Source organism: Pleurodeles waltl, chromosome 2_2 (genome assembly GCF_031143425.1).
Source record: "Pleurodeles waltl isolate 20211129_DDA chromosome 2_2, aPleWal1.hap1.20221129, whole genome shotgun sequence".
Lineage (NCBI taxonomy): Eukaryota > Metazoa > Chordata > Amphibia > Caudata > Salamandridae > Pleurodeles > Pleurodeles waltl.
In genome coordinates, this window is record NC_090439.1 from 1,174,728,980 (window position 1) to 1,175,017,337 (window position 288,358).

Consider the following 288,358-nt stretch of genomic DNA (forward strand, 5'->3'; position numbering starts at 1 on the left):
GAAGAACACAGATGAAGAAAAACACAGATGAAGAACACAGATGAAGAAAACAGATGAAGAACACAGAAGAAGAAAGAACACGCAGGACGGGGTGCAGAGGAGAAAGAAGAGCACAGATGAAGAAAGAAGCAGGAAGAGAACGCAGTGAGGAAGAGGAGCGGGCCGAGGAAGAGCAGAACACGCAGCAAGTGGGCTGCAGAAGAGGAGCAGAGAGCAAAGGGAGAAAGGACAGCAGAGGTGCGGAGAGAGGTTGGAGGAGGGAGCGGAAGGCAGAAGACAGAGATATAGGAAAAGAGGTGAGTAGCGCGGGGCTGGGCGAGGGGCAGGGCGGGGGGAGTACTTACTGTTTTAGCAGGTCTTGTTGGGAGGTGTCAGGAGCCTGGGCTGGTGGAGCGGCAGGGGGAGCGATCTACCCTCGGGTCAAGGGTCGCTGGGAGTGGTCACCTCGCATACAACACCTTAGGAGTGGTGCAAGCTGGGGCTGACCACTCCTCCAGTCCTTTGTGTGTTTTCCCACCGCTACTCCCTCCAAAAGTGGGGGTTTGCAATGGGGGCAGCCATCTGCTGCTAGCAGATGGCTTGGGGATCAAGTATCACGAATGGTAAGCCCTTTGAGGCTCACTAGCGGGGCTGGGAACATCCTGAGTAGGGTAGTGTTTACACGTCCACCCAGGAAGGGCTTTGTTCTGGGGCCCAGAGAGCAGGATCTCTCACCCCAGGGATCCAGAATCTTGGCTGGTAGTGGTAGGCTGGTTGTGATCGGCCAGCAGCCATGCCAGGGTTAGTTGGCTTTGCAGGGGTCAACTCTAAGGTGGCCCAATGGACCTTTGGCAATACATCCAATGCTGATACCAGTTTGGATTTATCATTTTGAGTTGTTTGATACCAAACAACCTAGGGTTCAGAGTATCCATCATGTATCTAGGAAAACTGTACTGACCAATGTCCAGCACATGCATTTAAAATGGATGCTCTGTTCATTTCCTGTGTCCTAGGTTTGACAAGGACACAGTAGGTGCATATTGCTCATGCAGCTATGCCCTCACATACACTATGGTGCACCCTGCCTTAGGGCTAGAAGGACTGCCAGAGGGGTTATTGCCTATATTGCATGCAGTGTATAGTGGACAGGACACAGACTGTGTGCCATGTCGAGTTTGCATTTTAGGATTTCACCAGGACACTCAACCTGCAAAGGCAGTGTTGGGTGCATCTGGATGCATAGCCCTTGACGGGGACACAATCTGTGCTGCTACCCTCAGGGGCCTACCCTTAGTACCCATGCCCTGGGTACCTAAGTACCATTTACTAGAGGCTTATAGTGGCAGCTACAGGTTGTGCCAATTGTGCTAATGCATCACAACAGTTTTCGGAAAGAGATCTGTCCCAGGGAACCTGGTTAGCAGGGTCCCTGGGCACTAACAACTTTGAGACCACATCAAATATCAGGCAAAAGCTAGGGGGCTAACCATGACAAAAGAAGCCGTTTCTCACACTACCATAGTGAGGTACACTTGCCAGTTTGAAAGGGCAGTTTAAAACTGCTCACGCAGATACTGCAGTGACAGGTCTGAAACATGGTTATAAGGCTACTCAGGTAGGTGGCACAATCAGTGCTGCAGACCCACTAGTAACTCTTTATTTACAGGCCCTAGGCACACATAGTAGACTTTACTAATGACTTACAAGGAAATCAAAAATGCCAATCACGGATAAACCAATGACCATTACAATTTAGACAGGTAGCACTTGCACTTTAGCACTGGTCAGTAGTGGTAAGGTGCCCAGAGTCCTTTGTATTAAACCCAGATCTTTGTGACTGGGGATGAATGTTTGCATTGTTCAGCATGGTTCAGCATTCCGTCCATCAATTTCTTTTTGCTTTTGTCACCCTAAGTGAGACGTGGGTCCCTTGTTCACTGCACCAATTGATTCAAGTAAGCCTGGCCAATGATGGGTGATACCCTAAAACCATGTCCAGGATGCTTTTTCTGGTCCAGAGAGGTCCTGACTTGGCAGTTTGGGCTGGACTGTTACAATGGGGAACAATGTCTATACTGATTTCCATATGGCCGGGTCTAAACTGGGATGGTGTGGTGGGCTAAAAAACAATGGATTAAACCCAGATCTTTGTGACTGGGGGTGAATGCTTGCATTGTTCAGCATTCCGTGTATCATCTGTTCTTTTTGCTTTTGTTGCTGTAAGTGGGAAGGGTATGCCCAGGCGTGGTCCTGTGCTCACTGCACCACTGGATTCAAGCTAGCTTGGCCGATGAAGAGTGATACCTTAAAACCAATCCCAAGATGCTTGTTTCCAGTACAGGGAAAACCAGGCTTGGCAGTTAAGGCTGGACTGTTCCCATGTGGAAGAGGGTCAAGACTGATTTGCATATGGTTGGGTCCAAACTGGGGTGGCTTGGTTGGCAAAAATATGATGGATTAAACTGAGATCTTTGTGACTGTGGGTGAACGTTTGCATTGTTTAGCATTCCGTCCATTATCTGTTCTTTGTGCTCGAGTCCTAAAGCCAGCCCAAACTAAATTCAGTAAAGAATCAAAAACAGGAGGTCAGAAGCCAAAGAGACACGGGAGACCCTGCAGAAAGTGCCATTTCCAACACCGTCCATCATCTGTTCTTTTTCTTTTGTCGCCCTAAGTGAGAAGGGTATGTCCAGACGTGTGTTTTGTGCTAACTGTGCCACTGGATTCAAACTAGCCTGGCTGATGAAGTGTGATGCTCCAAAATTGTCCCCAGGATACTTGTTTCTCGTACAAGGAGGACCTGGCCTGACAGTTCAGACTGGACTGTTCCCATGGGGAGCAGGGGCCAGACTGATTTACATATGGCTAGGTTCAAACTTGGGTGGTGTGGTGAGCCAAAAAACAAGGGATTTAACCCAGATCTGCGATTGGGGTTGAATGTTTACATTGTTCAACATTCCATCCATCATCTCTACTTTTTGCTTTTGTCACCTTAAGTGGGAAGTGAACGCCAGATGTGGATCCAATGCTCATTGTGGCACTGGGTTCAAGCTACCCTGATTGATGAAGGGTGATACTCTGAAACAGGTCCTATTATGCTTGTTCATGTCTGAGAAGAGCCTGCCCTGCAAGTTTGGGCTAGGCTGTTCCCAAGGAGAGGAGGGTCATTACTGATTTGTATATGGCAATGTCCAAACTGAGGTGGTATGATGAGCAAAAAAGCAATGTAATAAACCCAGATCTGTGACTGCAGGTGGATGTTTGCATTGTTCAGCATTCTGTCCATCATCTGTTCTTTTTGCTTTTGTCACTCTAAATGGGAAGGGTATGCCCAGATGTGGGTTTTGTGCTCACTGTGCCATTGGATTGAAACTAGCCTGGCTGATGAGAAGTTATCCCCTGAAACATGGCCCAGAATGCTTGTTCCCATCCAAGCAGGACCTGGCCTGGCAGTTTGGCCCGGAAGGTTCCCATGGGAAGCAGGGTTACGAATGATTTGCATATGTCTGGGTCCAAAGTGGGGTGCATGGTGAGCAAAAAAACAATGGATTAAACCCAGATCTGTGACTGGGGGTGAATGTTTGCGTTGTACAGCATTCCGTCCGTCATTTGCTCTTTTTGCTTTTGTTACCATAAGTGGAAAAGGTACGCCTAAACGTGGATCCCTGCTTAGTGTTCCACTGGAATCAAGGTATCCTGGCTGAGGAAGGATGATACCCCAAAAGCAGTCCAAGAGTGCTTGTTTTCTGTCCTGGGAGGATCTGGCCTGGCAGCTTGGGCTTGACTGTTCTCATGGGTAGCTGTAGGAGGCTGGCCTGGCTCGTAGTGGGTACCAGAGGTACTTACACCTTGTGCCAGGTCCAGTTGTCCCTTATTAGTGTAGAAGAGGTGTTTCTAGCAGCTTAGGCTGATAGAAGGTAACTATGGCAAAGCAGCTGAGGCTGAACTAGGAGACATGTAAAGCTCCTACTATACCACTGGTGTCATATGCACAATATCATAAGAAAACACAATACACAGAATTACTAAAAATAAAGGTACTTTATTTTTATGACAATATGCCAAAAGTATCTCAGTGAGTACCCTCAGTATGAGGATAAGTTATATACACAATATATATGTACACAGACCAAAATTAGGTAAGTAATAGCAAGAAAAGTAATGCAAACAGTGTAGAATTACAATAGATTGCAATAGGAGCACATAGGTATAGGGGCAACACAAACCACACACTCCAAAAGTGGAATGCGAACCACGAATGGACCCCAAACCTATGTGAGCTTGTAGAGGGTCGCTGGGACTGTAAGAAAACAGTGAGGGTTAGAAAAATAGCCCACCCCAAGACCCTGAAAGGTATGTGTAAAGTGCACCTACTTCCCCCAGAGAGCAAAGAAGTTGTGATAGGGGGATTCTGCAGGAAGAACAAACACCAGCAATGCAACAGCAGTCCGGACCTGAGTACCTGTAAGACAAGGGGACCAAGTCCAATAGTCGCGACAGTGTCGAGAGTGGGCAGGAGCCCAAGAAATGCCAGCTGAGGGTGCAAGGAAGATGTCACCGGATGGAAGAAGCTTGGAGTTCTGCAAGAAAGAAGAGAGCTAGGGACTTCTCCTTTGGAAGATAGATGCCACACGTCATGATGAAGCTTGCACGCAGAAAGACTGCAAACAAGCCTTGCTAGCTGCAAGGGTTGCGGTAGAGGTTTTTGGGTGCTGCTGTGGCCCAGGAGGGGCCAGGATATCGCCACTTGGAGGAGGAGACAGAGGGGGCGCCCAGCAAGTCAGGGAGCCCTCACAGAAGCAGGCAGCACATGCAAAAGTACCTGAACAGGCACTTGGAAGGAAAGTCAACCGGAGTCCATTTAAAGTCACAAAAGGGAGTCCCACGACGCCGGAGGACAACTCAGAATGTTGTGCACTGCAGGATAGAGCGTCGGGGACCCAGGCTTGGCTGTGCATGAAGGAAATCCTGGAAGGGTGCGCAGGAGCTGGAGCAGCTGCAAATCATGCAGTACCCAGCAATGCAGTCTAGCGTGGGGAGACAAGGGCTTACCTCCACCAAACTTGGACTGAAGAGTCACTGGACAGTGGGAGCCACTTGGACAGTGTTGCTGAGTTCCAGGGACCACGCTCGTCAGGACGAGAGGGGACCCAGAGGACCAGTGTTGCAGTCTTTTGGTCCCTGCGTTAGCAGGTGGAAGATTCCGTCAACCCACAGGAGATTTCTTCAGAGCTCCTGGTGCAGGGAGGAGGCAGGCTACCCCCAGAGCATGCACCAACTGGAAACAGTAAAGAAAGCTGGCAGGATGAGGCAATACAAGGTTGCAAGTAGTTGTCTTGCTACTTTGTTGCGGTTTTGCAGGTGTCCTGAGCAGTCAGCAGTCGATCCTTTGGTACAAGGTGAAGAGGAAGATGCAGAGGAACTCTGGTGAACTCTTGCATTCGTTATCTAAAGAATTCCCCAAAGCAGAGACCCTAAATATCCAGAAAAGGAGGTTTGGCTACCAAGGAAGGAGGATTGGCTACCAAGAGAGGTAAGAGCCTATCATAAGGAGCCTCTGACGTCACCTGCTGGCACTGGCCACTCAGAGCAGTCCAGTGTGCCCCCAACACCTCTGTTTCCAAGATAGCAGAGGTCTGGGACACACTGGAGGAGCCCTGGGCACCTCCCCTGGGAGGTGCAGGTCAGGTGAGTGGTCACTTCCCTTTCCTTTGTCCAGTTTCGCGCCAGAGCAGGGCTGGTGGATCCCTGAACCGGTGTAGACTGGCTTATGCAGAGATGGGCACCATCTGTGCCCATCAAAGCATTTCCAGAGGCTGGGGTAGGCTACTCCTCCCCAGCCCTCACACCTATTTCCAAAGAGAGAGGGTGTTACAGCCTCTCTCAGAGGAATTCCTTTGTTCTGCATTCCTGGGCCAGGGCTGCCTGGACCCCAGGAGGGCAGAAACCTGTCTGAGGGGTTGGCAGCAGCTGAAGTGGAGACCCCGGAAAGGCAGTTTGGCAGTACCCGGGTACTATGCTAGGGACCCGGGGGATCATGGAATTGTCCCCCCAATGCCAGAATGGCATTGGGGAGACAATTCCATGATCTTAGACATGTTACATGGCCATGTTCGGAGTTACCATTGTGACGCTATACATAGGTAGTGACCTATGTATAGTGCACGCGTGTAATGGTGTCCCCGCACTCACAAAGTCTGGGGAATTTGCCCTGAACAATGTGGGGGCACTTTGGCTAGTGCCAGCGTGCCCACACACTAAGTAACTTTGCACCCAACCTTCACCATGTGAAGGTTAGACATATAGGTGACTTACAAGTTACTTAAGTGCAGTGGTAAATGGCTGTGAAATAACGTGGACGTTATTTCACGCAGGCTGCACTGGCAGCCCTGTGTAAGAATTGTCAGAGCTCCCTCTGGTTAGCAAAAGAAATGCTGCAGCCCATAGGGATCTCCTGGAACCCCAATACCCTGGGTACCTCAGTACAATATACTAGGGAATTATATGGGTGTACCAGTATGCCAATGTGAATTGGTAAATGTAGTCACTAGCCTGTTAGTGACAAATTTGTAAAGCAGAGAGAGCATAACCACTGAGGTTCTGGTTAGCAGAGCCTCAGTGAGACAGTTAGGCATCACACAGGGAACTCATAAAGTGCACATACTTAATTGCACATAATTATGGGATCCTGCCTGGCAGGATCCCAGTGACACATAGACTAAAACAACATATATACAGTGAAATATGGGGGTAACATGCCAGGCAAGATGGTACTTTCCTACAGTAGCAGGGTCAAGATTGATTTTCATAAGGTTAGTTCCAAGTTGGGGTAGCATGGGGAGCAAAATAATTATGGCTAAAACCCACATCTGTGATGGGGGGTTGAATATTTGCATTGTTCAGCATTCCGCCCATCATTTGTTCTTTTTGTTTTTCTTTCCCTTAGTGGGTAGGTTGTGCCCAAATATTGGTCTCAATGTCTCTGTGCCACCGGATTCCAATTAACCTGGCTGATGAGACGCGATACTGAGAAACCGGTCCCAGAATGCCTGTTTCTGCTCCAGAGAGGACCTCACCTGGCAGTTTGGGCTGAACAGTTTCCTGAGGGAGCAGGGTCAAGACTGGTTCACATATGGATGGGTCCAAACTGGGGTGGTGTGGTGAGCAAAAAACTGATGGATTAATCACATATGTGTGACTGGTTGTAAAATTTTACATTGTTCAGCATTCCGTCCATAATTTGTTATTTTTGCTTTTGTCGCCCTAAGTGGGTCCTGCGCTCATTTTGACACTGGATTCAAACTAGCGTGGCTGATGAAGGGTGATACCCCAAAACTGGTCCCAGGATGCTAGATTTCGGTCCAGGGAGGATCTGGCTTGGCAGTTCGGGCTGGACTGTTCCCACAGGAAGCAGGGTCAAGGCTGATTTCTATATGGCTGTGCACAAACTGGGATCATGTGGTGAGCAAGAAAAGGATGTATTCTCCTCAGATCTGTGACTGGGGTGAATGTTTGCATTGTTCATGATTCTATCAATCATCTCCTATTTTTTCTTTTGTCGCCCTGGAAGGTCTTTCCCAGACGTGGGTCCCTCGCTCATTCTGACACTGGATTCAAGCTAGCCTGGCTGATGAGGTGTGATTCCCTAAAACATGTCCCAGAATCCTTGTTTCTGGTACAGGGAGGACCTGTCCTGGAGGTTTGGGCTGGATGGTTCCCATGGAGAGCAGGGTCTAGACTGATTTGCTTATGGCTGGGTCCAAACTAGGATTGCGTGGGGAATAAAAAATAATGGTTTAAACCCAGATCTGTGATTAGGGCTGAATGTTTGCATTGTTCAGCATTCCGTATATCATCTGTTCTTTTCTTCTGTGTTGCCTTAAGTGGGAACGGTGCATGCAGGAGTGGGTATCATGATCTGCAGCCAAACCACAAACAAACAGCTATGTCCTAGGGGTGGACACCCTGGGACATAGCAGGAGCCAGCCCTGGAGGGTGGCGGGTCCCAGGGCCATCAGTGGCTCCACGAGGTGGGCTGCGTGGTCCCCCTCCAACATTATTAGCCCAGGATGGTAGTGGTCCCTGGGGCTAATGGGGTTCAAAACGGACCCCTGTTACATATTGTACTATTTGCCCTGGGGAGGTGGCGATCACCAGGGCTGCAGTGGACTGCGAGGCCCCTGCACCTTATTGGTTAACTGTCCCAGGGAGGTGGTGGTCCTAATGGCTGTGAGGGGGGTGGGGGTCTGTGCACCCTCTGCACCCTATTTCTGTAATGCCCCAGGGGGTGGTGGGCCCCTGGGCATGGTGTTGGGGCAGTGAGGCCCTCTGCACATATTTTAATATATTGCCTCAGGTGATGGTGGTCCCTGGGGTAGTGGGGGATGCCATCATGTCTCCCCTACATTATACAAACATTTTGCCCTGGGAAGGTGGTGGCCCTTGGGGCCGTGGGGGTCGGCAGGACTCCCCTATCGAAAACAATACAGTGCCCCTGGGACCTGACCCGCCTGCAGGCTGATTTAAACACAAGCGTGGGAGCCTGTGCTTTTGTTTTAAACATTTTTACTGTAAATTTGCAACCGTGTCACGATTTTACAGTAATAATTTTTAAAAAATGCTTTATAGCTCTAGGGGGGGTCCCTTTGGGACCCCAGCACCAGCGATAAGAGGTGAGGGTGTTCATATGCTGGCAGCTTCCATATTTTTTACTCTTTTTTTCTGGGACTCAGCTGAAGCTGAGTCCCAAAAGGGCTGCCAACACTTCCTTGTTGAAGTGTTGGCAGCCAATCAGATCTCAGCATGAGATCAGGAGGTGTCACAAATCCTTCACGTCCCTATATACAGTATACAAATTTAGATTTCCTTAAACTTCTCAAAAACTACAAAACTGTTTTACACTAAATAACAAAAATGGCTCTTTCTGGACCAACTGTTGTGATAAATTTGGTATAATTCCGACCACTGTTCAAAATCCTTTTAGACAAATAAACGGGGAAAACATGTTTTGGTGTGTCCCTCTTTTTCTTGGTCCCTCTTGACAGATGACCCCACAACTTTTCGGGCAGCAGCTGAAGTGAGCATTGCATTTTCTTGGAACGTTTCGTGAGGATTCATCAAGCGGTGCCAAAGTTATCAGTGAAAGAAAAAACGCTCTTTCTATAGCAACTCGGTCCTAACCATAACTACCGAGTGGCTACTGCACTAGGTAATATGTATATTATCTATATGCATATGTCATATGTATGTATGTACATGTATGTGGCAATATTTATAGTAAAGCTATGCTTAGCCATATAAACTTACCATAAAATATTTAATTTTTGATATTTTTGCTGAGATATTTGCCCCGCATGATATTCTGTTGTTGACATCTGGTGCAATACCCAGCCAGGTAGGTAGATTGCAAGTTCACTGGGAAGTTTACAAAGTTGTGTCTAATTATGTGGTGCAGGGGCCATATGCCACTCTCTGCCAAACTCTTTGGCTGCATCTAGGAAGACACTTCTCTGTGAATCAACATATATTGAAGCTATGAAATATGTTGTCCAGCTGTCCTAGCAGTTGACGTTTAGTGCAGTGTTGTAATAAGGATCCAGCCTGATCATCTGAACAAAGGTTTCCGCTAATAGCATCGCTGCTAAGACTCAAAGATTAACCTTCTCCAGGAGCTTCTGTAAATGAGGTCATAGACTTATGGATGACTGCTTGTAATGTAATGTAAGGTGGACTTGTAGAGCGCTGCTTGTCACCCGTGAGGATATCAGGGCACTAGTGGTGTTTGTCACTGGTGTTTCATGCTCAGTTTAGGATTATTTGCATGATTTATAGAAGTACTGGAGCTTCAAGAGATCACTAAATATCTCCTCAAGGCATCCCATGGCTGGTGGGGGGATAATAGTGACAAACGTGGCTGTCCCGTCATTGCCAGATGGTTTACCACTGCTTGTTTCTGTGCGTGGCTGGATGTGAAACCTGTTGTACACTGCTCAAAGGTCCTCAGTTCGGTTCCAGGAAAGTGCCTGATAAGGTGCTTTTGAGATCTCGCTCCACCCTGGGTGTCTCTGACATTGTTGATTTACAGAAAATCTCTTGCACGTCAGCAGCACCTCAGCCTTATCTTTATTGCACCAGGTGAGGTGTGTCCTGTCTCTGTTGGTGGACTTCGCTCGTATTTTGGCAGCTGAGTACAGCTTCACTTTACACAGTCAGTTGTTGGATTGCTTCAGTTTATCTGCAGCAGTTTCCAGTTATCGCTTTCTCTTGCTTCTTCTTTGAACACGTTTGTAAGAGCAGTGATCAGTCCTTGCATGCCACCATGCCACGGGGGGTAAATTGTGCTCCTCTGATTGGACCACAAGCCCTCCACCATCTCAATGGCCCTCCTCACCCCAGCAGAGTCTCCCTCACTGCCTTATCTTGCCTAGAAACAGGACTAAGCCCACCTTCCTCCTAGGTCCTGAGTACTGCCTCTTCCTCCAAATCAGAGCTGCCTCCTATTCTAATCCTCAGATACCTCCCATGTGCCAGGGCACATAGCGCTGCGACACCTGAACCCATGGGGCGGTCAGCGGTGCCCGGTGGATGGTGTAGAATGTCAGTGCGCGGGCGTCTTTTTGTTTAGCTGTGCATGGGCCTGTTTTATGGCCAGATGGCTGGTTTTTACTGCTGAGTTCCTTGATATCACCACAAGCATTCCCTACAGCCAACTAAAAAGCATGCAGTCTCTGACACCTTGCAAACCATCCTTACAGTGCTTGCTTCAAAGTACAAAACTGGCCTTTTCTGCAAATGTGGATCATTATTAAAGTTTTCACCTGCACAGCGCGTGTGCTTGTTACGTTTTACTTACACAACACTTACATCTTAAAACTGGCTTACATCCTGCCCTTCCTTTGTGTACTTTTACTCCATTCCTATTGGGTGCAGCGTACTATCTCCATGTGTCTTCCTAGTGTTTATCTTATCAGTAGCCCAGGGCCCAAGTACTCCTTTCTATCTGCTACTGTGTTATCTGTGACAACCGCGTTTGGACTCTGTCCTCCGAAGGTGCCGGAGCTCTATAAACAAGCCCTTCACACTCCGCCATGTAGAAGTGCACGCATGCGCACATTCATCGCTAGGCAAGGAGAGGGTGATTAGCCCAGAACCGAAGGCTCAAGGTCACCGCTCTAGCCGCTGTGCCACATCCCTCATCCTTTGTATTGCCCTATCTCGTGCCCTGGGTGGCACATTCAGCGGGTTCACTGTGCTTCAGTTGTGTTTTTCCGTTTTTTCCCTTTTTTAATGGTTTAAAGCGTGGGCACGCGTGTGCCCAGTACAGACTCACAACCTTTCCACAGGATTTAAGTAAACTCCTGGGTAATTTTCAACATATTATTAACAGAAAACAATGAAGTTCTTTATACTCAGTAGATGCAACAGGTCAAGTAAAGGGGCAGTTCCTTTATGCCCTCCACGGGCATGCTCACACCCTCGGCACAACCAGCGACTGAATCCTCACAGCTGCAGGGTTTCGGGGTGCCCAGTCCCCCCACACTGCAGGAACCCGCTGGCACCACTCAGTCAGCGCCCTCTGAGGTCCTGTGTGTAGGAGGCTGGCCTGGCTTATAGTGGGTACCTGATGGTACTTACACCTTGTGCCAGGTCCAGTTATCCCTTATTAGTAGAATAGAAGTGTTTCTAGCAGCTTAGGCTGAACTAGGAGACATGCAAAGCTCCTACAATACCACTTATATCATATAGCACTATTTCATAAGAAAACACAATACACAGAGTTACTAAAAATAAAGGTAGTTTATTTTAGTGACAGTGTGCCAAAAATATCTCAGGGGATATACTCCCTTAGGAGGTTAGTAAAATACACAAAATATACACAAAAAACAAAATCAGGTAAGTAAACAGTTAGAAAAGTAGTGCAAATACTGTAGAATACAATAGGATGTAATCGGCCTAAGGGCAACACAAACTATATCCTAAGAAAGTGGAATGCGAACCCCTTAGGGACCCCAGGCCTAGTGGAGTGTATAGAGGGTCACTGGGAGTGTAAGAAAACACTAAGGGTATCCAAGATACCCCACACCAAGACCCTGAAAAGTAGGAGTAAAGTGACCCTACTTCCTCAGAAACACACTAAAGTTGTGATAGGAGATTCTGCAAAGACCACAACAGACTGCAAAGCACCGAAGACGGATTCCTGCACCTGAGGACCTGTAAAGGATGGGGACCAAGTCCAAGAGTCACACAAGTGTCCATGGGGGACTGGAGCCCACTAAACCCCGGATGAAGGTGCAAAATGGCTGCCTCTGGGTGGAAGAAGCTGAAGATTCTGCAAGAATGGAAGATGCCAGGACCTTCTCCTCTGCACAGAAGATGTCCAATAGAGTGCTGGAGGATGCAGAGCTCTTTCTTTGGAGAAAGACCACAAACAAGCCTTGCTAGCTGCAAACTCACAATTGACTAAAAAGGGTGCTGCCTGGGCCCAGGAAGGACCAGTAGGTCACAACTTGGAAGAGGAGACAGAGGGAGCCCTCAGCAATACAGAGAACCCACACACAAGAAGGCAGCACCCGCGGAAGTACTTGAACATGGGTTTAAGAGAACTGAGCATGGCGGTCATCTCAACAATACAAAAGAGGGTCCCAAGAAGCAATGCAGGACGTAGTGCTAGGGACCTGGCCTGTACTGTGCACAAAGGATTCCTTGCAAAAGTGCACAGAAGCCCTAGCAGCTGCAGTTCACTCAGTACACAGGATTACTGTCTGGAGAGGGGAGGCAAGGACTTACCTCCTCCAGATTTGGACAGTTAGACCACTGGACAGTCTGGGTCACTTGGGTCCACCACCTGTGTTCCAGGGGCCATGCTCGTCAGGATGAAAGGGGTCCCTGAGTACCGGTGACGCTGAAGTTTGGTGCCTGCTGAAGCAGAGGGAAGATTCAGTCGAACCACAGGAGATTTCTTCTTGGTTTCCAATGCAGGGTGAAGGCAGACAGCCCCCACAGCATGCACCACCAGGAAAGAGCCAAGAAAGCTGGCAGGATTAGGCGCTACAATGTCGCTGGTAGTATTCTTGGTACTTTATTGCAGTTTTCAAGGCATCCGGGAGCAGTCAGCGGTCAAGCCTTGTCAGAAGTCGAAGAGGGAGATGCAGAGGAACTCTGGTGAATTCTTGCAAGTCGTTATTTGAGGAAAAGCCCACAGGAGAGACCCTAAATAGCCCCCATAGGAGGATTGGCCACCTTTTGAGGTAAGCACCTATCAGGAGGGGTCTTTGACGTCACCTGCTGGCACTGACTACTCAGAGGCCTCCATTGTGCCAGCATGCCTCTGGATTCAAGATGGCAGAGGTCTGGGACACGCTGGAGGAGCTCTGGACACCACCCCTGGGGTGGTGATGGACAGGGGAGTGGTCTCTCCCCTTTCCTTTGTCCAGTTTCACACCAGAGCAGGGCTTGGGGGTTCCCTTAACTGGTGTAGACTGGCTAATGCAAGGAGGGCACCATCTGTGCCCTTCAAAGCATTTCCAGAGGCTGGGAGAGGCTATTCCTCCCCAGCCATTAATACCTATTTCCAAAGGGAGAGGGTGTAATACCCTCCCTCAGAGGAAATCCTTTGTTCTGCCTTCCTGGGACTGGGCTGCCCAGACCCCAGGAGGACAGAACCCTGTCTGTGGGTTGGCAGCAGCAGTAGCTGCAGAGAAAAGCCCAGAGAGCTGGTTTGGCAGTACCCGGGATCCAGGGTGGAGCCCCGGGAATGCATGGGATTGGCACCCCAATACCAGATTTGGCATGGGAAGACAATTCAATGATCTTAGAAATGTTACAATGCCATATTCGGAGTTACCATTGTGAAGCTACATATAGGTATTGACCTATATGTAGTGCACGTGTTTAATGGTGTCCCCTTACTCTCAAGTCAGGGGAAATTGCACTGAACTATGTGGGGGCACCTTGGCTACTGCCACAGTGCCCTCACACTTAGTAACTTTGCACCTAACAGTCACCAAGTGAGGGTTAGACATATAGGTGACTTATAAGTTACTTAAGTGCAGTGTAAAATGGCTGTGAAATAACGTGGACATTATTTCACTCAGGCTGCAGTGGCAGTCCTGTGTAAGATTTGTCTGAGCTCCCTATGTATGGCAAAAGAAATGCTGAAACCCATAGGGATCTCCTGGAACCCCAATACCCTGGGTACCTAGGTACCATATACTAGGTGTGAGAAAGTAGCCTCTTTCTAGCCTTGTTACCCCCACTTTTGGCCTGTTTGTGAGTATGTGTCAGAGTGTTGTCACTGTTTCACTGGGATCCTGCTAGCCAGAGCCCAGTGCTCATAGTGAAAACCCTATGTTGTAAGTGTGGTTATGTGTTACTGGGATCCTGCTAGCCAGGACCCCAGTGCGCATAAGTTTGTGGCCTATCTGTATGTGTTCCCTGTGTGATGCCTAACTGTCTCACTGAGGCTATGCTAACCAGAACCTCAGTGGTTATGCTCTCTCTGCTTTCCAAATTTGTCACTAACAGGCTAGTGACTAAATTTACCAATTCACATTGGCATACTGGTACACCCATATAATTCCCTAGTATATGGTACTGAGGTACCCAGGGTATTGGGGTTCCAGGAGATCCCTATGGGCTGCAGCATTTCTTTTGCCACCCATAGGGAGATCTGACAATTCTTACACAGGCCTTCCAGTGCAGCCTGAGTGAAATAACGTCCACATTATTTCACAGCCATTTACCACTGCACTTAAGTAACTTATAAGTCACCTATATGTCTAACCTTCACCTGGTGAAGGTTGGGTGCAAAGTTACTTAATGTGTGGGCACCCTGGCACTAGCCAAGGTGTCCCCACATCGTTCAGGGCAAATTCCCTTGACTTTGTGAGTGCGGGGACACCATTACACGCGTGCACTATACATAGGTCACTACCTATGTATAGCGTCACAATGGTAACTCCGAACATGGCCATGTAACATGTCTAAGATCATGGAATTGTCCCCCCAATGCCATTCTGGCATTGGGGGGACAATTCCATGATCCCCGGGTCTCTAGCACAGTACCCAGGTACTGCCAAACTGCCTTTCTGGGATCTCCACGGTAGCTGCTGCTGCTGCCAACCCCTCAGACAGGTTTCTGCCCTCCTGGGGTCCAGGCAGCCCTGGTCCAGGAAGGCAGAACAAAGGATTTCCTCTGAGAGAGGGTGTCACACCCTCTCCCTTTGGAAATAGGTGTGAAGGCTGGGGAGGAGTAGCCTCCCCCAGCCTCTGGAAATGCTTTGATGGGCACAGATGGTGCCCTTCTCTGCATAAACCAGTCTACCCCAGTTCAGGGATCCCCCAGCCCTGCTCTGGCGCAAAACTGGACAAAGGAAAGGGAGTGACTACTCCCCTGATCTGCACCTCCCAGGGGAGGTGCCCAGAGCTCCTCCAGTGTATCCCAGACCTCTGCCATCTTGGAAACAGAGGTGGTTGGGGCACACTGGACTGCTCTGAGTGGCCAGTGCCAGCAGGTGACGTCAGAGGCTCCTTCTGATTGGCTCTTACCTCTCTTGGTAGCCAATCCTCCTAACCTGGTAGCCAAACCTCCTTTTCTGGCTATTTAGGGTCTCTGCTTTGGGGAATTCTTCAGATAACGAATGCAAGAGCTCACCAGAGCTCCTCTGCATCTCACTCTTCACCTTCTACCAAAGGATCGACCGCTGACTGCTCGGGATGCCTGCAAAACTGCAACAAAGTAGCAAGACGACTACCAGCAACATTGTAGCGCATAATCCTGCCTGCTTTCTTGACTGTTTCCAGGTGGTGCATGCTCTGGGGGTAGCCTGCCTTCACCCTGCACCAGAAGCTCCGAAGAAATCTCCCGTGGGAGATTGCAACACTGGTCCTCTGGGTCCCCTCTCATCCTGACGAGTGTGGTCCCTGGAACTCAGCAACTCTGTCCAAGTGACTCCCACAGTCCAGTGACTCTTCGGTCCAAGTTTGGTGGAGGTAAGTCCTTGCTCCTTCCTGCAGTGCACAACCTTCTGAGTTGTCTTCCGGCGTCGTGGGAGTCCCTTTTGTGACTTCGCGTGGACTCCGGTTCACTTTCCTTCCAAGTGCCTGTTCAGGTACTTCTGCGGGTGTTGCCTGCTTCTGTGAGGGCTCCCTGAGTTGCTGGGCGCCCCCTCAGTCTCCTCCTCCAAGTGGGGACATCCTGGTCCCTCCTGGGCCACAGCAGCACGCAAAAACCTCTACAGCGACCCTTGCAGCTAGCAAGGCTTATGTACGGTCTTTTTGCGTGGGAGCATCTCTGCAAGCTTCATCGCGACGTGGGACATCAATCCTCTAAAGGGGTAGTTCCTAGTCCTCTTCTTTCTTGCAGAACTCCAAGATTCTTCCAACAGGTGGCAGCTTCCTTGCACCCTCAGCTGGCATTTCCTGGGCTCCTGCCCACTCACGACACTTTCGCGACTATTGGACTTGGTCCCCTTGTCTTACAGGTACTCAGGTCTGGAAATCCACTGTTGTTGCATTGCTGGTGTTTGTTCTTCCTGCAGAATCCCCCTATCACGACTTCTGTGCTCTCCGGGGGTAGCAGGTGCACTTCACACCTACCTTTCAGGGTCTTGGGGTGGGCTATTTTTCTAACCCTCACTGTTTTCTCACAGTCCCAGCGAACCTCTACAAGCTCACATAGGTTTGGGGTCCATTCGTGGTTTGCATTCCACTTTTGGAGTATATGGTTTATGTTGCCCCATACCTATGTGCTCCTATTGCAATCTATTGTAATTCTACACTGTTTGCATTACTTTTCTTGCTATTACTTACCTAATTTTGGTTTGTGTACATATATCTTGTATATATAACTTATCATCATACTGAGGGTACTCACTGAGATACTTCTGGCATATTGTCATAAAATAAAGTACCTTTATTTTTAGTAACTCTATGTATTGTGTTTTCTTATGATATTGTGCATATGACACCAGTGGTATAGTAGGAGCTTTACAGGTCTCCTAGTTCAGCCTAAGCTGCTTTGCCATAGCTACCTTCTATCAGCCTAAGATGCTAGAAACACCTCTTCTACACTAATAAGGGATAACTGGACCTGACACAAGGTGTAAGTACTTCTGGTACCCACTACAAGCCACGCCAGCCTCCTACATTGGTTGTGCAGCAGTGGGATAAGTACTTGTAACTACTTACCACTTTGTCATTGTGTACTTTTCAAAAGAGAATAATATACAAAACAGTTCAGTGTATGTACACCTAACCAAAAAGTTTTGCTTTTCTCTTCTTAAACTTTTTACAAAGTTCTGAAAAGTTTCTTAAAACTTCTAAAACATTTCTAAAAGTTAGAACAAGTTTTTTCTCTGTTCTTTAAAACATTCTGAAACTTTTTCTCCCTTCTCACTATATCTAAACCTTTTGCTATCATGTCTGTGGTAGATTCTACTCTTAAAATAGTCAATACTTCTTATGACAATTTGAATTATAAGAGCCTAAGGGGTCTCTGCCTAGATAGAGGTTTAGTGATAGGAAAGAACCCTGCAAAAGAGTTTCTATTTAACATGCTTATTGTGAATGATGAGTCCCAAGCAGGCACATCAAATGAGAGGTTAATAGAAGGTTCCCATTCTGACTCAGGGGATCTCCTTGAGGGAGGTGGGGAGGGTTCTGAACAGGATCTGCCCCTAGCAGGACACCCCGTAATGTTGGTAGTAATGGAGGTTCCCATTACAGTAGGGAAGTCTTTATTCCTAGAGGCCAAGTTGCTAGGGTTCAGTCAGTTAGGGACAGATCCCCCTCTGTTGTTTCAAACTTGTCTTCTGTGTCCAAGCATTCCCAACCCACCCACCCTGAGGATAACTTGTTAGAAAGGGAACTCAAAAAGTTGAGGGTTGAAGAGACCAGACCGAAGCTTAAACAGCAACAGCTGGCCTTAGAGAGGGAATCCTAGACATTGAGAAGGAGAGACAGAGGTTGGGGTTAGGACCCCATGGTGGCAGCAGCAGTATTCCTGATAGTAATCCTGTTAGAGAGCATGATTCCAGGAATCTGCACAAGATAGTCCCCCCTTACAAGGAGGGGGATGACATCAACAAGTGGTTTGCTGCACTTGAGGGGGCCTGGATGGTACAGGGGGTCCCTCAAAGGCAGTGGGCTGCTATATTGTGGCTATCTTTCACTGGAAAGGGTAGGGATAGGCTCCTTACTGTTAGAGAAAGTGATGCTAACAATGTTGCAGTTTTAAAGGATGCACTCTTGGATGGATTTGGCTTAACCACTGAACAATACAGGATTAAGTTCAGAGACACCAGAAAAGAGTCCTCACAAGACTGGACAGACTTTGTAGACTGTTCAGTGAAGGCCTTGGAGGGGTGGTTACATTGCACTCTTCAGTTAAAGTTTGGTGGAGGTAAGTCCTTGCCTCCCCACGCTAGACTGCATTGCTGTGTACCGTGTGGTTTGCAGCTGCTCCGGCTCCTGTGCACTCTTCCAGGATTTCCTTTGTGCACAGCCAAGCCTGGGTCCCCGGCACGCCTTCCTGCAGTGCACAACCTTCTGAGTTGTCCTTCAGCGTCGTGGGACTCCCTTTTGTGACTTCGCGTGGACTCCAGTTCACTTTGCTTCTAAGTGCCTGTTGGGGTACTTCTGCGGGTGCTGCCTGCTTATGTGAGGGCTCCCTGAGTTGCTGGTCACCCCCTCTGTCTCCTCCTCCAAGTGGCGACATCCTGGTCCCTCCTGGGCCACAGCAGCACCCAAAAACCTCTACCGCGACCCTTGCAGCTAACAAGGCTTGTTTGCAGTCTCTCTGTGTGGGAACACCTCTGCAAGCTTCATCTCGACGTGGGACATCCATCCTCCAAAGGAAAAGTTCCTAATCCTCTTCTTTCTTGCAGAACTCCAAGCTTCTTCCAACCGGTGTCAGCTTCCTTGCACCCTCAGCTGGCATTTCCTGGGCCTATGCCCACTCTCGACACTGTCGCGACTATTGGACTTGGTCCCCTTGTCTTATAGGTACCTCTGGTACCCACCAAAGCCAGGCCAGCCTCCTACATCCTCCAATGGTGGAAAATACTGTTTTAGGTTTAGCATCTTATGACAACTTAATCTGACAATACCCTGCAGTTAAGTCAAAAGTGCTTAGATACATGGCAGAAGCCAGTGTATCTATGAGTTCATCAGCCCTGGGTATAGGGTGAGCATCAGTTTTGGTTACCTGATTGAGTCCTCTATGGTCAACACAAAACCTAATTTCCTTTTTACCATCTTTAGTGTGAGGTTTTGGGACAAGCACCATTGGGCTAGCCCATGGGCTTTCGGAAGGCTCAATCACTCCTAGGTCCAACATTTTCTGTAACTCTTGTTTTATGCAATCTCTGACATGGTCAGGCTGCCTATAAATCTTACTTTTGACAGGTAAACTGTCTCCAGTGTTGATTGTGTGCTCACACCAGGTTGTTGTACCTGGGATCAGTGAAAAGATGTCAGAGAATTTGCCTAGGAGATTTATACAGTTGTCCTTCTGCTCAGCAGTAAGGCAATCTGCAAGCACCACTCCCTCCACTAAGCCATCAGTTTCAGTGGTGGAGAAGAGTTCAGGGAGAGGGTCACTCTCTTTCTCCTGCTCCTCATCAGTTGCAATGAGCAGGGTTAAGTCAGGCCTGTCATAGTAAGGTTTCAGGCGATTGACATGGAGCACCCTAAGGGGACTCCTGGCAGTGTTTACGTCTACCAAATAGGTGACCTCATCCTTCTTTTCAACAATGAGATAGGGTCCACTCCATTTGTCCTGGAGTGCTGTTGGGGCCACAGGCTCCAATACCCACACCTTTCGTCTTGGGTGGTACTGGGTCATGACAGCCTTCTGGTCATGTCATTGCCTTTGGAGCTCTTGGCTGGCCTGAAGGTTTTTACTGGCCTTTTTCATGTACTCAACCATTCTGGATATAAGGCCAAGTATATAGTCCACAATGCCTTGCTTGAAAGCTTTTAAAGGTTGTTCCCAACCCTCCTTCACAAGAGCAAGGGGACCTCTCACAGGGTGTCCAAATAGGAGTTCAAAGGGGCTAAAGCCCACTTCTTTTTGGGGCACCTCTCTGTAAGCAAAAAGGCGACATGGCAACAGGACATCCCATCTCCTTCTGAGTTTTTCAGGGAGTCCCGTAATCATACCTTTGAAAGTTTTATTAAACCTCTCAACCAGACCATTTGTCTGTGGATGATAAGGAGTAGTGAACTTATGAGTTACACTACACTCCTTCTGTAGGAGGCTGGACTGGCTTGTAGTGAGTACCAAGGGGTACTTGCACCTTGCACCAGGCCCAGTTATCCCTTATTAGTGTATAGGGTGTCTAGCAGCTTAGGCCGATAGATAATGGTAGCTTAGCAGAGCAGCTTAGGCTGAACTAGGAGACGTGTGAAGCTACTACAGTACCACAAGTGTCACTTGCACAATATCATAAGAAAACACAATACACAGATATACTAAAAATAAAGGTACTTTATTTTTATGACAATATGCCAAAGTATCTCAGTGAGTACCCTCAGTATGAGGATAGCAATTATACACAAGTTATATGTACACAATACCAAAAATATGCAGTATAGTCTTAGAAAACAGTGCAAACAATGTATAGTTACAATAGGATGCAATGGGGACACATAGGGATAGGGGCAACACAAACCATATACTCCAAAAGTGGAATGTGAACCACGAATGGACCCCAAACCTATGTGACCTTGTAGAGGGTTGCTGGGACTATTAGAAAATAGTGAGAGTTAGAAAAATAGCCCTCCCCAAGACCCTGAAAAGTGAGTGCAAAGTGCACTGAAGTTCCCCAAAAGACAAAGAAGTCGTGATAGAGGAATAATGCAGGAAAGACACCAACCAACAATGCAACAACTGTGGATTTCCAATCTAGGGTACCTGTGGAACAAGGGGACCAAGTCCAAAAGTCACAAGCAAGTCGGAGATGGGCAAATGCCCAGGAAATGCCAGCTGTGGGTGCAAAGAAGCTTCTACTGGACAGAAGAAGCTGTGGTTTCTGCAGGAACGAAAAGGGCTAGAGACTTCCCCTTTGGTGGACGAATCCCTCTTGCCGTGGAGAGTCGTGTAAAAGTGTTTTCCCACCGAAAGAACACCAACAAGCCTTGCTTGCTGCAAATTGTGCGGTTAGCGTTTTTGGACGCTGCTGTTGCCCAGGAGGGACCAGGAGGTCGCAAATTGGACCAGCAGAGAGAGGGGACGTCGAGCAAGACGAGGAGCCCTCTCTGAAGCAGCTAGCACCCGGAGAAGTGCCAGAAACAGGCACTACGAGGATGTGTGAAACGGTGCTCGCCAAAGTTGCACAAAGGAGTCCCACGTCGCCGGAGACCAACTTAGAAAGTCGTGCAATGCAGGTTAGAGTGCCGTGGTCCCAGGCTTGGCTGTGCATGAAGGATTTCCGCCGGAAGTGCACAGGGGCCGGAGTAGCTGCAAAAGTCGCGGTTCCCAGCAATGCAGTCTAGCGAGGTGAGGCAAGGACTTACCTCCACCAAACTTGGACTGAAGAGTCACTGGACTGTGGGGGTCACTTGGACAGAGTTGCTGGATTCGAGGGACCTCGCTCGTTGTGCTGAGAGGAGACCTAAGGGACCGGTAATGCAGCTTTTTGGTGCCTGCGGTTGCAGGGGGAAGATTCCTTCGACCCACGGGAGATTTCTTCGGAGCTTCTGGTGCAGAGAGGAGGCAGACTACCCCCACAGCATGCACAAGCAGGAAAACAGTCGAGAAGGCGGCAGGATCAGCGTTACAGAGTTGCAGTAGTCGTCTTAGCTACTTTGTTGCAGTTTTGCAGGCTTCCAGCGCGGTCAGCAGTCGACTCCTTATCAGAAGGTGAAGAGAGAGATGCAGAGGAACTCTGATGAGCTCTTGCATTCGTTATCTAAAGTTTCCCCAGAGACAGAGACCCTAAATAGCCAGAAAAGAGGGTTTGGCTACCTAGGAGAGAGGATAGGCTACTAACACCTGAAGGAGCCTATCAGAAGGAGTCTCTGACGTCACCTGGTGGCACTGGCCACTCAGAGCAGTCCAGTGTGCTGGCAGCACCTCTGTTTCCAAGATGGCAGAGGTCTGGAGCACACTGGAGGAGCTCTGGACACCTCCCAGGGGAGGTGCAGGTCAGGGGAGTGGTCACTCCCCTTTCCTTTGTCCAGTTTCACGCCAGAGCAGGGCTAAGGGGTCCCCTGAACCGGTGTAGACTGGCTTATGCAGAATTGGGCACATCTGTGCCCAAGAAAGCATTTCCAGAGGCTGGGGGAGGCTACTCCTCCCCTGCCTTCACACCATTTTCCAAAGGGAGAGGGTGTAACACCCTCTCTCAGAGGAAGTCCTTTGTTCTGCCATCCTGGGACAAGCCTGGCTTGACCCCAGGGGGGCAGAAACCTGTCTGAGGGGTTGGCAGCAGCAGCAGCTGCACTGAAACCCCAGGAAAGGCAGTTTGGCAGTACCAGGGTCTGTGCTACAGACCACTGGGATCATGGAATTGTGCCAACAATGCCAGGATGGCATAGAGGGGGCAATTCCATGATCTTAGACATGTTACATGGCCATATTCGGAGTTACCATTGTGAATCTACATATAGGTAGTGACCTATATGTAGTGCACGCGTGTAATGGTGTCCCCGCACTCACAAAGTTCAGGGAATTGGCCCTGAACAATGTGGGGGCACCTTGGCTAGTGCCAGGGTGCCCTCACACTAAGTAACTTTGCACCTAACCTTTACCAGGTAAAGGTTAGACATATAGGTGACTTATACGTTACTTAAGTGCAGTGTAAAATGGCTGTGAAATAACGTGGACGTTATTTCACTCAGGCTGCAGTGGCAGGCCTGTGTAAGAATTGTCGGAGCTCCCTATGGGTGGCAAAAGAAATGCTGCAGCCCATAGGGATCTCCTGGAACCCCAATACCCTGGGTACCTCAGTACCATATACTAGGGAATTATAAGGGTGTTCCAGTAAGCCAATGTAAATTGGTAAAATTGGTCACTAGCCTGTTAGTGACAATTTGAAAGAAATGAGAGAGCATAACCACTGAGGTTCTGGTTAGCAGATCCTCAGTGAGACAGTTAGGCATCACACAGGGAAAACATACATATAGGCCACAAACTTATGAGCACTGGGGTCCTGACTAGCAGGGTCCCAGTGACACATAACAAACATACTGAAAACATAGGGTTTTCACTATGAGCACTGGGCCCTGGCTAGCAGGATCCCAGTGAGACAGTGAAAACACCCTGACATACACTCACAAACAGGCCAAAAGTGGGGGTAACAAGGCTAGAAAGAGGCTACTTTCTCACACAACCCCCCCCCCCAAACGAAGGACAATAAGGCTAACCTTGGCCAGTTGAGACTTTATTGTCTAAGTGGTGATAAGTAGAGAGTAGCTCTGCAATAGACTGGTTACTCCCTTTATCATCCACTATATGGTTACTTCCCTGTGGGGATGTAAACCACCCTGTTTGAAGTTTTTTAGCTAAGCAACAATGTGAAGATGTATTTTCAGAGTTTCAATCAGTAAGTTTTAGTTTAGTGCAGTGGGAATTGTCCACTGAACCTATTTGTAGTGATGGAAATGCCAGACAGGGATGCTGTCTCAGAAAAGCCATAGCTGGGCAAAAACTTTGTCCATATGGCTGGAAGAGAGAACAGGGATGCTGTTTCTCTTGAGTTGGAGCAGGGCAGGGATGCTGTCCTATGATCTCCACACTAGGGCAGGGATGCTGTCCTAAGTGTTGTGAGGCAGTGCAGGGTTTCTGCACTAAAGTTTCTCTGGGAGGGTTGGAGGGATGCTCCATGTTAACTAAAATGGTGCTCTTTTTGTCACCAATGTTAGTTATCCCACAGAGAGGTACTTCTACCTCAGGGAGTCCAGCTTTGCCAGCTGATGATTCCCTTGGAACAGGTGCCACCCCAGGAGAGGTTTCTCCCACCACAGGAATGGTATCCTGAATGGTAGGGTGGTTAGGGGATACTGTGATACCCTTTTTACCTGTTGATGGAGAGGGATCCTGAGTTTTCAGGCCTTCTCTCCTTTGCTTTTTCATTTCAGTAGAAATGAGAGGGAACAATTCCTCTGGGATGCCCAGCATGGCTGCATGGGCATAAAACTCTACATCAGCCCAACCTGAGGCCTCTAGGTCATTACCTAAGAGACAGTCTACAGGTAAGCTAGGTGATACCACCACCTGCTTAGGGCCAGTAACTCCACCCCAACTAAACTGAATTATAGCTAAGGGAAGAAACTTAGTGGAGTTATGGACATCAATAATCTTATACTGTTGTCCAATGATGTGTTGATCAGGCTGCACCAGGTGTTCAGTCACCAAAGTGATACTGGCACCTGTGTCCCTGTAGGCCAAGGCCTCAACACCATTTATTGAAACTGTCTGCCTGTACTTATCCATTGTAAGGGGACAAGCAGCCAGTGTGGCAAGGCCAATGCCACTAGGTGTGACAGAAACTGTCTTGGGACTGACTACCCCAGTTTCTATGATGGACCCATAAGTGAACCCAACTACACCCTTTGCTTGACTGTTGCCAGCAGTCCCACCACTAGTACCACTACTGCTAGGGGCACTAGAGCTTGATGTATTAGTGGTGGTAGGCTCAGGGGGTTTACCTGGACAGGACTTATCCCCTGGCCTATGGCCTTTGTTTTTACACACAAAGCACCAAGGCTTTTTAATGTGTGTGGGTTGAGAAGAAGAGGAAGAATTTGTTTTATCCCCCCCCTCTGAAGAGTGTTTAAGATTTGAAGAAGGATCTTTGGTTTTACCCTTATCCCCATGCTTATCTTGAGATTTTTCACCATCTTTCTTCTTATTGCCATCTTTGTCACACCCTGTATGAACTTTTCTGTTCACCCTTGTTCTGACCCATTTGTCTGCCTTCTTTCCCAATTCTTGGGGAGAGGTCAGATCAGAGTCTACCAGGTACTGGTGCAACAAATCAGACACACAATTATTATGAATATGCTCTCTCAGGATCAAGTTATACAGGCTGTCATAATCAGTAACTTTACTGCCATGTAACCACCCCTCCAAGGCCTTCACTGAATGGTCAATGAAATCAACCCAGTCTTGTGAAGACTCCTTTTTGGTCTCTCTGAACTTTATCCTGTATTGTTCAGTGGTTAAGCCATAACCATCCAGGAGTGCATTCTTAAGAACATGGAAATTATTGGCATCACTTTCTTTCACAGTAAGGAGCCTATCCCTACCTTTTCCACTAAATGATAGCCATAGGATAGCAGCCCACTGCCTTTGAGGGACATCCTGTACAACACAGGCCCTCTCAAGTGCAGCAAACCACTTGTTAATGTCATCCCCCTCCTTATAAGGGGGAACTATCTTGTGCAGATTCCTGGAATCATGCTCTTTTACAGGATGACTATGGGGAATACTGCTGCTGCCACAATGGGTTTTAAAACCCAACTTCTGTCTTTCTTTCTCTAGTTCAAAAGACTGTCTATCCAAATCCAGCTGTTGCTTTTTAAGCTTCAGTCTGGTTTGTTCCACTCTCAACTTGTTGAGTTCCCTTTCTAACATTCTGTCATCAGGGTTGGTGGGAGGGACATTCTTAGACACAGAAGAATGAACAGAAGGAGACCTGTCCCTTACAGAAGCCACCCTAACAGCTTGGCTAACAGAAACATCACTACCAGTGTGGTGAGAATAAAGGCTTTTGCTATGATGTGAGACAACACTATTTGTATGGTGTGGCTCTTCATCATTACCAACTATGCTAGACTGTCTAGTAATGGGCAGGCTAGGAACTTTCTTTCCTGAATCTTTTCCTGGGGGAGTCCCTGGATCAGATTGGGAACCATTTGCTACTTTTTCAACAGATGTGGCCCCTATGGCCTTATCTTGTTCTCTAAGCATATTAAGCAACAATTCCAAGGAAGGATTCTTCCCTACACTCAAACCTCTTTCTACACAGAGACTCCTTGCTCCTTTCCAGCTAAGGTGGTCATGTGCAAGTTTGGACAGATCAACATTTTGGCCTGTGCCAGACATTTTTAGAGAGAGTTAAAGTGATAGAAAAAGAGAAAAAAGTTTTCAGAACTTTTTAGAAAGACAGAAAAAAACTTTTTAAACTTTTAAGAACTTTTTGAAAGCTTAGAAGTACTTTTCAGCACTTTAGAAAAGAGTGAAAAGAGGAAATGCAAAACTTTTTAGCTATGTGTACACACACTGAACTTGTTTTGTATATTTTTCTCTTATGAAAAGTACAATGACAAGAGTGGTAAGTAGTCTCAAAGCACTTATCCCACCACTGCACAACCAATGTAGGAGGCTGGACTGGCTTGTAGTGAGTACCAAGGGGTACTTGCACCTTGCACCAGGCCCAGTTATCCCTTATTAGTGTATAGGGTGTCTAGCAGCTTAGGCTGATAGATAATGGTAGCTTAGCAGAGCAGCTTAGGCTGAACTAGGAGACGTGTGAAGCTACTACAGTACCACAAGTGTCACTTGCACAATATCATAAGAAAACACAATACACAGATATACTAAAAATAAAGGTACTTTATTTTTATGACAATATGCCAAAGTATCTCAGTGAGTACCCTCAGTATGAGGATAGCAATTATACACAAGTTATATGTACACAATACCAAAAATATGCAGTATAGTCTTAGAAAACAGTGCAAACAATGTATAGTTACAATCGGATGCAATGGGGACACATAGGGATAGGGGCAACACAAACCATATACTCCAAAAGTGGAATGTGAACCACGAATGGACCCCAAACCTATGTGACCTTGTAGAGGGTCGCTGGGACTATTAGAAAATAGTGAGAGTTAGAAAAATAGCCCTCCCCAAGACCCTGAAAAGTGAGTGCAAAGTGCACTGAAGTTCCCCAAAAGACAAAGAAGTCGTGATAGAGGAATAATGCAGGAAAGACACCAACCAACAATGCAACAACTGTGGATTTCCAATCTAGGGAACCTGTGGAACAAGGGGACCAAGTCCAAAAGTCACAAGCAAGTCGGAGATGGGCAAATGCCCAGGAAATGCCAGCTGTGGGTGCAAAGAAGCTTCTACTGGACAGAAGAAGCTGTGGTTTCTGCAGGAACGAAAAGGGCTAGAGACTTCTCCTTTGGTGGACGGATCCCCCTTGCCGTGGAAAGTCGTGCAGAAGTGATTTTCCGCCGAAAGAACACCAACAAGCCTTGCTAGCTGCAAATCGTGCGGTTAGAGTTTTTGGACGCTGCTGAGGCCCAGGAGGGACCAGGAGTTCGCAAATTGGACCAGGAGAGAGAAGGGACGTCGAGCAAGACAAGGAGCCCTCTCTGAAGCAGGTAGCTCCCAGAAAAGTGCCAGAAACAGGCACTACAAGGATGCGTGAAACGGTGCTTGCTGAAGTTGCACAAAGGAGTCCCACGTCGCCGGAGACCAACTTAGAAAGTCGTGCAATGCAGGTTAGAGTGCCGTGGACCCAGGCTTGGCTGTGCACGAAGGATTTCCGCCGGAAGTGCACAGGGGCCGGAGTAGCTGCAAAAGTTGCAGTTCCCAGCAATGCAGTCTAGCGAGGTGAGGCAAGGACTTACCTCCACCAAACTTGGACTGAAGAGTCACTGGACTGTGGGGGTCACTTGGATAGAGTTGCTGGATTCGAGGGACCTCGCTCGTTGTGCTGAGAGGAGACCCAAGGGACCGGTAATGCAGCTTTTTGGTGCCTGCGGTTGCAGGGGGAAGATTCCGTCGACCCACGGGAGATTTCTTCGGAGCTTCTGGTGCAGAGAGGAGGCAGACTACCCCCACAGCATGCACAAGCAGGAAAACAGTCGAGAAGGCGGCAGGATCAGCGTTACAGAGTTGCAGTAGTCGTCTTAGCTACTTTGTTGCAGTTTTGCAGGCTTCCAGCGCGGTCAGCAGTCGATTCCTTATCAGAAGGTGAAGAGAGAGATGCAGAGGAACTCTGATGAGCTCTTGCATTCGTTATCTAAAGTTTCCCCAGAGACAGAGACCCTAAATAGCCAGAAAAGAGGGTTTGGCTACCTAGGAGAGAGGATAGGCTACTAACACCTGAAGGAGCCTATCAGAAGGAGTCTCTGACGTCACCTGGTGGCACTGGCCACTCAGAGCAGTCCAGTGTGCTGGCAGCACTTCTGTTTCCAAGATGGCAGAGGTCTGGAGCACACTGGAGGAGCTCTGGACACCTCCCAGGGGAGGTGCAGGTCAGGGGAGTGGTCACTCCCCTTTCCTTTGTCCAGTTTCGCGCTAGAGCAGGGCTAAGGGGTCCCCTGAACCGGTGTAGACTGGCTTATGCAGAATTGGGCACATCTGTGCCCAAGAAAGCATTTCCAGAGGCTGGGGGAGGCTACTCCTCCCCTGCCTTCACACCATTTTCCAAAGGGAGAGGGTGTAACACCCTCTCTCAGAGGAAGTCCTTTGTTCTGCCATCCTGGGACAAGCCTGGCTTGACCCCAGGGGGGCAGAAACCTGTCTGAGGGGTTGGCAGCAGCAGCAGCTGCACTGAAACCCCAGGAAAGGCAGTTTGGCAGTACCAGGGTCTGTGCTACAGACCACTGGGATCATGGAATTGTGCCAACAATGCCAGGATGGCATAGAGGGGGCAATTCCATGATCTTAGACATGTTACATGGCCATATTCGGAGTTACCATTGTGAATCTACATATAGGTAGTGACCTATATGTAGTGCACGCGTGTAATGGTGTCCCCGCACTCACAAAGTTCAGGGAATTGGCCCTGAACAATGTGGGGGCACCTTGGCTAGTGCCAGGGTGCCCTCACACTAAGTAACTTTGCACCTAACCTTTACCAGGTAAAGGTTAGACATATAGGTGACTTATAAGTTACTTAAGTGCAGTGTAAAATGGCTGTGAAATAACGTGGACGTTATTTCACTCAGGCTGCAGTGGCAGGCCTGTGTAAGAATTGTCAGAGCTCCCTATGGGTGGCAAAAGAAATGCTGCAGCCCATAGGGATCTCCTGGAATCCCAATACCCTGGGTACCTCAGTACCATATACTAGGGAATTATAAGGGTGTTCCAGTAAGCCAATGTAAATTGGTAAAATTGGTCACTAGCCTGTTAGTGACAATTTGAAAGAAATGAGAGAGCATAACCACTGAGGTTCTGGTTAGCAGATCCTCAGTGAGACAGTTAGGCATCACACAGGGAACACATACATACAGTATAGACCACAAACTTATGAGCACTGGGGTCCTGACTAGCAGGGTCCCAGTGACACATAACAAACATACTGAAAACATAGGGTTTTCACTATGAGCACTGGGCCCTGGCTAGCAGGATCCCAGTGAGACAGTGAAAACACCCTGACATACACTCACAAACAGGCCAAAAGTGGGGGTAACAAGGCTAGAAAGAGGCTACTTTCTCACACCTTCCACATAGCTTTGAGGTACGCAGACATGAAGTTACTACCTCTGTCTGACACCACTTCCTTAGGGAAACCCACTCTGGAAAAAATTCCCAGGACGGCTTTTGCCACTGCAGGAGTTGTAGTGGTCCTTAAGGGTATGGCTTCAGGATATCTAGTGGCATGGTCCACTACCACAAGGATAAACCTATTGCCTGAAGCTGTTGGACGGTCAAGTGGGCCAACTATGCCAAACCCTATCCTTTCGAAGGGCACCTCAACCACAGGAAGTGGAATTAAGGTGGTGTAGGAGGCTGGACTGGCTTGTAGTGAGTACCAAGGGGTACTTACACCTTGCACCAGGCCCAGGTATCCCTTATTAGTGTATAGGGTGTCCAGCAGCTTAGGCTGATAGATAATGGTAGCTTAGCAGAGCAGCTTAGGCTGAACTAGGAGACGAGTGAAGCTCCTACAGTACCACTAGTGTCACTTGCACAATATCATAAGAAAACACAATACACAGATATACTAAAAATAAAGGTACTTTATTTTTATGACAATATGCCAAAGTATCTCAGTGAGTACCCTCAGTATGAGGATAGCAAATATACACAAGATATATGTACACAATACCAAAAATATGCAGTATAGTCTTAGAAAACAGTGCAAACAATGTATAGTTACGATAGGATGCAATGGGGACACATAGGGATAGGGGCAACACAAACCATATACTCCAAAAGTGGAATGCGAACCACGAATGGACCCCAAACCTATGTGACCTTGTAGACTGTCGCTGCGACTGTAAGAAAACAGTGAGGGTTAGAAAAATAGCCCACCCCAAGACCCTGAAAAGTGAGTGCAAAGTGCACTAATGTTCCCCAAAGGACATAGAAGTCGTGATAGGGGAATTCTGCAGGAAAGACACAAACCAGCAATGCAACAACGATGGATTTCCAAACGAGGGTACCTGTGGAACAAGGGGACCAAGTCCAAAAGTCACAAGCAAGTCAGAGATGGGCAGATGCCCAGGAAATGCCATCTGTGGGTGCAAAGAAGCTGCTACTAGGCAGTAGAAGCTGAGGATTCTGCAGGAACGACAAGGGCTAGAAACTTCCCCTTTGGAGGACTGATGTCCCACGTCTTGAAGAGTTGTGCAAAAGTGTTTTCCCGCCGAAAGACCACCAACAAGCCTTGCTAGCTGCAAATCGTGCAGTTAGGGTTTTTGGATGCTGCTGTAGCCCAGGATGGACCAGGATGTCGCCAATTGCGTCTGGGGACTGAGGGGGCACCCAGCAAGACAAGAAGCTCTATCAGAAGCAGGCAGCACCCGCAGAAGTGCCAGAACAGGCACTACAAAAAGGAGTGAAATGGTGCTCACCCGAAGTTGCACAAAGGAGTCCCACGCCACCGGAGGACAACTTAGAAAGTCGTGCAATGCAGGTTAGAGTGCCGTGGACCCAGGCTTGGCTGTGCACAAAGGATTTCCGCCGGAAGTTCACAGAGGCCGGAGTAACTGCAAAAGACGCGGTGCCCAGCAATGCACTCTGGCGTGGGGAGGCAAGGACTTACCTCCACCAAACGTGGACTGAAGAGTCACTGGACTGTGGGAGTGACTTGGACAGAGAAGATGGATTCAAGGGACCTCGCTCGTCATGCTGAGAGGAGACCCAGGGGACCGGTAATGCAGTTCTTTGGTGCCTGCGGTTGCAGGGGGACAATTCCGTCGGCCAAAGGGAGATTTCTTCGGAGCTTCTAGTGCAGAGAGGAGGCAGACTACCCCCACAGCATGCACCACCAGGAAAACAGTCGAGAAGGCGGCAGGATCAGCGTTACAGAGTTGCAGTAGTCGTCTTCGCTACTTTGTTGCAGTTTTGCAGGCTTCCAGCGCGGTCAGCAGTCGATTCCTTGGCAGAAGGTGAAGAGAGAGATGCAGAGGAACTCTGATGAGCTCTTGCATTCGTTATCTAAGGAATTCCCCAAAGCAGAGACCCTAAATAGCCAGAAAAGAGAGTTTGGCTACTTAGGAGAGAGGATAGGCTAGCAACACCTGAAGGAGCCTATCAGAAGGAGTCTCTGACGTCACCTGCTGGCCCTGGCCACTCAGAGCAGTCCAGTGTGTCAGCAGCACCTCTGTTTCCAAGATGGCAGAGGTCTGGAGCACACTGGAGGAGCTCTGGGCACCTCCCAGGGGAGGTGCAGGTCAGGGGAGTGGTCACTCCCCTTTCCTTTGTCCAGTTTCACGCCAGAGCAGGGCTGAGGGGTCCCTGAACCAGTGTAGACTGGCTTATGCAGAAATGGGCACCATCTGTGCCCATGAAAGCATTTCCAGAGGCTGGGGGAGGCTACTCCTCCCCTGCCTTAACACCTTTTTCCAAAGGGAGAGGGTGTAACACCCTCTCTCTGAGGAAGTCCTTTGTTCTGCCATCCTGGGTCAAGCCTGGCTGGACCCCAGGAGGGCAGAAACCTGTCTGAGGGGTTGGCAGCAGCAGCAGCTGCAGTGAAACCCCTGAAAAGGCAGTTTGGCAGTACCAGGGTCTGTGCTACAGACCCGTGGGATCATGGGATTGTGCCAACTATGCCAGGATGGCATAGAGGGGGCAATTCCATGATCATAGACATGTTACATGGCCATATGTGATCTATGTGTAGTGCACGCGTGTAATGGTATCTCCGCACTCACAAAGTCCGGGGAATTTGCCCTGAACAATGTGGGGCACCTTGGCTAGTGCCAGGGTGCCCACACACTAAGTAACTTTGCACCTAACCTTTACCAGGTAAAGGTTAGACATATAGGTGACTTATACGTTGCTTAAGTGCAGTGGTAAATGGCTGTGAAATAACATGGACGTTATTTCACTCAGGCTGCAGTGGCAGGCCTGTGTAAGAATTGTCAGAGCTCCTTATGGGTGGCAAAAGAAATGCTGCAGCCCATAGGGATCTCCTGAAACCCCAATACCCTGGGTACCTCAGTACCATATACTAGGGAATTATAAGGGTGTTCCAGTATGTGTGAGAAAGTAGCCTCTTTCTAGCCTTGTTACCCCCACTTTTGGCCTGTTTGTGAGTGTATGTCAGGGTGTTTTCACTGTCTCACTGGGATCCTGCTAGCCAGGGCCCAGTGCTCATAGTGAAGACCCTATGTTTTCAGTATGTTTGTTATGTGTCACTGGGACCCTGCTAGTCAGGACCCCAGTGCTCATAAGTTTGTGGCCTATATGTATGTGTTCCCTGTGTGGTGCCTAACTGTCTCACTGAGGCTCTGCTAACCAGAACCTCAGTGGTTATGCTCTCTCATTTCTTTCAAATTGTCACTAACAGGCTAGTGACCAATTTTACCAATTTACATTGGCTTACTGGAACACCCTTATAATTCCCTAGTATATGGTACTGAGGTACCCAGGGTATTGGGGTTCCAGGAGATCCCTATGGGCTGCAGCATTTCTTTTGCCACCCATAGGGAGCTCTGACAATTCTTACACAGGCCTGCCACTGCAGCCTGAGTGAAATAACGTCCACGTTATTTCACAGCCATTTTACACTGCACTTAAGTAACTTATAAGTCACCTATATGTCTAACCTTTACCTGGTAAAGGTTAGGTGCAAAGTTACTTAGTGTGAGGGCACCCTGGCACTAGCCAAGGTGCCCCCACATTGTTCAGGGCCAATTCCCTGGACTTTGTGAGTGCGGGACACCATTACACGCGTGCACTACATATAGGTCACTACCTATATGTAGCTTCACAATGGTAACTCCGAATATCGCCATGTAACATGTCTAAGATCATGGAATTGCCCCCTCTATGCCATCCTGGCATTGTTGGCACAATTCCATGATCCCAGTGGTCTTTAGCACAGACCCTGGTACTGCCAAACTGCCTTTCCTGGGGTTTCACTGCAGCTGCTGCTGCTGCCAACCCCTCAGACAGGTTTCTGCCCCCCTGGTGTCAAGCCAGGCTTGTCCCGGGATGGCAGAACAAAGGACTTCCTCTGAGAGAGGGTGTTACACCCTCTCCCTTTGGAAAATGGTGTGAAGGCAGGGGAGGAGTAGCCTCCCCCAGCCTCTGGAAATGCTTTGTTGGGCACAGATGTGCCCAATTCTGCATAAGCCAGTCTACACCGGTTCAGGGACCCCTTAGCCCCTGCTCTGGCGCGAAACTGGACAAAGGAAAGGGGAGTGACCACTCCCCTGACCTGCACCTCCCCTGGGAGGTGTCCAGAGCTCCTCCAGTGTGCTCCAGACCTCTGCCATCTTGGAAACAGAGGTGCTGCTGGCACACTGGACTGCTCTGAGTGTCCAGTGCCACCAGGTGACGTGAGAGACTCCTTCTGATAGGCTCCTTCAGGTGTTAGTAGCCTATCCTATCTCCTAGGTAGCCAAACCCTCTTTTCTGGCTATTTAGGGTCTCTGTCTCTGGGGAAACTTTAGATAACGAATGCAAGAGCTCATCAGAGTTCCTCTGCATCTCTCTCTTCACCTTCTGCCAAGGAATCGACTTCTGACCGCGCTGGAAGCCTGCAAAACTGCAACAAAGTAGCTAAGACGACTACTGCAACTCTGTAACGCTGATCCTGCCGCCTTCTCGACTGTTTTCCTGGTGGTGCAGGCTGTGGGGGTAGTCTGCCTCCTCTCTGCACTAGAAGCTCCGAAGAAAGCTCCCGTGGGTCGACGGAATCTTCCCCCTGCAACCGCAGGCACCAAAAAGCTGCATTACCGGTCCCTTGGGTCTCCTCTCAGCACGACGAGCGAGGTCCCTCGAATCCAGCAACTCTGTCCAAGTGACCCCCACAGTCCAGTGACTCTTCAGTCCAAGTTTGGTGGAGGTAAGTCCTTGCCTCACCTCGCTAGACTGCATTGCTGGGAACCGCGACTTTTGCAGCTACTCCGGCCCCTGTGCACTTCCGGTGGAAATCCTTTGTGCACAGCCAAGCCTGGGTCCACGGCACTCTAACCTGCATTGCACGACTTTCTAAGTTGGTCTCCGGCGACGTGGGACTCCTTTGTGTAACTTCGGGTGAGCACTGTTTCACGCATCCTCGTAGTGCCTGTTTCTGGCACTTATCTGGGTGCTACCTGCTGCTAAGAGGGCTCCTTGTCTTGCTCGACGTCCCTGTAGGAAAGTACCATCTTGCCTGGCATGTTACCCCCATTTTTCACTGTATATATGTTGTTTTAGTTGTATGTGTCACTGGGACCCTGGTAACCCAGGGCCCCAGTGCTCATAAGTGTGCCTGAATGTGTTACCTGTGTAGTGACTAACTGTCTCACTGAGGCTCTGCTAATCAGAACCTCAGTGGTTATGCTCTCTCATTTCTTTCCAAATTGTCACTGACAGGCTAGTGACCATTTTTACCAATTTACATTGGCTTACTGGAACACCCTTATAATTCCCTAGTATATGGTACTGAGGTACCCAGGGTATTGGGGTTCCAGGAGATCCCTATGGGCTGCAGCATTTCTTTTGCCACCCATAGGGAGCTCTGACAATTCTTACACAGGCCTGCCACTGCAGCCTGAGTGAAATAACGTCCATGTTATTTCACAGCCATTTTACACTGCACTTAAGTAACTAATAAGTCACCTATATGTCTAACCTTTACCTGGTAAAGGTTAGGTGCAAAGTTACTTAGTGTGAGGGCACCCTGGCACTAGCCAAGGTGCCCCCACATTGTTCAGAGCCAATTCACTGAACTTTGTGAGTGCGGGGACACCATTACACGCGTGCACTACATATAGGTCACTACCTATATGTAGCTTCACCATGGTAACTCCGAATATGGCCATGTAACATGTCTATGATCATGGAATTGCCCCCTCTATGCCATCCTGGCATTGTTGGTACAATTCCATGATCCCAGTGGTCTGTAGCACAGACCCTGGTACTGCCAGACTGCCCTTCCTGGGGTTTCTCTGCAGCTGCTGCTGCTGCCAACCCCTCAGACAGGCAGCTGCCCTCCTGGGGTCCAGCCAGGCCTGGCCCAGGATGGCAGAACAAAGAACTTCCTCTGAGAGAGGGTGTGACACCCTCTCCCTTTGGAAAATGGTGTGAAGGCAGGGGAGGAGTAGCCTCCCCCAGCCTCTGGAAATGCTTTGTTGGGCACAGATGTGCCCAATTCTGCATAAGCCAGTCTACACCGGTTCAGGGACCCCTTAGCCCCTGCTCTGGCGCGAAACTGGACAAAGGAAAGGGGAGTGACCACTCCCCTGACCTGCACCTCCCCTGGGAGGTGTCCAGAGCTCCTCCAGTGTGCTCCAGACCTCTGCCATCTTGGAAACAGAGGTGCTGCTGGCACACTGGACTGCTCTGAGTGGCCAGTGCCAGCAGGTGACGTCAGAGACTCCTTGTGATAGGCTCCTTCAGGTGTTAGTAGCCTTTCCTCTCTCCTAGGTAGCCAAACCCTCTTTTCTGGCTATTTAGGGTCTCTGTCTCTGGGGAAACTTTAGATAACGAATGCATGAGCTCAGCCGAGTTCCTCTGCATCTCTCTCTTCACCTTCTGATAAGGAATCGACCGCTGACCGCGCTGGAAGCCTGCAAACCTGCAACATAGTAGCAAAGACGACTACTGCAACTCTGTAACGCTGATCCTGCCGCCTTCTCGACTGTTTTCCTGCTTTTGCATGCTGTGGGGGTAGTCTGCCTCCTCTCTGCACCAGAAGCTCCGAAGAAATCTCCCGTGGGTCGACGGAATCTTCCCCCTGCAACCGCAGGCACCAAAAAGCTGCATTACCGGTCCCTTGGGTCTCCTCTCAGCACGACGAGCGAGGTCCCTCGAATCCAGCGACACCGTCCAAGTGACCCCCACAGTCCAGTGACTCTTCAGCCCAAGTTTGGTGGAGGTAAGTCCTTGCCTCACCTCGCTGGGCTGCATTGCTGGGAACCGAGACTTTGCAAGCTACTCCGGCCCCTGTGCACTTCCGGTGGAAATCCTTCGTGCACAGCCAAGCCTGGGTCCACGGCATTCTAACCTGCATTGCACGACTTTCTAAGTTGGTCTCCGGCGACGTGGGACTCCTTTGTGCAACTTCGGCGAGCACCGTTTCACGCATCCTCGTAGTGCCTGTTTCTGGCACTTCTCCGGGTGCTACCTGCTTTAGTGAGGACTCTTTGTCTTGCTCGACGTCCCCTCTCTCTGCAGGTCCAATTTGCGACCTCCTGGTCCCTCCTGGGCCCCAGCAGCGTCCAAAAACGCCAAACGCACGATTTGCGTGTAGCAAGGCTTGTTGGCGTCCATCCGGCGGGAAAACACTTCTGCACGACTCTCCAAGGCGTGGGGGATCCATCCTCCAAAGGGGAAGTCTCTAGCCCTTGTCGTTCCTGCAGTATTCACAGTTCTTCAGCCTAGTAAGAGCTTTTTTGCACCAACCGCTGGCATTTCTTGGGCATATGCCCATCTCCGAGTTGCTTGTGACTTTTGGACTTGGTCCCCTTGTTCCACAGGTACCCTCAGTCAGGAATCCATCGTTGTTGCATTGCTGAGTTGTGTTTTCCTTGCATTTTCCCTCTAACACGACTATTTTGTCCTTAGGGGAACTTTAGTGCACTTTGCACTCACTTTTCAGGGTCTTGGGGAGGGTTAGTTTTCTAACTCTCACTATTTTCTAATAGTCCCAGCGACCCTCTACAAGGTCACATAGGTTTGGGGTCCATTCGTGGTTCGCATTCCACTTCTGGAGTATATGGTTTGTGTTGCCCCTATCCCTATGTTTCCCCATTGCATCCTATTGTAACTATACATTATTTGCACTGTTTTCTAAGACTATACTGCATATTTTTGCTATTGTGTATATATATCTTGTGTATATTTCCTATCCTCTCACTGAGGGTACACTCTAAGATACTTTGGCATATTGTCATAAAAATAAAGTACCTTTATTTTTAGTATAACTGTGTATTGTGTTTTCTTATGATATTGTGCATATGACACTAAGTGGTACTGTAGTAGCTTCACACGTCTCCTAGTTCAGCCTAAGCTGCTCTGCTAAGCTACCATTATCTATCAGCCTAAGCTGCTAGACACCCTATACACTAATAAGGGATAACTGGGCCTGGTGCAAGGTGCAAGTACCCCTTGGTACTCACTACAAGCCAGTCCAGCCTCCTACATTGGTTGTGCAGTGGTGGGATAAGTGCTTGAGACTACTTACCACTCTTGTCATTGTACTTTTCATAAGAGAAAAATATACAAAACAAGGTCAGTGTATATACACATAGCCAAAAAGTTTTGCATTTCCTCTTTTCACTCTTTTCTAAGTGCTGAAAAGTACTTCCAAACTTTCAAAAAGTTCTTAAAAGTTTAAAAAGTTTTTTCTGTCTTTCCAAAAAGTTCTGAAAACTTTTTTTTCTCTTTTTCTATCACTTTAACTCTCTCTAAAAAATGTCTGGCACAGGAAAAAATGTTGAACTGTCCAAACTTGCATATGATCACCTTAGCTGGAAAGGAGCAAGGAGTCTCTGCATAGAGAGAGGTTTGAGTGTAGGGAAGAATCCTTCCTTAGAACTGTTAATTAATATGCTTAGAGTACAGGATAAGGCCATAAGTGCCCAATCTGTAGAAAAAGTAGCTAATGGTTCTCAATCTGATCCAGGGACTCCCCCAGGAAAAGGTTCAGGAAAGAAACTTCTCAGCCTGCCCATTACTAGACAGTCTAGCATAGTTGGTACAGAGGTTGAATCACACCATACTAATGGTGTGCTCTCACATTATACTGGTAGCCAAGCTGTTAGGGTGCCCTCTGTAAGGGACAGGTCTCCTTCTGTTCATTCCCATCATACCTCTGTATCTAGAAATGTCCCTCCCACCCACCCTGATGACAGATTGTTAGAAAGGGAGCTCAATAGATTGAGAGTGGAACAAACCAGACTGAAGCTCAAGAAGCAACAGCTGGATTTGGATAGACAGTCTTTAGAAGAAGAGAGGGAAAGACAGAAGTTGGGTTTAGAAACCCATGGTGGCAGCAGCAGTATTCCCCATAGTCATCCTGCAAAAGAGCATGATTCCAGGAATCTGCACAAGATAGTTCCCCCTTATAAGGAGGGGGATGACATTAACAAGTGGTTTGCTGCACTTGAGAGGGCCTGTGCTGTACAGGATGTCCCTCAAAAGCAGTGGGCTGCTATCCTATGGCTATCATTTACTGGAAAAGGTAGGGATAGGCTCCTTACTGTAAAAGAAAATGATGCTAATAATTTCAAAGTTCTTAAGAATGCACTCCTGGATGGTTATGGCTTAACCACTGAACAGTACAGGATAAAGTTCAGAGATACCAAAAAGGAGTCTTCACAAGACTGGGTTGATTTCATTGACCAGGCAGTGAAGGCCTTGGAGGGGTGGTTACATGGCAGTAAAGTTACTGATTATGACAGCCTGTATAACTTGATCCTGAGAGAGCATATTCTTAATAATTGTGTGTCTGATTTGTTGCACCAGTACTTGGTGGACTCTGATCTGACCTCTCCCCAAGAATTGGGAAAGAAGGCAGACAAATGGGTCAGAACAAGAGTGAACAGAAAAGTTCATACAGGGGGTGACAAAGATGGCAACAAAAAGAAGGATGGTAAGTCTTCTGACAAGGGTGGGGACAAATCGAAAAATGAGTCTTCATCAGGCCCACAAAAACACTCTGGTGGGGGTGGTGGGCCCAAATCCTCCTTTAATCAGAACAAGGAAAAGAAACCATGGTGCTATTTATGTAAAATAAAAGGCCATTGGACAACAGATCCCAGTTGTCCAAAGAAAGGCACCACAGCTCCTACCACTACAACCCCTACTGCTACACCTAGTGTCCCTACTAATAGCAGTGGTGGTGGGAGCAAACCTACTAATAGCCAATCCAAGGGAGTAGCTGGGCTCATTTTTGGTAATTTAGTTGGGGTTGGTCTGATTAGGGAGACCACAGAGGCTACTTTAGTCTCTGAAGGGGCTATTGATTTAGCCACTTTGGTTGCTTGCCCCCATAACTTGGAGAAGTACAAGCAACTAACCCTAATAAATGGTGTTGAGGTCCAGGCCTACAGGGACACAGGTGCCAGTGTCACAATGGTGATTGAGAAACTGGTGCACCCTGAACAACACATACTTGGACACCAGTACCAAGTAACTGATGCTCACAACATAACACAAAGCCACCCCATGGCTGTTGTAAATCTCAACTGGGGGTGGGTAACTGGTCCAAAGAAAGTTGTGGTAGCTTCAGATTTACCTGTAGACTGTCTATTAGGGAATGATTTGGAGACATCAGCTTGGTCAGATGTGGAGTTGGAGGCCCATGCAGCAATGCTGGGCATCCCAGGGCATATTTTTGCTTTGACAAGGACTCAGGCCAAAAAGCAAAAAGGACAGGGAAGCTTGGATCCTGGAACAATGGACCAAGTGCTCCCTAAAGCTAGGGCTAGTAGAAGCAAACCACTTCCTACTATCCCTCCCTCTACAGTGGATTCTACTTCTGAGGAAGAAGAATTCCCTCCCTGTGCAGAACCTACACCAGAGGAGCTGGAAGCAGACACTGCTGAGCTTTTGGGTGAAGGGGGGCCTGCCAGGGAGGAGCTCAGTGTGGCACAGCAAACCTGTCCCACATTAGAGGGTCTCAGACAGCAAGCTGTCAAACAGGCTAATGGGGATGTCAGTGACTCACACAGAGTTTACTGGGAGGACAACCTCTTGTACACTGAGCATAGGGATCCTAAACCTGGAGCTGCCAGGAGATTAGTGATTCCTCAGGAGTACAGAAAGTTCCTCCTAACACTGGCACATGACATTCCCTTAGCTGGTCACCTGGGTCAAATGAAAACTTGGGACAGATTGGTACCATTGTTTCATTGGCCTAGGATGTCTGAGGACACAAAAGAATTTTGTAAGTCCTGTGAAACCTGTCAAGCCAGTGGCAAGACAGGTGGCACTCCAAAGGCACCCCTTATCCCACTGCCTGTGGTTGGGGTTCCCTTTGAAAGGGTAGGGGTTGACATAGTTGGCCCCCTTGACCCTCCTACTGCTTCAGGCAATAGGTTTATCTTAGTGGTAGTGGACCATGCCACAAGATATCCTGAAGCTATTCCTTTAAGGACCACTACAGCTCCTGCAGTGGCAAAGGCCCTCCTGGGAATATTTTCCAGGGTGGGCTTCCCAAAGGAAGTAGTATCAGACAGAGGAAGCAATTTCATGTCTGCATACTTAAAGGCCATGTGGAAGGAGTGTGGTGTAACTTACAAGTTCACAACACCCTATCATCCACAAACAAATGGACTGGTGGAGAGATTTAATAAAACTCTCAAAGGCATGATTATGGGACTCCCTGAAAAACTCCGCAGGAGATGGGATATCCTTCTACCATGCTTCCTTTTTGCCTACAGGGAGGTACCCCAGAAAGGAGTGGGCTTCAGCCCCTTTGAACTTCTTTTTGGACACCCTGTTAGGGGTCCACTCACACTTGTAAAGGAGGGTTGGGAACAACCTTTAAAAGCTCCTAAGCAGGATATTGTGGATTATGTACTTGGCCTCAGATCAAGGATGGCTGAGTACATGAAAAAGGCCAGTAAAAACCTTCAGGCCAGCCAAGAGCTCCAGAAGCAATGGCATGATCAGAAGGCTGTTTTGGTTCAGTACCAACCAGGGCAGAAAGTGTGGGTCTTGGAGCCTGTGGCCCCAAGAGCACTCCAAGATAAATGGAGTGGACCCCACACAATTGTTGAAAAGAAGGGTGAAGTCACCTACTTGGTTGACTAAGGCACTGCCAGGAGTCCCCTTAGGGTGCTCCATGTCAACCGCCTGAAACCCTACTATGACAGGGCTGATCTCACCCTGCTCATGGCAACAGATGAGGGACAGGAAGAAGACAGTGATCCTCTACCTGATCTCTTCTCTTCCACAGAACAAGATGCTCTTGTGGAAGGTGTAGTTTTGGCTGATTGTCTTACTGCTGAGCAGAAAGATAATTGCATAAATCTCCTAGGACAATTTTCAGAACTCTTCTCTACTGTGCCAGGCACCACTTCTTGGTGTGAGCACACTATAGATACTGGAGACAGTTTACCTGTCAAAAGTAAGATCTATAGGCAGCCTGACCATGTCAGGGACTGCATAAAGCAAGAAGTTCAGAAAATGTTGGAACTAGGAGTGGTTGAGCACTCTGACAGTCCATGGGCTTCTCCTGTGGTACTGGTACCAAAACCCAATTCTAAAGATGGAAAGAAGGAAATGAGGTTTTGTTTAGACTATAGAGGTCTCAACTTGGTAACCAAAACTGATGCTCACCCTATACCCAGGGCAGATGAGCTTATAGATACACTGGCATCTGCCAAGTATCTAAGCACTTTTGATTTGACTGCAGGGTATTGGCAGATCAAATTGTCAGAAGATGCTAAACCTAAGACTGCATTTTCTACCATTGGAGGACATTACCAGTTTACTGTAATGCCTTTTGGTTTGAAAAATGCACCTGCCACTTTTCAGAGGTTGGTGAACACAGTCCTGCAAGGGCTGGAAGCTTTCAGTGCAGCATATTTGGATGATATAGCTGTCTTTAGCTCCAGCTGGGATGATCACCTGGTCCACCTATGGAAAGTTTTGGAGGCTCTGCAAAAGGCAGGCCTCACTATCAAGGCTTCAAAGTGCCAGATAGGGCAGGGTAAGGTGGTTTATCTGGGACACCTTCTTGGTGGGGAACAGATTGCACCACTTCAGGGGAAAATCCAAACTATTATTGATTGGGTTCCCCCTACCACTCAGACTCAGGTGAGAGCCTTCCTAGGCCTCACTGGGTATAACAGGAGGTTCACTAAGAACTATGGCTCCATTGCAGCCCCTCTTAATGACCTCACATCCAAGAAAATGCCTAAAAAGGTATTATGGACAGCAAACTGTCAGAAAGCTTTTGAGGAGCTGAAGCAGGCCATGTGCTCTGCACCTGTCCTGAAAAGCCCTTGTTACTCTAAAAAATTCTATGTCCAAACTGATGCATCTGAATTAGGAGTAGGGGCAGTCCTATCACAACTTAATTCTGAGGGCCAGGATCAACCTGTTGCTTTTATTAGTAGAAGGTTGACCCCTAGAGAAAAGCGTTGGTGTGCCATTGAGAGGGAGGCCTTTGCTGTGGTCTGGGCTCTGAAGAAGTTGAGGCCATACCTGTTTGGCACTCACTTCATTGTTCAGACAGACCACAAACCTCTACTTTGGCTAAAACAAATGAAAGGTGAGAATCCTAAATTGATGAGGTGGTCCATATCCCTACAGGGAATGGACTATACAGTGGAACATAGACCTGGGAGTAGCCACTCCAATGCAGATGGACTCTCCAGATATTTCCACTTAGACAATGAAGACTCATCAGGTAATGGCTAGTCTTATTGTCCTTCGTTTGGGGGGGGGTTGTGTAGGAAAGTACCATCTTGCCTGGCATGTTACCCCCATTTTTCACTGTATATATGTTGTTTTAGTTGTATGTGTCACTGGGACCCTGGTAACCCAGGGCCCCAGTGCTCATAAGTGTGCCTGAATGTGTTACCTGTGTAGTGACTAACTGTCTCACTGAGGCTCTGCTAATCAGAACCTCAGTGGTTATGCTCTCTCATTTCTTTCCAAATTGTCACTGACAGGCTAGTGACCATTTTTACCAATTTACATTGGCTTACTGGAACACCCTTATAATTCCCTAGTATATGGTACTGAGGTACCCAGGGTATTGGGGTTCCAGGAGATCCCTATGGGCTGCAGCATTTCTTTTGCCACCCATAGGGAGCTCTGACAATTCTTACACAGGCCTGCCACTGCAGCCTGAGTGAAATAACGTCCACGTTATTTCACAGCCATTTTACACTGCACTTAAGTAACTTATAAGTCACCTATATGTCTAACCTTTACCTGGTAAAGGTTAGGTGCAAAGTTACTTAGTGTGAGGGCACCCTGGCACTAGCCAAGGTGCCCCCACATTGTTCAGAGCCAATTCACTGAACTTTGTGAGTGCGGGGACACCATTACACGCGTGCACTACATATAGGTCACTACCTATATGTAGCTTCACCATGGTAACTCCGAATATGGCCATGTAACATGTCTATGATCATGGAATTGACCCCTCTATGCCATCCTGGCATTGTTGGTACAATTCCATGATCCCAGTGGTCTGTAGCACAGACCCTGGTACTGCCAGACTGCCCTTCCTGGGGTTTCTCTGCAGCTGCTGCTGCTGCCAACCCCTCAGACAGGCAGCTGCCCTCCTGGGGTCCAGCCAGGCCTGGCCCAGGATGGCAGAACAAAGAACTTCCTCTGAGGGAGGGTGTGACACCCTCTCCCTTTGGAAAATGGTGTGAAGGCAGGGGAGGAGTAGCCTCCCCCAGCCTCTGGAAATGCTTTGTTGGGCACAGATGTGCCCAATTCTGCATAAGCCAGTCTACACCGGTTCAGGGACCCCTTAGCCCCTGCTCTGGCGCGAAACTGGACAAAGGAAAGGGGAGTGACCACTCCCCTGACCTGCACCTCCCCTGGGAGGTGTCCAGAGCTCCTCCAGTGTGCTCCAGACCTCTGCCATCTTGGAAACAGAGGTGCTGCTGGCACACTGGACTGCTCTGAGTGGCCAGTGCCACCAGGTGACGTCAGAGACTCCTTGTGATAGGCTCCTTCAGGTGTTAGTAGCCTTTCCTCTCTCCTAGGTAGCCAACCCTCTTTTCTGGCTATTTAGGGTCTCTGTCTCTGGGGAAACTTTAGATAACGAATGCATGAGCTCAGCCGAGTTCCTCTGCATCTCTCTCTTCACCTTCTGATAAGGAATCGACCGCTGACCGCGCTGGAAGCCTGCAAACCTGCAACATAGTAGCAAAGACGACTACTGCAACTCTGTAACGCTGATCCTGCCGCCTTCTCGACTGTTTTCCTGCTTGTGCATGCTGTGGGGGTAGTCTGCCTCCTCTCTGCACCAGAAGCTCCGAAGAAATCTCCCGTGGGTCGACGGAATCTTCCCCCTGCAACCGCAGGCACCAAAAAGCTGCATTACCGGTCCCTTGGGTCTCCTCTCAGCACGACGAGCGAGGTCCCTTGAATCCAGCGACACCGTCCAAGTGACCCCCACAGTCCAGTGACTCTTCAGCCCAAGTTTGGTGGAGGTAAGTCCTTGCCTCACCTCGCTGGGCTGCATTGCTGGGAACCGCGACTTTGCAAGCTACTCCGGCCCCTGTGCACTTCCGGCGGAAATCCTTCGTGCACAGCCAAGCCTTGGTCCACGGCATTCTAACCTGCATTGCACGACTTTCTAAGTTGGTCTCCGGCGACGTGGGACTCCTTTGTGCAACTTCGGCGAGCACCGTTTCACGCATCCTCGTAGTGCCTGTTTCTGGCACTTCTCCGGGTGCTACCTGCTTCAGTTAGGGCTCTTTGTCTTGCTCGACGTCCCCTCTCTCTGCAGGTCCAATTTGCGACCTCCTGGTCCCTCCTGGGCCCCAGCAGCGTCCAAAAACGCCAAACGCACGATTTGCGTGTAGCAAGGCTTGTTGGCGTCCATCCGGCGGGAAAACACTTTTGCACGACTCTCCAAGGCGTGGGGGATCCATCCTCCAAAGGGGAAGTCTGTAGCCCTTGTCGTTCCTGCAGTATTCACAGTTCTTCAGCCTAGTAAGAGCTTCTTTGCACCAACCGCTGGCATTTCTTGGGCATATGCCCATCTCCGAGTTGCTTGTGACTTTTGGACTTGGTCCCCTTGTTCCACAGGTAGCCTCAGTCAGGAATCCATCGTTGTTGCATTGCTGAGTTGTGTTTTCCTTGCATTTTCCCTCTAACACGACTATTTTGTCCTTAGGGGAACTTTAGTGCACTTTGCACTCACTTTTCAGGGTCTTGGGGAGGGTTAGTTTTCTAACTCTCACTATTTTCTAATAGTCCCAGCGACCCTCTACAAGGTCACATAGGTTTGGGGTCCATTCGTGGTTCGCATTCCACTTCTGGAGTATATGGTTTGTGTTGCCCCTATCCCTATGTTTCCCCATTGCATCCTATTGTAACTATACATTATTTGCACTGTTTTCTAAGACTATACTGCATATTTTTGCTATTGTGTATATATATCTTGTGTATATTTCCTATCCTCTCACTGAGGGTACACTCTAAGATACTTTGGCATATTGTCATAAAAATAAAGTACCTTTATTTTTAGTATAACTGTGTATTGTGTTTTCTTATGATATTGTGCATATGACACTAAGTGGTACTGTAGTAGCTTCACACGTCTCCTAGTTCAGCCTAAGCTGCTCTGCTAAGCTACCATTATCTATCAGCCTAAGCTGCTAGACACCCTATACACTAATAAGGGATAACTGGGCCTGGTGCAAGGTGCAAGTACCCCTTGGTACTCACTACAAGCCAGTCCAGCCTCCTACTGTCCCCTATCTCTTCTGGTCCAATTTGCGACCTCCTGGTCCCTCCTGGGCCACAGCAGTGTCCAAAAACACTAACCGCATGATTTGCAGCTAGCAAGGCTTGTTGGCGTTCTTTCGGCGGGAAAATACTTCTGCACAACTCTCCAAGGCGAGAGGGATCCGTCCACCAAAGGGGAAGTCTCTAGCCCTTTTCGTTCCTGCAGAAACCTCAGCTTCTTCTGTCCAGTAGAAGCTTCTTTGCACCCGCAGCTGGCATTTCCTGGGCATCTGCCCATCTCCGACTTGCTTGTGACTTTTGGACTTGGTCCCCTTGTTCCACAGGTACCCTAGATTGGAAATCCACAGTTGTTGCATTGTTGGTTTGTGTCTTTCCTGCATTATTCCTCTATCACGACTTCTTTGTCTTCTGGGGAACTTTAGTGCACTTTGCACTCACTTTTCAGGGTCTTGGGGAGGGCTATTTTTCTAACTCTCACTATGTTCTAATAGTCCCAGCGACCCTCTACAAGGTCACATAGGTTTGGGGTCCATTCCTGGTTCGCATTCCACTTTTGGAGTATATGGTTTGTGTTGCCCCTATCCCTATGTGTCTTGCATCCTATTGTAACTATACATTGTTTGCACTGTTTTCTAAGACTATACTGCATATTTTTGGTATTGTGTACATATAACTTGTGTATATTTGCTACCCTCTCACTGAGGGTACACTCTAAGATACTTTGGCATATTGTCATAAAAATAAAGTACCTTTATTTTTAGTATAACTGTGTATTGTGTTTTCTTATGATATTGTGCAAGTGACACTTGTGGTACTGTGGTAGCTTCACACGTCTCCTAGTTCAGCCTAAGCTGCTCTGCTAAGCTACCATTATCTATCAGCCTAAGCTGCTAGACACCCTATACACTAATAAGGGATAACTGGGCCTGGTGCAAGGTGCAAGTACCCCTTGGTACTCACTACAAGCCAGTCCAGCCTCCTACAGTATGCCAATGTAAATTGGTGAAATTGATCACTAGCCTGTTAGTGACAATTTGGAAAGAAATGAGAGAGCATAACCACTGAAGTTTTGGATAGCAGAGCCTCAGTGAGACAGTTAGTCATAACACAGGTAACACATTCAGGCACACTTATGAGCACTGGGGCCCTGGCTGGCAGGGTCCCAGTGACACATACAACTAAAACAACATATATACAGTGAAAAATGGCGGTAACATGCCAGGCAAGATGGTACTTTCCTACAGGTGGCCTTAGTTGTGCTACCTGTCTTGCCACTGGCTTGGCAGGTCACAGAGGAACGACAAAACTCCTTAGTGTCCTCTGACATGTGAGGCCAGTGAAACAATGGAACACGTCTGTCCTAAGTTTTACTCTGGCCCAAATGCCCAGCCAAAGGAATATCATGCGCCAAGGTCAGAAGAAACTCCCTATACTGCAAAGGGATAACCAATCTCCTTGCAGCTCTAGGTTTAGGGTCCCTTGACTCATTGTAGACGAGGTTATCTTCCCAATAGACCTTATGGCTTTCAGTGATATCCCCATTCTGCTGTTTGACAGCTTACTGTCTTAAACGCTCTAGTGTGGGACAGGTCTGCTGTGCCACACTCAGCTCTTCCCTAGCAGGCCCCCTGCACCCAAAAGCTCTGCAGTGTCTGCTGCCAGCTCATCTGGTGTAGGTTCTGCACAGGGAGAGGATTGCTATTCCTCAAAAGGGGAATCTTCTGGACAGGGAGGGATAGTGGGCAAGGATTTACCTTTCTACCCCTAGCTTTTGGGAGCACTTGGTCCATTATTTCAGGATCCAAGTTTCCCTGTCCTCCTTGCTTCTGGGCCTGAGCCCTTCTGAGTGCAAATATATGCCCTGGAATGCCCAGCATTGCTGAATGAGCCTCCAACTCCACTTTAGGCCAAGCTGATGTTTCCAAATCATTGCCTAGTAAGCAGTAACAGGTAAATCAGTGGCTATCACAACCTTCTTTGGACCAGTAACCCCCACCCTCAGTTGAGATTCCCCGCAGCCACAGGGTGGCTAAGAGTTGTTATGAGCATCAGTCACTTGGTACTGCTGACCAAGTAGGTGTAGTTCAGGGTGAACCAGTTTCTCAATCACCATAGTGACACTGGCTGCTGTATCCCTGTAGGCCTCTACCTAAACACAATTTTTTAGGGGAAGTTGCTTGTACTTACCCATATTAATGGGACAAGCAACCAAGGTGGCAAAGTCAATACCACTATCAGAGACTAAAATAGCCTCTGTGATCTCCCTAACAAGACCAACCCCAACTACATTACCAATGGTGTGCCCAGCTACACCCTTTGATTGGCTATTTGTAGACTTCCTACCACCACTGCTATTACTAGGGGCACTAGAGGATGCAGTTGGGGTTGTAGTAGTGGGAGCCTTGGTGTTTTTCTTTGGACAAGTGGAAACACTTGCCCAGTGGCCTTTACTCTTACATAAATAACACCATGGCTTCTTTTGATTGTTAGAAGAGGATTTGGACCCACCTCACCCAGAGGATTTTTGTGGGCCTGATGAAGACTCAGAATGCTTTTTATCATTGTCCCCACCCTTGTCAGAAGACTTACCATCCTTCTTCTTGCCATCCTTGTCACCACCTGTGTGAACTTTTCTGTTCACTCTTGTTCTGACCCATTTGTCTGCCTTCTTTCCCAATTCTTGGGGAGAGGTCAGATTTGAGTCTACCAAGTACTGATGTAACAAATCAGACACAATTATTCAAAATATGCTCTCTCAGAATAATAATATATAGGCGTTCATAGTAAGTCACCTTACTGCCATGTAACCAACCCTCCAAGGCCTTCACTGAATGGTCTACAAAGTCTGTCCAGTCTTGAGAGGACTCTTCTCTGGTGTCTTTACCAGTGAAAGACAACCACAAGATAGCAGTCCACTGCCTTTGAGGGACCAACTGTACCATACAGGCCCTCTCAAGTGCAGCAAACCACTTGTTGATGTCATCCCCCTCCTTATAAGGGGGGGGCAATTCTGTGCAGGTTTCTTGAATCTTGTTCTCTTACAGGATTACTATCAAGAACACTGCTGCTGCCACCATGGGGCACTATCCCCTACTTCTGTCTTTCCCTCTCTACAGCTAGAGATTCCCTGTCTAAGGCCAACTGCTGCTGCTTTAGCTTCAGTCTGGCCTCTTCCAACCTCAGCTTTCTGAGTTCCCTGTCTAGGGTGTTATCCACAGGGTGGTAGGCTTGGGAATTCTGGGACACAGAGGAAATGTGGGAATTGGCAGAAGTGGACCTGTCTCTAACTTGCTGGACTCTAGTTACCTGGCCTTTTGGAATGAAAGGTGCCCTACTAGTGTGTGACCCCCCTCCCACTACCAGTTTCACTAGCTTGCATGTTAGCTGACAGGTCTTTGGTGAAACCCTCCCCAGAGCTGGGTGCCCTCCTCCTCTACCTCCTGATCCTGGGATGGGCCGTACTGGTTCTGGCCTCTTTCTAGGAGAAGGCTAAGGAGAAGATCTTTGGTAGGGTTCTTACCAATGCTTAAACCTCTTTCTATGCAGAGACCCCTCAAACGTTTAAAGTTTAAACTACCATAAGTTGCCTGAACAACTGTGGGAGTGAGCTCTATGGCAGACATAGTTGTAAGAAAGAGTTTAAGATGGCGAGAAAAAAAGTTTTTAGAACTTTTAAAGAAAAGAGGAAAACTTTTCAAACTTTTCAAAAACTTTTGAAACCTTTTTAGAAACTTTTTAGAAGGTTTTTAGAAAGAGAGTTAAACTGTTTAGGTTAACTGTATATATTTGTAAGTATTTGGAATATGTTTTTCTTATGAAAAGCGCCAATGACAAAGTGGTAAAGCAGTTACAAGTACTTATCCCACCGCTGCACCACCAATGTAGGAGGCTGGCCTGGCTTATAGTGGGTACCTGATGGTACTTACACCTTGTGCCAGGAGCAGTTATCTCTTAATAGTAGATTAGTAGTGTTCTAGCAGCTTAGGCTGATAGAGGTAGCTATAGCAGAGCAGCTTAGGCTGAACTAGGAGACATGCAAAGCTCCTACCATACCACTTATATCATAAGAATCACAAGACTCAGTGTTACTAAAAATAAAGGTAGTTTATTTTAGTGACAATGTGCCAAAAATATCTCAGAGGATATACTCCCTTAGGAGGTAAGTAAAATACACAAAATATACACACAAACCAAAATCAGGTATGTAAACAGTTAGAAAAGTAGTGCAAACACTGTAAAACACAATAGGATGCAATAGGCCTAGGGGCAACACAAACCATATACTAACAAAGTGGAATGCGAACCACTTAGGGACCCCAGGCCTAGTGTAGTGTGTAGGGTATTGCTGGGAGTGTAAGAAAACACTAAGGGTGTCCAAGATACCCTTCCCCAAGACCCTGAAAAGTAGGAGTAAGTGACCCTAATGTAGGAAAGTACCATCTTGCCTGGCATGTTACCCCCATTTTTTACTGTATATATGTTGTTTTAGTTGAATGTGTCACTGGGACCCTGCCAGCCAGGGCCCCAGTGCTCATAAGTGTGCCTGAAAGTGTTACCTGTGTTATGACTAACTGTCTCACTGAGGCTCTGCTATCCAGAACCTCAGTGGTTATGCTCTCTCATTTCTTTCCAAATTGTCACTAACAGGCTACTGACCTATTTCAGCAATTCACATTGGCATACTGGAACACCCTTATAATTCCCTAGTATATGGTACTGAGGTACCCAGGGTATGGGTGTTCCAGGAGATCCCTATTGGCTGCAGCATTTCTTTTGCCACCCATAGGGAGCTCTGACAATTCTTACACAGGCCTGCCAGTGCAGCCTGAGTGAAATAACGTCCACGTTATTTCGCAGCCATTTACCACTGCACTTAAGTAACTTATAAGTCACCTATATGTCTAACCTTTACCTGGTAAAGGTTAGGTGCAAAGTTACTTAGTGTGTGGGCACCCTGCCACTAGCCAAGGTGCCCCCACATTGTTCAGGGCAAATTCCCCGGACTTTGTGAGTGCGGGGACACCATTACACACGTGCACTACACATAGGTCACTACCTATGTGTAGCTTCACAATGGTAACTCCGAATATTGACATGTCTAGGATCATAGAATTGCCCCCTCTATGCCATCCTGGCATAGTTGGCACAATCCCATGATCCCACTGGTCTGTAGCACAGACCATGGTACTGCCAAACTGCCTGTTTAGGGGTTTCACTGCAGCTGCTGCCAACCCCTCAGACAGGTTTCTGCCTTCCTGGGGCCCAGCCAGGCTTGGCCCAGGATGGCAGAACAAATGACTTCCTCAGAGAGAGGGTGTTACACCCTCTGCCTTTTGAAAAAGGTGTTAAGGCAGGGGAGGAGTAGCCTCCCCCAGCCTCTGGAAATGCTTTCATGGGCACAGATGGTGCCCATTTCTGCATAAGCCAGTCTACACCGGTTCAGGGACCCCTCAGCCCTGCTCTGGCACGAAACTGGACAAAGGAAAGGGGAGTGACCACTCCCCTGACCTGCACCTCCCCTGGGAGGTGTCCAGAGCTCCTCCAGTGTGCTCCAGACCTCGGCCATCTTGGAAACAGAGGTGCTGCTGGCACACTGGACTGCTCTGAGTGGCCAGTGCCACCAGGTGACGTCAGAGACTCCTTTTGATAGGCTCCTTCAGGTGTTACTAGCCTATCCTCTCTCCTAGGTAGCCAAACCCTCTTTTCTGGCTATTTAGGGTCTCTGTCTCTGGGGAAACTTTAGATAACGAATGCAAGAGCTCATCCGAGTTCCTCTGCATCTCTCTCTTCACCTTCTGCCAAGGAATCGACTGCTGACCGCACTGGAAGCCTGCAAAACTGCAACATAGTAGCAAAGACGACTACTGCAACTCTGTAACGCTGATCCGGCTGCCTTCTCGACTGTTTTCCTGGTGGTGCATGCTGTGGGGGTAGTCTGCCTCCTCTCTGCACTAGAAGCTCCGAAGAAATCTCTCGTGGGTCGACGGAATCGTCCCCCTGCTACCGCAGGCACCAAAGAACTGCATCCCCGGTCCCCTGGGTCTCCTCTCAGCACAACGAGCGAGGTCCCTTGAATCCAGCAACTCTGTCCAAGTGACTCCCACAGGCCAGTGACTCTTCAGTCCAAGTTTGGTGGAGGTAAGTCCTTGCCTCCCCACGCCAGACTGCATTGCTGGGAACCGCGTCTTTTGCAGCTACTTCGGCCTCTGTGCACTTCCGGCAGAAATCCTTTGTGCACAGCCAAGCCTGGGTCCACGGCACTCTACCCTGCATTGCACGACTTTCTAAGTTGTCCTCCGGCGACGTGGGACTCCTTTGTGCAACTTCGGGTGAGCACCATTTCACTCCTCTTCGTAGTGCCTGTTCCGGCACTTCTGTGGTGCTGCCTGTTTTTGAGAGGGCTCCTTTTCTTGCACGACACCCCCTCTGTCCCCAGACACAATTGGCAACATCCTGGTCCCTCCTGGGCCACAGCAGCATCCAAAAACCCTAACTGCATGATTTGCTGCTAGCAAGGCTTGTTGGCAGTCTTTCGGTGGGAAAGCACTTCTTCACGACTCTTCACGACGTCGGACATCCATCGTCCAAAGGAGAAGTTTCTAGCCCTTGTCGTTCCTGCAGAATCCTCAGCTTCTACTGCCTAGTAGCAGCTTCTTTGCACCCACAGCTGGCGTTTCCTGGGCATCTGCCCATCTCCGACTTGCTTGTGACTTTTGGACTTGGTCCCCTTGTTCCACATGTACCCTCGACTGGAAATCCATCGTTGTTGCATTGCTGGTTTGTGTCTTTCCTGCAGAATTCCCCTATCACTACTTCTATGTCCTTTGGGGAACTTTAGTGCACTTTGCACTCACTTTTCAGGGTCTTGGGGTGGGCTATTTTTCTAACCCTCACTGTTTTCTTACAGTCCCAGCGACCCTCTACAAGGTCACATAGGTTTGGGGTCCATTCATGGTTCGCATTCCACTTTTGGAGTATATGGTTTGTGTTGCCCCTATCCCTATGTGTCCCCATTGCATCCTATTGTAACTATACATTGTTTGCACTGTTTTCTAAGACTATACTGCATATTTTTGGTATTGTGTACATATATCTTGTGTATATTTGCTATCCTCATACTGAGGGTACTCATTGAGATACTTTGGCTTATTGTCATAAAAATAAAGTACCTTTATTTTTAGTATATCTGTGTATTGTGTTTTCTTATGATATTGTGCAAGTGACACTAGTGGTACTGTAGGAGCTTCACTTGTCTCCTAGTTCAGCCTAAGCTGCTCTGCTAAGCTACCATTATCTATCAACCTAAGCTGCTAGACACCCTATACACTAATAAGGGATACCTGGGTCTGGTGCAAGGTGTAAGTACCCCTTGGTACTCACTACAAGCCAGTCCAGCCTCCTACATTGGTTGTGCAGTGGTGGGATAAGTGCTTTGTAACTGCTTACCACTTTTGTCATTGTACTTTTCATAAGAGAAAAATATACAAAACAAGTTCAGTGTATGTACACCTAACCACAAAGTTTTGCATTTCCTCTTTTCACTCTTTTCTAAGTGCTGAAAAGTACCTCTAAAATTTCTAAAAGTTCTTAAAAAGTTTTACAAGTTTTTTTTTTCCTCTGTCTTTTCAAAAGCTCTGAAAAACTTTTTTCTCACTTTTTCTATCACTTAAACACTGTCTTAAATGTCTGGCACAGGCCAAACTGTTGATCTGTCCAAACTTGCTTATGATCACCTTAGCTGGAAAGCAGCAAGGAGTCTCTGCATAGATAGAGGTTTAAGTGTAGGGAAGAATCCCCCCAGAGAACTGTTGGTTAACATGCTTATAGAACAGGATAAGGCAAGAGGTGCCCCTTCTGTTGAAAAAGTAGCTAATGGTTCCCAATCTGATCCAGGGACTCCCCTAGAAAAAGATTCAGGAAAGAAACTTCCTAGCCTGCCCATTACCAGACAGCCTAGCATAGTTGGTACTGATGTAGAGTCACACCATACTGATAGTGTTGTCTCACATCATAGCAAGAGTATTTCTTCTCATCATAGTAGAAGTGATGCTTCTGTTAACCAAGCTGTTAGGATGCCTTCTGTAAGGGACGGGTCTCCTTCTGCTCATTCTCACCATACTTCTGTTTCAAGGCATGTCCCTCCCACCCACCCTGATGACAGATTGTTAGAAAGGGAGCTCAATAGATTGAGAGTAGAACAAACCAGACTGGAGCTCAAGAAGCAACAGCTGGATTTGGATAGACAGTCCTTAGAAGTGGAGAAAGAAAGACAGAAGTTGGGTTTAGAAACCCATGGTGGCAGCAGCAGTATTCCCCATAGTCATCCTGCAAAAGAGCATGATTCTAGGAATCTGCACAAGATAGTTCCCCCTTATATGGAGGGGGATGACATTAACAAGTGGTTTGCTGCACTTTAGAGGGCCTGTGTTGTACAGGATGTCCCTCAAAGGCAGTGGGCTGCTATCCTATGGCTATCATTTAGTGGAAAGGGTAGGGATAGGCTCCTTACTGTGAAAGAAAGTGATGCCAATAATTTTACAGTTCTTAAGAATGCACTCCTGGATGGTTATGGCTTAACTACTGAACAGTACAGGATGAAGTTCAGAGAGATCAAAAAGGAGTCTTCACAAGACTGGGTTGATTTTGTTGACCATTCAGTGAAGGCCTTGGAGGGGTGGTTACATGGCAGTAAAGTTACTGATTATGAAAGCCTGTATACCTTGATCCTGAGAGAGCATATTCTTAATAACTGTGTGTCTGATTTGTTGCACCAGTACTTGGTGGACTCTGATCTGACCTCTCCCCAAGAATTGGGACAGAAGGCAGACAAATGGGTCAGAACAAGGGTGAACAGAAAAGTTCATACAGGGGGTGACAAAGATGGCAATAAGAAGAAGGATGGTAAGTCTTCTGACAAGGGTGGGGACAAATCTAAAAATGGGTCTTCATCAGGCCCACAAAAACACTCTGGTGGGGGTGGTGGGCCCAAATCCTCTTCTAATCAAAACAAAGAAAAGAAACCATGGTGCTATTTATGTAAAATAAAAGGCCATTGGACAACAGATCCCAGTTGTCCAAAGAAAAGCACCAAGCCTCCTACCACTACAACCCCTACTGCTACACCTAGTGTCTCTACTAATAGCAGTGGTGGTGGGAGCAAACCTACTAATAGCCAATACAAGGGAGTAGCTGGGCTCACTTTTGGTAACTTAGTTGGGGTTGGTCTGATTAGGGAGACCACAGAGGCTGTGTTAGTCTCTGAGGGGGCTATTGATTTAGCCACCTTGGTTGCTTGTCCCCTTAACATGGATAAGTACAAGCAACTACCCCTAATAAATGGTGTTGAGGTTCAGGCCTACAGGGACACTGGTGCCAGTGTTACAATGGTAATAGAGAAACTGGCCCACCCTGAACAACACCTACTCGGTCACCAGTACCAAGTAACCGATGCTCATAACAACACCCTTAGCCACCCCATGGCTGTTGTGAATCTCAGCTGGGGGGGGGTTACTGGCCCAAAGAAAGTTGTGGTTGCTTCAGATTTACCTGTAGACTCTCTATTAGGGAATGATTTAGAGACATCAGCTTGGGCAGAAGTGGAGTTGGAGGCTCATGCAGCAATGCTGGGCATTCCAGTGCATATTTCTGCTTTGACCAGGGCTCAGGCCAAAAAGCAAAAAGGACAGGGTGACTTGGATCCTGGAAGAATGGACCAAGTGCTCCCTAAAGCTAGGGCTAGTATGAGTAAATCACCACCTACTATCCCTCCCTCTACAGTGGATTCTACTTCTGAGGAAGAAGAATTTCCACCCTGTGCAGAACCTACACCAGAGGAGCTGGAAGCAGACACTGCTGAGCTTTTGGGTGAAGGGGGGCCTGCCAGGGAGGAGCTGAGTGTGGCACAGCAGACCTGTCCCACACTAGAGGGTCTAAGACAGCAAGCTGTCAAACAAGCAAATGGGGATGTCAGTGACTCTCACAGAGTTTACTGGGAGGACAATCTTCTGTACACTGAAGCAAGGGATCCAAAACCTGGAGCTGCCAGGAGATTGGTGATTCCTCAGGAGTACAGAAAGTTCCTCCTAACTCTTGCTCACGACATTCCCTTAGCTGGACCTTTGGGGCAAATGAAAACTTGGGACAGGCTTGTTCCCTTGTTTCATTGGCCTAGAATGTCAGAGGACACAAAAGAATTTTGTAAGTCCTGTGAAACCTGTCAAGCCAGTGGCAAAACAGGTGGCACTCCAAAGGCACCCCTTATTCCACTGCCTGTGGTTGGGGTTCCCTTTGAAAGGGTAGGGCTTGACATAGTGGGCCCCCTTGACCCTCCTACTGCTTCAGGCAATAGGTTTATCTTGGTGGTAGTGGACCATGCCACCAGATATCCTGAAGCAATTCCTCTAAGGACCACTACATCTCCTGCAGTGGCAAAGGCCCTCCTGGGAATCTTTTCCAGGGTGGGCTTCCCAAAAGAGGTGGTATCAGACAGGGGAAGCAATTTCATGTCTGCTTACTTAAAGGCCATGTGGAAGGAGAGTGGTGTGACGTACAAGTTCACCACACCCTATCATCCACAAACAAATGGACTGGTGGAGAGATTTAACAAAACTCTCCAAGGCATGATTATGGGACTCCCTGAAAAACTCCGCAGGAGATGGGATATCCTTTTACCATGCCTCCATTTTGCTTACAGGGAGGTACCCCAGAAAGGAGTGGACTTCAGCCCCTTGAACTCCTATTTGGTGACCCTGTGAGAGGTCCTCTAACACTTGTTAAGGAGGGTTGGGAACAACCTTTAAAAGCTCCAAAGCAAGACATAGTGGACTATGTACTTGGCCTCAGATCAAGGATGGCTGAGTACATGAAGAAGGCCAGTAAAAACCTTCAGGCCAGCCAAGAGCTCCAAAAGCAATGGCATGACCAGAAGGCTGTTTTGGTTCAGTACCAACCAGGGCAGAAAGTGTGGGTCTTGGAGCCTGTGGCCCCAAGAGCACTCCAAGACAAATGGAGTGGACCCCACACAATTGTTCAGAAAAAGGGTGAAGTCACCTACTTAGTTGACTTAGGCACTGCCAGGAGTCCCCTTAGGGTGCTCCATGTCAATCGCCTGAAACCCTACTATGACAGGGCTGATCTCACCCTGCTCATGGCAACTGATGAGGGACAGGAAGAAGACAGTGATCCTCTCCCTGATCTCTTCTCTTCCACAGAACAAGATGCTCTAGTGGAAGGTGTTGTACTAGCAGATTGTCTTACTGCTGAGCAGAAAGACCAATGCATAAATCTCCTGGGTCAGTTTTCTGAACTCTTCTCAACTGTGCCAGGTGCCACTTCTTGGTGTGAGCACACTATAGATACTGGAGACAGCTTGCCTGTCAAAAGTAAGATCAATAGGCAGCCTGACCATGTCAGAGACTGCATAAAGCAAGAGCTGCAGAAAATGATAGAACTAGGAGTGGTTGAGCACTCTGAAAGTCCCTGGGCTTCTCCTGTGGTACTTGTACCAAAACCTCATTCAAAAGATGGAAAGAAGGAAATGCGGTTTTGTGTAGACTACAGAGGTCTCAACCAGGTAACCAAAACTGATGCTCACCCTATACCCAGGGCAGATGAGCTCATAGATACACTGGCATCTGCCAAGTATCTAAGCACTTTTGATTTGACTGCAGTGTATTGGCAGATAAAATTATCAGAAGATGCAAAAGCAAAAACTGCATTTTCAACCATTGGAGGCCATTACCAATTCACAGTAATGCCTTTTGGATTGTAAAATGCACCTGCCACTTTTCAGAGGTTGGTGAACACAGTCCTGCAAGGGCTGGAAGCTTTTAGTGCAGCATATTTGGACGATATAGCTGTCTTTAGCTCCAGATGGGATGATCACCTGGTCCACCTATGGAAAGATTTAGAGGCCCTGCAAAAGGCAGGCCTCACTATCAAGGCTTCAAAGTGCCAGATAGGGCAGGGGAAGGTGGTTTATCTGTGACACCTGGTTGGTGGAGAACAGATTGCACCACTTCAGGGGAAAATCCAAACAATTATAGATTGGGTTCCCTCTACAACTCAGACTCAAGTGAGAGCCTTTTTAGGCCTCACTGGGTACTATAGGAGGTTCATCAAGAACTATGGCTCCATTGCAGCCCCTCTTAATGACCTCACTTCAAAGAAAATGCCTAAGAAGGTATTATGGACAGCAAACTGTCAGAAAGCTTTTGAGGAGCTGAAGAAGGCCATGTGCTCTGCACCTGTCCTGAAAAGCCCTTGTTACTCTAAAAAATTCTATGTCCAAACTGATGCATCTGAATTAGGAGTAGGGGCAGTCCTATCACAACTTAATTCAGAGGGCCAGGATCAACCTGTTGCTTTTATTAGTAGGAGGTTGACCCCTAGAGAAAAGCGTTGGTCTGCCATTGAGAGGGAGGCATTTGCTGTGGTCTGGGCACTGAAGAAGTTGAAGCCATACCTGTTTTGCACTCACTTCATTGTTCAGACAGACCACAAACCTCTACTTTGGCTAAAACAAATGAAAGGTGAAAATCCTAAATTGTTGAGGTGGTCCATATCCCTACAGGGAATGGACTATACAGTGGAACATAGACCTGGGAGTACCCACTCAAATGCAGATGGACTCTCCAGATATTTCCACTTAGACAAGGAAGACCCATCAGGTAATGACTAGTCTTTTTGTCTTTCGTTTGGGGGGGGGGGTTGTGTAGGAAAGTACCATCTTGACTGGCATGTTACCCCCATTTTTCACTGTATATATGTTGTTTTAGTTGTATGTGTCACTGGGACCCTGCCAGCCAGGGCCCCAGTGCTCATAAGTGTACCTGAAAGTGTTACCTGTGTTATGACTAACTGTCTCACTGAGGCTCTGCTATCCAGAACATCAGTGGTTATGCTCTCTCATTTCTTTCCAAATTGTCACTAACATGCTAGTGACCAATTTCAGCAATTCACATTGCCATACTGGAACACCCTTATAATTCCCTAGTATATGGTACTGAGGTACCCAGGGTATGGGGGTTCCAGGAGATCCCTATGGGCTGCAGCATTTTTTTTGCCACCCATAGGGAGCTCTGACAATTCTTACACAGGCCTGCCACTGCAGCCTGAGTGAAATAACGTCCACGTTATTTCACAGCCATTTACCACTGCACTTAAGTAACTTATAAGTCACCTATATGTCTAACCTTTACCTGGTAAAGGTTAGGTGCAAAGTTACTTAGTGTGTGGTCACCCTGGCACTAGCCAAGGTGCCCCCACATTGTTAAGGGCAAATTCCCCAGACTTTGTGAGTGCGGGGACACCATTACACGCGTGCACTACACATAGGTCACTACCTATGTGTAGCTTCACAATGGTAGCTCCGAATATGGCCATGTAACATGTCTATGATCATGGAATTGCCCCCTCTATGCCATCCTGGCATAGTTGGCACAATCCCATGATCCCACTGGTCTGTAGCACAGACCCTGGTACTGCCAAACTGCCTCTTCAGGGGTTTCACTTCAGCTGCTGCTGCTGCCAACCCCTCAGACAGGTTTCTGCCCTCCTGGGGCGCAGCCAGGCTTGGCCCAGGATGGCAGAACAAAGGACTTCCTCAGAGAGAGGGTGTTACACCCTCTCCCTTTGGAAAAAAGGTGTTAAGGCAGGGGAGGAGTAGCCTCTGGAAATGCTTTCATGGGCACAGATGGTGCCCATTTCTGCATAAGCCAGTCTACACCGGTTCAGGGACCCCTCAGCCCTGCTCTGGCGTGAAACTGGACAAAGGGAAGGGGAGTGACCACTCCCCTGACTTGCACCTCCCCTGGGAGGTGCCCAGAGCTCCTCCAGTGTGCTCCAGACCTCTGCCATCTTGGAAACAGAGGTGCTGCTGGCACACTGGACTGCTCTGAGTGGCCAGGGCCAGCAGGTGACGTCAGAGACTCCTTCTGATAGGCTCCTTCAGGTGTTGCTAGCCTATCCTCTCTCCTAGGTAGCCAAACCCTCTTTTCTGGCTATTTAGGGTCTCTGCTTTGGGGAATTCCTTAGATAACGAATGCAAGAGCTCATCAGAGTTCCTCTGCATCTCTCTCTTCACCTTCTGCCAAGGAATCGACTGCTGACCACGCTGGAAGCCTGCAAAACTGCAACAAAGTAGCGAAGACGACTACTGCAACTCTGTAACGCTGATCCTGCCGCCTTCTCGACTGTTTTCCTGGTGGTGCATGCTGTGGGGGTAGTCTGCCTCCTCTCTGCACTAGAAGCTCTGAAGAAATCTCCCGTGGGCCGACGGAATCGTCCCCCTGCTACCGCAGGCACCAAAGAACTGCATCACTGGTCCCCTGGGTCTCCTCTCAGCACGACGAGCGAGGTCCCTTGAATCCAGCAACTCTGTCCAAGTGACTCCCACAGTCCAGTGACTCTTCAGTTCAAGTTTGGTGGAGGTAATCCTTGCCTCCCCACGCCAGACTGTATTGCTGGGAACCGCATCTTTTGCAGCTACTCCGGCCTCTGTGCACTTCCGGCGGAAATCCTTTGTGCACAGCCAAGCCTCGGTCCACGGCACTCTAACCTGCATTGCACGACTTTCTAAGTTGTCCTCCGGCGGCGTGGGACTCCTTTGTGCAACTTCGGGTGAGCACCGTTTCACTCCTCTTTGTAGTGCCTGTTCTGGCACTTCTGCGGGTGCTGCCTGTTTCTGACAGGGCTCCTTGTCTTGCTCGATGCCCCCTCTATTCCTAGACGCAATTGGCGACATCCTGGTTCCTCCTGGGCCACAGCAGCATCCAAAAACCCTAACCGCACGATTTGCAGCTAGCAAGGCTTGTTGGCGGTCTTTCGGCGGAAAAACACTTCTTCACGACTCTTCACGACGTGGGACATCCATCCTCCAAAGGGGAAGTTTCTATCCCTTGTCGTTCCTGCAGAATCCTCAGCTTCTACTGCCTAGTAGCAGCTTCTTTGCACCCACAGATGGCATTTCCTGGGCATCTGCCCATCTCAGACTTGCTTGTGACTTTTGGACTTGGTCCCCTTGTTCCACAGGTACCCTCGTTTGGAAATCCATCGTTGTTGCATTGCTGGTTTGTGTCTTTCCTGCAGAATTCCCCTATCACGACTTCTATGTCCTTTGGGGAACTTTAGTGCACTCCTAGTTCAGCCTAAGCTGCTCTGCTAAGCTACCATTATCTATCAGCCTAAGCTGCTAGACACCCTGTACACTAATAAGGGATACCTGGGCCTGGTAGAAGGTGTAAGTACCCCTTGGTACTCACTACAAGCCAGTCCAGCCTCCTACACCTACTTCCTCAGAAACACACTAAATTTGTGATAGGAGATTCTGCAAAGACCACAACAGACTGCAAAGCACTGAAGACGGATTCCTGGACCTGAGGACCTGTAAAGGAAGGGGAGCAAGTCCAAGAGTCACAAAAGTGTCCAGAGGGGGGCAGGAACCCACTAAACCCCGGATGAAGGTGCAAAATGGCTGCCTCTAGGTGGAAGAAGCTGAAGATTCTGCAACAACGATAGATGACAGAAACTTATCCTTTGCACAGAAGATGTCTCATGGAGTGCTGGAGGATTGTAGGAGGCTGGACTGGCTTGTAGTGAGTACCAAGGGGTACTTACACCTTGCACCAGGCCCAGGTATTCCTTATTAGTGTATAGGGTGTCTAGCAGCTTAGGCTGATAGATAATGGTAGCTTAGCAGAGCAGCTGAGGCTGAACTAGGAGACGAGTGAAGCTCCTACAGTACCACTAGTGTCACTTGCACAATATCATAAGAAAACACAATACACAGATATACTAAAAATAAAGGTACTTTATTTTTATGACAATATGCCAAAGTATCTCAGTGGGTACACTCAGTATGAGGATAGCAAATATACACAAGATATATGTACACAATACCAAAAATATGCAGTATAGTCTTAGAAAACAGTGCAAACAATGTATAGTTACAATAGGATGCAATGGGGACACATAGGGATAGGGGCAACACAAACCATATACTCCAAAAGTGGAATGCGAACCACGAATGGACCACAAACCTATGTGACCTTGTAGAGGGTCGCTGGGACTGTAAGAAAACAGTGAGGGTTAGAAAAATAGCCCACCCCAAGACCCTGAAAAGTGAGTGCAAAGTGCACTACAGTTCCCCAAAGGACATAGAAGTCGTGATAGGGGAATTTTGCAGGAAAGACACAAACCAGCAATGCAACAACAATGGATTTCCAAACGAGGGTACCTGTGGAACAAGGGGACCAAGTCCAAAAGTCACAAGTAAGTCAGAGATGGGCAGATGCCCAGGAAATGCCAGCTGTGGGTGCAAAGAAGCTGCTACTAGGTAGTAGAAGCTGAGGATTTTGCAGGAACGACTAGTGCTAGAAACTTCCCCTTCAGAGGATGGATGTCACACGTCGTGAAGAGTTGTGCAGAAGTCTTTTCCCGCCGAAAGACCGCCAGCAAGCCTTGCTAGCTGCAAATCGTGCAGTTAGAGTTTTTGGATGCTGCTGTGGCCCAGGAGGGACCAGGATGTCGCCAATTGCGCCAGTGGACAGAGGGGGCTCCCAGCAAGGCAAGGAGCCCTCTCAGAAGCAGGCAGCATCCGCAGAAGTGCCGGAACAGGCACTACAAAGAGGAGTGAAATGGTGCTCACCTGGAGTTGCACAAAGGAGTCCCACGCCGCCGGAGGACAACTTAGAAAATCGTGCAATGCAGGTTAGAATGCCGTGGACCCAGGCTTGGCTGTGCACAAAGGATTTCTGCCGAAAGTGCACAGAGGCCGGAGTAGCTGCAAAAGACGTGGTTCCCAGCAATGCAGTCTGGCGTGGGAAGGCAAGGACTTACCTCCACCAAACTTGGACTGAAGAGTCACTGGACTGTGGGAGTCACTTGGACAGAGTTGCTGGATTCAAGGGACCTCGCTCGTTGTGCTGAGAGGAGACCCAGGGGACCGGTAATGCAGTTCTTTGGTGCCTGCGGTTGCAGGGGGACGATTCCGTCGGCCCACAGGAGATTTCTTCGGAGCTTCTAGTGCAGAGAGGAGGCAGACTACCCCCACAGCATGCACCACCAGGAAAACAGTTGAGAAGGCCGCAGGATCAGCGTTACAGAGTTGCAGTATTCGTCTTCGCTACTTTGTTGCAGTTTTGCAGGCTTCCAGCGCGGTCAGCAGTCGATTCCTTGGCAGAAGGTGAAGAGAGAGATGCAGAGGAACTCTGATGAGCTCTTGCATTCATTATCTAAGGAATTCCCCAAAGCAGAGACCCTAAATAGCCCGAAAAGAGGGTTTTGCTACTTAGGAGAGAGGATAGGCTAGCAACACCTGAAGGAGCCTATCAGAAGGAGTCTCTGACGTCACCTGCTGGCCCTGGCCACTCAGAGCAGTCCAGTGTGCCAGCAGCACCTCTGTTTCCAAGATGGCAGAGGTCTGGAGCACACTGGAGGAGCTCTGGGCACCTTCCAAGGGGAGGTGCAGGTCAGGGGAGTGGTCACTCCCCTTTCCTTTGTCCAGTTTCGCGCCAGAGCAGGGCTGAGGGGTCCCTGAACCGGTGTAGACTGGCTTATGCAGAAATGGGCACCATCTGTGCCCATGAAAGCATTTCCAGAGGCTGGGGAAGGCTACTCCTCCCCTGCCTTAACACCTTTTTCCAAATGGAGAGGATGTAACACCCTCTCTCTGAGGAATTCCTTTGTTCTGCCATCCTGGGCCAAGCCTTGATGGACCCCAGGAGGGCAGAAGCCTGTCTGAGGGGTTGGCAGCAGCAGCAGCTGCAGTGAAACCCCTGAAAAGGCAGTTTGGCAGTACCAGGGTCTGTGCTACAGACCCGTGGGATCATGGGATTGTGCCAACTATGCCAGGATGGCATAGAGGGGGCAATTCCATGATCATAGACATGTTACATGGCCATATTCGGAGTTACCATTGTGAAGCTACACATAGGTAGTGACCTATGTGTAGTGCACGCGTGTAATGGTGTCCCCGCACTCACAAAGTCCAGGGAATTTGCCCTGAACAATGTGGGGGCACCTTGGCTAGTGCCAGGGTGCCCACACACTAAGTAACTTTGCACCTAACCTTTACCAGGTAAAGGTTAGACATATAGGTGACTTATAAGTTACTTAAGTGCAGTGGTAAATGGCTGTGAAATAACATGGACGTTATTTCACTCAGGCTGCAGTGGCAGGCCTGTGTAAGAATTGTCAGAGCTCCCTATGGGTGGCAAAAGAAATGCTGCAGCCCATAGAGATCTCCTGGAACCCCAATACCCTGGGTACCTCAGTACTATATACTAGGGAATTATAAGGGTGTTCCAGTATGCCAATGTGAATTGGTGAAATTGGTCACTAGCCTGTTAGATACAATTTGGAAAGAAATGAGAGAGCATAACCACTGAGGTTCTGGATAGCAGAGCCTCAGTGAGACAGTTAGTCATAACACAGGTAATACTTTCAGGCACACTTATGAGCACTGGGGCCCTGGCTGGCAGGGTCCCAGTGACACATACAACTAAAACAACATATATACAGTTAAAAATGGGGGTAACATGCCAGGCAAGATGGTACTTTCCTACAAGGATGCAGAACTGTTTCTTTAGAGAAAGACCGCAAACAAGCCTTGCTAGCTACAAAGGTCACAGTTGAAGGAAAAGGGGCTGCTCGGGCCCAGGAAGGACCAGGAGGTCGCCACTTGGAAGAGGAGGCAGAGGGAGCCCTCAGCAATACAGAGAGCCCACGCACTAGAAGGCAGCACCCGCAGAAGTACTTGAACCCAGGTTCAAGAAAACTGAGCACAGTGGTCATCTCAACACTACAAAAGAGGGTCCCAGGAAGCCGGTGGTCAACTCAGCGAATTGAGCAATGCAGGATGCAGTACTGGGGACCTGGGCTGTGCTGTGCACAAAGGATTCCTTTCAAAAGTGCACAGAAGCCCTAGCAGCTGCAGTTCACGCAGTACACATTATAACTGTTTGGAGAGGGGAGGCAAGCACTTACCTCCTCCAAATTTGGACAGCTGGGCCACTGGACAGTCTGGGTCACTTGGGTCCACCACCTGGGTTCCAGGGGCCATGCTCATCAGGATGAAAGGGGACCCAGAGTTCCGGTGACGCTGAAGTTTCCCCCCTGAAGCAGGGGGAAGATTCCGTCGACCCACAGGAGATTTCTTCTTGGCTTCCAGTACAGGGTGAAGGCACACAGCCCCCAGAGCATGTACCACCAGGAAACAGTTGAGAAAGCTGGCAGGATTAGGCGCTACAATGTCACTGGTAGTCTTCTTGCTACTTTGTTGCAGTTTTGAAGGCGTCCTGGAGCAGTCAACGGTCGAACCTTGGCAGAATTCGAAGAGGGAGATGCAGAGGAACTCTGGTGAATTCTTGCAAGTCGTTATCTGAGGAAAAGCTCCCAGGAGAGTCCCTAAATAGCCCTCAGAGGAGGATTGGCCACCTAGTGAGGTAAGAACCTGTCAGCACACCTCTTGATTCAAGGTGGCAAGGGTGGGATGGTGATGGACAGGGGAGCAGTCACTCCCCTTTTCTTTGTCCAGTTGCGTGCCAGAGTAGGGGCTGGGGGTTCCCTGAACTGGTGTAGACTGGCTTATGCAAGGAGGACACCATCTGGGCCCTTCAAAGCATTCCCAGAGGCTGGCAGAGGCTAATCCTCCCCAGCCCTTAACACCTATTTCCAAAGAGAGAGGGTGTAACACCCTCTCTCAGATGAAATCCTTTGTTCTGCCTTCCTGGACTGGGCTGCCCAGACCCCAGGAGGGCAGAACCCTGTCTGTGGGTTGGAAGCAGCAGTAGCTGCAGAGGAAACCCCAGTGAGCTGCAGAGAAACCCCAGGTCCATGGTGGAGCCCCGGGGAAGCATGGGATTGCCACCCCAATACCAGATTTGGTATGGGGGGACAATTCCATGATCTTAGAAATGTTACATGGCCATATTCTGTGTTACCATTGTGAAGCTACATATAGGTATTGACATATATGTAGTGCACACGTGTAATGGTCTCCCTGCACTCACAAAGTCCAGGGAAATTGCCCTGAACTATGTGGGGGCACCTTGGCTAGTGCCAGGGTGCCCACACACTAAGTAACTTGGCACCTAACCTTTACCAAGTGAGGGATAGACATATAGGTGATTTATAAGTTATTTAAATGCAGTGTAAAATGGCTGTGAAATAATGTGGACATTATTTCACTCAGGCTGCAGTGGCAGTCCTGTGTAAGAGTTGTCTGAGCTCCCTATGGGTGGCAAAAGAAATGCTGCAGCCCATAGGGATCACCTGGAACCCCAATACCCTGGGTACCTCAGTACCATATACTAGGGAATTATAAAGGGGTTCCAGTGTGCCAATTAGAATTGGTGAAAATGGTCACTAGCCACTCAATTTTAAAGACAGAGAGAGCATAAGCACTGAGGTTCTGATTAGCAGATCCTCAGTGACACAGTTAGTCACTACACAGGGACACAAATTCAGGCCTCAAACTATGACCACTGGGGCCCTGGCTAGCAGTATCCCAGTAAGAGAGGCAAAAACAAACTTACAGACATGTGAAAAATGGGGGTAACATGCCAGGCAAGATGGTATTTCCTACACTGTGTGGGTTTGGGGTACCCAGTCCCCACACACTGCAAGAACCAGCTGGCACCACTCAGTCAGCACCCGCTGAGGTCCTGTGTGATGCTACCGGTGCGGCTTCCGGTCAGAGGTCTGACTCTTTGCTGCCCCCCTCACCAACCACACCTGCCCCATGAATGATTAAAGAGGCCGGATGGATTAAAACAGACTGTGCACTTTTCTGTCCTTTCGGTGAAGTCTGGCCGCTTTTCTCTGAATTGGTTTGGCGCTGACCTAGTCTTTATGAACTGGCTTCAGCGCTCTCCTCTAGTGCCTTTGCTTCTGCCCACAGGGTTTTGATGGACTAAAGACATCGTGAGAGTTGAGAGCAGTGAAGCTGGATTTTGGATGATTTCCTTGAACGTGTCTGATTTGGTCTGTTGCTTTCGGACATGGCATATTGTAGGAGGCTGGCCTGGCTTGTAGTGGGTACCAGAGGTACTTACACCTTGTGCCAGGTCCAGTTATCCCTTACTAGTGTAGAAGAGGTTTTTCTAGCAGCTAAGACTGATAGAAAGTAGCTATATCATAGCAGCTTAGGCTGAACTAGGACACATGTAAAGCTCCTACTATACCACTGGTGTCATATGCACAATATCATAAGAAAACACAATACACAGATATACTAAAAATAAAGGTACTTTTTTTAATGACAATATGCCAAAAGTATCTCAGTGAGTACCCTCAGTATGAGGATGCCAAATATACACAAGATATATGTACACAATACCAACATTATGCAGTAATAGCAATAGGAAGTAATGCAAGCAGTGTAAAGTTACAATAGATTGCATTAGGAGCACATAGGTATAGGGGCAACACAAACCATATACTCCAAAAGTGGAATGCGAACCACGAATGGACCCCAAACCTATGTGAGCTTGTAGAGGGTCGCTGGGACTGTAAGAAAACAGTGAGGGTTAGAAAAATAGCCCACCCCAAGACCCTGTAAGGTAGGTGTAAAGTGCACCTACAACCCCCAGAGAGCACAGAAGTCGTGATAGGGGGATTCTGCAAGGAAAACCAACACCAGCAATGCAACAACAGTGGATTTCTGGACCTGTGTGCCTGTAAGACAAGGAGACCCAGTCCAAGAGTCTCGACAGTGTCGAGAGTGGGCAGGAGCCCAGGAAATGCCAGCTGAGGGTGCAAGGAAGCTGCCACCGGATGGAAGAAGCTTGGAGTTTTGCAAGAACGAAGAGGACTAGGAACTTCCCCTTTGGAGGATGGAAGTCCCACGTCGTGAAGAAGCTTGCAGAGGTGTTCTGATGTAGAAAGACCACAAACAAGCCTTGCTAGCTGCAAGGGTTGTGGTTAGGGTTTTTGGATGCTGCTGTGGCCCAGGAGGAACCAGGATGTCGTCACTTGAATGAGGAGACAGAGAGGGCGCCCAGCAAGTCAGGGAGCCCTCACAGAAGCAGGCAGCACCCGCAGAAGTACAGGAACAGGCACTTACAAGAGGAGTGAACCGGAGTCCATGCAAAGTCACAAAAGGGAGTCCCACGACGCCGGAGGACAACTCAGAAGGTTGTGCACTGCAGGTTAGAGTATCGGGCACCCAGGCTTAGCTATGCACTAAGGAAATCCTGGAAGAGTGCACAGGAGCCAGAGCAGCTGCAAATCACGTGGTACCCAGCAATGCAGTCTAGCATGGGGAGGCAAGGACTTACCTCCACCAAACTTGGACTGAAGAGTCACTGGACTGTGAGAGTCACTTGGACAGGGTTGCTGAGTTCCAGGGACCACGCTCGTCGTGCTGAGAGGGGACCCAGAGGACCGGTGATACAGTATTTTGTTGCCTGCGGTTGCAGGGGGAAGATTCCGGCGACCCACTGGAGATTTCTTCAGAGCTCCTGGTGCAAGAAGGAGGCAGGCTACCCCCAGAGCATCCACCACCAGGAAACAGGCGAGAAAGCCAGCAGGATGAAGCGATACAAGGTTGCAGTAGTCGTCTTTGCTACTTTGTTGCAGTTTTGCAGGCATCCTGAGCAGTCAGCGGTCGATCCTTTGGCAGAAGGTGAAGAGGGAGATGCAGAGGAACTCTGGTGAGCTCTTGGATTCGGTATCTGCGGAATTCCCCAAAGCAGAGACCCTAAATAGCCAGAAAAGGAGGTTTGGCTACCTAGGAAGGAGGATTGGGTACTAAGAGAGGTAAGATCCTATCAGAAGGAGTCTCTGACGTCACCTGCTGACACTGGCCACTCAGAGCAGTCCAGTGTGCCAGCAACACCTCTGTTTCCAAGATGGCAGAGGTCTGGGGCACACTGGAGGAGATCTAGCCACCTCCCCTGGGAGGTGCAGGTCAGGGGAGTGTTCACTCCCCTTTCCTTTGTCCAGTTTTGTGCCAGAGCAGGGCTGGGGGATCCCTAAACCGGTGTAGACTAGCTTATGCAGAGATGGGCAGCATCTGTGCCCATCAAAGCATTTCCAGAGGCTGGGGTAGGCTACTCCTCCCCAGCCATCACACCTATTTCCAAAGGGAGAGGGTGTCACACCCTCTCTCAGAGAAAATCCTTTGATCTGCCTTCCTGGGCCAGGGCTGCCTGGGATGTGCCAACTATGCCAGGATGGCATAGAGGGGGCAATTCCATGATCATAGACATGTTACATGGCCATATTCGGAGTTACCATTGTGAAGCTACACATAGGTAGTGACCTATGTGTAGTGCACGCGTGTAATGATGTCCCCGCACTCACAAAGTCCGGGGAATTTGCCCTGAACAATGTGGGGGCACCTTGGCTCGTGCCAGGGTGCCCTCACACTAAGTAACTTTGCACCTAACCTTTACCAGGTAAAGGTTAGACATATAGGTGACTTATAAGTTACTTAAGTGCAGTGAAAATGGCTGTGAAATAATGTGCGCATTATTTCACTCAGGCTGCAGTGGCAGGCCTGTGTAAGAATTGTCAGAGCTCCCTATGGGTGGCAAAAGAAATGCTGCAGCCCATAGGTGTAGGAAAGTACCATCTTGCCTGGCATGTTACCCCCATTTTTCACTGTATATATGTTGTTTTAGTTGTATGTGTCACTGGGACCCTGGTAACCCAGGGCCCCAGTGCTCATAAGTGTGCCTGAATGTGTTACCTGTGTAGTGACTAACTGTCTCACTGAGGCTCTGCTAATCAGAACCTCAGTGGTTATGCTCTCTCATTTCTTTCCAAATTGTCACTAACAGGCTAGTGACCATTTTTACCAATTTACATTGGCTTACTGGAACACCCTTATAATTCCCTAGTATATGGTACTGAGGTACCCAGGGTATTGGGGTTCCAGGAGATCCCTATGGGCTGCAGCATTTCTTTTGCCACCCATAGGGAGCTCTGACAATTCTTACACAGGCCTGCCACTGCAGCCTGAGTGAAATAACGTCCACGTTATTTCACAGCCATTTTACACGGCACTTAAGTAACTTATAAGTCACCTATATGTCTAACCTTTACCTGGTAAAGGTTAGGTGCAAAGTTACTTAGTGTGAGGGCACCCTGGCACTAGCCAAGGTGCCCCCACATTGTTCAGAGCCAATTCCCTGAACTTTGTGAGTGCGGGGACACCATTACACGCGTGCACTACATATAGGTCACTACCTATATGTAGCTTCACAATGGTAACTCCGAATATGGCCATGTAACATGTCTATGATCATGGAATTGCCCCCTCTATGCCATCCTGGCATAGTTGGCACAATCCCATGATCCCAGTGGTCTGTAGCACAGACCCTGGTACTGCCAAACTGCCCTTCTTGGGGTTTCACTGCAGCTGCTGCTGCTGCCAACCCCTCAGACAGGCAGCTGCCCTCCTGGGGTCCAGCCAGGCCTGGCCCAGGATGGCAGAACAAAGAACTTCCTCTGAGAGAGGGTGTGACACCCTCTCCCTTTGGAAAATGGTGTGAAGGCAGGGGAGGAGTAGCCTCCCCCAGCCTCTGGAAATGCTTTGTTGGGCACAGATGTGCCCAATTCTGCATAAGCCAGTCTACACCGGTTCAGGGACCCCTTAGCCCCTGCTCTGGCACGAAACTGGACAAAGGAAAGGGGAGTGACCACTCCCCTGACCTGCACCTCCCCTGGGAGGTGTCCAGAGCTCCTCCAGTGTGCTCCAGACCTCTGCCATCTTGGAAACAGAGGTGCTGCTGGCACACTGGACTGCTCTGAGTGGACAGTGCCACCAGGTGACGTCAGAGACTCCTGCTGATAGGCTCCTTCAGGTGTTAGTAGCCTATCCTCTCTCCTAGGTAGCCAAACCCTCTTTTCTGGCTATTTAGGGTCTCTGTCTCTGGGGAAACTTCAGATAACGAATGCAAGAGCTCATCCGAGTTCCTCTGCATCTCCCTCTTCACCTTCTGATAAGGAAACGACTGCTGACCGCGCTGGAAGCCTGCAAACCTGCAACATAGTAGCAAAGACGTCTACTGCAACTCTGTAACGCTGATCCTGCCGCCTTCTCGACTGTTTTCCTGCTTGTGCATGCTGTGGGGGTAGCCTGCCTCCTCTCTGCACCAGAAGCTCCGAAGAAATCTCCCGTGGGTCGACGGAATCTTCCCCCTGCAACCCCAGGCACCAAAAAGCTGCATTACCGGTCCCTTGGGTCTCCTCTCAGCACGACGAGCGAGGTCCCTCGAATCCAGCGACTCTGTCCAAGTGACCCCCACAGTCCAGTGACTCTTCAGTCCAAGTTTGGTGGAGGTAAGTCCTTGCCTCACCTCGCTGGGCTGCATTGCTGGGAACCGCGACTTTGCAGCTACTCCGGCCCCTGTGCACTTCCGGCGGAAATCCTTTGTGCACATCCAAGCCTGGGTCCACGGCACTCTAACCTGCATTGCACGACTTTCTAAGTTGGTCTCCGGCGACGTGGGACTCCTTTGTGCAACTTCGGCAAGCACTGTTTCAAGCATCTTTGTAATGCCTGTTTCTGGCACTTCTCTGGGTGCTACCTGCTTTAGTGAGGGCTCTTTGTCTTGCTCGACGTCCCCTCTCTCTTCAGGTCCAATTTGCGACCTCCTGGTCCCTCCTGGGCCCCGGCAGCGTCCAAAAACGCCAAACGCACGATTTGCGGCTAGCAAGGCTTGTTGGCGTCCTTTCAGCGGGAAAACACTTCTGCACGACTCTCCAAGGCGAGTGGAATCCGTCCACCAAAGGGGAAGTCTCTAGCCCTTTTCGTTCCTGCAGAAACCTCAGCTTCTTCTGTCTAGTAGAAGCTTCTTTGCACCCGCAGCTGGCATTTCCTGGGCATCTGCCCATCTCCGACTTGCTTGTGACTTTTGGACTTGGTCCCCTTGTTCCACAGGTGCCCTAGATTGGAAATCCACAGTTGTTGCATTGCTGGTTTGTGTCTTTCCTGCATTATTCCTCTAACACGACTTCTTTGTCCTTAGGGGAACTTTAGTGCACTTTGCACTCACTTTTCAGGGTCTTGGGGAGGGTTATTTTTCTAACTCTCACTATTTTCTAATAGTCCCAGCAACCCTCTACAAGGTCACATAGGTTTGGGGTCCATTCGTGGTTCGCATTCCACTTTTGGAGTATATGGTTTGTGTTGCCCCTATCCCTATGTTTCCCCATTGCATCCTATTGTAACTATACATTGATTGCACTGTTTTCTAAGACTATACTGCATATTTTTGCTATTGTGTATATATATCTTGTGTATATTTCCTATCCTCTCACTGAGGGTACACTCTAAGATACTTTGGCATATTGTCATAAAAATAAAGTACCTTTATTTTTAGTATAACTGTGTATTGTGTTTTCTTATGATATTGTGCATATGACACTAAGTGGTACTGTAGTAGCTTCACACGTCTCCTAGTTCAGCCTAAGCTGCTCTGCTAAGCTACCATTATCTATCAGCCTAAGCTGCTAGACACCCTATACACTAATAAGGGATAACTGGGCCTGGTGCAAGGTGCAAGTACCCCTTGATACTCACTACAAGCCAGTCCAGCCTCCTACATTGGTTGTGCAGTGGTGGGATAAGTGCTTGAGACTACTTACCACTCTTGTCATTGTACTTTTCATAAGAGAAAAATATACAAAACAAGGTCAGTGTATATACACATAGCCAAAAAGTTTTGCATTTCCTCTTTTCACTCTTTTCTAAGTGCTGAAAAGTACTTCTAAACTTTCAAAAAGTTCTTAAAAGTTTAAAAAGTTTTTTTCTGTCTTTCCAAAAAGTTCTGAAAACTTTTTTCTCTTTTTCTATCACTTTAACTCTCTCTAAAAAATGTCTGGCACAGGCCAAAGTGTTGATCTGTCCAAACTTGCATATGACAACCTTAGCTGGAAAAGAGCAAGGAGTCTCTGTATAGAGAGAGGTTTGAGTGTAGGGAAGAATCCTTCATTGGAACTGTTACTTAACATGCTTAGAGAACAGGATAAGGCCATAGGTGCCCCATCTGTTGAAAAAGTACCTAATAGTTCTCAATCTGATTCAGGGACTCCCCCAGGAAAAGATTCAGGAAAGAAACTTCCTAGCCTGCCCATTACTAGACAATCTAGCATAGATGGTAATGATGATGAGCCACACCAAATAAATAGTGTTGTCTCACATCATAGCAAAAGCATTTATTCTCACCATACTGGTAGTAATGTTTCTGTAAACCAAGCTGTTAGGGTGCCTTCTGTAAGGGACAGGTCTCCTTCTGTTCATTCCCATCATAGCTCTGTTTCTAGAAATGTCCCTCCCACCAACCCTGATGACAGAATGTTAGAGAGGGAACTCAATAAGTTGAGGGTGGAACAAACCAGACTGAAGCTTAAAAAGCAACAGCTGGATTTGGATAGACAGTCTTTTGAATTAGAGAAGGAAAGACAGAAGTTGGGTTTAGATACCCATGGTGGCAGCAGCAGTATTCCCCATAGTCATCCTGCAAAAGAGCATGATTCCAGGAATCTGCACAAGATAGTTCCCCCTTATAAGGAGGGGGATGACATTAACAAGTGGTTTGCTGCACTTGAGAGGGCCTGTGTTGTACAGGATGTCCCTCAAAGGCAGTGGGCTGCTATCCTATGGCTATCATTTAGTGGAGAAGGTAGGGATAGGCTCCTTACTGTGAAAGAAAATGATGCTAATAATTTCCAAGTTCTTAAGAATGCACTCCTGGATGGTTATGGCTTAACCACTGAACAGTACAGGATAAAGTTCAGAGAGACCAAAAAGGAGTCTTCACAAGACTGGGTTGATTTCATTGACCATTCAGTGAAGGCCTTGGAGGGGTGGTTACATGGCAGTAAAGTTACTGATTATGACAGCCTGTATAACTTGATCCTGAGAGAGCATATTCTTAATAATTGTGTGTCTGATTTGTTGCACCAGTACTTGGTGGACTCTGATCTGACCTCTCCCCAAGAATTGGGAAAGAAGGCAGACAAATGGGTCAGAACAAGAGTGAACAGAAAAGTTCATACAGGGGGTGACAAAGATGGCAACAAAAAGAAGGATGGTAAGTCTTCTGACAAGGGTGGGGACAAATCTAAAAATTAGTCTTCATCAGGCCCACAAAAACACTCTGGTGGGGGTGGTGGGTCCAAATCCTCCTTTAATCAGAACAAGGAAAAGAAACCATGGTGCTATTTATGTAAAATAAAAGGCCATTGGACAACAGATCCCAGTTGTCCAAAGAAAGGCACCACAGCTCCTACCACTACAACCCCTACTGCTACACCTAGTGTCCCTACTAATAGCAGTGGTGGTGGGAGCAAACCTACTAATAGCCAATCCAAGGGAGTAGCTGGGCTCACTTTTGGTAATTTAGTTGGGGTTGGTCTGATTAGGGAGACCACAGAGGCTACTTTAGTCTCTGAAGGGGCTATTGATTTAGCCACTTTGGTTGCTTGCCCCCATAACTTGGAGAAGTACAAGCAACTAACCCTAATAAATGGTGTTGAGGTCCAGGCCTACAGGGACACAGGTGCCAGTGTCACAATGGTGATTGAGAAACTGGTGCACCCTGAACAACACATACTTGGACACCAGTACCAAGTAACCGATGCTCACAACATAACACAAAGCCACCCCATGGCTGTTGTAAATCTCAACTGGGGGGGGGGGGAACTGGTCCAAAGAAAGTTGTGGTAGCTTCAGATTTACCTATAGACTGTCTATTAGGGAATGATTTGGAGACATCAGCTTGGTCAGATGTGGAGTTGGAGGCCCATGCAGCAATGCTGGGCATCCCAGGGCATATTTTTGCTTTGACAAGGGCTCAGGCCAAAAAGCAAAAAGGACAGGGAAGCTTGGATCCTGGAACAATGGACCAAGTGCTCCCTAAAGCTAGGGCTAGTAGAAGCAAACCACTTCCTACTATCCCTCCCTCTACAGTGGATTCTACTTCTGAGGAAGAAGAATTCCCTCCCTGTGCAGAACCTACACCAGAGGAGCAGGAAGCAGACACTGCTGAGCTTTTGGGTGAAGGGGGGCCTGCCAGAGAGGAGCTGAGTGTGGCCCAGCAAACCTGTCCCACATTAGAGGGTCTCAGACAGCAAGCTGTCAAACAGGCTAATGGGGATGTCAGTGACTCTCACAGAGTTTACTGGGAGGACAACCTCTTGTACACTGAGCATAGGGATCCTAAACCTGGAGCTGCCAGGAGATTAGTGATTCCTCAGGAGTACAGAAAGTTCCTCCTAACACTGGCACATGACATTCCCCTAGCTGGGCACCTGGGTCAAATGAAAACTTGGGACAGATTGGTTCCATTGTTTCATTGGCCTAGGATGTCTGAGGACACAAAGGAATTTTGTAAGTCCTGTGAAACCTGTCAAGCCAGTGGCAAGACAGGTGGCACCCCAAAGGCACCCCTTATCCCACTGACTGTGGTTGGGGTTCCCTTTGAAAGGGTAGGGGTTGACATAGTTGGCCCCCTTGACCCTCCTACTGCTTCAGGCAATAGGTTTATCTTGGTGGTAGTGGACCATGCCACAAGATATCCTGAAGCAATTCCTTTAAGGACCACTACAGCACCTGCAGTGGCAAAGGCCCTCCTGGGAATATTTTCCAGGGTGGGCTTCCCAAAGGAAGTAGTATCAGACAGAGGAAGCAATTTCATGTCTGCATACTTAAAGGCCATGTGGAAGGAGTGTGGTGTAACGTACAAGTTCACAACACCCTATCATCCACAAACAAATGGACTGGTGGAGAGATTTAATAAAACTCTCAAAGGCATGATTAGGGGTCTCCCTGAAAAACTCCGCAGGAGATGGGATATCCTTCTACCATGCCTCCTTTTTGCCTACAGGGAGGTACCCCAGAAAGGAGTGGGCTTCAGCCCCTTTGAACTTCTTTTTGGACACCCTGTTAGGGGTCCACTCACACTTGTAAAGGAGGGTTGGGAACAACCTTTAAAAGCTCCTAAGCAGGATATTGTGGATTATGTACTTGGCCTCAGATCAAGGATGGCTGAGTACATGAAAAAGGCCAGTAAAAACCTTCAGGCCAGCCAAGAGCTCCAGAAGCAATGGCATGATCAGAAGGCTGTTTTGGTTCAGTACCAACCAGGGCAGAAAGTGTGGGTCTTGGAGCCTGTGGCCCCAAGAGCACTCCAAGATAAATGGAGTGGTCCCCACACAATTGTTGAAAAGAAGGGAGAAGTCACATATTTAGTTGACTTAGGCACTGCCAGGAGTCCCCTTAGGGTGCTCCATGTCAACCGCCTAAAACCCTACTATGACAGGGCTGATCTCACCCTGCTCATGGCAACTGATGAAGGACAGGAAGAAGACAGTGATCCTCTACCTGATCTCTTCTCTTCCACAGAAAAAGATGCTCTTGTGGAAGGTGTAGTTTTGGCTGATTGTCTTACTGCTGAGCAGAAAGATAATTGCATAAATCTCCTAGGACAATTTTCAGAACTCTTCTCTACTGTGCCAGGCACCACTTCTTGGTGTGAGCACACTATAGATACTGGAGACAGTTTACCTGTCAAAAGTAAGATCTATAGGCAGCCTGACCATGTCAGGGACTGCATAAAGCAAGAAGTTCAGAAAATGTTGGAACTAGGAGTGGTTGAGCACTCTGACAGTCCATGGGCTTCTCCTGTGGTACTGGTACCAAAACCCAATTCTAAAGATGGAAAGAAGGAAATGCGGTTTTGTGTAGACTATAGAGGTCTCAACTTGGTAACCAAAACTGATGCTCACCCTATACCCAGGGCAGATGAGCTCATAGATACACTGGCATCTGCCAAGTATCTAAGGACTTTTGATTTGACTGCAGGGTATTGGCAGATCAAATTGTCAGAAGATGCTAAACCTAAGACTGCATTTTCTACCATTGGAGGACATTACCAGTTTACTGTAATGCCTTTTGGTTTGAAAAATGCACCTGCCACTTTTCAGAGGTTGGTGAACACAGTCCTGCAAGGGCTGGAAGCTTTCAGTGCAGCATATTTGGACGATATAGCTGTCTTTAGCTCCAGCTGGGATGATCACCTGGTCCACCTATGGAAAGTTTTGGAGGCTCTGCAAAAGGCAGGCCTCACTATCAAGGCTTCAAAGTGCCAGATAGGGCAGGGTAAGGCGGTTTATCTGGGACACCTTGTTGGTGGGGAACAGATTGCACCACTTCAGGGGAAAATCCAAACTATTATTGATTGGGTTCCCCCTACCACTCAGACTCAGGTGAGAGCCTTCCTAGGCCTCACTGGGTATTACAGGAGGTTCATTAAGAACTATGGCTCCATTGCAGCCCCTCTTAATGACCTCACATCCAAGAAAATGCCTAAAAAGGTATTATGGACAGCAAACTGTCAGAAAGCTTTTGAGGAGCTGAAGCAGGCCATGTGCTCTGCACCTGTGCTGAAAAGCCCTTGTTACTCTAAAAAATTCTATGTCCAAACTGATGCATCTGAATTAGGAGTAGGGGCAGTCCTATCACAACTTAATTCTGAGGGCCAGGATCAACCTGTTGCTTTTATTAGTAGAAGGTTGACCCCTAGAGAAAAGCGTTGGTCTGCCATTGAGAGGGAGGCCTTTGCTGTGGTCTGGGCTCTGAAGAAGTTGAGGCCATACCTGTTTGGCACTCACTTCATTGTTCAGACAGACCACAAACCTCTACTTTGGCTAAAACAAATGAAAGGTGAAAATCGTAAATTGTTGAGGTGGTCCATATCCCTACAGGGAATGGACTATACAGTGGAACATAGACCTGGGAGTAGCCACTCCAATGCAGATGGACTCTCCAGATATTTCCACTTAGACAATGAAGACTCATCAGGTCATGGCTAGTCTTATTGTCCTTCGTTTGGGGGGGGGGTTGTGTAGGAAAGTACCATCTTGCCTGGCATGTTACCCCCATTTTTCACTGTATATATGTTGTTTTAGTTGTATGTGTCACTGGTACCCTGGTAACCCAGGGCCCCAGTGCTCATAAGTGTGCCTGAATGTGTTACCTGTGTAGTGACTAACTGTCTCACTGAGGCTCTGCTAATCAGAACCTCAGTGGTTATGCTCTCTCATTTCTTTCCAAATTGTCACTAACAAGCTAGTGACCATTTTTACCAATTTACATTGGCTTACTGGAACACCCTTATAATTCCCTAGTATATGGTACTGAGGTACCCAGGGTATTGGGGTTCCAGGAGATCCCTATGGGCTGCAGCATTTCTTTTGCCACCCATAGGGAGCTCTGACAATTCTTACACAGGCCTGCCACTGCAGCCTGAGTGAAATAACGTCCACGTTATTTCACAGCCATTTGACACTGCACTTAAGTAACTTATAAGTCACCTATATGTCTAACCTTTACCTGGTAAAGGTTAGGTGCAAAGTTACTTAGTGTGAGGGCACCCTGGCACTAGCCAAGGTGCCCCCACATTGTTCAGAGCCAATTCCCTGAACTTTGTGAGTGCGGGGACACCATTACACGCGTGCACTACATATAGGTCACTACCTATATGTAGCTTCACAATGGTAACTCCGAATATGGCCATGTAACATGTCTATGATCATGGAATTGCCCCCTCTATGCCATCCTGGCATAGTTGGCACAATCCCATGATCCCAGTGGTCTGTAGCACAGACCCTGGTACTGCCAAACTGCCCTTCCTGGGGTTTCACTGCAGCTGCTGCTGCTGCCAACCCCTCAGACAGGCAGCTGCCCTCCTGGGGTCCAGCCAGGCCTGGCCCAGGATGGCAGAACAAAGAACTTCCTCTGAGAGAGGGTGTGACACCCTCTCCCTTTGGAAAATGGTGTGAAGGCAGGGGAGGAGTAGCCTCCCCCAGCCTCTGGAAATGCTTTGTTGGGCACAGATGTGCCCAATTCTGCATAAGCCAGTCTACACCGGTTCAGGGACCCCTTAGCCCCTGCTCTGGCGCGAAACTGGACAAAGGAAAGGGGAGTGACCACTCCCCTGACCTGCACCTCCCCTGGGAGGTGTCCAGAGCTCCTCCAGTGTGCTCCAGACCTCTGCCATCTTGGAAACAGAGGTGCTGCTGGCACACTGGACTGCTCTGAGTGGCCAGTGCCACCAGGTGACGTCAGAGACTCCTGCTGATAGGGTCCTTCAGGTGTTAGTAGCCTATCCTCTCTCCTAGGTAGCCAAACCCTCTTTTCTGGCTATTTAGGGTCTCTGTCTCTGGGGAAACTTCAGATAACGAATGCAAGAGCTCATCCGAGTTCCTCTGCATCTCCCTCTTCACCTTCTGATAAGGAAACAACTGCTGACCGCGCTGGAAGCCTGCAAACCTGCAACATAGTAGCAAAGACGACTACTGCAACTCTGTAACGCTGATCCTGCCGCCTTCTCGACTGTTTTCCTGCTTGTGCATGCTGTGGGGGTAGCCTGCCTCCTCTCTGCACCAGAAGCTCCGAAGAAATCTCCCGTGGGTCGACGGAATCTTCCCCTTGCAACCGCAGGCACAAAAAGCTGCATTACCGATCCCTTGGGTCTCCTCTCAGCACGACGAGCGAGGTCCCTCGAATCCAGCGACTCTGTCCAAGTGACCCCCACAGTCCAGTGACTCTTCAGTCCAAGTTTGGTGGAGGTAAGTCCTTGCCTCACCTCGCTGGGCTGCATTGCTGGGAACCGCAACTTTGCAGCTACTCCGGCCCCTGTGCACTTCCGGCGGAAATCCTTTGTGCACAGCCAAGCCTGGGTCCACGGCACTCTAACCTGCATTGCACGACTTTCTAAGTTGGTCTCCGGCGACGTGGGACTCCTTTGTGCAACTTCGGCGAGCACCATTTCATGCATCCTCGTAGTGCCTGTTTCTGGCACTTCTCCGGGAGCTACCTGCTTCAGTGAGGGCTCTTTGTCTTGCTCGTCGTCCCCTCTCTCTTCAGGTCCAATTTGCCACCTCCTGGTCTCTCCTGGGCCCCGGCAGCGTCCAAAAACGCCAAACACACGATTTGCGGCTAGCAAGGCTTGTTGGCGTCCTGTCAGCGGGAAAACACTTCTGCACGACTCTCCAAAGCGAGAGGGATCCGTCCACCAAAGGGGAAGTCTCTAGCCCTTTTCCTTCCTGCAGAAACCTCAGCTTCTTCTGTCCAGTAGAAGCTTCTTTGCACCGCATTTGGCATTTCCTGGGCATCTGCCCATCTCCGACTTGCTTGTGACTTTTGGACTTGGTCCCCTTGTTCCACAGGTACCCTAGATTGGAAATCCACAGTTGTTGCATTGCTGGTTTGTGTCTTTCCTGCATTATTCCTCTAACACGACTTCTTTGTCCTTAGGGGAACTTTAGTGCACTTTGCACTCACTTTTCAGGGTCTTGGGGAGGGTTATTTTTCTAACTCTCACTATTTTCTAATAGTCCCAGCGACCCCCTACAAGGTCACATAGGTTTGGGGTCCATTCGTGGTTCGCATTCCACTTTTGGAGTATATGGTTTGTGTTGCCCCTATCCCTATGTTTCCCCATTGCATCCTATTGTAACTATACATTGTTTGCACTGTTTTCTAAGACTATACTGCATATTTTTGCTATTGTGTATATATATCTTGTGTATATTTCCTATCCTCTCACTGAGGGTACACTCTAAGATACTTTGGCATATTGTCATAAAAATAAAGTACCTTTATTTTTAGTATAACTGTGTATTGTGTTTTCTTATGATATTGTGCATATGACACTAAGTGGTACTGTAGTAGCTTCACACGTCTCCTAGTTCAGCCTAAGCTGCTCTGCTAAGCTACCATTATCTATCAGCCTAAGCTGCTAGACACCCTATACACTAATAAGGGATAACTGGGCCTGGTGCAAGGTGCAAGTACCCCTTGATACTCACTACAAGCCAGTCCAGCCTCCTACAATAGGGATCTCCTGGAACCCCAATACCCTGGGTACCTCAGTACCATATACTAGGGAATTATAAGGGTGTTCCAGGAAGCCAATGTAAATTGGTAAAATTGGTCCCTAGCATGTTAGTGACAATTTGAAAGAAATGAGAGAGCATAACCACTGAGGTTCTGGATAGCAGAGCCTCAGTGAGACAGTTAGTCACTACACAGGTAACACAGTCAGGCATACTTATGAGCACTGGGGCCCTGGCTGGCAGGGTCCCAGTGACACATACAACTAAAACAACATCTATACGGTGAAAAATGGGGGTAACAAGCCAGGCAAGATGGTACTTTCCTACACACCCCCCCCCCCCCCCAAACGAAGGACAATAAGACTACTCATTCCCTGATGGGTCTTCATTGTCTAAGTGGAAATATCTGGAGAGTCCATCTGCATTGGAGTGGCTACTCCCAGATCTATGGTCCACTGTATAGTCCATTCCCTGTAGGGATATGGACCACCTCAACAATTTAGGATTTTCACCTTTCATTTGTTTTAGCCAAAGTAGAGGTTTGTGGTCTGTCTGAACAATGAAGTGAGTGCCAAACAGGTATGGCCTCAACTTTTTCAGTGCCCAGACCACAGCAAAGGCCTCCCTCTCAATGGCAGACCAACGCTTTTCTCTAGGGGTCAACCTCCTACTAATAAAAGCAACAGGTTGATCCTGGCCATCAGAATTAAGTTGTGATAGGACTGCCCCTACTCCTAATTCAGATGCATCAGTTTGGACATAGAATTTTTTTAGAGTAACAAGGGCTTTTCAGGACAGGTGCAGAACACATGGCCTGCTTCAGCTCCTCAAAAGCTTTTTGACAGTTTGCTGTCCATAATACCTTTTTAGGCATTTTCTTGGATGTGAGGTCATTGAGAGGGGCTGCAATGGAGCCATAGTTCTTAATGAACCTCCTGTAATACCCAGTTAGGCCTAGGAAGGCTCTCACCTGAGTCTGAGTAGTAGGGGGAACCCAATCAATAATCGTTTGGATTTTCCCCTGTAGTGGTGCAATCTGTTCCCCACCAACAAGGGCCCGTATTTATACTCCGTTTGCGCCGAATTAGCGTCGTTTTTTTCGACGCAAATTCGGCGCAAAACTAACGCCATATTTATACTTTGGCGTTAGACGCGTCTAGCGCCAAAGTATGGCCAAATAGCGTCATTTTTTTGCGTGAACGCCTTCCTTGCGTTAATGAGATGCAAGGAAGGCGTTCCCGTCTAAAAAAATGACGGCGACGCAAATGCGTCGTATTTATACTCCCGGGCAAAAATCACGCCCGGGAGGTGGCGGGTCAAAAAACCCTGCATTTGCGCCACAATTTAACGCCTGGGTCAGGGTAGGCGTTAAGGGGCCTGTGGGCTCAAAATGAGCCCACAGGTGCCCTCCCCTGCCCCCAGGGACCCCCCCTGCCACCCCTGCCCACCCCAGGAGGACACCCAAGGATGGAGGGACCCACCCCAGGGACATTCAGGTAAGTTCAGGTAAGTATTATTTTTTATATTTTTTAATTTTTTTTGTGGCATAGGGGGGACTTATTTGTGCCCCCCTACATGCCACTATGCCCAATGACCATGCCCAGGGGACACAAGTCCCCTGGGCATGGCCATTGGGCAAGGGGGCATGACTCCTGTCTTTACTAAGACAGGAGTCATGAAATGGCGTCTGGGCATTGTAAAAAAATGGCGCAAATCGGGTTGAGGCGATTTTTTTGCCTCAACCTGACTTGCCCCATTTTAAGACGCCCTAACGTCATTTTTTCCCAACGCCGGCGCTGCCTGGTCTACGTGGTTTTTTTCCACGCACACCAGGCAGCGCCGGTCTGCTTGCGCCGGCTAACGCCATTCCATAAATACGGCGCCCGCATGGCGCTTCAGAATGGCGTTAGACGGCGCTAAATTTTTTGACGCTAAACTGCGTTAGCGCAGTTTAGCGTCAAAAAGTATAAATATGGGCCAAGGTGTCCAGATAAACCACCTTACCCTGCCCTATCTGGCACTTTGAAGCCTTGATAGTGAGGCCTGCCTTTTGCACGGCCTCCAAAACTTTCCATAGGTGGACCAGGTGATGATCCCAGCTGGAGCTAAAGACAGCTATATCGTCCAAATATGCTGCACTGAAAGCTTCCAGCCCTTGCAGGACTGTGTTCACCAACCTCTGAAAAGTGGCAGGTGCATTTTTCAATCCAAAAGGCATTACTGTGAACTGGTAATGGCCTCCAATGGTTGAAAATGCAGTTTTAGGTTTAGCATCTTCTGATAATTTGATCTGCCAATACCCTGCAGTCAAATCAAAAGTGCTTAGATACTTGGCAGATGCCAGTGTATCTATTAGCTCATCTGCCCTGGGTATAGGGTGAGCATTAGTTTTGGTTACCTGGTTGAGAACTCTGTAGTCTACACAAAACCGCATTTCCTTCTTTCCATCTTTGGAATGGGGTTTTGGTACAAGTACCACAGGAAAAGCCCATGGACTTTCAGAGTGCTCAACCACTCCTAGTTCTAACATTTTCTGCACCTCTTGCTTTATGCAGTCTCTGACATGGTCAGGCTGCCTATAGATCTTACTTTTGACAGGCAAGCTGTCTCCAGTATCTATAGTGTGCTCACACCAAGAAGTGGTACCTGGCACAGTAGAGAAGAGTTCAGAAAACTGACCCAGGAGATTTATGCAATGGTCTTTCTGCTCAGCAGTAAGACAATCAGCCAAAACTACCCCTTCCACTAGAGCATCTTGTTCTGTGGAAGAGAAGAGATCAGGTAGAGGATCACTATCTTCTTCCTGTCCCTCATCAGTTGCCATGAGCAGGGTGAGATAAGCCCTGTCATTGGGGTCCACTCCATTTATCTTGGAGTGCTCTTGGGGCCACAGGCTCTAAGACCCACACTTTCTGCCCTGGTTGGTACTGAACCAAAACAGCCTTCTGGTCATGCCATTGCTTCTGGAGCTCTTGGCTGGCCTGAAGGTTTTTACTGGCCTTTTTCATGTACTCAGCCATCCTTGATCTGAGGCCAAGTAGATAATCCACAATATCTTGCTTTGGAGCTTTTAAAGGTTGTTCCCAAACCTCCTTGACAAGTGTTAGTGGACCCCTAACAGGGTGTCCAAAAAGAAGTTCAAAGGGGCTGAAGCCCACTCCTTTCTGGGGTACATCCCTGTAGGCAAAAAGGAGGCATGGTTAAAGGATATCCCATCTCCTGCGGAGTTTTTCAGGGAGACCCATAATCATGCCTTTGAGAGTTTTGTTAAATCTCGCCACCAGTCCATTTGTTTGTGGATGATAGGGTGTAGTGAACTTATCAGTCACACCACACTCCTTCCACATGGCCTTTAAGTATGCAGACATGAAATTGCTTCCCCTGTCTGATACTACTTCCTTTGGGAAGCCCACCCTGGAAAATATTCCCAGGAGCGCCTTTGCTACTGCAGGTGCTGTAGTGGTCCTTAAAGGGATAGCTTCAGGATATCTTGTGGCATGGTCCACTACCACCAAGATAAACCTATTGCCTGAAGCAGTAGGAGGTTCAAGGGGGCTAACTATGTCAACCCCAACCCTTTCAAAGGGAACCCCAAACACAGGCAGTGGAATAAGGGGTGCCTTTGGGGTGCCACCTGTCTTGCCACTGGCTTGACAGGTTTCACAGGACTTACAAAAATCTTTTGTGTCCTCAGACATTCTAGGCCAATGAAACAAGGGAACAAGCCTGTCCCAAGTTTTCATTTGCCCCAAATGTCCAGCTAGGGGAATGTCGTGAGCAAGAGTTAGGAGGAACTTTCTGTACTCCTGAGGAATCACTAATCTCCTGGCAGCTCCAGGTTTAGGCTCCCTTGCCTCAGTGTACAAGAGGTTGTCCTCCCAGTAAACTCTGTGGGAGTCACTGACATCCCCATTAGCCTGTTTGACAGCTTGCTGTCTTTGACTCTCTAGTGTGGGACAGGTTTGCTGTGCCACACTCAGCTCCTCCCTGGCAGGCCCCCCTTCACCCAAAAGCTCAGCAGTGTCTGCTTCCAGCTCCTCTGGTGTAAGTTCTGCACGGGGTGGAAATTCTTCTTCCTCAGAAGTAGAATCCACTGTAGAGGGAGGTATAGTAGGAAGTGCTTTACTTCTACTAGCCCTAGCTTTAGGGAGCACTTGGTCCATTGTTCCAGAATCCAAGCTTCCCTGTCCTTTTTGCTTTTTGGCCTGAGCCCTGGTTAAAGTAAAAATATGCCCTGTAATGCCCAGCATTGCTGCATGAGCCTCCAACTCCACTTCTGCCCAAGCTGATGTCTCTAACTCATTCCCTAATAGACAGTCTACAGGTAAATCTGAGGCAAACACAACTTTCTTTGGACCAGTAACCCCCCCCAGTTGAGATTTACAACAGCCATGGGGTGGCTAAGTGTGTTGTTGTCAGCATCGGTTACTTGGTACTGGTGACCAAGTAGGTGTTGTTCAGGGTGGACCAACTTCTCTATCACCATTGTGACACTGGCACCTGTGTCCCTGTAGGCCTGAACCTCAACACCATTTATTAGGGGTAGCTGCTTGTACTTATCCATATTAAGGGGACAGCAACTAAGGTGGCTAAATCAATAGCCCCCTCAGAGACTAACACAGCCTGTGTGGTCTCCCTAACAAGACCAACCCCAACTAAGTTACCAAAGGTGAGCCCAGCTACTCCCTTAGATTGTCTATTAGTAGGTTTGCTCCCACCACCACTGCTATTAGTAGGGACACTAGGTTTAGCAGTAGGGGTTGTAGTGGTAGGAGGCTTGGTGCTTTTCTTTGGACAACTGGGATCTGTTGTCCAATGGCCTTTTATTTTACATAAATAGCACCATGGTTTCTTTTCCTTGTTTTGATTAGAAGAGGATTTGGGCCCACCACCCCCACCAGAGTGTTTTTGTGGGCCTGATGAAGACTCATTTTTAGATTTGTCCCCACCCTTGTCAGAAGACTTACCATCCTTCTTCTTATTGCCATCTTTGTCACCCCCTGTATGAACTTTTCTGTTCACCCTTGTTCTGACCCATTTGTCTGCCTTCTTTCCCAGTTCTTGGGGAGAGGTCAGATCAGAGTCCACCAAGTACTGGTGCAACAAATCAGACAAACAATTATTAAGAATATGTTCTCTCCGGATCAAGTTATACAGGCTGTCATAATCAGTAACTTTACTGCCATGTAACCACCCCTCCAAGGCCTTCACTGAATGGTCAATGAAATCAACCCAGTCTTGTGAAGACTCCTTTTTGGTCTCTCTGAACTTTATCCTGTATTGTTCAGTGGTTACGCCATAACCATCCAGGAGTGCATTCTTAAGAACTGTAAAATTATTGGCATCACTTTCTTTCACAGTAAGGAGCCTATCCCTACCTTTTCCACTAAATGATAGCCATAGGATAGCAGCCCACTGCCTTTGAGGGACATCCTGTACAACACAGGCCCTCTCAAGTGCAGCAAACCACTTGTTAATGTCATCCCCCTCCTTATAAGGGGGAACTATCTTATGCAGATTCCTGGAATCATGGTCTTTTGCAGGATGACTATGGGGAATACTGTTGCTGCCACCATGGGTTTCTAAACCCAACTTCTGTCTTTCCTTCTCTAGTTCTAAGGACTGTCTATCCAAATCCAGCTGTTGCTTTTTAAGCTTCAGTCTGGTTTGCTCCACTCTCAACTTATTGAGTTCCCTTTCTAACATTCTGTCATCAGGGTTGGTGGGAGGGACATGTCTAGAAACAGAGGTATGATGAGAATGAACAGAAGGAGACCTGTCCCTTACAGAAGGCACCCTAACAGCTTGGTTAACAGAAACATCACTTCTACTGTGGTGAGAAGGAATACTCTTGCTATGATGTGAGACAACACTATCTGTATGGTGTGACTCAACCTCAGTACCAACTATGCTAGACTGTCTAGTAATGGGCAGGCTATGAAGTTTCTTTCCTGAATCTTTTCCTTGGGGAGTCCCAGGATCAGATTGGGAACCATTAGCTACTTTTTCAACAGATGGGGCACTTTTGGCCTTATCTTGTTCTCTAAGCATGTTAAGCAACAATTCCAAGGAAGGATTCTTCCCTACACTCAAACCTCTTTCTATGCAGAGACTCCTTGCTCCTTTCCAGCTAAGGTGATCATATGCAAGTTTGGACAGATCAACATTTTGGCCTGTGCCAGACATTTTTTAGAAGAGTTTAAGTGACAGAAAAAGAGAAAAAAGTTTTCAGAACTTTTAGAAAGACAGAAAAAAAAAACTTTTTAAACTTTTAAGAACTTTTTGGAAAGTTTAGAAGTACTTTTCAGCACTTTAGAAAAGAGTGAAAAGAGGAAATGCAAAACTTTTTAGTTATGTGTACACACACTGAACTTGTTTTGTATATTTTTCTCTTATGAAAAGTACAATGACAAGAGTGGTAAGTAGTCTCAAAGCACTTATCCCACCGCTGCACAACCAATGTAGGAGGCTGGACTGGCTTGTAGTGAGTACCAAGGGGTACTTGCACCTCGCACCAGGCCCAGTTATCCCTTATTAGTGTATAGGGTGTCTAGCAGCATAGACTGATAGATAATGGTAGCTTAGCAGAGCAGCTTAGGCTGAACTAGGAGACGAGTGAAGCTCCTACAGTACCACTAGTGTCACTTGCACAATATCATAAGAAAACACAATACACAGTTATACTAAAAATAAAGGTACTTTATTTTTATGACAATATGCCAAAGTATCTCAGAGTGTACCCTCAGTATGAGGATAGCAAATATACACAAGTTATATGTACACAATACCAAAAATATGGAGTATAGTCTTAGAAAACAGTGCAAACAATGTATAGTTACAATAGGATGCAATGGGGACACATAGGGATAGGGGCAACACAAACCATATACTCCAGAAGTGGAATGCGAACCACGAATGGACCCCAAACCTAGGTGACCTTGTAGAGGGTCACTGGGACTATTAGAAAATAGTGAGGGTTAGAAAAATAGCCCACCCCAAGACCCTGAAAAGTGAGTGCAAAGTGCACTAAAGTTCCCCAAAGGACAAAGAAGTCGTGATAGGGGAATTCTGCAGGAAAGACACAAACCAGCAATGCAACAACGATGGATTTCCAGTCGAGGGTACCTGTGGGACAAGGGGACCAAGTCCAAAAGTCACAAGCAAGTCTGAGATGGGCAGATGCCCAGGAAATGCCAGCTGTGGGTGCAAAAAAGCTGCTACTGGACAGTAGAAGCTGAGGATTCTGCAGGAACGAAAAGGGCTAGAGACATCCCCTTTGGAGGATGGATCCAACACGCGGTAGAGAGTCGTGCAGAAGTATTTTCCCGCCGAATGATTGCCAACAAGCCTTGCTAGCTGCAAATCATGCTTTTAGGGTTTTCGGATGCTGCTGTGGCCCAGGAGGGACCAGGATGTTGCCAATTGCGTCTGGGGACAGAGGGGACAACGGGCAAGACAAGGAGCCCTCTCAGCAGTAGGTAGCACCCGCAGAAGTGCCAGAAACAGACACTATGAGGATGTATGAAACGGTGCTCACCCGAAGTTACACAAAGGAGTCCCACGTCGCCGGAGACCTACTTAGAAAGTCGTGCAATGCAGGTTATAGTGCCGTGGACCCAGGCTTGGCTGTGCACAAAGGATTTCCACCGGAAGTGCACGGAAGCCAGAGTAGCTGCAAAAGTCGCGGTTCCCAGCAATGCAGTCTGGCGTGGGGAGGAAAGGACTTACCTCCACCAAACTTGGACTGAAGAGTCACTGGACTGTGGGAGTCACTTGGACAGAGTTGCTGGATTCAAGGGACCTCGCTCGTCGTGCTGAGAGGAGACCCAGGGGACCAGTAATGCAGTTCTTTGGTGCCTGCGGTTGCAGGGGGAAAATTCCGTTGACCCACGGGAGATTTCTTCGGAGCTTCTAGTGCAGAGAGGAGGCAGACTACCCCCACAGCATGCACCACGAGGAAAACAGTCGAGAAGGCGGCAGGATCAGCGTTACAGAGTTGCAGTAGTCGTCTTAGCTACTTTGTTGCAGTTTTGCAGGCTTCCAGCGCGGTCAGCAGTCGTTTCCTTGGCAGAAGGTGAAGAGAGAGATGCAGAGGAACTCTGATGAGCTCTTGCATTCGTTATCTAAGGAAATCCCCAAAGCAGACACACTAAATAGCCAGAAAAGAGGGTTTGGCTACTTAGGAGAGAGGATAGGCTAGCAACACCTGAAGGAGCCTATCAGAAGGAGTCTCTGACGTCACCTGGTGGCACTGGCCACTCAGAGCAGTACAGTGTGCCAGCAGCACCTCTGTTTCCAAGATGGCAGAGGTCTGGAGCACACTGGAGGAGCTCTGGACACCTCCCAGGGGAGGTGCAGGTCAGGGGAGTGGTCACTCCCCTTTGCTTTGTCCAGTTTCGCGCCAGAGCAGGGCTAAGGGGTCCCTGAACCGGTATAGACTGGCTTATGCAGAAATGGGCACATCTGTGCCCATGAAAGCATTTCCAGAGGCTGGGGGAGGCTACTCCTCCCCTGCCTTCACACCATTTTCCAAAGGGAGAAGGTGTAACACCTTCTCTCAGAGGAAGTCCTTTGTTCTGCCATCCTGGGACAAGCCTGGCTTGACCCCAGGGGGGCAGAAACCTGTCTGAGGGGTTGGCAGCAGCAGCAGCTGCAGTGAAACCCCTGAAAAGGCAGTTTGGCAGTACCAGGGTCTGTGCTACAGACCACTGGGATCATGGGATTGTGCCAACTATGCCAGGATGGCATAGAGGGGGCAATTCCATGATCATAGACATGTTACATGGCCATATTCTGAGTTACTATTGTGAAGCTACACATAGGTAGTGACCTATGTGTAGTGCACACGTGTAATGGTGTCCCCGCACTCACAAAGTCCGGGGAATTTGCCCTGAACAATGTGGGGGCACCTTGGCTCGTGCCAGGGTGCCCTCACACTAAGTAACTTTGCACCTAACCTTTACCAGGTAAAGGTTAGACATATAGGTGACTTATAAGTTACTTAAGTGCAGTGAAAATGGCTGTGAAATAATGTGTGCATTATTTCACTCAGGCTGCAGTGGCAGGCCTGTGTAAGAATTGTGAGAGCTCACTTTGGGTGGCAAAGGAAATGCTGCAGCCCATTGGGATCTCCTGGAACCCCAAGAACCTGGGTACCTCAGTACCATATACTAGGGAATTATAAGGGTGTTCCAGTATGCCAATGTAAATTGGTGAAATTGGTCACTAGCCTGTTAGTGACAATTTGGAATGAAATGAGTGAGCATAACCACTGAGGTTCTGGTAGCAGAGCCTCAGTGAGACAGTTAGTCATAACACAGGTAACACAGTCAGGCATACTTATGAGCACTGGGGCCCTGGCTGGCAGGGTCCCAGTGACACATACAACTAAAACAACATATATACGGTGAAAAATGGGGGTAACATGCCAGGCAAGATGGTACTTTCCTACACCCACACACTAAGTAACTTAGCACCCAACCTTTACCAGGTAAAGGTTAGACATATAGGTGACTTATAAGTTACTTAAGTGCAGTAGTAAATGGCTGTGAAATAACGTGGACGTTATTTCACTCAGGCTGCACTGGCAGGCCTGTGTAAGAATTGTGAGAGCTCCCTTTGGGTGGCAAAGGAAATGCTGCAGCCCATTGGGATCTCCTGGAACCCCAAGAACCTGGGTACCTCAGTACCATATACTAGGGAATTATAAGGGTGTTCCAGTATGCCAATGTAAATTGGTGAAATTGGTCACTAGCCTGTTAGTGACAATTTGGAATGAAATGAGAGAGCATAACCACTGAGGTTCTGGTAGCAGAGCCTCAGTGAGACAGTTAGTCATAACACAGGTAACACATACAGGGCACACTTATGAGCACTGGGGCCCTGGCTGGCAGGGTCCCAGTGACACATACAACTAAAACAACATATATACAGTGAAATATGGGGGTAACATGCCAGGCAAGATGGTACTTTCCTACACAACCCCTCCCCCCCCAAACGAAGGACAATAAGACTAGCCATGACCTGATGAGTCTTCATTGTCTAAGTGGAAATATCTGGAGAGTCCATCTGTATTGGAGTGGGTACTCCCAGGTCTTTGTTCCACTGTATAGTCCATTCCCTGTAGGGATATGGACCAGCTCAACAATTTAGGGTTTTCACCTTTCATTTGTTTTAGCCAAAGTAGAGGTTTGTGATCTGTCTGAACAATGAAGTGAGTGCCAAACAGGTATGGCCTCAACTTCTTCAGTGCCCAGACCACAGCAAAGGCCTCCCTCTCTATGGCAGACCAACGCTTTTCTCTAGAGGTCAACCTCCTGCTGATAAAAGCAACAGGTTGATCCTGGCCCTCAGAATTAAGTTGTGATAAGACTGCCCCTACCCCTAATTCAGATGCATCAGTTTGGACAATTAATTTTTTTGGAGTAACAGGGGCTTTTCAGGACAGGTGCAGAGCACATGGCCTGCTTCAGCTCCTCAAAAGCTTTCTGACAGTTTGCTGTCCATAATACCTTTTTAGGCATTTTCTTAGATGTGAGGTCATTAAGAGGGGCTGCAATGGAGCCATAGTTCTTTATGAACCTCCTGTAGTACCCAGTGAGGCCTAAAAAGGCTCTCACTTGAGTCTGAGTTGTAGGGGGAACCCAATCTATAATAGTTTGGATTTTCCCCTGAAGTGGTGCAATCTGTTCTCCACCTACCAGGTGTCCCAGATAAACCACTTTGCCCTGCCCTATCTGGCAATTTGAAGCCTTGATAGTGAGGCCTGCCTTTTTGCAGGGCCTCCAAAACTTTCCATAGGTGGACCAGGTGATCATCCCAGCTGGAGCTAAAGACAGCTATTTCATCTAGATATGCTGCACTAAAAGCTTCCAGCCCTTGCAGGACTGTGTTCACCAACCTTTGAAAAGTGTCAGGTGCATTTTTCAATCCAAAAGGCATTACTGTGAATTGGTAGTGCCCTCCAATGGTTGAAAATGCAGTTTTTGCTTTTGCATCCTCTGATAACTTGATCTGCCTATACCCTGCAGTCAAATCAAAGGTGCTTAGATACTTGGCAGATGCCAGTGTATCTATTAGCTCATCTCCCCTGGATATAGGGTGAGCATCAGTTTTGGTTACCTGGTTGAGACCTCTGTAGTCAACACAAAATCTCATTTTCCTTTTACCATCTTTGGAATGAGGTTTTGGTAAAAGTACCACAGGGGAGGCTCATGGACTTTCAGAGTGCTCAACCAGTCCCAGTTCAAGCATTTTCTGCACCTCTTGTTTTATGCAGTCTCTGACATGGTCAGGCTGCCTATAGATCTTACTTTTGACAGGAAAGCTGTCTCCAGTATCTATAGTGTGCTCACACTAAGAATTGATGCCTGGCACAGTAGAAAAGAGTTCAGAAAACTGACCCAGGAGATTTATGCAGTGGTCTTTCTGCTCAGCAGTAAGACAATCTGCCAGTACTACACCTTCCACTGGAGCATCTTGTTCTGTGGAAGAGAAGAGATCAGGGAAAGGGTCACTCTCTTCTTCCTGTCCTAAATCTGTTGCCATGAGCAGGGTGAGATCAGCCCTGTCATAGTAAGGTTTCAGGTGATTGACATGGAGCACCCTAAGGGGACTCCTGGCAGTGCTTAAGTCAACCAAGTAGGTGACTTCTCCCTTTTTCTCAACAATTATGTGGGGTCCACTCCATTTGTCTTTGAGTGCTCTTGGGGCTACAGGCTCCAAGACCCACACTTTCTGCCCTGGTTGGTTCTGAACCAAACAGCCTTCTGGTCATGCCATTGCTTTTGGAGCTCTTGGCTGGCCTGAAGGTTTTTACTGGCCTTTTTCATGTACTCAGCCATCCTAGATCTTAGGCCAAGTACATAGTCCGCTATGTCTTGCTTTGGAGCTTTTAAAGGTTGTTCCCAATCCTCCTTCACAAGTGTTAGAGGACCTCTCACAGGGTGTCCAAATAGGAGTTCAAGGGGACTAAAGCCCACTCCTTTTTGGGGTACCTCCCTGTAAGCAAAAAGGAGGCAAGGTAACAGGACATCCCATCTCCTGCGGAGTTTTTCAGGGAGTCCCATTATCATTCCTTTGAGAGTTTTATTAAACTTCTCAACCAGTCCATTTGTTTGTGGATGATAGGGTGTGGTGAACTTGTATGTAACACCACATTCCTTCCACATGGCCTTTAAGTAAGCAGACATGAAATTGCTTCCCCTGTCTGAGACCACCTCTTTTGGGAAGCCCACCCTGGAAAAGATTCCCAGGAGGGCCTTTGCCACTGCAGGAGCTGTAGTGGTCCTTAGAGGAATTGCTTCAGGATATCTGGTGGCATGGTCCACTACCACCAAGATAAACCTATTGCCTGAAGCAGTAGGAGGGTCAAGGGGGCCAACTATGTCAACCCCTACCCTTTCAAAGGGAACCCCAACCACAGGCAGTGGAATAAGGGGTGCCTTTGGGGTGCCACCTGTCTTGCCACTGGCTTGACAGGTTTCACAGGACTTACAAAATTCCTTTGTGTCCTCTGACATTCTAGGCCAATGAAACAAGGGGACAAGCCTGTCCCAAGTTTTTATTTGCCCCAAATGTCCAGCTAAGGGAATGTCGTGGGCTAGAGTTAGGAGGAACTTTCTGTATTCCTGAGGAATCACCAATCTCCTGGAAACTCCAGGTTTTGGATCCCTTGCTTCAGTATACAAAAGGTTATCCTCCCAGTAAACTCTGTGAGAGTCACTGACATCCCCATTTGCTTGTTTGACAGCTTGCTGCCTTAGACCCTCTAGTATGGGACAGGTGTGCTGTGCCACACTCAGTTCTACCCTGGCAGGCCCCCCTTCACCCAAAAGCTCAGCAGTGTCTGCTTCCAGCTCCTCTGGTGTAGGTTCTGCACAGGGTGGAAATTCTTCTTCCTCAGAAGTTGAATCCACTGTATAGGGAGGGATAGTAGGTAGTGTTTTACCTTTACTAACCCTAGCTTTAGGGAGCACTTGGTCCATTCTTCCAGGATCCAAGTCACCCTGTCCTTTTTGCTTTTTGGCCTGAGCCCTTGTCAAAGCAATAATATGCCCTGGAATGCCCAGCATTGCTGCATGAGCCTCCAACTCCACTTCTGCCCAAGCTGATGTCTCTAAATTGTTCCCTAGTAGACAGTCTACAGGTAAATCTGAGGCAACCACAACTTTCTTTGGACCAGCAACCCCCCCCCCAGTTGAGATTCACAACAGCCATGGGGTGGCTAAGAGTGTTGTTATGAGCATCAGTCACTTGGTACTGGTGACCAAGTAGGTGTTGTTCAGGGTGGACCAGTTTCTCTATTACCATGGTAACACTGGCACCTGTGTCCCTGTAGGCCTGAACCTCAACACCATTTATTAGGGGAAGTTGCTTGTACTTATCCATGTTAAGGGGACAAGCAACCAAGGTGGCCAAATCAATGGCCCCCTCAGAGACTAACACATCCTCTGTGGTCTCCCTAACAAGACCAACCCCAACTAAATTACCAAAAGTAAGCCCAGCTACTCCCTTGGATTGGGTATTAGTAGGCTTGCTCCCACCACCACTGCTATTACTAGGGGCACTAGGTGTAGCAGTAGGGGTTGTAGTGGTAGGAGGCTTGGTGCTTTTCTTTGGGCAACTGGGATCAGTTGTCCAATGGCCTTTTATTTTACATAAATAGCACCATGGTTTCTTTTCATTGTTTTGATTTGAAGAGGATTTGGGCCCACCAGAGTGTTTTTGCGGGCCTGATGAAGACTGATTTTTAGATTTGTCCCCACCCTTGTCAGAAGACTTACCATCCTTCTTCTTGCCATCCTTGTCACCCCATGTATGAACTTTTCTGTTCACCCTTGTTCTGACCCATTTGTCTGCCTTCTTTTCCCAATTCTTGGGGAGAGGTCAGATGAGAGTCTACCAGGTACTGGTGTAACAAATCAGACACACAATTATTAAGAATATGCTCTCTCAGGATTAAGTTATACAGGCTTTCATAGTCAGAAACTTTACTGCCATGTAACCACCCCTCCAAGGCCTTCACTGAATGGTCAACAAAGTCTACCCAGTCTTGTGAAGACTCCTTTTTGTTTTCTCTGAACTTGATCCTGTACTGTTCAGTGGTTAAGCCATAACCATCAAGGAGTGCATTCTTAAGAACTGTAAAATTATTGGCATCACTTTCTTTAACAGTAAGGAGCCTATCCCTACCCTTTCCACTGAAAGATAGCCATAGGATAGCAGCCCACTGCCTTTGAGGGACCTCTTGTACAACACAGGCCCTTTCAAGTGCAGCAAACCACTTGTTAATGTCATCCCCCTCCTTGTAAGGGGGAACTATCTTGTGCAGATTCCCAGAATCATGCTCTTTTGCAGGATGACTATTTGGAATACTGCTGCTGCCACCATGGGGTCCAAACCCCAACCTCTGTCTTTCTTGTTCTACGTCAAATGCTTCCCTGTCTAGATCCAGCTGTTGCTTTTTAAGCCTCAGCCTGGACTCTTCCACTCTCAATCTATTGAGTTCCCTTTCTAACACTCTGTCTTCAGGGAGGGTGGGTTGGGCATGCCTTGACACAGAAGAATGGTGTGAATGAACAGAGGGAGACCTGTCCCTAACAGATGGCACTCTAACATTCTGGCCTACAGAAGTAGCACTCCTACTGTGATGAGAAGTAACACTCTTACTGTGATGGGAACTCACATTAGTACCAGCCATGCTAGGTGGCTTGCTAGGGGGCAGGCTGGGAAGGTTCCCTTCTAACTCTCTTACTGGGGGTGCCCCAGAGTCAAAGTGTGAACCATCAGCTAATTTCTCAACAGATGTGCCAACTAAGGTCTTATCTTGTTCAATGAGCATATTAACTAACATTTCTCTTGAGGGATTCTTCCCTACCCCTAAACCTCTTTCAATGCAGAGACTCCTTGCTCCTTTCCAGCTAAGGTGATCATATGCAAGTTTAGTCAGATTAACAGTTTGACCTGTACCAGACATTATAGAAAAGGTTTAAGGGACAGAAAAAGAAAGAACAAGTTTTCAGAACTTTGTAAGGAACAGAAAAAAACTTTGTAAACTTTTTAAGAACTTTTTGAAAGTTTTAGAGGTACTTTTCAGCACTTAGCAAAAGAGTAAGAGAAGAAAAGCAAAACTTTTTGGTTAGGTGTACATACACTGAACTTGTTTTGTATATTTTTCTCTTATGAAAAGTACAATATGACAAAGTGGTAAGTAGTTGCAAGTACTTATCCCACCGCTGCACAACCACTGTAGGAGGCTGGACTGGCTTGTAGTGGGTACCAAGGGGTACTTACACTTTGCACCAGGCCCAGGTATCCCTTATTAGTGTAGAGGGGTGTCTAGCAGCTTAGACTGATAGAAAAGGTAGCTTAGCAGAGCAGCTTAGGCTGAACTAGGAGACGAGTGAAGCTCCTACAGTACCACTAGTGTCATATGCAAAATATCGTAAGAAAACCCAATACACAGATATACTAAAAATAAAGGTACTTTATTTTTATGACAATATGCCAAAGTATCTCAGTGAGTACCCTCAGTATGAGGATAGCAAATATACACAAGATATATGAACACAATACCAAAATATGCAGTAATAGCAATAGAAAACAGTGCAAACAATGTATAGTCACAATAGAATGTAATGGGGGCACATAGGGATAGGGGCAATACAAACCATATACTCTAGAAGTGGAATGCGAACCACGAATGGACCCCAAACCTGTGTGACCTCGTAGAGAAAACAGTGAGGGTTAGAAAAATAGCCCACCCCAAGACCCTGAAAAGTGGGTGCAAAGTGCACCTACGTTCCCCAAAGTTCACAGAAGTCGTGATAGGGGAATTCTGCAAGGAAGACCAACACCAGCAATGCAACAACGATGGATTTCCTGATGAGAGTACCTGTGGAACAAGGGGACCAAGTCCAAGAGTCACGATCAAGTCGGGAGTGGGCAGATGCCCAGGAAATGACAGCTGTGGGTGCAAAGAAGCTGCCACCGGATGGTAGAAGCTGTGGATTCTGCAAGAACGACAAGGGCTAGAAACTTCCTCTTTGGAGGATGGATGTCCCACGTCGTGAAGAGTCGTGCAGAGGTGTTTCCGTGCAGAAAGACCACAAACAAGCCTTGCTAGCTGCAAGGGTAGCGGTTAGGGTTTTTGGATGCTGCTGTGGCCCAGGAGGGACCAGGATGTCGACAATTGCGTGAGGAGACAGAGGGGGCGTCCAGCAAGACAAAGAGCCCACTCAGAAGCAAGCAGCATCCACAGAAGTGCTGGAACAGGCACTACAAAGTGGACTGAACCGGTGCTCACCCAAACTCACAAAGGAGGGTCCCACGACGCCGGAGGACAACTCAGGAGGTCGTGCACTGCAGGTTAAAGTGCTGGGGACCCAGGCTTGGATGTGCACAAAGCAAATCCTGGAAGAGTGCACAGGAGCCGGAGTAGCTGCAAAACACACGGTTCCTAGCAATGCAGTCTAGCGTGGGAGGCAAGGACTTACCTCCACCAAACTTGGACTGAAGAGTCACTGGACTGTGGGAGTCACTTGGACAGAGTTGCTGGGTTCAAGGGACCTCGCTCGTCGTGCTGAGAGGAGACCCAGAGGACCGGTGATGCAGTTCTTTGGTGCCTGCGGTTGCAGGGGGAAGATTCCGTCGACCCACTGGAGATTTCTTCGGAGCTTCTAGTGCAGAGAGGAGGCAGACTACCCCCACAGCATGCACCACCAGGAAAACAGTAGAGAAGGCGGCAGGATCAGCGTTACAAGGTCGCAGTAGTCGTCTTAGCTACTTTGTTGCAGTTTTGCAGGCTTCCAGCGCGGTCAGCAGTCGATTTCTTGGCAGAAGGTGAAGAGGGAGATGCAGAGGAACTCTGATGAGCTCTTGCATTCGTTATCTGAGGAATCCCCAAAGACAGAGACCCTAAATAGCCAGAAAAGAGGGTTTGGCTACTTAGGAAGAAAGATAGGCTAGCAACACCTGAAGGAGCCTATCAGAAAGGAGTCTCTGACGTCACTGTAGGCACTGGCCACTCAGAGCAGTCCAGTGTGCCAGCAGCACCTCTGTTTCCAAGATGGCAGAGGTCTGGAGCACACTGGAGGAGCTCTGGGCACCTCTTAGGGGAGGTGCAGGTCAGGGGAGTGGTCACTCCCCTTTCCTTTGTCCAGTTTCGCGCCTAAGCAGGGCTGAGGGGTCCCTGAACCGGTGTAGACTGGCTTATGCAGAATTGGGCACATCTGTGCCCAAGAAAGCATTTCCAGAGGCTGGGGCAGGCTACTCCTCCCCTGCCTTCACACCATTTTCCAAAGGGAGAGAGTGTAACACCCCCTCTCTGAGGAAGTCCTTTGTTCTGCCATCCTGGGCTAGGCCTGGCAGGACCCCAGGAGGGCAGAAGCCTGTCTGTGGGGTTGGCAGCAGCAGCAGCTGCAGTGAAACCCCTGAAAAGGCAGTTTGGCAGTACCAGGGTCTGTGCTACAGACCACTGGGAGCATGGAATTGTGCCAACTATGCCAGGATGGTATAGAGGGGGCAATTCCATGATCTTAGACATGTTACATGGCCATATTCGGAGTTACCATTGTGAAGCTACACATAGGTAGTGACCTATGTGTAGTGCACACATATAATGGTGTCTCCAGCACTCACAAAGTCGGGGAATTTGCCCTGAACAATGTGGGGGCAACTTGGCTAGTGCCACGGTGCCCACACACTAAGTAACTTTGCACCTAACCTTTACCAGGTAAAGGTTAGACATATAGGTGACTTATAAGTTACTTAAGTGCAGTGAAAATGGCTGTGAAATAACATGTGCGTTATTTCACTCAGGCTGCAGTGGCAGGCCTGTGTAAGAATTGTCAGAGCTCCCTATGGGTGGCAAAAGAAATGCTGCAGCCCATAGGGATCTCCTGGAACCCCAATACCCTGGGTACCTCAGTACCATATACAAGGGAATTATAAGGGTTTTCCAGTAAGCCAATGTGAATTGGTAAAATTGGTCACTAGCCTGTTAGTGACAATTTGAAAGTAATGAGAGAGCATAACCACTGAGGTTCTGGTTAGCAGAGCCTCAGTGAGACAGTTAGTCACTACACAGGTAACACATACATGCATACTTATGAGCACTGGGGCCCTGTGTGGCAGGGTCCCAGTGACACATACATATAGGCCACAAACTTATGAGCACTGGGGTCCTGACTAGCAGGATCCCAGTGACACATAACAAACAAACTGATAACATAGGGTTTTCACTATGAGCACTGGGGCCTGGCTAGCAGGATCCCAGTGAGACAGTGAAAACAGTGAAAAACACCCTGACATACACTCACAAACAGGCCAAAAGTGGGGGTAACAAGGCTAGAAAGAGGCTACTTTCTCACAGACCCCCTTCCGATTTGCAGATGGTGTCAGGGACACCATCCAGCATCCGGGTTTGCGACTCACAAATTGCCAGTCGCAAACCCATTTTTTCCTACATCTAGCCCCAAATTCTCTAAGTGGTGATTAGTGGAATGTGGCTCTGCAATAGAGGAGTCACTCCGTTTGTCATCCACTGTCTTGGTTCTTCCCTGTGGGGAGGTAAACCACCCTGATTGGAGATTGCTGCCTAGAAAACAGTGCAAGTGCATACTCTGAGATTCTCTATTTGTAGGTTTTAAGGGGTTTAAAGTGGTGCAGTGTGACTGTTCCTCTGATCCTATGTCAAGACAGGGCTGCTGTCCTAAGGATGGGAATGCTAGACAGGGATGCTGTCTCAGCAAGGCCACAGCAGGGCAAAACGTTTGTCCATATGGCTGAAAGAGAGAACAGGGTTGCTGTTTCTCTTGGACTGGAGCAGGGCAGGGCTGCTGTTCTATAAGCTCCACACAAGGACGGGGCTGCTGTCCTATGTGTTCAGAGGTAGTGAAGGGCTGCTGCACTAAAGTTTCTCCGGGAGGGCTGGAGGGTTGCTCCAAATTTACTAAAACAGTGCAATTTTGAATGTCTGTTTTAGTGGTTCCAAAGAGAGGAACCTTTACCTCTGGGGGTTCAGCTGTGGCAGCTGTGGGCTCCCTTGGTACAGGTTGCACCCTGGGAGTAGGGTTTCCCACCACAGGAATGGTATTCTTAGTGGTAGGGTGGGAAAGGGATACTTTGATACCCTTTTTTACCTGTTTGATGAGAAGGACCCTGAGGCTTCAGGGCTCGTTCCCTTCTTTGCTTTTTCATTTCACCTGAAATGAGAGGAAACAATTCCTCAGGGATACCCAGCATGGATGCATGGTTCTTAAACTCTACCTCAGCCCAACCTGAGGCCTCCGGTCATTACCTAAGAGACAGTCTATATGTAAGCTAGGTGATACTACCCACCTGCTTTGGACCAGTAACTGCACTCCAACTAAGTTGCACTTCAGCTAAGGGGAGAGACTGAGTGGAGTTATTGACATCAGTAACTTGGTACTTCTGTCCCAGAAGGTGTGCAGGTGACACTAGGTTTTCTCACCAAAGTGATACTGGCACCTGTGTCCATGTATTCCTGGCCCTCAACACCATTTATTAAAACTGACTGCTTGTACTTGTCCATATTAAGGGGACAAGCAGCCAAGATGGCAAGGCCAATGCCACCAGGTATGACAGAAACTGTCTTCGGAGTTTCAATACCTACCTTAGTTACTATGATGGACCCTGAAGTGAACCCAACTATACCTTTTGTTTGACTATTGACAGTAGTCCCACCACTACTACTTCTACTGCTAGGGGCACTAGAAGTTGAATTGGACGTATTAGTGGTGGTAGGCTCAGAGGCTTTACCTGGACAGAAGCCTTATCCCCTGGCTTATGGCCTTTACCTCTGCACACATAGCACCAGGGTGTTTTATTGTGTGTAGAGTTTGAAGAAGATGAATATGTTTTATCCCCACCCCCAGAGGAGTGTTTTGGACCTGAAGAAGGATCTTTATGTTTACTTTTATCTGCATGCTTATCCTGAGATTTCTCACCATCTTTCTTCTTTTCTTTGTCACCCCCGTATGAGCTTTTATGCTCACCCTTTTTCTGACCCATTTGTCTGCTTTGTTACCCAATTCTTGGGGAGAGGTCAGATCTGAGTCTACTAGGTTCTGGTGTAATAAATCAGACACACAACTATTCAGTATATTCTCTCTCAAAATCAGATTTTACAGACCCGTTAATCAGACACTTTACTGCCATGTAACCAACCTTCTAAAGCTTTGACAGAACAGTCCACAAAGTCAACCCAATCTTGTGAAGATTCCTTCTTGGTTTCCCTGAACTTAATTCTGTATTGCTCTGTAGTGAGCCCAAAACCATCAATGAGTGAATTTTTCAATATGTTGTAGTTGTCTGCATCCTCCTCCCTAACAGTGAGGCGTCTTTCCGTCCCTTTCCCAGAGAAGGACAACTAAAGAATAGCAGCCCACTGCCCATGAGGGACCTTTTGAACTTTACAGGCCCTCTCAAGTGCAGCAAACCACTTTTGGATGTCATCCCCCTCCTTATAAGGGGGAACAATCTTGGGCAAGTTTCTAGAGTTAATGTTGTCCTCCCTGTCCTCATAACTTTTGAAAATATTATTGCTGCTGCTACCATGGGGAACTAATCCCAACCCCTGTCTTTCCCTTCCCACAGCTATGGAATCCCTATCTAAGGCCAACTGTTGCTGTGGAGCCTCAGTCTGGCCTCCTCCAACCTCAGCTTTCTGAGTTCCCTATCTAGGGACTGGTCCTCGGGGTTGGATGTGTGGGACACTTCTGACACAGAAATGACATGGGAGTGTGCAGAAGTTGATCTTTCCCTAACCTGTGTGACCCTAGTGACCTTGCCTCTAGGTGTGAAGTGTGCCCTACCTGTGTGTGACCCCTTCCCACTACCAGCTACACTAGGCAGTCTGTTAATGGAAATAGCAGTGGAAGGACCCTCCCCTGAATCTTGAGGACCCTCTCCTGAATCTACCTGGGCAGACTCCCCCTCTTTCCCCCCCCCTCTGGTTCTACATGATTATCGGACTGTTCCTGATCGTCTTGCAAGGGGAGATTTAAGAGGAAATCCTTATTGGGGTCCTTCTCAATTCCTAAACTTCTTTCTAGGCCTAGCCCCCTCAGACTTTTAAAGTTAAGGTTCTCATAGGTTGTCGTGATAACCCTAGGGCTATACTCATTAGAAGACATAGGCCCTCATTATGACACTGGCGGTAAATCCCGCTTAGCGCCATGCTGACTGACGCCAACTTACCGCAGCGGTGGCGGATATCCTTTCACCATATTATGACACACACATACCAAACCGACAGAATTCAGCCACATACCCAAATCCTCCAGACCAATGGTCAGTGATAAACTGGCTGTCCCAAAACCTACACCGTTACGCCAACAGAACAACGCCCATCACATTTTGACCCATGAATCACCACAGTGGACATTCAGCGGCGGTAAACCATTGGCGGTACATACCGCTGTGCTCACAATGGACACCCACAGACAAAACAACACCACATTGGACAATTCAAACAACACACACCTGACACCCATACACACACCACACCCACACCACTGTAAAACACCCACCCACAGTACCCACAACCCCTTACGAATACAAATCATTGGCACAAGACTGACACCAAGACCACTGCGACAACTAGAGCCACACACCACTCACACCCATACACCCATCACGCACTCCACATCACACACCCCAACACATTACCCAACACACCCTCACCAACATACATCACATAACACCCATGGCACCATAAAGGCACCCCGTTTCACTGAGGAGGAGTTAACGGTCATGGTGGAGGAAATTGTCAGGGTAGAGCCACAGCTCTTTGGAGCACAGGTGCAGCAAATATCAATAGCAAGGAAGATAGAGCTATGGCAGAGAATCGTGGACAGGGCCAACGCTGTGGGACAGTACCCCAGAACAAGGGACGACATCAGGAAGAGGTGGAACGACCTACAGGGGAAGGTACGTCCCACAGCAGCAAGACACCAGCTTGCTATACAGAGGTCTGGCGGTGGACCCCCTCATCCTCCCCCACAACTCACAGCATGGGAGGAGCACGTCTTGGCCTTACTGCACCCTGAGGGTCTGACAGGATTTGGAGGAGGACTGGACTCTGGTAAGTCAACTTTCAACAATTATCTCCCCCATACCCGCATGCTATCACACACCCTCAAACTCACCCCCATCACTCCACACCATCCCACACACTCCACCATCACAGCGCACTAAACCCAATGCCAAGCCCTGCATGCTGTACCAATGCATGGACACCCCCTCAGAGCCCTGCATGGACAGTCATCACTAAAGCATGCACAGCATAGGGAAACTAACAATCCCACCATACACCAACCTACTCAAGTAAAAGCTGGCAGGGCAACACCAGCCATAGAGGGGAAGCATAATACATCATTTACATCCCCAAAGGTGCCCCAGCCAATGTCACTGGAGAGGAGGTGCCATCACTAGTAACTCTGGTCTTCAGGATCTGGACAATCTATCTGGCCCATCAGGGACCACTGGACAGCTGATCACCCAAGCCCAGTAACAGACCACCACAGAGCATCCCCATCATGAACTAACATCACAGCACCTACCCAGTGTCCCCAAACCTCTGTCCCCAAGACACGCCAATCAGCAGTGTGCCCACCTGTAGAGGGACTCCAGGCCACACCTCACACCCAAGATAATCAGAGACCTGGGGTCAGTGGCAGTGGGAACACGGTTCAGGGGACAGAGGCACAGACCACCAGGGACACTGGGAGGACTGCTGTGCACCAGGGGGAGGACAGGACCAGGGAACCGACTCTCCAGGAGGCAATCTCAGAGATCCTGGGAGCCTATCGACATTCCCAGGACTCGATGGGCCAGATCCTAAACATCATGCAGGAGAAGAAGTGGCTGCAGGAGGGACAGTGTCAGGGGATCAGGGAGGACTTGCAGGCCATCAACAACACGCTGATCTCCATAGCAGGGGTGCTGGCATACATGGCCAATATTATGAGGGAGGAAGTGTCACACCAGCGGGCCCCTGCCACTAGCCAGTCATCTGAACAGCCCTCCACTTCCGTTGCCACTAGTGGCCAGGAGGCCCCGCCACAGGACCAACAGGCCACCAGCACTCCTCCCCCTGCAGAAGGTGAACCACCCCGCAAACGTTCCCTGCAAACCAGACAGAAGCCAGAGACACTTGCCAAGACCACCACCAGGAAATGACACTCTCCTGATTGTCCCCCTTGTGTCCCACTCTGTCACCTTGTCCACCTTGAACTGCCATTGCTCCCCTTCCTATGTCCGTAAGGACAATGCACCTGTACCATGAGCAGAATGGACCAATACCCTGGACTTTCCTCCATCATAACCCCGTTCCATTGCATTTTTTCCCTCTATATCTTAGCACTACAATAAACACCCTTGGATAATATTTGACTTTGAGTATGTCATGTATTTCAAATATGTATTGATTGAAACAGCTACAAGCATTGCAAATGAACTGTGCATAGAATGGGCATAGAATTAATGAACTGTAGCTGGCTGTTGTGGTCACATCAGGAGTATTTGTCAAATCACCAACATCTGTAAAATTAATATCCTGAGGTAACAGTAAGCGGACAAAGAAGTGGAAATACCAGCATGCCAATGCCACACAGAATACAACAAAAGTAATGGAAATGTAAAGTTGCACTGTCTCACCTGTGTATCGTTGGAAGTACTGATGGATCACAGATGTTCTGTTGTACACATCCTCTGCCTCCTCATCATCACTGTCCACAGGGTCCACTGCTGCCACAGGGGCATCTCCAGTCTCCTCCTCCTGCAGAAAAGGTACATGTTGTCTGAGGGCCAGGTTGTGCAACATGCAGCATGCCACCACTATCTGGAAACCTTCTTGGGTGAGTAACACAGGGATCCACCTGTCAGATGGAGGCACCAAAACCTGGGCTTTAGGAGGCCAAAGGTCCTTTCAATGATCCTTCTGGTTCACCCATGTACCTCATTATAATGTTCTTCTGCCCTTGTCCTGGCATTCCTCACAGGGGTTAGCAACCATGAGGTAATTAGAGTCACCTGCAAATATTGAGGGACAACATTTAGCCACACACTATCCTATATGTCCAACACCATAGGCATACACCAACATATACTGGGTGGGAACCATGGGCTAACCTATTACCCACATCCTGTGCCTCTGTAGTTGGGCCATCACATTTGGGATGCTGCTATTCCTCAGGACAATGCCATCATGCAACAACCCAGGATACTTAGCATTGACATGGGAGATGTACTGTTCCGCCAAGCACACCATCTACACATTCATGGAGTGGAAACTCTTACGATTCTGGAACACCTGTTCATTCTGGTGGGGGGGACAAATGCAATATGTGTTCCATCAATTGCACCAATTATATTGGGGATATGTCCCATTGCATAGAAACCGGCCTTCACAGTGGCCAAGTCCTCAACCTGGGGGAATGCAATGTAGCTGCACATGTGTTTTATTAGGGCCGACAACACTCTTGTCAGCACATTTGAGATCATTGGCTGTGAAATCCATGCTGCCAAGCCCACTGTCACATGGAAAGAACCAGTTGCCAGGAAATGTAGAACTGATAGCACTTGTGTAGGAAAGTACCATCTTGCCTGCCATGTTACCCCCATATTTCACTGTATATATGTTGTTTTAGTTGTATGTGTCACTGGGACCCTGCCAGCCAGGGCCCCAGTGCTCATAAGTGCGCCCTGTATGTGTTACCTGTGTTATGACTAACTGTCTCACTGAGGCTCTGCTATCCAGAACCTCAGTGGTTATTGTAGGAGGCTGGACTGGCTTGTAGTGAGTACCAAGGGGTACTTGCACCTTGCACCAGGCCCAGTTATCCCTTATTAGTGTATAGGGTGTCTAGCAGCTTAGGCTGATAGACAATGGTAGCTTAGCAGAGCAGCTTAGGCTGAACTAGGAGACGTGTGAAGCTACTACAGTACCACTTAGTGTCATATGCACAATATCATAAGAAAACACAATACACAGTTATACTAAAAATAAAGGTACTTTATTTTTATGACAATATGCCAAAGTATCTTAGAGTGTACCCTCAGTGAGAGGATAGGAAATATACACAAGATATATATACACAATAGCAAAAATATGCAGTATAGTCTTAGAAAACAGTGCAAACAATGTATAGTTACAATAGGATGCAATGGGGAAACATAGGGATAGGGGCAACACAAACCATATACTCCAAAAGTGGAATGCGAACCACGAATGGACCCCAAACCTATGTGACCTTGTAGAGGGTCGCTGGGACTATTAGAAAATAGTGAGAGTTAGAAAAATAACCCTCCCCAAGACCCTGAAAAGTGAGTGCAAAGTGCACTAAAGTTCCCCTAAGGACAAAGAAGTCGTGTTAGAGGAATAATGCAGGAAAGACACAAACCAGCAATGCAACAACTGTGGATTTCCAATCTAGGGTACCTGTGGAACAAGGGGACCAAGTCCAAAAGTCACAAGCAAGTCGGAGATGGGCAGATGCCCAGGAAATGCCAGCTGCGGGTGCAAAGAAGCTTCAACTGGACAGAAGAAGCTGAGGTTTCTGCAGGAACGAAAAGGCTAGAGACTTCCCCTTTGGTGGACAGATCCCACTCGCCGTGGAGAGTTGTGCAGAAGAGTTTTCCCGCCGAAAGGACGCTAGCAAGCCTTGCTAGCTGCAAATCGTGTGGTTAGCATTTTTGGACGCTGCTGGGGCCCAGGAGGGACCAGGAGGTCGCAAATTGGACCTGAAGAGAGAGGGGACGTCGAGCAAGACAAAGAGCCCTCACTGAAGCAGGTAGCACCCAGAGAAGTGCAAAAAACAGGCACTACGAGGATGTGTGAAACAGTGCTCGCCGAAGTTGCACAAAGGAGTCCCACGTCGCCGGAGACCAACTTAGAAAGTCGTGCAATGCAGGTTAGAGTGCCGTGGACCCAGGCTTGGCTGTGCACAAAGGATTTCCGCCGGAAGTGCACAGGGGCCGGAGTAGCTGCAAAGTCGCGGTTCCCAGCAATGCAGCCCAGCGAGGTGAGGCAAGGACTTACCTCCACCAAACTTGGGCTGAAGAGTCACTGGACTGTGGGGGTCACTTGGACAGAGTCGCTGGATTCGAGGGACCTCGCTCGTCGTGCTGAGAGGAGACCCAAGGGACCGGTAATGCAGCTTTTTGGTGCCTGCGGTTGCAGGGGGAAGATTCCGTCGACCCACGGGAGATTTCTTTGGAGCTTCTGGTGCAGAGAGGAGGCAGGCTACCCCCACAGCATGCACAAGCAGGAAAACAGTCGAGAAGGCGGCAGGATCAGCGTTACAGAGTTGCAGTAGTCGTCTTTGCTACTATGTTGCAGGTTTGCAGGCTTCCAGCGCGGTCAGCAGTCGATTCCTTATCAGAAGGTGAAGAGAGAGATGCAGAGGAACTCGGATGAGCTCTTGCATTCGTTATCTAAAGTTTCCCCAGAGACAGAGACCCTAAATAGCCAGAAAAGAGGGTTTGGCTACCTAGGAGAGAGGATAGGCTACTAACACCTGAAGGAGCCTATCAGCAGGAGTCTCTGACGTCACCTGGTGGCACTGGCCACTCAGAGCAGTCCAGTGTGCCAGCAGCACCTCTGTTTCCAAGATGGCAGAGGTCTGGAGCACACTGGAGGAGCTCTGGACACCTCCCAGGGGAGGTGCAGGTCAGGGGAGTGGTCACTCCCCTTTCCTTTGTCCAGTTTCGCGCCAGAGCAGGGGCTAAGGGGTCCCTGAACCGGTGTAGACTGGCTTATGCAGAATTGGGCACCTCTGTGCCCAACAAAGCATTTCCAGAGGCTGGGGGAGGCTACTCCTCCCCTGCCTTCACACCATTTTCCAAAGGGAGAGGGTGTCACACCCTCTCTCAGAGGAAGTTCTTTGTTCTGCCATCCTGGGCCAGGCCTGGCTGGACCCCAGGAGGGCAGATGCCTGTCTGAGGGGTTGGCAGCAGCAGCAGCTGCAGTGAAACCCCAGGAAGGGCAGTTTGGCAGTACCAGGGTCTGTGCTACAGACCACTGGGATCATGGGATTGTGCCAACTATGCCAGGATGGCATAGAGGGGGCAATTCCATGATCATAGACATGTTACATGGCCATATTCGGAGTTACCATTGTGAAGCTACATATAGGTAGTGACCTATATGTCGTGCACGCGTGTAATGGTGTCCCCGCACTCACAAAGTTCAGGGAATTGGCTCTGAACAATGTGGGGGCACCTTGGCTAGTGCCAGGGTGCCCTCACACTAAGTAACTTTGCACCTAACCTTTACCAGGTAAAGGTTAGACATATAGGTGACTTATAAGTTACTTAAGTGCAGTGTAAAATGGCTGTGAAATAAAGTGGACGTTATTTCACTCAGGCTGCAGTGGCAGGCCTGTGTAAGAATTGTCAGAGCTCCCTATGGGTGGCAAAAGAAATGCTGCAGCCCATAGGGATCTCCTGGAACCCCAATACCCTGGGTACCTCAGTACCATATACTAGGGAATTATAAGGGTGTTCCAGTAAGCCAATGTAAATTGGTAAAAATGGTCACTAGCCTGTCAGTGACAATTTGGAAAGAAATGAGAGAGCATAACCACTGAGGTTCTGATTTGCAGAGCCTCAGTGAGACAGTTAGTCACTACACAGGTAACACATTCAGGCACACTTATGAGCACTGGGGCCCTGGGTTACCAGGGTCCCAGTGACACATACAACTAAAACAACATATATACAGTGAAAAATGGGGGTAACATGCCAGGCAAGATGGTACTTTCCTACACAACCCCCCCCCAAACGAAGGACAATAAGACTAGCCATGACCTGATGAGTCTTCATTGTCTAAGTGGAAATATCTGGAGAGTCCATCTGCATTGGAGTGGCTACTCCCAGGTCTATGTTCCACTGTATAGTCCATTCCCTGTAGGGATATGGACCACCTCAACAATTTAGGATTTTCACCTTTCATTTGTTTTAGCCAAAGTAGAGGTTTGTGGTCTGTCTGAACAATGAAGTGAGTGCCAAACAGGTATGGCCTCAACTTCTTCAGAGCCCAGACCACAGCAAAGGCCTCCCTCTCAATGGCAGACCAACGCTTTTCTCTAGTGGTCAACCTTCTACTAATAAAAGCAACAGGTTGATCCTGGCCCTCAGAATTAAGTTGTGATAGGACTGCCCCTACTCCTAATTCAGATGCATCAGTTTGGACATAGAATTTTTTAGAGTAACAAGGGCTTTTCAGGACAGGTGCAGAGCACATGGCCTGCTTCAGCTCCTCAAAAGCTTTCTGACAGTTTGCTGTCCATAATACCTTTTTAGGCATTTTCTTGGATGTGAGGTCATTAAGAGGGGCTGCAATGGAGCCATAGTTCTTAATGAACCTCCTGTAATACCCAGTGAGGCCTAGGAAGGCTCTCACCTGAGTCTGAGTGGTAGGGGGAACCCAATCAATAATTGTTTGGATTTTCCCCTGAAGTGGTGCAATCTGTTCCCCACCAACAAGGTGTCCCAGATAAACCACCTTACCCTGCCCTATCTGGCACTTTGAAGCCTTGATAGTGAGGCCTGCCTTTTGCAGGGCCTCCAAAACTTTCCATAGGTGGACCAGGTGATCATCCCAGCTGGAGCTAAAGACAGCTATATCGTCCAAATATGCTGCACTGAAAGCTTCCAGCCCTTGCAGGACTGTGTTCACCAACCTCTGAAAAGTGGCAGGTGCATTTTTCAAACCAAAAGGCATTACAGTAAACTGGTAATGTCCTCCAATGGTAGAAAATGCAGTCTTAGATTTAGCATCTTCTGATAATTTGATCTGCCAATACCCTGCAGTCAAATCAAAAGTGCTTAGATACTTGGCAGATGCCAGTGTATCTATAAGCTCATCTGCCCTGGGTATAGGGTGAGCATCAGTTTTGGTTACCAAGTTGAGACCTCTATAGTCTACACAAAACCGCATTTCCTTCTTTCCATCTTTAGAATTGGGTTTTGGTACCAGTACCACAGGAGAAGCCCATGGACTGTCAGAGTGCTCAACCACTCCTAGTTCCAACATTTTCTGAACTTCTTGCTTTATGCAGTCCCTGACATGGTCAGGCTGCCTATAGATCTTACTTTTGACAGGTAAACTGTCTCCAGTATCTATAGTGTGCTCACACCAAGAAGTGGTGCCTGGCACAGTAGAGAAGAGTTCTGAAAATTGTCCTAGGAGATTTATGCAATTATCTTTCTGCTCAGCAGTAAGACAATCAGCCAAAACTACACCTTCCACAAGAGCATCTTGTTCTGTGGAAGAGAAGAGATCAGGTAGAGGATCACTGTCTTCTTCCTGTCCCTCATCAGTTGCCATGAGCAGGGTGAGATCAGCCCTGTCATAGTAGGGTTTCAGGCGGTTGACATGGAGCACCCTAAGGGGACTCCTGGCAGTGCCTAAGTCAACCAAGTAGGTGACTTCACCCTTCTTTTCAACAATTGTGTGGGGTCCACTCCATTTATCTTGGAGTGCTCTTGGGGCCACAGGCTCCAACACCCACACTTTCTGCCCTGGTTGGTACTGAACCAAAACAGCCTTCTGATCATGCCATTGCTTCTGGAGCTCTTGGCTGGCCTGAAGGTTTTTACTGGCCTTTTTCATGTACTCAGCCATCCTTGATCTGAGGCCAAGTACATAATCCACAATATCCTGCTTAGGAGCTTTTAAAGGTTGTTCCCAACCCTCCTTTACAAGTGTGAGTGGACCCCTAACAGGGTGTCCAAAAAGAAGTTCAAAGGGGCTGAAGCCCACTCCTTTCTGGGGTACCTCCCTGTAGGCAAAAAGGAGGCATGGTAGAAGGATATCCCATCTCCTGCGGAGTTTTTCAGGGAGACCCATAATCATGCCTTTGAGAGTTTTATTAAATCTCTCCACCAGTCCATTTGTTTGTGGGTGATAGGGTGTTGTGAACTTGTACGTTACACCACACTCCTTCCACATGGCCTTTAAGTATGCAGACATGAAATTGCTTCCTCTGTCTGATACTACTTCCTTTGGGAAGCCCACCCTGGAAAATATTCCCAGGAGGGCCTTTGCCACTGCAGGTGCTGTAGTGGTCCTTAAAGGAATAGCTTCAGGATATCTTGTGGCATGGTCCACTACCACTAAGATAAACCTATTGCCTGAAGCAGTAGGAGGGTCAAGGGGGCCAACTATGTCAACCCCTACCCTTTCAAAGGGAACCCCAACCACAGTCAGTGGGATAAGGGGTGCCTTTGGGGTGCCACCTGTCTTGCCACTGGCTTGACAGGTTTCACAGGACTTACAAAATTCCTTTGTGTCCTCAGACATCCTAGGCCAATGAAACAATGGAACCAATCTGTCCCAAGTTTTCATTTGACCCAGGTGCCCAGCTAGGGGAATGTCATGTGCCAGTGTTAGGAGGAACTTTCTGTACTCCTGAGGAATCACTAATCTCCTGGCAGCTCCAGGTTTAGGATCCCTATGCTCAGTGTACAAGAGGTTGTCCTCCCAGTAAACTCTGTGAGTGTCACTGACATCCCCATTAGCCTGTTTGACAGCTTGCTGTCTGAGACCCTCTAATGTGGGACAGGTTTGCTGTGCCACACTCAGCTCCTCTCTGGCAGGCCCCCCTTCACCCAAAAGCTCAGCAGTGTCTGCTTCCAGCTCCTCTGGTGTAGGTTCTGCACAGGGAGGGAATTCTTCTTCCTCAGAAGTTGAATCCACTGTAGAGGGAGGGATAGTAGGAAGTGGTTTGCTTCTACTAGCCCTAGCTTTAGGGAGCACTTGGTCCATTGTTCCAGGATCCAAGCTTCCCTGTCCTTTTTGCTTTTTGGCCTGAGCCCTTGTCAAAGCAAAAATATGCCCTGGGATGCCCAGCATTGCTGCATGGGCCTCCAACTCCACATCTGACCAAGCTGATGTCTCCAAATCATTCCCTAATAGACAGTCTACAGGTAAATCTGAAGCTACCACAACTTTCTTTGGACCAGTTACCCCCCCCAGTTGAGATTTACAACAGCCATGGGGTGGCTTTGTGTTATGTTGTGAGCATCGGTTACTTGGTACTGGTGTCCAAGTATGTGTTGTTCAGGGTGCACCAGTTTCTCAATCACCATTGTGACACTGGCACCTGTGTCCCTGTAGGCCTGGACCTCAACACCATTTATTAGGGTTAGTTGCTTGTACTTCTCCAAGTTATGGGGGCAAGCAACCAAAGTGGCTAAATCAATAGCCCCTTCAGAGACCAAAGTAGCCTCTGTGGTCTCCCTAATCAGACCAACCCCAACTAAATTACCAAAAGTGAGCCCAGCTACTCCCTTGGATTGGCTATTAGTAGGTTTGCTCCCACCACCACTGCTATTAGTAGGGACACTAGGTGTAGCAGTAGGGGTTGTAGTGGTAGGAGCTGTGGTGCCTTTCTTTGGACAACTGGGATCTGTTGTCCAATGGCCTTTTATTTTACATAAATAGCACCATGGTTTCTTTTCCTTGTTCTGATTAAAGGAGGATTTGGACCCACCACCTCCACTAGAGTGTTTTTGTGGGCCTGATGAAGACTCATTTTTAGATTTGTCCCCACCCTTGTCAGAAGACTTACCATCCTCCTTTTTGTTGCCATCTTTGTCACCCCCTGTATGAACTTTTCTGTTCACTCTTGTTCTGACCCATTTGTCTGCCTTCTTTCCCAATTCTTGGGGAGAGGTCAGATCAGAGTCCACCAAGTACTGGTGCAACAAATCACACACAATTATTAAGAATATGCTCTCTCAGGATTAAGTTATACAGGCTGTCATAATCAGTAACTTTACTGCCATGTAACCACCCCTCCAAGGCCTTCACTGAATGGTCAATAAAATCAACCCAGTCTTGTGAAGACTCCTTTTTGGTGTCTCTGAACTTTATCCTGTACTGTTCAGTGGTTAAGCCATAACCATCCAGGAGTGCATTCTTAAGAACTTGGAAATTATTAGCATAATTTTCTTTCACAGTAAGGAGCCTATCCCTACCTTTTCCACTAAATGATAGCCATAGGATAGCAGCCCACTGCCTTTGAGGGACATCCTGTACAACACAGGCCCTCTCAAGTGCAGCAAACCACTTGTTAATGTCATCCCCCTCCTTATAAGGGGGAACTATCTTGTGCAGATTCCTTGAATCATGCTCTTTTGCAGGATGACTATGGGGAATACTGCTGCTGCCACCATGGGTATCTAAACCCAACTTCTGTCTTTCCTTCTCTAATTCAAAAGACTGTCTATCCAAATCCAGCTGTTGCTTTTTAAGCTTCAGTCTGGTTTGTTCCACCCTCAACTTATTGAGTTCCCTCTCTAACATTCTGTCATCAGGGTTGGTGGGAGGGACATTTCTAGAAACAGAGCTATGATGAGAATGAACAGAAGGAGACCTGTCCCTTACAGAAGGCACCCTAACAGCTTGGTTTACAGAAACATTACTACCAGTATGGTGAGAATAAATGCTTTTGCTATGATGTGAGACAACACTATTTATTTGGTGTGGCTCATCATCATTACCATCTATGCTAGATTGTCTAGTAATGGGCAGGCTAGGAAGTTTCTTTCCTGAATCTTTTCCTGGGGGAGTCCCTGAATCAGATTGGGAACTATTAGGTACTTTTTCAACAGATGGGGCACCTATGGCCTTATCCTGTTCTCTAAGCATGTTAAGTAACAGTTCCAAGGAAGGATTCTTCCCTACACTCAAACCTCTCTCTATACAGAGACTCCTTGCTCTTTTCCAGCTAAGGTTGTCATATGCAAGTTTGGACAGATCAACACTTTGGCCTGTGCCAGACATTTTTAGAGAGAGTTAAAGTGATAGAAAAAGAGAAAAAAGTTTTCAGAACTTTTTGGAAAGACAGAAAAAAACTTTTTAAACTTTTAAGAACTTTTTGAAAGTTTAGAGGTACTTTTCAGCACTTAGAAAAGAGTGAAAAGAGGAAATGCAAAACTTTTTGGCTATGTGTATATACACTGACCTTGTTTTGTATATTTTTCTCTTATGAAAAGTACAATGGCAAGAGTGGTAAGTAGTCTCAAGCACTTATCCCACCACTGCACAACCAATGTAGGAGGCTGGACTGGCTTGTAGTGAGTACCAAGGGGTACTTGCACCTTGCACCAGGCCCAGTTATCCCTAATTAGTGTATAGGGTGTCTAGCAGCTTAGGCTGATAGACAATGGTAGCTTAGCAGAGCAGCTTAGGCTGAACTAGGAGACGTGTGAAGCTACTACAGTACCACTTAGTGTCATATGCACAATATCATAAGAAAACACAATACACAGTTATACTAAAAATAAAGGTACTTTATTTTTATGACAATATGCCAAAGTATCTTAGAGTGTACCCTCAGTGAGAGGATAGGAAATATACACAAGATATATATACACAATAGCAAAAATATGCAGTATAGTCTTAGAAAACAGTGCAAACAATGTATAGTTACTATAGGATGCAATGGGGAAACATAGGGATAGGGGCAACACAAACCATATACTCCAAAAGTGGAATGCGAACCACGAATGGACCCCAAACCTATGTGACCTTGTAGAGGGTCGCTGGGACTATTAGAAAATAGTGAGAGTTAGAAAAATAACCCTCCCCAAGACCCTGAAAAATGAGTGCAAAGTGCACTAAAGTTCCCCTAAGGACAAAGAAGTCGTGTTAGAGGAATAATGCAGGAAAGACACAAACCAGCAATGCAACAACTGTGGATTTCCAATCTAGGGTACCTGTGGAACAAGGGGACCAAGTCCAAAAGTCACAAGCAAGTCGGAGATGGGCAGATGCCCAGGAAATGCCAGCTGCAGGTGCAAAGAAGCTTCGACTGGACAGAAGAAGCTGAGGTTTCTGCAGGAACGAAAAGGGCTAGAGACTTCCCCTTTGGTGGACGGATTCCTCTCACCGTCGAGAGTCGTGCAGAAGTGTTGACCCGCCAAAAGGACGCTAACAAGCCTTGCTAGCTGCAAATCGTGCGGTTAGTGTTTTTGGACGCTGCTGGGGCCCAGGAGGGACCAGGAGGTCGCAAATTGGACCTGAAGAGAGAGGGGACGTCGAGCAAGACAAAAAGCCCTCACTGAAGCAGGTAGCACCCAGAGAAGTGCCAAAAACAGGCACTACGAGGATGTGTGAAACAGTGCTCGCCGAAGTTGCACAAAGGAGTCCCACGTCGCCGGAGACCAACTTAGAAAGTCGTGCAATGCAGGTTAGAGTGCCGTGGACCCAGGCTTGGCTGTGCACAAAGGATTTCCGCCGGAAGTGCACAGGGGCCGGAGTAGCTGCAAAGTCGCGGTTCCCAGCAATGCAGCCGAGCGAGGTGAGGCAAGGACTTACCTCCACCAAACTTGGGCTGAAGAGTCACTGGACTGTGGGGGTCCCTTGGACAGAGTCGCTGGATTCGAGGGACCTCGCTCGTCATGCTGAGAGGAGACCCAAGGGACCGGTAATGCAGCTTTTTGGTGCCTGCGGTTGCAGGGGGAAGATTCCGTCGACCCACGGGAGATTTCTTCGGAGCTTCTGGTGCAGAGAGGAGGCAGGCTACCCCCACAGCATGCACAAGCAGGAAAACAGTCGAGAAGGCGGCAGGATCAGCGTTACAGAGTTGCAGTAGTCGTCTTTGCTACTATGTTGCAGGTTTGCAGGCTTCCAGCGCGGTCAGCAGTCGATTCCTTATCAGAAGGTAAAGAGAGAGATGCAGAGGAACTCGGATGAGCTCTTGCATTCGTTATCTAAAGTTTCCCCAGAGACAGAGACCCTAAATAGCCAGAAAAGAGGGTTTGGCTACCTAGGAGAGAGGATAGGCTACTAACACCTGAAGGAGCCTATCAGCAGGAGTCTCTGACGTCACCTGGTGGCACTGGCCACTCAGAGCAGTCCAGTGTGCCAGCAGCACCTCTGTTTCCAAGATGGCAGAGGTCTGGAGCACACTGGAGGAGCTCTGGACACCTCCCAGGGGAGGTGCAGGTCAGGGGAGTGGTCACTCCCCTTTCCTTTGTCCAGTTTCGCGCCAGAGCAGGGGCTAAGGGGTCCCTGAACCGGTGTAGACTGGCTTATGCAGAATTGGGCACCTCTGTGCCCAACAAAGCATTTCCAGAGATGGAGGAGGCTACTCCTCCCCTGCCTTCACACCATTTTCCAAAGGGAGAGGGTGTCACACCCTCTCTCAGAGGAAGTTCTTTGTTCTGCCATCCTGGGCCAGGCCTGGCTGGACCCCAGGAGGGCAGATGCCTGTCTGAGGGGTTGGCAGCAGCAGCAGCTGCAGTGAAACCCCAGGAAGGGCAGTTTGGCAGTACCAGGGTCTGTGCTACAGACAACTGGGATCATGGGATTGTGCCAACTATGCCAGGATGGCATAGAGGGGGCAATTTCATGATCATAGACATGTTACATGGCCATATTCGGAGTTACCATTGTGAAGCTACATATAGGTAGTGACCTATATGTCGTGCACGCGTGTAATGGTGTCCCCGCACTCACAAAGTTCAGGGAATTGGCTCTGAACAATGTGGGGGCACCTTGGCTAGTGCCAGGGTGCCCTCACACTAAGTAACTTTGCACCTAACCTTTACCAGGTAAAGGTTAGACATACAGGTGACTGATAAGTTACTTAAGTGCAGTGTAAAATGGCTGTGAAATAACGTGGACGTTATTTCACTCAGGCTGCAGTGGCAGGCCTGTGTAAGAATTGTCAGAGCTCCCTATGGGTGGCAAAAGAAATGCTGCAGCCCATAGGGATCTCCTGGAACCCCAATACCCTGGGTACCTCAGTACCATATACTAGGGAATTATAAGGGTGTTCCAGTAAGCCAATGTAAATTGGTAAAAATGGTCACTAGCCTGTCAGTGACAATTTGGAAAGAAATTAGAGAGCATAACCACTGAGGTTCTGATTAGCAGAGCCTCAGTGAGACAGTTAGTCACTACACAGGTAACACATTCAGGCACACTTATGAGCACTGGGGCCCTGGGTTACCAGGGTCCCAGTGACACATACAACTAAAACAACATATATACAGTGAAAAATGGGGGTAACATGCCAGGCAAGATGGTACTTTCCTACAGTTATGCTCTCTCATTTCTTTCCAAATTGTCACTAACAGGCTAGTGACCAATTTCCCCAATTTACATTGGCATACTGGAACACCCTTATAATTCCCTAGTATATGGTACTGAGGTACAAAGGGTATTGGGGTTCCAGGAGATCCCTATGGGCTGCAGCATTTCTTTTGCCACCCATAGGGAGCTCTGACAATTCTTACACAGGCCTGCCATTGCAGCCTGCGTGAAATAACGTCCACGTTATTTCACAGCCATTTACCACTGCACTTAAGTAACTTATAAGTCACCTATATGTCTAACCTTTACCTGGTAAAGGTTGGGTGCTAAGTTACTTAGTGTGTGGGCACCCTGGCACTAGCCAAGGTGCCCCCACATTGTTCAGGGCAAATTCCCCGGACTTTGTGAGTGCGGGGACACCATTACACGCGTGCACTATACATAGGTCACTACCTATGTATAGCTTCACAATGGTAACTCCGAATATGGCCATGTAACATGTCTATGATCATGGAATTGCCCCCTCACTGCCATCCTGGCATTGTTGGCACAATCCCATGATCCCACAGGTCTCTAGCACAGACCCGGGTACTGCCAAACTGCCTTTCCCGGGGTTTCACTGCAGCTGCTGCTGCTGCCAACCCCTCAGAAAGGTTTCTGCCCTCCTGGGGTCCAGCCAGGCTTGGTCCAGGAAGGCAGAACAAAGGACTTCCTCAGAGAGAGGGTGTTACACCCTCTCCCTTTGGAAAAAGGTGTTAGGGCTTGGGAGGAGTAGCCTCTCCCAGCCTCTGGAAATGCTTTCATGGGCACAGATGGTGCCCATTTCTGCATAAGCCAGTCCACACCGGTTCAGGGATCCCCCAGCCCTGCTCTGGCGCGAAACTGGACAAAGGAAAGGGGAGTGACCACTCCCCTGACCTGCACCTCCCCTGGGAGGTGCCCAGAGCTCCTCCAGTGTGCTCCAGACCTCTGCCATCTTGGAAACAGAGGTGCTGCTGGCACACTGGACTGCTCTGAGTGGCCAGTTCCAGCAGGTGACGTCAGAGACTCCTTCTGATAGGCTCCTTCAGGTGTTGCTAGCCTATCCTCTCTCCTAGGTAACCAAACCCTCTTTTCTGGCTATTTAGGGTCTCTGCTTTGGGGAATTCCTTAGATAACGAATGCAAGAGCTCATCAGAGTTCCTCTGCATCTCTCTCTTCACCTTCTGCCAAGGAATCGACTGCTGACCGCGCTGGAAGCCTGCAAAACTGCAACAAAGTAGCAAAGACGACTACTGCAACTCTGTAACGCTGATCCTGCCGCCTTCTCGACTGTTTTCCTGGTGGTGCATGCTGTGGGGGTAGTCTGCCTCCTCTCTGCACTAGAAGGTCTGAAGAAATCTCCCATGGGTGTAGGAGGCTGGACTGGCTTGTAGTGAGTACCAAGGGGTACTTGCACCTTGCACCAGGCCCAGTTATCCCTTATTAGTGTATAGGGTGTCTAGCAGCTTAGGCTGATAGATAATGGTAGCTTAGCAGAGCAGCTTAGGCTGAACTAGGAGACGTGTGAAGCTACTACAGTACCACTTAGTGTCATATGCACAATATCATAAGAAAACACAATACACAGTTATACTAAAAATAAAGGTACTTTATTTTTATGACAATATGCCAAAGTATCTTAGAGTGTACCCTCAGTGAGAGGATAGGAAATATACACAAGATATATATACACAATAGCAAAAATATGCAGTATAGTCTTAGAAAACAGTGCAAACAATGTATAGTTACAATAGGATGCAATGGGGAAACATAGGGATAGGGGCAACACAAACCATATACTCCAAAAGTGGAATGCGAACCACGAATGGACCCCAAACCTATGTGACCTTGTAGAGGGTCGCTGGGACTATTAGAAAATAGTGAGAGTTAGAAAAATAACCCTCCCCAAGACCCTGAAAAGTGAGTGCAAAGTGCACTAAAGTTCCCCTAATGACAAAATAGTCGTGTTAGAGGAATAATGCAGGAAAGACACAAACCAGCAATGCAACAACTGTGGATTTCCAATCTAGGGTACCTGTGGAACAAGGGAACCAAGTCCAAAAGTCACAAGCAAGTCGGAGATGGGCAGATGCCCAGGAAATGCCAGCTGCGGGTGCAAAGAAGCTTCGACTGGACAGAAGAAGCTGAGGTTTCTGCAGGAACGAAAAGCGCTAGAGACATCCTCTTTGGTGGACGGATCCCTCTCGCCGTGGAGAGTCGTACAAAAATGTTTTCCCGCCGAAAGAACGCCAACAAGCCTTGTTAGCTGCAAATCGTGCGTTTGGCATTTTTGGACGCTGCTGGGGCCCAGGAGGAACCAGGAGGTCGCAAATTGGACCTGAAGAGAGAGGGGACGTCGAGCAAGACAAAGAGCCGTCACTGAAGCAGGTAGCACCCGGAGAAGTGCCAGAAACAGGCACTACGAGGATGCATGAAATGGTGCTCGCCGAAGTTGCACAAAGGAGTCCCACGTCGCCGGAGACCAACTTAGAAAGTCGTGCATTGCAGGTTAGAGTGCCGTGGACCCAGGCTTGGCTGTGCACAAAGGATTTCCGCCGGAAGTGCACAGGGGCCGGAGTAGCTGCAAAGTCGCGGTTCACAGCAATGCAGCCCAGCGAGGTGAGGCAAGGACTTACCTCCACCAAACTTGGGCTGAAGAGTCACTGGACTGTGGGGGTCACTTGGACAGAGTCGCTGGATTCGAGGGACCTCGCTCGTCGTGCTGAGAGGAGACCCAAGGGACCGGTAATGCAGCTTTTTGGTGCCTGCGGTTGCAGGGGGAAGATTCCGTCGACCCACGGGAGATTTCTTCGGAGCTTCTGGTGCAGAGAGGAGGCAGGCTACCCCCACAGCATGCACAAGCAGGAAAACAGTCGAGAAGGCGGCAGGATCAGCGTTACAGAGTTGCAGTAGTCGTCTTTGCTACTATGTTGCAGGTTTGCAGGCTTCCAGCGCGGTCAGCGGTCGTTTCCTTATCAGAAGGTGAAAAGAGAGATGCAGAGGAACTCGGATAAGCTCTTGCATTCGTTATCTAAAGTTTCCCCAGAGACAGAGACCCTAAATAGCCAGAAAAGAGGGTTTGGCTACCTAGGAGAGAGGATAGGCTAGCAACACCTGAAGGAGCCTATCACAAGGAGTCTCTGACGTCACCTGGTGGCACTGGACACTCAGAGCAGTCCAGTGTGCCAGCAGCACCTCTGTTTCCAAGATGGCAGAGGTCTGGAGCACACTGGAGGAGCTCTGGGCACCTCCCAGGGTAGGTACAGGTCAGGGGAGTGGTCACTCCCCTTTCCTTTGTCCAGTTTCGCGCCTAAGCAGGGCTGAGGGGTCCCTGAACCGGTGTAGACTGGCTTATGCAGAATTGGGCACATCTGTGCCCAACAAAGCATTTCCAGAGGCTGGGGGAGGCTACTCCTCCCCTGCCTTCACACCATTTTCCAAAGGGAGAGGGTGTAACACCCTCTCTCTGAGGAAGTCCTTTGTTCTGCCATCCTGGGCCAGGCCTGGAGGGCAGAAGCCTGTCTGTGGGGTTGGCAGCAGCAGCAGCTGCAGTGAAACCCCTGAAAAGGCAGTTTGGCAGTACCAGGGTCTGTGCTACAGACCACTGGGAGCATGGGATTGTGCCAACTATGCCAGGATGGCATAGAGGGGGCAATTCCATGATCTTAGACATGTTACATGGCCATATTCGGAGTTACCATTGTGACGCTATACATAGGTAGTGACCTATGTATAGTGCACGCGTGTAATGGTGTCCACGCACTCACAAAGTCCGGGGAATTTGCCCTGAACAATGTGGGGGCACCTGGCTAGTGCCAGGGTGCCCACACACTAAGTAACTTAGCACCCACCCTTTACCAGGTAAAGGTTAGACATATAGGTGACTTATAAGTTACTTAAGTGCAGTGGTAAATGGCTGTGAAAAAACGTGGACGTCCATGGCTTCTCTTTGTCCATGTGCCTCATTGTAATGGGTGGCAAAGGGATAGTTGATGTTCGACGTTCGAATAGCTCTCAAATGTTCTTGAATTCTTTCTTTCAATGGTCGAATGGTGCTTCCATCATAGATAAGGCCACATGTACATACAATACAATACACCACATAACTTGTGTTTCAATTGATGAAATGTTTAAGTTGGTGTGTGACCTGAGTATTATACTGGAATTTAACTGTCTTGTCTTTAATATACCCACAGATATTACAATGGCCACATTTGTACGTGCCTGGTGGTAGTTTGGGCAACCAAGTGTCCCTACTTGCTGGTGGCATAAAACTGTGGCATAAATGATCACGTAGGGTAGTATCCCTCTTGTGGATGATACTCGGGTTTACAGTAATACCCTTTTTCAATGTCTCGTCCATTAAAAGCAAAGACCAATGTTTACGTACAGTTTTATATACTTGGGAGCTCAGTGCATTGTGTTTAGTAACTAAAGATATGTGTTCATGTGAGATACGTTTCTTAGAGTTGGTTAGTAAATTGGGGCATTTAGTTTTCAAGATTTTACTACACGCTTTCTTGAGGACCTGTGGATGATAGCCCCTATGTCTGAAGCGGATTTCCATGTTACGCAATTCATCTCGGAACACCTGATCCTCACTACAGTTACGACGTATCCTAGTGCTCTCTCCATAAGGAACAGCATTGATTTGTGGCCTAGGGTTTGAGCTGGTGGCATGTAGAACAGCATTACACGCTGTTGGTTTCCTAAACAGTTTGGTGCAAATTTTATCATGCTTGATATATATGGTGAGGTCCAAAAAGTTGATGGACGATTGACTAGCCTCATGGGTGAATTTGATGTTGAAGATGTTATTGTTTAAATGTTCTGTGAAGAGTGTGAGTGCATTCGCATCACCTGCCCAGAACACTAAAATATCATCAATGTACCTGCCCCAATATAATATGTGTTGCGTCTGGGACGGAGGGCATGTACGTCAAACATGTGTTTTTTCTAGGTAGCCCATATATAGATTGGCATAAGAAGGAGCCTGTCCCCCTCCTAAAGTACACAAACGCAACACTCAGACTCCCAATAGCCATCAACATCACTACAGCATACAGCCCATGCACCTGCACCCAAATCCAGCAGACAAACACCTCCAACAACCACTCCCTTATCCTCCAGTCCCTCTTCCCGCCGCAATGTCCCTAAACATCTTTTCCTTTCCCAGTTTGACCTCTTCCTACCCCTTTCCCCCCATCCTGTACATATGGGCAGGGTAGCAAGGACCCACCCAATTACCTCAGCCAAACAGTCCACTGGTCCAGTGGTAGCAGCACCTACTCGTGGTGGAAAGGACTCCAGGCCAACAATACTAAAGGGGAAGGTGCCTGCACCAGCCACAAAGAAGGGGAAGGAGCCTGCACCAGCCACAAAGAAGGGGAAGGAGCCTGAACCAGCCACAAAGAAGGGGAAGGAGCCTGCACCAGTCACAAAGAAGGGGAAGGACCCTGCACCATCCACAAAGAAGGGAAAGGAGCCTGCACCAGCAGCTGTCACAGAGCCCCCACTGCCAGCAGTGGTCGTGCAGGCATCAGAGAGTGCAGGGACTAAGCAGGAGCCTCCCACATCCACCACCACAGTACAGCCATCGGAGGGTGCAGGGGCTGAGCAGGAGCCTCCCACAACCACCACCACAGTGCAGCCATCGGAGGGTGCAGTGGCTGAGCAGGAGCCTCCCACAACCACCACCACAGTGCAGCCATCGGAGGGTGCAGGGGCTGATTAGGAGCCTCCCACATCCACCACCACAGTGCAGCCATCGGAGGGTGCAGGGGCTGAGCAGGAGCCTCCCACAACCACCACCACCACAGTGCAGCCATCACCGCAGGAAGACGCCATATAGTCCAGTCTCCAAGGGCTGCTGTGCGGCCTGCCCTCTCAAGAACCAATGAGGTATTCACCCACTTAAGAGACTGTGGCCTTACACTCCCCAGGACCAAGCACAGGGCATGTAGCCCCCTCCAGAACCAGTGGGCAAGTCACCCACTCGAGAGACTGTGGCCTTGCACTCCCCAGGACCAAGCACAGGGCATGTTGCCCGCTCCACAACCAGTGGGGAAGACACCCACTCAAGAGACTGTGGTCTTGCACTCCCCAGGACAAAGCACAGGGCATGGTGCCCTCTCCAGAACCAGTGGGAAAGACACCCACTTGAGAGACTGTGGTCTTGCACTCCCCAGGACCAAGCACAGGGCATGTTAACCCCTCCAGAACCAGTGGGCTTGTTTCTGCATAAGTCTGAAGTGCCCCCCCGAGGTGCCTGCCTATATGACAACTGATTCCCCTGCAGTGTTCTCTCCGTATTGGGGCAGGATTCGAATGGGGCCTTGGACTTTGCCCTGTGGCCATGTGGGCCCTGTGAACTATGGACTGGGCAGTGTCCCTTTTTTATGCATGTGTACAGATCTGCTTAATGTGTAAGTCGGATTGCTGAATTTATTTGACTATTTTGCCATATGGTTTGGGTTGCCCCTATGCCTATTCTAGCCTATGGTGATTTTCAATGTTTGCACTATTCTCTGACTGTTTATTTACCTGATTTTGGTTACTACTGTATATTTTGTGTATCATACTTACCTCTAAGAAAGTATAGTCTCTTACATATTTTTGGCCTTGTGTCACTAAAATAAAGTACCTTTATTTTTGGTAACACTGAGTATTGTCTTACTTGTGTATAAGTACTGTGTGACTATAGTGGTATTGCAAGAGCTTTGCATGTCTTCTAGTTCAGCCTTGGCTGCTCTGCTACAGGTTCACTGGGCCAGAGCTCCTTCCTTAAAACTGTTGTGAGGCATTGGCACAGTTGGATACACCCTTAACTACCACTATAAGTCCCTAGTAAGTTTGTACCTATGTGTCTAGGGCATGGGGTATTATGGGTAGGCCACTGAGGGCAGCAGCACTAATTGTGACACCCTCTAGGGCCATGCATCCAGATGAACCCAGCATTGCCAGTGCAGGCTGAGTGTCCTGGTACAAACCTAAAACACAAACTCGACATGGCGCACTGCCTGTGTGCCCTGTCCACCATACACTGCATTTACTATGGATAAGAGACCCCCCTGGCAGGCCTTACAGCCCTACGGCAGGGTGTACCATATTACATATGACGACATAGCTGCATGAGCGATATGCCCCACTGTGCCCTTGCCAAACCTGGGACATAGTAAGCGAGCAGAGCAGCCATTTTAATACATGAGTTTCCCAGCTACATGATGGCCACTCTGAACCCTGAATTGTTTGGTATCAAACAACTCAGAATGATGAATCCATACTTGTGCCAGTTTGGGATTTATCCCTACATGTACCCAGGGGTCACCTTAGATGTGCCCCCTGAAAAAGCTAACTTCCCTGGCATGGTTCTATGCAGCATGCTACCTCCAGACAGCCAATATACAAAACTAGAGGGAGAGCCCTGTCTCTTTGGCTTGTAAAGGAATGCCCTTCTTGGGTGGAGGAGCTAACACCACCTCCCCCAGGAACGTGCACTGCCCTTGCGGTGAGCTTCAAAGGGCTTACAGCCCTTGAAACTCAACCCTCAGACCTGCTTCTAGCAGCAGAATGCCTCCCCCTTTGTAAACCCCTACGTTTGGCCGGAGCAGAGGTGGGAAACTACACAAAGGGTAGGGGGAGTGGCCCCACCTGGCATGCACCACCCCTAAGATGTTGCCTGTGAGGTGGACACTCTGGCCCATATTTATACTTTTGGACACAAAACTGTGCAAATGCAGTTTTGCGTCAAAAACTATAGTGCCGGCTTGCGTCATTCCAGAGCACCAGCAGGGCGCCAAATTTACGGAATGCCCCAAGCTGGCGCAAAGGGTGGGCTAGCGTAAAAAAATGACATTAGCCGGTGGGGCTGGCGGTATGGGAGAAGGGAGTTTTGCACCAAAAAATGGTGTTAGGCTGGTTAGTGGCAAAAAACATGCCTCTAACCAGCCTAGTGTCATTTTCTGATGCAAAACCATCCATACCACATGACCTCTGTCTTAAAAAAGACAGGAGTCATGCCCACCACCCCAATGGCCAGCACAGAGGCCATTGTCCCTGGGCATGGCCATGGCACCCTGTGCCATGCAGGGGGTCCAAAGTTGGTCCCAAGAGTGCACTTTAATAAAACAAAAAAAATACTTACCTATACTTACCCTGCTTACCTGGGATGTGGTCCCTATGAGAAAGTAGCCTCTTTCTAGCATGGTTACCCCACTTTTTGGGCTGTTTGTCAGTGTGTTTTGACTGTGTCACTGGGATCCTGCTAGTCCCAGTCAGGACCCCATTGCTTATGGTTTGTGCCCTACATGTCAGCCTGTTTCACTGTTTTTATCAGTATACTTGACTGTGTCACTGCAGTCCTGCTAATCAGAACTCCAGTACTTATGCTCCCTCTGGTTCCAAATGTGTACCTACATACTAGTAACCCAGTATTCCACTCCAAGTTGGTATACTGGACCCCCCCCTTATAAGTGCATAGTATATGGTACCTAGGTACCCAGGGCATTGAGGTTCCAGGAGATCATTATGGGCTGCAGCATTTCTTTTTCCACCCATAAGGAGCTCATACAAACACTTCTTCGGCACTGCCATTGCAGCCTGAGTGAAATAGTGTAAATACTGTGTCACAGTCATTTTCACTGCACCAGGTCACTTCTAAGTCACCTATATGTCTGACCTTCAGTCCCCGAAGGCTAGGTGCATAGTACCTGTGTGTGAGGGTTCCCTGCACTAGCAGAGATGCCCCACATTGTCCAGGCCCATTTTCCCAGACTTCTCGAGTACGGGGACATCATTATAAGTGTGCACTACAAATAGGTGAATACATATATGTAGCTTCACAATGGTAACTCCAAATTTAGCCATGTAAGGTGTCTAACAACCATGAAGTGTACCCCAATACTGATTCCAGTATTGGTTGCACAATGCCTTGCACTCTGGGGGCTCCACCATAGCCCCCAGTACTGCCATGCCAGCCTTCTGAGGTTTTCACTGCAGCCAGAGCTGCTGCCACCTCACAGACAGGTTTCTGCCCTCCTGTTGCTTGAGCAGCTTAACCCCAGGAAGACAGGCGTATCCTCCCAGAGCCTCTGGAAATGCTTTGAAGGGCACAGATGGTGCCCTCCTTGCATAATCCAGTCTACACCGGTTCAAGGACCCCAAGTCCCTGATTTGGTGTGAAACTGGACAAAGGAAAGGGGAGCAACTACTCCCCTGTCCATCACCACCCAGGGGTGTTGCCCAGAGCTCCTCCAGAGTCTCCCTTGGTTTTGCCACCTTGGATTCCAAGGTGGTGGGTCACTCTGTGAGCATCTGAGTGGCCACTGCCAGGTCCATACTTGGTTAGGTGACCAATCCCCCTCTGAGGGATATTTAGGGACTCTCCTGTGGGTGTTTCTTCAGATTTGGATTGCAAGACTCCAGCAGGACACCTCTGCTTCCTTTGCTTCACCTTCTACCGGATTGGATCGGATCAACCGCAGAACTGCTCCAGGAACTCTACAACTTGCAACAAAGTATCCAAGGTAACTACTGCAACTCTGTAACTCCAGCTCCTGCCAGCAACTGCAACAGTTTCCAGGTCGTGCATCCTCAGAAGACTGCCTGTCTTCAGCCTGCACCAGAAGAATTGAAGGAATCTCCCGGGGAGTGACGGAGTCACTTCCCTGCTTCAGCAGGCACCTCTATGCAGTGACGACCGGTACTCAGGGTCCCCTCTACTGATGACGAGCATGAATCCTGGAACATAGGTGGTAGACTAAAGTGACCCTGACTGTCCAAATTTAGTGGAGGTAAGCTCTTGCCATCCCAAGCCAGACAGTACCCCTGTGCACCATGTGTGTTGCAGCTCCTAGGGCTTCTGTGCGCTTTTCCAAGAATTCCTTTGTGCACAGCCTAGCCCAGTTCACTAGGACTGTATCCTGTGATGCTCAGCTCCTTGAGTTGTTCTCTGGCGGCTTGGCATCACTTTGTGTAGTGCTGTGATGACCCCCATTTGCAACTCCTTTATCTCCATGCTGTGGGACTCTTGTGGGTGTTGCCTGGTCTTCTGAGGGCTCTCTGAGTTGCTGAGAGCCCCTCTGTTTCCCCCTCCTAGGTAGAGGCTACCAGGTTCCTTCTGGTCCTGGGCAGCCACATTTTTCTCCATCTGCATTTTTTGCGTGAGCCAAGGCTTGTTGCCAGAATCCAGCAACGCAAACCAGACTGCAGTCATCCATCTGGCATGTGACAGCTTCTGTACCAACCAGGAACCCATTTCTGTCTTCTTTGGTGCAATACTGACTTTGTCTTCTCACCAGTGGTTCCTATTTTGCATCTTCATCCTGGTTAGCAGGGTCTCCTGTTCTCCCTGGACTCTTCAGTGCTTCTTGGACTTGGTCCCCTTCTTCCATAGGTCTTCAGGTCCAGGAATCCATCATTGGTGTCTTGCAGTCTCTTCTGGTTCTTGCATTATCTTCTATCATGACTTCTAGTGTGTTTTAGGAAATCTGCTATGTTTTACTCCTGCTTTCCTGGGCTCTGGGGTGGGGTATTTTACTTACCTTTGGTGTTTTCTTACACTCCCAGCACCCCTCTACCCACTACACTTGCCTAGGTAGGAAACCAAATTTCTTATTCCACTTTTTTAATATATAGTTTGTGTTCCCCCTCTGCCCATTGCAACCTATTGTGATTTTCACTATTTGCACTGTTTTACTACTGCGTACTTACTTGTTTTTGGTTATGTGACGGGCCGGTCGGAACCCGCCCGCACACAAGGCCGACTTGTACTGACGCTACCTCTGGTGTCCTGGAACACCATGGGACGAGCGCCAATGAGGAACTAGAGAGAGAAACGACGTGGGAAGGAGGAGGGTTAAAAGGGTCAACATCGGCAGAGCAAGGGGAGAAGGACGACAACGAGGAGAAGGACGGTGTCGAGGAACGAGGAGGAGGAGGCACAGAGGAACGGGAAGACGACGAGGAGGAGAACCGAGGCCCGGGAAAAGAAGGAGGCGAAGAGGCAGACGGACGTTGGAAGTCCGCATTGTCCCTGGGAGGCCAAATGCAGGATCCTGCCACGCTTCTGGAGAAGCGTGGCATAGCCAGGTGCATGGACCCACCATACTGAAGGAAGGGAGGAGGGGAGATGTGATACGGGGAAACAAGAGGGTTGCGGGCGGAGGGTGGTAAAGGGAAGGGACACAAGAGGCGAGCACTGGATTGGGTGTGGGTTGTTGTGAGATAACACTGAAAGGGAAAAGGGCAGTTGTAGTGGAAATTACATAGAAGGAGGCCCAGCATGATAGATATAAAGAAAATAAACAAAGGAAAGTAGGAAGTACGGACTACTACAGGGTCACACAATACAGTAGAAGGGAAAGAGAGAAAGACAGGAGCAAAAGAAGGAACACCACGGATAGAAAGGGCAAGAAAAGAGGAGACCACCAGAGAACAGGAAGGAACAGAGTGTCAGAAAGATCAGAGACCACAAGAGACAAACGAGAAGCAGTAAGAAGAGGGAAACTAAGGGACAGATAGACCAGGAAGAAAAGGAAAACCCAGCGAGTGAACCTAAGCACTTACCGGTATGTTTCTTCTTCTGTCCACATGTGCTTCCTGGGAGACCTAAGAGAAGGAAAGAACCACGAAGAAGCATCAGAGAAAGGGAACTGAGTATCAGCCCATCAGAGAGAAAGAGACAAGAAGAACAAAGAGAAAATCCAAAGACTATTTAAAGATACATTTCAATAAACATCACTTATCTGTTGGATGCCAGACCTCTGTGTTGTTATTGTCCCTTAGACTACTACAGGTCACTAGTGTAAATATTGTGTAATTTACTTACCTCCTAAGGGAGTATAGTCCCCAAAGTGTTTTTGGCATTGTGTGACTAAAATAAAGTACGTTTATGTTTGTAACACTGAGTATTGTCTTTCAAGTGTGTAAGTACTAAGTGACTACAGTGGTATTGCAAGAGCTTTGCATGTCTCCTAGTTCAGCCTTGGCTGCTCTGCCTACATCTACCTCTAGACAGCCTGGCACTGTCTACATTTCTCTAATAAGGGATAACTGGACTTGGTACAAGGTGTAAGTACCTTTGGTACCCACTACAAACCAGGCCAGCCTCCTACAATCCACCATCCTCCGGTGTCCCTCTGGTGTGGATGGGGGTGTTCCTAGGGAGTGAGGAGGGCACCTGTGGACCCATGGTGTTCAACCATGGAAATAGGTCCACACGCCCCCTAATGCCTGGTCTGATCCAGGCATTAAATAATGGTGCATTTAGCCAAGGCACGAGAACTATGGACCTGCTACAGAAGAAAAGGCACCAAATCTTTCCTGCTGCACCCAGGACCCAACAATCACTGCTACGGAGAAGTTGGACACTGGACTGACCTCAAGAAGCCCAGAGGACCTCCAGGCTTCACCAATCACCCAAGAACTTCCTACAGAGTGGAGGTACCACTCTGCAACAACTTAAGAACCAGCAACGCAGTGAGGGTTACTTCACTGACCAGTCGATATCTCCTGAACTGGAAGTTGCAGCTGGACCCAATGACACATCCACAACCAAGAGGACAAACCCTGTAAGTGTGAAAAGATTGGTGGCACTGGGCCCTCCAGTGGCTGTACCGTACCAATACCCTGGATATTGGTCGGCTGACGTCAGACACCAGGAAAACCAGCTCGCCCAGAGTTGAAAAAGAAACAGGAGGAAGATCTAGTTAATGGACTTTTGGAACACCCCAGACCTCCAGCCAGAGTGCCCCCATTGTCCTGTAAACGACCTTCAAAGAGACCTAACTTCAGATCCAAAGGACTCCTTTGCGCACATACTCTGGCTCACCGATTCACTCTGCACCCTCCCGCTCTGTGCCCTGCAATGGAGAACTAGCTGTAATCCCGAGGGTCCCTCATCCCTTGGGACCTTGACATTCCAAGGGGACCTAAAGGCACCACATTTAAATCTGCAAAAACAGACCTTTCCAAGTGGTCCCCGTCAGTGGCCCTGTACCAGCTCCAAGAAGCTTTTCACTATTGCTCCCACTGGAACTGGGAACTGCCCAAATGTCCCAGGCTGGCAGAGCGTACCCACCGATGAACTCAACCAAACTGCAAAAGCAGAACTTGGTAAAGCAACGAGGGGATTTATGTATTTTCAAAGGTGTCTTCTTATTGATTCCTATGGTGCGTAATTGCGCACAGAAAGACTGCATTTATTAGAACTTAAAAAATTCAGATCTTCAAAAGTACTTAACTGATTTTGATAAACTTATTCTTAGAATGTATATAAGAATCTGAAGTATTTTTGTAAATTGGTCTTTAGTTATTCATTTGAGTGTATGAGTTGCATGATTGATACTGTGAGTACAAAAAATGCTTTGAACTTCTCGAAGATTGGTCTAACTGCTCGACCAAGCTACCTCAAAAATTTGAGCAGTAGGTGATCTAGTTTTTACCTCTGGAAACCAACATGTGGTTGCCTGGACCCCCTGCACAGTGTGCCTAGTTTCACACATTACATAGAGGGCCAGCCCCCTACAGGTACACACATGGTGTAGGGCTCCTTTACTGACCTCTGAGTACCTGTGCTGCTTGTAAACCACTCTGGGGATTGAAGATTCAATGGTTCTGGTACGCACTTGGTGGAGAAGGCTCCTTCACTGCCCTCTGGGGACCTGTGCTGCTTGTAACCCTCTTTGGGTACTGAAGGCTTCTGTGCCGCGGGTACACACACAGTCTGGAGGGCTCCTTCACGGACCTCTTGTTACCTGTGCTGCTTGTAACCCTCTCTGGGGATTGATGGCTTCTGTGCTGCTTGTATGCACATGGTCGAGAGGGCTCTTTCACTGACCTCAGGGTGCCTGTGCTGCTTGTATCCATCTCTAACCCTTTCTCTGGATTGAAGGCATCCATGCTTCTGGTAGGTTCAGGGATCTGGGCCTTGGAAGGCTCCAGTCTTGCTTGTGGACTGGTTTGGTTGTTGAAGTCTTCACTGCTGTTTGTGGGTGAACTGGACACCCAGGTCTTGTGCTGCTTGCATGGGCCAGTGGTCTTTAAGGATTGCAGATCAATGTAGTCCTTACAAAAGTCACTCAGGATACAATTGTCCACACTTCAGACCCCAAGTTAGTAGAATCCTCAGGTGCATCAAATTGCTTCTCCACTGCTAAGTAATGTAAATTGTAGGAGAATTGTATCAAGTGAACAAATACCTCTTGGCAGTGAACCCAGCAACAACTAGGACACGTCACACAAAACAAGTCAGAGAAGGGTGCACTGCGTGCGCTGCTTGTGCTCACAGAGGGCCAGATTAACACGGCCCTATCCCCACTCCCTGGTGGCGCTAACCACTGCTCCATATTTACAAGGAGGTGGAAGCCACTTTTTGTGGCTTCACGCCTCCTTGTAAATATGAGCCCCTCTGATGCAGTTTTCTGTGTCAGAGGGGCGTACAATGGGTGTTGCAGTGGGTGTTCCATTGCAACATCTATTGCTTTTGCTGCTGCCCCAGATTTATGTGAGATTGTAAATCTGTGGCAGCTCCAAAAACTAACAAAATTAGAAGAAATAATTGTATTCCTCCTCGTTTTTGCTTTTTCTACGTGTGCTGCATTCTGCAGCACACATAGAAGAAGCACAATGCCATGGATGATTGTTTATGTGCAGGAAGGTGTCTCTTCCTGCACATAAACACTCATTCAAAAATGACGAGTTGGTACTTCCATGTGTGCTGCATCCTGCAGCGCACATAGAAGTGCCCACTCACCATTGTACGTTATGTGCCGGAAGGGAGACCGTCCTGCACATAAACAATCACCCCCCTCAACGCAGACGCAGCACCGCGCTGCAGTAGTTTCTTGTAAATGTGGCCCATACCTGGGTCCTGATAGGGGTTTATCTAAGGCCTGCTTCCTGCTGCTGCAACAAACAGGCTTTATGGCCCAACTGTAGGAGGCTGGCCTGGCTTGTAGTGGGTACCAAGGGGTACTTACACTCTGTACCAGGTCCAGTTATCCCTTATTAGTGTAGAAGAGGTGTCTAGCAGCTTAGGCTGATAGAAAGAAGCTATAGCAGAGCAGCTTAGGCTGAACTAGGAGACATGCAAAGCTCCTACTATACCACTGGTGTCATATGCACACTATCATAAGAAAACACAATACACAGATATACTAAAAATAAAGGTACTTTATATTTATGACAATATGCCAAAAGTATCTCAGTGAGTACCCTCAGTATGAGGATGCCAAATATACACAAGATATATGTACACAATACCAAAAATATGCAGTAATAGCAAATGGAAGTAATGCAAGCAATGTAAAGTTACAGTAGATTGCAATAGGAGCACATAGGTATAGGGGCAACACAACCATATACTCCAAAAGTGGAATGCGAACCACAAATGGACCCCAAACCTATGTGAGCTTGTAGAGGGTCGCTGGGACTGTAAGAATACAGTGAGGGTTAGAAACATAGCCCACCCCAGGACCCTGAAAGGTAGGTGTAAAGTGCACCTACAACCCCCAGAGAGCACAGAAGTCGTGATAGGGGGATTCTGCAAGGAAGACCAACACCAGCAAAGCAACAACAGTGGATTTAACGGACCTGAGTACCTGTAAGACAAGGGGACCAAGTCCAAGAGACAGTGTTGAGAGTGGGCAGATGCCCAGGAAATGCCAGCTGAGGGTGTAAGGAAGCTGCCACCTGATGGTAGAAGCTGTGGATTCTGCAAGGATGGGGGATGGGTGAAGAAGCTTGCAGAGGTGTTACCACGCAGAAAGACCACAAACAAGCCTTGCTAGCTGCAAGGGTCGCGGTTAGGGTTTTTGGATGCTGCTGTGGCCCAGGAGGGACCAGGATGTCGCCACTTGGATGAGGAGACAGAGGGGGCGCCCAGCAAGTCAGGAAGCCCTCACAGAAGCAGGCAGCACCCGCAGAAGTACCGGATCAGGCACTTAGAAGAGGAGTGAACCGGAGTCTACCCGAAGTCACAAAAGGGAGTCCCACGACACCGGAGCACAACTCAGAAGGTTGTGCACTGCAGGTTAGAGTGTCGGGGACCCAGGCTTGGCTGTGCACGAAGGAAATCCTGGAAGAGTGCACAGGAGCCGGAGCAGCTGCAAATCACGCGGTACCCAGCAATGCAGTCTAGCGTGGGGAGGCAAGGACTTACCTACACCAAACTTGGACTGAAGAGTCACTGGACTGTGGGAGTCACTTGGACAGAGTTGCTGAGTTCCAGGGACCACGCTCGTCATGCTGAGAGGGGACCCAGAGGACCGGTGATGCAGTCTTTTGTTGCCTGCGGTTGCAGGGGGAAGATTCCGTCGACCCACAGTAGATTTCTTCAGAGCTCCTGGTGCAAGAAGGAGGCAGGCTACCCCCAGAGCATGCACCACCAGGAAACAGTCGAGAAAGCCGGCAGGATGAAGCACTACAAGGTTGCAGTAGTCGTCTTTGCTACTTTGTTGCGGTTTTGCAGGCGTCCTGAGCAGTCAGCGGTCGATCCTTTGGCAGAAGGTGAAGAGGGAGATGCAGAGGAACTCTGGTGAGCTCTTGCATTCGGTGTCTAAAGAATTTCACAAAGCAGAGACCCTAAATGGCCAGAAAAGGAGGTTTGGCTACCTAGGAAGGAGGATAGGATAGTAAGAAAGGTAAGAGCCTATCAGAAGGAGTCTCTGACGTCACCTGATGGCACTGGCCACTCAGAGCAGTCCAGTGTGCCAGCAACACCTCTGTTTCCAAGATGGCAGAGGTCTGGAGCTCTGGGCACCTCCCCTGGGAGGTGCAGGTCACGGGAGTGGTCACTCCCCTTTCCTTTGTCCAGTTTCGCGCCAGAGCAGGGCTGGGGGATCCCTGAACCGGTGTAGACTGGCTTATGCAGAGATGGGCACCATCTGTGCCCATCAAAGCATTTCCAGAGGCTTGGGGATGCTATTCCTCCCCAGCCCTGACACCTTTTTCCAAAGGGAGAGGGTGTAACACCCTCTCTCTGAGGAAGTCCTTTGTTCTACCTTCCTGGGCCAGGTCTGGCTGGACCCCAGGAGGGCAGAAACCTGTCTGAGGGGTTGGCAGCAGCAGCAGCTGCAGTGAAACCCTGGGAAAGGTAGTTTGGCAGTACCTGGGTCTGTGCTAGAGACTCAGGGGATCATGGAATTGTCTCCCCAATGCCAGAATGGCATTGGGGTGACAATTCCATGATCTTAGACATGTTACATGGCCATGTTCGGAGTTACCATTGTGACGCTGTACATAGGTAGTGACCTATGTACAGTGCACATGTGTAATGGTGTCCCCGCACTCACAAAGTCCGGGGAATTTGCCCTGAACGATGTGGGGGCACCTTGGCTAGTGCCAGGGTGCCCACACACTAAGTAACTTTGCACCCAACCTTCACCAGGTGAAGGTTAGACATATAGGTGACTTATAAGTTACTTAAGTGCAGTGGTCAATGGCTGTGAAATAACGTGGACGTTATTTCACTCAGGCTGCAGTGGCAGGCCTGTGTAAGAATTGTCAGAGCTCCCTATGGGTGGCAAAAGAAATGCTGCAGCCCATAGGGATCTCCTGGAACCCCAATACCCTGGGTACCTCAGTACCATATACTAGGGAATTATAAGGGTGTTCCAGTATGCCAATGTGAATTGGTGAAATTGGTCACTAGCCTGTTAGTGACAATTTGGAAAGCAGAGAGAGCATAACCACTGAGGTTCTGGTTAGCAGAGCCTCAGTGAGACAGTTAGGCACCACACAGGGAACACATACATATAGGCCACAAACTTATGAACACTGGGGTCCTGGCTAGCAGGGTCCCAGTGACACATAACAAACATGCTGACAACATAGGGTTTTCACTATGAGCACTGGGCCCTGGCTAGCAGGATCCCAGTGAGACAGCGAAAACACCCTGACATACACTCACAAACAGGCCAAAAGTGGGGTTAACAAGGCTAGAAAGAGGCTACTTTCTCACACCAACTCAGAGTTCTTATTTTATGGCCATCAGAGGTTGGACCAGGCTGGACTTTGATCCGGATATGGAAGCGCACACTTCCGTGCGACCAGGGGCGCCGCATTCTACAATACTTAACTGGACTAAAAGCACTGTGCGAAAGGTGTGTGCAAACAGGAGTTCTTAGATAACAAAAAAAAATGGCACGATGACTCTGGTGATTAATGTGTGAGCAGTTAAGAGTCATTGTAAAGTACCTCAGGGGGTTAATGTGCCTGGTGCTCAGCACCTGCTGCTTGCAGATCACAGCATTGAGTTGTATGTAGAGAGCTCAGTGGGTTATTGCTTTTTTTAGATACTTTTGTTATTTGCAGTTCGTAAGCTGCAATGCTTCTAATCGAGCACACTGAGCTATGACCGGGCATCAAAGCGCTGCATGCAGTCTCCAATGCACAGGCTTAACACCTTACGTTTTTAGCCAGCCGTCTGTTGCTAAAAAGGATTTGCTTGGGTGGAAATCCGTAATGCACTGTTTACACTTTAAATCCGAGTTTGTGCTTCTGCACACCAGGCACTCTTGAAACACACTGCCTGCCAATATAGATGGCGCACGGCGCCTGCGCCTTGTAGTCCTCGGTGTCTTCTGTAGGGTCACCCATACATTCATACACACACTTGTATGGCTCATTGTCCCTGTGTAATGTGTGATGTTAAGCGCTGTGACACCATACATTGGTATGAGAGGCACTACAAAATAAATTATACACCTGTGCGAAAGGAGCTCAGGAGAGATGCGGTGCGCCTTAGAGGGTGAAGAGAGAGAATCCGTGGAGAAGGAGGTCATTGTGAGGCGCCACGAAGACTGTGGCACCGGATGCCCCAAGCGCTAAGGCCAGCCCTGGCCTGGTGTCCTGTAGAACAGACGCGCACTGAAGCTCGGTAGCGCTAACTGAACTCAGAGGGAGGGGCTCGACAAGTAGTAAAGCACTGGCGGAGCACACCGCTGTGGCTTCTAGGCGCTGCAGGTAGATCACGCTGCTGTGGCTTCGAGGCACTGCATGCAGAGCACACCGCTGTTGATTTGAGGAGCTGCATGCAGATCACACCAGTGTGGCTTCGAGGCATTGCAGGCGGAGCACACCTCAGAGGCTTCGAGGCCCTGCAGGCCTATTACACCGCTGTGGCTTTGAGGCCCTGCATGCCGATCACACACCTGTGGCGTCAAGGCATTACAGGCGGAGCACACCTCAGAGGCTTCGAGGCCCTGCAGGAGGAGCACACCGCTGAGGCTTCGAGGCCCTGCAGGCCTATTACACCTGTGAGGCTTCGAGGCCCTGCATGCCGATCACACACCTGTGGCGTCAAGGCATTACAGGCGGAGCACACCGAAGAGGCTTCGAGGCCCTGCAGTCAGATCACACCACTGAGGCTTCGAGGCACTGCAGGCGGGGCACACCGCCGTGGCTTCGAAGCACTGAAGGCAGATCACGTCGCTATGGCTTTAATGCATTACAGGAGGAGCACACCTCAGAGGCTTGGAGGCACTGCAGGCGGGGCACACCGCCGTGGCTTCGAAGCACTGAAGGCAGATCATGTCGCTATGGCTTTAATGCATTGCAGGCGGAGCATACCGCTGTGGCTTCGAGGCACTGCAGGTAGGTCACGCCGCTGTGGATTTGAGGATCTGCAGGCAGATCACACCAGTGTGGCTTCGAGGCACTGCAGGCAGATTACACTGCTGTGGCTTCGAGGCACTAAAGGCGGAGCACACCGCTGAGGCTTCGAGGCACTGCAGGCGGATGACACCGATGAGGCTCGAGGCCCTGAAGGCGAATCACACCGCTGTGAGTTCGAGGTTCTGCAGGCAGATCACATCACTGTGGCTTCGAGGCACTGCAGGCAGATCACACCGCTGTGGGTTCGAGGTTCTGCAGGCAGATCACACCACTGTGGCTTCGAGGCACTGCATGCAGATCACACCACTGTGGGTTCGAGGCGCTGCAGGCAGATCCCACCGCTGTGGCTTTGAGGTACACACAACGTGACACAAACGTGCAGGCACCAGAGAACCTCCTTGTGGTCTCCGTGACTCATCTCTGTGAGCTCACAAGTGATCCCTGGAATCAGGTTCACAAGCGCAAGAAAGGAATTATAAATATGTCTGTCCTAAAGAACAGATCTGAAAGCTTTCTCCAAAGCAGCATCGTCCCAGTGCCGGCTGAACTCCCGGGAAACACTTCTTGGGACCCGGGATCCAGTTCCGCCCGGAGAGAGCGGAACCAAAGCCACAGGATGTAAAATGCTGATGGAAGAAGGTCTGTCGGTGGCACTGATATGAGACGCTCTCAAAAACTGAAGAGTTTACGCTGCGCAGAGCCCTCACCTCAAGCTGAAAAGAAAACACGTGTCACAGAAGAGAGCACCGCTTCCGGCAAACTCTGAGCCGACAGAAGTGTCAATGACACCTGATGATAACTGCAAATCAACACAAGGCCCAGGCGCTCACACGCAGCAGGCTTGTAACATCTTGCGAGGCCCAAATCTTCCTTTTATATACATGTAAGGAACTCCTAAGGTAGGCCCTAGGTATCCCCATGGGCAGGGTACAGTGTGTGTTAATGGTGGGACATGTACTGATGTGTTTTACATGTCCTAACAGTGAACTACTGCCAAATCCAGTATTCACTGTTGCAAGTATATAAAAAAATAAGGGGATTCGGAGGGTTATGAGGTCCAGTGTATGTCCTCCAATAACGGTTATTTATAATGTGATACACTGTTCCTAGAAAGCAAGAAAACGACAGGGAGAGTCGAAAAGGATCCCATTAAGTAGGAGCAAGAGTCCTCACACACCTAGTTAGGTGTCATGCTTCATCATTGGACCAGCTCCTCGCCAGACTGGCGCTGCAATGTCTGGCGGGCACCACCCTTTCGGGGGGCTCTTTGCCGGAGATCTTTTTGATGATGCCAGCCTTTCCCACAAATCGGTGAAGGGGAAAGGAGAAAGAGAGAGCAAAAACTAAGATGGAAAAATTAAAATTGGCTCAAGAACCCTACTCAAAGTTACCTTTTATTAATGTGGGGTCTTGGACAAGATTAAAACGGTAAACAGGAGGGTAGAGTCGATATAATGCTCGACTACTCTCAGACTGTATTATACATAACGAGGAAGTCAAGGTATTACAAGACCCACCTCAACAATGGGTCGACATGTTTCGCGTCTATGAGGTCCCACAGGATCCAGCGACGCTTCTTCAGGACCTAGTTACAAGACATGGTGCTTCTCTACAAATAAACTAGAGTGACTCTTGCCTCTGTCAACTGATAATCAGAAAGGGGAGGAGTATAATTATCACCAGTCACTTACATGAGTCCATTATGACCCAGTCTTTCGTTCCTATTCGTCGCCCTATAAAAGTATAGAGGTTTTTAAGAAAGAATATAAAATTAACAAAAGTCCAACTCAACATATCAAGAGAAGGCACTTGAATGTGTGGGCATTCAATGTGTGTGGCACACGGTGATTGTGATAAACATTCATACACCCGTGTTGGTGTGGTGAACGAAATATGCTTACCCTCCTACACTGAGACAGGGCTTCATGGGATAACGCGGACCATATACCTGGTCCCCAAGGCTCTAGTTAGCAGGTAAAGGAACAAAAGACATAAACAGAATGTCAAGTCATGAAAAATTAATCTCACTCCGGATATCATGTATATAATTATACCCTCGTATATGCGTCACCAAGAAAGTGGGGAGAAAAGTTTATATAGGAGAGGAAACCACACTAATAAGTGATTAGTCGTTGATCTAAAAAGAGTATTGTGTAAAACAGATTGCAGACAGTTGTCATTGATATACATCTAAGGTGAAGATCATCATGGTAATCAGGTTCATAAATCAACTCTGTGTTAAGGAACCATGTCTGGGAGGGACACATATGGTTAAATAATAAGCAAAGAGTCTCGTTTATCCACATGAGATTGCCTGTAAAAGTCCCATGAATAAGAATCCCTCGCCTGGGTATAAGCGACATCTTAGTCGGTTAAACGCTACACGTAAGTATTGTGAAGCAACAAGTCTTTCACACAGATGGCACAGGCACAACACTTACTTGTTTGGACCATGTAGACGGCAGTACCACCTACCCCTTCGTCGCGCTCCCGGAAAGACGGGGGAGCGCGGTAGTGAGGGGATTAAAAAGGAGGAGGACGTAGGAATCGCGTTCAGTACGCGTTGCTACGCAACGTTCGTGTGTCTCGGCACCGACGTTCGTCGTGCGGAGTACACAAGCGTAAAACGCTCTGTTGGTAGCGTTTAAGGAAAAACTGGCGGCCATGTTAGAAGTATTACTCGTATCTGTCCAGTAAAGTACTAAAAGTTAAGTCCCTATAGAGAAGTTGCGGCCATGTTGGAAAAGTTATTTCACTGCATAGAAGCAGGTAGAGGTTCCATAGTGACACTTGAGTCAAACAAGGGGAATAGTAGACCCTATAGAAAATGTATATATATATGATCTACTCATTGTTGTGTAAGTTACACAAAAGGTCATGTCTTGAAACACATTGGGTACGGGACAACCATTTAGGAAGGTAAAAAGGCCATCGTATATAGTTATGGTCATATGGAGAAACAGCTGTCTTATCAATTTCTCAGTACTATTTATTCAAGGGGAGAAATTAATCCAAGGGATATCGTCATTAAGTTCACTACGGTGGGTACCGAGCTTGAAAACCCATCGTTGTTCTAGTTCAAAAAGAGACGCAACGTCTTTTTGTGGGCAGGTCTGTAGTATAATCCACCACATGTCACCCGGACTATGTTGTGCTTCAATATAGTGGATGCTTAGTTTAGTTGAAGCACGTCCACACCGAATGTTGCTGCGGTGTTCATTGATTCTTAGTTTGACTGCTCTAGTGGTCATCCCTACATATTGAAGGCCACAGGGGCATGTAATCAAGTACACACAGTTCCGAGTGTTACAATTAGTGTGTCTACGTAATTGCCAGTGACCAACTAGAACAAGTTCCAATGAGTCTAGTCGTTTGGTTAGAGGGCACACATTGCAATTCCCACAAGGAAAATGACCAGTCACTGGCGGTAGTTCCCAAAGAGTGCTTTGTTTGCTAGTTACCTCGCGAGGTCTAGGCCTGGTATGTATCAGTATGTCTCTCAGGTTAGTGGTCCTTCTAAAGGCAAATAGTGGTTTAGGGATGCTCTTACCCCCACTGCGGAGGATCTCCCATCTCTTGTTGATAATTTTCTTGACTGTATTAGACAGAGGTGTGAAAGTAGTAACACAGGTAAGTTTATTCTCTCCACGTTTTGGTGCTGTTTGTAGTAGTTGGCCCCTATCACTATATTTAGCACGTTTGTAGGCCGTGTTAACCACCTTAACAGGGTAATGTCGGTCATATAGTTTGTGTTTAAGTTCTGTGGCTTGTGTGTCAAATGAGCGAATATTACTACAATTACGGCGTAACCTCGTTATGTATAATACAGTCTGAGAGTAGTCGAGCATTATATCGACTCTACCCTCCTGTTTACCGTTTTAATCTTGTCCAAGACCCCACATTAATAAAAGGTAACTTTGAGTAGGGTTCTTGAGCCAATTTTAATTTTTCCATCTTAGTTTTTGCTCTCTCTTTCTCCTTTCCCCTTCACCGATTTGTGGGAAAGGCTGGCATCATCAAAAAGATCTCCGGCAAAGAGCCCCCCGAAAGGGTGGTGCCCGCCAGACATTGCAGCACCAGTCTGGCGAGGAGCTGGTCCAATGATGAAGCATGACACCTAACTAGGTGTGTGAGGACTCTTGCTCCTACTTAATGGGGTCCTTTTCGACTCTCCCTGTCGTTTTCTTGCTTTCTAGGAACAGTGTATCACATTATAAATTCACTGTTGCAAGGCCTATCTCTCTAATATGTTAACATGGGGGCTGCCTTTAAATATCTTTTAAGTGCAGTTTCTCTTTGAGGGCAGATAGAAATGTGGAGTTTAGGAACTCGGAAGTCACAATTTAAAAATAGATCTTTTAGTAAAGTTGGTTTTTGTATTATTCGTTTGAAAATGCCACTTTTAGAAAGAGGGCTTGTTCTTGCATAAGCTATTATGTGACTCTGCCCTGCTTGTGTATTCCCTGTCTGGGTCAGACTCACAGTTGGGTTGTTTGTGAATCCCATCTAGACAGTGACACAAAGGGAGCTGGGGTGTTGCCTGCATATCCTGATGGCCCACCTGAGCTGGAGTGGAGGGGTTATTTACACCTGAATGGGCTCTGCCTGCCCTCACACAATGCAGTCTCCAAACCCCTGGTGCGAGTCTGGAGCCAGGCCTGGGCAAGACTGGATCTTGTGAACAACAGGGACTTTCCTTTGAAGTTTGCCTACTTCAAAGGCAGAAAGGAGTGGATTCAAAACCCCAGATTACTTCTGGAACTAAGGTGAACCTCTGCCAAGGAGAAGAGCTGAAGAGCTGGAGGAGGAGTACTGCCCCTTTGCCTGTGACTGTGTTTAGCTGGGTTGGTCTGTAGTTGCTTCTTCTGCCTGAAAGAGAACAACAACTGGACTTTGTGATATATTCCTTCTTGTGAAGAATCTCCAAGGGCTTGGATTGAGCTGGCCTCCTTCTATGAAGTCTCATGGCCATCAAAGACTTTCTCTCCCAGCACTTGGACTCTCTGCTGAGACTCCTTGTAGGAAAGTACCACCTTGCCTGGCATGTTACCCCCATATTTACTGTATGTATGTTTGTTTTTGCCTCTGTGTCACTGGGATCCTGCTAGTCAGGACCCCAGTGCTCATAAAGTATGCCCTGTATGTGTTCCCTTTGTGGTGCCTAACTGTATCACTGAGGCTCTGCTAACCAGAATATCAGTTTTAATGCTCTCTCTGCTTTTAGAATTGTCACTGCGGGCTTGTGACTAATTTTACCAATTCTCATTGGCACACTGGAACACCCTCATAATTCCCTAGTATATGGTACCTGGGTACCCAGGGTATTGGGGTTCCAGGAGATCCCTACGGGTTGCAGCATTTCTTTTGCCACCCATAGGGAGCTCTGACAATTCTTACACAGGACTGCCAGTGCAGCCTGAGTGAAATAACGTCCACGTTATTTCACAGCCATTTACCACTGCACTTAAGTAACTTATAAGTCACCTATATGTCTAACCTTTACCTGGTAAAGGTTGGGTGCTAAGTTACTTAGTGTGTGGGCACCCTGGCACTAGCCAAGGTGCCCCCACATTGTTCAGGGCACATTTCCCAGACTTTGAGTGCGGGGACACCATAACAAGCGTGCACTACATATAGGTCAATATCTATATGTAGCGTCACAATGGTAACTCCGAACATGGCCATGTAACATGTCTAGGATCATGGAATTGTCACCCCAATACCATTCTGATATTGGGGGACAATTCCATGCATCCCCGGGTCTCCAGCATAGAGCCCGGGTACTGCCAAACTAAATTTCCAGGGTCTCCTCTGCAGCTACTGCTGCTGCCAACCCCTCAGACAGGTTTCAGTCCCCCTGGGGCCTGGGCAGCCTGGTCCCAGGAAGGCAGAACAAAGGATTTCCTCTGAGAGAGGGTGTTACACCCTCTCCCTTTGGAAATAGGTGTGAAGGGCCTGGGAGGAGTAGAATCTTCTGGCCTCTGGAAATGCTTTGAAGGGCACAGATGGTGCCCTCCTTGCATAAGCCAGTCTACACCGGTTCATGGACCCCCCCAGCCCTGCTCTGGCGCAAAACTGGACAAAGGAAAGGGGTTTGACCACTCCCCTGACCAGCACTTCTCAGGGGAGGTGCCCGGGGCTCCTCCAGTGTGTCCCAGACCTCTGCCATCTTGGGTGCAGAGGTGTGAGGGCACAATGGACAGCTATGAGTGGCCAGTGCCAGCAGGTGACATCAGAGACCCCTCCTGATAGGTGCTTACCTTTCTCTGTAGCCAATCCTCCTCTGTGGGCTATTTAGGGTCTCTCCTGTGGGCATTTCACCAGATAACGAATGCAAGAGCTCACCAGAGTTCCTCTGCACTTCCCTCTTCGACTTCTGCCAAGGCTCGACCGCTGACTGCTCCAGGACGCCTGCATAACCGCAACAAAGTAGCAAGAAGACTACCAGGAACATTGTAGCGCCTCATCCTGCCGGCTTTCTCGACTGTTTCCTGGTGGTGCATGCTCTGAGGGCTGTCTACCTTCACCCTGCACTGGAAGCCAAGAAGAAATCTCCCGTGGGTCGACTGAATATTCCCCCTGCCAATGCAGGCACCAGACTTCTGCATCACCGGTCCTCTGGGTCCTCTCTCATCCTGACAAGCATGGTCCCTGGAACACAGGAGCTGGATCCAAGTGTCCCCGCCAGACCAGTGGCCCTTCTGTCCAAATTTGGTGGAGGTAAGTCATTGTCTACCCACGCCAGACAGTAATCCTGTGCAGTGCGTAAATTGCAGCTGCTAGGGTTTCTGTGCAATCTTGCAAGACTTCCTTTGTGCACACCCTCGCCCAGGTCCCCAGCACTCTGTCCTGCATTGCCCAACTCGCGGAACTGGACTCCGACTTCGTGGGACTCCCTTTTGTTGTTCTGAGTAGACCGTCGTGCTCAGATCTTCTATACGCTTGTTCAGGTACTTCTGCGGGTGCTGCTTGTTTTTGTATGGCTCTCTGTGCTGCTGAGCACCCCCTCTGTCTCCTCCTCCAAGGGGTGACCTCCTGGTCCTTCCTGGGCCCTGGCAGCACCCAAAACCTTCAAATGCGACTCTTGCAGCTAGCAAGGCTTGTTTGCGGTCTTTTTGTGTGGAAACAACTCTGCGTCCTCCAACATGCCGTGGGACATCATCTGACCAAAGGAGAAGTTCCTGGCACCTTCCCTTGTTGCAGAATCTTTGGCTTCTTCCACCCGGACGCAGCCCTTTTGCACCTTCATCTGGGGTTTAGTTGGCTCCTGCCCCCCTGGACACTTGCGTGACTCTTGGACTTGGTCCCCTTCCTTTACAGGTCCTCAGGTTCAGGAATCCATCTTCAGTGCTTTGCAGTCAGTTGTTGTCCTTGAAGAATCCCCTATCTCGACTTTACTGTTTTCTGGAGTAGTAGGGTAACTTTACTCCTACTTTTCAGGGTCTTGGGGTGGGGTATCTTGGACACCCTTAGTGCTTTCTTACACTCCCAGTGACCTTCTACACACTACACTAGGCCTGGGGTCCATTCGTGGTTCGCATTCCACTTTTGAAGTATATGGTTTGTGTTGCCCATAGGCCTATTTCTCCCCATTGCATTCTATTGTGTTCTATAGTGTTTGCACTACTTTTCTAACTGTTCACTTACCTGATTTGGTTTGTGTGTGTATATTTTGTGCATATTACTTACCTCCTAAGGGAGTATGTCCTCTGAGATACTTTTGGCATATTCTCACTAAAATAAAGTACCTTTATTTTTAGTAACTCTGAGTATTGTGTTATCTTGTAATATAGTACTAAGTGATATAAGTGGTATAGTAGGAGCTTTGCATGTTTCCTAGTTCAGCCTAAGCTGCTCTGCTATAGCTACCTCTATCAGCCTAAGCTGCTAGAACACCTCTATTCTACTAACAAGGGATAACTGGACCTGGCACAAGGTGTAAGTACCACAAGGTACCCACTATAAGCTAGGCCAGCTTCCTACATTGGTGGTGCAGCGATGGGATAAGTACTTGTAACGGCTTTACCACTTTGTCATTGGTGCTTTTCATAAGAAAAACATATACCAAATACTTCAGAATATACACATTACCTCCCGTCCCTCCCTCGCCTTCCTTTTAAACCAATGAGGCCTCCCGCCTCCCCCCTAGACCCTCCCTTCCCCTTTTAAACCCCCCCCCCACCCTTATCTCCTCCTGTTTCTTTTGTCTAGCCCACGCTAGACGTTTTTCTTTCCCTTACCTGCACGGCGGGGCCTGGAGGTCTACGTTGGAGGCACTCCTCGGGGTGCGGAGCTCCGCGAGGAGTGCTGCAGCTGATCGCGTCTGAAAGCAAGCAGCCGGGCTGCTCAGGACTACGCAGAAGGAGGGCCGGCTGACGGGGTCGACCGGCCCTTTGTGGCTGGGGCTTCGATTTCCGGGTTACCGCGCTGCAGAGCAGGGAGGAACTGCGGGATGGCGATTTTTTGGCTGAGATACCACAAATCTACTGGTAGGACGGGCGTTCTGCCAGCAGTTTTATGGTTTGGCCAGGAATGTTTGATCTTTTTGGGGATTGGTTTATTCCTAGGGGGGAGGTCCTGGTCACTATATATGGGGAGTGATTTTGGGTGAAGGGCAGTGTATATTGGATATTGACATGCCGAAGGTTCAGGCGAAGAGGCGTAGGATTGTCTCATCTGCCTCTTCGGAGGAGGAGGGTGCTGCTAGAGTTTCCAATCCTGGGGGCTCACAGTTACAGGATAGGGGCACTCCCCTCATGTCCAGGGAGGAGGTGCAGGAGATGATTGAAGTGGCTGTTACCAGGGCTCTTCAAGCACGGGTGACCAGGACTGGTCACTCTAAGATTTCTCATTCATCGGCTGCTACAAGGAAGTACTCGTCAGACAGTGAGGGTGATGAGGCCCCATCTACGTCATCTGGGGGGAAATATGTATCCAGAGAGGAAATGTGGGAGGTGATGGCACATGTTCGGGACAATTTGGGTTTCCCAGTGTTTCAACCTTCAAGCTCGGATTCTCACTTATTTCCTCAATATCAGACCCCTTCCAAGTTTGCCATGCCTTTTCAGGGACCTGTGAAGGATATGGTGTTTCGTGAATGGAAGGATGTGGATAAAGCTCAGGTTCCACGATTCCTGCAGAAACTGTATTTACTTGAGGGTGAGGAGGTATTACCTCCTTCGGTCCGCCTGGATTCAATTTTAGCTACCCTGATTGGCAAAACAGCAGTAAATCCGGAGGATTGTGTGCCTACGGATGCCACGGATTGTAAAGTGGATTCTGGTCTTAAAAGGGCATTTGCCGGTGAGAATCTGGCGCTAAGGGCAGGTATATATTCTGCTTATGCGGCCCAGTCGTTGGTGCAAGACTTTGATAAGCTGGCGGTGGCTGTTCAGGAAGGAGCAGAATGTTTAGAGCTCCTGGCTGGTATGGAGCAACAGGCCAGATTGTTGGCGGATGTTTCTTCGGATGTGGTCCGTACTTCGGCTCTGGCCTCTGGGGCTTTGATTGGGGCTCGTAGGTCCCTCTGGTTACGGTCATGGAAGGCTGACCCAGGGGAGAAGGCGGCCTTGCTGAGACTGCCGTTTGAAGGTCGTAACTTGTTTGGAGAGCAATTGCCATCCATGCTTTCCAAGGCGTTTAAGGAACGGAAACATGCCTTACCTTATAAAGGGGGTTCTACTTCCAGTAAAGGGTGGAAGAAGCATTCCCGATCTTCTCCGAATAGGGATGCCAAATCCTTTTCATTTAGGAAACGGCGTTTTCAGCCGCGTTTTTCTCCTAAGAAGGCTGCTCCTGCGAAGCGGGGTGGTTTCAAGAAGGGGTCCTGACAATCACTGTGGGCCTGGCATAGGGCCGGTTGGGGGAAGGCTGAGTCACTTTCTTTCAGCTTGGGAGGAAAGTATCAACGATCGTTGGGTGCTAGACATTGTGGCCAATGGTTATGCCATCGATTTTGTGGGGGTTCCTCCAGATTCAGGGGTACATCCCACCCCTCTGCCTTCAGGGGGGTCACGGAGAACGGCATTATTGGACGGAGTGAGGGACTTGCTGGTCAAAGGGGCTATTTCCCGCGTTCCACTGGAAGAACGGGGTCAGGAAACTTATTCGGTCCTGTTTCTTGTGCAGAAAGTTTCAGGGGGTTTTCGACCGGTGCTCAATCTGAACGAGGTGAATACTTGGATCAGGACGGTGCATTTCCGCATGCTGTCTATTCAGACTATCTTTCCATTGGTCAGGCAAGGGGACTTTCTAGTGTCGCTGGACCTGCAGGATGCTTACCTGCACGTGCCTGTGGCAAGGTCTTCTCAGAGGTTTCTGAGGTTTGCTGTGGATCAAGAACACTACCAGTTTTGCGTTCTACCTATCGGTCTGAAATCTTCTCCTCGAATTTTCACAAAGGTGCTGGCCCCCCTGGTGGCTTTGCTACATTCAGAAGGGGTGTTTATTCATCCATATCTGGACGACATCTTGATTCATGCCCAGTCACGGGTCCTGTTGCAGAGACAGGTGGACCAAGTTCTGGGGGCCCTGCAAAACCACGGGTTTTTAATCAATTGGGAGAAATCAGATTTAGTTCCGTCCCAGGATCTGGTTTTTCTGGGGGCTCGGTTTCAGACTCTTCTAGGCTTGGTGTCGGTATCAGAGAGGAGGTTGGGTGTAGTCCAGGCCTTGGTCAAGAAGGTTGTATTACTGACTGCACCACAAGCTCTTCTTTGGTTGCGGCTGCAGGGTCATTTGGCGTCTGTGATATTTCTGGTTCTTTGGGCGCGTTTCCATCTCCTGTGCTTGATGACGTGGTTCTTGAAAAGGTGGACTCCGGGGTCCGGTTCTCTGAGGGACAGGGTTCCGGGGTCCAGATTGATTCGCAGGGAGTTGCAATGGTGGTTGGATGCAGATCATCTTCGGGTAGGGGTTTCTTTGTCTCCTCTGAGTCCCGTGGTGGTGACTACGGATGCCAGCCTCTCCGGTTGGGGTGCGTGGATAGGGTCGGCTCAGGTTCAGGGGTTTTGGTTCCCTTGGGAGGTGAGTCGGTCATCGAATTGGCGCGAATTGAGAGCGGTCTTTCTGGCTCTGGTCCATTTCCAGGGGTCCCTGAGGGGGACGGCGGTTCTTATTCGGACGGACAACTTAGTGGCCAAAGCTTATGTCATTCGGCAAGGAGGGACCAGGTCAAGGGCTCTGTTCAGTCTAGCCAGGGAGATTTTTGTGTGGGCTCAGGAGTGGGTTCCTTCTCTCAGGGCTACGTACATTCGGGGGGTGGTCAATGTTCGGGCGGATCTACTGAGCAGGGTGATTCCTTCGTCTCAACTTTTCTCCCTCCGGAAGTCTCTGTTTCTGCATCTGGTTCGGCTTTGGGGGCTTCCAGTGCTGGATGTGTTTGCGTCCGCAGAGAATGCGAAGTTGGATCGCTTCTGCTCCCGGTTTCGGTGTCCCCAGGCCTGGGAGGTGGAAGGGATGTCATGTCCTTGGCCGAGGGGTCTTTTGTATGCATTCCCTCCGTTTCAACTTCTCAGGGCTTTTCTGTTGAGGGTGAGGGATCTGGGATCCAGGGTTATCCTGATTGCACCTCTTTGGCCGCGAGAGAATTGGTTCCCGTTGTTAAGGCTGATGGCAGACGGGAGGATGTGGCCTCTGCCTCTTAAACGACGGGGCTTGACGGGTCTGGGGGTACCTGTAGCTTTGAGTTCTACATTACTGGCTTCAAGGCGGCGTTCCACTTTACTTTCCTATGGTAGACAGTGGCGGGTTTTTTCTTCTTGGTGTTTGAATCATGAGTTGGATCCTACCTGCGCGTCTATCTTTGAAGTGATGCAGTTCCTGCAGGACGGTGCACAATTGGGTTTGTCGGTAGCATCTCTAAGGGTACAGTGGGCGGCGATTCAGGCATTCAGAGGTCCGTGGCGTAATCTTCAGGATGAAGGGCACCTGATGCCTAGATTTTTTCAAGGTCTGGTTAATTTGTTTCCTCGCCCGGTACGTTCTTTTCCTTCTTGGGATCTTTCTTTGGTTTTGGATGTTTTGACGGAGGCCCCATTTGAACCACTGGGGGACTGTGATTTGCGCCATCTGTCTTTGAAGACGTTCTTTTTGGTAGCCATTACTTCGGCTCGTCGGTTAGGGGAATTGGGGGCATTGGCCTGTTCCTTTCGTTTTTGTAAGGTTTTTCCCGATCGGGTAGTTCTGGTTCCGGTTCCTTCCTTTATTCCGAAGATCAATTCTTCATTCCATTCCCGTCAGGAGGTTATCCTTCCTTCATTTTGTCCAGATCCCTCTTCAAGGGAGGAGGTCCGTTTGCATTCGTTGGATGTACGCAGGGCTTTATTGGAGTACCTGTGGGTGGTGGCTCCTTTTCGTAAGGGGGATTCGCTTTTTGTTAATTTCGGTCCGGCACGTAAAGGTGAGAAACCTTCCACGGCTTCCTTGAGTCGGTGGGTGAGATCTTTGATTCTGTTGGCATATTCCTTGAAAGGGGTGGTTCCTCCTCAAGGGATTCAGGGTCGGTCTACCAGAGGTATGGCGGCTACGGTGGCAGAGCTTCAGGGGACTTCCGTGGTGGAAATTTGCAGGGCCGCCACTTGGGCTTCACCTTTGACGTTTGTGCGTCATTATAGGCTATCGGACTTGGGTAATTTGGAGTGGGTATTAGGTCACCGAGTCTTATCCTCTATGCGGTAATAGGGGTAGGGTGTTTTGGTGTCCTTGGGGCAGGATATGAATAAAGGTTCTTGCGACTCAGTGTCCGTCTCCTGTGTTTTTCTTGCTATGTCTCATTGGTTTAAAAGGAAGGCAAGGGAGGGACGGGAGGTAATGCTTCTATTTTCTTGCAATAATGGCATTACTCCTAGTCCTACTCCCTCGCCTTCCTTTTCCGTTCCCTCCCGCCCTCCCGGTACGGACTGTCCGAGTTGCTGCTTGGGCTTGTTTTTTGTACAGGAGGAGATAAGGGTGGGGGGGGGGGGTTTAAAATTGGAAGGGAGGGTCTAGGGGGGAGGCGGGAGGCCTCATTGGTTTAAAAGGAAGGCGAGGGAGTAGGACTAGGAGTAATGCCATTATCGCAAAAAAATGGAAGCAGTAACCTAAACAGTTTAACCTTCCTTCTCTAAAACTTTCTAAAAGGTTTCTGTGAAGTTCTGAAAACTTTCAAAAGTTTGAAAAAGTTTTCTCTGTTCTTTTAAAAGTTCCCAAAACTTTTTTTCTCTCTCTGTCCTAAACCTTTTCTATCATGTCTGCAGTAGAACGTACTCCCACAGTTGTCCACGCAACATGTGGGAATCTAAACTTTAAAAGTTTGAATGGTCTCTGCATAGAAAGAGGTTTAGCAATTGGTCAGAATCATGCAAAAGATCTCCTCAGCCTTCTCCTAGAAAGTGACCAGAACCAGTCTGACCCATCCCAGGATCAGGAGGTAGAGGAGGGGGGTAGCCAGTCAGACTCAGAGGAGTCCCCTGAGATTGCTGGGGAGGGTTCTTCCAAAGACCTGTCAGCTAGCAGGCCACCTAGTGACACTGGTAGTGGGAGGGGGTCACACATTAGTAGGGCACCTTTCACTCCTAAAGGACAGGTTGCTAGGGTCCAGTCAGTTAGGGACAGGTCCAACTCTGCCAATTCCCACATAACTTATGTGTCTCACAATTCCCAAGCCTCCCACCTTGAGGATAACTTAATGCAAAGGGAACTCAGAAAGCTGAGGTTGGAAGAGGTCAGGCTGAAGTTTAAACAGCAACAGCTGGCCTTAGACAGGGAATCGCTGGATGTGGAAAGGGAAAGGCATAGGTTGGGGTTAGTTCCCCATGGTGGCAGCCGCAGTGTTTTTGATAGTAAACCTGTTACAGAGCAAGAATCCAGAAACCTGCATAAGATAGTCCCCCCTTACAAGGAGGGGGTGACATTAACAAGTGGTTTGCTGAACTCAAGAGGGCCTGTATGGTACAGTTGGTCCCTCAAAGGCAGTGGACTGCTATCTTGTGGCTATCTTTCACTGGTGAGGGTAGGGATAGACTCCTTACTGTCAGAGAAAGTGATGCTAATAACTCTCAAGACTGGACAGACTTTGTATACTGTTCAGTGAAGGCCTTGGAGGGTTGGGTACATGGTAGTAAGGTGACTGACTATGAAAGCCTGTATAATCTAATCCTGAGAGAACATATTTTGAACAATTGTGTGTCTGATTTGTTGCCCAGTACTTGGTGGACTCAGATCTGACCTCTCCTCAAGAATTGGGAAAGAAGGCAGACAAATGGTTCAGAACAAGAGTGAACAGAAAAGTTCATACAGGGGGTGACAAGGATGGCAAGAAGAAGGATGGTAAGTCTTCTTACAAGGCTGGGGACAAAGATAAAAAACATTCTGAGTCTTCATCAGGCCCACAAAAATCCTCTGGGGGTGGTGGGTCCAAATCCTCTTCTCACAATCAGAAAAAGCCTTGGTGTTATTTATGTAAAGTAAAAGGCCATTGGTTAAGTGATGCCACTTGTCCAAAGACAAACACCAAACCTCCCACCACCACAACCCCGACAGGGATCTCCCAGCCCTGCTCTGGCACGAAACTGGACAAAGGAAAGGGGAGTGACCACTCCCCTGACCTGCACCTCCCAGGGGAGGTGCCCAGATCTCCTCCAGTGTGTCCCAGACCTCTGCCATCTTGGATATAGAGGTGCTGGAGGCACACTGGACTGCTCTGAGTGGCCAGTGCCAGCAGGTGACGTCAGAGACTCCTTCTGATAGGCTCTTACCTGTCTTGGTAGCCAATCCTCCTTTGTTGGTAGCCAAACCTCCTTTTCTGACTATTTAGGGTCTCTGCCTTGGGGAATTCTTTAGAAAACGAATGCAAGAGCTCACCAGAGTTCCTGTGCATCTCCCTCTTCACCCTCTACCAAAGGATCGACCACTGACTGCTCAGGACACCTGCAAAACCGCAAGACGACTACTAGCAACATTGTAGCGCCTCATCCTGCCGGCTTTCTCGACTGTTTCCTGGTGGTGCATGCTCTAGGGTTAGCCTGCCTTCATCCTACACCAGAAGCCCCGAAGAAATCTCCTGTGGGTCGACGGAATCTTCCCCCTGCTAACGCAGGCACCAAAAGACTGCATCACTGGTCCTCTGGGTCCCCTCTTGTAGGAGGCTGGCCTGGCTTGTAGAGGGTACCAGAGGTACTTACACCTTGTGCCAGGTCCAGTTATCCCTTATTAGTGTAGAAGAGGTGTTTCTAGCAGCTTAGGCTGATAGAAGGTAGCTATGGCAAAGCAGCTTAGGCTGAACTAGGAAACATGTAAAGCTCCTACTATACCACTGGTGTCATATGCACAGTATCATAAGAAAACACAATATAAAGAAGTACTAAAAATAAAAGTACCTTATTTTTATGACAATATTGTAGGAGGCTGGCCTGGCTTGTAGTGGGTACCAGAGGTACTTACACCTTGTTCCAGTTCCAGTTATCCCTTATTAGTGTAGAAGAGGTGTTTCTAGCAGCTTAGGCTGATAGAAGGTAGCTATGGCAAAGCAGCTTAGGCTGAACTAGGAAACATGTAAAGCTCCTACTATACCACTGGTGTCATATGCACAGTATCATAAGAAAACACAATATAAAGAAGTACTAAAAATAAAAGTACCTTATTTTTATGACAATATTGTAGGAGGCTGGCCTGGCTTGTAGTGGGTACCAGAGGTACTTACACCTTGTTCCAGTTCCAGTTATCCCTTATTAGTGTAGAAGAGGTGTTTCTAGCAGCTTAGGCTGATAGAAGGTAGCTATGGCAAAGCAGCTTAGGCTGAACTAGGAGACATGTAAAGCTCCTACTATACCACTGGTGTCATATCCACATTATCATAAGAAAACACAATACACAGAAGTACTAAAAATAAAGGTACTTTATTTGTATGACAATATGCCAAAAGTATCTCAGTGAGTACCCTCAGTATGAGGATACGTTATATACACAAGATATATGTACACAACCCAAAGATTATGCAGATAATAGCAAAAGGAAGTAATGCAAGCAATGTAAAGTTATAGTAGATTGTAATAGGAGCACATAGGTATAGGGGGTAACACAAACCATATACTCCAAAAGTGGAATGCGAACCACAAATGGACCCCAAACCTATGTGAGCTTCTAGAGGGTCGTTGGGACTGTAAGAAAACAGTGAGGGTTACAAAAATAGCCCACCCCAAGACCCTGAAAGGTAGGTGTAAAGTGCACCTACTACCCCCAGAGAGCACAGAAGTCGTGATAGGGGGATTCTGCAGGAAGAACAAACACCAGCAATGCAACAACAGTGGATTTCCAGACCTGAGTACCTGTAAGACAAGGGGACCAAGTCCAAGAGTCGCGACAGTGTCGAGAGTGGGCAGGAGCCCAGGAAATGCCAGCTAAGGGTGCAAGGAAGCTGCCACCTGTTGGAAGAAGCTTGGGGTTCTGCAAGAACGAAGAGGACTAGGAACGTTCCCTTTGGAGGATGGATGTCCCACATCGTGAAGAAGCTTGCAGAGGTGTTCCCACACAGAAAGACCGCAAACAAGCCTTGCTAGCTGCAAGGGTCACGGTTCGGGTTTTGGATGCTGCTGTGGCCCAGGAGGGACCAGGATGTCGCCACTTGGAGGCAAAGACAGAGGAGACACCCAGGAAGTCAGGGAGCCCTCACATAAGCAGGCAGCACCTGCAAAAGTACCTGAACAGGCATTTAGAAGACATGTGAACTGGAGTCCACCCAAGTCACAAAAGGGAGTCCCACGACGCCGGAGCACAATTCAGAAGGTTGTGCACTGCAGGTTAGAGTGTCAGGAACCCAGGCTTGGCTGTGCATGAAGGAAATCCTGGAAGATTGCACAGGAGCCGGAGCAGCAGCAAATCACGCAGTAACCAGCAATGCAGTCTAGCATGGGGAGGCAAGGACTTACCTCCACCAAACTTGGACTGAAGAGTCATTGGACTGTGGGAGTCACTTGGACAGAGTTGCTGAGTTCCAGGGACCACGCTTGTCATGCTGAGAGGGGACCCAGAGGACCGGTGATGCAGTCTTTTGTTGCCTGCGGTTGCATGGGGAAGATTCCGTCAACCCACAGGAGATTTCTTCAGAGCTCCTGGTGCAAAAAGGAGGCAGGCTACCCCCAGAGCATGCACCAACTGGAAACAGTCAAGAAAGCCAGCAGGATGAAGCTATACATGGTTGCTAGTAGTCGTCTTGCTACTTTGTTGCAGTTTTACAGGCATCCTGAGCAGTCAGCGGTCAATCCTTTGGCAGAAGGTGAAAAGGGAGATTCAGAGGAACTCTGGTGAGCTCTTGCATTAATTATCTGGTGAGATCCCCAAAGCAGAGACCCTAAATAGCCAGAAAAGGAGGTTTGGCTACCTAGGAAGGAGGATTGGCTACCAAGAGAGGTAAGAGCCTATCAGAAGGAGCCTCTGACGTCACCTGCTGGCACTGGCCACTCAGAGCAGTCCAGTGTGCCACAGACACCTCTGTTTCCAAGATGGTAGAGGTCTGGGACACACTGGAGGAGCTCTGGGCACCTCCCCTGGGCGGTGCAGGTCAGGGGAGTAGTCACTCCCCTTTCCTTTGTCCAGTTTCGCGCCAGAGCAGGGCTGGGGGATCCCTAAACCGGTGTAGACTGGCTTATGCAGAGATGGGCACCATCTGTGCCCATCAAAGCATTCCCAGAGGCAGGGGGAGGCTACTCCCCCCAGCCTTCACACCTATTTCCAAAGGGAGAGGGTGTTACACCCTCTCCCAGAGGAAATCCTTTGTTCTGCCTTCCTGTGCCAGGGCTGCCTGGACCCCAGGAGGGCAGAAACCTGTCTAAGGGGTTGGCAGCAGCAGCAGCTGCAGTGGAGACCCCGGAAAGGCTGTTTGGCAGTACCCGGGTTCTGTGCTAGAGACCAGGGGGTCATGGAATTGTCCCCCAATGCCAAAATGGCATTGGGGTGACAATTCCATGATCTTAGACATGTTACATGGCCATGTTCGGAGTTACCATTGTGACGCTGTACATAGGTAGAGACCTATGTATAGTGCATGCGTGTAATGGTGTCCCCACACTCACAAAGTCCGGGGAATTTGCCCTGAACGATGTGGGGGCACCTTGGCTAGTGCCAAGGTGCCCACACACTAAGTAACTTTGAACCCAACCTTCACCAGGTGAAGGTTAGACATATAGGTGACTTATAAGTTACTTAAGTGCAGTGGTAAATGGCTGTGAAATAACGTGGACGTTATTTCACTCAGGCTGCATTGGCGGTCCTGTGTAAGAATTGTCAGAGTTCCCGATGGGTGGCAAAAGAAATGCTGCAGCCCATAGGGATCTCCTGGAACTCCAATACCCTGGGTACCTCAGTACCATATACTACAGAATTATATGGGTGTACCAGTATGCCAATGTGAATTGGTAAATTTAGTCACTAGCCTGTTAGTGACAAATTTGGAAAGCAGAGAGAGCATAACCACTGAGGTTCTGGTTAGCAGAGCCTCAGTGCGACAGTTAGGCATCACACAGAGAACACATAGAGGGCACATACTTATGAGCACTGGGGCCCTGCCTGGCAGGGTCCCAGTGACCCATATACTAAAACAACATATATACAGTGAAATATGGGGGTAACATGCCAGGCAAGATGGTACTTTCCTACACCCCCCAAAAGAAGGACAATAAGACTAGCCATGACCTGATGAGTCTTCATTGTCCAAGTGGAAATATCTGGAGAGTCCATCTGCATTGGAGTGGGTACACCCAGGTCTATGTTCCACTGTATAGTCCATTCCCTGTAGAGATATGGACCACCTCAACAATTTAGGGTTTTCACCTTTCATTAGTTTTAGCCAAAGTAGAGGTTTGTGGTCTGTCTGAACAATAAAGTGAGTGCCAAACAGGTATGGCCTCATCTTTTTCAGTGCCCAGACCACAGCAAAGGCCTCCCTCTCTATGGCAGACCAACTCTTTTCTCTAGGGGTCAACCTTCTGCTGATAAAAGCAACTGGTTGATCAAGGCCCTCAGAATTCAGTTGTGATAAGATTGCCCCTACCCTTAATTCAGATGCATCAGTTTGAACAATGAATTTCTTGGAGTAACATGGGCTTTTTAGGACAGGTGCAGTGCACATGGCCTGTATGAGCTCCTCAAAAGCTTTCTGACAGCTAGCTGTCCAGAATACCTTTTTAGGCATCTTTTTACTGGTGAGATCATTACGTGGGGCTGCTATGGAGCCATAGTTTTTAATGAATCTCCTGTAATACCCAGTGAGGCCTAGGAAGGCTCTCACCTGGGTCTGAGTTGGAGGGGGAACCCAATCCATGATTGTCTGGACTTTCCCTGAAGTGGTGCAATCTGTTCTCCACCTACCAGGTGTCCCAGATAAACCACCTTTCCCTGCCCTATCTGGCACTTTAAGGCCTTGATAGTGAGGCCTGCCTTTTGCAGGTCCTCCAAAACTTTCCAAAGGTGGACCAGGTGGTCATCCCAGGTGGAGCTAAAGACAGCTAAATCATCTAGATATGCTGCACTAAAAGCCTCCAACCCTTGTAGGACAGTGTTCACCAACCTTTGAAAAGTGGCAGGTGCATTTTTCAAACCAAAGGGCATCACTGTAAATTGGTAGTGCCCTCCTATAGTTGAAAATGCAGTTTTAGGTTTAGGATCCTCAGACAATTTGATTTGGCAATACCCTGCAGTCAAATCAAAGTTGCTTAGATGGTTGGCAGATGCCAGTGTATCTATGAGCTCATCTGCCCTGGGTATTGGGTGAGCATCAGTTTTTGTTACCCGATTGAGACCTCTGTAGTCTACACAAAACCTCATCTCCCTTTTTCCATATTTTGATTGAGGCTTTGGTACAAGCACCACAGGACTCACCTATGGGCTTTCAGAAGGTTCAACCACTCCCAGATCAAGCATTTGTTATACTTCTTGTTTTTTGAAGACCCTGACATGGTCAGGCTGCCTATAGATTTTACTTTTGACAGGCATGCTGTCTCCAGTATCAATTGTGTGTTCACACCAAGGTGTGGTGTTAGGCACAGTTGAAAAGAGTTCAGAAAACTGTCCAAGGAGATTTATGCAGTTGTCTTTCTGTTCAGCAGTCAGACAATCTGCTAAAACTACTCCCTCCACTCAAGCATCCTCTTCAGTGGAGGAGAAGAGATCAGGGAGAGGTTCACTCTCTTCTTCCTTTCCTTCATCTGTTGCCATGAGCAGGGTGAGATCAGCCATGTCATAATAGGGTTTTAGGCGGTTGACATGAATCACCCTAAAGGGACTCCTGGCAGTGCCCAGGTCAACCAAGTAGTTGACCCCGCCCTTTTTATCAACAATTAGATGAGGTCCACTCCATTTGTCTTGGAGTGCTCTTGGGGCCACAGGCCCCAATACCCATACCTTCTGTCCTGGTTGGTACTGAATCAGAACAGCCTTCTGGTCATTCCATTGCTTCTGGAGCTCTTGGCTGGCCTGAAGGTTTTTACTGGCCTTTTTCATGTACTGAGCCATTCTGGGTCTTAGGCCAAGTACATAGTCCACTATGTCCTGTTTGGGAGCTTTTAAAGGTTGTTCCCAACCCTCCTTCACAAGTGTTAGTGGACCTCTTACAGTGTGTCCACAGAGGAGTTTAAAGGGGTTGAAGCCCCTTCCTTTCTGGGGTACCTCCCTGTAAGCAAAAAGGAGGCAAGGTAACAGGACATCCCATCTCCTCCTGAGTTTTTCAGGGAGTCCCATTATCATTCCTTTGAGAGTTTTATTAAACCTCTCTACCAGTCCATTTGTTTGTGGATGATAAGGTGTGGTGAATTTGTATGTTACACCACATTCCTTCCACATAGCTTTCAAGTATGTAGACATACAGTTTCTACCCCTGTCTGATACAACCTCTTTTGGGAAACCCACCCTGGAAAAGATTCCCAGGAGGGCTTTTGCCACTGCAGGTGCTGTAGTGGTCCTTAGAGGAATTGCTTCAGGATATCCTGTGGCATGGTCCACAACCACCAAGATAAACCTATTGCCTGAAGCAGTAGGAGGGTCAAGGGGGCCAACTATGTCAACCCCTACCCTTTCAAAGGGGACCCCAACCACAGGTAGTGGAATAAGGGGAGCCTTTGGTGTGCCACCAGTCTTGCCACTGGCTTGGCAGGTCACACAAGACTTACAAAAATCTTTTGTGTCTTCTGACATCCTAGGCCAGTGAAACAGGAGGACAAGCCTTTCCCATGTTTTGATCTGGCCCAAATGCCCAGCCAAAGGAATGTCATGTTCCAGAGTTAGGAGGAACTCTCTGTACTGCAGGGGAATGACCAATCTCCTGGCTGCTCCAGGTTTTGGGTCCCTTGCCTCTGTGTACAAGAGGTTGTCCTCCCAGTAAACTCTATGTGAGTCATTGACATCCCCATTTTGCTGTTTGACAGCTTGCTGTCTGAGACCCTCTAATGTGGGACAGGATTGCTGTGCCACACTCAGCTCTTCCCTGGCAGCCCCCCCTCCACCCAAAAGCTCAGCAGTGTCTTCTGCCAGCTCCTCTGGTGAAGGTTCTGCACAGGGAGGAAATTCTTCTTCCTCAGAAGGAGAATCATCAGTAGAGGGAGGGATAGTGGGTAGGGATTTACCCTTGCTACCCCTAGCTTTAGGGAGCACTTGGTCCATTGTTCCAGGATCCAAGTTACCCTGTCCTTTTTGCTTTTTGGCCTGAGCCATTGTCAAAGCAAACATATGCCCAGGAATGCCCAGCATTGCTGCATGAGGCTCCAACTCCACTTCTGCCCAAGCTGATGTCTCTAAATCGTTCCCTAGTAGACAGTCTACAGGTAAATCTGAGGCAACCACAACTTTCTTTGGACCAGTAACCCCCCCCCCCCCCCCCCCCAAGTTGAGATTCACAACAGCCATGGGGTGGCTAAGAGTGTTGTTATGAGCGTCTGTCACTTGGTACTGGTGACCAAGTAGGTGTTGTTCAGGGTGTACCAGTTTCTCTATCACCATGGCAACGCTGGCACCTGTGTCCCTGTAGGCCTGAACCTCAACACCATTTATTAGGGGAAGTTGCTTGTACTTATCCATATTAAGGGGACAAGCAACCAAAGGTGGCCAAATCAATGGCACCTTCGGAGACTAACACAGCCTCTGTGGTCTTCCTAACAAGACCAACCCCAACTAAATTACCAAAAGTGAGCCCAGCTACTCCCTTGGATTGGCTATTAGTAGGTTTGCTCCCACCACCACTGCTATTACTAGGGGCACTAGAATTTGCAGTAGGGGTTGTGGTAGTGGGAGGTTTGGTGTTTTTCTTTGGACAACTGACATCAGTTGTCCAATGGCCTTTGACTTTACACAAATAACACCAAGGCTTTTTAACTTGATTTGAAGAGGATTTGGACCCAACATCCTCACCAGAGGATTTTTGTGGGCCTGATGAAGACTCAGTTTTACTTTTGTCCCCATCCTTCTTCTTGCCATCCTTGTCACCCCCTGTATGAACTTTTCTGTTCACTCTTGTTCTGACCCATTTGTCTGCCTTCTTTCCCAATTCTTGGGGAGAGGTCAGATCTGAGTCCACTAGATATTGGTGTAACAAGTCAGACACACAGTTATTCAGAATATGCTCTCTCAGAATAAGATTATACAGGCTTTCATATTCAGAAACTTTACTGCCATGTAACCACCCCTCCACTGAACAGTTAACAAAGTCTATCTAACCTTTTGAGGACTCTTTTCTGGTGTCTCTGAACTTAATCCTGTATTGTTCAGTGGTTAAGCCAAATGCATCCAAGAGTGCATCCTTCAAAACTGCAAAATTGTTAGCATCACTTTCTCTAACAGTAAGGAGCCTATCCCTACCCTTTCCATTGAAAGATAGCCACAATCTAGCAGCCCACTGCCTTTGAGGGACCCCCTGTACCATACAGGCCCTCTCAAGTGCAGCAAACCACGTGTTGATGTCATCCCCCTCCCTGTAAGGGGGAACTATCTTGTGCAGATTCCTGGAATCATGCTCTCTAACACGATTACTCTCAGGAATACTGATATTGCTGCCACCATGGGGTCCTAACCCCAATCTCTGTCTCTCCTTCTCCAGGTCTAGGGATTCCCTGTCTAGAGGCAGCTGTTGCTGTTTAAGCTTCAGTATGGTCTCTTCCACTCTCAACTTTTTGAGTTCCCTTTCTAACATGTTGTCTTCAGGGTGGGTGGGTTGGTAATGCTTGGACACAGAAGATAAATTGGAAACAACAGAGGGAGATCTGTCCCTAGCTGGCTGGACTCTAACAACCTGGCATCCAGGAATAAAAACACCCCTACTATGATGGGAGCTTCTATTACTACCAGCATTGTTAGGTGGTCTGCTAGGGGGCAGATGTGGAACAGAACCCTCCCCACCTCCCTCAAGGTTATCCCCTGAGTCAGAATGAGAGCCATCTCTTAACTTCTCATTTGAAGTGCCTGCTTGGGACTCATCATTCACAATAAGCATGTTATATAGAAACTCTTTTGTGTGGTTCTTTCCTATCACTAAACCTCTATCTAAGCAGAGACTCCTTAGGCTCTTGTAATTCAAATTGTCATAGGTAGTATTGACCATTTTAAGAGCAGACTCTGCATCAGACATGATAGCAAAAAGTATAGAGATAGTGAGAAGGAAGAAAAAGTTTCAGAACTTTTTAAAGAACAGAGAAAAAAATCTTTTTCTAACTTTTTGGAAACTTTTAGAAGTTTTAGAATACTTTTCAGCACTTAGTAGAAAGTGTAAGAGGAGAAAAGCACAACTTTTTGGTTAGGTGTACATACACTGAACTTGTTTTGTATATTATTCTCTTATGAAAAGTACACAATGACAAAGTAGTAAGTAGTTACAAGTACTTATCCCACCGCTACACAACCAATGTAGGAGGCTGGCCTGGCTTGTAGTGGGTACCAGAGGTACTTACACCTTGTGCCAGGTCCAGTTATTCCTTATTAGTGTAGAAGAGGTGTTTCTAGCAGCTTAGGCTGATAGAAGGTAGCTATGGCAAAGCAGCTTAGGCTGAACTAGGAGACATGTAAAGCTCCTACTATACCACTGGTGTCATATGCACAATATCATAAGAAAACACAATACACAGAAGTACTAAAAATAAAGGTACTTTATTTTTATGACAATATGCCAAAAGTATCTCAGTGAGTACCCTCAGTATGAGGATGCCAAATATACACAAGATATATGTACACAATACCAAAAATATGCAGTAATAGCAAAAGCAAGCAATGTAAAGTTACAGTAGATTGCAATAGGAGCACATAGGTATAGGGGCAACACAAAAAATATACTCCAAAAGTGGAATGCGAACCACGAATGGACCCCAAACCTATGTGAACTTGTAGAGGGTCGCTGGGACTGTAAGAAAACAGTGAGGGTTAGAAAAATAGCCCACCCCAAAACCCTGAAAGGTAGGTGTAAAGTGCACCTACTACCCCCAGAGAGCACAGAAGTAGTGATGGGGAATTCTGCAGGAAGAACATACACCAGCAATGCAACAACACGTGGATTTCCGGACCTGAGTACCTGTAAGACAAGGGGACCAAACCAAGAGTCGCAACAGTGTCGAGAGTGGGCAGGAGCCCAGGAAATGCCAGCTGAGGGTGCAAGGAAGCTGCCACCTGTTGGAAGAAGCTTGGGGTTCTGCAAGAACGAAGAGGACTAGGAACATCCCCTTTGAAGGATGGATGTCCCACGTCGTGAAGAAGCTTGCAGAGGTGTTCCCAAGCAGAAAAACCGCAAACAAGCCCTGCTAGCTGCAAGGGTCGCGGTTAGGGTTTTTGAATGCTGCAGGGGCCCAGGAGGGACCAGGATGTCGCCACTTGGATGAGGACACAGAGGGGGCACCCAGCAAGCCAGGGAGCCCTCACAAAAGCAGGCAGCACCCGCAGAAGTACCTAAACAGGCACTTAGAAGAAAAGTGAACCGGAGTCCACCCAAAGTCACAAAAGGGAGTCCCACGAAGCTGGAGGACAACTCAGAAGGTTTTTGCACTGCAGGTTAGAGTGTCGGGACCCAGGCTTGGCTGTGCACGAAGGAAATCCTGGAAGAGTGCACAGGAGCCGGAGCAGCTGCAAATCACACGTTACCCAGCAATGCAGTCTAGCGTGGGGAGGCAAGGACTTACCTCCTCCAAACTTGGATTGAAGAGTCACTGGACTGTGGTATTCACTTGGACAAGTGCTGAGTTCCAGGGACCATGCTCGTCGTGCTGACAGGGGACCAGATGACCGGTGATGCAGTCTTTTGTTGCCTGCGGTTGCAGGGGGAAGATTCCGTCGACCCACGGGAGATTTCTTCAGAGCCCCTGGTGCAGAAAGGAGGCAGGCTACCCCCAGAGCATGCCCCACCTGGAAACAGTCGAGAAAGCCGCCAGGATGAAGCGATACAAGGTTGCTAGTAGTCATCTTGCAACTTTGTTGCGGTTTTGCAGGCGTCCTGAGCAGTCAGCGGTCGATCCTTTGGCAGAAGGTGAAGAGGGAGATGCAGAGTAACTCTGGTGAGCTCTTGCATTCGTTATCTGGTGAGATCCCCAAAGCAGAGACTCTATATAGCCAGAAAAGGAGGTTTGGCTACCTAGGAAGGAGGATTGGCTACCAAGAGAGGTAAGAGCCTATCAGAAGGAGCCTCTGACGTCACCTGCTGGCACTGGCCACTCAGAGCAGTCCAGTGTGCCACAGACACCTCTGTTTCCAAGATGGCAGAGGTCTGGGACACACTGGAGGAGCTCTGGGAACCTCCCCTGGGAGGTGCAGGTCAGGGGAGTGGTCACTCCCCTTTTCTTTGTCCAGTTTCACGCCAGAGCGGGGCTGGGGGATCCCTAAGCCGGTGTAGACTGGCTCATGCAGAGATGGGCGCCATCTGTGCCCATCAAAGCATTTCCAGAGGCTGGGGGAGGATACTCTCCCCAGCCTTCACACCTATTTCCAAAGGGAGAGGGTGTTACACCCTCTCTCAGAGGAAATCCTTGCACCCTCAGCTGGCATTTCCTGGGCTCCTGCCCACTCTCAACAATGTCGCGACTATTGGACTTGGTCCCCTTGTTTTACAGGTACTCAGGCCCGGAAATCCACTGTTGTTGCATTGCTGGTGTTTGTTCTTCCTGCAGAATCCCCCTATCACGACTTCTGTGCTCTCTGGGGGTAGTAGGTGCAGTTTACACCTACCTTTCAGGGTCTTTGGGTGGGCTATTTTTCTAACCCTCACTGTTTTCTTACAGTCCCAGCAACCCTCTACAAGTTCACATAGGTTTGGAGTCCTTTCGTGGTTCGCATTCCACTTTTGGAGTATATGGTTTTTGTTGCCCCTATACCTATGTGCTCCTATTGCAATCTATTGTAATTCAACACTGTTTGCATTACTTTTCTTGCTATTACTTACCTGATTTTGGTTGTGTACATACATCTTGTGTATATAATGTATCCTCATACTGAGGGTACTCAATGATATACTTTTGGCATATTGTCATAAAAGTAAAGTACCTTTATTTTGAGTAATTCTGTGTATTGTGTTTTCTTATGATATTGTGCATATGACACCAGTGGTATAGTAGGAGCTTTACATGCCTGAGCTGCTTTGCCATAGCTACCTTCTATCTGCCTAAGCTGCTAGAAACACCTCTTCTACACTAATAAGGGATAACTGGACCTGGCACAAGGTGTAAGTACCTCTGGTACCCACTACAAGCCAGGCCAGCCTCCTACATTGGTTGTGCAGCGGTGGGATAAGTACTTGTAACTACTTACCACTTTGTCAATGTGTACTTTTCATAAGAGAATAATATACAAAACAGTTCAGTATATGTACACCTAACCAAAAAGTTTTGCTTTTCTCCTCTTCAACTTTTTACAAAGTTCTGAAAAGTATTCCAAAACTTGTAAAATTTTCTAAAAGTTAGAAAAAGTTTTTTTTCTCTGTTCTTTAAAAAGTCCTGAAACTTTTTCTTCCTTCTCACTATTTCTAAACCTTTTGCTATCATGTCTGTAGAAGATTCTACTCTTAAAATGGTCAATACTACTTATGACAATTTAAATTATAAGAGCCTAAGGAGTCTCTGCTTAGATAGAGTTTAAGTGATAGGAAGGAACCCTACAAAGGAGTTTCTATATAACATGCTTATTTTGAATGATGAGTCCCAAGCAGGCACATCAACTGAGAAGTTAATAGAGGGTTCCCATTCAGACTCAGGGGATCTCCTTGAGGGAGGTGGGGAGGGTTCTGAACAGGATCTGCCCCCTAGCAGGACACCCAGTAATGTTGGTAGTAATGAAGGTTCCCATCACAGTAGGGAAGTCTTTATTCCTAGAGGCCAAGTTGCTAGGGTCCAGTCAGTTAGGGACAGATCCCCCTCTGTTGTATCAAACTTGTCTTCTGTGTCCAAGCATTCCCAACCCACCCACCCTGAGGATAACTTGTTAGAAAGAGAACTCAAAAAGTTGAGTGTTGAAGAGACCAGACTGAAGCTTAAACAGCAACAGCTGGCCTTAGATAGGGAATTCCTAGACCTGGAGAAGGAGAGACAGAGATTGGGGTTAGGACCCCATGGTGGCAGCAGCAGTATTCCTGATAGTAATCCTGTTAAAGAACATGATTCCAGGAATCTGCACAAGATAGTCCCCCCTTACAAGGAGGGGGATGACATCAACAAGTGGTTTGCTACACTTGAGAAGGCCTGTATGGTACAGGGGGTCCCTCAAAGGCAGTGGGCTGCTATATTGTGGCTATCTTTCACTCGAAAGGTTAGAGTAGGCCCCTTACTGTTAAAGAAAGTGATGCTAACAATTTTGCAGTTTTGAAGGATGCACTCTTGGATGGATTTGGCTTAACCACTGACCAATACAGGATTAAGTTCAGAGACACCAGAAAAGAGTCCTCACAAGACTGGACAGACTTTGTAGACTGTTCAGTGAAGGCCTTGGAGGGGTGGTTACATGGCAGTACAGTATCTGACTATGAAAGCCTGTATAACCGTATTCTGAGAGAGCATATTCTGAATAACTGTGTGTCTGTCTTGTTACACCAATATCTAGTCGACTCAGATCTGACCTCTCCCCAATAATTGGGAAAGGAGGCAGACAAATGGGTCAGAACAAGAGTGAACAGAAAATTCATACAGGGGGTGACAAGGATGGCAAGAAAAAGGATGGTAAGTCTTCTGACAAGGGTGGGGACAAAAGTAAAACTGAGTCTTCATCAGGCCTGCAAAAATCCTCTGGTGGGTCCAAATCCTCTTCCAATAATCAACCTAAAAATCCTTGACGTTATTTGTGTAAAGTCAAAGGCCATTGGACAACTGATGCCAGTTGTCCAAAGAAAAACACCAAACCTCCCACTACCACAACCCCTACTGCAAATTCTAGTGCCCCTAGTAATAGCAGTGGTGGTGGGAGCAAACCTACAAACAGCCAATCCAAGGGAGTAGCTGGGCTCACTATTGGTAATGTAGTTGGGGTTGGTCTTGTTAGGGAGAAAACTTAGGCTGTGTTAGTCTCGGAAGGTGCCATTGATTTGGTCACCTTAGTTGCGTGTCCCCTTAATATGGATAAGTAAAAGCAACTTCCCCTAATAAATGGTGTTGAGGTTCAGGCCTACAGGGACACAGGTGCCAGTGTTACCATGGTAATAGAGAAACTGGTCGACCATGAACAACACCTACTTGGTCAGCAGTACCAAGTGACAGACGCTCATAACAACACTCTTAGCCACCCCATGGCTGTTGTGGTTACTGGTCCAAAGAAAGTTGTGGTTGTCTCAGATTTACCTGTAGTCTGTCTACTAGGAAATGATTTAGAGACATCAGCTTGGGCAGAAGTAGAGTTGGAGGCTCATGCAGCAATGCTGGGCATTCCTGGGCATATTTTTGCTTTGACAAGGGCTCAGGACAAAAAGCAAAAAGGACAGGGTAACTTGGATCCTGCAACAATGGACCAAGTGCTCCCTAAAGCTAGGGGTAGCAAGGGTAAATCCCTACCCGCTATCCCTCCCTCTACAGATGATTCTCCTTTTGAGGAAGAAGAATTTCCTCCCTGTGCAGAACCTTCACTAGATGAGCTGGCAGCAGACACTGCTGAGCTTTTGGGTGGAAGGGGGCCTGCCAGGGAAGAGCTGAGTGTGGCACATCAAACCTGTCCCACATTAGAGGGTCTCAGACAGCAAGCTGTCAAGCAGCACAATGGGGATGTCAGTGACTGTAGGAGGCTGGACTGGCTTGTAGTGAGTACCAAGGGGTACTTGCACCTTGCACCAGGCCCAGTTATCCCTTATTAGTGTATAGGGTGTCTAGCAGCTTAGGCTGATAGATAATGGTAGCTTAGCAGAGCAGCTTAGGCTGAACTAGGAGACGTGTGAAGCTACTACAGTACCACTTAGTGTCATATGCACAATATCACAAGAAAACACAATACACAGTTATACTAAAAATAAAGGTACTTTATTTTTATGACAATATGCCAGAGTATCTTAGAGTGTACCCTCAGTGAGAGGATAGGAAATATACACAAGATATATATACACAATAGCAAAAATATGCAGTATAGTCTTAGAAAACAGTGCAAACAATGTATAGTTACAATAGGATGCAATGGGGAAACATAGGGATAGGGGCAACACAAACCATATACTCCAGAAGTGGAATGCGAACCACGAATGGACCCCAAACCTATGTGACCTTGTAGAGGGTCGCTGGGACTATTAGAAAATAGTGAGAGTTAGCAAAATAACCCTCCCCAAGACCCTGAAAAGTGAGTGCAAAGTGCACCAAAGTTCCCCTAAGGACAAAATAGTCGTGTTAGAGGGAAAATGCAAGGGAAACACAAATCAGCAATGCAACAACGATGGATTCCTGACTGAGGGTACCTGTGGAACAAGGGGACCAAGTCCAAAAGTCACAAGCAGCTCGGAGATGGGCGGATGCCCAAGAAATGCCAGCGGTTGGTGCAAAGAAGCTCTTACTAGGCTGAAGAACTGTGAATACTGCAGGAACGACAAGGGCTAGAGACTTCCCCTTTGGAGGATGGATCCCACACGCCTTGGAGAGTCGTGCAGAAGTGTTTTCCCGCCGGATGGACGCCAACAAGCCTTGCTACACGCAAATCGTGCGTTTGGCGTTTTTGGACGCTGCTGGGGCCCAGGAGGGACCAGGAGGTCGCAAATTGGACCTGCAGAGAGAGGGGACGTCGAGCAAGACAAAGAGCCCTCACTGAAGCAGGTAGCACCCGGAGAAGTGCCAGAAACAGGCACTACAAGGATGCGTGAAACGGTGCTCGCCGAAGTTGCACAAAGGAGTCCCACGTCGCCGGAGACCAACTTAGAAAGTCGTGCAATGCAGGTTAGAGTGCCGTGGACCCAGGCTTGGCTGTGCACGAAGGATTTCCGCCGGAAGTGCACAGGGGCCGGAGTAGCTTGCAAAGTCGCGGTTCCCAGCAATGCAGCCCAGCGAGGTGAGGCAAGGACTTACCTCCACCAAACTTGGGCTGAAGAGTCACTGGACTGTGGGGGTCACTTGGACGGTGTCGCTGGATTCGAGGGACCTCGCTCGTCGTGCTGAGAGGAGACCCAAGGGACCGGTAATGCAGCTTTTTGGTGCCTGCGGTTGCAGGGGGAAGATTCCGTCGACCCACGGGAGATTTCTTCGGAGCTTCTGGTGCAGAGAGGAGGCAGACTACCCCCATAGCATGCACAAGCAGGAAAACAGTCGAGAAGGCGGCAGGATCAGCGTTACAGAGTTGCAGTAGTCATCTTTGCTACTATGTTGCAGGTTTGCAGGCTTCCAGCGCGGTCAGCGGTCGATTCCTTATCAGAAGGTGAAGAGAGAGATGCAGAGGAACTCGGCTGAGCTCATGCATTCGTTATCTAAAGTTTCCCCAGAGACAGAGACCCTAAATAGCCAGAAAAGAGGGTTTGGCTACCTAGGAGAGAGGAAAGGCTACTAACACCTGAAGGAGCCTATCAGCAGGAGTCTCTGACGTCACCTGGTGGCACTGGCCACTCAGAGCAGTCCAGTGTGCCAGCAGCCCCTCTGTTTCCAAGATGGCAGAGGTCTGGAGCACACTGGAGGAGCTCTGGACACCTCCCAGGGGAGGTGCAGGTCAGGGGAGTGGTCACTCCCCTTTCCTTTGTCCAGTTTCGCGCCAGAGCAGGGGCTAAGGGGTCCCTGAACCGGTGTAGACTGGCTTATGCAGAATTGGGCACATCTGTGCCCAACAAAGCATTTCCAGAGGCTGGGGGAGGCTACTCCTCCCCTGCCTTCACACCATTTTCCAAAGGGAGAGGGTGTCACACCCTCTCTCAGAGGAAGTTCTTTGTTCTGCCATCCTGGGCCAGGCCTGGCTGGACCCCAGGAGGGCAGCTGCCTGTCTGAGGGGTTGGCAGCAGCAGCAGCTGCAGTGAAACCCCAGGAAGGGCAGTCTGGCAGTACCAGGGTCTGTGCTACAGACCACTGGGATCATGGAATTGTACCAACAATGCCAGGATGGCATAGAGGGGGCAATTCCATGATCATAGACATGTTACATGGCCATATTCGGAGTTACCATGGTGAAGCTACATATAGGTAGTGACCTATATGTAGTGCACGCGTGTAATGGTGTCCCCGCACTCACAAAGTTCAGTGAATTGGCTCTGAACAATGTGGGGGCACCTTGGCTAGTGCCAGGGTGCCCTCACACTAAGTAACTTTGCACCTAACCTTTACCAGGTAAAGGTTAGACATATAGGTGACTTATAAGTTACTTAAGTGCAGTGTAAAATGGCTGTGAAATAACGTGGACGTTATTTCACTCAGGCTGCAGTGGCAGGCCTGTGTAAGAATTGTCAGAGCTCCCTATGGGTGGCAAAAGAAATGCTGCAGCCCATAGGGATCTCCTGGAACCCCAATACCCTGGGTACCTCAGTACCATATACTAGGGAATTATAAGGGTGTTCCAGTAAGCCAATGTAAATTGGTAAAATTGGTCACTAGCCTGTTAGTGACAATTTGAAAGTAATGAGAGAGCATAACCACTGAGGTTCTGGTTAGCAGAGCCTCAGTGAGACAGTTAGGCACCACACAGGGAACATATACATGCACACCTATGAGCACTGGGGCCCTGTGTGACAGGGTCCCAGTGACACATACATATAGGCCACAAACCTATGAGCACTGGGGTCCTGACCAGCAGGATCCCAGTGACACATAACAAACATACTGAAAACATAGTGTTTTCACTATGAGCACTGAGGCCTGGCTATCAGGATCCCAGTGAGACAGTGAAAACAGTGACAAACACCCTGACATACACTCACAAACAGGCCAAAAGTGGGGGTAACAAGGCTAGAAAGAGGCTACCTTCTCACACAACCCCCCCCCCAAACGAAGGACAATAAGGCTAACCTTGGCCAGTTGAGACTTTATTGTCTAAGTGGTGATAAGTAGAGAGTAGCTCTGCAATAGACTGGTTACTCCCTTTATCATCCACTATATGGTTACTTCCCTGTGGGGATGTAAACCACCCTGTTTGAAGTTTTTTAGCTAACCAACAATGTGAAGATGTATTTTCAGAGTTTCTATCAGTAAGTTTTAGTTTAGAGCAGTGGGAATTATCCACTGAACCTATTTGTAATGATGGAAATGCCAGACAGGGATGCTGTCTCAGTAAAGCCATAGCTGGGCAAAAATGTTGTCCATTTGGCTGGAAGAGAGAACAGGGATGCTGTTTCTCTTGAGTTGGAGCAGGGCAGGGATGCTGTCCTATGAGCTCCACACTAGGGCAGGGATGCTGTCCTAAGTGTTGTGAGGCAGTGCAGAGTTTCTGCACTAAAGTTTCTCTGGGAGGGTTGGAGGGATGCTCCATGTTAACTAAAATGGTGCTGTTTTTCTCACCAATGTTAGTTATCCCACAGAGAGGTACTTCCACCTCAGGGAGTCCAGCTTTGCCAGCTGATGATTCCCTTGGAACAGGTGCCACCCCAGGAGAGGTTTCTCCCACCACAGGAATAGTATCCTGAATGGTAGGGTGGTTAGGGGATACTGTGATACCCTTTTTACCTGTTGATGGAGAGGGATCCTGAGTTTTCAGGCCTTCTCTCCTTTGCTTTTTCATTTCACTTGAAATGAGAGGGAACAATTCCTCAGGGATGCCCAGCATGGCTGCATGGGCATAAAACTCTACATCAGCCCAACCTGAGGCCTCTAGGTCATTACCTAAGAGACAGTCTACAGGTAAGCTAGGTGATACCACCACCTGCTTAGGGCCAGTAACTCCACCCCCAACTAAATTGAATTATAGCTAAGGGAAGAAACTTAGTGGAGTTATGGACATCAATAATCTTATACTGTTGTCCAATGATGTGTTGTTCAGGAGGCACTAGGTTTTCAGTCACCAAAGTGAAACTGGCACCTGTGTCCCTGTAGGCCAAGGCCTCACCACCATTTATTGAAACTGTCTGCCTGTACTTATCCATTGTAAGGGGACAAGCAGCCAGTGTGGCAAGGCCAATGGCACTAGGTGTGACAGAAACTGTCTTGGGACTGATTACATCAGTTTCCACTATGGACCCATAAGTGAACCCAACTACACCCTCTGCTTGACTGTTGCCAGCAGTCCCACCACTAGTACCACTACTGCTAGGGGCACTAGAGCTTGATGTATTAGTGGTGGTAGGCTCAGGGGGTTTACCTGGACAGGACTTATCCCCTGGCCTATGGCCTCTGTTTTTACACACAAAGCACCAAGGCTTTTTAATGTGTGCAGGTTGGGAAGAAGAGGAAGAATTTGTTTTATCCCCACCCTCTGAAGAGTGTTTAAGATTTGAAGTGGGATCTTTGGTTTTACCCTTATCCCCATGCTTATCTTGAGATTTTTCACCATCTTTCTTCTTATTGCCATCTTTGTCACCCCCTGTATGAACTTTTCTGTTCACCCTTGTTCTGACCCATTTGTCTGCCTTCTTTCCCAATTCTTGGGGAGAGGTCAGATCAGAGTCTACCAGGTACTGGTGCAACAAATCAGACACACAATTATTAAGTATATGCTCTCTCAGGATTGTGTTATACAGGCTTTCATAATCAGTAACTTTACTGCCATGTAACCACCCCTCCAAGGCCTTCACTGAATGGTCAATGAAATCAACCCAGTCTTGTGAAGACTCCTTTTTGGTCTCTCTGAACTTTATCCTGTACTGTTCAGTGGTTAAGCCATAACCATCCAGGAGTGCATTCTTAAGAACTGTAAAATTATTGGCATCATTTTCTTTCACAGTAAGGAGTCTATCCCTACCCTTTCCACTAAATGATAGCCATAGGATAGCAGCCCACTGCTTTTGAGGGACATCCTGTACAGCACAGGCCCTCTCAAGTGCAGCAAACCACTTGTTAATGTCATCCCCCTCCTTATAAGGGGGAACTATCTTGTGCAGATTCCTGGAATCATGCTCTTTTGCAGGATGACTATGGGGAATACTGCTGCTGCCACCATGGGTATCTAAACCCAACTTCTGTCTTTCCCTCTCTATTTCTAAAGACTGTCTATCCAAATCCAGCTGTTGCTTCTTGAGCTTCAGTCTGGTTTGTTCCACTCTCAATCTATTGAGCTCCCTTTCTAACAATCTGTCATCAGGGTGGGTGGGAGGGACATTTCTAGATACAGAGGTATGATGGGAATGAACAGAAGGAGACCTGTCCCTTACAGAGGGCACCCTAACAGCTTGGCTACCAGCATAATGTGAGAGCACATCATCAGTATGGTGTGATTCAACCTCTGTACCAACTATGCTAGACTGTCTAGTAATGGGCAGGCTGAGAAGTTTCTTTCCTGAACCTTTTCCTGGGGGAGTCCCTGGATCAGATTGAGAACCATTAGCTACTTTTTCTACAGATTGGGCACTTATGGCCTTATCCTGTACTCTAAGCATATTAATTAACAGTTCTAAGGAAGGATTCTTCCCTACACTCAAACCTCTCTCTATGCAGAGACTCCTTGCTCCTTTCCAGCTAAGGTGATCATATGCAAGTTTGGACAGTTCAACATTTTTTCCTGTGCCAGACATTTTTTAGAGAGAGTTAAAGTGATAGAAAAAGAGAAAACTTTTTAAACTTTTAAGAACTTTTTGAAAGTTTAGAAGTACTTTTCAGCACTTAGAAAAGAGTGAAAAGAGGAAATGCAAAACTTTTTGGCTATGTGTATATACACTGACCTTGTTTTGTATATTTTTCTCTTATGAAAAGTACAATGACAAGAGTGGTAAGTAGTCTCAAGCACTTATCCCACCACTGCACAACCAATGTAGGAGGCTGGACTGGCTTGTAGTGAGTACCAAGGGGTACTTGCACCTTGCACCAGGCCCAGTTATCCCTTATTAGTGTATAGGGTGTCTAGCAGCTTAGGCTGATAGATAATGGTAGCTTAGCAGAGCAGCTTAGGCTGAACTAGGAGACGTGTGAAGCTACTACAGTACCACTTAGTGTCATATGCACAATATCACAAGAAAACACAATACACAGTTATACTAAAAATAAAGGTACTTTATTTTTATGACAATATGCCAGAGTATCTTAGAGTGTACCCTCAGTGAGAGGATAGGAAATATACACAAGATATATATACACAATAGCAAAAATATGCAGTATAGTCTTAGAAAACAGTGCAAACAATGTATAGTTACAATAGGATGCAATGGGGAAACATAGGGATAGGGGCAACACAAACCATATACTCCAGAAGTGGAATGCGAACCACGAATGGACCCCAAACCTATGTGACCTTGTAGAGGGTCGCTGGGACTATTAGAAAATAGTGAAAGTTAGCAAAATAACCCTCCCCAAGACCCTGAAAAGTGAGTGCAAAGTGCACCAAAGTTCCCCTAAGGACAAAATAGTCGTGTTAGAGGGAAAATGCAAGGAAAACACAAATCAGCAATGCAACAACGATGGATTCCTGACTGAGGGTACCTGTGGAACAAGGGGACCAAGTCCAAAAGTCTCAAGCAGCTCGGAGATGGGCAGATGCCCAAGAAATGCCAGCGGTTGGTGCATAGAAGCTCTTACTAGGCTGAAGAACTGTGAATACTGCAGGAACGACAAGGGCTAGAGACTTCCCCTTTGGAGGATGGATCCCCCACGCCTTCGAGAGTCGTGCAGAAGTGTTTTCCTGCCGGATGGACGCCAACAAGCCTTGCTACATGCAAATCGTGCGTTTGGCGTTTTTGGACGCTGCTGGGGCCCAGGAGGGACCAGGAGGTCGCAAATTGGACCTGCAGAGAGAGGGGACGTCGAGCAAGACAAAGAGCCCTCACTGAAGCAGGTAGCACCCGGAGAAGTGCCAGAAACAGGCACTACGAGGATGTGTGAAACGGTGCTCGCCGAAGTTGCACAAAGGAGTCCCACGTCGCCGGAGACCAACTTAGAAAGTCGTGCAATGCAGGTTAGAGTGCCGTGGACCCAGGCTTGGCTGTGCATGAAGGATTTCCGCCGGAAGTGCACAGGGGCCGGAGTAGCTTGCAAAGTCGCGGTTCCCAGCAATGCAGCCCAGCGAGGTGAGGCAAGGACTTACCTCCACCAAACTTGGGCTGAAGAGTCACTGGACTGTGCGGGTCACTTGGACGGTGTCGCTGGATTCGAGGGACCTCGCTCGTCGTGCTGAGAGGAGACCCAAGGGACCGGTAATGCAGCTTTTTGGTGCCTGCGGTTGCAGGGGGAAGATTCCGTCGACCCATGGGAGATTTCTTCGGAGCTTCTGGTGCAGAGAGGAGGCAGACTACCCCCACAGCATGCACAAGCAGGAAAACAGTCGAGAAGGCGGCAGGATCAGCGTTACAGAGTTGCAGTAGTCGTCTTTGCTACTATGTTGCAGGTTTGCAGGCTTCCAGCGCGGTCAGCGGTCGATTCCTTATCAGAAGGTGAAGAGGGAGATGCAGAGGAACTCGGCTGAGCTCATGCATTCGTTATCTAAAGTTTCCCCAGAGACAGAGACCCTAAATAGCCAGAAAAGAGGGTTTGGCTACCTAGGAGAGAGGAAAGGCTACTAACACCTGAAGGAGCCTATCAGCAGGAGTCTCTGACGTCACCTGGTGGCACTGGCCACTCAGAGCAGTCCAGTGTGCCAGCAGCACCTCTGTTTCCAAGATGGCAGAGGTCTGGAGCACACTGGAGGAGCTCTGGACACCTCCCAGGGGAGGTGCAGGTCAGGGGAGTGGTCACTCCCCTTTCCTTTGTCCAGTTTCGCACCAGAGCAGGGGCTAAGGGGTCCCTGAACCGGTGTAGACTGGCTTATGCAGAATTGGGCACATCTGTGCCCAACAAAGCATTTCCAGAGGCTGGGGGAGGCTACTCCTCCCCTGCCTTCACACCATTTTCCAAAGGGAGAGGGTGTCACACCCTCTCTCAGAGGAAGTTCTTTGTTCTGCCATCCTGGGCCAGGCCTGGCTGGACCCCAGGAGGGCAGCTGCCTGTCTGAGGGGTTGGCAGCAGCAGCAGCTGCAGTGAAACCCCAGGAAGGGCAGTCTGGCAGTACCAGGGTCTGTGCTACAGACCACTGGGATCATGGAATTGTACCAACAATGCCAGGATGGCATAGAGGGGGCAATTCCATGATCATAGACATGTTACATGGCCATATTCGGAGTTACCATGGTGAAGCTACATATAGGTAGTGACCTATATGTAGTGCACGCGTGTAATGGTGTCCCCGCACTCACAAAGTTCAGTGAATTGGCTCTGAACAATGTGGGGGCACCTTGGCTAGTGCCAGGGTGCCCTCACACTAAGTAACTTTGCACCTAACCTTTACCAGGTAAAGGTTAGACATATAGGTGACTTATAAGTTACTTAAGTGCAGTGTAAAATGGCTGTGAAATAACGTGGACGTTATTTCACTCAGGCTGCAGTGGCAGGCCTGTGTAAGAATTGTCAGAGCTCCCTATGGGTGGCAAAAGAAATGCTGCAGCCCATAGGGATCTCCTGGAACCCCAATACCCTGGGTACCTCAGTACCATATACTAGGGAATTATAAGGGTGTTCCAGTAAGCCAATGTAAATTGGTAAAATTGGTCACTAGCCTGTTAGTGACAATTTGAAAGTAATGAGAGAGCATAACCACTGAGGTTCTGGTTAGCAGAGCCTCAGTGAGACAGTTAGGCACCACACAGGGAACATATACATGCACACCTATGAGCACTGGGGCCCTGTGTGACAGGGTCCCAGTGACACATACATATAGGCCACAAACCTATGAGCACTGGGGTCCTGACCAGCAGGATCCCAGTGACACATAACAAACATACTGAAAACATAGTGTTTTCACTATGAGCACTGAGGCCTGGCTATCAGGATCCCAGTGAGACAGTGAAAACAGTGACAAACACCCTGACATACACTCACAAACAGGCCAAAAGTGGGGGTAACAAGGCTAGAAAGAGGCTACCTTCTCACACAACCCCCCCCCCAAACGAAGGACAATAAGGCTAACCTTGGCCAGTTGAGACTTTATTGTCTAAGTGGTGATAAGTAGAGAGTAGCTCTGCAATAGACTGGTTACTCCCTTTATCATCCACTATATGGTTACTTCCCTGTGGGGATGTAAACCACCCTGTTTGAAGTTTTTTAGCTAACCAACAATGTGAAGATGTATTTTCAGAGTTTCTATCAGTAAGTTTTAGTTTAGAGCAGTGGGAATTATCCACTGAACCTATTTGTAATGATGGAAATGCCAGACAGGGATGCTGTCTCAGTAAAGCCATAGCTGGGCAAAAATGTTGTCCATTTGGCTGGAAGAGAGAACAGGGATGCTGTTTCTCTTGAGTTGGAGCAGGGCAGGGATGCTGTCCTATGAGCTCCACACTAGGGCAGGGATGCTGTCCTAAGTGTTGTGAGGCAGTGCAGAGTTTCTGCACTAAAGTTTCTCTGGGAGGGTTGGAGGGATGCTCCATGTTAACTAAAATGGTGCTGTTTTTCTCACCAATGTTAGTTATCCCACAGAGAGGTACTTCCACCTCAGGGAGTCCAGCTTTGCCAGCTGATGATTCCCTTGGAACAGGTGCCACCCCAGGAGAGGTTTCTCCCACCACAGGAATAGTATCCTGAATGGTAGGGTGGTTAGGGGATACTGTGATACCCTTTTTACCTGTTGATGGAGAGGGATCCTGAGTTTTCAGGCCTTCTCTCCTTTGCTTTTTCATTTCACTTGAAATGAGAGGGAACAATTCCTCAGGGATGCCCAGCATGGCTGCATGGGCATAAAACTCTACATCAGCCCAACCTGAGGCCTCTAGGTCATTACCTAAGAGACAGTCTACAGGTAAGCTAGGTGATACCACCACCTGCTTAGGGCCAGTAACTCCACCCCCAACTAAATTGAATTATAGCTAAGGGAAGAAACTTAGTGGAGTTATGGACATCAATAATCTTATACTGTTGTCCAATGATGTGTTGTTCAGGAGGCACTAGGTTTTCAGTCACCAAAGTGAAACTGGCACCTGTGTCCCTGTAGGCCAAGGCCTCACCACCATTTATTGAAACTGTCTGCCTGTACTTATCCATTGTAAGGGGACAAGCAGCCAGTGTGGCAAGGCCAATGGCACTAGGTGTGACAGAAACTGTCTTGGGACTGATTACATCAGTTTCCACTATGGACCCATAAGTGAACCCAACTACACCCTCTGCTTGACTGTTGCCAGCAGTCCCACCACTAGTACCACTACTGCTAGGGGCACTAGAGCTTGATGTATTAGTGGTGGTAGGCTCAGGGGGTTTACCTGGACAGGACTTATCCCCTGGCCTATGGCCTCTGTTTTTACACACAAAGCACCAAGGCTTTTTAATGTGTGCAGGTTGGGAAGAAGAGGAAGAATTTGTTTTATCCCCACCCTCTGAAGAGTGTTTAAGATTTGAAGTGGGATCTTTGGTTTTACCCTTATCCCCATGCTTATCTTGAGATTTTTCACCATCTTTCTTCTTATTGCCATCTTTGTCACCCCCTGTATGAACTTTTCTGTTCACCCTTGTTCTGACCCATTTGTCTGCCTTCTTTCCCAATTCTTGGGGAGAGGTCAGATCAGAGTCTACCAGGTACTGGTGCAACAAATCAGACACACAATTATTAAGTATATGCTCTCTCAGGATTGTGTTATACAGGCTTTCATAATCAGTAACTTTACTGCCATGTAACCACCCCTCCAAGGCCTTCACTGAATGGTCAATGAAATCAACCCAGTCTTGTGAAGACTCCTTTTTGGTCTCTCTGAACTTTATCCTGTACTGTTCAGTGGTTAAGCCATAACCATCCAGGAGTGCATTCTTAAGAACTGTAAAATTATTGGCATCATTTTCTTTCACAGTAAGGAGTCTATCCCTACCCTTTCCACTAAATGATAGCCATAGGATAGCAGCCCACTGCTTTTGAGGGACATCCTGTACAGCACAGGCCCTCTCAAGTGCAGCAAACCACTTGTTAATGTCATCCCCCTCCTTATAAGGGGGAACTATCTTGTGCAGATTCCTGGAATCATGCTCTTTTGCAGGATGACTATGGGGAATACTGCTGCTGCCACCATGGGTATCTAAACCCAACTTCTGTCTTTCCCTCTCTATTTCTAAAGACTGTCTATCCAAATCCAGCTGTTGCTTCTTGAGCTTCAGTCTGGTTTGTTCCACTCTCAATCTATTGAGCTCCCTTTCTAACAATCTGTCATCAGGGTGGGTGGGAGGGACATTTCTAGATACAGAGGTATGATGGGAATGAACAGAAGGAGACCTGTCCCTTACAGAGGGCACCCTAACAGCTTGGCTACCAGCATAATGTGAGAGCACATCATCAGTATGGTGTGATTCAACCTCTGTACCAACTATGCTAGACTGTCTAGTAATGGGCAGGCTGAGAAGTTTCTTTCCTGAACCTTTTCCTGGGGGAGTCCCTGGATCAGATTGAGAACCATTAGCTACTTTTTCTACAGATTGGGCACTTATGGCCTTATCCTGTACTCTAAGCATATTAATTAACAGTTCTAAGGAAGGATTCTTCCCTACACTCAAACCTCTCTCTATGCAGAGACTCCTTGCTCCTTTCCAGCTAAGGTGATCATATGCAAGTTTGGACAGTTCAACATTTTTTCCTGTGCCAGACATTTTTTAGAGAGAGTTAAAGTGATAGAAAAAGAGAAAACTTTTTAAACTTTTAAGAACTTTTTGAAAGTTTAGAAGTACTTTTCAGCACTTAGAAAAGAGTGAAAAGAGGAAATGCAAAACTTTTTGGCTATGTGTATATACACTGACCTTGTTTTGTATATTTTTCTCTTATGAAAAGTACAATGACAAGAGTGGTAAGTAGTCTCAAGCACTTATCCCACCACTGCACAACCAATGTAGGAGGCTGGACTGGCTTGTAGTGAGTACCAAGGGGTACTTGCACCTTGCACCAGGCCCAGTTATCCCTTATTAGTGTATAGGGTGTCTAGCAGCTTAGGCTGATAGATAATGGTAGCTTAGCAGAGCAGCTTAGGCTGAACTAGGAGACGTGTGAAGCTACTACAGTACCACTTAGTGTCATATGCACAATATCACAAGAAAACACAATACACAGTTATACTAAAAATAAAGGTACTTTATTTTTATGACAATATGCCAGAGTATCTTAGAGTGTACCCTCAGTGAGAGGATAGGAAATATACACAAGATATATATACACAATAGCAAAAATATGCAGTATAGTCTTAGAAAACAGTGCAAACAATGTATAGTTACAATAGGATGCAATGGGGAAACATAGGGATAGGGGCAACACAAACCATATACTCCAGAAGTGGAATGCGAACCACGAATGGACCCCAAACCTATGTGACCTTGTAGAGGGTCGCTGGGACTATTAGAAAATAGTGAAAGTTAGCAAAATAACCCTCCCCAAGACCCTGAAAAGTGAGTGCAAAGTGCACCAAAGTTCCCCTAAGGACAAAATAGTCGTGTTAGAGGGAAAATGCAAGGAAAACACAAATCAGCAATGCAACAACGATGGATTCCTGACTGAGGGTACCTGTGGAACAAGGGGACCAAGTCCAAAAGTCTCAAGCAGCTCGGAGATGGGCAGATGCCCAAGAAATGCCAGCGGTTGGTGCATAGAAGCTCTTACTAGGCTGAAGAACTGTGAATACTGCAGGAACGACAAGGGCTAGAGACTTCCCCTTTGGAGGATGGATCCCCCACGCCTTCGAGAGTCGTGCAGAAGTGTTTTCCTGCCGGATGGACGCCAACAAGCCTTGCTACATGCAAATCGTGCGTTTGGCGTTTTTGGACGCTGCTGGGGCCCAGGAGGGACCAGGAGGTCGCAAATTGGACCTGCAGAGAGAGGGGACGTCGAGCAAGACAAAGAGCCCTCACTGAAGCAGGTAGCACCCGGAGAAGTGCCAGAAACAGGCACTACGAGGATGTGTGAAACGGTGCTCGCCGAAGTTGCACAAAGGAGTCCCACGTCGCCGGAGACCAACTTAGAAAGTCGTGCAATGCAGGTTAGAGTGCCGTGGACCCAGGCTTGGCTGTGCATGAAGGATTTCCGCCGGAAGTGCACAGGGGCCGGAGTAGCTTGCAAAGTCGCGGTTCCCAGCAATGCAGCCCAGCGAGGTGAGGCAAGGACTTACCTCCACCAAACTTGGGCTGAAGAGTCACTGGACTGTGTGGGTCACTTGGACGGTGTCGCTGGATTCGAGGGACCTCGCTCGTCGTGCTGAGAGGAGACCCAAGGGACCGGTAATGCAGCTTTTTGGTGCCTGCGGTTGCAGGGGGAAGATTCCGTCGACCCACGGGAGATTTCTTCGGAGCTTCTGGTGCAGAGAGGAGGCAGACTACCCCCACAGCATGCACAAGCAGGAAAACAGTCGAGAAGGCGGCAGGATCAGCGTTACAGAGTTGCAGTAGTCGTCTTTGCTACTATGTTGCAGGTTTGCAGGCTTCCAGCGCGGTCAGCGGTCGATTCCTTATCAGAAGGTGAAGAGGGAGATGCAGAGGAACTCGGCTGAGCTCATGCATTCGTTATCTAAAGTTTCCCCAGAGACAGAGACCCTAAATAGCCAGAAAAGAGGGTTTGGCTACCTAGGAGAGAGGAAAGGCTACTAACACCTGAAGGAGCCTATCAGCAGGAGTCTCTGACGTCACCTGGTGGCACTGGCCACTCAGAGCAGTCCAGTGTGCCAGCAGCACCTCTGTTTCCAAGATGGCAGAGGTCTGGAGCACACTGGAGGAGCTCTGGACACCTCCCAGGGGAGGTGCAGGTCAGGGGAGTGGTCACTCCCCTTTCCTTTGTCCAGTTTCGCACCAGAGCAGGGGCTAAGGGGTCCCTGAACCGGTGTAGACTGGCTTATGCAGAATTGGGCACATCTGTGCCCAACAAAGCATTTCCAGAGGCTGGGGGAGGCTACTCCTCCCCTGCCTTCACACCATTTTCCAAAGGGAGAGGGTGTCACACCCTCTCTCAGAGGAAGTTCTTTGTTCTGCCATCCTGGGCCAGGCCTGGCTGGACCCCAGGAGGGCAGCTGCCTGTCTGAGGGGTTGGCAGCAGCAGCAGCTGCAGTGAAACCCCAGGAAGGGCAGTCTGGCAGTACCAGGGTCTGTGCTACAGACCACTGGGATCATGGAATTGTACCAACAATGCCAGGATGGCATAGAGGGGGCAATTCCATGATCATAGACATGTTACATGGCCATATTCGGAGTTACCATGGTGAAGCTACATATAGGTAGTGACCTATATGTAGTGCACGCGTGTAATGGTGTCCCCGCACTCACAAAGTTCAGTGAATTGGCTCTGAACAATGTGGGGGCACCTTGGCTAGTGCCAGGGTGCCCTCACACTAAGTAACTTTGCACCTAACCTTTACCAGGTAAAGGTTAGACATATAGGTGACTTATAAGTTACTTAAGTGCAGTGTAAAATGGCTGTGAAATAACGTGGACGTTATTTCACTCAGGCTGCAGTGGCAGGCCTGTGTAAGAATTGTCAGAGCTCCCTATGGGTGGCAAAAGAAATGCTGCAGCCCATAGGGATCTCCTGGAACCCCAATACCCTGGGTACCTCAGTACCATATACTAGGGAATTATAAGGGTGTTCCAGTAAGCCAATGTAAATTGGTAAAATTGGTCACTAGCCTGTTAGTGACAATTTGAAAGTAATGAGAGAGCATAACCACTGAGGTTCTGGTTAGCAGAGCCTCAGTGAGACAGTTAGGCACCACACAGGGAACATATACATGCACACCTATGAGCACTGGGGCCCTGTGTGACAGGGTCCCAGTGACACATACATATAGGCCACAAACCTATGAGCACTGGGGTCCTGACCAGCAGGATCCCAGTGACACATAACAAACATACTGAAAACATAGTGTTTTCACTATGAGCACTGAGGCCTGGCTATCAGGATCCCAGTGAGACAGTGAAAACAGTGACAAACACCCTGACATACACTCACAAACAGGCCAAAAGTGGGGGTAACAATGCTAGAAAGAGGCTACCTTCTCACAGTGACTCACATAGAGTTTACTGGGAGGACAGCCTCTTGTACACAGAGGCAAGGGACCTAAAACCCGGAGCAGCCAGGAGATTGGTCATTCCCCTGCAGTACAGAGAGTTCCTCCTAACTCTTGCACATGTCCCTCCTTTGGCTGGGCATTTGGGCCAGATCAAAACATGGGAAAGGCTTGTCCCCCTGTTTCACTGGCCTAGGATGTCAGAGGACACTAAAGATTTTTGCAAGTCTTGTGTGACCTGCCAAGCCAGGGGCAAGACTGGTGGTACTCCAAAGGCTCCCCTTATTCCACTACCTGTGGTTGGGGTGCCCTTTGAAAGGGTTGGGGTTGACATAGTTGGCCCCCTTGACCCTCCTACTGCTTCAGGCAATAGGTTTATCTTGGTGGTTGTGGACCATGCCACAAGATATCCTGAAGCAATTCCTCTAAGGACCACTACAGCTCCTGCAGGGGCAAAGGCCCTCCTGGGAATCTCTTCCAGGGTGGGTTTCCCTAAAGATGTTGTATCAGACAGGGGTAGCAACTTCATGTCTGCCTACTTGAAAGCAATGTGGAAGGAGTGTGGTGTTACCTACAAGTTCACCACTCCTTATCATCCACAGACTAATGGACAGGTAGAGAGGTTTAATAAAACTCTCAAAGGTATGATAATGGGACTCCCTGAAAAACTCAGGAGGAGATGGGATGTTCTGTTACCTTTCCTCCTTTTTGCTTACAGGGAGGTACCTCAGAAAGGAGGGGGTTTCAGCCCCTTTGAACTCCTCTTTGGACACCCTGTAAGAGGTCCACTAACACTTGTGAAGGAGGGTTGGGAACAACCTTTAAAAGCTCCAAAACAGGACATAGTGGACTATGTACTTGGCCTAAGATCCAGAATGGCTGAGTACATTAAAAAGGCCAGTAAAAACCTTCAGGCCAGCCAAGAGCTCCAGAAGCAATGGCATGACCAGAAGGCTGTTCTGATCCAGTACCAACCAGGACAGAAGGTGTGGGTATTGGAGTCTGTGGCCCCAAGAGCACTCCAGGACAAATGGAGTGGTCCCCATCTCATTGTTGAAAAGAAGGGTGAGGTTACCTATCTGGTAGACCTGGGCACTCCTAGGAGTCCCCTTAGGGTGATTAATGTCAACTGCCTAAAACCGTACTATGACAGGGCTGATCTCACCCTGCTCATGGCAACAGATGAGGGACAGGAAGAAGAGAGTGACCCTCTCCCTGATCTCTTTTCCACCACTGAATCTGATGCTTTAGTGGACGGAGTAGAAAGACAACTGCATAAATCTCCTTGGACAGTTTTCTGACCTCTTTTCAATTGTGCCAGGAACAACTTCCTGGTGTGAACACACAATTGATACTGGAGACAGCTTGCTTGTCAAAAGTAAAATCTATAGGCAGCCTGACCATGTCAGGGACTGCATATAAAACAAGAGGTGCAGAAAATGCTTGATCTAGGATTGGTTGAACCTTCTGAAAGCCCATGGGCGAGTCCCGTGGTGCTTGTACCAAAGCGTCACTCAAAAGATGGAAAAAGGGAGATGAGGTTTTGTGTAGACTACAGAGGTCTCAATCAGGTAACAAAAACTGATGCTCACCCTACACCCAGGGCAGATGAACTCATTGATACACTGGCATCTGCCAAGTATCTAAGCACCTTTGATTTGACTGCAGGGTATTGGTAGATCAAATTGGCTGAGGATGCTAAACCTAAAACTGCATTTTCAACTATAGCAGGGCACTACCAATTTACAGTGATGCCCTTTGGTTTGAAAAATGCACCTTCACCAGGTTGGTGAACACAGTCCTGCAAGGGTTGGAGGCTTTTAGTGCAGCATATCTAGATGATATAGCTGTCTTTAGCTCCACCTGGGATGAGCACCTGGTCCACCTTTGGAAACTTTTGGAGGCCCTGCAAAAGGCAGGCCTCACTATCAAGGCCTCAAAGTGCAAGATAGGGCAGGGAAAGGTGGTTTATCTCAGACACCTGGTAGGTGGAGAACAGATTGCACCACTGCAGGGGAAAATCAAAACAGTTATGGATTGGGATCCCCCTACAACTCAGACCCAGGTGAGAGCCTTCTTAGGCCTCAAAGGGTATTACAGGAGATTCATTCAAAACTATGGCTCCATAGCAGCCCCTCTTAATGATCTCACTAGTAAGAAGATGCCTAAAAAGGTATTATGGACAGCTAGCTGTCAGAAAGCTTTTGAGGAGCTCAAACAGGCCATGTGCTCTGCACCTGTCCTAAAAAGCCCATGTTACTCCAAGAAATACATTGTTCAAACTGATGCATCTGAATTAGGGGTAGGGGCAGTCTTATTACAACTGAATTTTGAGGGCCAGGATCAACCAGTTGCTTTTAGCAGTAGAAGGTTGACCCCTAGAGAAAAATGTTGGTCTGCCATAGAGAGGGAGGCCTTTGCTGTGGTCTGGGCACTGAAAAAGTTGAGACCATACCTGTTTGGCACCCACTTTAATGTTCAGACAGACTACAAACCTCTACTTTGGATAAAACAAATGAAAGGTGAAAACCCTAAATTGTTGAGGTGGTCCATATCTCTACAGGGAATGGACTATACCGGGGAACATAGACCTGGGAGTACCCACTCCAATGCAGATGGACTCTACAGATATTTCCACTTAGACAAGGAAGACTCATCAGGTCATGGCTAGTCTTATTGTCCTTTGTTTGGGGGGGGGGTGGGGTTGTGTAGGAAAGTACCATCTTGCCTGGCATGTTACCCCCATATTTCACTGTATATATGTTGTTTTAGTCTATGTGTCACTGGGACCCTGCCAGGCAGGGCCCCAGTGCTCATAAGTATGTGCCCTGTATGTGTTCCCTGTGTGATGCCTAACTGTCTCACTGAGGCTCTGCTAACCAGAACCTCAGTGGTTATGCTCTCTCTGCTTTATAAATTTGTCACTAACAGGCTAGTGACTAAATTTACCAATTCACATTGGCATACTGGTACACCCATATAATTCCCTGGTATATGGTACTGAGGTACCCAGGGTATTGGGGTTCCAGGAGATCCTTATGGGCTGCAGCATTTCTTTTGCCACCCATAGGGAGCTCTGACAATTCTTACACAGGCCTGCCACTGCAGCCTGTGTGAAATAACATCCATGTTATTTCACAGCCATTTACCACTGCACTTAAGTAACTTATAAGTCACCTATATGTCTAACCTTCACCTGGTGAAGGTTGGGTGCAAAGTTACTTAGTGTGGTGGCACCCTGGCACTAGCCAAGGTGCCCCAACATCGTTCAGGGCAAATTCCCTGGACTTTGTGAGTGCAAGGACACAATTACATGCGTGCACTATAACTAGGTCACTACCTATGTATAGCGTCACAATGGTAACTCCGAAAATGGCCATGTAACATGTCTAAGATCATGGAATTGTCACCCCAATGCCATTCTGGCACTGGGGGGACAATTCCATGATCCCCCAGGTCTCTAGCACAGTACCCGGATACTGCCAAACTACCTTTCCGGGATCTCCACTGCAGCTGCTGCTGCAGCCAACCCCTCAGACAGGTTTCTGTCCTTCTGGGGTCCAGGCAGCCCTGGCCCAGGAAGGCAGAACAAAGGATTTTCTCTGAGAGAGGGTGTTACACCCTCTCCCTTTGGAAATAGGTGTGAAGGCTGGAGAGGAGTAGACTCCCCCAGCCTCTGGAAATGCTTTGATGGGCACAGATGGTGCCCATCTCTGCATAAGCCACTTTACACCAGTTCAGGGATCCCCTAGCCCTGCTCTGGCGCGACACTGGACAAAGGAAAGGGGAGTGACCACTCCCCTGACCTGCACCTCCCAGGGAAGGTGCCCAGAGCTCCTCCAGTGTGTCCCAGACCTCTGCCATCTTGGATATAGAGGTGCTGGGGGCACACTGGAGTGCTCTGAGTGGCCAGTGCCAGCAGGTGACGTCAGAGGCTCCTTCTGATAGGCTCTTACCTGTCTTGGTAGCCAATCCTCCTTTGTTTGTAGCCAAACCTCCTTTTCTGGCTATTTAGGGTCTCTGCTTTGGGAAATTCTTTAGATAACAAATGCAAGAGCTCACCAGAGTTCCTGTGCATCTCCCTCTTCACCTTCTACCAAAGGATCGACCGCTGACTGCTTAGGACGCCTGCAAAATGGCAACAAAGTAGCAAGACGACTACTAGCAACATTGTAGTGCCTCATCCTGCTGGCTTTCTCGACTGTTTCCAGGTGGTGAATGCTCTGGGGATAGCCTGCCTTCACACTGCACCAGAAGCCCCGAAGAAATCTCCTGTGGGTCGACGGAATCTTCTCTCTGCTAATGCAGGCACCAAAAGACTGCATCACTGGTCCTCTGGGTTCCCTCTCATCCTGACGAGCCTGGTGCCTGGAACTCAGCAACTCTTTCCAAGTGACTTCCACAGTCCAGTGACTCTTCAGTCCAAGTTTGGTGGAGGTAAGTCCTTGCCTCCCCACGCTAGACTGCATTGCTGGGTACCGTGTGATTTGCAGCTTTTTCCAGCTCCTGTGCACTCTTTCAGGATTTCCTTCATGCACAGCCAAGCCTGGGTCCCCAACACTCTACCCTGCAGTGCACAACCATCTGAGTTGTCCTCCGGCGTCGTGGGACTCCCTTTTGTGACTTTGCATGGACTCCGGTTCACTTTCCTTCCAAGTGCCTGTTCAGGTAGTTTTGTGTGTGCTGCCTGCTTCTGTTATTGCTCCTCAAGTTGCTGGGCACCCCCTCTGTCTCCTCCTCCAAGTGGCGACATCCTGGTCCCTCCTGGGCCACAGTACCACCCAAAAACCTCTACTGCAACCCTGGCAGCTAGCAAGGCTTGTTTCCGTCTTTCTGCATGGGAACACCTCTGCAAGCTTCATCACGACGTGGTACATCCATCCTCCAAAGGAGAGGTGTAGAAGGCTGGCCTGGCTTGTAGTGAGTACCAAGGGGTACTTACACTCTGTACCAGGTCCAGTTATCCCTTATTAGTGTAGAAGAGGTGTTTCTAGCAGCTTAGGCTGATAGAAGGTAGCTATAGCAGAGCAGCTTAGGCTGAACTAGGAGACATGCAAAGCTCCTACTATACCACTGGTGTCATATGCACAATATCATAAGAAAACACAATACACAGATATACTAAAAATAAAGGTACTTTATTTTTATGACAATATGCCAAAAGTATCTCAGTGAGTACCCTCAGTATGAGGATGCCAAATATACACAAGATATATGTACACAATACCAAAAATATGCAGTAATAGCAAAAGGAAGTAATGCAAGCAATGTAAAGTTACAGTAGATTGCAATAGGAGCACATAGGTATAGGGTCAACACAAACCATATACTCCAAAAGTGGAATGCGAACCACGAATGGACCCCAAACCTATGTGAGCTTGTAGAGGGTCGCTGGGACTGTAAGAAAACAGTGAGGGTTAGAAAAATAGCCCACCCCAAGACCCTGAAAAGTAGGTGTAAAGTGCACCTCTATTCCCCAGAGAGCACAGAAGTCGTGATAGGGGAATTCTGCAAGGAAGACCAACACCAGCAATGCAACAAAGGTGGATTTCCGGATAAGAGTACCTGTGGAACAAGGGGACCAAGTCCAAGAGTCGCGACAAAGTCGCGATTGGGCAGATGCCCAGGAAATGCCAGCTAAGGATGCAAAGAAGCTGCCACCGGATGGTAGAAGCTGTGGATTCTGCAAGAACGAAGAGGACTAGGAACTTCCCATTTGGAGGATGGATGTCCCACGTCGTGAAGAAGCTTGCAGAGGTATTCCCACGCAGAAAGAACGCAAACAAGCCTTGCTAGCTGCAAGGGTCGCAGTTAGGGTTTTTGGATGCTGCTGTGGCCCTGGAGGGACCAGGATGTCGCCAATTGCGTGAGGAGACAGAGGGGGCACCCAGCAAGATAGGGAGCCCCCACAGAAGCCGGCAGCACCTGCAGAAGTGCCGGAACAGGCACTACGAAGAAGAGTGAACCGGAGCTCACCCGAAGTCACAAAAGAAGATCCCATGATGCCGGAGGACAACTCAGGAGGTTGTGCACTGCAGGTTAGAGTGTCGGGGACCCAGGCTTGGCTGTGCAGAGAGGAAGTCCTGGAAGAGTGCACAGGAGCCTGAGCAGCTGCAAATCATGCGGTACCCAGCAATGCAGTCTAGCGTGGGGAGGCAAGGACCTACCTCCACCAAACTTGGACTGAAGAGTCACTGGACTGTGGGAGTCACTTGGACAGAGTTGCTGAGTCCCAGGGACCACGCTCATTGTGCTGAGAGGGGATCCAGAGGACCGGTGATGCAGTTCTTTTGGTGCCTGCGGTTGCAGGAGGAGGATTCCGTCGTCCCACAGGAGATTTCTTCAGAGCTTCTAGTGCAGAGAGGAGGCAGACTACCCACACAGCATGCACCACCAGGAAAACAGTCGAGAAGACGGCAGGATCAGCGATACAAGGTTGCAGTAGTCATCTTTGCTACTTTGTTGCAGTTTTGCAGGCTTCCTGAGCAGTCAGCGGTCGATTCCATGGCAGAAGGTGAAGCGAGAGATGCAGAGGAACTCTGATGAGCTCTTGCATTCGTTATCTAAAGAATTCCCCAAAGCAGAGACCCTAAATAGCCAGAAAAGGAGGTTTGGATGCCTAGGAAGGAGGATAGGCTAGCAACACAGGTAAGAGCCTATCAGGAGGAGTCTCTGACGTCACCTGCTGGCACTGGCCACTCAGAGCAGTCCAGTGTGCCAGCAGCACCTCTGTTTCCAAGATGGCAGAGGTCTGGAGCACACTGGAGGGGCTCTGGGCACCTCCCCTGGGAGGTGCAGGTCAGGGGAGTGGTCACTCCCCTTTCCTTTGTCCAGTTTCGCGCCAGAGCAGGGCTGGGGGATCCCTGAACCGGTATAGACTGGCTTATGCAGAGATGGGCACCATCTGGGCCCATCAAAGCATTTCCAGAGGCTGGGGGAGGCTACTTCTCCCCAGCCCTGACACCTTTTTCCAAAGGGAGAAGGTGTAACACCCTCTCTCTGAGGAAGTCCTTTGCTCTGCCTTCCTGGGCCAAGCCTGGCTGGACCCCAGGAGGGCAGAAACCTGTCTGAGGGGTTGGCAGCAGCAGCAGCTGCAGTGAAAGCCCGGAAAGGCAGTTTGGCAGTACCCGGGTCTGTGCTAGAGACTCGGGGGATCATGGAATTGTCTCCCCAATGCCAGTATGGCATTGGGGTGTCAATTCCATGATCTTAGACATGTTACATGGTCATGTTCGGAGTTACCATTGTGACGCTATACATAGGTAGTGACCTATGTATAGTGCACGCGTGTAATGGTGTCCCCGCACTCACAAAGTCCGGGGAATTTGCCCTGAACAATGTGGGGGCACCTTGGCTAGTGCCAGGGTGCCCACACACTTGGGGCCAGATGTAGCAAACTTTTGCGAGTCGCAAATGGCCCGAATCGCTATTTGCGACTCCGCAAAATCGGAAATGGGATGTAAAAATCCCATTTCCGACTCGCAATAAGCGATGCGAGCCGTTACCGACTCGAAAAATTTGCGACCCCATTTTGCGACCCGCGAATAGGAAGTCGCAATTTGCGAGTCGCAAACCATATGCAATAGCAACTCGCAAATTGCGACTAGTCGCAAAAAGCCCAGTTTGCATGTCCAATTTACCACTAACTCAGAGCAGGTGGTAACCATTACCAAAGTATAAAAGGAGACCCAGAAGGCATCTGGGTTACTCAAGATGGCGGAGATATACCTGATAGGAGTGAGGAGGAGAGCCCGCGCAGACCAGCAGAGGAGGAGGAGGAGAAGCCAGAGACAGGAGAAGATTTACGGAACAAGGCAGACACTCTTCCAGCAAACTGAGGAGGAAATCTATGATAAATATAGACTTAGCAGCGCAGCTATACTAGATTTAATAGAATTACTCAAACCACAGCTAGAACGCCAGACTGTGCGCGGCTGTGCAATCCCTACGCATGTGCAAGTGCTATGCTCACTGCACCTCTTGGCCTCGGGGAGCTATCAGGGGGTCATTGCTGTGGCAGGTGGGGTATCCCAAAGTGCACTATCAAGGTTCCTCAGGGCATTCCTAGATGCCTTACTCACACACATGTCCCAATACATATACCTACCCAGGAATGAGGCAGAAATTAACAGCACCAAGTTGGACTTTTACCGGATTGCCAACTTTCCCCATGTCATAGGGTGTGTAGATGGGACACATATTCAAATATGCCCCCCTGCAAACCTGGAATATCTGTTCCGCAATAGAAAGTGTACCCACTCACTCAATATTCAGGTTGTTTGTGACGCCCATTATGTCATCACTGACATTGTAGCTAAATTTCCAGGCAATACTCATGACTCCTACATTTTTAGGCACAGTGGGATACACCAACGCCTGGAACGTGGGGAGTTTGGAGACGGATACCTCCTAGGTAGAGCTGCATACACCTTGTAGATATGCACACAGATCAATGTGCACACCAAACAGGACTTTCTAACAGTGTACTTTTTGTGCCCAACAGGTGACAGTGCATATGCACTACGGCCATGGATACTGACTCCGTACTTAACACCCAGCAATGAATGTGAGAGGCGATACAACAGTGCACATAAGAGGACCAGGAACCTGATTGAAAGAACCTTTGGATTGCTGAAAGCACGGTTCAGATGCCTTCACCGAAGTGGAGGTGCCCTCCAGTATACCCCCATATCGGCATTCAAAATAGTTGTCGCATGCGCTATCCTGCACAACATTGCCACCCGACGTGGGCTACCTCTCACCCCTGCAGATCCAGATTCTGAGGATGAAGAGCAAGAGCAACCACATCGCCATCATGGGGATAGGAGCATCGCAAATCAAGGCAGACTGAGACGGGAACACATTGCAACCCAATACTTTGGAAGGTACGTGCCAACTTCTACAATACTCACCAATTGAACAAACACTCCATTTGTTAAGTGGAACAAAAAAATTATTTAATATGTGCAAAAACCAAACTATATACAATGAAAAACTGTTCAGGGACTTCAAAAAGTCCAACTGGCATGGGACACATTGCCATCATGTGCCCCAACATCAGGGACAGTGGTTAGTTCACAGCCTACGGCGGCCTCTGCCAGCCTGGCTGGTACCAGGTTGCTCAGCAGTGCTCTGCCTCGTACTCCCACTCAGTAGCACCCTGGTGTCACCAGCAGAGACACTGCTGACAGTGGAGCCCTCCTCACTGTCTTGTGGGGTGTCCCCTGTACCCCTGGACACCTGCTGTGCCTCCATGAGGTCTATCACATGGGTGATCCGGTCCAGGCCCCTTGCCACATCACCCGCAAAGTGGCCCATTTCAACCTGGAGGCCGACTGTTCTCCTTGACAGCCCAGTAGTGTTCACTGCCAGTCTGCAAATAGAGGAGGCCATCCTGTCCAGCCTTTGGAGCAGGCGGTCCCTGCGCCGCGCAACCTCACTCTGTGTAAGCAGTCCAGCCACCAGTTCACGCATTGACAGGGCTAGGTCACCAGTGTTGTTGCCAATTACCTCCAGTTGTGCATGAACCTGCTGCATGCTGTTTGCATTGTTCCTTTTGAAGCGCTGCAGAACCCCACTAATCCGCCCTAACATTTGATTCTGCAGGCGCTGACCCCATAGCAGTTGTGCCTCCGTCGGTGTGGTGGATGGAAGCCCTGACTCTGGCTGCAGCCCTGCTCTCCTCATTCTGCGTCGCCTGCGCAGCGGTGGAGGCCATGTGATGTGTGATGTGGCACTCCTGGTTGTTGCTGGTGCAGGCTCCGAGACCACTGTTGCAACGGGTGTTGCTATAGAGGGGATGGTGTTGGTGGTGCAGGTGGGAGTGGTGGCTGCTCCTGTTGTCTCCTCATGGGGCTGGCTGACCAGTGGCACCTGGCTGCTGTGGCTGGTGGTGGTGTCTTGTGGGAGACCTGTGGGACATGGGGAAAACACTTTCAGTGTCTACTATCTGTTGCACACTTCCTAATAAACATTTGCCTAATAACTGCCTACTTGACTACATTGCCCATAATGCATCATGCTGGTATCTGCTACTCTGAAATGGAGCTATCTTGGTTGTGCATGCCCCTGTGTACATGGTGGGTGGGGGTATGGCATTGATGGGGGTACAGGCATATCACATGGTACTCACCGGTTGATGTTCTGGGCTCAGAGGTGTCCACTTCTCCAAATCCAGTTACTGACTCCGGCTCCAGGGTCTCCTCCACCCTTTCCTCCAGGGGTGTGGGTGGTGGTATGGAAGATGGTTCCCCTCCTGTGCCTCTCATCTCCCGGAGCCTTTCTGCCACCCTCTCCTTGGTCCGGTAGCGTAGGTCGTACCACCTCTTCTTTATTTCATCCACACTCCTGTGGCTCACCCCCAGGGAGTTTACCTTCTCCTGAATTTCCTGCCAAATACGTTTTTTGGCAGAGTCTGGCACATTGAGGGCTGCCTTCCCAAAAAGCTCATCATGGTGCTGACAGCACTCCTCTGTGAGCACCTCCAGCTCCTTCTCTGCAAACTTCAGCTTTCTCTTTCTGGGAGTGTCAGCCATGGTTGCTATTGCTCTGTTAGCTGTGCTGCAGTTAAAAAGGGTGTGGTCCTCCCTCCTCCCAGGTGTATTTGTAAACTTCCTGGCTGTGATGTCATCATCATGTGCCAGGAAGTGTTTTCCAGAGTGTTCTGGAGTGGTTTCTGGAGTGTTCTGCAGCACCTGCATTCAATTTTCAGCACAGTCGCAATTTGCGACACCCACTCGCAAATTGCGAGTCCGTTTGTTGCGCGGTCGCAAAAAGCGACCTCGCAAACAGCGGACTCGCTATCTGCGGTGCGACTCTGGGTGCGAGTCGCAATTTGTCCCCACAAATTCTACCTGCATTCCAGTTAGCGACACGCAAATTGCGAGTTGCACATGCTCGCAAATTGCGAGTCGCTAATTATTTTGTACCTACATCTGGCCCTTGGTAACTTAGCACCCAACCTTTACCAGGTAAAGGTTAGACATATAGGTGACTTATAAGTTACTTAAGTGCAGTGGTAAATGGGTGTGATTAGACATATAGGTGACTTATAAGTTACTTAAGTGCAGTGGTAAATGGGTGTGAAATAACGTGGACGTTATTTCACTCAGGCTGCAGTGGCAGGCCTGTGTAAGGATTGGCAGAGCTCCCTATGGGTGGCAAAAGAAATGCTGCAGCCCATAGGGATCTCCTGGCACCCCAATACCCTGGGTACCTCAGTACCATATACTAGGGAATTATACAGGTGTTCCAGTATGCCAATGTGAATTGGTGAAATTGGTCACTAGCCTGTTAGTGACAATTTGTAAAGAGAGAGCATAACCACTGAGGTTCTGGTTAGCAGAGCCTCAGTGAGACAGTTAGGCATCACACAGGGAACACATACATATAGGCCACAAACTTATGAGCACTGGGGTCCTGGCTAGCAGGGTCCCAGTGACACATAACAAACATACTGGAAACATAGGGTTTTCACTATGAGCACTGGGTGCTGGCTAGCAGGATCCCAGTGAGACAGTGAAAACACCTGACATATACTCACAAACAGGCCAAAAGTGGGGGTAACAAGGCTAGAAAGAGGCTACTTTCTCACAGGAAGTTCCTAGTCCTCTTCTTTCTTGCAGAACTCCAAGCTTCTTCTATCCGGTGGCAGCTTCCTTGCACCCTCAGCTGGCATTTCCTGGGCTCCTGCCCACTCTCAACATTGTCGCGACTATTGGACTTGGTCCCCTTGTCTTACAGGTACTCAGGTCCGGAAATCCACTGTTGTTGCATTGCTGGTGTTTGTTCCTCCTGCAGAATCCCCCTATCACGACTTCAGTGCTCTCTGGGGATTGTGGGTGCACTTTATACCTACCTTTCAGGGTCTTGGGGTGGGCTATTTCTCTAACCCTCACTGTTTTCTTACAGTCCCAGCGACCCTCTACAAGCTCACATAGGTTTGGAGTCCATTCGTGGTTTGCATTCTATTGTAATTCTACACTGTTTGCATTACTTTTCTTGCTATTACTTACCTAATTTTGGTTTGTGTACATATATCTTGTGTATAAATCTTATCCTCATACTGAGGGTACTCACTGAGATACTTTTGGCATATTGTCATAAAAATAAAGTACCTTTATTTTTAGTAACTCTGTGTATTGTGTTTTCTTATGATATTGTGCATATGACACCAGTGGTAGAGTAGGAGCTTTACATGTCTCCTAGTTCAGCCTAAGCTGCTTTGCCATAGCTACCTTCTATCAGCCTAAGCTGCTAGAAACACCTCTTCTACACTAATAAGGGATAACTGGACCTGGCACAAGGTGTAAGTACCTCTGGTACCCACTACAAGCCAGGCCAGCCTCCTACACCAGTGCCAGCAGGTGACGTCAGAGACCCCTTCTGATAGGTGCTTACTTTTCTCTGTAGCCAATCCTCCTCTGTGGGCTATTTAGGGTCTCTCCTGTGGGTATCTCATCAGATAACGAATGCAAGAGCTCACCAGAGTTCCTCTGCACTTCCCTCTTTGACTTCTGCCAAGGATCGACCGCTGACTGCTCCAGGACGCCTGCAAAACAGTAACAAAGTAGCAAGAAGACTACCAGCAACATTGTAGCGCCTCATCCTGTCGGCTTTCTCAACTGTTTCCTGGTGGTGCATGCTCTGAGGGATGTCTGCCTTCACCCTGCACTGGAAGCCAAGAAGAAATCTCCCGTGGGTCGACTGAATCTTCCCCCTGCTAACGCAGGCACCAGACTTCTGCATCACTGGTCCTCTGGATCCCCTCTCATCCTGACGAGCGTGGTCCCTGGAACACAGGAGCTGGGTCCAAGTGTCCCTGACAGTCCAGTGGCCCTTCTGTCCAATTTTGGTGGAGGTCAGTCATTGCCTCCCCACGCCAGACAGTAATCCTGTGCACTGTGTGAACTTCAGCTGCTTGGGCTTCTGTGCACTCTTGCAAGACTTCCTTCATGCACAGCCTAGCCCAGGTCCCCAGCACTCCGTTCTTCATTGCCCAACTCGCTGAGTTGGACTCCGACTTCGTGGGTCTCCCTTTTGCTGTTCTGAGTCGACCGTCGTGCTCAGATCTTCTGTACGCCTGTTCAGGTGCTTCTGCGGGTGCTGCCTGCTTCTGCATTGCTCTCTGTGTTGCTGAGTGACCCCTCTGTGTCCTCCCCCAAGGAGGTGACCTTCTGGCCCTTCCTGGGCCCTGGCAGCACCCAAAACCTTCAACCACGACTCTTGCAGCTAGCAAGGCTTTTATGTTGTCTTTCTGTGCGGAAACAACTCTGCATCCTCCAGCACGCCGTGGGAAATCTTCTGACCAAAGGAGAAGTTCCTGACACCTTCCGTTGTTGCAGAATCTTTGGCTTCTTCCACCCGGAGGCAACCCTTTTGCACCTTGTGGGCTCCTGCTCCCGCTGGACACTCGCGTGACTCTTGGACGTGGTCCCCTTCCTTTACAGGTCCTCAGGTCCAGGAATCCGTCTTCAGTGCTTTTCAGTCAGTTGTTGTCCTTGCAGAATCCCCCATCTCGACTTTACCTTCTTTCTGGGGTAGTAGGGTAACTTTACTCCTACTTTTCAGGGTCTTGGGGTTGGTATCTTGGACACCCTTAGTGTTTTCTTACACTCCCAGTGACCCTTTACACACTACACTAAGCCTGGGGTCCATTCGTGGTTCGCATTCCACTTTTGGAGTATATGGTTTGTGTTGCCCCTAGGCCTATTTCTCCCTATTGTAGTCTATTGTGTTCTACAGTGTTTGCACTTCTTTTCTAACTGTTTACTTACCTGATTTGGTTTTTGTGTGTATATTTTGTGCATATTACTTACCTCCTAAGGGAGTATGTCCTCTGAGATACTTTTGGCATATTCTCACTAAAATAAAGTACCTTTATTTTTAGTAACTCTGAGTATTGTGTTTTCTTATGATATAGTACTAAGTGATATAAGTGGTATAGTAGGAGCTTTGCATGTCTCCTAGTTCAGCCTAAGCTGCTCTGCTATAGCTACCTCTATCAGCCTAAGCTGCTAGAAACACCTCTATTCTACTAATAAGGGATAACCGGACCTGGCACAGGGTGTAAGTACCTTTGGCACCCACTACAAGCCAGGCCAGCCTCCTACAATTACCGTAGGTGAGACACATGAAGTGAGACTCATCCTCACTGAAATGTCCAAAACTGATTGGGCCAAAGAGCAAAATAATCCAGCTATACTGAATGGGCAGAAACCAATTGCAACAAATATGAAAGAAACTGTAAATATTACAACGCTCTTCGATTTAGAGTTTGGCAGTGGGGATTACTCCATCACAAATGTGAAGGGTATCTTGTCCGCCATATTGTAATTCCATTATAGCCTATGGACATTGTAATATGGTGGGCAGGATATCCACCACGCTTACCTCTGCCAAACTCTAAAACAGGCACAATATTTGTTAAACTAGTTTTATATTACTGGTCCATTGATGTTGGTATGAATATGGTTGTTGTCAAACAATGTAAGTCATTTGAAAGTTTAATCACATACATTTGAAGTCTACACCTATCTTACAAAATCATCAAACATTTATGCAGAGAGTTATTCCCAGGATTTTGACTTAGTACATTGAAGATGTTAAAGATTATAGGTGAATGGTATAGATGTTAAAAATTAAATTAGTAGTAAGTGAATGTATTTATTGCATGTTTTAAGTGATTGAAATGTTTTATATTAGTAATGAATATCAGATGCAAGTTGTCATAATAATATAATGGCCCAGTGTACATTCATGCTTACATAAAAAGTGTACTTTACTGTTTTACATGGCATTTGGGCTAAGTGAAGGCAGACACTCAAGGCATCTTATGTTATAAAGCTACTATTACAAGAGTTTTATTCTTGTTCAAAACCTTTCTACCATAGGCCATGCCTTTGAGAAATTCAAGTCCCCTTATATGTTTTAGTCCCTACTTTGTATAGCCTTCACACTGTATACAACTAATAACAGATAGGTTAGCTACTTAAAAAATCAAGACCCATTTTGTTAGGAAGCACCTAATACAAATAATGTTTGCCTGGTACAGAGATATTCAAAGATAATCATATTCCCTGACAAGCTCTAATAACCAAAGTCTTTTCCCTGCATAGTGTTCTTTGCGGACAGAAAAATCCAACATACATCACTAGTTTCCCAAGTCTTAGCCCTGCACCAAGGTCTTTGCAGACAACCTGGTACTGCAAGAAACAGTTCTTGACAGCCTTTGCGGTACACAAAGTTGTTTGCGGATAGGCCAGTCCCTTACCAACTCCTACTGTGCGCAGCCTTTCCCTTGGATAGAGTTCTTTGCAGACAGGCTAGTCTCACACTGTACCTTACTATGCACAGCTTTCACCCTGCAGAGTTGAACTTGTAGACAGGTGATTCCCACATAACACTAGTACTACATGCAGGTTTTGCCCTGCACAGAGCTGATTCCAAGCAGGCAAGTTTCCCACCAAGCAATAGAACACGTAGGCCCAGATCTTTCATACTTTTACACAGCACAACATAGCAAGGCACCTTGCTGTGTGAAAGGGAAAGGGCAGGCATGCTCCATATTTAACATCATACAGTGCACTCCTGTCTTTTCGGTTGCCTTGTGTCAATGCAGGCACCCTTGGGTCATGGTGTAAGGGTGCCTGTGTTTCAGGTAGTATTGTTTTTCTGGAGAAAGGGAAACCTTCCTGCAGAAAAACTATTCTCAGATGCATTTTCCTCTTTCTGTGTATGGTGCACAATGCAGCACTTGTAGCTGATGAAACAATGAAGAGAGATAAAGATATTTCGACTCGTCACGCCTTACCTGGGAGGTGAAGTATTTTGATGCATTCCTATGTCTACCTCTAATGGTAATTCTGGGACTACGCTAAAATCCATGGGTGGATGCGTGGATACACGGTCAATGTGGTGGGACAGCACCCCAGAACAAGGGACGACATCAGGAAGACGTGAAACGTCCAACGGGGGAAGGTGCGTTCCACAGGAGCAAGACACCAACTTGGTGTACAGAGGACTGACGGTGGACCCCCACTTCCTCCCCTCCACTAACAAGGGAGGAGCAAGTCTTGGCAATCATGCATCCTGAGGGCCTGGCAGAAGTAGCAGGAGAACTGGACTCTGGTAACACAACTTTATACTACTATCACGCCCCTACCTGTATGCCATCACATACCCCCACCCTCACCCTCACTCCCACCACTCCACCGCCTCCCACACCCCCCACCATCACATCTCACTCATCCCAATGCAAAGCCCTACGTGCCATACCAATGCATGGACACCACTCACAGACCTGCATGGACACCTATCACTAAAGCATGCACACTAGAGAGAACTAATCATCCCTCCATACACCAACGCACACAAGTGAAAGCTGCCAGGGCAAATACAAAGAGGGCCACCCACCGATGCACAATATGTCACACACAGAAACAATAACACTGCATTTACATCCCCACAGGTATCCCAGCCAATGTCAGCGGCAAAGAGGTGGCAGCAATATCCAGTCCCCCAACTAAAGAGGCCCACAGTGAGGACAGCAACTCTGGCCACCTGGATCTGGATGACTGCCCATCAGTGACATCTGGACAGTCGGTTACCCAGGCACAGTCCCAGACAACCACAGAGCCTCCCCATCTGGAAACACCACCACAGCACCCACCCAGCGTACCCATACCTCTGTCCCCAGGACACGTCAATCAGCAGTGTGTCCACCACTACAGGGACCCCAGGGCACACCTCATACCCAAGAACCCAAGACAATCAGGGAGCTGGGGCCAGTGGCAGTGAGCACACGGTTCAGCGGACAGGACAACAGGGAAACTGGGAGGACTGCTGTGTGCCAGGGAGAGGACAGGCCCAATGTACCGACTCTCCAGGAGGCACTTGAAGGGATCCTGGGAGCCTACCAACATTCCCAGGATACGCTGTGTCAGATCCTGGACAATGTGCAGGAGAGCAGGCGGCTGCAGGAGGGATAGTACCAAGGGATCAGGGAGGACTTGCAGGCCATCAACACCACCCTGGTCTCCATAGCAGGGGTGCTGGCAGACATGGCCAACATTATGAGGGAGGCAGTCTCACAACAGCGGACCCCTGCCACTAGCCAGACATCCAAACTGCCTTCCACCTCCGCTGCCGCTAGTGAACAGGAGGCCACGCCACTGGACCAACAGGCCACCAGCACCCCTCCTCCTGCAGAAGGTGAACCAAAATGCAAACGTTCCTTGCGATTCAGGCAGAAGCCAGGGACTATTGCCAAGACCCTCGCCAGGAAATGAGACTCTCCTGATTGTCACCCTTGTGTCCCACTCTGTCACCCTGTCCACCTTGAACTGCCATTATTCCCCTTCCTATGTCCCCATGGACAATGCGCCTGTGCACCAAATAGACTGGAACAATACCCTGGACTTTCGTCCATCATCCCCCCATCCCAATCCACTTGCCCCTCTACTTCCTAGCACTTAAATAAACACCATTTGACAAAATACAAGTATGGAGTATGTCAAACTTATTTTAGTATGTATTCGTTTAACCAGGTTCAAACATTGCAATTCAAATGTAGAGTAATGTTCAAATAGGAAAGACCAGTAGTTGGCTGCAGTGATCACACCAGGGGCGATAGTGAGGCACCAACATCTGCAAAATGAGTTGCCAAAGGGTACAGTGAGTGGGCATAGAAGTGGGAAAAAACAGCATGCCCGTGCCAAAGATAATCTAAATAATGACAATGAAATGTGAAGTAACACTGTCTTACCTGTGTGCCATTGGAAGTATTGACATATCACTGCTGTTCTGTTGTCCTCATCCTCATCCTCTGCCTCCTCATCCTCACTGTCCACAGGGTCCACTGCTGCCACACTGCCATCTCCAACCTCCTCCTCCTGCAGAAAAGGTGCATGGTGTCTCAAGGCAAGGTTGTGCAACATGCAGCATGCCACGATTATCTGGCAGACCTTCTTGGGTGAGTAGCACAGGGATCCCCAGTTAGATGGAGGCACCTGAACCTGGCCTTCAGGAGGCCAAAGGTCTGTTCGATTATCCTTCTTGTTCACCCATGTGCCTCATTGTAACGTTCTGCTGCCCTTGTCCTGGCATTCCTCAGTGGAGTCAGTAGCCATGATAGGTTGGGGTAACCTGACTCACCTGCAAATATCGAGGGACAACATTTTGCCACACACTATCCTATATGGCCCACACCATACCCATACACCCACAACTACTGGGTGGGAACCAGGGCTCACCTATTAGCCACACACGGTGCCTCTGTAGTTGGGCCATCACATTTGGGATGCTGCTATTGCTCAGGATAAGGGCATCATGCACCAACCCAGGATACTTAGCATTGACATGGGAGATGTACTGGTCCACCAAGCATACCATCTCGACATTCATGGATTGGAAACTCTTTGGATTTCTGTACACCTGTTCATTTTGCCGGAGGGAGGGACAAATGAAATATGTGTTCCGTCAATTGCCCCAATTATGTTGGGGATATGTCCCATTGCATAGAAGTCAGCCTTCACTGTGGCCAAATCCTTCACCTGGGGGAATACAATGTAGCTGCACATGTGTTTAATCAGGGCAGACTACACTCCTGTCAGCACTATTGAGAACATTGGCTGTGCCATTCTTGCTACCAAGCCCACTGTCACTTGGAAAGAACCAGTTGCCCAGAAATGGAGCACAGATAGGACTTGCACAAGAGGGGGGGATCCCAGTGGGATGACGGATAGCAGATATCAGGTCAGGCTCCAGTTGGGCACACAAATCTGTGATTGTTGCCCTGTCAATTCTATAGGTGAGGATAATGTGCCTGCCCTCCATTGTTGCCAAGTCCACCAGGGGTCTGTACACAGGGGTATGTCTCCATCTCCCATTCATCCACAGCGGTTGCAGCCTAAGGGACAAAAGAATGAGGAGCAGATCACAAACTGAATATCTGAGCCACAACACTACAAATCATGATGTTAATTTGTAATGGGCAAGTGGTATTTGTACTATATGTCCAATTTTTAACTGTGACGCAGTTATTATCCCGGCCCTGCCCCTCTCCTGAAATTGCGTCCACCTGTCCTGTGTGGAGGGACAGGTGGAAGTGAGGTAATTCCGCTGACGTTGTACGCCGTTGCGGAAGGTGGCCTTGAACCGCTGTGCAACTCCTCATTGGTTAACATTGGGCCCCATGGGGTACAGTGGCCAATGGTGATGTATGCCGGCGGTGACGGTATGCATCACCGTGGACGTGGACGCCATTTTCTATCACTCACTTGCTACCTGACCTTCCATAGGAGAGGACCTACACTGTATGTGCTGCTGTGACCTGAGTCTGGAACCTACCATGGCTCGTGTGACTGAGGAAAGGGCCCTCGGACGAGTTGAAGCTACTGGTGGATGGGGTCCAACCCCAGTATGGACTGCTGTTTGGGCCTCCAGATAAACAGGTGACTACACTGTGAGCATGATGCATGTGGCATTAATGCATGGAGTGGTGTGCTTGAAGGCCTCGTGTAGGGGGAGCGGGTGGATGTCCCCTGGGCACCGTACAGCTTGTGTGCTGAGCCGTGTGTGTAAATGGCAATATAAAGGGGTATGGTGGGCCATAAGTGTAACTGGCAGGATGGTCTGACTGATACCATTTCCTGTGTGTATTCCTCTGCAGGTCAGCGCCCATCAAAAGAAAGGTATATGGCGTGTCATCACCAAGAATGTGCGGTCCCTGGGGGTCTATGGCAGGCAGAGCACCTACTGTCGGATACAGTGGGAGTACCTGAGACACTGGGCACGGAAGATGGTGGAGGCCCAGCTGGGGATGGCCTCCCAATGAGGAAGGTGTGCCCATCTAAACCTGACCCCCCTGAATGGCCCTCATACTGACGGTGGCCTATCTGGAGCTGGATGGGCAACTAAGGGCATCGCAGCAGCCACAAGGGGGTAAATACAGTGTCCATCATTACAACTTACGCATGGTAGGGGGGATCCAGGTGGTGGATGTGTGTCAGTGGGTGCCCCTAGGCCTGGCCTGACATTGCAGAGTAGGTCCCATGTTGGCCTGGGTTCTGAAGTGATAATCCTGCTACCTAGCTCATAGCCATCCACAACTGGTCAGGGCTGTGTGGGTCCCAGGTGTGCTGCATTTGGCAGTATGTGCCCCTCTCCATGTCCTGGTGGCTAGCATTATAACTGTTAGTGCAATGCATAGTGCATAGGGCTGTTCCCTGTGTGTGACGGTGGTGTGTACGCCAACGGTGGTGTTGGTGCAGCCATTGACCCAGTGTATCCTTTGTCTTTCCCCCCTTTTTGTTTTGTCACCCTGTCCTCATGTGCATTAGCATCATCTGGTGGAGGAGCAAAGCCACCGGAAGCTGCATCCCACAGGACCCAGGAGGCAGAGTCCACCAAAGCTTAGGGCACCAGTGGGACGGAGTGCGAGGGGGGTACTACGGCGGAGACTGGAGAGGATAGTTTGGACACAGATACCTCCTCCGAAGGAAGCTCCCTGGTGGTAGCAGACACCTCTGTGACCACCCCAGCTACAGGTACAGCCACCACCCCCTTACCAGCACCGCCCTCCCAGCAGCCCCTCAGCGAGTTGCTGTGCCCGCTCACCCAGGAGGGTGGGCATCTCCTTCGCCCCAGGCACCTAAGGCCCTGCCCCAGTTAGCCCTGCTGCCCAGAGTGAGGAGGCTATTGACCTCCTGAGATCCATCTCTGTTGGGCAGTCAACCATTGTGAATGCCTGGAGGGAATACACACTGGCTTGGTGGCCCAACAGCGATCAATCCAGGCTCTGGCCTCCTCTCTGATGGCAGCAATTGTCCCTGTTTCCACCCTCCCCACTCCAACTTCCTCTTCCCAATCCCATTCCCCTCAACCCCAACCTATCCCAAGCACACAGGCAGATGAGCAGGCACACAAGACAACACACAAGAGTGGCATAGGCAAACACAAGCACCACACTTCATCCCACAGGCACTCACAGAAACACCATCCAGATGCATACATACCAACGTCCACAATTTCACTGTGTCCCCCTCCTCCTTCTCCCCCTCCCAGTTGCATCTACACTCACACCTGCATGCACTACATCCTCATGCTCTACCAGCATCACCCCCACAGCAAGCAGAACACACACCTCACTGGCAGACACCTCTACAACAGCCATGCACCTGTTCCCTGTGTCCTCTCCCACTGTGTCTGTCACACCCCCTCCTAAGGTACACAAGCGCAAGCACTCAGACACTCAACAACCATCCACCTAACAACAGCACCCAGCCCATGCACTTGCACCCAAACAAAGCAGACAGACACCTCCTACAACAACTCCCTCTTCCTCCACTCCAAAACCTTCTCCCTCTTCCAGCCCCTATGTCCCTAAGAAGTTTTTCCTCTCCACCATTGACCTCTTCCTCCCCCCATATCCTTCTCATCTGGCCAAGGTGGCAAAAACGGAGGCAAGCAACACAGCCGCCCATTACACGGGCCCAATAGTCTCCACACCCACAGGGCACCAGGCAGCCTCAAGGAAACGGGGCCTGCCCCAGCTGCTGCCCGGAAGGGCAAGGAGCCATCCCCAGCTGCTGCCAGGAAGGGCAAGGAGCCATCCCCAGCTGCTGCCAGGAAGGGCAAGGAGACAGCACCAGCAGGCAGAAAGGACAAGGGGCCTGGTGCAGGGACTCAGACAGAGCCCCCACCACCAAACATGGTTGTGTAGCCGTCCGAGGCTGCAGGGGATGGGCTGGAGCTTCCCCCTACCACCAGCAGCAGCACCACAACCACTAGTGGGCAGCAGTCCCCGGCTGCAGGGGATGGACTGGAGTCTCCCCCACCCAGCAGCAGCAGCTCCACCACCACCAGTGGGCAGCCGTCTGAGGCTGCAGGGGATGGGCTGGAGCCTACCCAAACCAGCGGCTGCAGCAGTAGCACCACCACCACTGAGCACCGGTGGACGGTATGTAGTCTTGCTTCTATGGGCTGCTGTGCAGCCTGCCCCCTGAAAATCCAGTGGGTATGACACCCAGCTGAGAGACTGTGACCTTGCTATCCCCAGGATCAAGAGCACAGGGCACGATGCCCCCTCCAGAACCAATGGGTAAGACATCCACCAACCCCAACCTCCCCAGAATCAAGAGGACAGGGCAGGATGCCCCCTCCAGAACCAGTGGGTAAGACACCCACCAACCCCAGTCTCCCATGGATCAGAAGCACAGGGCACGATACCCCCTCCAGAACCAGTGGGTAAGACACCCACCAACCCCAGCCTCCCCAGGATCAAGAGCACAGGGCACGATGCCCCCTTCAGAACCAGTGGGCAAGTCACCCACTTGAGAGACTGTGGCCTTGCACTCCCCAGGACCAAGCACAGGGTATGTTGCCCCCTCCAGAGCATGTGGGCAAGTCACCCACTTGAGAGACTGTGGCCTTGCACTCCCCATGACCGAGCACAGGGCATGTTGCCCCCTCTAGAGCAAGTGGGGAAGTCACCCACATGAGAGACCATGGCCTTGCACTCCCCAGGACCAAGCACAGGGCATGTTGCCCCCTCCAGAGCCAGTGGACAAGTCACCCACTTGAGAGACGGTGGCCTTGCACTCCCCAGGACCAAGCACAGGGCATGCTGACTCCTCCAGAACCAGTGGTTTTGTTCCATCTGCCAGCTGAGATGCCCTCCCGTTTCCTGTCCCCCTGAGGTGCCTGCCTATTTTTCAACTTATGCCCCTGTAGTGTTTTCTCCGTGTTGGTACAGGTGACAAGTGGGGCCTTGGACTTTGGCCTGTGGCCCACACACAATACGGACTAGCCAGTGTCCCTTAAACTGTACAAATGTAATACCATTACAATTCATTTTTGTATTTCTACTGTGTTGTTATTATTACACTCACATTTGCACAATCCTGTTGTCCTTGCATTATTCCTCAGGGGTACGGGGTAAATATGTTTTATTACTGCAGCTGATTGTGTGTATGGTGTTGGGAGTAGGGATGTGTGTTGTGCATGTGTGTGTCACTGTCTTTTTCCTCCCTCCCTCCCCTGCGGGCTAGGCAGCTGTACCCACCGTGGCCGTCTTCGCCATCATTGGTGTTCGTGGTGGAGCAGGACATAGAAAATCATTGGGAATATTTGAAGTTCTGGTTCCATGGCGGCATGGTTCTTCCCTCTCTCTCCAAAGGTGAGACCTTTCCCTTCTGTGCAGTGTTTCCATGAGGCTTTTGATGTTGTTGGTACCACCCCAAAAAAGGTGTTGGTTTCCAGGGTCTTAATATGGTGGGCGGAACATTGACTTCCGCCTAGCTGTAGGCGGCTTCCACCATGGTGGCTGTTGTATCCGCCCTGGCGGTCGGTGTGGTAAAGTGGCTGTCTATCTGAGTTCTCACCGCCATGGTCATAATTTGGCTGTAGTTACTGCCAGCCTGTTGGCGGTATTACCGCCACTTTATCACCGACCGCCAGGGTTATAATGAGGGCCTATGTGTGCATATCCTCAATATATCCAGCTCATTCAAAGAAAACACAAGAACAGAACTGTTAGGAATTAGTAGTTATATGTGAGTTAACTATTGGTAAATAACTCTTTTATTTTCAGGGGTATTCAAATGTTGTAGATTAGTTTTGATTACTATTATCTTTAGAAATGTTTTAAATGTGTAAAGTGTTTATTGGTGTATACATTTAACAAAACAATTTATGTGAGTCATCTTTATTATGCAGTTCTTCAAAAATGACAACCAAACAACAGAAGATGACAAAACATAGGACCCAATTTAGAGTTTATCACAAGCGTGTTGAATATTTCATCCGCCGTATTACGATCTCATTATAGCCTATTGAGATCGTAATATAGCGGACGGGATCTCAGTCACCTTTGTGACAGAGTAACCTCTCTGCCAAACTCCCATCAGTCCCATAGACATGAGCATTTTAAACACTCTACTGAAAGTACAACAAAGAAATACACTGAAAAACCAGAAGAGGAGAAATTAAATTGTGAACAGAGTAATCAAACCTTTTTTAAAGAAACTGTACAAGAAAACTGAAGTAGGGTGTGAATGTAATAATGACAAACAAAGAAGACACATTGAAACTAGCCCCAAGTATATAAGAAAAAGTAAAGAACTTGTTTGGGAAGAAACTTGACCATTTCTCTGCAAAGAAAAAGAAATGTGAAGAACATCAGCAGACGTTCTTTCACAATAGAGTAAAATTGCAAAGTTACATCCAACATAGTTGCTTTCAAATTAGATAACACAGCACATAGATATGTCAGTCCAAAACATAAATATGACATAGTTGCTAAAAGGTATTAAAGATGAAGTCATATTACCACTGGAATTCAAGGAGAACATAAAAACTATTCATGTAGACCAAGAAGGTGAGTAATCACTAGTGGTTCCAGTGAATGATGTTCCAAAAAGGGATTACAAAATTGACATGAACGGGTTAGTATTGATAAGGTATATAATCCATCAAATACAGTAAGGAGAGAAAAAACATAACAAGGTCATAGATTTAGAGCAACATGTAAGTTTACTGGGCATACATACAAGTCCAATGATACTGGAAACAAAAGAAATATATGAACATTACTGTATGCATTCCCCTAATCTTTAGAGATGCTATGTATGATGTGTTAGAATTGCATCAAATTAAGCAAGCTAAAAGAATACTTGTGAGCATGTGGAAGAAAACTTTAGAGGCCTGTTGGTTTCCACTTCTGTTTCCTACAGAAGTAGGAGGTCTGTATGATGATCATTAAGAACAGATTCCTTCTTCAGTGTACAAGTCAACAAGACTGTATTCTGAGGAACCATGGTTCAGACAGAATATTCCATATCTTTTTCTTCTATTCTTTGAAAGTGAAATCTCTGTGCTGTCATACACTGGCACCGGATTAGGATTCTTGAACATGACTGTTAGAGATTGTCATTATAAAGTGCATGGAAAAGATTAAATTCTTGTGTGTAACCTCATGAATCTAATGCGGTGTCAATGTGGTAGAAATTAGTACATGCTCCAGTGACATTCTGAGCTAAAGTGTATGTTACATAATTTACGTCACCCTGTCTGGTTTTTAACATTGAACTTTGCTGAATATGTTCAGAACGGCCTACATAACTTTCTCAGGCAAGCTAACTCCATCATTGCAAATATCATTTTTAAATCACCAGGAAATTGTATTCTATGGATCCAGCAAATGCACCTAGGTGCTGTAACCACTATAACCATATATTTAAAAACATGCTTCATCTAAAACTCAATATATCCACTCAGTGAGGTGGTTGACTAATTTTGTAGGGTAGAATATCAAGCTAGAGGTGCTTCATGTATCAACATTATTACAGTGGGTACAATGTGCACCTACATTTGTTCTGATACTGCTGTATTGCCATTCATTAAGAAGTGTGATCTTTTGAAACCTGTGAGCTTATACTGTAAGAGCAGATCTGTAGTTTGGATCAGTTTAGGCCTTGCTTCTATGCAAGACATTTGCTGAACATGAATCTTGCTTCCTCTGATCCAGATAACACTGACATCGTAAAACCAATGAGATGGACACTTATTATTCAAATCATAGGCCCTCATTATGACATTGGCGGTAAATCCCACTTACTGGCATGCTGACTACTGTCAACAATCCGCTGCAGCGGCGGATATCCGTTCACCATATTATGACACACACACATCAATCCGTCACTATTCAGACACACACACACAAGTGCGCCACATCAAAGGTCAGTGATAAACTGGCGGTATCAAAACCCACACCGTTACGCCAACAGAACAACGCCCACCACATTCTGACCCACAAATCAGCACGGCAGACATTCAACCGCGGTAAACCATTGGCGGTACATACCGCCGTGCTCACAATACACACACTCAAACAAAACAACACTACATTGGACAATTCAAACTACACACACCTGACACCCATACACACATCACACCCACACCACTATAAAACACATACCCACATTACCCACAACCCTTTATGACTACAATCCATTGGCACCAGAGTGAGAGACAGCAAGACCACTCACACAACCAGAGCCACATACCACCATCACCTATATAGCACCCACACACCCCACATGACACACCCCAACGCATCACCCTACACACCCTCACTCACCCCACTCACACTACGCCCATGGCACCACAGCGACACCCCAGATTCTCTGAGGAGGAGCTAAGGGTCATGGTGGTGGAAATCATCTGAGTAGAGCCACAGCTGTTTGGTTCACAGGTGCAGAAGATATCCATTCCTAGGAAGATGGAGCTATGGCGGAGGATCATGGACAGGGTCAACGCTGTGGGACAGCACCCAAGAACAAGGGTTGACATCAGGATGAGGTGGAACGATCTACGGGGTGAAGGTGTGGTCCTCTGCAGCAAGACACCAGCTCGCAGTGCAGGGGACTGGCGGTGGTCCCCCACAACTAACAACATGGGAGGAGAAAGTCTTGGCAATCATGCATCCTGAGGGTATGGCAGGAGTAGGAGGACTGGACTCTGGTAAGTTAACTCTATATTACTATCACCACCCTACCTGCATGCCATCACATACCCTCACCCCACCCTCACTCCCATCACACAACCACCTCCCACACACCCCACCAGTGTAAGAGGCAGGCCTGGCTTGTAGTGGGTACCAGAGGTACTTACACCTTGTGCCAGGTCCAGTTATCCCTTATTAGTGTAGAAGAGGTGTTTCTAGCAGCTTAGGCTGATAGAAGGTAGCTATGGCAAAGCAGCTTAGGCTGAACTAGGAGAAATGTAAAGCTCCTACTATACCACTGGTGTCATATGCACAATATCATAAGAAAACACAATACAAAGAGTTACTAAAAATAAAGGTACTTTATTTTTATGACAATATGCCAAAAGTATCTCAGTGAGTACCTTCAGTATGAGGATAAGATATATACACAAGATATATGTAAACAAACCAAAATTAGGTAAGTAATAGCAAGAAAAGTAATGCAAACAGTGTAGAAGTACAATAGATTGCAATAGGAGCACATAGGTATAGGGGCAACACAAACCATATACTCCAAAAGTGGAATGTGAACCACGAATGGACCCCAGACGTATGTGAGCTTGTAGAGGGTCGCTGGGACTGTAAGAAAACAGTGAGGGTTAGAAAAATAGCCCACCCCAAGATCCTGAAATGTAGGTGCAAAGTGCACCTACCCCAGAGAGCACAGATGTCGTGATAGGGGGATTCTGCAGGAAGAACAAACACCATCAATGCAAAAACAGTGGATTTTCAGACCTGAGTACCTGTAAGACAAGGGCACCAAGTCCAATAGTCGCAACAGTGTCGAGAGTGGGCAGGAGCCCAGGAAATGCCAGCTGAGGGTGCAAGGAAGCTGCCACCGGATGGAAGAAGCTTGGAGTTCTGCAAGAAAGAAGAGAGCTAGGGACTTCTCCTTTGGAAGACGGATGTCCCACGTCGCGATGAAGCTTGCAGAAGCCATGCAGAAAGACCGCAAACAAGCCTTGCTAGCTGCAAGGGTTGTGGAAGAGGTTTTTGGGTGCTGCTGTGGCCCAGGAGGGATCATGATATCGCCACTTGGAGGAGGAGACAGAGGGGGTGCCCAGCAACTCGGAGAGCCCTCACAGAATCAGGCAGCACCCGCAGAAGTACCTGAACAGGCACTTGGCTCTTGGAAGATGAGTGAACCAGAGTCAACGCAAAGTCGCAAAAGGGAGTCCCACGACCAGAACCTCAGTGGTTATGCTCTCTCATTTCTTTCCAAATTGTCACTAACAGGCTAGTGACCAATTTCACCAATTTACATTGGCATACTGGAACACCCTTATAATTCCCTAGTATATGGTACTGAGGTACCCAGGGTATTGGGGTTCCAGGAGATCCCTATGGGCTGCAGCATTTCTTGTGCCACCCATAGGGAGCTCTGACAATCCTTACACAGGCCTGCTACTGTAGCCTGAGTGAAATAACGTCGAAATTATTTCACAGCCATTTACCACTGCACTTAAGTAACTTATAAGTCACCTATATGTCTAACCTTTACCTGGTAAAGGTTGGGTGCTAAGTTACTTAGTGTGTGGGCACCCTGGCACTAGCCAAGGTGCTCCCACATTGTTCAGGGCACATTCCCCGGACTTTGTGAGTGCGGGGACACCATTACAAGCGTGCACTTTACATATGTCACGACATATGTATAGCGTCACAATGGTAACTCCGAACATGGCCATGTAACATGTCTAAGATGATGGAATTGTCACCCCAATGCCATTCTGGCATTGGGGAGACAATTCCATGATCCCCCGAGTCTCTAGCACAGACCCGGGTACTGCCAAACTACCTTTCCTGGGGTTTCACTGCTGCTGCTGCCAACCCCTCAGACAGGTTTCTGCCCTCCTGGGGTCCAGCCAGGCTTGGCCCAGGAAGGCAGAGCAAAGGACTTCCTCAGAGAGAGGGTGTTACACCCTCTCCCTTTGGAAAAAGGTGTTAGGGCTGGGGAGGAGTAGCCTCCCCCAGCCTCTGGAAATGCTTTCATGGGCACAGATGGTGCCCATTTCTGCATAAGCCAGTCTACTCCAGTTCAGGGATCCCCCAGCCCTGCTCTGGCGCGAAACTGGACAAAGGAAAGGGGAGTGACCACTCCCCTGACCTGCACTTCCCCTGGGAGGTGCCCAGAGCTCCTCCAGTGTGCTCCAGACCTCTGCCATCTTGGAAACAGAGGTGCTGCTGGCACACTGGATTTCTCTGAGTGGCCAGTGCCAGCAGGTGACGTCAGAGACTCCTTCTGATAGGCTCCTTCAGGTGTTGCTAGCCTATCCTCTCTCCTAAGTAGCCAAACCTCCTTTTCTGGCTATTTAGGGTCTCTGCTTTGGGGAATTCCTTAGATAACGAATGCAAGAGCTCATCAGAGTTCCTCTGCATCTCTCTCTTCACCTTCTGCCAAGGAATCGACTGCTGACCGCGCTGGAAGCCTGCAAAACTGCAACAAAGTAGCAAAGACGACTACTGCGACCTTGTAACGCTGATCCCGCCGCCTTCTCGACTGGTTTCCTGGTGGTGCATGCTGTGGGGGTAGTCTGCCTCCTCTCTACACTAGAAGCTCCGAAGAAATCTCCTGTGGTTCGACGGAATCTTACCCCTGCAACCGCAGGCACCAAAGAACTGCATCACCGGTCCTCTGGGTCTCCTCTCAGCACGACGAGCGAGGTCCCTTGAACTCAGCAACTCTGTCCAAGTGACTCCCACAGTCCAGTGACTCTTCAGTCCAAGTTTGGTGGAGGTAAGTCCTTGCCTCCCCACGCTAGACTGCATTGCTGGGAACCGCGTGTTTTGCAGCTACTATGGCTCCTGTGCCCTCTTCCAGGATTTCCTTTGTGCACAGCCAAGCCTGGGTCCCCGGCACTCTAACCTGCAGTGCACGACCTCCTGAGTTGTCCTTCGGCGTCGTGGGACCCTCTTTTGTGACTTCGGGAGAGCTCTGGTTCACTCCACTTTGTAGTGCCTGTTCCGGCACTTCTGTGGGTGCTGCATGCTTTTGAGTGGGCTCTTTGTCTTGCTGGACGCCCCCTCTGTCTCCTCACGCAATTGGTGACATCCTGGTCCCTCCTGCAAGGCTTATTGGCGGTCTTTCTGCACAGAAACACCTCTGCCCGACTCTTCACGAGGTGGGACATCCATCCTCCAAAGGGGAAGTTTCTAGCCTTTGTCGTTCTTGCAGAATCCACAGCTTCTACCATCCAGTGGCAGCTTCTTTGCACACACAGCTGGCATTTCCTGGGCATCTGCCCACTCCCGACTTGATCGTGACTCTTGGACTTGGTCCCCTTGTTCCACAGGTACTCTCGTAAGGAAATCCATCAAAATCAGTGGCATAACCAAGTCCACGGAAGGCCCCGTGGTGGTGGGGGTGGGGGGGAGTGCGGTATCCAAGCTCTAGGCCACTCCCCCCCCCCCCAGCAGAGTACCCAGGCCTGTGAGCTCCTGGGTGAGTCAGAAGGTAGGCCCCTTCATGTACTTTGCAGGGGGGTCCCTCAAGTTTCGTTACACCACTGTTCAAAATTTGCTCTACAGACGTCCTACTGAACCCTGATTCTTAATATAAGTAAACAGAGACTGAAAGGGGAAGTATAAAGTGTTTAAAAACGTATTTATATAAACTTCTACGGAAGAAGCAGGTCGGGCCTTTGCAGAGCCTTAAAAAGTGAGTAAACGGCTGGTACTTTTCTCTGGGAATGGTGGCAACCCTAACTCCAGCCTGCATTCTTTGCTCGTGGTAGACCAGGGATCGACACGTGTCACTTTCTTTGTCTTGAAGGAGATCAGTAATTAAAGCACCAAGAAGCCATGAAAGTGCATATTAGCTCCCTATTGACTAGTTTCTTGTGCTACCCTTCCAACTCCAGCATGCAGTTTGAACCCCCAAACTTAAAGCCTAGGCTGGATCCCTGTGACTTCAACAATGGCTGACAATTATTCAGTTTCACTTTCCTTTCCAAACTCCTTGAGAAGCCACCACTTGAATTCACCTCTTTTTGACAAAAGCCTGGCTGGTGACGCTTCATGTCTGCTGTGCTGTTTGTACCCACCCTGAACCTTTAGACTCAACCTTTTTATGTGAGAGGGTTCTGCATGAAGGAAGGTTCTAGTAGGTTATAATTATTTTTAAGGCAAACTATCACCCTGGTGGGTATCCTGGCACTGAAGCAGGTGTAATTCTAGCTTGTAGTTGGACTGGGTGTGAGTCTGCTCGAAGAGCTAAGGCTTCAGTTTTGTGCAGAATTCAAGAATTGAGGAACTGTATTTGATATCTAGTGGCATGTCGTTCCAGGCTTTAGGAGCAATCTAGGTTAAGGCCTGACCTCTGGATGTGGGTCTGCATATGTGTGTGATGTGTGTAAGTAGGGGCTTGGCCTAGCTGGGGTGTCCAGATGGTTTGTAAAAAAAGATTCGGCTATTGAGGTAGACTGGGCCTGTCTTTTGTATTGCTTAAAGGTGAATGTGAGGAGTTAGAAATGTGCTTGTTTGTGTATTGGGAGCCAGAGGTGCTCCTTAACATGCATGTGATATGTGTGTAGCGTGGTAGGTTGAGTGTGACTCTGGCCACTGAATTCCGAATGGTTTGAAGTTGTCTGATGAGTTGTTTGATGATTCCAGTTTTTAGGGTATTCTCGTAGTATGGGTGGCTAGTGATGTGGGTATCTGTGATAGTTTTGCCTGTGCTGGTTAGGAGCCATTTGAAGAATTTTCTAAGCATCTTCAGGGAGTGGAAAAAGAGGTCTGTGAAGACGATATGTTGAGTTGGCTGCACATGATGATCCAGAGGTTCCTGGGGCTGGGTATAGGTCAGAGTTCAGCCAGCCACCTGGTGGAATCCGACAGCGATTGGTTCTTCCCAAAGATCACAACTTCTATCTTTTCAGTGTTCATTATGCTGTGTGGTGCCACAGATGAAGAACATGACTTCAGGCTGCGTATGGGAATTGTTAATTACCAGTTGTTTACGGTATATGGCAAACATTTATTTTCACTAATGAGAAAGAAAGAGAGACAGCTGTCAAATGCAGTAAAACACTTATCTATCTGCATAACATTACTAATTGTGTATTTGTTCCAGATGACGGGCATGGGGGCACTTGTAAATATTGGGTCAAGCACTCTCATCGGTTTAGGTCTTTCACTGACTTGGTAGAATATTATCCTAAATTTGTCAAGAATCATTTCAGAACTAATCTGTATTATGAAACTAAGAGAGGTGTTGAAGCAAGGGTGCAATTTGATTTGAAGTGACCAATATAAACAAGCATTGGCAAAGCAAAAAGGTCTCACTTTTGAGACCTCTTGCCTTTCCCAATGGTTTTCGGTGATGCTGTGCCACTTCCCTGATGCTGTGCAGCATGGCTAAAGAGTGAACAAAAACAAAAAAAGCGCACACCCCTGCCTCTTTTTGTAGGCACTTGAAACATTCTTTTGCATGCCTACAAAGTGAGGCAGGCCTTTTGTTCTTATTCTTTTCTGATCTGAGTTGGATCAGTAAATAAAAAAATAATAAAAGTATGAAAACGTTTTTTGTCTTTTTTGGGGGGGGCAGAGATGAGGAAAGCAACATGGAAGGCGGAGATGGGGTAGGAATCTATAGAAGGGGTGAATCAGCATAGGAGCAGAAGCCATTCAGAGGGGGTGGGTGGAGAAGTACGGAGGGAGTGGAAAGCAGCGTGGGTGAGAGAGAGGAATGTGGAGTGCAGGGTGGAGAGAATTAGACACTAGTGAGAGTATCATAGACCTGTTGAGGAAGAGCATGTATGCAAGAAACAACACAGGAAGAGAAGTACACAACAGCGAACACAACACAGAGGAGGCGGGGAGAAGCGTGCGCACAAGAGCAAGAAACACGGAGCGCAGCAGACCGATAAAGTCGACTACATGCGGGAGACGGCTCGAAAACATTGGCACTTGTGTGGAGTGCTAAGTGAAAAGGAAAAGAGTAGTGTTTCAAAAGTGAGCTGCAGAAGGACACAAGTAATGCGTCTATGCTCCAGGGGCGGGACAAACACGATAAGAGGAAGTAAAGCCCACATAAGCTGACGAATGAAAAGCAAGCAAATAAGAGTGGCACGAAAGTCAACCAATGATAAGAGCCCATTGTAAGCAGACAATAGGTCTTTTTTGCCACGTCTACTTATCTTGACAATATAGTGGTACTCCATATTGTGAACTGGATATTTTTACAGGACAGCAATTAGACCCCTTACCCTCCCGTTTATTCAAAATTAAACAAAGAAAGTTTGAACCAAAAAACGCCATTAGACCAGATAAGGTAAGAGCAGCATGCACCTGATCCCCCCAAAGACTCAATTGCACAATGTCTGTTTCACCCTGTGTGAGAAAGTAGCCTCTTTCTAGCCTTGTGTACCCCCACTTTTGGCCTGTTTGTGAGTATATGTCAGGGTGTTTTCACTGTCTCACTGGGATCCTGCTAGCCAGGACCCAGTGCTCATAAGTTTGTGGCTTATATGTATTCCCTGTGTGATGCCTAACTGTCTCACTGAGGCTCTGATAACCAGAACCTCAGTGGTTATGCTCTCTCTGCTTTCCAAATTTGTCACTAACAGGCTAGTGACTAAATTCACCAATTCACATTGGCTTACTGGAACACCCTTATAATTCCCTAGTATATGGTACTGAGGTACCCAGGGTATTGGGGTTCCAGGAGATCCCTATGGGCAGCAGCATTTCTTTTGCCACCCATAGGGAGCTCTGACAATTCTTACACAGGCCTGCCAGTGCAGCCTTCCGTGAAATAACATCCAGGTTATTTCACAGCCATTTACCACTGCACTTAAGTAACTTATAAGTCACCTATATGTCTAACCTTCACCTGGTGAAGGTTGGGTGCAAAGTTACTTAGTGTGTGGGCACCCTGGCACTAGCCAAGGTGCCCCCACATCGTTCAGGGCAAATTCCCCGGACTTTGTGAGTGCAGGGACACCATTACACGCGTACACTATACATAGGTCACTACCTATGTATAGCGTCACAATGATAACTCCGAACATGCCCATTTAACATGTCTAAGATCATGGTATTGGGTGGACAATTCCATGATCCCCTGGGTCTCTAGCACAGTGCCCGGGTACTGCCAAACTGCCTTTCCGGGGTCTCCACTGAAGCTGCTGCTGCTGCCAACCCCTCAGACAGGTTTCTGCCCTCCTGGGGTCCAGGCAGCCCTGGCCCAGGAAGGCAGAACAAAGGACTTCCTCTGAGAGAGGGTGTAACACCCTCTCCCTTTGGAAATAGGTGTGAGGGCTGGGGAGGAGTAGCCTCCCCCAGCCTCTGGAAATGCTTTGATGGGCACAGATGGTGCCCATCTCTGCATAAGCCGGTCTACACCGGTTCAGGGATCCCCCAGCCCTGCTCTGGCACGAAACTGGACAAAGGAAAGGGGAGTGACCACTCCCCTGACCTGCACCTCCCAGGGGAGGTGCCCAGAGCTCCTCCAGTGTGTCCCAGACCTCTGCCATCTTGGAAACAGAGGTGTCTGTGGCACACTGGACTGCTCTGAGTGGCCAGTGCCAGCAGGTGACGTCAGAGGCTCCTTCTGATAGGCTCTTACCTCTCTTGGTAGCCAATCCTCCTTCCTAGGTAGCCAAACCTCCTTTTCTGGCTATTTAGGGTCTCTGCTTTGGGGATCTCACCAGATAACAAATGCAATAGCTCATCAGAGTTCCTCTGCATCTCCCCCTTCACCTTCTGCCAAAGGATCGACCGCTCAGGACACCTGCAAAACCGCAACAAAGTAGCAAAACGACTACTAGCAACCTTGTATCGCCTCATCCTGCTGGCTTTCTCGACTGTTTCTAGGTGGTGCATGCTCTGGGGGTAGCCTGCCTCCTCCCTGCACCAGAGGCTCTGACGAAATCTCCCGTGGGTCGACGGAATCTTCCCCCTGCTAACGCAGGCACCAAAATACTGCATCACTGGTGCTCTGGGTCCCCTCTCATCCCGACGAGCGTGGTCCCTGGAACTCAGCAACTCTGTCCAAGTGACTCCCACAGTCCAGTGACTCTTCAGTCCAAGTTTGGTGGAGGTAAGTCCTTGTCTCCCCACGCTAGACTGCATTTCAGGGTACCGCGTGATTTGCAGCTGCTCCGGCTCCTGTGCACCCTTCCAGGATTTCCTTCGTGCACAGCCAAGCCTGGGTCCCCGACACTCCTTCCTGCAGTGCACAACCTTCTGAGTTGTCCTCCGGCGTCATGGGACTCCCTTTTGTGACTTCGCATGGAGTCCAGTTAACTCATCTTCCAAGTGCCTGTTCAGGTACTTCTGCGGGTGCTGCCTGCTTCTGTGAGGGCTCCCTGAGTTGCTGGGCGCCCCCTCCGTCGCCTCCTCCAAGTGGCGATATCCTGGTCCCTCCTGGGCCACTTCAGCACCCAAAAACCTCTACTGCAACCCTTGCAGCTAGCAAGGCTTCTTTGCAGTCTTTCTGCATGGGAATATGTCTGCAAGCTTCATCGCGACGTATGACATCCGTCTTCCAAAGGAGAAGTCCCTAGCTCTCTTCTTTCTTGCAGAACTCCAAGCTTCTTCCATCCGGTGGCAGCTTCCTTGCACCCTCAGCTGGCATTTCCTGGGCTCCTGCCCACTCTCAACACTGTCGCGACTATTGGACTTGGTCCCCTTGTCTTACAGGTACTCAGGTCCAGAAATCCACTGTTGTTGCATTGCTGGTGTTTGTTCTTCCTGCAGAATCCCCCTATTGCGGTCTTTCTGCGTGGGAACACCTCTGCAAGCTTCTTCACGACGTGGAACATCCATCCTCCAAAGGGGAAGTTCCTAGTCCTCTTCGTTCTTGCAGAATCCACAGCTTGTACCATCCGATGGCAGCTTCTTTGCATCCTTAGCTGGCATTTCCTGGGCATCTGCCCAATCGCGACTTTGTCGCAGCTCTTGGACTTGGTCACCTTGTTCCACAGGTACTCTCGTCCGGAAATCCACCTTTGTTGCATTGCTGGTGTTGGTCTTCCTTGCAGAATTCCCCTATCACGACTTCTGTGCTCTGTGGGGAATATAGGTGCACTTTACACCTACTTTTCAGGGTCTTGGGGTGGGCTATTTTTCTAACCCTCACTGTTTTCTTACAGTCCCAGCGACCCTCTACAAGCTCACATAGGTTTGGGGTCCATTTGTGGTTCGCATTCCACTTTTGGAGTATATGGTTTGTGTTGCCTCTATACCTATGTGCTCCTATTGCAATCTACTGTAATTCTACATTGCTTGCATTACATTTCTTTCTATTACCAGCATAATTTTGGTTTGTGAACATATATCTTGTGTATATGTCTTATCCTCATACTGAGGGTACTCAATGATATACTTTTGGCATATTGTCTTAAAAACAAAGTACCTTTATTTTTAGTATATCTGTGTATTGTGTTTTCTTATGATATTGTGCATATAACACCAGTGGTATAGTAGGAGCTTTACATGTCTCCTAGTTCAGTCTAAGCTGCTCTGCTATAACTACCTTCTATCAGCCTAAGCTGCTAGAAACACCTCTTCTACACTAATAAGGGATAACTGGACCTGGCACAAGGTGTAAGTACCTCTGGTACCCACTACAAGCCAGGCCAGCCTCCTACACCCTGTCTTCAACCTCCCACTGTTCCTCAGCTGTTCAGGGAGGCCCAATCCCATAACTAACTCAGCAGCCTTCAAGCAGCCACTTACTGTGACAAGAATACCTTATTCAGTCATCAAACTCCCTCCTCACCCGGTGCATCTGGCTTAGGCATTTGTTCCCCAATAAAACAATGTGGGTATGAAAGCTGACTCGTAATAATAAATCATTTCTGAAACAGTGCACATAACACAAATGTACCTCCATAAGTGCTGTCGCTAAACGCCCAATGGCTTTAAAGTTACCAATCATAGAGGGATGAAAGACTGGCCTGTCCTTTCGGATGCAGTCTGAAGACACAGGACAGATTTTGCCATCCACGCCGGGATCATGCTGGTTCACTGCACGGTTCTGAGGTTGTCGGTGGATGTGCCCTATGAGGGGCAGATTTTCTGGTCCCAGATCATCAGCGCCAAGACGCCCTGTGATAAGAAGTCTACGGGGTCACTTTCTGAAGCCTGCGCCCTTGAGACAGAAGGGTAACTGGCCTTTGCGAAAAGCAAGGAGCAGTAGAAACATGTCCCAGCTGTTATCTCCCCATGGCAGGTCTTCCTTCTATTGAAAGAATGAGATTGCCGACCCTGCTGGCTCTTGTTACCTGGCAGAAAGCGTCTCTTGAGGTGGGCGAGCCATCGAATTAACAGGGAGAGCCGGGCGGAGCCGTGGACCTGGCTCGGATCTCACAGCCTGTGCACGAGCCGAGCCCTGAAATAGAAATTCTATATATTTCGTACAACATTATGTAAAATATGATAAATTGTCTACAAAATTCAAAAAAGTGTATTTCTTTAACATGTGGAAACTTTGACATTAACTGGGCACATTAAAGCACTACACAGAGAAGTATTTCATAAAAGTGATAGTTTTGTACAATTAGTAGTTTGAACTCATATTTGAAAGTGCTTTCATACACAACAATGAAGGAAAAAGAGTTTTAGTGAAATTCAGTATTTGCCTAAGAGTACACAGTATAAGCGGGGAAGCTGTGATTCATCCGGGTTTTATGGTTTCACTTCGTACAATCCAGCGAGTAAATGGGTACCTATTTGTCTTTAAGGCGAGGCTTTGCTTTTAAGCACTTTACGTGAACACCAGTCGCTATACAAGGCCACATTCATTCATTATACGCACGGGGAGATGACATGATTTACCCAGAATCACAGGATGTGGAGCTGACCGGAAGAAGTGGACCTGATTTCCACCGCTACAATCCTCAGCTATGGTCTAACGAAACATCCCGGACAGGGAGAGATGAAGACAGGCAGAAGCCACATGAAAGCTCGACCCGTTATGGGCGCTAGGTTCCCGCAGCATCTCGAGCCAGATGTAGGATTAAGGCTCGAGCCCGGCTCCAACTTTCAGTGGCTTGCCCGCCTCTATGCGCATCCATTTCTTTAAACCAGGCGCTGCATAGAACAACGTTCTCTCCTCCTTTCGGCATAGGCAATTGTCCCAAAACATAGCTGCCAAGTTTACCTTGTCAAAGCCTCATGTGTTGCTTCGGTCCAGATTTTTTTCCCTTTAAATTATTGGACTTGTAGTCCTATTATATAATAGAATAAACAAAACTACAAGTCCCAGAATTCAAAGAAAAAAAAAAAACCTCACGCACGGTCCTGAGAAAATTGGCAGGGCTGCACAAAGTATCACAACAAATTCAAGACTCTGCAACAACACACTTCCGCAAGGTGTGGCGTGCTACTGGTCCAAAAATGTATTTTTGAGCCACACAACAGTGTGTGGAGCGCTGTACAAATGGTTAAAAAAGAGAGTCCTCGCTGTCAGCAGCGTTATGCAGGGATCAAACGCATTCTCAGCTAATGGCACTAGAGGGAAGCAAAGACCGACATACATGACGCACAGTGTGGCTGGCTAGCACTGAGGGCCAAAAGAAGCAGGCAGACACAAGTGCACCTGAGTCAGTAAGAGTTTGTAAGCCCTGAGGGCCCAGACGGGCAGACAGACACTAGTACACCTGAGTCAGTCAGAGTATGCTAGCACTGAGGGCCCAGACGGGCAGACAGACACTAGTACACCTGAGTCAGTAGGAGTATGCTAGCACTGAGGGCCCAGAGGGGCAGAAAGACACAAGTACACCTGAGTCAGTCACAGTATGCTAACACTGAGGGCACAGAGAGGCAGACAGACACAAGTACACCTGAGTCAGAGTATGCTAACACTGAGGGCCCAGAGAGGCAAACAGACACTAGTACATCAGAGTCAATAAGAGTATGCTAACACTGAGGGCCCAGAGGGGCAGACAGACACTAGTACACCTGAGTCAGAGTATGTAAGCACTGAGTGCCCAGAGGGGCAGACAGACACTAGTACACCTGAGTCAGTAAGAGTATGCTAGCGCTGAGGGCCCAGAGAGGCAGACAGACACAAGTACACCTGATTCAATAAGAGTATGCTAACACTGAGGGCCCAGAGGGGCAGACAGACACTAGTACACCTGAGTCAGAGTATGTAAGCACTGAGTGCCCAGACGGGCAGACAGACACTAGTACACCTGAGTCAGTAGGAGTATGCTAGCACTGAGGGCCCGGAGGGGCAGACAGACACAAGTACACCTGAGTCAGTCACAGTATGCTAGCACAGAGGGCCCAGAGAGGCAGACAGACACAAGTGCACCTGATTCAATAAGAGTATGCTAACACTGAGGGCCCAGAGGGGCAGACAGACACTAGCACACCTGAAGACACAAGTACACCTGAGTCAGTCAGAGTATGCTAGCACTGAAGACTCAGGCAACACACAGACACTGGCACCCGCGTGCCACCTGCTGGCCAGTCAGCGTATGGTATTGTCTGAGGCATTGGGAAAGCACCCTGCCTGCACAAACAAACATCTACGTCGAAAAATGTGATGGTGTCGTGTTTTATCCTAAAAACACGAACACGTTTATGGGTGTGAATTACACGGGTCAGCTATTCGCGCACTTCAAGAGTGACTCTGTTATCGACCACAGGAGAACTGAAGGTGGGGTTGGCTTCCGGTGGGAACATAGCTCGTAGAAGCAGGCGCGCGAGTCCAGTGAGCTAGATTCTTCAAGCCTGCAGCTCCCCATACTGCACCAATTTCCCTCAGTCCTTTTCTTACCCCTATTCGCCCTCAATGAGCTGAAGCTAATTTATTTGTGCGTCTTGTGTCAGGCCATCCTCTCCCTCATCAGGCTGTAAATTGGCGGGAAGGCGAGGGCCGCTGCTCTGATAATTCTGTCACCCTTTCCCCCTCTGGATATTTCCCGGGATGATGTCCCATCAGTCTGGCCCTCTGCGCAATCCCCCGGATCATTCCCTTGTCTGTCACTCCGCCCCCCCGCCCCCCCCTCCCGGGCTTCGGTTTAACCCTCACGATGCCAGGGGTGCCAGCTCGGGGTGGTTTTTTCGCAGAGCAGCGCCTGGTGCAGTTGCTAAGTTGGTGGCCCAGCCTAGCTCTTCGGAGGTGCCCCATGGGGAGACGCTAACCATGCTTCTGACCCTCTACATTGCAGGGGCGAAGCTTCAGGTGCATTTGTGGTCTGTTAGTAGGGTCGGGGGGGCCCTGACTCGAGTCTGCCATGTCCTTGTCTGATACAAGAAAAAACTGTGCCCTTTGCTAAAAAACAAGAAAGTGAGTGAGAGGTACCACGCCCTCGTCAGCAGCAGACTGGACTACGGCAACGCGCTCTATGCAGGAACCACAGCCAAGCTCCAGAGGAAACTACAACGTGTACAGAACACCTCCGCACGCCTCATCCTCAACATCCCACGCCGCGACCACATCTCAGCCCACCTCAGAGACCTACACTGGCTTCCCGTCACCAAGAGGATCACCTTCAAACTCCTCATCCACGCCCACAAAGCACTCCACAACACGGGCCCTGCCTACGTCAAAGAGTGACTCACCTTCCACACTCCCAACCGACAACTCTGCTCCGCCAACCTTGCCCTCGCCACTGTCCCTCGCATCCATCGAACTACAGCCGGCAGCAGATCCTTTTCTCACCTCGCCACCAAGACCTGAAACACCCTCCACGCCCACCTACGACAGACCCAGGACCTCCTGACATTCAGGAAATGCCTCAAGACCTGGTTATTCGAGTAGTAGCAGTTCCTTCCCACCCCCCCTTTTCAGCGCCTTGAGACCCTAGCGGGTGAGTAGCGCACTTTACAAATGTTTGATTGATTGAATGATTGATTGATTGAGAGACAGAGATGTACACATGGTGAATTAATTTATAATGTGAAATGAGAAAACCTGGAATCAACACGGGCTTGCCTGCTTGTCTGAATTGTGTGATCCCAGGCAAACATTTTATTTCAGAGCCTCCTTTTAATTTATCATCACATAAGAGAGCTCTTTTAAATACTTAAGTTCAGGATGTACGCTGTGCAACCACTTCTTATATTTCTTTTAACCTGGCTGCTATGCACTACAGCTCTTTATGGAGTGCCAGTGCACCTCGAGAGAACACCAGGGCGATATAATGCTTTTTAACGCAGTGATGCGGACAACAGCACTAAAATGGGTTCGTCTAACCCCTGATACGTGGTACATGGCAGGGATGGGAATTAAATCAATAGTGTTCAGTAAACGGGTGCATTTCTCTCCTAACTAATTGCTTTTCTCTCTCTGTCTTTCCCTTCTACTTACCTTTCTCACCCCCTTTACTCTAGCATCTCTAGGTCCCTGTTCCTTCCTTGCACTCCGGTCTCTTCTTTTAATTAGTTTTCTTCACTCTTCTCATTCTTTGTTTACCCTGTCGGTCTGGTTCCCACATCTGTCTCTCCTTCCTCTTCATGCTCTCGTCTGTTTTTGCCTTCTCGCACCTATCTTTCATGGTTTACACCGCTTTCAATCAATCAGCAAATCAATAAATCAATCAATCAATTAATCAATCAGGTGTTATTTGTATAGAGCAGCTTGTTGCCCAGGTGGGTATCCAGGCGCTTGCTGCAGGTGTTTATTCAAAAAGTCAGATTTCAGTCCTTTTTTAAAGTGAGTCCGAGAGGGTCTGGTGAAGCGCTTTCCAGGCCTTGGTGACAAGGTGGGAGAAGGAGCTTCCTCAGGCGCGGTAGCAGTGAATGCGTGGTGTCTTTGCTAGGGCGATGTGTGCCTGTAGGAAAGTACCCTCTTTCTTGGCATGGTTACCCCCTTTTTCTGCCTGATGTCAGTGTGGTTGACTGTGTTCACTGGGATCCAGGCTAACCAGGACCCCGTGATTATGCTCTCTCTCCCAAAACTCTGTATTTCATCCACAATTGTCACATTGGTGCCCCATTATAAGTCCCTAGCGTATGGTACCTATGTCCTCAGGACATTGGGGTTCCAGGGGATCCCTAAGGGCTGCAGCATATATATTTGCAACCCATAGGGAGCCCAAGCATAAGGTTCTGCAGGACTGCCAATGCAGCCTACGTGAAAAAGTGCAAGCACCCTTTCACTGCCACGTTTCACTGCACTTCAATGCAGGACAGTATCCCTGTTCACTGCATCTTTTGCAGCTGCCAAGGGGTTGTTGGCACTTCCTGCAAGGGGTCTTCAGGCATCATGTAGCTCCAGCCCCCAGCACTCCTTCATGCAATGCACAGCTCCCTAAGTGGCTCTCCTGCGGTGTGGGACACCTTTTCGTAGTGCTGCATGGGTTCCTTTTTGCAACTTCTGTGTGCCTGTCCTGTGGGACTCCTGTGAGTGTTGCCTAAGCTTCTGTGGGCTCCCTGCAACACGGAGGGCCTCCTCTGACTCCCCCTCCTGGGTAGAGTTCTTCTGGGCCTTACTGGTCCCCGGCAGCACCACTTCCAGCCAATCGTGAGTTTTGCCTGTGCCAAGGCTTGATGGTGGAATCCAAACACTCAAACCCAACTGCAATCTTCCTTCCAGTGTGGGATATCACCTGCATCCTCCAGGAACTGAACTCCGACTCCAGGGCTGCAGTGCTGACTCTTCTTTCCCACCATCGACCAACCCCTGCAATCCTCAGCTTGGTGAGTAGGGGCTCCTGCCCCCACTGGACTCTGCTGTGTCTTCTGGACTTGGGCCCCTCTTTCCACAGGTCTTCCTCTTCAGGAATCCACCATTGGTTTCTTGCAGTCATCTCTGGGTTGTGCAATTCTCTTTTCTTCTAAGTGGATGTCCTGGGGAAATTCTAGTAATTTATTCCTGCTTCCCTGGTTGCTGGGGGGTGTTGTGGTACTTACCTTTGTGCTTTCCTGGTACCTCCAGCGACCCTCTACACACGCCACGTACTTATGTGGGGGTGACACTCTTGCATTCCATTTGTTTAGTATATGGTTTGTACTCCCCTACAGCCACTATTCTCTATTGGGTTTAACACAATTTGCACGGTTTTCTAACTGTTCTTATACCTATTTCTGACAATTAGTGTACATATCTTGTGAATTACCTACCTTCTAATGTAGTATTGCCTGTATAGTATTTTGGTGTTGTGTTACCATAATAAAGTATCTTTATTTTTGTAACACTGAGTGTATTCTTTCATGTGTGTAATTGCTGTGTGACTACAATGGTATTGCATTAGCTTAGCATGTCTCCTAGATTAAGACTTGGCTTCTCATCCACAGCTACCTCTAGAAAGCCTGGCTTCTAGAAACTGCCTACACTTCCCTGAGAGGGTATACCTGGACCTGGTATAAGGTGTAAGTACGACCACACACCAGGCCAGCTTTCTACAGTGCCGAGCGGAGGTTTCTGGTCGGTTGGTGGAGGCGAAGGGGGTCCTTGGTTATGAAGGGCTTTGTAGGCATGGGTCAGGTGCTTAAAGTGACATCATTTCTGGATCAGGAGCTAATGGAGGTCCTTCAGGTGGAGGGTCATGAAGGTTCTTTTGAGCTGGTTGAGGATCAGTCTGACAACTGTGTTTTGGATCATCTAGAGTCTTTTCATCACTTTGGTGGTAATACCTTAGTAGAATGCGCTGCCGTTGTCCAGTTGGCTGATGATGGGGGACTGCGTCACTGTATTCCTCGTGCTGAGCCTCTTAAAGATCTTGCAGAGCATGTGGAACCAGACTGCAGAAATGGAGAGTTTGCTGTCGAGAATGATGCCAAGGTTGCTTGTGGGCATGATCTTTTGGTGTGGGAGTAGGTACAAGCTCTGCTGGCCACTGGAGTCATTCCAGAGGGTTGAGTGTCTGTCAAAGATCAGAAACTCCATCTTGGTGAGGTCTGTTGAGAGCGAGAGGATGAGCTGCGTGTTGTCAGCCTAGGAGATGATGTTGATGTTGTGAGATTTCACAATGTTTATGAGTGGTGTCATGTAGACGTTGAAGAGTGTTGGGCTTAGGGAGGAGTCTTGGGGGACACTGCAGATGGTGTGCTTGACCTGTGAGGTACAAGGGGAAGGTGGACTCTGGGTGGACTCTTGGTGCGTTCTGTCAGGAAGGATGCCATCCATCTGAGCGCATCATCTGTGATCCCATCTGGCATAGTCGGTTGTCTCCTTCCTTCTATCTCCTCCACTGTTCTTCCCTACTCCTCCACTTGAGAAAGTGTCTGCACATTGTATTCCATGCCCAATACAGTAATGCAATGATGGTTCATGCAATGTGAGAATGTTTTTAAAATTTTGTGCGCTACTGCTGTCGCCCCCAAGAGCTGTGTGTTGTGGACTCAGCTACCCAGCCCAAACACCGCACACAGCAACTGAAAGCACCTCCCTTTTCCTGGCCCTCTTTCCTGAGGCCACTAGATCACTAAACTGCAGGCTTTAGCCAACACAGGCCACACAGCTCAGAACTGCTCACTCACAATGATGCTACTGAATTGCAATTGTCACAACTAGGCCACACAAAGTGACAGGCTGGGCGGACTCTCATGTGGTCTTGCATTTGCACTGGCATAATTTCTCGAAAATTTGCAATACTCTTTGGGGAGACCTGCCATCAATGACTCTGTCAGCCTTAACGCTTTGACCGACTGATGGTGTTTCTAGTACAACCCTCATTTTGGTCTACATAGTTGTATCTTTTTTGAGTAAATTGTGTGCTCCTGCTTGGGTTTGAATGATCTAAACTAGGAAACAAGGAATGGCAAAGCCAATAGGTCTGACAATGACAACCAGCCTTTTGGCTCTTTCAGTGTTTTCATTTTGTCATGTTTGCTGCAAAACGTTATAGTTAGGGAACCTGCCAGGTACACATTAATAAAAAATAAAAAAAATTGACTAAAAAAAATATATTTTTGGTCTCTCAAAGCACATATTGCCCTTGTAGTCCCTGACTCTTAAGGGAATTATTTTGGGTGTGGGTGTGCTTTCTTGTGAAAGGGAAGAATGCCTTCACTAACACTGTATTCCTCGTGCTGATGGGGAGCCTCTTGCTATCCTATTAAAGGAGCAGGCCTCACAGCAGTGTAAAATGAATTTAAGAGTTTTATACTACCAGGACATGTAGAACGCACATGTTCATGTCCTGCCTTTTACCTACATAACACCCTGCCCTATGGGCTACCTAGCGCCTACCTTAGGGGTGACGTATATGTAGAAAAAGGGGAGTTTAAGGCTTGGCAAGTACTTTTAAATGCCAAGTCGAAGTGGCAGTGAAACTGCACACACAGGCACTGCAGATGCAGGCCTGAGACATAGTTAGGGGGCTCATTATGTGGGTGGCACAACCAGTGCTGCAGCCCAATAGTATTATTTAATTTACAGGTACTGGGCACATGTAGTGCACTTTACTAGGGACTTATAAGTAAATTGAATAGCCCAAATGGGGATAAACCAATGTTACCATGTTTAAGGGAGAGAGCATATACACTTTAGCACTGATTAGCAGTGATAAAGTGCGCAGAGTCCTAAAACCAGCAAAAACAGTGTCAGAAAGTGGAGGGAAGAAGGCAAAAAGTTTGGGGAGGACCACCCTAAGGCTGCCAGGTCTAACATGTGTACCCTCCAGCTGAAAGTGGAGAGGGCTACCCAACCCCCCTGGGAGCGGAAGAATCTGGAGAGACCATCAGCATTGGTGTGGTCAGTCCCCAGGCAATGCTCCACTGCAAAGTCCATCCCCTGTAGGAAGATGGACCACCTCAAGAGTTTAGGATTTTCACCTCTTATCTGCATGAGCCATTTTAGGGGCCTGTGGTCTGTCTGAACACGGAAGTGAGTCCCAAACAGGTATGGTCTCAGCTTCTTTAGTGCCAAGACCACAGCAAATGCTTTGCTCTCAGTAGCACTCCACCTCTGTTTTTGTGGTAATAGCCTTCTGCTAATAAAGGCAACTGGTTGGTCTAGGCCCTCCTCATTCAGCTGTGCTAGAACCACCCCTGTGCCATGTTCTGAAGCGTCTGTCTGCACAATGAACTCCTTGGAGTAACCAGGAACCCTGAACATGGGTGCCCTTTACTTGGTTTCCTTTACAGTCAAAGGCTTTCTGACAAGCCTCTGTCCAAATCACCAACCTCGGTTGCTTTTTTGAAGTTAGTTCTGCTAAGGGGGCCACCATGGTGCGATAATCCTTAACAAACCTACGGTAGTGCCCAGTGAACCTAAGAAGGGTCTGTAGGAGGCTGGCTTGGCTTGTAGTGGGTACCAAAGGTACTTACACCTTGTGCCAGGTCCTGTTATCCCTTATTAGTAGAATAGAGGTATTTCTAGCAGCTTAGGCTGATAGAAGGTAGCTATGGCAAAGCAACTTAGGCTGAACTAGGAGACATGCAAAGCTCCTACTATACCACTTATATCATATGCACAATATCATAAGAAAACACAATACACAGAGTTAATAAAAATAAAGGTACTTTATTTTTATGACAATATGCCACAAGTATCTCAGTGAGTACCCTCTGTAAGAAGGTAAGTACTATACACAAGTTATATGTACACAAACCAAAATCAGGTAAGTAAGAGTCAGAAAAGTAATGCAAACAGTGTAGAATTACAATAGGTTGCAATAGGCAAGCATAGGTATAGGGGCAACACAAACCATATACTCCAAAAGTGGAATGTGAATCACGATTGGACCCCAGACCTATGTGAGCTTGTAGAGGGTCGCTGGGACTGTAAGAAAACAGTCAGGGTGTCCAAGATACTCACCCCAAGACCCTGAAAAGTAGGAGTAAAGTGCACCTACTACCCCAAAAGAGCACAATAGTCATGATAGGGGGATTCTGCAAGAACAACAAACACCAGCAGTGCACTGACACCGGATTTCTGGACCTGAGGACCTGCAAGGCAAGGGGACCAAGTCCAATAGTTGCGACAGTGTCCAGGGGGGGCAGGAGCCCAGAAAACCCCAGATGAAGGTGCAAGGAAGCTGCCTCCGGATGGAAGAAGCATGAATTTCTGCAAGAACAAAGAGGACTAGGAACTTCTCCTTTGGAAGACAGATGTCACACTTCGGGATGAAGCTTGCAGAGGTGTTCCCACACAGAAATACCGCAAACAAGCCTTGCTAGCTGCAAGGGTCGCAGTAGAGGTTTTTGGGTGCTGCTGAGGATCAGGAAGGACCAGGATGTCGCTTTTCAGAGGAGGAGACAGAGGGGGCACTCAGCAACTCAGAGAGCCCTCAAAGAAGCAGGCAGCACCCACAGAAGTACCCCAACATGCACTTTGGTGAACCAGAGTCCACGCAAAGTTACAAAAGAGGGTCCCACGACGTCGGAGGCCAACTCAGAGGGTAGTGCACCACATGACGGAGTGCTGGGGACCCAGGCTAGGCTGTGCATGAAGGAAATCCTGGAAGAGTGCACAGGAGCCAGAGCAACTGCAAATCACATGGTACACAGCTTTGCAGTCTAGCATGGGGAGGCAAGGACTTACCTCCACCAAACTTGGACTGAAGAGTCACTGGACTGTGGGAGTCACTTGGACAGAGTTGCTGTGTTCCAGGGACCATGCTCGTCAGGATGAGAGGGGACCCAGAGGACCAGTGATGCAGTCTCTTGGTGCCTGCGTTAGCAGGGGGAAGATTCCGTCGACCCACAGGAGATTTCTTCGGAGCTTCTGGTGCAGGGTGTAGGCAGGCTACCCCAGAGCATGCACCACCTGGAAACAGTCGAGAAAGCCGGCAGGATTAGGCACTACAATGTTGCTGGTATTCGTCTTGCTTCTTTGTTGCGGTTTTGCAGGCGTTCTGAAGCAGTCAGCGGTCGATCCTTGGTAGAAGGTGAAGAGGGAGATGCAGAGGAGCTCTTGCATTCGTTTTCTGAAGAATTCCCCAAAGCAGAGACCCTAAATAGCCAGAAAAGAAGGTTTGGCTACCAAGATAGGAGGATTGGCCACCAAGAGAGGTAAGAGCCTATCAGAAGGAGCCTCTGACGTCACCTGCTGGCACTGGCCACTCAGAGCAGTCCAGTGTGCCCCCAAAACCTCTGTTTGCAAGATGGCAGAGGTCTGGGACACACTGGAGGAGTTCTGGGCACCTCCCCTGGGAGGTACTAGTTAGGGGAGTGGTCACTCCCCTTTCCTCTGTCCAGTTTCGCACCAGAGCAGGGCTGGGGATCCCTGAACCGGTGTAGACTGGCTTATGCAGAGATGGGCACCATCTGTGCCCATCAAAGCATTTCCAGAGGCTGGGGGAGGATACTCCTCCCCAGCCCTTCACACCTATTTCCAAAGGGAGAGGGTGTAACACCCTCTCTCAGAGGAAATCCTTTGTTCTGCCTTCCTGGGACTGGGCTGCCTGGACCACAGGAGGGCAGAAACCTGTCTGAGGGGTTGGCAGCAGCAGCAGCTGCAGTGGAGACCCCGTAAAGGCAGTTTGGCAGTACCTGGGTTCTGTGCTAGAGACCCGGGGGATCATGGAATTGTCCCCCCAATAGCAGAATGGTATTGGGGTGACAATTCCATGATCTTAGACATGTTACATGGCCATGTTCAGAGTTACCATTGTGACGCTATACATAGGTAGTGACCTATGTATAGTGCACACGTGTAATGGTGTCCCCGTACTCACAAAGTCCAGGGAATTTGCCCTGAACGATGTGGGGGCACCTTGGCTAGTGACAAGGTGCCCACACACTAAGTAACTTTGCACCCAACCATCACCAGGTGAAGGTTAGACATATAGGTGACTTATAAGTTACTTAAGTGCAGTGGTAAATGGCTGTGAAATAACGTGGACGTTATTTCACGCAGGCTGCAGTGGCAGGCCTGTGTAAGAATTGTCAGAGCTCCCTATGGGTGGCAAAAGAAATTCTGCAGCCCATAGGGATCTCCTGGATGCCCAATACCCTGGGTACCTCAGTACCATATACAAGGGAATTATATGGGTGTACCAGTATGCCAATGTGAATTGGTAAATTTAGTCACTAGCCTGCAGTGACAAATTTGGAAAGCAGAGAGAGCATAACCACTGAGGTTCTGGTTAGCAGAGCCTCAGTGAGACAGTTAGGCACCACACAGGGAACACATACAGGGCACATACTATGAGCACTGGGGCCCTGCCTGGCAGGGTCCCAGTGACACAAGGACTAAAACAACATACATACAGTGCAATATGGGGGTAACATGCCAGGCAAGATGGTACTTACCTACAAAACCCCCCTCAAACAAAAGACAATAAGACTAGCCATGACCTGATGAGTTTTCATTGTCTAAGTGGAAATATCTGGAGAGACCATCTGCATTGGAGTTGGTACTCCCAGGTCTATGTTCCACTGTATAGACCATTCCCCGTAAAGATATGGACCACCTCAACAATTTAGGGTTTTCACCTTTCATTTGTTTTAGCCAAAGTAGAGGTTTGTGGTCTGTATGAACAATAAAGTGAGTGGCAAACAGGTATGGCCTCAACTTTTTCAGTGCCCAGACCACAGCAAAGGCCTCCCTCTCTATGGCAGACCAACGCTTTTCTCTAGGGGTCAACCTTCTGCTGATAAAAGCAACTGGTTGATCCTGGCCCTCAGAATTCAGTTGTGATAAGACTACCCCTACCCCTAATTCAGATGCATCAGTTTTAAGAATGAGTTTCTTGGAGTAACATGGGCTTTTTAGGACAGGTGCAGAGCACATGGCCTGTTTGAGCTCCTCAAAGCTTTCTGACAGCTAGCTGTCCATAACACCATCTTAGGCACTTTCTTACTTGTGAGATCATTAATCGGGCTGCTATGGAGCCATAATTGTTAATGAATCTCCTGTAATACCCTGTGAGGCCTAAAAAGGCTCTCACCTAGGTCTGAGTGGTAGGGGGAACCCAATCCATGATTGCCTGGATTTTCCCCTGTAGTGGTGCAATCTGTTCTCCACCTACCAGGTGCCCCAGATAAACCACTTTTCCCTGCCCTATCTGGCACTTTGAGGCCTTAATAGTGAGGCCTGCCTTTTGCAGGCCCTCCAAAACATTCCAAAGGTGGACCAGGTGCTCATCCCAGTTTGAGCTAAAGACAGCAATATCATCAAGATATGCTGCACTGAAAGCCTCCAACCCTTGTAGGACTGTGTTCACCAACCTCTGAAAAGTGGCAGGTGCATTTTTCAAACCAAAGGGCATCACTGTAAATTGGTAGTGCCCTCCTATAGTTGAAAATGCAGTCTTTGGGTTAGCATCTTCTGCCAACACCCTGCAGTCAAATCAAAAGTGCTAAGATACTTGGCAGATGCCAGTGTATCAATGAGCTCATCTGCACTGGGTATAGGGTGAGCATCAGTTTTTGTTTCCTGATTGAGACCTCTGTAGTCTACAGAAAACCTCATCTTACTCTTCCCATCTTTGGTGTGAGGCTTTGGTACAAGCACCACTGGGCTAGCCCATGGGCTTTCAGAAGGCTCAATCACTCCCAGATCCAGCATTTGCTGCACCTCTTGTTTAATGCAGTCTCTGACATGGTCAGGCTGCCTATAAATTTTAGTTTTGACAGGCAGGATGTCTCCAGTATCAATTGTGTGTTCACACCAGGATGTTGTACCTGGCACAATTGAAAAGAGGTCAGAAAATTGTCCTAGGAGATTGATGCAGTTGTCTTTCTGTTCTGCAGTCAGACAATCTCCTAGCACTACTCCCTCCACTAAGGCATCTGCTTCAGTGGTGGAAAAGAGATCAGAGAGAGGGTCACTCTCTTCTTCCTGACCCTCATCTGTTGCTATGAGCAGGGTGAGATCAGCCCTGTCATAGTAGGGTTTTAGGCGGTTGACATGAATCATTCTAAGGGGACTCCTGACAGTGCCCAGGTCTACCAAATAGGTAACCTCACCCTTCTTCTCAACAATTTGATGGAGTCCACTCAATTTGTCTTGGAGTGCTCTTGGGGCCACAGGCTCCAATACCCACACCTTCTGTCCTGGTTGGTACTGGATCAGAACAGCCTTCAGGCCATGCTAATGCTTTTGCAGCTCCTGGCTGGCCTGAAGGTTTTTACTGGCCTTTTTCATGTACTCAGCCATTCTGGATCTTAGGCCAAGTACATAATCCACTATGTCCTGTTTAGGAGCTTTTAAAGGTTGTTCCCAACCCTCCTTCTCAAGAGTGAGTGGACCTCTTACAGTGTGTCCAAAGAGGAGTTCAAAGGGGCTGAAGCCGACTCCTTTCTGGGGTACCTCCCTGTAAGCAAAAAGGAGGCAAGGTAACAGGACATCCAATCTCCTCCTGAGTTTTTCAGGGAGTACCATTATCATACCTTTGAGAGTTTTATTAAACCTCTTTACCAGTCCATTAGTCTGTGGATGGTAAGGAGTGGTGAACTTGTAGGTAACTGTCAACACCAGGGCAGTGCTCGCACTATTGGCGACTAGAATGCAAAAACCCAGCACTCTCAAAACAACGTAATTTATGCATTGTGCTGATATGTTGTTGTTTAACCTTTTGCATTGCAGAGTTTAATCCTGAAGACTTATTTTTTATGTGTTTACAAATACTGCTCATTTGCAATTCATTGCTGCAGGCTTTTAGAGTGTGTTAGGGTGTGGTCCCTTTGCAGGGCCTTCCAGAGACTTTCCCTGCAGCATGCCTGGGTGTGGTTGTGGGCTGGGCCAAGACTCTATAAAAAGGGAGCCAGCCCAGCTCCAAGTGCTCACTATTCAGAGGTCCAGGTGTAGAGCAGCAGCTTCTTCCTGAGCTCCTATTCCGGCGGCCTATTTGGATCTTCCAGTCTTCTGCCATTCATCCTTCATCGGTGATCATTGTTCCAGGCGGTAAGACGGTGGTTGGACTGTCCCGACACCGTTATCGAGAATTGTTCTATTCTTCGTTTAATTCTTTAATGAGTAACAGATTACTTGCACACTACCATTTCTTGACATTTAAATGGTAGTTTACAAATAGGCAAGACGTGTGATTTGTTTCATAAAGGTTTGACTTTGTTATTCATTGCATGCTACCAGTTCTTGACATTTGCATGGTGTAGGGTACCAAGGGGTACTTACACTCTGTTCCAGGTCCAGTTATCCCTTATTAGTGTAGAAGAGGTGTTTCTAGCAGCTTAGGCTGATAGAAGGTAGCTATAGCAGAGCACCTTAGGCTGAACTAGGAGACATGCAAAGCTCGTACTATACCACTGGTGTCATATGCACAATATCATAAGAAAACACAATACACAGATATACTAAAAATAAAGGTACTTTATTTTTATGACAATATGCCAAAAGTATCTCAGTGAGTACCCTCAGTATGAGGATGCCAAATATACACAAGATATATGTACACAATACCAAAAATATGCAGTAATAGCAAAAGGAAGTAATGCAAGCAGTGTAAAGTTACAATAGATTGCAATAGGAGCACATAGGTATAGGGGCAACATGAACCATATACTCCAAAAGTGGAATGCGAGCCACAAATGGACCCCAAACCTATGTGAGCTTGTAGAGGGTCGCTGGGACTGTAAGAAAACAGTGAGGGTTAGAAAAATAGCCCACCCCAAGACCCTATAAGGTAGGTGTAAAGTGCACTTACAACCCACAGAGAGCACAGAAGTCGTGATAGGGGGTTTCTGCAAGGAAGACCAACACCAGCAATGCAACAACAGTGGATTTCCGGACCTGAGTACCTGTGAAACAAGGGGACCAAGTCCAAGAGTCGCAACAATGTCGAGAGTGGGCAGATGCCCAGGAAATGCCAGCTGAGGGTGCAAAGAAGCTGCCACCGGATGGAAGAAGCTTTGTTTTCTGCAAGAACGAAGAGGACTAGGAACTTCCCCTTTGGAGGATGGATGTCACACGTCGTGAAGAGGCTTGCAGAGGTATTCCCACACAGAAAGACCGCAAACTAGCCTTGCTAGCTGCAAGGGTCGCGGTTAGGGTTTTTGGATGCTGCTGTGGCCCAGGAGGGACCAGGATGTCGCCACTTGGATGAGGAGACAGAGGGGGCGCCCAGCAAGTCAGGGAGCACTCACAGAAGCAGGCAGCACCAGCAAAAGTACCAGAACAGGCTCTTGGAAGAGGAGTGAACCGGAGTCCACCCGAAGTCAGAAAAGGGAGTCCCACGACGCCGGAGGACAACTCAGAAGGTTGTGCACTGCAGGTTAGAGTGTCGGGGACCCAGGCTTGGCTGTGCACGAAGGAAATCCTGGAAGAGTGCACAGGAGCCAGAGCAGCTGCAAATCACGCAGTACCCAGCAATGCAGTCTAGCGTGGGTAGGCAAGGACTTACCTCCACCAAACTTGGACTGGAGAGTCACTGGACTGTGGGAGTCACTTGGACAGAGTTGCTGAGTTCCAGGGACCACGCTTGTGGTGCTGAGAGGGGACCCAGAGGACCAGTGATGCAGTTTTTTGTTGCCTGCGGTTGCAGGGGGAAGATTCCGTCGACCCACGGGAGATTTCTTTAGAGCTCCTGGTGCAAAAAGGAGGAAGGCTACCCCCAGAGCATGCACCACCAGGAAACAGGTGAGAAAGCCGGCAGGATGAAGCGATACAAGGTTGCAGTAGTCGTCTTTGCTACTTTGTTGCGGTTTTGCAGGCGTCCTGAGCAGTCAGCGGTCGATCCTTTGGCAGAAGGTGAAGTGGGAGATGCAGAGGAACTCTGATGAGCTCTTGCATTCGGTATCTGAAGAATTCCCCAAAGCAGAGACTCTAAATAGCCAGAAAAGGAGGTTTGGCTACCTAGGAAGGAGGATAGGCTAGTAACACAGGTAAGAGCCTATCAGAAGGAGTGTCTGACGTCACCTGCTGGCCCTGGCCACTCAGAGCAGTTCAGTGTGCCAGCACACCTCTGAATCCAAGATGGCAGAGGTCTGGGGCATGCTGGAGGAGCTCTGGGCACCTCCCCTGGGAGGTGCAGGTCAGGGGAGTGGTCACTCCCCTTTCCTTTGTCCAGTTTCGCGCCAGAGCAGGGCTGGGGGATCCCTGAACCGGTGTAGACTGGCTTATGCAGAGATGGGCACTGGCTTATGCAGAGTTTCGTCACTGGTCCAGAGACCACCGCCACAGTGGCGGTGGTCTCTGGACTAGTGACGAAACTTGGGCCCTCCTGGGCTATGACTCTGGCGGTGGTCTCTGGACCAGTGACGATACTCGGGCCCTCCTGGGCTATGACTCTGGCGGTGGTCTCTGGACCAGTGACGATACTTGGGCCCTCCTGGGCTATGATTCTGGTGGTGGTCTCTGGACCAGTAACGATACTTGAGCCCTCCTGGGCTATGACTCTGGCGGTGGTCTCTGGACCAGTGACGAAACTTGGGCCCTCCTGGGCTATGACTCTGGCGGTGGTCTCCTGACCAGTAACGACGGTGCTGGCGGTTGTGTCTGGACCGCCGGAAATGATGGCGCACTTCTCTGCCGTGACACTCACAACAGGTTGGGGAGACTTCCTCGGGACCTTCCCCACCTTCTTCGGAGCTACAGATGACTCACCAATCGCCTTGGATCCCATTTCACTTTTTGTCCCACCAGGAGTCTTGACACGGTCCCGTCGTCCACTCTCCAATTTCGGAGCCTTTACAGGGGGTGGGCTGACAGTGCCTTGGCTCTGGGTCCTACTGCCTGCCCTGGTGGATGGGGCACTCGAAAAACCTGGAACACGCACCACTGGTACTGGAGGCTTTTTGGCTGAGGCGCTACGAAGGGACTGATGAATAGGAGGGGGGGGCAAAAAGGTCAATTTGACATAGGGACAGTTTCTGACGGACACTGGGATGGGTAGCTGGAGGGGCTCTGGGAGTGGAGGAAGAGGAGGTGGTTGTAGGTGGTGTCACTTTAGCTGTTTTGGGTGCAGGTGCAGGTACTGGAGGCTGTCGTGAGGTGGATGGATGTTGGGTGAGTGATTGCCGGCGTTTGTGTACTTTGGGAGGGGGCGTCACAGACACACTGGGAGAGGACACAGGGGACGTGTATATGGCAGTGGAGGTGGTGAGTGCAGGTGAGCGGCTTGGGGTGCTGGGTGTCCTGGTGCGAGTCCTAGTGCCTGTAGATGTGGTGCATGCAGGTGTGTGTGTAGACAAGACTGGGAGGGAGGAGGGAGAAGAGGAGGAGGGGGACACAGTGGAGACAGTGGATGTTGCTGTATCTGTATGGGTCTGATGCTTGTGTGAGTGCCTGTGGTGTGTGTGGTGCCTATGTTTGCTTGAGCTACTTGTGTGTGTTGACTTGTGTGCATGCTGGTCTGTAGGTGTGCTTGGGATGGGCTGGGGTACAGGGGATTGGGTCTGGGTGGAGGAAGTTGGAGGGGGGAGGGTGGACACAGGGACAATGGCTGCCATCAGTGCTGAGGCCAGAGATTGCAGGGTTCGGTGAAGGACAGCCTGACCAGAATGAATGCCTTCCAGGAATGCATTACCGTGTTTCAACTCTCGTTCTACACCCTGGATGGCATTCACAATGGTAGAATGCCCAACAGTGAGTGACCTGAGGAGGTCAATGGCCTCCTCACTGAGAGCAGCAGGGGTGACTGGGGCAGGGCCTGAGGTGCCTGGGGCGAAGGTGATGCCCACCCTCCTGGGTGAGCGGGCACGGGGCGAACGCTGAGGGGCTGCTGGGAGGGCGGTGCTGGTAGGGGAGGTGGCGGCTGTACCTGTAGAAGTGGGGCGCACAGATGGTGCCGCCACCACAGGGGAGCTCCCATCGGCGGACGAGTCCGTGTCGCTGTTTGGTGATCCTGTGGCCGACGTGAAGCTCCCCTGGCCCTCCGTCCCACTGGTGAATTTAGAGTCTGTGGTGTGGCCCCCCATGGCCATGTGGGATGCAGCTCCCTCGTGCTCCGGTGCCACTGTACCTCCGCCTGTTGATGCTGATGTACAGAAGGACAGGGAGAGCAGAAAAAGGGGGGAGACAGAAGAAAGAGAGTTTTAGTGCATGGCATACCGCTACCGTTGGCGGACAAGACAAACGCAGCAGCCCCCTGCATTACGCCGTGCTCCTGCCCTCTGCACATGCAATTTCTGGGATATGGCCTACATGGCAATGGTAGAAATCTGGCCACATGGATGGCAAAGGGGCAACTATACATCAATTTGGTATTTTTTTGAGCTGGGGTGGAGTGGCACATGGCCTACATTACAGAGGGGCCTTGCCTACCTGACTCGCCCTGGGCTAGGGACACCCACAGCCCACCACCCCCACCCAGACAGCTCCACTGCACGCAAAGTCCATAGGATGAGGTTGTACTCACCCCCTTGTGTCTGCTGTGATGTCCTTAAGTGCCCATCCAACTCCGGGTAGGCCACCGCCAGGATCCGGAACATCAGGGGGGTCATGGTGCGACGGGCACCCCTCCCACGTTGGGAGGCCATCCCCAGCTGAGCCTCCGCCGTCTTCTTGCTGCAGCGGCGAATGTCCTCCCATCTCTTCCGGCAGTGGGTGCCCCGTCTCTGGTGGGCCCCCAGGGTCCGGACTTCCTTGGCGATGCCACGCCAAATGTCCCTCTTCTAATGGGTGCTGACCTACATGACATGCACAAGGAAAGAGGAACAGTCATTACCTACAGCACCGTTGTAATTGGCCCCCTCCCAACTCTATCCCTGTGGCCCATTCCTCCCCATGCATGACTGTTCTATGTACTCTGCCCCCTTCCCTCATCCACCCAGCCCTCTCCACCCAGGCCTAGCCCATACAACTTGCTCCCTGTGTACTAACCTGTTGGTCTGGAGGACTGTAGAGTAGCGTATACTGAGGGAGGACCCCATCCAGAAGTTTCTCCAACTCCTGTGCAGTGAAGGCAGGGGCCCTTTCCCCAGACGCAGCAGCCATCGTCGCTTCCAGACCGAGGTCACAGCAGCACTAGCAGTGTAGGTCCTCTCCTGTCGAAGGTCAGGTATCTAGTGATTGAAGAGATAGAAAATGGTGGTGACGTCCGCGGCGGTGCGCATCATCACCGCCAGCGCACCTGTTCATTGGCTCCTGGGACCCATAGGGTCCAATGTTAACCAATGCAGCATTGCGCCGCGCTCTACGACCGCCTACCGTGACGGTGTCCAACGCCAGCGCAGTTACCCCACAATCCCATTGTCCCACTTTAGAGGTCAGGCAGCTGCCATTTCAGGGGCCCACATGGCTTCAATTACTACTGCGTCACACATACCGAGGCCTACACTCAAAACTTTTCCCGGATGGGTTAATTGTCTGTTGTAGTCTTGTGTGTGACTGTGGGTACATACCTGGAGGAATGCTGACAGTTTCTTCGCTGTTGTCCTTCTTAGGCACCGTCAGCTGGGACATATTGGAAGATGGCGGAATCCGCCGGTGTACCGACCGCTGGTGGACCTGTTGACAATGGAAGAGCGACATGTCATCGTGACCTACCGGTTTGACCGTGCCACAATCCAGGAACTGTGTACCCAGTTGGAGCCAGACCTGATGTCACCAATCCGCCACCCGACTGGTATCCCCCCTGACGTGCAGGTGCTGTCAGTGCTCCATTTCCTTGCAAGTGGGTCTTTTCAGACAACAGTGGCCATGGCATCAGGGATGTCCCAGCCTATGTTTTCCAACGTCTTGTCCAGAGTGTTGTCTGCCCTGCTGAAACACGTAAGGAGACACATCATTTTCCCTGAGGTGGCGGATTTGCCTACAGTGAAAGGTGACTTCTATGCCCTTGGACATATCCCCAATGTCATAGGTGCCATTGATGGGACCCATGTAGCTCTGGCCCCCCCGCAGGAATGAACAGGTGTACAGGAACAGGAAGAGTTATCATTCAATGAATGTCCAGATGGTCTGTTTGGCAGACCAGTACATCTCGCAGGTAAATGCAATGTTCCCTGGCTCAGTGCATGACGCCTACATCCTGCGGAGTAGCAGCATCCCTGATATGATGGGTGAACTCCAGAGGCACCGTGTATGGCTATTGGGGGACTCTGGTTACCCCAACCTGTCCTGGCTACTGACCCCAGTGAGGAATCCCAGGACGAGGGTAGAGGAACGCTACAATGAGGCCCATGGGCGGACTAGGAGGGTGATTGAACGCACCTTCGGCCTCCTTAAGGCCAGATTCAGGTGCCTCCATATGACAGGTGGGTCCCTATTCTACTCACCGAAGAAGGTGTGCGACATCATCATCGCCTGCTCCATGCTCCATAACTTGGCATTGCGACGCCAGGTGCCTTTTCTGCAGGAGGATGATCCAGATGACGGTGTTGTTGCAGTGGGTGAGCCTATGGAGCCTGTGGACAGTGATGAGGAGGAAGCTGATGAAGATGAAAACGACAACAGGGAGTCAGTCAAACAGCAATATTTTCAGTGAGACACAGGTGAGTACAATTTCATTTTTCACATAATATTACATTTCACACGTCTACCTCTATCCTGTACCTACATTTCACTCCCTATTTGGTAACTGAGTTGTCCCCTTCCATTTTAGTTTCAGTAATGTGGTAACCTACGTGTCAACAGCTTGCACCCTTGAAAGGCTTGTGATGTGTGACATTGGTATGTTGGCCTTCCAATGGGTAACCATTTTTAACACTGTAATTGACAATACGCAGTTCACAATCATTGACTGACTCCAATATTATTATGGTTTCAAGGGTGTTTATTGAAGTGCATAAAAATGTAGGTGGGTTGTGAAATGGGGAGAGTTCATGGTGGAAGAATGTCCATGGCAGAGTCCAGTCTATTAGTCTCACAGGTACATTGTACATCTGGCCATTGGAAGTGGAGCTGGGGCAGTTCCGATTTGGACAGGGTAACAAAGTGGGACAGTGGGGGGACAATCAGGGTGGTCTTATTTCCTGGCGGGGTCCTGGCATCTTGCTCTGTCCTGTTCCTGGATCTCAGGGACCGCTTTTGTGGTGGTTGTCCGTCTGCAGGCGGTGGGGTGCTGGTGTGGTGGTCCTGTGGCGGGGCGTCCTGTCCACTAGTGCCGGCGGAGGTGGTGGGCATTTCATTGTCGTGGCTAGTGTCAGGGGCCCCTTGGAGTGCCACGGTGTCCCTCAAGGTCTTTTGAATGTCCGTCAGCACCCCTACGATGGTGCCCAGGGCGGAGCCGATGGTCCTGAGCTCCTCCCTGAACCCCAAATACTGCTCCTCCTGCAGACGCAGGGTCTCCTGCAACTTGTCCCGGACCGTTGCCATAGTCTCCTGGGAGTGGTGGTATGCTCCCATGATGGAGGAGAGGGCCTCGTTGAGAGTTGGTTCCCTTGGCCTGTCCTCCCTCTGTCGCACAGCAGCCCTCTCAGTTCCCCTACGTTCCTGTGCCTCTGTCCCCTGGACCGTGTGCCCACTACGACTGCCCCCAGGTCCCTGTTGTTGTTGGGGTGGTGGGTTACCCTGGGTGCCCTGTAGTGGTGGACACACCGCTGATTGACCTGTCCTGGGGACGGGGGTATGGGCCCGCTGGGTGGGTGCTGTGCTGGTGTTACCAGAGGGTGGCAGCTCGGTGTTGGGCTGTGGCTGGGCAAGGGGAACCGACTGTCCTGAGGCCCACGATGGTCCGGGCTGGTCATCAAGATCCAGTAGGGCAGAGCTGCTGTCGTCACTGTGGGCCTCTTCTGGGGGTGGAGTGGTGTTGTCTGGACCCTCTGATGTGGTGACGTTCCTTCGGGTTCCTGCTGGGGTATAAGTACATGATTATTGCATGTGTGTGTTTCATGGTGTGCAATGGTTGGGTGTGAGTGAACCCCAGTGCAGGCATTCCTGTGTGGGGGCTTGTGTGGTGATGGTTGGGGGGTGTTGTGGGTCTGTGCAGTGGGCATGCTTTAGTGCTGGGTGTCCATGCTTAGTTGTGTCATGCAGGTCTTGGGGTTGGGATGGGTGGTTGGTGTTATGGGTAGATTAGTGAGGAGTTAGGGTGATAGGGGAGGGTGTGAGGGTGGGGGTGTGTGATGTCATGCAGGTAGGGTGGGGGATATGATAGTGAAGATTTGACTTACCAGTGTCCGTTCCTCCAATGACTCCTCCGAGGCCCTCAGGATGCAAGATGGACAAGACTTGCTCCTCCCATGTTGTTAGTTGTGGGGGAGGAGGTGGGGGTCCACCGCCAGTCCGCTGTACCGCGATGTTGTGCCTGGATACCGTGGAACGCACCTTCCCCCATAGGTCGTTCCACCTCTTCCTGATGTCCTCTCTATTTCTTGGGTGCTGTCCCACAGCGTTGACCCTGTCGACTATTCTTTGCCATAGCTCCATCTTCCTGGCTATGGATGTGTACTGTACCTGTGAGCCAAATAGCTGTGGCTCTACCCTGATGATTTCCTCCACCATGACCCTGAGCTCCTCCTCTGAGAAGCGGGGGTGTCTTTGGCGTGACATGGGGTGGTATGTGTGATGTGTGGGGTGGTGTATGTGTTGATGAGTGTGGTGAGTGTAGTGGTATGTGGTGTTTTGTGCGTGGATGTTGTGTGGGTGATGGTGTAGTGTGCCTCTGTGTGATGGGGTTCTCTCTTCTGTGGTGTCTCTCTCTGGCCTTCGTCTCTAATTTGTGGTCGTAGGGGTTTGTGGGTGATGTGGGTGTGTGTTTTATATTGTATTGGATGGGTGGGTGTGGTGTGTGTATGTGTATCAGGTGTGTGTATTTGGATTTGTCCAATGTGGCGGTGTTTTGGAGCTGTGTGTGTATTTTGAGCGCGGCGGTGTGTACCGCCAATGGAATAACGCGGTTGAAAGACTGCCGCGTGGATTCGTGGGTCGTAATAGCATGGGCGTGTTTCTGTTGGCGTGGAGGTGGAGGATATGTTTCCGCATGTTTATCGCTGACCTTTAGTGTGGCGGTATTGTGTGGGTGTCTGAATTTCGGCGGATTCCGTGATGTGTGTCATAATAGCTGTGGCGGTCTCCCGCCGCCGTGGCGGTGTATTGGCGGTCTTCTGCACGGCGGTAAGCGGCTTTTACCGCCAATGTTGTAATGAGGGCCTATGACTCTAAGCCTTGTCATTCTGAAAACATGGACAACCTAAGAATTAGGCTTAAAATGACTAAGTTTTCAAGATGGCCGGATACCTGTAAGGGAATCAAGATGGATTAAATGAAACTTTCAAATTCAAGTACTTCCCTTTACCTGAGAATCAGGAAAACATTCTGAATAAATGTATCAATCCTTTTTTGAGAATGCATACTAGGACCATGCAATATTGCATCTAGAAACTCCGGCCTTTTGTGTTCTCTTGAAATGTTTCAGCACGAATTGCGCACATTGCAGATTTTCATATATATAGTAAACACCATAAAAGGATTGTGCACCATGAATAACACAATATGGGTTCAGGAAACAAATCACACAACTTGTCAACTCGAATACTCCCAAATAAATGTCTTAGAATAGTGGCATACAATGAACAACATGAATTAAGCTCGAGGAGAGAATCGTGCGTCTTGCCGATTCGAGTGCCACCATGTAAAATGTCAAGAAATGGTACCACGCAATGAATATCAAGGTTAAATCACCTTTTAACGAATAGCGCGTTGTGCCGACTCGTAAGCCACGATGTAGATGCCAAGAAATAACAGCGTGCAATGAACAACAAGGTTAAAGCACCATGAAACGAATCGCGCGTCTTTTGCCGATTCTTAAGCCACCATGTAAATGTCAAGAGATGGTAGCGCGCAATGAATAACAAAGATAAATCATCATGAAACGAATCGTGCGTCTTGCCGATTCGTAAGCCACCATGTAAATGTCAAGAAATGGTAGCGCGCAATGGATACCAAGGTTAAAGCACTATGAAACGAATCACGCGTCTTGCTGATTCTTAAGCTACCATGTAAATGTCAAGAAATGATAGCGTGCAATGAATAACAAAGTTAAATCATCATGAAACGAATTGCGCGTCTTGCCGATTCGTAAGCCACCATATAAATGTCAAGAAATGGTAGCGCGCAATGAATAACAAGATTAAATCAACATGAAACAAATTGCGCGTCTTGCCGATTCGTAAGCCACCATATAAATGTCAAGAAATGGTAGCGCGCAAAGTAATCTGTTAATCATTAAATAATTAAGCCCAAGAATATGAAAGTTCTCGATAACGGCGTCGGGAGGCCAGCCCAACCACCGTCTTACCGCCCAGAGCAAGGATCACCAATGAAGAATGAAGGGCAGAGGCCTGGAAGATCAAATAGGCCACTGGGACAGGAGCTCAGGAAGTAGCTGCTGCTCTGCACCGGGACCTCTGAATAGTGAGCCCTTGGAGCTGGGCTGTCTCCCTATTATAGAGTCTTGGCCCAGCCCACAACAACACCCAGGCATGCTGCAGGGAAAGTCTCTGGAAGGCCCTGGAAAGGGACCACACCCTAACACACTCTGAAAGCCTGCAGCAATACATTGCAAATTACCAGTATTTGTAAACACATTAAAAATAAGTCTTCAGCATTAAACTCTGCATGCAAAAGTTTAAACAACAACATATCAGCACAATGCATAAATTACGTTGAGAGTGCTTGTGAGAAGGTAGCCTCCTTCTAGCCTTGTTACCCCCACTTTTGGCCTGTTTGTGAGTGTATGTCAGGGTGTTTGTCACTGTTTTCACTGTCTCACTGGGATCCTGATAGCCAGGCCTCAGTGCTCATAGTGAAGACACCATGTTTTCAGTATGGTTGTTATGTGTCACTGGGATCCTGCTAGTCAGGACCCCAGTGCTCATAGGTTTGTGGCCTATATGTATGTGTCACTAGGACCCTGTCACACAGGGCCCCAGTGCTCATAGGTGTGCATGTATATGTTCCCTGTGTGGTGCCTAACTGTCTCACTGAGGCTCTGCTAACCAGAACCTCAGTGGTTATGCTCTCTCATTACTTTCAAATTGTCACTAACAGGCTAGTGACCAATTTTACCAATTTACATTGGCTTACTGGAACACCCTTATAATTCCCTAGTATATGGTACTGAAGTACCCAGGGTATTGGGGTTCCAGGAGATCCCTATGGGCTGCAGCATTTCTTTTGCCACCCATAGGGAGCTCTGACAATTCTTACACAGGCCTGCCACTGCAGCCTGAGTGAAATAACGTCCACGTTATTTCACAGCCATTTTACACTGCACTTAAGTAACTTATAAGTCACCTATATGTCTAACCTTTACCTGGTAAAGGTTAGGTGCAAAGTTACTTAGTGTGAGGGCACCCTGGCACTAGCCAAGGTGACCCCACATTGTTCAGAGCCAATTCACTGAACTTTGTGAGTGCGGGACACCATTACACGCGTGCACTACATATAGGTCACTACCTATATGTAGCTTCACCATGGTAACTCCGAATATGGCCATGTAACATGTCTATGATCATGGAATTGCCCCCTCTATGCCATCCTGGCATTGTTGGTACAATTCCATGATCCCAGTGGTCTGTAGCACAGACCCTGGTACTGCCAGACTGCCCTTCCTGGGGTTTCACTGCAGCTGCTGCTGCTGCCAACCCCTCAGACAGGCAGCTGCCCTCCTGGGGTCCAGCCAGGCCTGGCCCAGGATGGCAGAACAAAGAACTTCCTCTGAGAGAGGGTGTGACACCCTCTCCCTTTGGAAAATGGTGTGAAGGCAGGGGAGGAGTAGCCTCCCCCAGCCTCTGGAAATGCTTTGTTGGGCACAGATGTGCCCAATTCTGCATAAGCCAGTCTACACCGGTTCAGGGATCCCTTAGCCCCTGCTCTGGCGCGAAACTGGACAAAGGAAAGGGGAGTGACCACTCCCCTGACCTGCACCTCCCCTGGGAGGTGTCCAGAGCTCCTCCAGTGTGCTCCAGACCTCTGCCATCTTGGAAACAGAGGTGCTGCTGGCACACTGGACTGCTCTGAGTGGCCAGTGCCACCAGGTGACGTCAGAGACTCCTTGTGATAGGCTCCTTCAGGTGTTAGTAGCCTTTCCTCTCTCCTAGGTAGCCAAACCCTCTTTTCTGGCTATTTAGGGTCTCTGTCTCTGGGGAAACTTCAGATAACGAATGCATGAGCTCAGCCGAGTTCCTCTGCATCTCCCTCTTCACCTTCTGATAAGGAATCGACCGCTGACCGCGCTGGAAGCCTGCAAACCTGCAACATAGTAGCAAAGACGACTACTGCAACTCTGTAACGCTGATCCTGCCGCCTTCTCGACTGTTTTCCTGCTTGTGCATGCTGTGGGGGTAGTCTGCCTCCTCTCTGCACCAGAGGCTCCGAAGAAATCTCCCGTGGGTCGACGGAATCTTCCCCCTGCAACCGCAGGCACCAAAAAGCTGCATTACCGGTCCCTTGGGTCTCCTCTCAGCACGACGAGCGAGGTCCCTTAAATCCAGCGACACCGTCCAAGTGACCCCCACAGTCCAGTGACTCTTCAGCCCAAGTTTGGTGGAGGTAAGTCCTTGCCTCACCTCGCTGGGCTGCATTGCTGGGAACCGCGACTTTGCAAGCTACTCAGGCCCCTGTGCACTTCCGGCGGAAATCCTTCGTGCACAGCCAAGCCTGGGTCCACGGCACTCTAACCTGCATTGCACGACTTTCTAAGTTGGTCTCCGGCGACGTGGGACTCCTTTGTGCAACTTCGGCGAGCACTGTTTCACGCATCCTCGTAGTGCCTGTTTCTGGCACTTCTCCGGGTGCCACCTGCTTCAGTGAGGGCTCTTTGTCTTGCTCGACGTCCCCTCTCTCTGCAGGTCCAATTTGCGACCTCCTGGTCCCTCCTGGGCCCCAGCAGCGTCCAAAAACGCCAAAACGCACGATTTGCGTGTAGCAAGGCTTGTTGGCATCCATCCGGCGGGAAAACACTTCTGCACGACTCTCCAAGGCGTGGGGGATCCATCCTCCAAAGGGGAAGTCTCTAGCCCTTGTCGTTCCTGCAGTATTCACAGCTCTTCAGCCTAGTAAGAGCTTCTTTGCACCAACCGCTGGCATTTCTTGGGCATCTGCCCATCTCCGAGCTGCTTGTGACTTTTGGACTTGGTCCCCTTGTTCCACAGGTACCCTCAGTCAGGAATCCATCGTTGTTGCATTGCTGATTTGTGTTTTCCTTGCCTTCTCCCTCTAACACGACTATTTTGTCCTTAGGGGAACTTTGGTGCACTTTGCACTCACTTTTCAGGGTCTTGGGGAGGGTTATTTTTCTAACTCTCACTATTTTCTAATAGTCCCAGCGACCCTCTACAAGGTCACATAGGTTTGGGGTCCATTCGTGGTTCGCATTCCACTTCTGGAGTATATGGTTTGTGTTGCCCCTATCCCTATGTTTCCCCATTGCATCCTATTGTAACTATACATTGTTTGCACTGTTTTCTAAGACTATACTGCATATTTTTGCTATTGTGTATATATATCTTGTGTATATTTCCTATCCTCTCACTGAGGGTACACTCTAAGATACTTTGGCATATTGTCATAAAAATAAAGTACCTTTATTTTTAGTATAACTGTGTATTGTGTTTTCTTATGATATTGTGCATATGACACTAAGTGGTACTGTAGTAGCTTCACACGTCTCCTAGTTCAGCCTAAGCTGCTCTGCTAAGCTACCATTATCTATCAGCCTAAGCTGCTAGACACCCTATACACTAATAAGGGATAACTGGGCCTGGTGCAAGGTGCAAGTACCCCTTGGTACTCACTACAAGCCAGTCCAGCCTCCTACATTGGTTGTGCAGCAGTGGGATAAGTGCTTTGAGACTACTTACCACTCTTGTCATTGTACTTTTCATAAGAGAAAAATATACAAAACAAGGTCAGTGTATATACACATAGCCAAAAAGTTTTGCATTTCCTCTTTTCACTCTTTTCTAAGTGCTGAAAAGTACTTCTAAACTTTCAAAAAGTTCTTAAAAGTTTAAAAAGTTTTTTTCTGTCTTTCCAAAAAGTTCTGAAAACTTTTTTCTCTTTGTCTATCACTTTAACTCTCTCTAAAAATGTCTGGCACAGGCCAAAAAGTTGAACTGTCTAAACTTGCATATGATCACCTTAGCTGGAAAGGAGCAAGGAGTCTCTGCATAGAGAGAGGTTTGAGTTTAGGGAAGAATCCTTCCTTAGAACTGTTAATTAATATGCTTAGAGTACAGGATAAGGCCATAAGTGCCCAATCTGTAGAAAAAGTAGCTAATGGTTCTCAATCTGATCCAGGGACTCCCCCAGGAAAAGGTTCAGGAAAGAAACTTCTCAGCCTGCCCATTACTAGACAGTCTAGCATAGTTGGTACAGAGGTTGAATCACATCATACTGATGATGTGCTCTCACATTATGCTGGTAGCCAAGCTGTTAGGGTGCCCTTGGTAAGGGACAGGTCTCCTTCTGTTCATTCCCATCATACCTCTGTATCTAGAAATGTCCCTCCCACCCACCCTGATGACAGATTGTTAGAAAGGGAGCTCAATAGATTGAGAGTGGAACAAACCAGACTGAAGCTCAAGAAGCAACAGCTGGATTTGGATAGACAGTCTTTAGAAATAGAGAGGGAAAGACAGAAGATGGGTTTAGATACCCATGGTGGCAGCAGCAGTATTCCCCATAGTCATCCTGCAAAAGAGCATGATTCCAGGAATCTGCACAAGATAGTTCCCCCTTATAAGGAGGGGGATGACATTAACAAGTGGTTTGCTGCACTTGAGAGGGCCTGTGCTGTACAGGATGTCCCTCAAAAGCAGTGGGCTGCTATCCTATGGCTATCATTCACTGGAAAAGGTAGGGATAGGCTCCTTACTGTAAAATAAAATGATGCTAATAATTTCCAAGTTCTTAAGAATGCACTCCTGGATGGTTATGGCTTAACCACTGAACAGTACAGGATAAAGTTCAGAGATACCAAAAAGGAGTCTTCACAAGACTGGGTTGATTTCATTGACCAGGCAGTGAAGGCCTTGGAGGGGTGGTTACATGGCAGTAAAGTTACTGATTATGAAAGCCTGTATAACACAATCCTGAGAGAGCATATACTTAATAATTGTGTGTCTGATTTGTTGCACCAGTACCTGGTAGACTCTGATCTGACCTCTCCCCAAGAATTGGGAAAGAAGGCAGACAAATGGGTCAGAACAAGGGTGAACAGAAAAGTTCATACAGGGGGTGACAAAGATGGCAATAAGAAGAAAGATGGTGAAAAATCTCAAGATAAGCATGGGGATAAGGGTAAAACCAAAGATCCTACTTCAAATCTTAAACACTCTTCAGAGGGTGGGGATAAAACAAATTCTTCCTCTTCTTCCCAACCTGCACACATTAAAAAGCCTTGGTGCTTTGTGTGTAAAAACAGAGGCCATAGGCCAGGGGATAAGTCCTGTCCAGGTAAACCCCCTGAGCCTACCACCACTAATACATCAAGCTCTAGTGCCCCTAGCAGTAGTGGTACTAGTGGTGGGACTGCTGGCAACAGTCAAGCAAAGGGTGTAGTTGGGTTCACTTATGGGTCCATAGTGGAAACTGATGTAATCAGTCCCAAGACAGTTTCTGTCACACCTAGTGGCATTGGCCTTGCCACACTGGCTGCTTGTCCCCTTACAATGGATAAGTACAGGCAGACAGTTTCAATAAATGGTGTTGAGGCCTTGGCCTACAGGGACACAGGTGCCAGTTTCACTTTGGTGACTGAAAACCTAGTGCCTCCTGAACAACACATCATTGGACAACAGTATAAGATTATTGATGTCCATAACTCCACTAAGTTTCTTCCCTTAGCTATAATTCAGTTTAGTTGGGGTGGAGTTACTGGCCCTAAGCAGGTGGTGGTATCACCTAGCTTACCTGTAGACTGTCTCTTAGGTAATGACCTAGAGGCCTCAGGTTGGGCTGATGTAGAGTTTTATGCCCATGCAGCCATGCTGGGCATCCCTGAGGAATTGTTCCCTCTCATTTCAAGTGAAATGAAAAAGCAAAGGAGAGAAGGCCTGAAAACTCAGGATCCCTCTCCATCAACAGGTAAAAAGGGTATCACAGTATCCCCTAACCACCCTACCATTCAGGATACTATTTCTGTGGTGGGAGAAACCTCTCCTGGGGTGGCACCTGTTCCAAGGGAATCATCAGCTGGCAAAGCTGGACTCCCTGAGGTGGAAGTACCTCTCTGTGCGATAACTAACATTGGTGAGAAAAAGAGCACCATTTTAGTTAACATGGAGCATCCCTCCAACCCTCCCAGAGAAACTTTAGTGCAGAAACCCTGCACTACCTCACAACACTTAGGACAGCATCCCTGCCCTAGTGTGGAGCTCATAGGACAGCATCCCTGCCCTGCTCCAACTCAAGAGAAACAGCATCCCTGTTCTCTCTTCCAGCCAGATGGACAAAGTTTTTGCCCAGCTATGGCTTTTCTGAGACAGCATCCCTGTCTGGCATTTCCATCACTACAAATAGGTTCAGTGGACAATTCCCACTGCTCTAAACTAAAACTTACTGATAGAAACTCTGAAAATACATCTTCACATTGTTGCTTAGCTAAAAAACTTCAAACAGGGTGGTTTACATCCCCACAGGGAAGTAACCATATAGTGGATGATAAAGGGAGTAACCAGTCTATTGCAGAGCTACTCTCTACTTATCACCACTTAGACAATAAAGTCTCAACTGGCCAAGGTTAGCCTTATTGTCCTTCGTTTGGGGGGGGGGTTGTGTGAGAAGGTAGCCTCCTTCTAGCCTTGTTACCCCCACTTTTGGCCTGTTTGTGAGTGTATGTCAGGGTGTTTGTCACTGTTTTCACTGTCTCACTGGGATCCTGATAGCCAGGCCTCAGTGCTCATAGTGAAGACACCATGTTTTCAGTATGGTTGTTATGTGTCACTGGGATCCTGCTAGTCAGGACCCCAGTGCTCATAGGTTTGTGGCCTATATGTATGTGTCACTAGGACCCTGTCACACAGGGCCCCAGTGCTCATAGGTGTGCATGTATATGTTCCCTGTGTGGTGCCTAACTGTCTCACTGAGGCTCTGCTAACCAGAACCTCAGTGGTTATGCTCTCTCATTACTTTCAAATTGTCACTAACAGGCTAGTGACCAATTTTACCAATTTACATTGGCTTACTGGAACACCCTTATAATTCCCTAGTATATGGTACTGAAGTACCCAGGGTATTGGGGTTCCAGGAGATCCCTATGGGCTGCAGCATTTCTTTTGCCACCCATAGGGAGCTCTGACAATTCTTACACAGGCCTGCCACTGCAGCCTGAGTGAAATAACGTCCACGTTATTTCACAGCCATTTTACACTGCACTTAAGTAACTTATAAGTCACCTATATGTCTAACCTTTACCTGGTAAAGGTTAGGTGCAAAGTTACTTAGTGTGAGGGCACCCTGGCACTAGCCAAGGTGACCCCACATTGTTCAGAGCCAATTCACTGAACTTTGTGAGTGCGGGGACACCATTACACACGTGCACTACATATAGGTCACTACCTATATGTAGCTTCACCATGGTAACTCCGAATATGGCCATGTAACATGTCTATGATCATGGAATTGCCCCCTCTATGCCATCCTGGCATTGTTGGTACAATTCCATGATCCCAGTGGTCTGTAGCACAGACCCTGGTACTGCCAGACTGCCCTTCCTGGGGTTTCACTGCAGCTGCTGCTGCTGCCAACCCCTCAGACAGGCAGCTGCCCTCCTGGGGTCCAGCCAGGCCTGGCCCAGGATGGCAGAACAAAGAACTTCCTCTGAGAGAGGGTGTGACACCCTCTCCCTTTGGAAAATGGTGTGAAGGCAGGGGAGGAGTAGCCTCCCCCAGCCTCTGGAAATGCTTTGTTGGGCACAGATGTGCCCAATTCTGCATAAGCCAGTCTACACCGGTTCAGGGACCCCTTAGCCCCTGCTCTGGCGCGAAACTGGACAAAGGAAAGGGGAGTGACCACTCCCCTGACCTGCACCTCCCCTGGGAGGTGTCCAGAGCTCCTCCAGTGTGCTCCAGACCTCTGCCATCTTGGAAACAGAGGTGCTGCTGGCACACTGGACTGCTCTGAGTGGCCAATGCCACCAGGTGACGTCAGAGACTCCTTGTGATAGGCTCCTTCAGGTGTTAGTAGCCTTTCCTCTCTCCTAGGTAGCCAAACCCTCTTTTCTGGCTATTTAGGGTCTCTGTCTCTGGGGAAACTTCAGATAACGAATGCATGAGCTCAGCCGAGTTCCTCTGCATCTCCCTCTTCACCTTCTGATAAGGAATCGACCGCTGACCGCGCTGGAAGCCTGCAAACCTGCAACATAGTAGCAAAGACGACTACTGCAACTCTGTAACGCTGATCCTGCCGCCTTCTCGACTGTTTTCCTGCTTGTGCATGCTGTGGGGATAGTCTGCCTCCTCTCTGCACCAGAAGCTCCGAAGAAATCTCCCGTGGGTCGACGGAATCTTCCCCCTGCAACCGCAGGCACCAAAAAGCTGCATTACCGGTCCCTTGGGTCTCCTCTCAGCACGACGAGCGAGGTCCCTCGAATCCAGCGACACCGTCCAAGTGACCCCCACAGTCCAGTGACTCTTCAGCCCAAGTTTGGTGGAGGTAAGTCCTTGCCTCACCTCGCTGGGCTGCATTGCTGGGAACCGCAACTTTGCAAGCTACTCCGGCCCCTGTGCACTTCCTGCGGAAATCCTTCGTGCACATCCAAGCCTGGGTCCACGGCACTCTAACCTGCATTGCACGACTTTCTAAGTTGGTCTCCGGCGACGTGGGACTCCTTTGTGCAACTTCGGCGAGCACCGTTTCACGCATCCTCGTAGTGCCTGTTTCTGGCACTTCTCCGGGTGCTACCTGCTTCAGTGAGGGCTCTTTGTCTTGCTCGACGTCCCCTCTCTCTGCAGGTCCAATTTGCGACCTCCTGGTCCCTCCTGGGCCCCAGCAGCGTCCAAAAACGCCAAAACGCACGATTTGCGTGTAGCAAGGCTTGTTGGCGTCCATCCGGCGGGAAAACACTTCTGCACGACTCTCCAAGGCGTGGGGGATCCATCCTCCAAAGGGGAAGTCTCTAGCCCTTGTCGTTCCTGCAGTATTCACAGCTCTTCAGCCTAGTAAGAGCTTCTTTGCACCAACCGCTGGCATTTCTTGGGCATCTGCCCATCTCCGAGCTGCTTGTGACTTTTGGACTTGGTCCCCTTGTTCCACAGGTACCCTCAGTCAGGAATCCATCGTTGTTGCATTGCTGATTTGTGTTTTCCTTGCCTTCTCCCTCTAACACGACTATTTTGTCCTTAGGGGAACTTTGGTGCACTTTGCACTCACTTTTCAGGGTCTTGGGGAGGGTTATTTTTCTAACTCTCACTATTTTCTAATAGTCCCAGCGACCCTCTACAAGGTCACATAGGTTTGGGGTCCATTCGTGGTTCGCATTCCACTTCTGGAGTATATGGTTTGTGTTGCCCCTATCCCTATGTTTCCCCATTGCATCCTATTGTAACTATACATTGTTTGCACTGTTTTCTAAGACTATACTGCATATTTTTGCTATTGTGTATATATATCTTGTGTATATTTCCTATCCTCTCACTGAGGGTACACTCTAAGATACTTTGGCATATTGTCATAAAAATAAAGTACCTTTATTTTTAGTATAACTGTGTATTGTGTTTTCTTATGATATTGTGCATATAACACTAAGTGGTACTGTAGTAGCTTCACACGTCTCCTAGTTCAGCCTAAGCTGCTCTGCTAAGCTACCATTATCTATCAGCCTAAGTTGCTAGACACCCTATACACTAATAAGGGATAACTGGACCTGGTGCAAGGTGCAAGTACCCCTTGGTACTCACTACAAGCCAGTCCAGCCTCCTACAGTGCTGGGTTTTTGCATTCTAGTCGCCAATATAGCGTGCACTGCCCTGGTGTTGACACCACCCTGCCATTCAGGATACCATTTGTGTGGTAGGAGAAACCTCTCCTGGGGTGGCACCTGTGCCAAGGGAACCATCAGCTGACACAGCTGAACTCCCTGAAGTAAAAGTACCTCTCTGTGGGACAACTAATATTGGTGAGGAAAAGTGCACCATTTTAGTTAACATGGAGCATCCTTCCAACCCTCCCAGAGACACTTTAGTGCATAAACCCTGCACTGCCTCACAACACTTAGGACAGCAGCCCTGTCCTAGTGTGGAGCTCATAGAACAGCATCCATGTCTGCTCCAACTCAAGAGAAACAGCACCCCTGTTCTCTCTCACAGCCATATGGACAACGTTCTTGCCCAGCTATGGCTTTACTGAGACAGCATCCCTGTCTGGCATTCTCATCACTTGATATAGGTCCAGTGGAAAACTCCCGCTGCTCTAAACTAAAACATACTAATAGGAACTCTGCGAATATAACTTCACATTGTTGGCTAGCTAAAAAACTTCAAACAGGGTGGTTTACATCCCCACAGGGAAGTAACAATATAGTGGATGATAAAGGGAGCAACCAAGCTATTGCAGAGCTACTCTCTACTTATCACCACTTAGATAATAAAGACTCAACTGGCCAAGGTTAGCCTTATTGTCCTTAGTTTGGGGGGGGGGGTAGTGTAGGAAGGTAGCCTCTTTCTAGCCTTGTTATCCCCACTTTTGGCCTGTTTGTGAGTATCTGTCAGGGTGTTTTCACTGTCTCACAGGGATCCTGCTAGCCAGGGCCCATTGCTCACAGTGAAAACCCTATGTTGTCAGTGTGTTTGTTATGTGTCACTGGGATCCTGCTAGCCAGGACCCCAGTGCTCAGAAGTTTGTGGCCTATATCTGTTCCCTGTGTGGTGCCTAACTGTATCACTGAGGCTCTGCTAACCAGAACCTCAGTGTTTATGCTCTCTCTGCTTTCTAAATTTGTCACTGCAGGCTAGTGACTAAATTTACCAATTCTCATTGGCACACTGGTACACCCATATAATTCCCTTGTATATGGTACTTAGGTACCCAGGGTATTGGGGTTCCAGGAGATCCCTATGGGCTGCAGCATTTCTTTTGCCACCCATAGGGAGCTCAGACAATTCTTACACAGGCCTGCCACTGCAGCCTGAGTGAAATAACGTCCACGTTATTTCACAGCCATTTTTCACTGCACATAAGTAACTTATAAGTCACCTATATGTCTAACCTTCACTTAGTGAAGGTTGGGTGCCAAGTTACTTAGGGCCAGATGTAGGAACAAAGCAAATTGCGACTTGCAAATTGCGAGTCCGAGCGACTCGCAAAGTGCAACACGCAATTTACCATGCAGAAAGGTGTCTCAGACACCTTCTGCGACTCGCAATGGGGTCGCAAAGACCCACCTCATTAATAATAATGAGGTGGGTCGCAGTTTGCGGCCCCATTGCGAGTCTGGGCACTCACGGGGATGGTGGCCTGCTGGAGACAGCAGACCACCATGTCCGTGACTGCTTTTTAATAAAGCAGTTTTTTTTTTCCATCTGCAGCCCGTTTTCCTTAAAGGAAAACGAGCTGCACTTGGAAAAAAATACCGAAACCTTTTGTTTCGGATTTTTTCAGAGCAGGCAGTGGTCCATAGGACCACTGCCTGCTCTGAAAAAATATTTTTGTGTACATTCACAAAGGGGAAGGGGTCCCATGCGAATGAGTTGCCATCCACTTCGCTTTCGTGGTCGCAAATCAACTTGCATCGCGTTGCGAGTCGCAAATAGGAAGGGAACACCCCTTCCTATTTGCGAGTCGGAAATGCATTTTGCGAGTTAGTGCCGACTCGCAAAATGCGTTTCCGCATCGCGTAGAGGATTTTGCGCCTCGCAAACTGCATTTTATGCCGTTTGCGAGGCGCAAAAGACTTGCTACATTTGGCCCTTAGTGTGTGGGCACCCTGGCACTAGCCAAGGTGCCCCCACATTGTTCAGGGCAATTTCCCCGGACTTTGAGAGTGCGGGAACACCATTACACGCGTGCCCTACACATAGGGCACCACCTATGTGTAGCGTCACAATGTTAACTCTGAACATGGCCATGTAACATGTCTAAGATCATGGAATTGTCACCCAAATATCATTCTGGTATTGGGGAGACAATTCCATGATCCCCCGGGTCTCTAGCACAGAACCCGGGTACCGTTAAACTGCCTTTCCGGGGTTTCACTGCAGCTGCTGCTGCTGCCAACCCCTCAGACAGGTTTCTGCCCCCCTGGGGTCCAGGCAGCCCTGGCCCAGGAAGGCAGAACAAAGGACTTCCTCAGAGAGAGGGTGTTACACCCTCTCCCTTTGGAAAAGGTGAGAAAGGCTGGGGAGGAGTAGCCTCCCCCAGCCTCTGGAAATGCTTAGATGGGCACAGATGCTGCCCATCTTTGCATAAGCCAGTCTACACCGGTTCAGGGATCCCCCAGCCCTGCTCTGGTGCAAAACTGGACAAAGGGAAGTGGAGTGACCACTCCCCTGACCTGCACCTCCCAGGGGAGGTGTCCAGAGCTCCTCCAGTGTGCCCCAGACCTCTGCCATCTTGGAGTCAGAGGTGTTGCTGGCACACTGGACTGCTCTGAGTGGCCAGTGCCAGAAGGTGACGTCAGAGACTCCTTCTGATAGGCTCTTACCTCTCTTATCAGCCAATCCTCCTTCCTAGGTAGCCAAACCTTCTTTTCTGGCTATTTAGGGTCTCTGCTTTGGGGAATTCTTCAGGTAACGAATGCAAGAGCTCATCAGAGTTCCTCTGCATCTCCCTCTTCATCTTCTGCCAAAGGATCGACCGCTGACTGCTCAGGACGCCTGCAAAACCGCAACAAAGTAGCAAGACGCCTACTAGCAACCTTGTATCGCCTCATCCTGCCGGCTTTCTCGACTGTTTCCAGGTGGTGCATGCTCTGGGGGTAGCCTGCCTCCTCTCTGCACCAGGAGCTCTGAAGAAATCTCCCGTGGGTCGACGGAATCTTCCCCCTGCAACCGCAGGCAACAAAAGACTGCATCACCGGTCCTCTGGGTCCCCTCTCAGCACGACGAGTGTGGTCCCTGAAACTCAGCAACGCTGTCCAAGTGGCTTCCACAGTCCAGTGACTCTTCAGTCCAAGTCTGGTGGAGGTAAGACCTTGCCTCCCCACGCTAGACTGCATTGCTAGGTACCTCGTGATTTGCAGCTGCCCCGGCTCCTGTGCACTCTTCCAGGATTTCCTTTGTGCACAGCCAAGCCTGGGTCCCCGACACTCATTCCTGCAGTGCACAACCTTCTGAGTTGTCCTCCGGCGTCGTGGGACTCCCTTCTGTGACTTCGGGTGGACTCCGGTTCACTCCTCTTCCAAGTGCCTGTCCGGGTACTTCTGCGGGTTCTGCCTGCTTCTGTGAGGGCTCCCTACGTTGCTGGGCACCCCCTCTGTCTCCTCTTCCAAGTGGCGACATCCTGGTCCTTCCTGGGCCACAGCAGCACCCAAAAACCTCGAATGCGACCCTTGCAGCTAGCAAGGCTTGTTTGTGGTCTTTCTGCAAGCTTCTTCACGACGTGGGACATCCATCCTCCAAAGGGGAATTTTCTAGCCCTCTTCGTTCTTGCAGAATCCACAGCTTCTACCATCCGGTGGTAGCTTCTTTGCACCCTCAGCTGGCATAACCTGGGCATCTGCCAATTTCGACTTTGTCGCAACTCTTGGACTTGGTCCCCTTGTTCCACAGGTACTCTCGTCCGTAATTCCACTTTTGTTGCATTGCTGGTGTTGGTCTTCCTTGCAGAATTCCCCTATCACGACTTCTGTGCTCTCTGGGGAATATAGGTGCACTTTACACTACTTTTCAGGGTCTTGGGGTGGGCTATTTTTCTAACCCTCACTGTTTTCTTACAGTCCCAGCGACCCTCTACAAGCTCACATAGGTTTGGGGTCCATTTGTGGTTCGCATTCCACTTTTGGAGTATATGGTTTGTGTTGCACCTATTCCTATGTGCTCTCACTGCAATCTATTGTGACTATACATTCCTAGTCCTCTTCGTTCTTGCAGAACACCAAGCTTCTTCCAACAGGTGGAAGCTTCCTTGCACCCTCAGCTGGCATTTCCTGGGCTCCTGCCCACTCTCGACACTGTTGCGACTCTTGGACTTGGTCCCCTTCTCTTACAGGTACCCAGGTCTGGGAATCCACTGTTGTTGCATTGCTGGTGTTGCTCCTCTTGCAGAAACACCCTATCACGACTTCTGTGCTCTCTGGGGGTAGTAGGTGCACTTTACACCTACCTTTCAGGGTCTTGGGGTGGGCTATTTTTCTAACCCTCACTGTTTTCTTACAGTCCCAGCGACCCTCTACAAGCTCACATAGGTCTGGGGTCTATTCGTGGTTCGCATTCCACTTTTGAGGTTTTATGGTTTGTGTTGCCCCTATACCTATGTGCTCCTATTGCAATCTACTGTAATTTTACACTGCTTGCATTACTTCCTTTGGCTATTGTCTGCATAATTTTGGTCTGTGTACTTATATCTTGTGTATATTTCTTATCCTAATACTGAGGGTACTCACTGAGATATTTTTGGCATATTGTCATAAAAATAAAGTACCTTTATTTTTAGTACTTCTGTGTATTGTGTTTTCTTATGATATTGTGCATATGACACCAGTGGCATAGTTGGATCTTTACATGTCTCCTAGTTCAGCCTAAGCTGCTTTGCCATAGCTACCTTCTATCAGCCTAAGCTGCTAGAAACACCTCTTCTACACTAATAAGGGGTAACTGGACCTAGCACAAGGTGTAAGTACCTCTGGTACCTACTACAAGCCAGGCCAGCCTCCTACACGGAGTAAACAGGAAAACAAGAAAAATATCATTCAGTCATCAAAAGTGCTTGTAGTCACTAATTGCAAATGCAAAATATGGCAAAAAACACCAACTGGGATATTCAACAAAATAATTATTCATGCACTTGCACACACATTACACAGAGGTAGTAGCTATTTTGTAGTTGTGGTCCATCCCAATGCTCCATCTATAAGGCATTATTTAATTTCCCTATACCTTTTGAGCAAAGTGAATCTGGGAATTCAGAAAATAGAGCGAACTGATGGAGTGAGGGAGCCCTTTCTCCTGTTGTTCCTTTGTGCCTCAATGTCGGAACCTTAGATCTGAGCAATCTAACTGCTGCATGTGAGAAGGTAGCCTCTTTCTAGCCTTGTTACCCCCACTTTTGGCCTGTTTGTGAGTGTATGTCAGGGTGTTTGTCACTGTTTTCACTGTCTCACTGGGATCCTGATAGCCAGGCCTCAGTGCTCACAGTGAAAACACTATGATTTCAGTATGTTTGTTATGTGTCACTGGGATCCTGCTGGTCAGGACCCCAGTGCTCATAAGTTTGTGGCCTATATGTATGTGTCACTGGGACCCTGACACACAGGGCCCCAGTGCTCATAGGTGTGCATGTATATGTTCCCTGTGTGGTGCCTAACTGTCTCACTGAGGCTCTGCTAACCAGAACCTCAGTGGTTATGCTCTCTCATTACTTTCAAATTGTCACTAACAGGCTAGTGACCAATTTTACCAATTTACATTGGCTTACTGGAACACCCTTATAATTCCCTAGTATATGGTACTGAGGTATTGGGGTTCCAGGAGATCCCTATGGGCTGCAGCATTTCTTTTGCCACCCATAGGGAGCTCTGACAATTCTTACACAGGCCTGCCACTGCAGCCTGAGTGAAATAACGTCCACGTTATTTCACAGCCATTTTACACTGCACTTAAGTAACTTATAAGTCACCTATATGTCTAACCTTTACCTGGTAAAGGTTAGGTGCAAAGTTACTTAGTGTGAGGGCACCCTGGCACTAGCCAAGGTGCCCCCGCATTGTTCAGAGCCAATTCCCTGAACTTTGTGAGTGCGGGGACACCATTACACGCGTGCACTACATATAGGTCACTACCTATATGTAGCTTCACCATGGTAACTCCGAATATGGCCATGTAACATGTCTATGATCATGGAATTGCCCCCTCTATGCCATCCTGGCATTGTTGGTACAATTCCATGATCCCAGTGGTCTGTTGCACAGACCCTGGTACTGCCAGACTGCCCTTCCTGGGGTTTCACTGCAGCTGCTGCTGCTGCCAACCCCTCAGACAGGCATCTGCCCTCCTGGGGTCCAGCCAGGCCTGGCCCAGGATGGCAGAACAAAGAACTTCCTCTGAGGGAGGGTGTAACACCCTCTCCCTTTGGAAAATGGTGTGAAGGCAGGGGAGGAGTAGCCTCCCCCAGCCTCTGGAAATGCTTTGTTGGGCACAGATGTGCCCAATTCTGCATAAGCCAGTCTACACCGGTTCAGGGACCCCTTAGCCCCTGCTCTGGCGCGAAACTGGACAAAGGAAAGGGGAGTGACCACTCCCCTGACCTGCACCTCCCCTGGGAGGTGTCCAGAGCTCCTCCAGTGTGCTCCAGACCTCTGCCATCTTGGAAACAGAGGTGCTGCTGGCACACTGGACTGCTCTGAGTGGCCAGTGCCACCAGGTGACGTCAGAGACTCCTTGTGATAGGCTCCTTCAGGTGTTAGTAGCCTTTCCTCTCTCCTAGGTAGCCAAACCCTCTTTTCTGGCTATTTAGGGTCTCTGTCTCTGGGGAAACTTCAGATAACGAATGCATGAGCTCAGCCGAGTTCCTCTGCATCTCCCTCTTCACCTTCTGATAAGGAATCGACCGCTGACCGCGCTGGAAGCCTGCAAACCTGCAACATAGTAGCAAAGACGACTACTGCAACTCTGTAACGCTGATCCTGCCGCCTTCTCGAATGTTTTCCTGCTTGTGCATGCTGTGGGGGTAGTCTGCCTCCTCTCTGCACCAGAAGCTCCGAAGAAATCTCCCGTGGGTCGACGGAATCTTCCCCCTGCAACCGCAGGCACCAAAAAGCTGCATTACCGGTCCCTTGGGTCTCCTCTCAGCACGACGAGCGAGGTCCCTCGAATCCAGCGACACCGTCCAAGTGACCCCCACAGTCCAGTGACTCTTCAGCCCAAGTTTGGTGGAGGTAAGTCCTTGCCTCACCTCGCTGGGCTGCATTGCTGGGAACCGTGACTTTGCAAGCTACTCCGGCCCCTGTGCACTTCCGGCGGAAATCCTTCGTGCACAGCCAAGCCTGGGTCCACGGCACTCTAACCTGCATTGCACGACTTTCTAAGTTGGTCTCCGGCGACGTGGGACTCCTTTGTGCAACTTCGGCGAGCACCGTTTCACGCATCCTCGTAGTGCCTGTTTCTGGCACTTCTCCGGGTGCTACCTGCTTCAGTGAGGGCTCTTTGTCTTGCTCGACGTCCCCTCTCTCTGCAGGTCCAATTTGCGACCTCCTGGTCCCTCCTGGGCCCCAGCAGCGTCCAAAAACGCCAAACGCACGATTTGCGTGTAGCAAGGCTTGTTGGCATCCATCCGGCGGTAAAACACTTCTGCACGACTCTCCAAGGCGTGGGGGATCCATCCTCCAAAGGGGAAGTCTCTAGCCCTTGTCGTTCCTGCAGTATTCACAGTTCTTCAGCCTAGTAAGAGCTTCTTTGCACCAACCGCTGGCATTTCTTGGGCATCTGCCCATCTCCGAGTTGCTTGTGACTTTTGGACTTGGTCCCCTTGTTCCACAGGTACCCTCAGTCAGGAATCCATCGTTGTTGCATTGCTGATTTGTGTTTTCCTTGCATTTTCCCTCTAACACGACTATTTTGTCCTTAGGGGAACTTTGGTGCACTTTGCACTCACTTTTCAGGGTCTTGGGGAGGGTTATTTTGCTAACTCTCACTATTTTCTAATAGTCCCAGCGACCCTCTACAAGGTCACATAGGTTTGGGGTCCATTCGTGGTTCGCATTCCACTTCTAGAGTATATGGTTTGTGTTGCCCCTATCCCTATGTTTCCCCATTGCATCCTATTGTAACTATACATTGTTTGCACTGTTTTCTAAGACTATACTGCATATTTTTGCTATTGTGTATATATATCTTGTGTATATTTCCTATCCTCTCACTGAGGGTACACTCTAAGATACTTTGGCATATTGTCATAAAAATAAAGTACCTTTATTTTTAGTATAACTGTGTATTGTGTTTTCTTATGATATTGTGCATATGACACTAAGTGGTACTGTAGTAGCTTCACACGTCTCCTAGTTCAGCCTGAGCTGCTCTGCTAAGCTACCATTATCTATCAGCCTAAGCTGCTAGACACCCTATACACTAATAAGGGATAACTGGGCCTGGTGCAAGGTGCAAGTACCCCTTGGTACTCACTACAAGCCAGTCCAGCCTCCTACATTGGTTGTGCAGCGGTGGGATAAGTGCTTTGAGACTACTTACCACTCTTGTCATTGTACTTTTCATAAGAGAAAAATATACAAAACAAGGTCAGTGTATATACACATAGCCAAAAAGTTTTGCATTTCCTCTTTTCACTCTTTTCTAAGTGCTGAAAAGTACTTCTAAACTTTCAAAAAGTTCTTAAAAGTTTAAAAAGTTTTTTCTGTCTTTCCAAAAAGTTCTGAAAACTTTTTTCTCTTTGTCTATCACTTTAACTCTCTCTAAAAATGTCTGGCACAGGCCAAAAAGTTGAACTGTCCAAACTTGCATATGATCACCTTAGCTGGAAAGGAGCAAGGAGTCTCTGCATAGAGAGAGGTTTGAGTGTAGGGAAGAATCCTTCCTTAGAACTGTTAATTAATATGCTTAGAGTACAGGATAAGGCCATAAGTGCCCAATCTGTAGAAAAAGTAGCTAATGGTTCTCAATCTGATCCAGGGACTCCCCCAGGAAAAGGTTCAGGAAAGAAACTTCTCAGCCTGCCCATTACTAGACAGTCTAGCATAGTTGGTACAGAGGTTGAATCACATCATACTGATGATGTGCTCTCACATTATGCTGGTAGCCAAGCTGTTAGGGTGCCCTTGGTAAGGGACAGGTCTCCTTCTGTTCATTCCCATCATACCTCTGTATCTAGAAATGTCCCTCCCACCCACCCTGATGACAGATTGTTAGAAAGGGAGCTCAATAGATTGAGAGTGGAACAAACCAGACTGAAGCTCAAGAAGCAACAGCTGGATTTGGATAGACAGTCTTTAGAAATAGAGAGGGAAAGACAGAAAATGGGTTTAGATACCCATGGTGGCAGCAGCAGTATTCCCCATAGTCATCCTGCAAAAGAGCATGATTCCAGGAATCTGCATAAGATAGTTCCCCCTTACAAGGAGGGGGATGACATTAACAAGTGGTTTGCTGCACTTGAGAGGGCCTGTGCTGTACAGGATGTCCCTCAAAAGCAGTGGGCTGCTATCCTATGGCTATCATTTACTGGAAAAGGTAGGGATAGGCTCCTTACTGTAAAAGAAAATGATGCTAACAATTTCCAAGTTCTTAAGAATGCACTCCTGGATGGTTATGGCTTAACCACTGAACAGTACAGGATAAAGTTCAGAGATACCAAAAAGGAGTCTTCACAAGACTGGGTTGATTTCATTGACCAGGCAGTGAAGGCCTTGGAGGGGTGGTTACATGGCAGTAAAGTTACTGATTATGACAGCCTGTATAACTTGATCCTGAGAGAGCATATTCTTAATAATTGTGTGTCTGATTTGTTGCACCAGTACCTGGTAGACTCTGATCTGACCTCTCCCCAAGAATTGGGAAAGAAGGCAGACAAATGGGTCAGAACAAGGGTGAACAGAAAAGTTCATACAGGGGGTGACAAAGATGGCAATAAGAAGAAAGATGGTGAAAAATCTCAAGATAAGCATGGGGATAAGGGTAAAACCAAAGATCCCACTTCAAATCTTAAACACTCTTCAGAGGGTGGGGATAAAACAAATTCTTCCTCTTCTTCCCAACCTGCACACATTAAAAAGCCTTGGTGCTTTGTGTGTAAAAACAGAGGCCATAGGCCAGGGGATAAGTCCTGTCCAGGTAAACCCCCTGAGCCTACCACCACTAATACATCAAGCTCTAGTGCCCCTAGCAGTAGTGGTACTAGTGGTGGGACTGCTGGCAACAGTCAAGCAAAGGGTGTAGTTGGGTTCACTTATGGGTCCATAGTGGAAACTGATGTAATCAGTCCCAAGACAGTTTCTGTCACACCTAGTGGCATTGGCCTTGCCACACTGGCTGCTTGTCCCCTTACAATGGATAAGTACAGGCAGACAGTTTCAATAAATGGTGTTGAGGCCTTGGCCTACAGGGACACAGGTGCCAGTTTCACTTTGGTGACTGAAAACCTAGTGCACCCTGATCAACACATCATTGGACAACAGTATAAGATTATTGATGTCCATAACTCCACTAAGTTTCTTCCCTTAGCTATAATTCAGTTTAGTTGGGGTGGAGTTACTGGCCCTAAGCAGGTGGTGGTATCACCTAGCTTACCTGTAGACTGTCTCTTAGGTAATGACCTAGAGGCCTCAGGTTGGGCTGATGTAGAGTTTTATGCCCATGCAGCCATGCTGGGCATCCCTGAGGAATTGTTCCCTCTCATTTCAAGTGAAATGAAAAAGCAAAGGAGAGAAGGCCTGAAAACTCAGGATCCCTCTCCATCAACAGGTAAAAAGGGTATCACAGTATCCCCTAACCACCCTACCATTCAGGATACTATTCCTGTGGTGGGAGAAACCTCTCCTGGGGTGGCACCTGTTCCAAGGGAATCATCAGCTGGCAAAGCTGGACTCCCTGAGGTGGAAGTACCTCTCTGTGGGATAACTAACATTGGTGAGAAAAACAGCACCATTTTAGTTAACATGGAGCATCCCTCCAACCCTCCCAGAGAAACTTTAGTGCAGAAACCCTGCACTACCTCACAACACTTAGGACAGCATCCCTGCCCTAGTGTGGAGCTCATAGGACAGCATCCCTGCCCTGCTCCAACTCAAGAGAAACAGCATCCCTGTTCTCTCTTCCAGCCAGATGGACAAAGTTTTTGCCCAGCTATGGCTTTTCTGAGACAGCATCGCTGTCTGGCATTTCCATCACTACAAATAGGTTCAGTGGACAATTCCCACTGCTCTAAACTAAAACTTACTGATAGAAACTCTGAAAATACATCTTCACATTGTTGCTTAGCTAAAAAACTTCAAACAGGGTGGTTTACATCCCCACAGGGAAGTAACCATATAGTGGATGATAAAGGGAGTAACCAGTCTATTGCAGAGCTACTCTCTACTTATCACCACTTAGACAATAAAGTCTCAACTGGCCAAGGTTAGCCTTATTGTCCTTCGTTTGGGGGGGGGTTGTGTGAGAAGGTAGCCTCTTTCTAGCCTTGTTACCCCCACTTTTGGCCTGTTTGTGAGTGTATGTCAGGGTGTTTGTCACTGTTTTCACTGTCTCACTGGGATCCTGATAGCCAGGCCTCAGTGCTCACAGTGAAAACACTATGATTTCAGTATGTTTGTTATGTGTCACTGGGATCCTGCTGGTCAGGACCCCAGTGCTCATAAGTTTGTGGCCTATATGTATGTGTCACTGGGACCCTGACACACAGGGCCCCAGTGCTCATAGGTGTGCATGTATATGTTCCCTGTGTGGTGCCTAACTGTCTCACTGAGGCTCTGCTAACCAGAACCTCAGTGGTTATGCTCTCTCATTACTTTCAAATTGTCACTAACAGGCTAGTGACCAATTTTACCAATTCACATTGGCTTACTGGAACACCCTTATAATTCCCTAGTATATGGTACTGAGGTACCCAGGGTATTGGGGTTCCAGGAGATCCCTATGGGCTGCAGCATTTCTTTTGCCACCCATAGGGAGCTCTGACAATTCTTACACAGGCCTGCCACTGCAGCCTGAGTGAAATAACGTCCACGTTATTTCACAGCCATTTTACACTGCACTTAAGTAACTTATAAGTCACCTATATGTCTAACCTTTACCTGGTAAAGGTTAGGTGCAAAGTTACTTAGTGTGAGGGCACCCTGGCACTAGCCAAGGTGCCCCCGCATTGTTCAGAGCCAATTCCCTGAACTTTGTGAGTGCGGGGACACCATTACACGCGTGCACTACATATAGGTCACTACCTATATGTAGCTTCACCATGGTAACTCCGAATATGGCCATGTAACATGTCTATGATCATGGAATTGCCCCCTCTATGCCATCCTGGCATTGTTGGTACAATTCCATGATCCCAGTGGTCTGTAGCACAGACCCTGGTACTGCCAGACTGCCCTTCCTGGGGTTTCACTGCAGCTGCTGCTGCTGCCAACCCCTCAGACAGGCATCTGCCCTCCTGGGGTCCAGCCAGGCCTGGCCCAGGATGGCAGAACAAAGAACTTCCTCTGAGAGAGGGTGTAACACCCTCTCCCTTTGGAAAATGGTGTGAAGGCAGGGGAGGAGTAGCCTCCCCCAGCCTCTGGAAATGCTTTGTTGGGCACAGATGTGCCCAATTCTGCATAAGCCAGTCTACACCGGTTCAGGGACCCCTTAGCCCCTGCTCTGGCGCGAAACTGGACAAAGGAAAGGGGAGTGACCACTCCCCTGACCTGCACCTCCCCTGGGAGGTGTCCAGAGCTCCTCCAGTGTGCTCCAGACCTCTGCCATCTTGGAAACAGAGGTGCTGCTGGCACACTGGACTGCTCTGAGTGGCCAGTGCCACCAGGTGACGTCAGAGACTCCTTGTGATAGGCTCCTTCAGGTGTTAGTAGCCTTTCCTCTCTCCTAGGTAGCCAAACCCTCTTTTCTGGCTATTTAGGGTCTCTGTCTCTGGGGAAACTTCAGATAACGAATGCATGAGCTCAGCCGAGTTCCTCTGCATCTCCCTCTTCACCTTCTGATAAGGAATCGACCGCTGACCGCGCTGGAAGCCTGCAAACCTGCAACATAGTAGCAAAGACGACTACTGCAACTCTGTAACGCTGATCCTGCCGCCTTCTCGACTGTTTTCCTGCTTGTGCATGCTGTGGGGGTAGTCTGCCTCCTCTCTGCACCAGAAGCTCCGAAGAAATCTCCCGTGGGTCGACGGAATCTTCCCCCTGCAACCGCAGGCACCAAAAAGCTGCATTACCGGTCCCTTGGGTCTCCTCTCAGCACGACGAGCGAGGTCCCTCGAATCCAGCGACACCGTCCAAGTGACCCCCACAGTCCAGTGACTCTTCAGCCCAAGTTTGGTGGAGGTAAGTCCTTGTCTCACCTCGCTGGGCTGCATTGCTGGGAACCGCGACTTTGCAAGCTACTCCGGCCCCTGTGCACTTCCGGCGGAAATCCTTTGTGCACAGCCAAGCCTGGGTCCACGGCACTCTAACCTGCATTGCACAACTTTCTAAGTTGGTCTCCGGCGACTCCTTTGTGCAACTTCGGCGAGCACCGTTTCACGCATCCTCGTAGTGCCTGTTTCTGGCACTTCTCCGGGTGCTACCTGCTTCAGTGAGGGCTCTTTTTCTTGCTCGACGTCCCCTCTCTCTGCAGGTCCAATTTGCGACCTCCTGGTCCCTCCTGGGCCCCAGCAGCATCCAAAAACGCCAAACGCACGATTTGCGTGTAGCAAGGCTTGTTGGCGTCCTTCCGGCGGGAAAACACTTCTGCACGACTCTCCAAGGCGTGGGGGATCCATCCTCCAAAGGGGAAGTCTCTAGCCCTTGTCGTTCCTGCAGTATTCACAGTTCTTCAGCCTAGTAAGAGCTTCTTTGCACCAACCGCTGGCATTTCTTGGGCATCTGCCCATCTCCGAGTTGCTTGTGACTTTTGGACTTGGTCCCCTTGTTCCACAGGTACCCTCAGTCAGGAATCCATCGTTGTTGCATTGCTGATTTGTGTTTTCCTTGCATTTTCCCTCTAACACGACTATTTTGTCCTTAGGGGAACTTCGGTGCACTTTGCACTCACTTTTCAGGGTCTTGGGGAGGGTTATTTTGCTAACTCTCACTATTTTCTAATAGTCCCAGCGACCCTCTACAAGGTCACATAGGTTTGGGGTCCATTCGTGGTTCGCATTCCACTTCTAGAGTATATGGTTTGTGTTGCCCCTATCCCTATGTTTCCCCATTGCATCCTATTGTAACTATACATTGTTTGCACTGTTTTCTAAGACTATACTGCATATTTTTGCTATTGTGTATATATATCTTGTGTATATTTCCTATCCTCTCACTGAGGGTACACTCTAAGATACTTTGGCATATTGTCATAAAAATAAAGTACCTTTATTTTTAGTATAACTGTGTATTGTGTTTTCTTATGATATTGTGCATATGACACTAAGTGGTACTGTAGTAGCTTCACACGTCTCCTAGTTCAGCCTGAGCTGCTCTGCTAAGCTACCATTATCTATCAGCCTAAGCTGCTAGACACCCTATACACTAATAAGGGATAACTGGGCCTGGTGCAAGGTGCAAGTACCCCTTGGTACTCACTACAAGCCAGTCCAGCCTCCTACACTGCAGGAGTGAATACCCTCTTGCAGAAGCCATTCCAGGATTAGGGAAAAGTCCAAATATCCTTAAATAATAAAAAATCATGTAAGATGTCATGGCAGTCACATACTGGTTCATGGGGGGTCGGGGGGGTCTCACAAAGGCTCCCTCATCTACATTTCAAAAAGGAATGGAAAAAGACACAGGATTCACAATTCTGTTTTCATATTTGTGAATCTCCAGCTCCTAAAGTGGCGGCTGTGGTTTGCAGTATCTATCTCCATACCAGGAATCCCAGACAACATTTTAGGTGTTACAAAGAAATCCTGACTCAGAAGCAAACTTCTGAGTGTGAGGCTTGCCTCAACTTTGTGAGGCATTTGAGATTTGTGACTCCAAAGAACAGTTTATACCCGAAGGCCTGGTCAAGGGCCAAGCTGAGAGATGGGCCAGAGGTGAGCGTGGGGGCAGAGGTCGCTGCTGCTGTGGCAGCACGATGTGGGGTCCTGGCGGCAGTGACCCCCGCCCACCCAGCGACAACCAGACTCAAGAACCCGCGCGGCACCTTCCAGGTGAGCGACTCACCTTGGTCCGTCCGGAGCCCCGAACAACCGTGGCCTCACCGCTGAGACTCTCATTGTCCTCGGGGCTGCTGAGAGGCCAACACTGCCCACCCCGGACCCACATCACCCTGATTACTGGACATTGGGCCGCCGCCACCTCATGGAGAATGAATGTGCCCCAGAACTAAACATTCTCATTGGGCCATTACCCTCATATTAACTTTATGTGACTGTGACAAGCAGCGAGGCCCTGGCATAGACTGCCACACGGTGCCCAGTTAGATGGCAGTCTGCCCACCCACACCCGATCAGTGGTCTACCTCACCAGGCCCCGGGTTTCTGGCTCTCGGCTGAATGGCTAGTGGCACATATTGTGCAGGGCGCCTCGCCAGCCTGCGGGGTCCGAGGCTATGTGGTGCTTTACAGCCTCACAAATTACCTCTGCTGGGAGCACGTGGCCTGGACAATACTCCGTGGTCGAGGTACATGCCACCAGTTATATAAACCTAAAGATTACCGAGCCACGAGGCTGGTCAGAGCAGCTGTTTACTGTATGTGCAGGACATGATGAATCTATGCTACACTGAAGATTCTCCATCACTAATCACTGTATTTATTCACCGCTACCCTTGTTGGATTGTCCAACCGTTTCAGAGGCTTCACCTTGCACCTGTGGAGCTGCTCTGCACCCCCCGCTGAACAATCCTGCGTGCGGCCCCTGTCCCCCCTACACTGCATCTTGGAGCGCATGTGCCGCGCAGTGCTGTTGTATAAAAAGGCGGTGTCTGTGGTGAGCGGCCACAGCTGCCGACTCCCGAGCTGAGGATCCAGGTTCGAGTCTCGGCATTGGCTCAGCATCCTGTGATTCTGGGTGAATCCCTTAATCTCGCTGTGCCTATGGGCGGGGCCTGGATACCCTCATGGGTGATTAGGTATGCTATATAAATCCCATTATTATTATTATTATCTAGCACTTGCAAGTGGGTCTTCATCGCCAATGGGCATAATCAACGGAATGTTCCTCAATTTACCTTCTGTCATGTGCCGCCTGCGGTTGGGAACTGTAAACCCACTTTCAATGGGAGCCTGGTAAGCGGTACCCAGGGCACAGCCAAGAGTCAGTAACCACCAGTACCTGTCTACAAAGTTTGGGGGTGACAAGGGCAAAAAGGAGGACTTTCCTACATGATGGAGGCATAAACTTCCCTGCTTGTATTTTTTACATTTAATATAGTAAAACATAACAAGATGCTCAGAAATGTGTCCAGTTTGTCAGTGTGTCTATGCACATTCACAGGCAGCCATCGTGGAATGGTGTCAAATTTGTATGAAGATGGCCGCACACTGATGGTGCAGAAGGCACCTGAGAGGGGTGAGTTCTGTAGGGGGTAGCAACCTCTAGGTAGGGGAGTGAAGGGGGTAATTAGGAGAGGGAGGTGGGAGAGGAATGGGAAGAAGAGAGAAGGGAAGAAGGGCACGAACAGTCCCTTGTAAGCACTGCAGAGGTCTGCCTTTGTCAATGCTTGTTGTGTTCAGTATTGACTTTGTCAATGCTTGCAGAATAGAGGCACAAACATTGGTAAAACCAAGGACAGTGCCTCTACACAGCTGTTCCCCTTACAAATGTTTCCTATGGTAGGAGTAGATCTCTGTAAAGTGTTCCGCTGATTGTCAGAGCTGTGTCTGTAATATATCAACAGCACTAAAACCTGGTGAACCTGGAATCTCCCTTTAGCCTGGGCTCGAATCTGTGTACATACCTGAGTGACCTTGCAAGAGAATAAAGTATGTGACAAAACCAGTAAGTACTTACATTTACCAACAGTCCACATTCACCTGAGCCCTGTCCATTTAATATTTTATCTTAGATGCAGGTTCTGTTGCAGAAGAGACACCTGGGTGCAGGTTACAGGTCCATATATCAGGACAGTAGCCTGATGGCCATTAACTGATGTTGCGTTGCGCTAGTGGTCATGTGGATTACACAAGGGTCATGGTATGTGTAGAATCAGAAAATCTCCTTCAGTTTGATTTCTTGTTTGAATACGTTCTTGGTCTGATCCTCCTCTGCATGAGCTGCTGGAACAATCAATACTGAGAGCTTGCCTCTAGGAGGGGTGTGGTCTCCTGTTATACTAGGATCCACCCAAAATAATGAGCGTATGCATCTGAGTGGGGTGTGACCTACTGTTATACTGGGATCCACCCAAGATACTGAGAGCGTGGCTTTGAATGGGGTATGGCCTTCTTTATACTGGGATCCTCCCAAGATACTCAGCATGTGCCACTGAGTGGGATGTGGCCTCCTATTATACTGGGATCCACCCAAGATACAGAGAGCGTGGCTCTGAGTGCGGTGTGGCCTACTGTTATACTGGGATCCACCCAAGATACTGAGAGCGTGCCTGTGAGTGAGGTGTGGCCTCCTGTTATACTGGGATCCACCCAAGATACTGAGAGCGTGCCTGTGAGTGAGGTGTGGCCTCCTGTTACACTGGAATCGACCCAAGTTACTGAGAGCGTGCCTCTGAGTGAGGTGTGGCCTCCTGTTATACTGGGATCCACCCAAGATATCTAGAGCGTGGCTCTCAGTGCGGTGTGGCCTACTGTTATACTGGGATCAACCCAAAATACTGAGTACATACATCTGGAATGTGACCGTCTTTTATACTGGGTTTCACCCAAGATACTGAGCACGTGCCTCTGAGTGGTATGCAGGTTTCTTTGATACAAGCCCTCACTCAGCAATAGGAAACACAAAAAAAACAGCAGAACAGTTGACTCTCCTCCACACGCGCTACTGGAACAATCAATACTGAGCAAGTGAACCAGAGTGGGGTGTGGCCTCCTTTTATACTGGGATCCACCCACGATACTCAGCGTGTGCCTCTGAGTGGGGCATGGCCTCCTTTTATACTGGGATCCACCCACGATACTCAGCGTGTGCCTCTGAGTGGGGCATGGCCTCCTTTTATACTGGCATCCACCCACGATGCTCAGCGCGTGCCTCGGAGTGGGATGTGGCCTCCTTTTATACTGGGATCCACCCAGGATACTCAGCGCGTGCCTCGGAGTGGGGCGTGGCCTCGTTTTATACTGGGATCCATCCAAGATACTCAGCAAGTGCCTCCCAGTGGAATATGGCTTTCTTTTATACTGAGATGTGTCCAAGATACTGAGAGCATACCTCTGAGTGGGGTGTGGCCTTTTATACTGGGATCCACCCAATGTGGCCACTTCTCATGGAACTCTGGGATTTGAAAGTCCATTTTTATATGGCAGTAAGTAAACAAGCTACTTGAGTCGGCTAGCTTCATTAGGATTTCTTACGCAAACTAACCTTTGGGGAATCTCCGGTAGCTTTAGCAGAGTTCCTTTCACGCTGTCTGTGAAATGATTTACAATGTACTTCAGCGGGCATTGCTTTATGGTAATTCCCCTGTGGATATGTCTTCTAGACCATTTTCCTGACAGATTTGTAGATCCTCAAACCCTGCGGGGCCTCCTAATCACGGCTTACAATTGTGCCTCCTACCTGAGTTCCAGCCTCCTGCTGCCCTGCCCAGGACACCCAGCCACCCCCAGACCAACTACTATTGTTTGTTGAAATACAAATACATTTTTCTGTAAGGGGAAGGTAATTGTGATAACATTGCACAAAATTCTCTTCCACATGCAATGGAAGAAAATATGGTCTATAAACCTGTGACATAATTACAGTGAATACTAGTGTTTTGAAAGCCCTCTTCAGGAAAGTGGACCGTGATGGGACCCTGGTTCATGCACCTGGTGTGGTTATCCCAGCCACAACAAGGTCACATGAGCACCACTTCTACTGCCCAGGTTCTTTCTCAGGCTTGTACCCAGAAAAAAGGCAGGAATCTGACAAATATTTCAAATCTGCCTGTTCCTTTGGTTTTCCTTCATGCCAATTTTGGGCGTTTTTGTTGCTCAATTTAGCTTCATATGCAAATTAAAAAGGCAGATTTCTCAATTTGAAAGATACTTTTACCTATCAATTTCCAGTAGATATCTAAAAGATACCAGCTATCACGCAGTGCCATCCTCACCTGCCTTCATCAGGATTCATCCCTCCTTTCCATGAAATGAGGTGTTCCCTCCCCCTCTGACATTTCTTGGCTATGTGCTACCCCTACTCTTTCCTTACATATATATATATATTTTTAAATCTGTTTATTGAGTTATTTACTATCAAACAGTGCTTAATTTTTTTTTAACAGTCTGCGACACAGGTAGTTATATTTTCTAGTTGAATTTCTTCTGTAATACACTTTAATCGCTTATTTGATTGGTTTGTTCTGTGATGTACAACCTGTAATACTGTTACATTTGAATAAATGAAGATTGTAGAAAAGAAAGGAAAATAGTGGAGGGGGATTATATAAAGGTATAATAGAGGAGAGGTTGATGCCGTTGGGGAGATGCTCTGATGTGACTTTTGGCATCACCTTTTTGGAGGCTTGGGGGCGAGATGGGTCTATGGTGGGTCCGGGGGTACAGTATGGGGATCACATATTCTTGTCTTTGAGGAGGCCAATAAGCAATGAGGGAGGGGTTGCTCAGTCAGGGTGCCTTGTATTTTTATTTTGGTGTAGGTGTTGTGTCGGTCATCTAGGGTGGACGTGTGTCGTCTTTTTCCTGTAGTTGTTCTAGAAAGCCATCCCATATGTCTGTGTTTTTTACCTCAATCCTGATGTCCCGTAGAGTACGTAGTACTTGTATTTCTGCGTTTGTCCAGTGGATCAGATCTTTAGTTCATCTGTGTATGTCTGGGGTGGTAGACGACTTCCATTGTGTTGCAATGAGTCGTTTAAATGTGATGAACTCTATATCTGCACATCTATGTTTTTGTTTGTCTCTTTTTCGCCTACAGCGTATTCCTAGTATACAGGATTCGGGTGTGGGATTCAGCGATAAGCTCGACCACTTGGCTATCTGTTGAGTGGCATCGTGCCATATGCGGTGTAATGGAGGGCAATTCCAGGTCATATGGAAGAAATCTGCCATTGTGTTACGGCACCTTGGGTATTCGGATGTAGCTTGTGGGAATATACGTTTTATCCGGAGTGGCGTTAAATATGTTTGATGTAGATAGTTGAGTTGGGTATATCTGAAGCAGGCATTGCGTGATATTTCCCGTGTGGTTGTTAGGGCCATAGTCCATTGCTCTGTGAGGGGTGTATGTAAAAACTTGTCCCATCTGGACTTTGCTTGTGCTTGTGGTATTTCCGGGCATGCCTGTAGTGTGCAGTATATCCAGGAGATGCTTGTTTGCGTACCAGCACCCGTTATTAATTCGTGCAGTGTGGGTGATGTTGGTGATTCTGCGTTGCCTTGGCCCCATGTTTTGCGTATCAGCCCTTTAAGTGCCCCGTGCGCAATGAATCCGCCCGGTCCTAGAGTGTACGTCTCTGTGAGTTTCGTGTAGGTGATAAACTGGGAGTCATCAAACAGGTCGCCAACCTGTTGTATGCCTTTTGTAGTCCATGCCACTATACCCGGTCTGCAGTGTAATTTATTTATCCTCGGTATAGCTAGTAGTGGTATCTTAGGTGAGTATAGTGGTATGTGGGCCCCTTTGATACATAGCGGTTCCTTGTACGCTCGGCCACTGTCATTAGAATGTTGTTGTGAGGTGAGAGGGGTTCACACCCTATGAGCTAGTCTAGCACCTCTGTGCGTCGCAATTGTGATCTCACTTTGCGTCCCTCTGGACCTAGGGGGTCCTGTAGCCACATCATGATCCAGTGCAGTTGTACTGCTGCATAATAGAGTTTGAATTGTGGTGCGCCCATACCCCCCTTCTCTATTGGGAGGCACAGCTTGGTCATGGCTACTTTCCTACATCCGTTGGCCCATATTAATTTGGTCAGTAGCTTAGTTAATTGTGTGAAAAGTGCTTTTGGTAGTGTGAGTGGTAGTGCGGCAAAATAGTATAGTAACCGAGGGAGCACAATCATTTTGGCTAAGGCTACTTTTCCCATGGGCGAGAGGGGCAAGGAACACCAGAAGGGTATGGAGCTTTTATTTGACCTGATTGCTCTGTCTAGGTTACCTTCTTTTAAGTCAGAAGCGCTATGATAGATGTGGACCCCTAGATATTTAAAAGTTGTGCATTCCGATTTTAGGTCATTGTTGATTATCGTGTTATCATGTGATTCTGGGGATGGATGCATGGGGAATATACATGATTTGGTCCAATTAACACGTTAGCCGGACAAGGCCCCAAAGGTGTTAAGTATGTGCAATATGTGTGGAAGGGATTCAGTGTGGTTGCATAGGTATACTAATGCGTCGTCTGCATACAAATCCTCTCCGTCTGGGATGCCCCATTCTATTGCTTCGTTGCGTAATCTCACTGCAAGTGGTTCTATTGCTAATGTAAACAGCAGTGGTGACAATGGACAACCCTGACGCGTGCCTCTGCCTATGTCAAATTTCTCTGATATGATAGCGCCGGGTTTGACTCGTGCTTGGGAGTTGGTATATATTATTGTTATCCATCACATGAATGCTGCACCGAATCCCATTTTTTGTAGTGTTGCCAGCAGAAAGGGCCAACCCAACGTGTCAAAGGCTTTTTCCACGTTTAGTGAGACCGCCACGCGAGAGTGGTCCAGTCCGGAGGTCTCGGTCATGATGCGTAGTAAGTTTCTGATGTTTACGAAGGTGTTACGTCCGGGTATAAAGCCGGATTGGTCTGGGTGTATTAAAGTAGTCATCAGTGGTAGGAGGCAGTTTGCTAGTATTTTCCCTAATATTTTATAATCTGAGTTTAGTAAGGACAAAGGTCGGTATGAGCGAACGTTCAAGGGGTCACGTCCTTTTTTATGTAGGACTACAATTGTCGCCTCGCATTGTGACTGCGTGAGTTGTCCGTTTTTATATGCCTCTTGCAACATTGTGTGGAATAGTGTGATTATCTGAAGCGTGAAAGTCTGGTAGTATTCGATGGGAAGCCCATCTGTCCCTGGGGTTTTGTTGTGTGTCAGCTGTTTTAGTGCCTGTAGTAATTCCTCCTTTTCAATAGGCTTTTCTAGGTCTGTTATTTGTTCTGTGTGTAGTCGTGTCAGTGCGGCGTGGTGGAAGAACTCTGCCAGTTGTGCTGGTTGTGGAAGAGGTTCAGCTTTGTATAGTGTTCTGTAATATTGTATGAAGGCGTCGTTAATCTCTAGTTGTGTGTTTACTATCGTGCCTGTGTCTTGCTTTATGGCGTTTATGGGATTAGCTCCTTGTGTCCCTTTTGCTAGCCATGCCAGCATTCTACTGGAGCGATCGCCTTCAGTGTGCAGACGTGCTGTGTAGTGTCGGTAATCGAATTTTCGCAAGCGTATTTCAGTTGCATTCCATTGTTTTTTAAGGTTATTTAATTTGTCGCTGCTGACTTTACCCGAAGCTAGTTCACATTCCTTATTACGTATTTTCCCTTCAATGTCATGTAGCTCTGTGATCAGTTCCCGACGGACTCCACCTGCCATTGACATGCACATGCCCCTCATTACTACTTTATGTCCGTCCCATTCTGTCGTGTGTGATGTGGATGTCTTTGTGGAAATTGCAAAGTAGGAATCTATTTCTTGTGCTATTTTAAGTCAAAAGGGTGGATCGCATAGCAGGGTGGGTTGTAGGCGCCATGTAGGAATTTGTGTCGGCTGTCTGCCCCATTTTAGTGTTGCCATTAACGGACTATGATCCGACAAGGTTTTAGCCATGTACGATGCGTTGTGTATCATGTGTGCTAACCCAGTCGAGCACAGCAACAGATCTATTCTCGTGTGAAGTTGGTGCACCGGTGAATAGAAGGAGTATTCTCTATCTGTGGGATGCAAGCGTCTCCATATGTCTTGTAATTCCCTTTCGTGCATCCAGTTGTTAAGCGCTTGAGATAGGTACCTGCACTGGGTGTCTTTTATTGGGGTGTGTGATCTGTCCATTGATACCTCTATTACGCTATTGAAATCCCTACCCTAGATGGTAGGTGTGGTCGGGTAGTACGGGATTTGTGTAGTAGTGGTCCGAAGGAACTCCCCTTGTCCCGTGTTGGGCGCTTATATCCCAATTATTGTTAGTTGTCTTCCGTCTAGTTCTCCGACCAGGCAGGTGTATCTCCCGTTATTATCTGTGTGTACTTCATGGATTGCATATGGAACACCATGGGCGATCCATATTAGTACACCCTTTGCGTATGTTGAAGTTTTAGTGCCACATACTATGCCCGACCAGTTTTTATCTATTTCACCCAGTTTGTGTGCCGATGCGTGTGTCTCTTGTAAGATAGTGATAGGTACCTTATGTCTTTTGAGGTAGGTGTGTATCCTGCGTCTTTTAGTAGAGTTAGCTAAACCCCTGATATTCCAGGTTACTGTGTTATATGACATCATTATGTATGAATTACATGGTAAAGTGTGTTGCCTGCCCTAAAGATGATCTTGTTGCGCCCCAGATCCACAGCCAAAGCCCCCCCAACCCTCCCACGTGTAAGAGTATAGAGCATCTTCTAGAGAAAGGGAGAGAAAAAAGATATAATATAACTTACATTGGTTAATCGAACTGGGGAATGCAAGGCACAACTGGTGCAACAGTTTACATTGGTTCCAACAAAGTCCATTCGGTAACCCAATTGGGTTAGGGGGGATGTTGTTGTGTAGTCCAAGATGGAACCTGCGTTCCAGCCCAGTCGGATATGTCTGTTTCCCATTGGGGGCTCTGTATCATGTCTTTTGGAGTTACAGTTCTCGCGTTGCTGGAGGTTTTTTGTTGATGTACCCCTTGCTTGTATTCCTTAAGGTGTTGTGGTTGAGGTTGTTCAATGATATTGTTTTTCGGGGAAATTGGGCTTGTGTGATATTAATTGTGCTGTATCGATTACGCAAGTACCTGAGTTTGTGTGGAAGAAGTCCTGGCCTTTTGCTTTAGAGGTCGCCTGCTGAGCGTGGAGTGAACATTGGGCCAGTGGTTAGCGGCGACGTGAGTAGGCCATGTTGGCTACTCGTTGAGTCGGAGTCCGAGTTGTTGGCGTCTTGGTTGGGTTGTGATCGTATGTGCGAGAATCTGTTCACTACTTTTAAAACTTGAGCTTGCTCATCCACTGCATGAGATTTCGTTGGGCTTGATACAGACCTGAGCTTTGATCTTTTTTGGCGGCGCGGTTGTTGAGTTAACCATTCTTTTTGTTCTTGGGTTTCAGCTGTAGGGTCTACTAGCCCTTTTGCGTGTATCCAAGTCCATGCGTCTTCTGATGTTGGAAATATGTGAGATCTTTCGCCATCCACCACTCGTAGTTTGGCCGGGTACATTAGAGAGTATGAGTAGTTTTTGTCTCTTAGTACTTGCTTTGCTGAATTGAAGGTAGCACGTTTGCGTTGTACTTCGGCAGTGTAGTCTGGGTAAGCCGTGATTTTTGTATTTTCTATATCTATTGGGCTGGATGTGCGAAAGCCCTTTAAAACCTGGTCTCTGTCTCAGTAGTTTAAGAATCTCGCTATTAGCGGTCGTGGGGGGGGGACCCGGGCGGGGAGGGCCCCCTGGTATTCGGTGTGCACGTTCCACCAGTAACAGCGGTGGGGTCTCATTTGTGAATATGTTTTCTTTGAGCCAGCTTTCTATGAATGACTCTGCGTTTGGGAGTTCGATCTTCTCAGGGAATCCAAGGAATCTCACATTATTGCGGCGTGAGCGGCCTTCTGCTTCATCAGCGCACTTGTGTAGGCGTAGTATTTCAGATTTCTGGTGTTGCAGTCGAAGTTTCATGTCTGCGATGTCTGGTTGTGCTGTGTTGAGGGTTGTTTCAGTTGTGGTGACCCTATTTGCTAGTTTCCGGTGTTCCATACGGAGGATGTTAACTTCGGCCACCACTGTATCTATTTTGCCCTCTAGTGATGTTTTGGTGTCGAGGATTGCTTGAAGTACTTTCTCCATTTGTGTGGAGTGGGCTGCCAGTGTCTCTGTTACTTTATATAAAGCGTTTGAATGGTGTTCCGTGTCCATTTCTAGCGATGGAACTATGGGTCTGGCCTCAAGTTGAGCTCTTTGGGGTTTCGGTTTCACCATGTTTATGTCAGTTTTAGGTTCGTTGCGCATCAATTTGAAGTCCAGTGTGTACTTCGCTATATGTTTTTGTGGTGACTGCAGTTTTATCATGGATCGTCGTGTGGTTAATACTGTGCAGCGCAAAGGTGTCGACTTATTTTGTCCCTGGGTGCCCCGGTTCTTGTGGGTGTTGCTTTCAGCTAGTTGAATTCGAGGAGCTCTTCATTTGGGGGGAAGTCCGTCCTGTAGCCTCAGCAGCGCGGCATGGTGCAATTAGTTGCAGGTAGGTGCAGGGGTGAGTATGCCCTTTAGTTGTTGTATTGTGTGGGACTGAATCAGGCTGTAGTCTCTAATCGGGCTACTATCCCGTATACTTTATAGAAGTTCCTTATGTGGATCTCCTAACTGGAATTGTGTTTGCGCTGCCCAGTATCGGTGCGACGAGTGTGCTCCGGTACAACTCTACGCGTCCCATGGGACTTGTGGGGCAGCCTTCGTTGCAAATACGCCTTTACTCGGTTGTAAAAGAAGTGTCCCTTCTTTTTTTTTTCCCCCCTTTGTTCTTATAGTATTCACACTTACTTTATTGTTCCCGGTTTTTTATGCTTCACACCCCCGTGTCCTGACCTTATTTCTTCTTGAGAGCAGTTGGCGACGTGTTTGATCAGTGCAGAGTTCTTCGGTCTCGGTGAGTACTGCAAAGTCGTTCCGCGTTCTAGCTTTTATCCGCGCTGCCGAGGCTGCCTGCAGCACGGTGCTCGTGTCGTCCGTCCCTCCGCAGGTATGTGCAGACCAGAGGATACTCAGTAAGCTATGGGAGTCCAGGACTGTGGGAGAAGACAGAGGATGTGGTTACTGTACCACTTCCCACTACACTGATGTCACACATCAGTCACACATCAGTGAATAATGTAAAGTTGTGGGCCCTAGACCCACATACTGGTGTAATGAATGACACACATGTTATTCTAGTGGGGGAAAGTTGTAATCAGGCCCATAGTTTTCTGCTGTATATGTGTCCCATAACACTCCACTTTCCTGAAGAGGACTTTCAAAACACCAGTATTCACTGTAATTATGTCACCGTGATGAGAAACAAGCTTGGTTTACACTGTGCTGAGCCCGGAAGCTGAGACCTGCCTGTGTCAGTCCAGGTTTACTTCTGTGTGTAAAATGCCACATTTGTAAAAGCCTGTTCACAAGAGTGGACAGGTTGGTAATCCACTTAGAACATAACATTATAGACTTATCACTGTGAATTAAGGGGATATTTTTTACCTTCATGCACTGAGTGACATTATAGAAACCCCAGGCTTCATTCTCATGCTATTCTAAACCCTGTGGTGAAAAACACACCCGTCATTCATAGTTATTCACAGGTACCATTTCTTTATCCATCATTCTTCTGTTCTTCTTAATGGGTTTGTGTCTTATGCTCAAATGTGCAAAATTCAATTTCTGCAACTTGCAAATAGAGTCTCTGTAGAAATCGCTATGTGCGAGCCACAAATTGGTATGTACAAAGTTTGAGATTTCCTGATAGCGATTTCTACAGAGTGGCTATTGCAATTAGGAAATCGGTATTTAAGAAATTACTAAATTCCGATTCCTTTTTAAGAAATCGAAATTTAGGAAATTAATCCCAAAATGCAGCTGAAAGCTGTTTGATGATGTCACAGCTCTGGTGGATGGCAATTACAGGGTGTGGCCACCATCCAGATGCCTAACACACCTACTGGAAGCAGGGAGTGTCCCAGAAACACTGCTGCAAGCACAGGGAAGCCAGTTTCTGAGGCCTAGAAAAATAAATCTTGGCAGGGAATGCTGGACAAAGTAAACTCCTTTGGGATAACACAGTTTACCCTCCCTGAAATCAGGAAGTAATGGTATGACCTGTGCTCCAGGACCAAATACAAGCGGGCCAGCAGGATGGCAGAGGGGTGCGAGTGGGCGAGGAACATCTACACACACCTCTGACTGCCATTGAGAGCCTGATCGAGGAGACCCTCGAACCAGTGAGTGTCACCAGTGTTGGGGACATTGACTCATCCATCCCAGCAGGCAACAGCCGGGGTAAGTCATATACGTTTATGTTCCATCTGGGCCATGCTGTTAGGCGAACCACATCACATTCATCAGTGCATGAAATACTCCATTGAGGTGTCTGGCCCAGCCAGCTAATGCATCATGGGAGTTGTAGTGCACTCATCCGCATGCTGTACTGATTGCTAATGGTCACATCGAGCAACGACACACATCTCCTACAAGTGATAAACACTTGTAGCAATGTCACAACATTGTAGTGCCCAAAGCAATTATAATTTGAATTATGTTATATTTATATATTGTTCTCTACATATATGTCCCACAGATCACAGCCCAGATGTCTCCGCACCTGCTGCTGGGAGTGACGTCCTTCAGGAGGCATCAACACCACCATCTCCTCCACCCTGCTCATCTACCCCAAAAGGAAGGAGAGTCAGAATCTTACCACTGCCCACATTTGCAGCGAAACACACTCAGGACACAGCGTCTACAAAACAAAAAAATAGGTGGGGTCATTAGTGGGCTTAATGCCTGACCAAGGCTGTGGAGAATGGGCAGGAGCACTGGCAAAGCCTGAACACAGTGTGAGAAAAGGCCTCTTTTTGATATGGTTAGCCCCAGCGTTTTGCCTGATGTTTGATGTAGCATAGATGTTTTAACCAGGTTCCCTGGGCCAGAACTCTTTCCCTGAAACTGTTGTGATGCATTGGCACAATTGGATGCACCTTTAATTACCACAATAAGTCCCTACAATGTGCACACCCATGTACCCAGGGCCTGGGATATTATGGGTAGGCCCATGAGGGCAGTAGCACTGATTGTGCCACCCTCTAGGGCCATGCATCCAGATGCACCAAGCACTGCCATTGCAGACTGTGTGCCCTGATGCAAACCTAAAACACAAACTCAACATGATACACTGCCTGTGTGCCTTGTCCACCGTACACTGCACTTACTATGGGTAAGACACCCCTGTGGCATGCCTTACAGCCCTAAGGCAGGATCCTCCATACTATATGAGAGCATAGCTGCATGAGCAATATGCCCCAACTGTTTCCTTGCCAAACCTGGGACATAGTGAGTGAACAGAGCAGTCATTTTAATACATGTGTTGGACACTGGTCAACAAAAATTTCCCAGCTACATGATCGCCACCCTGGACCCCAGGTTGTTTGGTATGAAACAACCCAGAATGCTAAATCCAAACTGGTACCAATATCGGATTTATCCCTAAATTTACCCAGGGGTCACCCTGCAAAAGCTAACTTCCCTGGCACAGTTGCTGACTGGTTCTATCCAGCCTGCCACTTCTAGACAGCCACTATACAAAGCTTGGAGGAGAGCCCTGTCTCTCTGGTTTGTAGAACAATGTCCTTCCTGGGTGGAGGAGCTAACACCCCCTCCCTCAGGAATGTGCACTGCCCTGGCGGTGAGCTTCAAAGGGCTTACTACCCTTGAAACTCAACCCCTAGGCCTGCTGCTAGCAGCAGATGGCCTCCCCCATTGCAAACCCCCACTTTTTGGTGGGACAAAGGTGGGAAACCATACAAAGGATAGGAGGAGTGGCCCCACCTGGTATGCACCATCCCTAAGGTGTTGCCTGAAAGGTGGAACTCCATTTCATTTTCCTCCATCTTAGATGGAAGGAAAATAGCCAACTAGGTTTAGAGAAGTGACCCTTCCCACAGGAAGTGGTCACTACAATGAGTGGAGCAACCCAAAGGTAAGGCTCTCACTGGACACTACCAGGTTCCCGCTATAATACCCACTAAATTCAGTATTTAGTGGGCATCCATAGACCAAGAAATTAGGTTCGAAGGACACAAAGAAGACCAGCAGAAAAAAGAACCAAGGCATGAAAACTATGGACCTGCTGCATCAAGAAAAGGCGCCAAACCCTGCCTGCTGAAATCACCATTGTGGAGAAGCTCAACACTGGACTGGCCTCAAGAAAGCCAGAGGACATCCAGGCTTCACCAATCACCCAAGAACTCCCTCCAGAGTGGAGATACCACTTTGCAACAATCCAATAACCAACATCCCAGTAAGGGTCACTTCGCTGACCAGCCGATATCTCCCTAACTGATAGTTGCAGCCAGACTTGACGACACATCAACAACCAGGAGGACAAACCTCACAAGTGGGCTAAGTTTGGTGGCATTGCACCCTCTAGTGTCTTAATTAATTAATCATCTTAACACCCTTGGTACTGGTCAGCTGACGTCGGACACCAGGAAAACCAGCTCACTCAGAGTTGAAAAAGGACCAGGAGAAAGACCTAGTTTGGGGATTTCTGGAACACCCTAGACCTCCCACCAGAGTGCCCCTGTTGTACAGTAAGCAACGTCCAAAAAGACCTACCTCCAGTTCCAAAGGGCATCTTTGTGCACAGCCTCTGGCTCACTGATTTGCTCTGCACCAGGCTGCCCTGCACCCTGCAACAAAGAACCAGCTGCTCCCCAAGGGTCCCTCACCCCTTGTGGCCTCAACACTCCAAGGGGATCTCAAGGAGCCACCTTTAAATTGACCAAAGCAGACCTTTTCCAAATGGTCCCCCTCAGTGGCCCTGCACCAGCTCCAAGAGAAATTCCACTTTTGCTCCCACCAGAACTGGGAGCCACCAGAACTTCTCCAGCTGGCACAGCATGCCCACCAACGACCTCGACCAGCCTGCAAAAGTGGAACTTGGTAAAGCAACTGTGTGATTTTATATGCATTTTCAAAGGTGCCTTCCTACTGATTCCCATGGTGCGTAATTACGCACAGAAAGACTGCGTTTATTGAAATTGCAAAAATCCATATCTTCAAAATTACTTAACAAATTTTGATAATCGTGGTCTTAAAATGTACATAAAAATCTGAAGTATTTTTTTAAATTGGTCTTGAGGTATTCCTTAGAGAGTGTGAGTTGAATTATTGATACTGTGAGTACAACAAATGCTTTGCATTTCTCCAAGATTGGCCTAACTGTTCGACCAAGCTACCTTGAAAATTAAAGCATTAGGTGATCTAGTTTTTACCTCTGAAAACCAACGTGTGGGCACAGCTTATGCACCATAGGCAGAACATTGATAGAATCAATGCATTCACCACGCCAATCAACACCTGGCAAATGCTACATCAAGCGTGGCAAGGCATACAGTGAACATCCAGATATGTTCCACTGCTGAAGGGATGTGGTGCAGGTCACAATTGCACTAGAAAGCATTTGGGCCTACAAGCTGTGTCTGCCTGTAGGTGAGCTGCTGTGTCTCTATGTAGTGTGCAAAACTAGGCACACTGTGCAGGGGGTCCAGGCAACCACAAGTTGGTTTCCTGAGGTAAACATTAGACCACCTAATGCTCCAAATTGTAAGGTAGCTGGTCGAGCAGTTAGGCTAATGCAGGAGATTCTCAGTGGTACCCAAGGTAAGGGTAGTAAAGGGGTTACCATGGCTGCAGTATGGATTGTGCTACCCTATATGACCCAAGTAAAAGAGATACTGAACTGCTGCCAAGACAGCCTGCATGAGTAGCCTGCTGCTCGAGTGAGGCTCTGCCCTCACCAAGTGCAAACAGAGTCCCCGTTACAGCCTATAGACAGGGCACTCACCCCTAAACCAGGCCTACTGTAGCCCAGGAGGCAGGGTGCACTGTTCTATGAGTGAGGACATATGTAAAGGAGCGCATATGGCCACCTGTTGGCATTTAAAATGCAATGCTGACACAAGTAACCGGCAGGCTGTAGGATAACATGGGCTGGCATCTGACCTCTGCTCAGATGTCCAGCTCCACGATGGCCTGGCCGACTTCCCTCATATTTGGTATTAAACACAATGCCTTTTAGACCTGATTGTGATGCCCATATTCAGGCTTAGCTATCATGTGCCCAGGTGGCACCCTTAGAGGGTGCCCAGCTAGTTCCGAGCCTCTGCCACCACAGAACAGAGAGTCTGACCTCCTGCTGGTAGTGCTAGCACATCCTCAGGATGAAAGACCAAGTGCCTGTGCAGGAAGATAATACCTCCTCCCTCCCAGGATGGCTGGTGAGATTACTATCAAGGCAGTGAGCCTCAAAGGCTTCACCTGCCCTTGATGTGTAAATACCTGTCCCCCAGCAGAGGACAAAACTGTTCCTGCCTTGTCCTGCAAGGCAAGTGGGAAAAGTTGCTATGCAGAGGATGTACACTTCCCAAAGGCTAGCCACACACTTAGGATGGGCTTGGAGGTCTGCACAGGCGAGGGAAGTTTCTGCCATATTGGCAAACCTTAGGAATAGTGGGTTCTGGGTAGAAAAGTGACATATTCCCACAGGAAGTTGTCTCTTCAGGTTTAGACTAGCCACAGGGACCATTGGCCACTGCCCCTCACACCCTTAACGCACCCTAATTCTAGGATTTAAGGGGCATCCCTGACACCAACACCAACAACCGGACCTGGACTCCAACCCCAGCATGAAGAGAGGACACAGAGATGACCTGAGGAGACCAGTCCTGGAATAGAGTGCCCGACGTGTGCCATGGTGAAGATTTGTTGGTCCCAGAGAGAGGGACCCCAGTGGACACCGAGAAGCCAAGGAAGACTCCCCTGACTGGTGGTACCAGTCCTCTGTAACCAGCAAGAGTAAATCAACGTGTGGAAGTCTTTTCACAAACGGGAAGGGGTCCCCAGGGGACACCCAAAATTTTCTGAAAGCAGGCACGGACCATTACCTACTATTAAAAAATGAAAATAAAACTTTTCATTTTTGTTTTTGTAATGTATCCCTTTAAGGAAAATGTGCTGCATTTAAAATAAAATGCTTTATTTAAAAAGCAGTCACATTCATGGTGGTCTGCTGATCCCAGCAGGCCACCATTCCTGTGAGTGCAGACCATTCTCAACGAGTCATAAATTGTGACCGGCCTCATGAATATCAGTGAGGCAGGTCCCTTGCGACCCATTTTGGTAACTGCAAATAGTGTCTGAGACACTGTTGTACATCACATTTTTCAACTTCCTAATTGCAAGACGCAATTAATTTCAAATAGGAACTTGCAAATTCCAGGGATAGTACATGTGGCCTCACTGGAAAAAGACTCTAAGCTGCTACACACAATCCTTTTGATGCCCCGGGTAGGCATAATGGCAGCTAATCTCCTCAACTTGGTTGTAAGAGACAAATGATCAGAAGATTACTGTAAGCACTTTTATCCTGACAAAGCACTTTAAGGTAATGTTTGTATTGGCCCCATTGTTTTCTTTAGCCCCATCAGATTTGAATCCTGCCCTTTAATACTTGTATAAGTGAGGCAGCTATTATTGTATTTTTTTTTGTTCTAATGAGCTTTGGGTCCTACCAATTTTATGCATCAGTGTTTTATTATTTGCATCATTGCAACATTTTATATTGTAAAGATTTGTATTAATCACACAAAAAAAGGTATTCCATTACAATTATACCATCTGATCTATTTGTGAAAACATGGGGTGATAGGAGTTGTTTCCTCCTGATAGAGCTCTAGTGTCGTATGAAGATCAAAAAATTTAATTGGAGGGTTGCATTGAAGATATCCTAGAATTGAATTGATGAAAATCCAAGGCACAATTTAGGTTGCAGTAAGTAAGTTCAGTATCTTAGGTTGATTTCACCAGGGTCTCGTCAGGTTAGCTTGGGACAAGTGAGCAGGTTCTTGTCATCAAAGACCTAGCAAGCTCTGACCCCACTAAGCTTGAGTTGTTTGGATACAATTGAAGGGTTCAAACATAGAATACATTTAAACAAGGAGCAATTCCAATCAAGCACAAATTATAACTATGCCTTTCAGTCTAACCGAGGGTATAAAATGGTAGCTAACTAATATACACAAGAGGTGTAAGTGAGCACATTAAATCTAGCCTGTGGTTGTCACCGTTAGTCATGGCCTGCACAAGTGATGGTGATATGCGGCCTTGCGTTGATTTGAGGAGTCTCATTAAGTAAAACTGGATTGGTTCTCACCGTTTACTCACAATTAGTGATCTGTTAGAGGAACTGGAATGTGCTGAATGGTCCTCAAAGATTGATTTCGCATCCGCTTGCCATCAGGTAGTGTTAGAAGAATCCTCCAGGTATTATACTGCATCCAATTTGCCTTTTGTTATATTCCAATTCTGCCAAATGACGTTTGGATTGGCATCTGCTTCCTCAGTTTTTTCAGCGTATTATGCACCAGAATGTTCAAGGAGTTCTTGTTTTTCAGAACAAGATGTTGATCTTTGCCAAACGTTTAGAAGAACATGATAAGGTGCTCAAGTCTGAAAAGGGGGTGGTTGTAAAAAAAGAGAAGTGTGTGAGTTTCTAGGGCACGGTATCTATGGGAAAGGCATTTTTCTAAGGCCTGGTTTGATTAAAGCTGTTGCGGAATGTCGTAGGTGCAAGAATAAAGAGGAATAGTGTTCATTTATTGGGTGCGTACATTTTACTCCAGGTTCATTCCTGAATACGCTATAAAAATGTACAGGAGGGTAACTGCCAGGAAACATTTGATGTGGTCAATCCAAAATGACCAATGCTAGGGCATTGTGTGCTTACAAACAGGGCATACCATGTACCATTACAGTAAATGTTAGTAAATATAGGTTGGGTGATATATCGACTCAAACCACTGCATGTTGGGAAGTTACTATAAGCTTTGTATCTAGATTGCCTTGTGACCCTGAGTTAAATTTTATTATTATGGGGAAAGAGCTGCTAGCCTGCTACTTGGCAAGTGAAAAGTTCAGATCTTATGATAGGAATTTTATTCTTCAGACTGATCACAAACCACTTATTTACGTTTAGACTGGTGTCAATGTTCGGTACACTACCCCTTGCATTGTCTGGTGCAATACTAAGTTATTACAGTATGATTTGGAAGTAAAACACATTCCAGGAAAATAAAATGTCACTGCAGACCTACTGTCCAGATTACCTGTATGTGACCATGTAGAAGTAGAAAACTGTTTGTGGCACTGGTGACTGCTTCAGATATTAAAGTGTGTTCTACGGTTGATTGTAGAAAGGCATGTGACATGAGGATACGCAGTTGGGCAAGTCAAGGAGTTCATTGTGAGCAGAAGGCCCAAGGAAAATAATGCGTCTTTTGGAGTTCAGCCTTTCTGCAAGATTGCAGAGGAGCTTGTTACTGGGCAAGTGAAAAGTTCAGATCTTACATATGGGATAGGAAGTTTATTCTTCATACTGATCACAAATCCCTTCTTTGCATTCTGACTGGTGTCAAGGTTAGGTACACTACCCCTTGCATTGTCTGGTGCAACACTAAGTTATTACAGTATGATTTTGAAGTGAAAAATCTAGGGAAAGAAAAAGTCACTGCAGAACTACTGTCCAGATTACCCGTATGTGACCCGGTAGAAGTAGATCACAAAGACGATAATGAAAACTGTTTTGTGGCACTGGTGAATGCTTCAAATATTAAAGTGTGTTCTGAGGTTGATTGTAGAAAGGCATGTGACATGAGGATACGGTGTTGGGGCAGGTCAAGTGAACAGAAGGCCCAAGGAAAATAGTGCGTCTTCTGGAGTTCAGCCTTTAAGCAAGATTGCAGAGGAGTTTTCAATAGAAGATAACGTTGGAAACAGGGATGACAAATGCATTCCTCCTAACCCTATTCTTTCACTGTTGGTAAATTGCATGCATGAGTGACATCTAGGGTCAAGCATTTCGAGAAGGAGAGGTAGAGCCATTACTGGTGGCCTACTATGGCAAAAGATTTAGAAGTGATGGTGAAGGAGTGCGCTGTGTGCAGTAAAGCAGAGAAAGAGCTCAAACGGGAGGCACCACCTTTGCACCCTATACGGCTCCCTGACAGGCCATGGGTGAAAGTAGGGATAGACATTGTGTGGCCCTTTCATTTTCTACCTCATCCCCAGCATTATACATCTGTGCAGATGGATTATCACAGCAAATGGCCTGAGGTACATTTTTTTTTCCAAAACCCACTGCAGGCAATGAGGTGATATTTCTGAGAGACATGTTTATGAAAGGAGGTGTTCAGAGCAAATCATCTCCAACAATGGGGTTCAGTTTGTAAACTCTGATATGGAAAATTCCTAAAGGATTCTGGTGGAAAGGATGAACTGGGTAGTTTCCGCCGCAACCACATCTCCCCCCACCTCAGAAACCTGCACTGGCTACCCTTCTCAAAGAGGATCACCTTCAAGCTCCTCACCCACGCACACAAGGCCCTCCACAACACAGGCCCAGCCTAACTCAACGACAGACTCGCCTTCCACGCCCACACCCGCTATCTTTGTTCTGCCAGACTCGCCCTCGCCTTCGTCCCCCGCATCCGCCGCACTAACGCCGGAGGAAGATCCTTCTCTCATCTTGCCGCCAAAACCTGGAACTCCCTACCGCTCCACCTTCGCCAGACCCAGGACCTCCTGACATTCAGGAAATGCCTCAAAACATGGCTCTTCAACCAGTAGCTTCCCCCAGCGCCTTGAGACCCTAACGGGTGAGTAGTGCGCTTTACAAATCCACTGATTGATTGATTGATTGATTGATTGATTTTTGAGTGCATCAAATGGGCAAAGAAAAATTGTTATAACACTGAGGAAGCCATGATGTTGATGCTGTAGTTCTATCATACTACACTCCATTCCCTCACCAAGGTTCTCTCTTTGAGTTACTAAGGGGACGTCAGCTCATGTTGGTACTTTTTTCTGCCTGTTTATGTAGAACTGTGTGTATCAAAGTTGTTAGGAATGTGGATCATGGAGCTATGCTTAGGAGGGTGGAAAGTGCCCAGAAGAAACTAAGGAAAAGATCTGATCTGGGAAAATGCACTAGACAACTATCTTTCCAGGAAGTTGATACGGCACAAGTAAAAAAGTCCAATTTTGTAAAGAAAGGGATGCCAGTTACGGAAAACCTGTGACTGTGGCAAAAGTGTGCAGTGATGCTGTGAGGGCTGAGGGTGGACATCGGTGGAATGTGGGGAAGTTCTGAAGGTGAGAACGTGAAGGTACTCAGTGAGAATCCAATCCAGTCATCAAGCCCTGTTCCAGAGAATTTGAATCCTTCATCAGTTTTAAATTTGGGCAGCATAGATTCAACTAACAAGATGCTACGTAGGTCAGCTAGTCAAACGTTTGTACCATGGAAATTGAGATAATTTGAAGTCCTCTGAGTGACACTAAAGATGACATAAATTTTAACTTTGTGACATGATAGGTTATTTTCTCGTTTTGTAATTTTATTTTTTATATATATAGTTTTGTTTTCTTTTATTATTATCATTATTTCATAGCATTCTAGATGTAGTGTAGTCAATTGTGTTTGTATATAAAAAATGAGATGTAATGTTATGCTTTATGTATTCAGAATACTGAGCTAGTAGAATGTTGATGAGGGAATTTCTGTGCTGAATCCCATGTAGGAAACTTTCCACTGA